Source organism: Scyliorhinus torazame, chromosome 2 (assembly GCF_047496885.1).
Source record: "Scyliorhinus torazame isolate Kashiwa2021f chromosome 2, sScyTor2.1, whole genome shotgun sequence".
Classification (NCBI taxonomy): Eukaryota; Metazoa; Chordata; class Chondrichthyes; order Carcharhiniformes; family Scyliorhinidae; genus Scyliorhinus; species Scyliorhinus torazame.
The window spans coordinates 296,824,588-297,112,945 of NC_092708.1; the positions used below are offsets into that span (position 1 = coordinate 296,824,588).

The 288,358-nt window shown below is 47.5% G+C and overlaps 3 protein-coding genes across 4 annotated transcripts in view; 2 read left to right on the top strand and 1 right to left on the bottom strand.

Moving 5' to 3' along the window:
• Positions 1-20,338, top strand: part of srp54 (signal recognition particle 54) — a 23,716-nt gene extending 3,378 nt beyond the window's left edge. For both annotated transcript variants that reach the window (XM_072488686.1, XM_072488695.1), the window contains 11 exons: positions 734-800; positions 3,755-3,812; positions 5,190-5,340; positions 5,427-5,575; positions 7,119-7,219; positions 7,300-7,386; positions 7,468-7,541; positions 7,885-7,993; positions 12,680-12,850; positions 14,136-14,231; positions 19,767-20,338. In XM_072488686.1, the coding sequence (XP_072344787.1) occupies positions 734-800; positions 3,755-3,812; positions 5,190-5,340; positions 5,427-5,575; positions 7,119-7,219; positions 7,300-7,386; positions 7,468-7,541; positions 7,885-7,993; positions 12,680-12,850; positions 14,136-14,231; positions 19,767-19,858 (1,155 nt within the window). In that variant the 3' untranslated portion in view covers positions 19,859-20,338. The remainder of the gene's footprint in view (positions 1-733; positions 801-3,754; positions 3,813-5,189; positions 5,341-5,426; positions 5,576-7,118; positions 7,220-7,299; positions 7,387-7,467; positions 7,542-7,884; positions 7,994-12,679; positions 12,851-14,135; positions 14,232-19,766) is intronic.
• A 4,189-nt stretch (positions 20,339-24,527) lies between these two features.
• On the top strand, positions 24,528-187,652 carry sec23a (Sec23 homolog A, coat complex II component). The gene is made up of 20 exons (XM_072488707.1): positions 24,528-24,698; positions 74,670-74,911; positions 77,419-77,476; positions 80,439-80,525; positions 83,834-84,070; positions 96,441-96,520; positions 112,811-112,955; positions 145,774-145,932; positions 149,428-149,543; positions 151,546-151,669; positions 153,417-153,497; positions 154,041-154,130; positions 171,785-171,891; positions 179,852-180,005; positions 180,124-180,201; positions 180,406-180,567; positions 183,924-184,010; positions 184,338-184,493; positions 185,888-185,953; positions 186,539-187,652. The coding sequence occupies exons 2-20, from the start codon at positions 74,691-74,693 to the stop codon at positions 186,626-186,628; spliced, it is 2,298 nt and encodes a 765-aa protein (XP_072344808.1). The 5' UTR covers positions 24,528-24,698; positions 74,670-74,690; the 3' UTR covers positions 186,629-187,652.
• Positions 162,115-169,302, bottom strand: LOC140385598 (histamine H2 receptor). Its single transcript, XM_072467916.1, has 2 exons — positions 168,609-169,302; positions 162,115-162,281 (listed from the first exon to the last, which is right to left on the bottom strand). The coding sequence occupies exons 1-2, from the start codon at positions 169,300-169,302 to the stop codon at positions 162,115-162,117; spliced, it is 861 nt and encodes a 286-aa protein (XP_072324017.1).
• Positions 187,653-288,358: the final 100,706 nt, after the last annotated feature.

Here is a 288,358-nt window from a genome sequence, read left to right on the forward strand (position 1 = left end):
TATTTGCTTTTATTAACTGTTGGGAATGTCTCTTTGAACTCTTATTTCCTTTTGTTGAGGTTTAAATTTAATTCCCACTGTTAACTATCAACTGGGAGGTAACAGGTAGAAAGAATACTACCCTAATAAAATAAAGATTGTACATTCTCCATTTCTACACTTGTCAATTCAAGCTCGTGTTGGCGTAAGAAACAGAAATGGTGCAAACATGTTAAAATTGAAGGATGATAGAATGTGACTATCTTGGAGCCAGGGATTGAACAAAGTAAAATGATTGTTGTACTAAATATGCTGGATAGTTGCATGTTAAAAACATGAAAGATGAGAGACAATCCTCTAAATTCATAGATTTTTCTAATAAAAGGCAACCAGTTAAGTTTATGGTGAGTAAATGAGCTTAAACCCATCTTTTTTCCCCAGAGAGATTTTAGATTTCCAACCAATGATTCCCAAAACATTTTTTTCATCATTTTTGTGTGAAATAATTTTGAAAATTGGAGCTTTACAATTTGTAGAATTCGAAACAAAAGTGTATTAATTTTGAAGAATGCTCCTTTGGTTAAAGTTGTAAAGATTTAAACTGAGCCACTTGCATCATATTTATTTACATGGAAAATGACCTTTTTAGAATTGAAAACACAACTTAATAAAAATTCTGAGGCTGTTTTTACTAGTGTTGAATCAAAGGTATTTTTCAATGTCTGTCAAGCCTTATTCCGAACTCTTCTTCTAGCTAGCGTACTACTTCCAAAGGAAAGGCTGGAAGACTTGTTTAATATGCGCAGACACATTTAGAGCAGGTGGGTAAATTATTATGCAACACAAATGCTTGATGATCTAAAACGAATCAGACTTAAAATTTTAATTTTTAAATCTCTAAATAACTGCCACTGTTTTTTTTTTTTACTGACCTGACTTTTTAACCTGTTTTCCCAGTTCACTTTTGCCAATTCTATCTTTAAATTTGAGATTCTCACCCTCAAACTGAATGTGAAATTATATCATGTTATGATCACTGTTGCTGCTGGGCTCCTTTACTATGAGATCATTAATGAATTCTATTTACTGCACATTACTATGTCTGCCCCCTGGTTGGCACGAGAACCTACTGCTCTAAGAAATTGTACCGAACACACTTCCAGGCTGTTTCATCCAATATATGTAAAGATAAAAATCACTCATGATTATTGCAGTGCCTTTCTTACAAGTCCCCGTTATTTCTTTTTGTGTACTCGACTACAGTGCAGCTAATGTGAAGACATGAAAAATACTTTCTCTAAGTCTCAGTTATTCCCTTGTTTCCCACTATTGACTCACCAGAGTCATCATCTCTGGGATTAATGCTCACTTTATCTGTTATTTTCCTTTTTATATACAGGTAGAACCTTTTACACCTTTATATTTCTTGCTAGTTTTTCCCTTGTACTCCAATTTGACCCCCTTTTTAAAAAAAAAAATCATCCTTTGGCTTCTAAAATTTTCCCAATCTTCTTGGCTTAGTCCTAATCTTGGCAGCCTTGTTCACCACTTTTCTTTCAATTTGATATAATCTTTAACTTCCCTAGTTATTGATGGTTCATCCATCTCAGTCTTAGATGTCACTTCCATAGATATATAGAAGGTTATAAACATAGGGATTATTGGAAGGACATTACTACTTCTCCATATTTACTTGCATTAGTTAAGAACTGGTCTGGGGGAAATATTGTGTGTTCAATATCTTCTGCTTTTGAAGACTTGCTGTAATTAAATACTTGCTCATTAATTCATGAGAAAGGGGAAAATTAATGTTCTTTTACTTGGCACTAAGCACTAAAGGTTTTATGCACATTGAGGTCTATATTGCTAACTTTGCTTGCAACTGACTTCAACATTAAAGTATTTTTGCATGTGGTTTAGGATGTCTCTTCATTACTGATGAATGGTAGATATATTGGTCAAATCATTAATGAAAAAAAATAAAAATTTAGAGTACCCAAATTTTTTTTTCCAATTAAGGGGTAATTTAGTGTGACCAATCCACCTAACCTGCACGTTTTTGGGTTGTGGGGGTGAAACGCAGACACTGGAGAATGTGCAAACTCCACACAGACAGTAACCTGGGGCCGGGATCGAACCTGGGTCCTCGATGCTGTACACAGCAATGCTAACCACTGCGCCACCGTGCTGCCCTTGGGTCAAATTGTTATATAGTCATTCTGATGGGACTTGGTTTATCATACAGCTATTAGTGTCCTCGGCCTAACCACCTTCCACTGCTTCATCAATGAGCTTCGTTCCATCATACGGTCAGAGAGGGAATGTTTGCTGATGATTATACAATGTTCAGCACCATTTGTGGTGGTGACTCAGATGCTGAAGCAGTCCATGTCCAAATGCAGCAAGACCTGGACATGACCTAGGCTTGAGCTAACAAGTGGCAAGTAACATTCATACCACACAGGTGCCAGGCAATGACCGTCTCCAAGATATGGGTCATTGCCCCATGATATTCAATAGCATTACCATCAGTCACTGAATCCACCACCATCAACATCCGGGGGGGTTATCATTGACCAGAAACTGAACTGGACTAGCTATATAAATACTTTGGCTACCAGAACCGGTCATAGGCTAAGAATCATGCGACGAGTAACTCTCTTCCTTACTCCCAAAGGCTGTCCACCATCTAATAATAATAAAAGTAAATTACTGCGGATGCTGGAATCTGAAACCAAAGAGAAAATGATGTAAAATCTCAGCAGGTCTGGCAGCATCTGTAGGGAGAGAAAAGAGCTAATGTTCGAGTCCAGATGAGTCCCTTTGTCAAATAATAATAATATCTTGTCTACAAGGCACAAGTCAGGAATGATAGAATGCTCTCCTTTTGCTTGGATTAGTGTAGCCCCAACAACACTCGATAAGCTTGACCCCCATCCAGGACAAAGCAGCCCTGGTTGATTAGCACCTCCTCTACAAACATTCACTCCTATCACTGATGCACAGTAGCAGCAGTGTACACCATCTACAACATGTACTGCAGGGGCTCACCAATGCTCCTTAGCATCTTTCAAACCCACTAATCCAGAAGGACAAGGGTGGCAGACACAGGGGAACACTGATACCTGTAGGTTCCTCTCCAAGACACTCACCATCCTGACCTGGAAAACATATCGTTCCTTCATTGTCGCTGGATCAAAACCATGGAACTCCCTCCCCAACAGCACTCTAGTGTACTTGCACCACATAGACTGCAATAGTTCAAGAAGACCACTCACCGCTACCGTCTCGAGGGCAAAAGGAGATGGGCAATAATTGCTGGCATAGCCAGTGAAGCCGATATCCCATGAATGAATAAACTTAAAAAAATTAAAAATCGGGTACCCGTACAAAAGCTGCAGTAAAACTAATATCCATTGTCAAATTGCCTCATGGTATGAGAATTAATTAAATTAGAATTGGTTTTAAAAAGCCAGTGGTCTGAATTTTGGAAAAGACTCTTTTTAGCATGGGTTCTTCCTTAACTGTGGAGAAATCTACATGGAGAAAACTATCTTGTGGTGAAAAGTTGGATATTTACAGTAACTTTGAAGTTTTTTTGGTACATTTGGAAATAAAATGTTTATACACAATGTCCTCAACTGAACAGGCCTACAATTTGACTCCTGCTTTGCAACATTTCAATTGACCTATAATGAAACAATGAAAATAGATTTAAGTTTAAAAGATGATGGGAGTTTGGATCAAAGCATTATTTTATATTTCTGACCTGCAGGTGCATTTGACCAACTGAAGCAGAATGCAACCAAAGCAAGAATTCCATTCTATGGAAGGTAGCGTTTCTAACCAAAGATATTTAACATGTAGTATTAATTGAATAGTAAGTAAACTAAATTATGTATAACTGCTGTTAGTCGTAACCTATGGCACTTGTGAATAGGTTTGAATTGACAAGAGTTTTTTTTGGAAGCTGCTGGTAAGATGTGCTGGAAAATTGCAGGTGCAGAGAACTCTATGAAGTTTTGGGATATCAGGGAAACAATTGAACTTTCAGATCATAGTGCAAGAACCTCTTGTTCCCAATGATTTGTTCTCAGAGTTACTATTTCAGCTTCCTAGTCACCTCCGTAAAAAACACAAAACAAATGTGATATTGATTGGCAGGGCAAATCGTATGTTCCCCTTATGTAGTATTTGATTGTCATAAAACTAAAAAAGAAAATAACCCACTACAAGTTCAAAAAACATAAAAGCTGATAATACTGAGCATGTCTGACAGCAGCATCAGTGGAGAAGGAAACAGAGTAACTTTGTAGGTTGTGGCCTTTCATCAGAACTCGCACCTATAATTTGAGTTTGGCGATGGAATCTCACCGTTACTCTTGAGGGTTTCATAGAATTTACAGTGCAGAAGGAGGCCATTCAGCCCATCGAGTCTGCACCGGCTCTTGGAAAGAGCACCCTACCCAATGTCAACACCTCCGCCCTATCCCCATAACCCAGTAACCCCACCCAACACTAAGGGCAATTTTGGACACTAAGGGCAATTTATCATGGCCAATCCACTTAACCTGCACATCTTTGGACTGTGGGAGGAAACCGGAGCACCCGGAGGAAACCCACGTGCACACGGGGAGGATGTGTAGACTCCGCACAGACAGTGACCCAAGCCGGAATCGAACCTGGGACCCTGGAGCTGTGAAGCAATTGTGCTATCCACAATGCTACCGTGCTGCCCTGGGTTGTTATAATGAAACATAGGTCAGTCAGCTTTAACAGTTTAGTCTGAATCATTGCTTCATCCTAATATTCTAAAAGCTTTATTTGAACGTTCACAAGTTCTATTTTTGAATTTGAAGTAAAATTTGAAAATTTATAACTGAATTCAAATGTATTTTGTTAGCAACCAAGCAACAAAGTCTTGAGTACATTTCTGGTTCTTGTAATCCAATAATTTAGCCAGATTTTCGGCATTTTCTGAGAACTGACGAGGAAAGGTAGTGATTGGAATGGTAATACAATGTTGGGTTGATTTTTGGCGGGGATGGGGAGAGATGTGGGGCAAAGTTGCAAATAGGGTTTGTGCTAGCACCCCGCAGTGAAATATCTCGGCTTAGTGCTGAACATGTATGTTAATTGGTAAAAAGAGGATTGTTGGAAATGTATGTGGAAGCGCAAATCAGAAATAAATCCTGTATTCTTTTAATTAGCTATACAGAAATGGATCCAGTGATCATAGCTGCAGAAGGTGTGGAGAAGTTTAAAAAAGAAAACTTTGAGATAATAATTGTTGATACCAGTGGTCGACACAAACAAGAAGATTCTTTATTTGAAGAAATGTTGCAAGTTTCAAATGCCATAGTAAGTTTTAAATGTGATCATGAAAACATACTTACCTATTTTCCACAATAACAATTTTGTATCTAACTGTTTGAAATCCATTTTAGCAACCAGACAACATTGTTTACGTTATGGATGCATCAATCGGTCAAGCTTGTGAAGCACAAGCAAAAGCTTTCAAAGATAAAGTGGATGTTGCATCAGTAATTGTAACTAAGCTCGACGGTCATGCGAAAGGAGGAGGTGCTCTCAGTGCGTAAGTGATCCAGTTTCCTTTCCATTAAAAATTGTTTGATGTTTGTGCGTGGCAATTTCAAAAGTGGTTCAGTCATGAAGGATACAGCAGTTCTTTTCAAATTTGCTTTGATAGAATCCAAGTTAGTAGGTGAAATGTTAGAATTTTATAAATATGGTGAGTATACAATGGATTTTTTTTTCTTAATACTAAGTGCATTTGGTTCATGTCTTAAAGGTGAAGGTGCTAGTTTGATAAAGGAAGACATTCCTTCTTAAAGTGAATGAAGTTGGTGCATTTTCTTGTGGCATGACTCGCATATTTGTCACTTCAGGTGTTGTCTTTCATGCTTTCTGTTTTTTTAAATTTGCTTATTTTGAAGCTCATTTTACCATTACCACAAACTATTACTTGCATTTACCCGTGGCTGACATTTGCTTCTGGCATGGTCTTCCACGGCGTTGGTCTTGGTTTTCAATACAAGACCTTTGCACTGCTTAATAACATTAAAGAGTAAAAGGTGTTTTTAATCGTGAGTTATTTTTGTCATCTTTGGTTCACATTTCTTAAAATGGGCAACAAAATTCAAAATGGTGAATCATAGATAATTGACTTTTGCTGCTATTTTTTGGCTGAAAATTCAACCTAGCCAAAAGAGTTATATTTATGTTCCCAGCAATTCTTTTAGTTTATTTCAAGGAGATACATAATGGGTCCAAGAGTAAACCATACAGTCCATCAAGCTTAATCCGCTATTCAATAACATTATGGCTGATCTGATCTTGGTCTCAATTATATTTGCCCAACTGTTTCTTGTAATCCTTGATACCACAATAGTTCAAAAATCTGTCTATCGAAACCTTGAATATATTCAATGACTTGGTCTTCACAGTGCCATTGAATCGCCTTGTATCTTTTAACTACTTCAGTAAAGTTTTACTTTAAGGCTCCTGATTCCAAAATCCCTGGGCTTGAATTTGTTAATCATGCCCCGAGCTGTGAGGGTGTGAGCTGAACTTGAAATGAAATGAAAATCGCTTATTGTCACAAGTAGGCTTCAAATGAAGTTACTGTGAAAAGCCCCTAGTCGCCACATTCCGGCGCCTGTTCGGGGAGGCTGTTACGGGAATTGAATACGGGAAAAGAACTTGAATTGTGTATGTTGGTCATGTGCATTAATTATTCTCGGACTGTTGGCACAGCTCAAGTGCTGGAGTATATTTCTTCAACTTTTAGCAATTCTGTTCTTCAAACAAATGAAAATCCAGAGGACGATATCTAAGATTTATCAAGTTTTTTTTTAGAAAAGCTGTGCGTATGGGGAAAAAATATGTACTGATTAAACCTGTAGCTTTCGTTTTGTAAACTGCAGCAAATACAAAGTTTATCTCATTCTGATTTAGTTGATTTTCATGCCGAATACTAGTTGAATTTTGAAGCAAATTGAAGTTTTTGAATTATCTTGCTTTGTTTTGTTGACAAAATGCAAGCTCTCTTGACACCTGTGAGAGACTGAGTTCTGAGTTAAAAGCGACATGTGTTAAAGTTTCATCTTTTCTTACAGTGTGGCTGCCACCAAAAGTCCAATCATTTTTATCGGTACTGGAGAACACATAGATGATTTTGAACCATTCAAAACACAGCCCTTCATTAGCAAACTTCTTGGTACGTTTTCCAATAATGTTTTGTGTGCATATTTGTAAATAGTGAATCATTCACTAAAACGTCAGTTTTCTCTATTCCAGGTATGGGTGATATTGAAGGTTTAATTGACAAGGTAAATGAGCTGAAATTGGATGACAATGAAGAGTTAATAGACAAGCTTAAACATGGTAAGCATTAATTTAAAATGGGAGGAGGGAAGAGAAGAATGTGAAACAAAAAAATGTAATAGCTTGCTATTTGTTTCATAGGCCAGTTTACACTCCGAGATATGTATGAACAGTTTCAAAACATTATGAAGATGGGACCTTTCAGTCAGATAATGGTGCGTTTTTAAATGTTTTCTACCCTATAACTAGGTGAAGTGAAATCTGGTGTAACAAATTCAACAAGCATTCTTATTTTAAAAAATCTTAAGGGATAAATTATGCTTGCACATTGGCATTTACAAGAACTATGTACTGAAGAATTTTGAACTGAAAGGGCATACTGCATGGCTGTCATCGTTGCATTTGTCATTTGGTTTTGTTGTAAATATTAATGCACCCCCCCCCCCCCAGTAAGTGTTTTTTTTTTTGAAACAGTAAAGTACATTTCTCTCTTTTCCCCCCCCCCCCCCCAATAATCAATTTGTTCCCATGTTTAAACCAGCTATGCATCTGTTTCAGGGTATGATCCCTGGCTTTGGAACTGATTTCATGAGCAAAGGCAATGAACAAGAATCAATGGCGAGGCTAAAGAAACTGATGACCATAATGGACAGTATGAATGACCAAGGTATTTTAGTATCACTTTGTGTGCTGTGTTGGACTTCTGGATCAAGATAGGCATATGATGGTTACTGCTAATGTTTTACAAAAGCTGAACATATTTTGGTCTCTGATTTCTTTTTTTTTGAACTCCTTTAGCCTTACTCATCTTTGAACTTTCAAACTATTGCCCCTGTCTCGAATCTCCTCCTCCTTTACTTAGCATCTCCTTTCTCTGTATCTATCTCCTGCTAGTCAATTCCTTCAAGTCCAACTTCCACTCTTGTAGCACTAAACAGCCAAAGTCACAAATTACATCCTCTGTGCTGTGTTCCCATGGTGCATCACCTTTCCTCATCTTCCTCGACCTGTCCATATGTCTTCTCTATTATCTTCAAAGAACTTTGTGGTTATGTACATTTCCTTCTTTTGGATATTTAGCATGCAGCAATTGTCTTCTCAAAAACTTGTTCCCTCCAATTTAGTTTTGGCTGGTTCCTCTTCTTTAGCTAATTATAATCTTTTATTGTCACAAGTATGAAGTTACCGTGAAAAGCCCCTATGTGCGGCCGAAAGATGTGCTGTTAGGTAATTTGGACATTCTGAATTCTCTCTGTGTACCCGAACAGGCGCGGAGTGTGGTGACTAGGGGTTTTTCACAGTAACTTCATTGCAGTGTTCATGTAAGCCTACTTATGACAATAATAACGATTATTATTATTATGATGAGTTAGGTTTCTCACTTTACATTACCCACCCAGTTTTAGTTCTGCACCATTTGTTCAACCTGCAGTTGCCTCCTTGTTGTCAATGATGGCATTCTGCTGAACATTGGGCTGAGCTTCAATTTTCATATTGATCAGTAGGATGCTTTCACTTCAGCAATATTTATTCTTGTGTCTGCTTCAGCTGCATCATAAAATCCTGCACATGCCTTTGTTACCTCCAGACTGAAGTATAATTTCCCACCCTGTGAACCAAGATTTTGGTAGCTCTCCTAAACTCTCCCTTTTTGGTTCAGCATATTTTCCAAGTGTTTTGGAATATTCATTTACAGCCAGCTTAAAAATACTTGATGCTTAAATGTAAAAAAAAATGATTTTTGTTGTAAAGAAATTAAGGTGTTTGTAAAATCGGTGAGGATCTGTAAATTTGGAGGCTAATATTTAAAGAAATTACTACAGTCGGTCAATATAGGGCATTTAACCCCTCAGCCTTGTTCTACCATTTAGTTACATCATGGCCTATCTGCCACTCAACATTATATTTCCCTGTTTTGATCCATATTTTGATACCCTTGCCTAGCACGAAATCTCAAGGCCAAAGGTTTTAATATTTTTCAACATGCTCTCATGATGTTAAGACCAACATTTGTTGCTCACCTTAATTGACCGATGGAAAACATAGTTGTCAGACGGGAAACAGGAAACAAAAAGAGTAGGAATTAACGGGTCTTTTTCAAATTGGCAAGCAGTGACTAGTGGGGTACCGCAGGGATCGGTACTAGGACCCCAGCTATTCACAAATATATATTAATAATTTAGATGAGGGAACAAAGTGTCATATCTCCAAATTTGCAGATGACACCAAGTTGGGTGGAGGGCGAGCTGCGAGGAGGATACAGAGGTGGGAGAGGAGGTGGTGGCATTGTGGTATTCTCACTGGACTAGTTAACCAGAGATCCAGAGTAATGCTCTGGGGACCCAGGTTCAAATCCCGCCACTGCAGATGGTGAATTTGAATTCAATAAAAATCTGGAATTAAAAGTCTAATGATGACCATAAAACCATTGTCGATTGTCGTAAAAACCTATCTGGGTCACGAATGTCCTTTAGAGAAGGAAATCTGCCGTCCTTGTCTGGCCTACACGTGACTCCAATGTGGCGTCACGCCACAATGTGGTTGACTCTTAACTGTCTCCTTCAGGGCAATTAGGGATGGGCAATAAATGCTGGCACAGCCTGCAACGCCCACTTCCCGTGAACGAATAAAGAATAAAAAGATACTTCAGTGTGATTTGGACAAGTTGAGTAAATGGGCAAATGAATTGCAGATGCAGTATAATTTGGATAAATGCGCGGTTTATACAGGGCCTTGGTGAGGGCGCACCTGGAATATTTGTGCAGTTTTGGTCTCCTTATCTGAGGAAGGATGTTCTAACTATAGAGGGAGTGCAGCGAAGGTTTGCCAGACTGATTCCTGGGATGGCAGAACTGACGTACGAGGGGAGATTGAATCGGTTAGGGCTGTATTCGCTGGAGTTCCAAAGAATGAGGGGGAAATCTCAGAAACCTATAAAATTCTAACAGGACTGGACAGGGTAGATGCAGGAAGGATGTTCCCGATGGTGGGTGTGTCCAGAACAAGGGGGCACAGTCTGAGGATACAGGGTAGACCATTTGGGACAGAGATGAGGAGAAATCTATTCACCCAGCGATTGGTGAGACTGGAATTAATTATCATAAGAAGTAGTTGAGTCCAAAACATTGCATGGTTTCAAGAATTAGTTAGATATAGCACATTGGGCAAAGGGGATCAAAGGATATGGGGGAAAGCGGGATTAGGCTACTGAGTTGGATGATCATAATGAATGGTGGAGTGGGCTTGAAGGACTGAATGGCCTCCTCCTGCTATTTTTTCTATGTTTCTAATTGTCCTTGAAAGCATTTAAAAGTTAACCACATTGCTGTGGCTCCGAAGTTATACATAGCCAGACCAGGTGAAACTTTTGAGGTAACTTACTTAGAAAAGGAAATGTCTATAGATATTATTTAAATGGATTTCCAGTAAGCATTCAACAAGATTCCATATAAGGGACTGTTGATAAAAATGAGGTTATTTTCAATTCCGTGTACTACAGGTTTGAATAAAGAATTGGTTTGGAGGCAGACGTCTGAGAGTAGTGATAATAGGGAAGTGCTCAACTTGACAGGATGTATCCAGTGGTGTATCCCAGGAATCTGTACAGGGACCTTAGCTGTTTGTTTATGAAAATTACATTGACTTACAGCTGGCCTTTGATCTAACTTGAATGGGGGGCTGTTTAGCACAGGGCTAAATCACTGGCTTTGAAAGCAGACCAAGGCAGGCCAGCAGCACGGTTCAATTCCCGTAACAGCCTCCCCAAACAGGCGCCGGAATGTGGCGACTAGGACCTTTTCACAGTAACTTCATTGACCCCTACTTGTGACAATAAGTGATTTTCATTTCATTTTCATGATAACCAGAAGTGAAGTGGCACAGTAAGTAGTGCAGATGGGAGCAGAAAGTTGCAAAGGGCCAATTTAAGTCAATGGGCAGAGTTGTGGCAGATGTGGGTAAAGTATGAGGTAATCTACTTTGGATCAAAGAAGGCTAGATGGGTAAAATGAGACTGCTATTCCCAGCCAGAATGTCGATTATTGGGTAATTATCATGTTAATGACACTTGGAAACAGTACTGTTATAAGTGACTGGGGTTGACACATTCCATGCACTGCAACTTACTGACAAATCGTTCCTAGTTACTTACACTAAAATGCGCCCTCACCTGACTTTCCACCTTGGACCAAGTGAGAAAGGTGCAGTGCAACAGGTTCTCGTGGCCTTGTGTCGTGCAGAAGAGTGGAGGGCAAGGAAGTATGTTTGCGACACCAGCTGGGGGAGGGGTGGTATTTTGGGGGTGTGGGGGGGAGGGGAGGGAGGGTTGATCAGAGTAGTGGGGGTTGTAATTGGGGATTCTATTCCGGGATTAAGTGGAAATCTCAACCCATCCACCTCCAAAATTGCTCTGGGTGGTAGGTCAATTTAAGTTTTTTAAGGCAAGTGTTTAAGAATCGTAGAATTTCCAGTGCGAAGGAGGCCATTATGTCCATCGAGTCTGCATCGGCCCTTGGAAAGAGCACTCTATCTAAGCCCATAATTCCACCCTATCCCTGTAACCCCATCTCACCTTTTTTGGACACTTGAGGGCAATTTAGCATAGCCAATCCACCTAGCCAGTAAATCTAGACAGTTTAAGGCTGACAGAATCAAGATTAGTAGATGGAGTTACATGCAGATCAGCCTTGATCTATTTGAATTATGCTACAGGCTAGAGAGGGTGATGACTTTACTGTTTCTGTCTAGGGTCGTTTGTGGGTAGATGTGCTCCCTGATTACATTCATGAATCGCCTGGCTTTAATTTTAAGATTGTGCTCTTTTGTTCTGGATTTCCCACGAGGAGATTTCCAACCTACCTAATCCATTTATTATGTCAAACACCACTATGAAATCACCCCTCGGTCCTCTATACTGAAGGGAAAAGGAGCCAGGTCGAGGAATATTGTCCTCCACAATTTAACCCTTTCAGCCCTGGCATTCTGATGAAAATGCAGTACACCTCACCAATGATAGCATGTCCTTCCTGAGGTGGGGGTACCAGCAGTTGGTCATTTTGACCCTGTACCTTTTCTGCAATACAGTAAGATCATGGCTGATCTGCAACCAAACTCCATATGCTAATTCTTACCAGAACTCAGCAGTACACGATGTTGTCTAACCTGCATCTCGAGATAAAGGGAGGACAACTTCCTCCCTTTGACATTACAGTCCCTTTGAGATAAAAGTCAACTTTAACCTCTTATTTTTGCATCTGCCCATTAGCATATTCATAGGAGGTTGGAATTTTAAAAATTGTGCATTTAAGTAGATTAGTCACTAACTGACACTACCACACACATCCCTACCCCCCAGAACTGGACAATAAAGATGGTGCTAAACTCTTCAGTAAACAGCCAGGAAGGATCCAAAGAGTGGCTCGAGGAGCTGGTGTTACAACCAGAGATGTCCAGGAACTTCTGACACAATATACAAAGTTTGCTCAAATGGTCAAAAAAATGGGAGGAATCAAAGGTCTTTTCAAAGGTATGTAAAATCTCCATAGCATTGTAGAACTCTGAATAATCATGATCAATGGTTACTGTATTATGGCTTCATAAGCTTGCCAGTGCTCAGTATCATTTGAGACAACTCTTGATACTGAAGCAGTCCAGGTCCACATGAAGCAAGACCTGCACAGCGTTCAGACTTGGGTTGATAGTGGCAAGTAATATTCATGCCACATGAGTGCCAGGCAATGACCATCTCCAACAGAACATACTCCAACCCACTCGCCATGACATTCAATGGCATTACTATCATTGAATCCCCCACCATCAGCATCCTGGGATCTACTATTGACCAGAAACTGAAGTGGACTAGCCATAGAAATACTGTGGCTACAACAGCAGGTCAAAAGGTGAGGAATCCTGTGTAGAGTAACTCGCCTCCTGACTCGCCAAAGGATGTCCACCATCTACAAGGCACAAGTCGGCAGTGTGATGAAATGCTCCCCTCTCCTGGATGAGTGCAGCTCCAACAACACTCTATATGCTTGAACCCATCCAGGACAAAGCAGCTCACTTGATTGGCACCTCATCCACCACATTAAACATTCCTTGCTCCACCTTCTGAGCATTGTGGCAGCAGCGTGTACCATCTGCGCGATGCACTGTAGCAACTCTCCAAAGCTCCTTTGACAGCATCTTCCAAACCTGTGATCTCTACCATTGGAAGGACAAGGTATAGGGTGAAACCTATGGGAACACCACCACCCGCAAATTCCCCTCCCGGCCCCACACAAGCGCAGGAGTCAGCCATTTGGCCTGTTGAGCCTGCTCTGCTATTCAAACAAATCATGGTTGATCATCTACCACTACACCAATTTTCTCCATCATCCCCATATCCCTTGAAGCCATTAGTATCCAGAACTGTGTCTATTTCTGTTGTGAACATGCTCAATGATTGAGCTTCCACAGCCCACTGGGGGAGAGAATTCCAATGTATTCTGACTTGGAACTACATTGCCATTGACTCTCAATCCTGGAACTCACTGCCTAACAGTATAGTGTGTGTACCAGATGAAGTGCAGTAGTTCATGAAGGTGGCTCATCACCACCTTCTGAAGAGCAGTTAGGGCAAAAATTGCTGGCCTTTCCAGCGACACCTTTAAAAAGCCACTGAGGCTCAAAAGTGCAATCATAAGCATTGTGTAGTAAGCATGATTGCAGCCCATGAATTTTGAAATATTTAAAAACACAGGTTTTTGTAATTTACTTATGTTTCTTATCAAATTTGATAATTCTAAAACTACCTTTTTATTGCTGTATAGGTGGTGATATGTCCAAAAATGTCAACCCATCTCAGATGGCCAAACTCAATCAGCAGATGGCTAAAATGATGGATCCAAGAGTTCTTCATCATATGGGCAAGTATCTCAATAATGTAATTGAAATGTTGTTTGCATATCCTTCCTATCAACATAATTTGCATTGTTAAATTCTGTTGCATGTTTTGTAACTTTTCCTATTTAGAAATAGCTGTATCCTAATTTATAATGTATTTTGCTTATGGAAATGGTCCAGTCTGGCTATCAGGTTCTCAAACTTGGGTTTCCGTTCTTTTTTTCAAACTTATCCTTTCATGGGATGTGATGTCACTGGTCATTTATTACCCATCTCTACTTGCCTTCAGGAGGTGGTGAGCCACCCTCTTGTACCACTGCACTGATGTTCTTGGTGCTGCACTGATTAGGCAATGGAGAGTTTCTGATCAATGGCAACCACCCAGGGACAGCATGGTGACACAGCACGGCTACCTCAGTGCCAGGGATCTGGGTTCAATTCCAGCCTTGGGTGACTGTGGAGTTTGCACTTTCTCCCCATGGTTACGTGGGTTTCCTCCTCACAGTCCAAAGCGCAGGTTAGGTGGATTGGCCATGCTAAATTGGCCCTTGGGTGTTCGAAGATGTGCAGGTTAGGTGGGGTTATGTTGTTACGGGATAGGTAGGGGGGAGTGGGCCTTGATAGGGTGCTCCTTCATAGGGATTGTGCAGATTTGATGGGCTGAATGGCACCCTTCTGCACTGTAGGAATTCTATGGTTCTGTGGATGTTGATAGTGGGGGGTTTCAGCGATGGCAGTGCCATTAATGTTCAGGGGAGATGGCTAGATTCTCTCCTGTTGGAGATGGTCATTGTTTGGCACTTACATGATGGTACGGCATGGTAGCACAGTGGTTAGCACTGTTGCTTCATAGCTCCAGGGTCCCAGGTTCGATTCCCGGCTTGGGTCACTGTCTGCATGTTCTGCCCGGATTTCCTCCCACAGTCCAAAGATGTGCAGGTTAGGTGGATTGGCCATGCTAAACTGCCCTTGATGTCCAAAAAGGTTAGGTGGGTTACGGGGATAGGGTGGAGGAGTGGGTTACGTAGGGTGCTCTTTGCAAGGGCCTGTAAATTCTATGATTCTATGACGTGAATTTTACTTGTCAGCCCAAGCCTGAATGTTGTCCAGGTCTTGCTGCATTTGGATATGGACAGCTTCAGGATCTGAGTCACGAATGGTGCTAAACATTGTGCAATCATGAGCAAACATCCCCCCCTCTTCTGACCTTATTATGGAGTGAAGTTCATTGATGAAGCAGATGAAGATGGTTGGGTTGGCACTAACCTCAGGAACTCCTTACTCCCAGGATATCGCTGCTGATGATGGATCTCTTAAAAACCACAGGCATCTTCCTTTGTGCTGGGTATGATTCCAGCTAGTGAAGAGTTTCCCCTATGATTCCCATTGACTCCACGTTTTCTAAACCTCCTTGTTACAACACTCTGTCAAATGTTGCCTTAATGTGAAGGGCAGTCATTCTCGAGTTGACCTCTTCTGTGAATGTTTGGACCATGGCTGTAAGGTGGTCCTAGTCGAACCCAAACAGAGTGCCAGTGAGCAGCTTAATTGCTGAATATTAGTTTTAAACAAAAAGGTACTAGAGAAATTCATGGAACTTAAAGTAGATAAGTCCCGTTGACCTGATTACCTACGTGCCAGAGTGTTGAGAGAGGTGGCTGTAGAGATACCAGATGCATTGGTGGTCATCTTTCAACTCTGGAATGGTTCCTGGAGATTGGATATCGGCAAATGTAACCTCGGTTGTACGGGAATGCTAGATTCCAATAGAGAATGTGATAACAGGTCACTTGGAAAATAATGATAGAATTTGACAGGGTCAACATGGATTTATAAAGGGGAACTCTTGTTTAACAAATCTCTTGGAGCTGTTTGAGGATGTAACTAAAGGAATAGCCAAGGGAAACCCAGTGGCTGTGGTATATTTAGATTTTTAGCAAGCTTTTGATAAGGTTAATGTGAGATTAGTAAACAAAATTAGAGAATATGGGATTAGGAGTAATATACTGTGAAGGTCCTCACCGCACAGGACCTTCAACTGACGTTATACACCAGATACATCGATGACATTTCTTTTCCTTTGGACCCACGACGAAGAATCACTGAAACAACTACACGATGACATCAATAAGTTCCATCCCACCATCAGACTCACCATGGACTACTCTCCAGAATCTGTTGCATTCTTGGACACACTCATCTCCATCAAGGACGGTCACCTCAGCACTTTGCTTTACCGCAAACCCACGGATAACCTCACGATGCTCCACTTCTCCAGCTTCCACCCTAAGCCATCCCCTATGGACAAGCCCTCCGTATACACAGGTTCTGCTCAGACGAGGAGGAGCGTAACACATTTACAAATGCTGAAAGATGCCCTCGTACGAATGCAATATGACGCTCGACTCATCGATTGACAGTTCCAACGCGCCACAGCAAAAAAACGCACCATCCTCCTCAGACGACAAACACGGGACACAACCGACAGAGTACCCTTCATCGTCCAGTACTTTCCCGGAGCGGAGAAACTACAACATCTTCTTCGCAGCCTTCAACACGTCATTGATAAAGATGAACATCTTGCCAAGGTCATCCCCACACCCCCACTACTTGCCTTCAAACAACCTCACAACCCCAAACAAACCATTGTTTGCAGCAAACTACCCAGCCTTCAGAACAGCGACCACGACACCACACAACCCTGCCATGGCAATCTCCGCAAGACATGCCAGATCATCGACATGGGTACCACCATTACACGTGAGAACACCACCCACCAGGTACGCGCTACATACTCGTGCGACTCGGCCAATGTTGTCTACCTCATACGCTGCAGGAAAGGATGTCCTGAAGCGTGGTACATTGGCGAGACCAATCAGACGCTCGACAACGGATGAACGGACATCGCGTCGCAATCACCAGGCAGGAATGTTCCCTTCCAGTCGGGGAACACTTCAGCAGTCAAGGACATTTAGCCTCTGATCTCCGGGTAAGCGTTCTCCAAGGCGGCCTTCATGATGCGGAACAATGCAAAATCGCCGAGCAGAAACTGATAGCCAAGTTCCACACATGAGTACGGCCTCAACTGGGACCTTGGATTCATTTTGCATTACATTCATCCCCCACCAACTGGCCTGGGCTTGTGAAATCCTACCACCTGTCCTGGCTTGAGTATCGTCTTGCATCTTTGACTTTGTCTATATATATATATATATATATATATGGTTCTGGAACATACCTCTTCATTCACCTGAGGAAGGAACAGTGCTCCGAAAGCTAGTGATTTGAAACAAACCTGTTGGACTTAACCTGGTGTTGTAAGACTTCTTACTGAGTAATATACTGGCATGGATTGAGAACCGGCTAATGGATGGAAAAAAAGAAGAGGAATAAATTGGTAATTTTCAGGTTGGCAGGCTGTGAATAGTGAGGTACTGCAAGGATTAGAGTTTGGCCCCAGCTTTCTCAACCCATATAGATGATTTGGATGTGGGGATTGAAGATTATAGTTCCAAGTTTGTAGATGACATAAAAGTAGGTGGAAGTCTTGAATTGTGAGGAGGATTCAAATACACTTAAGTGTATTTGGAGAGGCTATGCGAGTGGATAAAATATTTGGCAAATGGAATACAATGTGGAGAAATGTGAGGTTATCTATTTGGTAGGAAAAACAGAAATACAGAGTATTTCTTAAATGGTGAGAGGCTGGGAAGTGTTAATCTTCAAAGGGACTGGCTTGTCCTTGTTCATGAATCATTGAAAGCTAATGAGCAGAAGCAGCAAGCAATTACGGCTGATGGTATGTTGGCTTTTATTGCAAGAGGATTTGAGGACAGGGGTAAAGAGCTCTTACTGCAATTTTGTACCAGCCCCAGTGAAACTGCAACTGCAGCATTGTGTGCAGTTAGGTCTCCTTACCCAAGGAAATATATACTTGCCATACAGGATTCACTATATTAATTCCTGGGATGGAGAGGTTGTCCGTTTGAAGAACAAGTAACTAGACTGGGCCTTTATTCTCTGGAGTTGAGAAGAATGAGAGGTGATTTCACTCAAAAACACGGTCAAGGACACGGTCTCAATAAGGGGCAAGTCATTTAGGACTGAGATGAGGAGGAATTCCTGACGATGGTGATTCTTTGCAATTCTCTGCCCGAGTGCTGTGGAGACTGAGTTGGTGAGTATGTTGAAGATTGAGATTTTCACATATTAAAAACATCAAGGGATATGGGGATAGTGCAGGAAAATGGTTTAGAAGTAGAAGATCAGCCATGATCTCATTGAAAGACAGAGCGGGCTTGAAGAGCTGAAATGGCATGCTGCTCCTGTGTCTAAGAAGTATAGAAAATAAGTTACAGAGCTTAAGCCTAAGGAGGGAAGACAAATCTGTCAGTAGCAAGGCAATAAAAATGTAGATTGCATAAAAGGCCAGATCTGGAGGGGTATGTGGCTGGGCGAGTTTACCAAGATGAAGGCAAGACCATGAAAATATGTGAAAACAAGTGAGGATTGTAAAATCAGTGGGCCAGAGCTTCCAAGCTCCAGTATGTCACTTTTGGGGAGTGTAAAGTCTCAGGCAAGTGACCACTCGGAAGCAATGGCTGCAGAAATGTTTTGATTTATTCTCCGTCCTATTTACACCTCCAGCTCCCCGAAGGGTCTCCTGTGCCTGGCCCACACTTGGGGCGGGGTATTAAGTCCCAGCAGTCCTAGGAAGGGAGGGGGGCAGGTTATAATGGAGGATGTTTCCAGTACAGGTTGCACGGCAATTGCCTGGGAAGTACAGACTTCCCATGGGAAATTGCCCTGCACTGGGACTCGTATGAAAATGCAACTTAAATTACAAACTTCGGATGGTTGTGACTGTCTTACATCAGCAGTTACTCAAACAGCTAGAAAATGCAAATTAATTCTAGCTTCTGGGGTACAATTGTACAGTCCCACACCGATCCCCCATGGCACTGTGTACCCCCACCCCCCTTCTCCTTCTGTACTTACGGCCCATGTATATCAGTGAGCATAATGGCTGTAAAGAGGCCTTCATAGATTTTATTGAACATACAGTGCAGAAGGAGGCCACGAGTCTGCACCGACCCACTTAAGCCCTCACTTCCACCCTATCCCCGTAACCCAATAACCTCTCCTAACCTTTTTCACAGTGTGAACTCGGTGAGGGACAACAGATTTTTGAATGTGTTCAAGTTAACCAAGGATGCAATGTGAGAAACCAGCCAAGAAAGCTAGAATAGCCCCAAGGCTTGACGCAACAAAATCATGTCTGGAGTTTTCAGCAATAGGTGACTGAATCAGGGGCAGAGACGTGCTCCCCATTATTTTGGATTTCAAACCTACCTCAGCTTTCATAAAACCTTTCCAATTCCTGTAACCCTGTCGAGTCTATTATTAGATCCAGAGACCTCTGCACAGGCTTCCTCCAGTGCTAACAAACCTTTGGGCATTATGAGTTGTATGTCAAAAGATCTACTCGTGCAATTTGAAAGATTATGACTGCTTTCATTTGAAGGACTTGTACTCATGGTTCTTTCCTTCCATTCTAGGTGGTATGGCTGGTCTACAGACAATGATGAGACAGTTTCAGCAAGGTGCTACTGGCAACATGAAAGGCATGATGGGGTTTAACAACCTTTGAAACAAATGCCTTAAATAAACTGGCAAGTGTAGAAGCTCGGAATATATAATTTTTTTCATTTGTTGGGAGGGGGGAGGATATGGGGCAGGGAGGAAGTGGTCGAGAATTTTTAACCTTTCAAGATTATTGAATAACATTGGTACACAATTTCTTTCCTTGTATTCCATTTGGATTTGTTGAATAGAAACAAATATGGAGATTTGTTTCTGTAATGGCTAAAGTTTCACTGAGTGGAGAGCTCGCTTAGTATTGGGTGAAATAAAATATTCCTTTAGCCAATATTTTCCAAGTATGTTTCTCTTTATGCTGTAAAATACAAATATAAAACATTTAATTAAATTAATCATGTAAAAGTAGAATTACATTAATTTACTTCTGAAAGAAAATTGTTTGCACAAGGAAGCAAACAATGTATAATTTGTAAATGCTTTGTTCAAAAACAATGAAGTTTTTCATAAATGAATTTGCTTCTTACAAAAACTATTGTGTGAATTTTTTGTGCCTTTACAGAATTTTCATGCCTCAGCATGTTAAGGATTGACCCCCTGCACAATGAAATGCTGACAGTTTGTCTCAATTCCTTGCATGTAAAAGTGCTTGCCTGAGCATCATGGGAAAATGGTAGATGATTGGCGTTCTTGTAGCTGAGAGACAAGTGTCAGGCTGTTTTTGTCCCGTTAACTGCAAAGCCATTTTATGCTTCTAATGGGTTTAAGAGGTGGTCGTACCCCTGGAAGAAAAGAGGTGATTCAAACTCTCTTCCACATGTCGCAAAAAAGTCGTAGGAAATATTAGCCGACTTTATTCATATTTCTCTCTCAACATGGCCGAACCAATCCACCTATTACAAGGATAGAAAGGAGAGAGTGGGCCTAGGCAGAGTCCTCTTTTGGAGGGTTGGTGTAGACTCAATGGGCCAAAAGGACTTCTTCTGCACTGTAGGGATTCTATGAATACTGGTCTCTTAAGTAACCTCCAAAGCCCTGGATGTCCCTTCCCTAACCACAAACTTTTTTGCGTCTCCACCATGTTTGCCTGTTAAGACACAGGCTCAAAACTACGTCTTTCACCAACCCGCACATAGAATCATAGAATATCTACAGTGCAGAAGGATGCCATTTGGCCCATCCAAGTCTGCGCCACATCTCTTGAAAGAACCCCTGCATGCTAACCCCGTAACTCCAATTAACCAGTGGACCCGAACGGGCAATTTACCATGGCCAATCCACCTAACATGCACATCTTTGTATTGTGGTAGGAAAACCGAGCACCCAGAGAAAACCAACACAGACACAGGGAGAAGGTGCAAACTCCACACAGTCATCCAAGGCCAGAATTGAACCCAGGTCCCTGATGCTGTGAGGCAGCAGTGCTAACCACTGTGGCCCTGTTCTGGAGGGAGATTGGGCTCTAAAGGAGAACAGAGATGGGGAGAGGAGAAGCCATTGTTTTCTGATGTAAGGGACGCTTTCGTTTGAAACAGACTATTAGGGGGACATTGGAATATACCCAATAAATGCACTCTCCAAGTGTCCTTCCCATTTACGGTGAATGAGGGTACCACGGTGAACGAGTACCACATTCACCAAGTGCAGTACTAATCACATTTGACATAAATCCTTTCGCTAGGAAGGCTGTACAAACTCAAATCTATTCAAACTCAAATAAGCATACCTTAATGTAATGTTCAGGTTTAGAAAATGGAGCTTAAGGTGCCTGTTCATTGGAGAAATGTGAGGGCCTCCTTTGGATTGAAAAATCCATGAAATTTGCCATTTTCTTCGTGACTGGATCTTGCAAGTACTTCACTGTCCTATTATTCCTTTAACAAACTACAATTTCCATATTTACAATACTTCTAGCATTCTCTTTAAATGTTTTTAATTTCTAAATTTCTCATTTTTTAAAACTCTGTAAATAGTACTTTTTGTTAAAAAACAGCATTGTGCTGAAAATGCAAAGCCGGTTAATTATTGAGCAGGTCCTGAAACGTTATACCATGAAATACTTTTGCTGACTGATCTGTACATTCTGTTTTTATTTGGATGTTTCCCTAGTTTTCTCACCCGTTGCAAATACAGTGGTTCACTTTTGCTTCAGAGGTGCACTAGTTGTCCTCATGCTTTGATCAAGTTGCCAGTCTATCTATTAGGCTCAATAATGACTCTGGGATTCTCTCTGTCAATTCTAATCTTATTGATATGGCCATATTTCAATAGTGGGGCAGGAATAGTTATTAAACTTTTAAAGACTGGTTTTCCGTTGTCTTTATTTCCTCCCCTTCCTTGGCCTGGAGCTACTGAAGGTAATTGTAGAATCTTTGCTAATCTAGTTAAAACAAATAACTCTATATCATGGAATTCTAGACCAGGATTTTTCAAAGTGCAGATCGTGACACATGGCGGGTGTCTGGAAGGTCACTGAGCAATCGAACACGGTTCCTGCAGTGGTCCCGATCACGGGAGAAGCGCCCAACATCAGCTCCCAGCATTTCTCTTGGGAATGGTGGCTGCTGCCACCTTTAAAATAATAAGGAAATTGGGCTGTTTGCAGTCTTCTGACCATAAGCAACAAGAGGGAGCAGGTCACATGCCCTGCATGTACACTTGACATCAAACGCTGTGTATGTACGTGCTTTTTGCACCAAATCATAGAGCAGAGCTTCCATTTTCTAGCTGCTGGCAAGCATGGCAAAAGGCAGGCGAAGGTGAATTGTTTTCTTACAAGTAAGAAACAACCAGAGACTGGCCAGGAACGAACAACTGAAACTGCTGGAGAGCATCCTTGGAGAGTCCAGGGTGTGGGACAGAGCCGTTGCTACTGTTGGCTTTGTACAGAGCTCCAGGGCCTCTGGTTAACAGCCTACTAGAAGAAACTTAACTCAAACAAGTATAAAGAAGATTTCTTAAGGTATGCTTTAGTCAGTTGTGCCAATGCAAATAATTTTTAAAAAAATATATTTTTAGTTGGGTTTTTGAACATAACTGTAAATATATTTTGTACACCAAATTAAATATTTAAAAACTGGTAAGATCATAGAAGTTACAGTGCAGAAGGAGGCCATTCGGCCCACCGAGTCTGCATCGGCTCTTGGAAAGAGCACCCTACCGAAGCCCACACCTCCACCCTATCACCATAACCCAGTAACCCCACCCAACACTAAGGGCAATTTTGGACAGTTGGGGCAATTTATCATGGCCAATCCACCTAACCTGCACATCTTTGGACTGGGAGGAAACGGGAGCACCTGGAGGAAACCCACGCACACTGGGAGAACGTGCAGATGCCACACAGACAGTGACCCAAGCTGGGAATCGAACCTGGGACCCTGGATCTGTGAAGCAATTGTGATAACCACAATGTTGTAATGTGTAAGACATTGTACACCAGCTCAAAAACTCTACAGTTAGCAATATTATGTTTTAACAAATGTAGACACATGTTTGCAGGGGGAGGGGGGGGGGGGGGGAGAGAAACTGGGGAGGTGTATATATACCTTTGGGTGCCTGAGAAACAATTACAGTAGTTATGTCCAATGCAGAGAGGGCAATACGAGAGTGGATCTGGATGTTCCAATGCAAAAACGATGCAAAGCCCACATGTGGCAATAGCAGGGAAAAACGTGAATGAGAGTAGAAGGTTCAAATTTTGAAAGAGAAGTAGTGGGTGAAAAATTCCTTTTGAGGTTGAGACACCAGAGTCTGTTATTAATTTACAGCTGACTCCAAATGAAAAATAGATGTTGCTGTGTCCAAAGGTGTGCACGTTAGGTGGATTGGCCCTTTGTGTCCAAAAAGGTTAGGCGGGGTTATGGGGATAGGGAGGAAGTGAGGGCTTAAGTAGGTTGGTGCAGACTCGCTGGGCCGAATGGATTCCTCCTGCACTGTTGACCTGTGATAGCACAGTAAAAACATGGCAAATTCCAGAAGGCTCTCAGCATCTCCCAGAAGGATCAAATCCTGAGTAAAACAAGCATTTTGTTGTGATTACCTTTCACAACCGACACGAGAGGTTGGATTTTCAGTTCTCGCAAAGATGAAGATGGCGCAAATGCACTGGCTGATCTCTTCATCTGATATGTGTTGCCCCATCTCATGTAAATGTGGTTGGAATGTGATTGTGAGGATCAAGCAGGCTCACCTGTCACATTGAAGGTAAGCAAACGTGGCGTGTGTGTCACGAAGCTCTACTGGCTTAGGTCCTAAAGATTTACCGGTTGGCAAAAATGAATCCTGGAAAAAAAGTCTGAAAAACACTGCTATAAACTACCAACATTTTCTGGGCACATTTTCTGATAATGGTGAGTTTTACAGCACAGAAGGAGGTCCAGTGATTCATAAGGGAAGCTCCAGATTTGAGTTTTAGAGAAGCGGTCCACCTGTAGAGTGTCGCTTTTCTCGAGGGACAGCGGGCCGGATCCTCTGCGCTGAAAGAGAAGCAATTCGGGCTGAGGAGCTAGCTGAGCAGACAACTTTACCCTGAAGCGCTTTCTGAGAGGCCCAGTCACCCCGGGTCGGTGCCGTGGCAGGTCACGCCCACTAATCAGACTCACCAACTCTATGCTCCGCCCCCTCCTGATTGATGCCGCCCAGAGTCCCACCCCTATTGGTTTTTCCCGCCCCGTCCCCTCCTGGATGCTCCGCCCCTGGATGCTCCGCCCCCTGGTTGGTCCCACCCCCTCGGACTGTCCCCCCACCGGCGTTGGCGCCGCCTCCTGCCGCTACGTGGCAGAATCTGCCATATTGGCCGCGTCAGCTGTGCTCGCGAAGCGGGTTACTGCAGTAACTGAGGCCGGCAGCGCAGACGGGCCCCGGCGACACGCACACCGGCGTTCGCAGCGGTAAGTCACGGCTTTTACATCAGTGTAACAGGAACATCGACTCCTGTGCCAGTACCGGAGCATCTCCCGGGAACTATTCGCATCTCGACCTTCAGTTGTGTCATGCCTGTATCACTGGGCTCTATGTGAGGTGCCCGGTATCACTGGGTACTGGGTGTGTGTGTGTGTGTGAGGTGCCTGGTATCACTGGGCTCTGGGTGTGTGTGTGTGTGAGGTGCCTGGTATCACTGGGCTCTGGGTGTGTGTGAGGTGCCTGGTATCACTGGGCTCTGGGTGTGTGTGAGGTGCCTGGTATCACTGGGCTCTGTGTGTGTGTGTGTGTGAGGTGCCTGGTATCACTGGGCTCTGGGTGTGTGTGAGGTGCCTGGTATCACTGGGTTCTGGGTGTGTGTGTGTAAGGTGCCTGGTATCACTGGGCTCTGGGTGTGTGTGAGGTGCCTGGTATCACTGGGTACTGGGTGTGTGTGAGGTGCCTGGTATCACTGGGCTCTGGGTGTGTGTGAGGTGCCTGGTATCACTGGGCTCTGGGTGTGTGTGAGGTGCCTGGTATCACTGGGCTCTGGGTGTGTGTGAGGTGCCTGGTATCACTGGGCTCTGGGTGTGTGTGAGGTGCCTGGTATCACTGGGTACTGGGTGTGTGTGAGGTGCCTGGTATCACTGGGTTCTGGGTGTGTGTGTGTAAGGTGCCTGGTATCACTGGGCTCTGGGTGTGTGTGAGGTGCCTGGTATCACTGGGCTCTGGGTGTGTGTGAGGTGCCTGGTATCACTGGGTACTGGGTGTGTGTGTGTGTAAGGTGCCTGGTATCACTGGGCTCTGGGTGTGTGTGTGTGTAAGGTGCCTGGTATCACTGGGTACTGGGTGTGTGTGTGAGGTGCCTGGTATCACTGGGCTCTGGGTGTGTGTGTGTAAGGTGCCTGGTATCACTGGGCTCTGGGGTGTGTGTGAGGTGCCTGGTATCACTGGGCTCTGGGGTGTGTGTGAGGTGCCTGGTATCACTGGGCTCTGGGGTGTGTGTGTGTAAGGTGCCTGGTATCACTGGGCTCTGGGGTGTGTGTGAGGTGCCTGGTATCACTGGGCTCTGGGGTGTGTGTAAGGTGCCTGGTATCACTGGGCTCTGGGGTGTGTGTGAGGTGCCTGGTATCACTGGGCTCTGGGGTGTGTGTGAGGTGCCTGGTATCACTGGGCTCTGGGGTGTGTGTGTGTAAGGTGCCTGGTATCACTGGGCTCTGGGGTGTGTGTGAGGTGCCTGGTATCACTGGGCTCTGGGGTGTGTGTGAGGTGCCTGGTATCACTGGGCTCTGGGGTGTGTGTGTGTAAGGTGCCTGGTATCACTGGGCTCTGGGGTGTGTGTGAGGTGCCTGGTATCACTGGGCTCTGGGGTGTGTGTAAGGTGCCTGGTATCACTGGGCTCTGGGGTGTGTGTGAGGTGCCTGGTATCACTGGGCTCTGGGGTGTGTGTGAGGTGCCTGGTATCACTGGGTACTGGGTGTGTGTGAGTGTGAGGTGCCTGGTATCACTGGGTACTGGGTGTGTGTGTGAGGTGCCTGGTATCACTGGGCTCTGGGTGTGTGTGTGTGTGTGAGGTGCCTGGTATCACTGAGCTCTGGGTGTGTGTGTGTGTGTGGTGCCTGGTATCACTGGGTACTGGGTGTGTGTGAGGTGCCTGATATCACTGGGCTGTGTGTGTGTGTGTGTGTGTGTGTGTGTGTGTGGTGCCTGGTATCACTGGGCTCTGGGTGTGTGTGTGTGAGGTGCCCGGTATCACTGGGCACTGGGTGTGTGTGTGTGTGAGGTGCCTGGTATCACTGGGCTCTGGGTGTGTGTGTGTGTGTGAGGTGCCTGGTATCACTGGGCTCTGGGTGTGTGTGTGTGAGGTGCCTGATATCACTGGGCTCTGGGTGTGTATGTGTGAGGTGCCTGGTATCACTGGGTACTGGGTGTGTGTGTGTGAGGTGCCTGATATCACTGGGCTCTGGGTGTGTGTGTGTGTGAGGTGCCTGATATCACTGGGCTCTGGGTGTGTATGTGTGAGGTGCCTGGTATCACTGGATACTGGGTGTGTGTGTGAGGTGCCTGATAGCACTGGGCTCTGGGTGTGTGTGTGTGTGTGAGAGGTGTCTGGTATCACTGGGCTCAGGGTGTGTGTGTGTGAAGTGCCTGGTATCACTGTGTACTGGGTGTGTGAGGCGCCTGGTTTCATTGGGTACTGGGTGTGTGTGAGGTGCCTGGTATCACTGAGCTCTGGGGTGTGTGTGTGAGGTGCCTGGTATCACTGGGTACTGGGTGTGTGTGTGTGAGGTGCCTGGTATCACTGGGTACTGGGTGTGTGTGAGTGTGAGGTGCCTGGTATCACTGTGTACTGGGTGTGTGAGGTGCCTGGTATCATTGGGTACTGGGTGTGTGTGAGTGTGAGGTGCCTGGTATCACTGAGCTCTGGGGTGTGTGTGAGGTGCCTGGTATCACTGGGTACTGGGTGTGTGTGAGTGTGAGGTGCCTGGTATCACTGGGCTCTGGGGTGTGTGTGAGGTGCCTGGTACCACTGGGTTCTGGTTGTGTGTGACGTGTGTGGTATCACTGCGCTCTGGCTGTGTGTGTAAGGTGCCTGGTATCACTGGGCTCTGGGGGTGTGTGTGAGGTGCCTGATATCACTGGGCTCTGGGTGTGTGTGTGTGTGTGTGTGTGTGTGGTGCCTGGTATCACTGGGCTCTGGGTGTGTGTGTGTGAGGTGCCCGGTATCACTGGGCACTGGGGGTGTGTGTGTGTGTGAGGTGCCTGGTATCACTGGGCTCTGGGTGTGTGTGTGTGTGTGAGGTGCCTGGTATCACTGGGCTCTGGGTGTGTGTGCGTGAGGTGCCTGATATCACTGGGCTCTGGGTGTGTATGTGTGAGGTGCCTGGTATCACTGGGTACTGGGTGTGTGTGTGTGAGGTGCCTGATATCACTGGGCTCTGGGTGTGTGTGTGTGTGAGGTGCCTGATATCACTGGGCTCTGGGTGTGTATGTGTGAGGTGCCTGGTATCACTGGATACTGGGTGTGTGTGTGAGGTGCCTGATAGCACTGGGCTCTGGGTGTGTGTGTGTGTGTGTGAGGTGCCTGGTATCACTGGGCTCAGGGTGTGTGTGTGTGAAGTGCCTGGTATCACTGTGTACTGGGTGTGTGAGGCGCCTGGTTTCATTGGGTACTGGGTGTGTGTGAGGTGCCTGGTATCACTGAGCTCTGGGGTGTGTGTGTGAGGTGCCTGGTATCACTGGGCACTGGGTGTGTGTGTGTGAGGTGCCTGGTATCACTGGGTACTGGGTGTGTGTGAGTGTGAGGTGCCTGGTATCACTGTGTACTGGGTGTGTGAGGTGCCTGGTATCATTGGGTACTGGGTGTGTGTGAGTGTGAGGTGCCTGGTATCACTGAGCTCTGGGGTGTGTGTGAGGTGCCTGGTATCACTGGGTACTGGGTGTGTGAGAGTGTGAGGTGCCTGGTATCACTGGGCTCTGGGGTGTGTGTGAGGTGCCTGGTACCACTGGGTTCTGGTTGTGTGTGACGTGTGTGGTATCACTGCGCTCTGGCTGTGTGTGTAAGGTGCCTGGTATCACTGGGCTCTGGGGGTGCGTGTGACGTGCGTGGTATCACTGGGCTCTGGGTGTGTGTGTGCAAGGTGCCTGGTATCACTGGGCTCTGGGGGTGCGTGTGAGGTGCCTGGTACCACTGGGCTCTGGGGTTGCGTGTGAGGTGCCAGGTATCACTGGGCCCTGGGGGTGCGTGTGAATTGCCCGGTACCACTGGGCGCTGGGTGTGAGTTGCCCGGTATCACTGGGCTCTGGGGGGGGGGGGGGGGGGGGGGGTGAATTGCCCGGTATCACTGGGCGCTGGGTGTGAGTTGCCCGGTATCACAGGGCTCTGGGTGTGTGTGTGAGATGCCCGATATCACTGCACTCTACGGTATCACTGGGCTCTGGTTGTGAGATTCCCAGTATCACAGGGCTCTGGGTGTGTGTGTTCTGTAAAGGTAGCTGGACCAGACGAGAGCTCGACAATTTCTCAATTAGTAAACTAATAGGGAAGGATACTTTGCTCCAGGAATGATTCCATTGACAGCCAGGGATCTTTTATATTAAAACAAATGTTATTATTAACGCAGGATTAACCCCATTGACATCCAGGAAATAGCAGCTTTTCATTTAAGTTGAACAGTTCTTAAAAAAAGTAAGAGCTTACTTTCCCATCGACTTCTTCTAAACTTTCAATTAGGCAAAATCCACACCCACAGGTCTAATACCACTTAATACTCAGTGGCTTCGAGATTAATGCACAAAGTCCTTGGGGGAGAAGGTTTCAGGAGTCAGTCTGAGAAACACATTCTCCTTTTTTCAGAATCTAGAGCAGAACTCTAAAAGTTAAACAAATAACAGGCACAGGGCAGGGCTGAAAGCGAAACCAAAACGGATCCAGTCCCAGCCCCCGAGTGACATCACAGCCTGCCTAGCTTATAACCCCTTATTCACAGCTTTAGCAGATATAAAATCTGTATACCTTAAGCTAAGTTATTTTAATAACATTACTGCAACACGCACAACACAATATATATAAACATTTCCTGCATTCATCAGTGCGTGAGATGCCCAATATCACTGGGCTCTGGGGAGTGTGTGAGGTGCCTAGTATCACTGGGCTCTGGGGTGTGTGTGTGTGTGTGTGAGGTGCCTGGTATCACTGTGCTCTGGGTGTGTGTGAGGTGCCTGGTATCACTGGGTTCTGGGTGTGTGTGTGAGAGGTGCCTGGTATCACTTGCTCTGGGTGTGTGTGTGTGAAGTGCCTGGTATCACATGGTTCTGGGTGTGTGAGGTACCTGGTATCACTGGTCTCTGCATGTGTGTGAGGTGCCTGGTATCACTGGGTTCTAGGTGTGTGTGTGTGAGGTGCCTGGTATCACTGTGCTCTGGTGTGTGTGTGAGGTGCCTGGTATCACTGGGCTCTGGGTGTGTGTGTGAGGTGCCTGGTATCACTGGGCTCTGGGTGTGTGTGTGAGGTGCCTGGTATCACTGGGCTCTGGGTTTGTGTGAGGTGCCTGGTATCACTGGGCTCTGGGTGTGTGTGTGACCTGCCTGGTATCACTGGGCTCTGGGAGTGTGTGTGTGTGAGGTGCCTGGCATCACTAGGCACTGGGTGTGTGTGTGCGGTGCCTGGTATCACTGGGCACTGGGGGGGAGGGGGGGGGGGGTGGTGAGGTGCCTGGTATCACTGTGCTCTGGGTGTGAGAGGTGCCTGGTATCACTGGTCTCTGTGTGTGAGTGTGAGGTGCCCGGTATCACTGGGTTCCGGGTGTGAGCTGCCTGGTGTCACTGGGCTCTGGGTGTGAGATGCCCGGTATCACTGGGCTCTGGATGTGAGATGCCCGGTATCACTGGGCGCTGGGTGTGAGTTGCCCGGTATCACTGGGCTCTGGGTGTGTGTGTGAGATGCCCGATATCACTGCGCTCTACGGTATCACTGGGCTCTGGGTGTGAGATTCCCAGTATCACAGGGCTCTGGGTTTGTGTGTGTTCTGTAAAGGTAGCTGGACCAGACGAGAGCTCGACAATTTCTCAATTTGTAAACTATGAGGGAAGGATACTTCGCTCCAGGAATGATTCCATTGACAGCCAGGGATCTTTTATATTAAAACAAACTTTATTATTGACACAGGATTAACCCCATTAACATCCAGGAAACAGCAGCTTTTCAATTAAGTTGAACAGTTCCTAAAAAAAGTAAGAGCTTACTTTCCCATCAACTTCTAAACTTTTAATTAAGCAAAATCCACACCCACAGGTCTAATACCACTTAATACTCAGTGGCTTGCAGATTTATGCACAAAGTCCTTGGGGGGAGAAGGTTTCAGAAGTCAGTCTGAGAAACACAACCTCCTTTCCTCAGTATCTAGAGCAGAACTCTAAAAGTGAAACAAATAACAGGCACAGGGCTGGGCTGAAAGCAAAACCAAAACAGATCCAGTCCCAGCCCCCAAGTGACATCACAGCCTGGCTAGCTTATAACCCCTTAATCACAACTTTAGCAGAGATAAAATCTGTATACCTTAAGCTAAGTTATTTTAATAACATTACTGCAATACACATAACACAATATATATAGACATTTCCTGCATTCATCAGTGCGGGAGATTCCCAATATCACTGGGCTCTGGGGAGTGTGTGTGAGGTGCCCGGTATCACTGGCCCCTGGGTGTGTGTGTGTGAGGTGCCTGGCATCACTAGCTCCTGAGTGTGTGTATGAGGTGCCTGGCATCACTGAGCTCAGGCTGTGTGTCCCCCCGATATCACGGTGCTCTGGGTGTGTGTACATGTGCCCTGGGTACCTGGGCTCTCGGGTGTGCGCGGTGCCTGATGTTCTTCACCTCAAGCTCTCTCAGTAAGTACTCGGACGTTTTCGTGTGGAACCCAAGATCTAATGGTTGTTTAATATCCTCAGTGATCAAGTGAACTGGTTAAACTGTGTATCCTGGATCTTTGCCTTTGAGTCAGAAAGATCATGGGTTTGAACTATTGCTAACTTTCCGGTTGGTTCAATTGCTCTGTTAGTTACCTTTGCTCTCGAGTCGCCAGGTATCTTTATGATACCGCCACGAGGTTCAAGTCCAAGTAATGATCAATAACTCAATACACCGATTAGGAAGATTCAAATCAAAGCACATTTATTATACACAGTAATCGCTACTCATGCACAAATTTTACGTCTAAGCTACTTCTATAACTAACAGGCCTATACTTAACTTCGGACTGGCCCACCAGGTCAGGGGAACAAATGGCCTTTTGTTCGGGTTCTGAGTCTGCAGGATTCGAAGTTGGTACGGATTGGTAGCTAGGAGCGCCGATCTCGTAGCAAGCGTTGAATTAAGACTTACTTCTTTCGGTGGTCACTGCACTGGTCACGGTCAAGGTTGGTTCGCGTTGCGGGGTGACCCGGGCCGGACGAAGAGCGCGAGTTGAACTTGGGGACTTAACTTTATAGTCCCCAGGGGCTTCCCGCCTTTCGGGGCAGACCCTGTACCTGGTTATAGGTAATTGGACTTTGTTCCAATCGCTTGGTTCGATTTCTCCAATACTGGAGCGGTTCCCTGATCGATGGACGGTCTTGAGGTGTTCGTTAACCTCTTTTGTGTTGGCTCCTGCTGGCGCTGGGGAGTCTGGCTTAGTTTTGTGTGTCCCAAATGTTGCTATTGTTCCCGGGGATTGCTCATTCGTATGTAGATGGCTGCTACATTATTATGCTGATGGTCGCTGGTATCGATGCTGTCTGGGCTTTTGCAGAGTTAAATGCACAGCAAACCCGCACCTGCTGGTTTCTGCCTGTGTTGGCTGAGTTTCCCATCAGCCTTTGCTGTTTGCCATTTTAAATCGGGAGTTGGCCAATTTAGGTGAAGCGTGAAAGATCACATAACTGCGTTGCTTTCCATTCCCTGACCTGGTGAGCACTTCTTTCATGGCACTGACCATAACTGTGCAAAACAATTTTAACTGACAATTCTAAGGGGCGCTATGTCAAACAGGGACATGCATTACAAAACAAAAAATGGGAACCTCTAACTATCCTTAATACACTACACTCACTTAAACATTTAATCACTCTAACTTCCTCAACCATACAAACAAAATCATAGCATTGTACACACATTTTTCCTGGCTTGGCAGTCAAGCTCAGGATCGTACAATTGCTCATGAACATTTCTTTATTTACAACAAAAACGCAAACAAATGCTCTTTATTATAGATCGCGGGGGTCTGGTCGTATCCAAAAATAGGGGATCTGATCCTATATACCGGGGTGCGAGAGCGGTAGGCTCTCCTTCTCCATTTTCTCAGACGCATAGTCTGCACGATGCAGCAGAGTATCGCCAATACCAATAGGGATTCTATCAAGTAGGACAGGGAATACCAGGTTATAAACCTGGCACACCACGATGGTGTGGTGTCGCTGGTGACTGGGCTCTGGGTACTGTGGGGACGTGAATCATTGACGGCTGGGGGGGCTTGAGGTCATGGGGTTCATGTTCGCGCGCAACCAAGTGTCCAGTATAACGATGAACCACGCAGAGGATGTCCTCATGGTTCTTCTTCTTTCACTTCTCTTCTCTTCTCTTCTCCGGTCCTGGAGCTTCTGGAGTTCTGTGTGATCAAGCATAGTGTCTGTTACTACCTTGGTTTAACATATAGCCTGTCTGTCCTTTAATGCCAATTACTCCCTTTATAATTGGTCACTATGTGTGACTCCCTCATTTTTTTTTTCAAAAATCGAATTTCAGGACAAGACACACTTACAAATAACGAACCAGTGCGAGCCGTCTCGCAGACTGTGCGATTTACCATCCCAATGTTTCAGGATGTAAATAGCATATGGTTGGCAACCTAAGGGTTACCTGAACCAAACAAACAACTTTTTGAACTAAAACGTTCCAAAATGAGGTGCATATGGGCCGCGACGGGTAAGAGTTGGATGGAGTCCCCGGGTAGGACGGCGACCAATGCCGTGTTTCCCCTACCCGAGCGGAGCTGACCAGAGGGGGGGGTTCCCAGGCAGGGCGGGTCCCAAGCCGTTTCTTACTGCCTGAGCAGCCGACAAGAACGGGCAAGAAATGTAGTCATCGTGGGGGGCTGCCGTAGTGGTTCTTCCCTCAAACCACAAGAGCAGTTATGAACGGGCGTCTGTCGTCAGACGAGTTCCTCTGAACTGGCGTCTGGGACAGTAGCAAGTCTCTGTGGGCAAGTCCTCAGAGGTTTCGGCCGAAAAGGCGTGGGGCTGTGGGAAAAAAAAATTTCCGGTCTGACATACAACATGTAAAAAACACTACAAACAACATAAAACATGCTGCAGGTTCCATCAGAAAGGACACCGTTTCTCCCAAGCGGTTCCTTTTAAAACATCATCTGGACACCATGTGAACAGGGTCACAAAGGCATTCTCGTTTTGGGAGTCAGACTCAAGGTTGTCATCTTCTCCCGGGTGCCAAACTCTCGAATGTGTCAGGGCGGATAGGGCTGCATTCGGATCGCTCTCGTCATTCCGGTCGAGTCTGTACGAATTGTCTCTGTGCCAATAGGTGGTGTCTAGTTGTGTGGGGACGGAATCGGGGTCGTCATGGTAGGTCGGTGGTCGGTGGTGGGGTTTGTGTAGGAAAGTGATAGTGAAGGGATCACTCGAATCGTGATCAGATTCGCTGGGTGTGGGTCCTGTTGCATGGGGATTGTAGGGAGGCGTGTTGTGGCTATCGTCCCGAGTCACAGTCGCTGTCTCTGCTGCTGCAGTCTGTGGGTGTTCCGGGGCGGAGTGTATATTTCGGGGGTGGAGTCGAGATCGAGTCCGTGGCTGGGCTGGATGTGTTGGGGGAGGGTAGGGTTACGTTGGCTGTGGACGGGGCGTGGTCTGCTGCGTCGAGCATGACGTGGTGTGCGTGGTTAGACTGTGCTCCATATGCCTTCAGCTGGTTGATATGGAACCACGCAGTCTTTCCGTTGGGATACTTTACCTTGTAGACGGAAGGGCTTACTTTGTCCGCAATGGAGTACGGACCCGAGTGCTTTGTGACAGGAATGTGCTGGGGTTATATACGGAGAGCGTGACTTGCTGTCCTACACTGAACTCAGTCGCATGCACTGTCTTGTCGAAACAGGCCTTGCTCTGTTTCTTTCTTGTGCCCAATTTCACTGCGGCTGCGAGCTGAGCCGTTTTAACATTATCCACTAATTGTTTGACTGCGTTCTCGTATGTGAGGGCCGTCACTTCGGGGCTGGTCAAGTCTAAACCTAATACAAATTCTGTGTCTCTCATGGGGCGTCCGGTCATGAGAGTGTGTGGGGTGTAACCTGTGGAAGTTGAAACTGTATTTTGCAAAAACATCAGCGCAAAAGGGAGGACTGAGTCCCAAGTGGTGTTGTTTTGCTGGACCATTTTTCTGAGGGTGGATTTTGGGGTCCGATTCATGCGCTCCACGATACCACTCGACTGTGGGTGGTATGCAATGTGGAATTTTTGGGTAATGCCAAATATCGTGAGGACGTTCTTCATGACACGTCCCGTAAAATGGGAACCTTGATCGGATTCAATGCTGCGGGGGAGTCCCCATCTTGTAAAGATGTGGTGGGTCAAAATCTTGGCTGTGGTCTTTGCCATATTAGTTCTGGATGGGAATGCTTCCACCCATTTGGTAAATGTGTCCATCATCACAAGTACATATTTATAACCATTCCTGCAAGGGGGCAATGGTCCTACAAAATCAATCTGGAGGTTAGTCCAGGGGCCATTAACGGGTCGGGTGTGACTAAGCTCAGCCTTTTTGGCATATCTGTACGGACTATTCTGGGCACAGATAAGACAATTCTCGATGTAGTGATTAACATCGTCCTTTAAATTCGGCCACCAACAAAGCTGCCTGAGGTGGGCTGAACATAGAACGATACAGTGCAGTACAGGCGCTTCGGCCCACTATGTTGCACCGACATGGGAAGTCAAAAAACAAAAGCCATCTAACCTACACTATGCCATTATCATCCATATGCTTATCCAATAAACTTTTAAATGCCCTCAATGTTGGCGAGTTCACTACTGTTGCAGGTAGGGCATTCCACGGCCTCACCACTCTTTGTGTAAAGAACCTACCTCTGACCTCTGTCCTATATCTATTACCCCTCAATTTAAGGCTATGTCCCCTCGTGCTAGCCATTTCCATCCGCGGGAGAAGGCGAGAGAGGGAGTGGGATCGATTCCCTGATGTCCATGACCGTCATGGAACAAACAAATCAGTTGATTCCTGTCCTGTTCAGGAACCACATAAAGGGTGTCTTTTAACACCACACCATCATGTGTGGTCAGAGCATTTTTAAACCTCGTAGGGTGCTGGATAGTTTCCTTTTAAAATCTCCCTGAGATTGCTGTCCTGCTTCTGGGCCTGCACTAAATCCTCGATCTTAGTCTGCGAGACCTGAACTGCATTCACTGGTGCGCTCTCGGGGGGTGTCCAAAAATATCCGTGCCTGGAACCTGCTTTAGCCACTGCGTCGGCTTTTACATTTCCAGGGGGGGAGGAACGATGGTGACTTCGAACTTTGACTATCCCAAAAGTCCTGTTCTGTGCTCTCTCTAAAATGTGACGGAGCAATGGGGCTGAAGGGAGGGGTTTTCCGTCTGCGGAAACAAATCCTCTTGCTTTTCACAGGGGCAGGAATTCCGTAAGGCTGTTGCAGACATAGAGGCTGTCCGAGTATATGTCTGCTGGGCTGGGGAACGAATCTGGGTGTTCCACTATATATGCGATGGCCGCAAGCTCTGCTGCCTGTGCGCCTAAGTGGCCTGGAAGTTTTATTGCTATTTCCTCTAGGGCGCGTCCCTGCGCGTCCTCGACATATACCGCAACCTGTTATGCGCTTCCCATCCGATACTGTGGAAGATCCATCCACATATATCCTTATGGGCTCACGCGTGTCTGTGTGGTGAGGGCTCTGGGTTGAACTACCTATCTTTCTGGGGGGTATTTTAGCTATAAAGGGGCCTGTGTTGTGGTGTGGAGAGATAATTTCACATTCATGGGGGGTTCCGGGGTATTGTAAGTTGTCGGCTAACAGTCCTTTTTTGGCCGTTTAACAGTGATGTCCCTTCCCTGCAAGAGAAGGGTCCATCTAGCTGCTCTAATCTGGCTTACTGTACCGTCCTTGAGTCGTCCGTCCAGTAAAAGTTGGGTGGGGGTGTGTTCGGTGAGAATTGTGATGGGGTTCAGTCCGGTACTATACGAAAAATACTGAACTGCCCAAAATACTGCGAGCAGGTGCCTCTCACAGGCTGAAAATCCCTGCTCCACGGCATCTAAAATTCTGGAGGCGTAAGCTACGGGCCTTAACTGTTCGTGCCGTTCCTGGAGGAGCACGGCCGAAAGGGTGCGGTCTGTGGTTGCTACCTCCTATAACGTATGGGGAAAGTGGGTCTGGAACTTGTAGTGCGGGGGCTGCTATGAGTGCCTGCTTCAACGCATCCGCATGCTGCGGAAGCCATTCCCAGGGGGCTCCTTTCTTTAGGAGGCCTGAGAGGGGTGCTGCCTTGCTGGCGAAACTGTCAATGTGGTTTCGGCAGTAGCCAACCAGTCCTAAAAACGACCGGAGGGCTGAAACGTGCTGGGGAAGGGGCAATTTAGCAATCGAGTCAATCCTTTTATGCTCAATCTCGCGTTTACCATGTGTGATAATTGTACCCAAATATGTCACATTATCTTCCAAAATCTGAGCCTTTTTGGGGTTAACTTTACAACCGATTGAGTGTAAGAATTCCAGGAGTTCGGACAGAAGCTCAATGTGCTCTTCCTTGGTGTCTGTCTGCAGTAGTAGGTCGTCTACATACTGGACCAGACATTCGGGGCGAGAGAATTTGGCTAAACCATTTGCCAGCTGTCGGTGGAAAATGGAGGGGGAGTTGTGGAATCCTTGTGGAAGGCATGTCCACGTGTACTGTTGGTTTTTAAAGGCAAGTTTGTACTGGCACGCCTTTGCCAATGGAATGAATCAGAATCCATTACTGATGTTCAAAACCGTAAAGACTCGGGAATTGAGTCCCTGCTTGAGCATGGTCTCGGGACTTGTGGTTACTGTGGGGGCTGCTGCGGAGGTGATTTTGTTGAGTTCCCGGTAATTGATGGTCAGTAGCCATGATCCATCGGGCTTTCTCACTGGCCAAATCGGGGCATTATTCGTGGAGGCTACTGATCTAAGTACGCCCTGCTCTAATAAGCTGTCTATTACCTTTGAGATTTCTCCCTCTGCCTCTTGGCGAAATCCATACTGCTTTTGGGGTCTCGGGTCAGGTCCTGTGATTTGTACGGAACCAGTCATCCGTCCACAGTTGTGTTTGTGGGTCGTGAATGCTGTCCTGTTCTTTTGCAGAACTGCCCTAACCTGCTTGTCCGTGCTAAGCGTGGTCGGGTTGAACCAAAATTTGCCTACTGCGCTAATTTTGTTGGCGTATTCTCCTATGTTGAGCGTTGCGCGGCTCTTGCAGACTTTGCCATTTTCCAGACACACTGGTTGACTGAATCAAATGATAGGTTGTGGGAATTCATAAAATCGATTCCCAAAATGTGTTCTGCTGTGTGGGGCAGGTCAACTAAAACCACGGGGTGCTTGGTGGTGATGTTGCCGATTTGAATGGGTACAGGGGCTGTGATGTGTCCCTGCTGTGAGTGGCCTGTAAAGCCGCTGAGGGTGATGGTGGCTGTAGTGGGCCACGTGTCCTTCTGGAACATGGTGGAGGAATTTATTGTGGTGCGGGACCCTCCTGTGTCCCATAGAAATTCGATGGGCTGTCCCCGAATTTTCGCTGCAACTACCGGTCGTCCGGATCTGTCCCAAAGGGTGTCGCAGACTCAACTGGGGGAGCCCGTACACCGTCAGTCCGTTCAGGTCAGGTCCGTCTGATCTGAACGGGTGCTAACACTATGAATGGGCTCTGTCTTCTTCTTACTCAGAGTGCCCGTCTGCTGGGCTCTCTGTGGCTTTCTAAGGGCATTGCACTCTCTTGCGAAGTGTCCCAACTGTCCACAGTTGTAACACTCCTGTGACTTGGGTGGGGGGCTGTTCTTTCCTTCATTCACCCATGCGGGGTTCTGGTGTGTTGTAACTGCCTGTATATCTGCGTCGGCCTGCTTTTCCTCGGGATTTTTAACTGCGGGTTTGTTTTGTACAGATTGCTCCCAAGCGCGGGACAATCATTTTACTACCCATTTTTCATTATGAGCCTCCTCTGAGGGATCATAATTTGCGCAAGCTTTTTGTCCTGTTTCTGTGGCATGGGAGATAAGGGTGCGGGTCCATTTGGCCATGTCGTCTGGGGACAAATGGGCGCGGTCTAAGTCTCCAAATACTGCTGCAAAGTGGATCCACAGGCGTTCAGCGAACGCTGTGGGGTGCTCGGTTTTCTTTTGCCTGCATTTGTTGAGGCCATCGACGGGGTCACCCCGGTTATACCCGATCGCATCCAGGATCGCGGTATGAATTTCTGCAAGGGTGCCTTCTCCTACATTCTGTGGGTCGGGAAGGGCTGCTACGGCTGAAGGGTCTAAACTTAAAACTGTGAGCTTTACGTGCTCTCGCTCATCCAGGCCGTACATGGTTGCCTGCTGCTTTACTCAGGCAAAGAAATGGTGGGGGTCTGAGGTGGGGAGGAAGGGTATGATTTTCTCACACGCGTCCCGTAATTGGGTCACTGTTAAGGGGGTGGTGTATAGAAATTTGGCGTTGTCCGATATGGCTGTGCGGTGGGTGGTTACTGGGTTCATTGGAGCCTGAACTATCTGCTCTGGGGGGGGGTTGGGGCGCTTTTCTCTTCTGTGGCTTTCCCTGCTCACATGTTCCCTGAACATATCCCTGAGCTGTTTCAAACAAAGAACAAAGAACAAAGAAATGTACAGCACAGGAACAGGCCCTTCGGCCCTCCAAGCCCGTGCCGACCATGCTGCCCGACTAAACTACAATCTTCTACACTTCCTGGGTCCGTATCCCTCTATTCCCATCCTATTCATGTATTTGTCAAGATGCCCCTTAAATGTCACTATTGTCCCTGCTTCCACCACCTCCTCCGGTAGCGAGTTCCAGGCACCCACTACCCTCTGCGTAAAAAACTTGCCCCGTACATCTACTCTAAACCTTGCCCCTCTCACCTTAAACCTATGCCCCCTAGTAATTGACCCCTTTACCCCGGGGAAAAGCCTCTGACTATCCACTCTGTCTATGCCCCTCATAATTTTGTAGACCTCTATCAGGTCGCCCCTCAACCTCCTTCGTTCCAGTGAGAACAAACCGAGTATATTCAACCGCTCCTCATAGCTAATGCCCTCCATACCAGGCAACATTCTGGTAAATCTCTTCTGCACCTTCTCTAAAGCCTCCACATCCTTCTGGTAGTGTGGCGACCAGAATTGAACACTATACTCCAAGTGTGGCCTAACTAAGGTTCTACACAGCTGCAACATGACTTGCCAATTCTTATACTCAATGCCCCGGCCAATGAAGGCAAGCATGCCGTTTGCCTTCTTGACTACCTTCTCCACCTGTGTTGCCCCTTTCAGTGACCTGTGGACCTGTACTCCTAGATCTCTTTGACTTTCAATACTCAAGGGTTCTACCATTCACTGTATATTCCCTACCTGCATTAGACCTTCCAAAATGCATTACCTCACATTTGTCCGGATTAAACTCCATCTGCCATCTCTCCGCCCAAGTCTCCAAACAATCTAAATCCTGCTGTATCCTCTGACAGTCCTCATCGCTATCCGCAATTCCACCAACCTTTGTGTCGTCTGCAAACTTACTAATCAGACTAGTTACATCTTCCTCCAAATCATTTATATATACTACAAACAGCAAAGGTCCCAGCACTGATACCTGTGGAACAACACTGGTCACAGCCCTCCAATTAGAAAAGCATCCTTCCATTGCTACTCTGCCTTCTATGACCTAGCCAGTTCTGTATCCACCTTGCCAGCTCTCCCCTGATCCCGTGAGACTTCACCTTTTGTACTAGTCTACCATGAGGGACCTTGTCAAAGGCCTTACTGAAGTCCATATAGACAACATCCACTGCCCTACCTGCATCAATCATCTTAGCGACGTCCTCAAAAAACTCTATCAAGTTAGTGAGACACGACCTCCCCTTCACAAAACCATGCTGCCTCTCACTAATACGCCCATTTGCTTCCAAATGGGAGTAGATCCCGTCTCGAAGAATTCTTTCCAGTAATTTCCCTACCACTGAAGTAAGGCTCACCGGCCTGTAGTTCCTTGGATTATCCTTGCTACCCTTCTTAAACAGAGGAAAAACATTGGCTATTCTCCAGTCCTCCGGGACATCCCCTGAAGACAGTGAGGATCCAAATATTTCTGTCAAGGCCTCAGCAATTTCCTCTCCAGCCTCCTTCAGTATTCTGGGGTAGATCCCATCAGGCCCTGGGGACTTATCTACCGTAATATTTTTTAAGACACCCAACACCTCGTCTTTTTGGATCTCAATGTGACCCAGACTATCTACACATCTTTCTCCAGACTCAACATCTACCAATTCCTTCTCTTTGGTGAATACTGATGCAAAGTATTCATTTAGTACCTCGCCCATTTCCTCTGGCTCCACACATAGATTCCCTTGCCTATCCTTCAGTGGGCCAACCCTTTCCCTGGCTACCCTCTTGCTTTTTATGTATTCATTTAATTCTTCCCAATCAGGGCCGTCTTCCTTATCTAATTTTGCTCCAAAGGTTTCCTGGAATCCTTTCTGGACTGAAAGCAAAGATTGCAGTTCTGCAATCTGCTTCCGGCACTTTGCGTGGTCTAGTGAGCTTTGTCTGTGCTCTGTGGTGGCAGCATGGAGTGCGCTTAACGCTGCCTTCAGGTCACTACACTGCCTCTGCAATGTTTCTACCTGCTTCTCGGTTTCTTCTCGTACCAGGACTGCACGTTGCGTGTCCTGATAGGCCTTTTCATACTGGGACTGGAAGCTGCTTAAGTGCGCCAGACAAGACTGGTGTGCCCTTTTGGCGTCATCCACCTCTCCGTTTTTTGCTGCCAACTTCCTCCTTAACTCTAAGTTCTCATTTTCTACCTCGCTTACATCGACCTTACTCATTCGATGTATGCCTTCTACCTCTTTCCTGAGCGTCCTAGCGGCCTCCTCTGTGCCTCGCAACTGTGCCAAGCAGGACACGATTGCCATCGGCTTGCGAGTTTTTCCTAAGCTCTTCTTGTGGATCTCGTTCAGGGTCTCCCACCAAGTATGTCCTATACTCCTGGGGCCTGATTTCTCATTGTCACAGAATTCACTCCAAAGGGGCCATCCCTTCCCTTTGAGATATTTCCTGATCTCCTCTTCCCAAATTGGACGTTGTCCCACTCTACTGCTGCTGGTCGCTGTGACCGCAAATTCCTCGGGGTTCATGAGGCGTTGCATTGCCTGCATTGCCATCTTTCCTATCCGAATGCTGCTCTTCAAATTTGGGACAGGGGTATTAAGGCGGTGCTGTAAATACGGGTACGGCTTTCGCTACTTTCTACAAACTCCCGACAGTTTTGTCGCAACAAAAAATCTATCAGTTTTACCTTATCGCCCTGTTAGTTACACATGCATACACACACTTCCGAATTATGAGGATTGATCAGAACTGCTTGAACGCTTGTGGTTTTCTGTTCCCAATTGGATCTCTAATTCGAATTCTGGGTTCTGCCGGAGTGGTTATTCCACTTCTAGATCGGCTCCCACCGGAGTCGCCAAATAATGTTGCTAACTTTCCGGTTGGTTCAATTGCTCTGTTAGTTACCTTTGCTCTCGAGTCACCAGGTATCTTTATGATACCGCCACGAGGTTCAAGTCCAAGTAATGATCAATAACTCAATACACCGATTAGTAAGATTCAAATCAAAGCACATTTATTATACACCGTAATCGCTACTCGTGCACAAATTCTACATCTAAGCTACTTCTACAATTAACAGGCCTATACTTAACTTTGGACTGGCCCACCAGGTCAGGGGAACAAATGGCCTTTCGTTCGAGTTCTGAGTCTGCGGGATTCGAAGTTGGTACGGATTGGTAGCTAGGAGCGCCTATCTCGTAGCGAGCGTTGAATTAAGACTTCTTTCGGTGGTCACTGCACTGGTTACGGTCAAGGTTGGTTCGTGTTGCTGGGTGACCCGGGCAGGACGAAGAGCGCGAGTTGAACTTGGGGACTTAACTTTATAGTCCCCAGGGGCTTCCCGCCTTTCGGGGCGGACCCTGTACCTGGTTCTAGGTGATTGGACTTTGTTCTAATCGCTTGGTTCGATTTCTCCAATACTGAAGCGGTTCCCTGATTGATGGGTGGTCTTGAGGTGTTCGTTAACCTCTTTTGTGTTGGCTCCTGCTGGCGCCGGGGAGTCTGGCTTAGTTTTGTGTGTCCCAAATGTTGCTATTGCTCCTGGGGATTGCTCATTAGTTGGAATATGTAATATTTCTTTGGAGTTGAGGAGAAATGGCAGTGCAACATGAGCTGCTTATACTAAATTCTAGTACGCCTGAATATGGCTGCTATATTATTATGCTGAAGGTCGCTGGTATCGATGCTGTCTGGGCTTTTTTAGAGTTAAATACACAGCAAACCAGCACCTGCTGGTTTCTGCCTGTGTTGGCTGAATTACCCATCAGCCTTTGCCTTTTGCCATTTTAAATCGGGAGTTGGCCAATTTAGGTGGCTACAGAACCCCACCGGACCACAGTCTCAGCTGACAGTGTGCCACTGTACTGAGGGAGGGCTGCACGTTCAGCGATGCCCTCTTTCCGGTGAGATGTTAAACTGACATCTGATTGCCTCTCAAGATAGTGTGAAAAATCATAAGGAACTCTTCGATAGAGTGCAAGGTAACCTGCTAGTGACATGACCAATATTTATTTCTCCCTAACTGTCCCAGCCAGATGATCTAGTTGTCTGTTTCATTCCGGTTTTTTGAGATCTTGCTATGGGCAGCTGTGTTTTATATGTTACAACACTGACTACGCCACATCATACGCTTTAAAAGTTATTCATTGGTCAGGACCTCCCGAGGTTGTAAAAGGTGATGCAAAAATCCAATTTTTTTCCATGTCTAATATTTAGTATCCTTATTACTTTGTGTTTTTCATGTTGTTTTAGTATTCTTTAGTTTTACTGTTGGAATATGTAATGTTTTTTTGGAGTTGAGGAGAAATGGCAGTGCAACATGAGCTGCTTATACTAAATTCTAGTGCGCCTGTTGTAAGTCCCATGCATTTAAGTGAATTGAATTGTTCCCTATCACAAAATATACAATGTAATGAATGAAAACATTGTTTTCATGGGCAAGCAGCTGTTTGAGAGATTTATCTGTGTGGTTTAAAGTCGACCGACTGATTAGTTATCCATTTAAACAAATGCTGAATGTGTTTCTTTTTAAGAATGAGGTAAAGCAAAATAAGTGACACTTTAAAATCGAAATTGGTGAGATTTGTCATGTATAAAAATGTTAGTAATGGCTATTTTAAATAAAATGCAATAAATCAACACTAATCATGCACAAAATAATGTTTTACATTTTCTTTAACTCATGATTGTGGGTGAGTATTTACTTATGCAGCTTTTTGGTTGAAGTCAACGCTGATGTGAAGGAAAACATAAAAGCAAAATACTGCAGATGCTGGGAGTCTTAAAAAAAAAAGAAATGCTGGAAATATTTGGCATCTGTGGAGAGATGAAATGGAGTGAATGGTTTAGTTCAATGACCTTTCATCAGAACCGTGAAAAGCAAGTGAAAGGGATATGTGGGAAAAACATGAAGAAGGACGTTGGATGACTGGAGGTTAAATGCCAAGGGTTGGTGGTGCAAAGCCAAAAGGAGTGGTAATGGGACGATTAAAGAAAGAAGTGTCTCGAGGAGGTGTGAATGACAGAATAGTCAACAGTTTGCCAAATGAAAGCAAATAAATGAGAAAAACACCATAAAAACAGAAATGTAATGAGGAAGGAAACAAAACGTTCGCACAGGTTGCAGTCTGCAATTGTTGAACTCAATATCTTGACCCTGGAATGCTGCAAAGTGTCTATTTGAAAGATGTGGTTTCATTCCTCAAGTTTGTGTTGAGCTTTGTTGTCGCTTAGCCTCCTATAGAATGTTTCAGAGAGGTCAGCATGGGAGCAAGGTGGATAATTAAAATGACAGACCGGAGCCTCAAAATCATACTTGGAAGACTGAATGGAGGTGTTCTGCACAACGGTCACCCAATCGGCATTTGGTCTCCCCAGATAGATCAGAAGGCATTGTGAGCAGTGAATATAGTATACTGAATGGAAAGAAGTACACATAGATACTAGTTTCACCTGGAAGGAGATCTTGGAGCCTTGGATTGTGAGGAGGTAAAGGGCAGGTGTTCCAAAGAAAACACACCTGGGCTGGAGCATATTTAGAGCAAATAAAATCCCAAAAGACAACGTATGTTTAATAAACTATTTCCATTTGAAGTCCTAGGAGAAATAGAGGTTTCAATTACTAACAAACATGTTTTTGCTGAAATACCTCAAAACACCTCTGGGGATTTTTGTTAAAACAATTATTATTCAGTAAACAATGGGATGTAACTTTCTGCAACTAAGCAAGACATCTTAAAATTTGCTAACATGCAGAGGCATGATTTTGAACATGTCCTGTAGTACAGTTTCCATCCTACAGTGCTGTTGCATTAGACCAATGTGTTCTTGTAAAGTTTGTACTCTGGATATTTTGTAACTGCATCTTCTGTGAAAACTCCATCCTGTTACTACTCCTATCCAGACTAGTGCATGACACTAGGAGTTATCTTGAGGTTATTACCCTTTGAGGCCTTGCACTTTAATTTATCTCCTAATTGCAAAACTCCCTTTGCAAGATGCCAAGTTTTCTTTTTCTAGTGTCATTTGTTCCAAACAACATTGCTCTAAGTTTACGGGTAAGCAGTCATGCTGCAGTCAGGAATGTGCCATGCAGGAAACAAGCAGTCATATGCAAGCAGCATTCCCTTTAAGATGCACACATGTATGGCTATCGTGTTGAACTTGTGTAAGACTGGTTAGGCCTCATCTGGATTACTGCATCCAGTTCTGGGCGCTTGAGGAAGGATGTGAAGGCATTGGAGAGAGTACAGTGGAGATTCACAAGAATGATTCTGAAGTGTTGGGTACTCTGATACACAGACGAACCAACACCGTTGCGAATGGTACAACGCAGTTCTATTTCAATGAACTATTAACATATTAAACTCTGGTATTCAGCACTTGGTGAACCTCTGAGTTGCTGACAATGAGGTCTGTGCCCTGAGCGCTCTCCTGCTCGAGTGCCCAGGAAGTGTCGTGTTCCCTGCTTTGTACGGTGTATGCTCTTGTCCATGATTGGCTGTCGTGTTTTGTGTGTTGATTGGTCCGTTGATCTGTCCATCATTATGTGTGTATGTATGTGCTGTGATGTTCATCTGAATATTATGACCCCCCCCCCCCTCTTCTTTACAGGATTATGTGCCTACGTGTTTATAAATAGAGATTTGTACTGAGTGTAGCTAAATGTGTGTGTGCAATATTTACAGCATGTACATGGGGCTTAACTATATACAAGGGGCGATGTCGGGTGTGACATAACAACGAGGTTGTACCATAAACAAAGAACGGGGAAATGTTGAATGATAAAACGAATTCCTGTAACGATAAGAACATAAACATATTAACACAGTGGTTGCATGAGTTCAATGTATAAACAGTCTCATAAGTTTTGACCGCCTCAAGGGTAGGTCTGGAACCACCGGCTGAGGAACGGGCCTGGCCACGGGTGACGACGGAAGGGGCATGGTAGCAGGCAGCTCCACGAAGTCGAAATCAGGAACAACAGGAGGGCACGGTGTCGGTGTAAGGTATCGTAGCGAGCGTGGAAGCAGGCGAAGAGCCCGGTGATTGCGCCTACGAACGGATCCATCAGGCATGCGAACCAGGAACGAGCGGGGAGCCACGCGTCGGAGAACTTCGGCAGGTGCTGACCAACCACCTTCTGGTAGGTGGATGCGGACTTCGTCTCCAGGGGCTAGGGCGGGAAGATCAATTGCCCGTGTGTCATATGACCTCTTCTGGCAACCGTGCTGCAGTTGCATCCTGTGCAGTACCGGAGCATGGTCGATTGTGGGCGCCAGAATGGAAGGCACAGTAGTCCTGAGGGCGCGACCCATCAACAGCTGAGCTGGTGAGAGACCAGTGGCTAGTGGGGCTGAGCGATAGGCCAGCAGGGCGAGGCAGAAATCCGATCCGGCAGCAGCAGCCTTACAGAGGAGCCACTTGACAATGTGAATGCCCTTCTCCGCCTTTCCGTTGGACTGGGGGTGCAGAGGGCTGGACGCCACGTGTGTGAAGCCATACGAGGCAGCAAACGATGACCATTCCTGGCTAGCAAAACAGGGCCCATTGTCCGACATGACCGTCATTGGAATGCCGTGGCGAGCGAAGGTGTCTTTGCAGGCCCGTATGACAGCGGACGATGTCAAATCGTGCAGGCGTATAACCTCTGGGTGGTTGGAGAAGTAGTCAACGACGATGACATAGTCCCTGCCGAGCGCGTGAAATAGGTCCACACCCACCTTCGCCCATGGGGACGTCACCAGCTCATGGGGCAGAAGCGTTTCAGGAGGTTGTGCCGACTGAAACCTTTGGCAGGTTGGGCAGTTGAGCACCATATTGGCAATATCATCACTGATGCCCGGCCAGTATACCGCCTCTCGGGCCCTCCTTCTGCACTTCTCGACCCCCAGGTGGCCTTCGTGTAGTTGGTCGCGAACCAGCTTGTGCATGCTGTGCAGAATCACAATCCGGTCCAGTTTCAGAAGGACACCATCAATGACGGCCAAGTCGTCTCAGACATTGTAGAACTGCGGGCACTGCCCTTTGAGCCACCCTCCCGTCATGTGGCGCATCACACGTTGTAGAAGGGGGTCGGCCGCAGTCTCGCTGCGAATACGGGCCAGACTGGAGTCGTCAGCTGGCAGATCTGTCGATGTGAAGGCCACCTGCGCCTCAACGTGACATGCGAACCCCTCTGAATCTGGCGGTGTGCTCACTGCTCTCGATAGGGCATCCGCAATGATAAGGTCCTTCCCTGGGGTGTAGACCAGTTGGAAGTCATACCTCCTGAGTTTAAGTAGGATGCGCTGGAGGCGAGGGGTCATCTCGTTCAGGCCCTTGTTTATTATGCTGACCAGGGGGTGGTGGTCAGTTTCAACAGTGAACCGGGGAAGACCATACACCCAATCATGGAACTTGTCTAAGCCGGTTAGCAAGCCCAGGCACTCCTTTTCGATCTGTGGGGGTCATGTCCCGTGAGGCATAGGCGACCGGGGCCCATGACGCAGTGTCATCCCGCTGCAGGAACACTGCCCCAATGCCGGACTGGCTGGCATCAGTCGAGATTTTAGTGGCACGAGACATGTCGAAAAACGCCAGTACCGGTGCAGTGGTGAGCTTGAGCTCCTCCCATTCCTGCTGGTGTGTGTGCTGCCACTGGAACTCCGTGGACTTTTTGACGAGGTGGCGCAGAGCTGTCGTGTGGGAGGCAAGGTTGGGAATGAACGTCCCCAGGAAGTTGACCATGCCTAGGAAGCGTAGTACTGCTTTCTTGTCTGCCGGCTGCGGCATGGCTGTGATGGCGCTCACCTTGTCTGCATCCGGACGGACCCCTGACCGGGAAATGTGATCCCCCAGGAACTTCAGCTCGGTTTGGCCGAAAGAACACTTGGCTCGGTTGAGGCGCAGGCCGTTTTCACGTATGCGTGCAAAGACGCGTTGGAGACGATAGATGTGCTCCTGTGGTGTGGTGGACCAGATGATGATGTCGTCCACGTAGACGCGCACCCCTTCGATGCCTTCCATCATCTGCTCCACGATCCTATGAAAGACCTCGGATGCCGAGATGATGCCAAATGGCATTCTGTTGTAGCAGAACCTGCCGAAAGGGGTGTTGAAAGTGCACAGCTTTCGGCTGGACGGATCCAGTTGGATCTGCCAAAAGCCCTTCGAGGCATCCAGTTTTGTAAATATTTTCGCCTGGGCCATTTCACTCGTGATCTCTTCCCGTTTGGGTATGGGGTAATGTTCCCTCATGATATTATTGAGGTCTTTTGGGTCAATACAGATCCGGAGCTCGCCGGAGGGCTTCTTGACACACCATGGAGCTGACCCACGGCGTGGGCTCCGTGACCCTGGATAGGACCCCTTGGTCCTGGAGATCATGCAGCTGCTGCTTGAGGCGATCTTTGAGTGGCGCAGGGACCCTGCGAGGTGCGTGAATGACCGGGGTGGCGTCTGGTTTGAACCGAATTCTATAGGTGTATGGCAGTGTTCCCATGCCCTCCAATGCCTCCTGGTTGTGGACGAGGAGCGATTGGAGCTGTGCATTAAACTCTGCATCCGGGAAGTCAGACGTTCCATCTGGAGAGAGAGAGTGGACTCATTGCACGAGGTGGAGAGCCTTGCATGCCTGTGCGCCTAGCAGGGGAGTCCTGCGATGAGCCGACTATCTCGAATGAGAGTGTGGCCGTGTGTGTGTTGTGTGTCACCTGGAGCTGGCAGGATCCCATAGCCGGGATAACGTTCCCGTTGTAGTCGACCATCCTGCACCGGGACGGCCGAATTGGTGGTCTGACCTTCATGGCGTAGAAGGCTGACCATGCTATGAGGTTGGCGGAGGCGCCAGGGTCCAGGCGGAAAGTTATCGGCGATTGGTTGACCGTCAGAGTGGCACACCATTCATCACCCAGATTGATCGTGTTAACTCGGTTCCCATCAATGACCGCAACACGGAAGGCGTCTCGGTCATCTGTGTCACCGGTCTGGATGTCGTCTGGGCAAGATTCGTAATGGGGAGACTGAATGGTCCGCACGTCCCTGCGAGGTTGTCGGAATTGTGGAAGATTGACAGGTTGAGCTGCTCGACAGTAAGCAGCGTAGTGGCCCACCTTGCCACAGCGTAGACATTGTCGGGTTCTTGCGGGACATTGCCGCTTTAAATGTGCAGCTCCACAGTTGCCGTATGTCGTGACATCATGACGTTCGTTGCGCCACTGCGCATGCACAGTTCGGTCTTGCGTCGGGCGCCCCTGCGCATCACGTCCCTCAGTGTTGCCGTAGGTTTTGGCGCGCACAAGCGCAGGAGGCCTCAAAAAGCGCACAAAATTGCCGACGTCGTCCGGGCCGCGGGCTTGGAGGAACTCGATCGCCTGGACACGTTCGGCCTCGTGGGGCACCTGGCTCGCCGATCCAGCCGCGTAGAACCCCGCCGCGCCAATTCTGTTGCCAGAAATTGTGCATAGCGGCTAGTCACGTTTTCGTGCAGGATACAGGCTTCGATTGCGGAGGTTAAGGTTAGGCCTTTTATTTTTAAGAGCTGCTGGCGTAGGGTGCCCGAGGCGACCCGAAAAACGGTCTGGTCCCAATTCATGGAGTCTGAGGTGGTGTCGTAACCTGAGGATGTGGCGATGGGTAAGGAATGACTGAAAGAGCTCATGCTTACCTTGCAGGCGCTGCTGGAAGACATATCTCTCGAAGCTCTTGTTGACCTCGACGTTGAAGTGTTGGCCGAGCTTGAGGAGGACCGTCTTGTATTTGGATTTGTCCTCTCCTTCCGCGAACACCACGGAGTTGTAGACATGGATGGCGTGCTGCCCTGCGGTGGTGAGGAGGATGGCGATCTTTCTGGTGTCCGAGGCGCTTTCTCTTTCGTTGGCTTCCAGAAAGAGCTGGAAGCGCTGCTTGACCAGCTTCCAATTTACGCCGAGGTTCCCAGCGAGTTGCAGTGGCTGCGATGTGTTGACTGTGTCCATGGCGCAGGATGGCAGATTTGTGGGTAGGTGTGAAATCACTCCGGGTATCATGTAGTGTTGGGTACTCTGATATACAGACGAACCAACACGGTTGCGAATGGTACAACGCAGTTTTATTTCAATGAACTATTAACATATTAAACTCTGGTATTCAGCACTTGGTGAACCTCTGAGTGGCTGGCAATGAGGTCTGTGCCCTGAGCGCGCTCCTGCTCGAGTGCCCAGGAAGTGGCGTGTTCCCTGCTTTGTACTGTGTATGCTCTTGTCCATGATTGGCTGTTGTGTTTTGTGTGTTGATTGGTCCGTGGATTTGTCCATCATTATGTGTGTATGTATGTGCTGTGATGTTCATCTGAATATCATGACAGATTCCAGGGATAAAGAACTTGTAGTTTTGAGGTTAGATTGCAACGGTTGGGACTGTTTTCTTTGGAGAAAAGAAAGTTGAGAGAGGCTTGATCGAGGTATGCAATATCCTGAGGGGTATGGACAGGGTAAACAGTGAGAAACTGTTCCCACTCAGCATCAAGAGGGTGCAGATTCAAAACAATTGGCAAAAGGAGTACAAGTGATGAGGAAAAGAAATTTCACCCAGAGGCTAGTTGCAATCTTGAATAAACTTCCTGAGAAGGTGGTGGAGATTAGGGTTGATGAAGGTATTCAAAATGGAATTGATTGCTATTTGAAAAGAGAGATTGTGCAAGGTTACAGGGATCAGGCAGGAGATTGGGACTAAGTAGAATGCTCTTTCAGACAGCCAATGCAGACTTACTGGGCTGTTGTTTGTAAATCATCAAACACTTCGACCAGTTTATTATTAAAACGTTTGCCCAGGTGCCCTTATTTGCGAGTTGAACAAAGGACAAGCACAGGTTCACGATTGAACCCAAATTTATTTGCAAACACCATAAAACAGTTATTCTCCCAAATTATACCAAATCTAATCTGCCCAAGATTCTAATATAACCCCTGCCAATGAACTGGATCGAGCTGCAGTTCCAATCCTCTGAGCCTCCGTCACCTCAGAGCCCTCGTCTGTAAACGTGGGTCTTGGACGTCTCTTCCGTCCAATCTCTGGTCCGCCGTCGAGCCTTCTCCCTTACCTCTGGGTCGAGTCTTCACAGGGAGGGTCTCTAGGTGTCTCTTCCTGTCCCCCTCTTTGCGCCCTTCCTGAGGTTTCTCTGGTCCTCAGCTAATTAGATCACCGGGTGGGTCGCACACCCAATGGAGTCGCCGATTGCAACTTTGCAGGACACCAGGACCTTCGGTGCATGCCCACACGTAACCATATTCCATACATGGTAAAGGTGGGAAATCTTGGTGCTAGAAAGTCTGGCTTCATTTGGCCAATCCACAACCATTGATCTATTTGAATGGGGCCGATTATCTTCTGATGTCCTAAATTTACGGGGAAGCAGTCATGCTGCATGCAGGAATGTGTCATGAAGGAAGCAAGCAGTATTCCCTTTAAGATGCACACATGTACATGTGCCAGCTGTTTGTCTCTGCCCAATTGATTCGTGTTTGACTTCTCATCAGGCATGGTTCTGACTGTGGCTTTAACAAAGTGTCCAATTCTTCATCTTCAGTGCCTAATTCTTCATCTTCAGTGTTCAGTTCTGTGTCGAGTCTAAAATTCAGGCTGTTGGCCATTTTAGCACAGTCCCTCCTCTTGGCCTGGTGAGCATCAGTGAACACAATCACACCACTCTAACTGAGTCCCAGATGGGCAAGTACCAGAATTTCAGGTAAACAATCCCTAACCCAACATATATGTATTCTGTAGACATCAGAAATATAATAAAAAATTAGACTGCTCGTATATGAAAATAAATTGCTGGAAATACAGATAAATACAAAAAAAAATCTTTTGGAGGGGAGAGTCCTTAATATATCACTCGGTTGTGGTGCTGGGCGTCACATTGGTTCCTTCTCCAAGGCATGTTAATTCGATCTTCCTGTTGCGGCTCCTTTCTTCTGTGGGCCTTTATCCTTGTGTCCATTCCAGGGTGAAGAATCCCAAGCAGCACACCACCGTGCGTATTACATTCTGAAAAGAGATCCGAGTCGCGTCTGTCGCTATTCCCCAATATCGGATTCCTCCTTCCCCTTATCCCTCCCCACGAGATGCTGGGTCACGCTCTTTACTGAACCCTCCTTTTTTTTAATAATACCTTTATCACAGAATCTGAGGTGGCCAGGTATCCATATTTAATTTAGTGCCTACTGGGGACGATGAGTTGAGTGGCTAATACGACAAAGCAGAGTTGCAAAGCGGAAGTTGTGTGCGCGAGAAGAGAAGATGGCAGAGGTTCTCCGACCTCAGAAGTGTGCAGGGTGATAAGGTTATCTGAGGGTATGTGGGTTGCTGATGGTTACCAATCATACTGTATTGTAATGTGGCGTGCTGGTAATTGATACCAACTATATTTGTGTGATGGCACTGCAGGTGGAAACTCGTGGAGGTTTATACTGACCTCCCAAAGTAACAGGCAGCGAGCGTATATAAAAATCGAGGTAAACCTGAACCTGGGGGGGAAGATGTTGATTCATTAAGTGCAACCAGTATCTGCTGTCATCTCAAAGAGATTTTCCTCCGAGATTAAAGAAAGGGGGAAAATGTGCATCAAGGGAAAGAAGACGAGGGACTTGTTCAGGGGAAAATGGACACTGTATATTTTATTTACAATTATGGACAGTAGGGTTCCTTGATTCTTCTGAGGTGGTTATCTATTTGAGTGGTGGAGCTCTGGCTACTTGGGACCTGCTCTTCCACCGCATGCCTGTCTGAGTGTCGTGCCAAATGCTTCCAGGATCCCTGCGGCAGGTGCCCTCGAGTGTATGTGGCTTGATAATGACTTGATTTTTACCCTTCCGGGACATTGGACGGAGCTTTGTGTCCGGGATCTGTGGGGATGGAACTGGTAGCAAGGAACCAGGGTCGAGATCCCAGGGGTGTGGGCCGTGGACTGCTACCTCAATTCCCTCTAGCAATACATGGCACTGCTGGTAGTTGTTTTGGGACCAAATACCTTCATTTGGTTCACATGGTACCATCTTGCTTTCCCGGAATCCATCAGTACCTGGTAAATGGATGGGATCGCCTTACCTACCACCGAGTAGGGTCACGTGTATCTGGGGGAATAAGAATATGCCTGGCTGGAAAACTGAGAGCATTACCTTTTGCTTGACCACCTACTCCATGGAGTTCACCTTGCCATTGAAGTATGCTTTACTCTGTTTTTCTTTTCCCCATTTTAACAATGGCTGCCGGATTTGCAAACATTTTCCAGCAGTGTTTTCACTGCGGTCTCGTGGCTGAGAGCTCGGGTTCTCATAATTCCAGCCCAGCAAGGGTTAGATCCCCCAGTTCGCCCTGTCATGAATGCATGGGGAGTGAACCCGGTGCAACTGGATACTGAGTTCCGTACTATCATGAGAACAAATGGCAGGAATTTGTTACAAGTATGGTTATTTTTCTGGACGATCTTACAGATCATTTCTTTGAGGGTGTGGTTAATCCTTTCCATTATTCCGCTGGATTGAGGATGATACGCAGTGCAGAATGTTTGGTTGATTTCAAATAAGCTCATTACCCATTGCATCACCTGGGCAGTGAAATGAGTGCCTTGGTCTGAATGTATACTATGAGAAACCCCACCTCATGAAGATTTGCTGCACTTGGATATCTGCCATGACTTTGGCCGTATTGGTTCAAGTGGGGAAGGTTTCTACCCACTTGGATGTATTTGTAACCTCCTGTGCCAGGTGGTAGAGGACCGATATAACCAATCTGTAGATTTGTCCAGGGGCCTTCTACGGGCCGGGTTGCCTCAGTTCTCCTTTGTAGATATACCTGTTGGGATTATTTTGGGCGCAGACGATACATTTATTGATGTAATACCCCACATCTTTATATATGTCTGGCCACCAGCACAATCCTTTAATTCGTTCACCCGTGGCTCATGGCCCTGGACATTGTGATGTTGATAAGTAATTTGGTTGCGGTGTCTAGTCAGTACCATGTACCGGTCTTCTGAAGGTCTGGTCCGCTCTCTATCTCGCCCGCTCTCTACCTCTCCCGCCCGCCCCAGCCCCCCGCGCCCTGGCCCCCTCCTTGGGTGCATCATGTGGGAATCGACTGGGGTAGGGATCTGGCTTTCACTAAATTCCCTCCCACAGTTTACCCAACTCCCGTGACTAGCCTAGTTCTGAATACGTAGTTTGTTCACCTCGTGTTACGACTTCCTTCTCAATTCAGGCTCAGGCTGGCTGTTGAAGAGTACAAGATTAGTGGGTTTGAATTCAGAGCAATTGGGCACTTAACGAAGCCCACCCAGGGGCACCACTGTTGTTTGTAACTTATCAGACGAGTTGAACAAAGGACAAACACAGTTTCGCAATTCAACTCAAATTTATTTACAAACACAATAAAACAGTAATTCTCCCACATGATCCCAAATGTAATCTGCCCAAGATTCTAATACAACCCCTGCCGATGAACTGGTTCGAGCTGCAGGTTCAATCCTCTGAGCCTCAGTCGTCACAGGGCCCTCGTCTACGAAGGTGAGTCTCGCACGTCTCTAACGTCCATTCTCTGGTCTGTCGTCAAATCTTCTGCATTGCCTGAGTTGAGTCTTCACTGGGAGGGTCTCTGGGTGTCTTTTCCTATTCCCCTCTTTGCACCCTTCTAAACGTTTTCTCTGGCTTTTAGCCAATCAGGTGGCTGGGCGGGGTTTGCAACAGCCAGTGGAGCCCCCCCCTTCCCATCCCTCCCCTCTCTTCTTCCCCCCCCCCCCCCCCCAGTAGTGAGAAGCCACAGGCTGCCGATTTTAAAAGGGGAAAATACACACTTACCTGCACTCTGATATTGTGCCCAACCTTCCTCTCGGTGTGGTAGACATGGGCCTCCAGCACCCCAGTCTGCGCAGGCTCCAGCACGTTGCAGAAGTAATGCAGCCCTGCCTCCTTTGACGGGACCAGCTTGGAAATGCCCATTCAGGGAAGGGGTTTAAACAACAGATTTATATTCAAGGCAACAGGCAACATATTTAAGAAGTGTTCTAAAGGTATGTAGAAGTCTTTTAAACAGTTTTTTTTGCTCTTTTATGGTATTGCTGTTGTTACTGATTCTTTCAAAGTAATTAATTTTTTTATGATTAAAGGTGGTTATTTGCAAGTGAACATAGGTTTGGTTATATGTTTTAATTCTGTGAAATTATAGGGCAGCACGGTGATGCAGTGGTTAGTACTGCTGCCTCACGGCGCCGAGGTCCCAGGTTCGATCCCGGCTCTGAGTCACTGTCCGTATGGAGTTTGCACGTTCTCCCTGTGTTTGCGTGGGTTTCGCCCTCACAACCCAAAGAAGTGCTGGGTAGGTGGATTTGCCACACTAAATTGCCCCTTAATTGGAAAAAATGAATTGGGTACTCTAAATTTAAAAAAAAATAATCTGTGAAACTATTTAAATCTGCACTATATTATTATGTGACTTTACATGTGGCATGCTTAAAAATGTTTGTATGTTTTAATTTCTAATATGGTCATAAGATTTTAAAAGCGACCAGGGCATTTTACTGTCACTGTCCTTGCAACATGTGATATTTTTTTGATTTGTGTTTATCGAACCACTACAGTGCAGAAGAGAGTCATTTGGCCCATCGAGCCTGCACTGAAGCTCCAAAAGAGCACGCTACCCAGGCCCACGCATCTGCCCTATCCCCGTAACCCCACCTAACGTTTGGATGCTAAGTGGCAATCTAACGAGGCCAATCCACCTAACCTGCACATCTTTGGATTGTGGGAGGAAACGGTGGTGGCACAGTGGTTGGAACAGCTGCCTCACAGCACCAGGGACCCAGGTTCAATGCCGGCCTTGGATGACTGTGTCTGGAATTTGAACGTTCTCCCAGAGTCTGTGTGGGTTTCCTCCGGGAGCTCTGGGGTCCTCCCACAGTCTAAAAATGTGCATGATAGGCCATGCTTAAGTTGTCCCTTAGTGTCCAAGGTTCTGCAGATTAGGTTCCGGGGATAGGACAGGGGAGTGGTCCTTGGAAAGGTACTCTTTCAGAGGGTCAGTGTAGAGTTGATCGGCCGAATGGTCTCCTTCTGTATTGTAAGAATTCTATGATTCTATTCCATGGTTTTAGGAAACCAATGCAGACACTGGGAGAATGTACAAACACCACACAGTCACCCAAGGTCTGAATTTAACATGGGTCCCTGGTGTTGAGGCAGCAGTGCTAACCAGCATGCCACTGCTGTTATGTTTCTGCCTTGAATTATCTTCACTTATTATTATCTCCTAATTAAGCATTGTAAGAGCAGCACGGTGGTGCAGTGGTTAGCACTGCTGTCTCACGCGCCGAGGTCCCAGGTTCGATCCCGGCCCTGGGTCTCTGTCCATGTGGAGTTTGCACATTCTCCCTGTGTCTGCGAGGATTTCGCCCCCACAACCCAAAGATGTGGAGGGTAGGTGGATTGGCCATGTTAAATTGCCCCTTAATTGGAAAAAAATAATTGGGTATTCTAAATTTATAAAAATAACAAAAAATAATTAAACACTGTGTTTTGATGTTTCAGTAAGATGTTTGTAGAAGCTTGTAAAGTTTAATGTAAAACATTTAGTAACAAAAATAATTTTATAAATACAAAACTTCGAAACCAGTTAACATTTAACATCTGAACAATGACATTAAACTACCTCAACTTTTACAAATTTCTTGAAATAGAATATATTTTCTCACTTGAACACAGCGGTCAATAAAATATATTTCCCTGCATAAACACAATGGTTCTGTCTATTTGTAAGAGGGAAAGGGGAGGGTTTTGACATATCAATTGTTAATGTTACAAGGTCAAAGTCCTGGCACACATCTACTCTAACATCATTTTGGGATGTCCTTTGGCAGTACACTCTTACGGGTGGGTAATTGATTCGCTGTAATAACTGTCAGAGAGAGAGTTCACAGCTTACCGGACGCTTGCATATGTCAACAAAGGCATTAAACTCTGATACATCATTTGAAGTAATCACTGAAGCTTGTACGGATAACATGACATCAGGGAGATTCGTAAACAACACAGCTTAAAATACATTGCAAAATCCAAATGTACTTTAACTCTGACTCAGCTGGGAGGACAGGCAGGCTAACATTTGTGACAATGAAGGTGTCCATAGCACCAGTATCGAAGCCATGATCATCCAAAACCAACTCCACTGGGTCACCCACATGCTTAGGATGTCAGACTGCCAAAGCAAATCATTTTCATCCAACTCCAGCAAGGATCCCGAACAAGAGGAGGACAAAGGAAGCCCTTCAAAGACACCTTGATGGCTTACCTCAAGCAATGGAACATACACACAATGCCTGGAAAACCTTTGCTAAGAAGAGACTTCTTTGGAGGAACCTCTTGATTGAAGGATCACAATCCTACGAGAACTCATGGCAGGACGAATTCCTGAAAAGGAGCCTGGGAAAGGAATACCCGCGACCTACCATCCAAGCACTGATCCCACCTCTTGGAAACTCCTGCCAAATGAATGATTAAAGATGTGGCTCTGGGATCGAGATCATCAGCCATGCAAGGACTTACGGAATCTGTGGGCAGTAACACGGAATATCTTAGGTGGACGATCATACCCGTTAGCGGGTGATCATTGTATTCTATCCATTATCGTTCCTTTACATCCTCATAACAAACCAAAGTTTAAAAAAATCTTTCTTTCACTTTATTTGCATTTTAAACATCTTTATAAACGCTAAACACTAATAATATAAAATATTAACCTATATTAAAAAAAATGTCTCCTGATGTCTCCTGCCTCTGCTCGACCGAAAAGTAAAAGTACAATGAAGAAGGTGTAAAAACTCTCCTAACATTGGGGCAAGTGGCCCAAGTTAGTGCTGTCCCTCGATTTTTCATTCAGCGGCTCCAGCAGGGCTTCAGCAGGGGGAAAAAATGTCTTGAGAGTTTAAACATAGCCGCATTTTGAGTGTGTTTGCCCGTACGCCCATACTTCCTGGTGGTCACACTGCGCATGTGCAGCGGACCAGCGACTTAAGCCACCGACCCGAGAGGAAGTTATGGGCTATAATCTTTGCTTTGGAAGCAAAGATTACAGATTGCTGTGGGTTAAATAGCAACCAAGTGATTCAAATTTTTCAATGTACAATATAACTTTCAAATTGAAAGGGGTTCAGTGATAGGACCTCAAGTAAGTCACGTGTACAAATAAGGCAAACATTTTGACAACAAACGGATGAATGCTTTGCATTTTATCTGAAACTCCTATTTATCCAAACTGCTTTATGTTCTTAATTTAAAAAAAATGTGATACCACTGAGAACAAAGTTCACGAGTAATAAACAGCCACCGTTTATGGTTTGTTGCACGAAATTGCAAAAATAAAAGTACCCAATTAAGGGAGATCTAGGCATGTGGCTAGAATGATGTGGCACAAAGCCATGGGTAGGAGTTTCTCTGACTTGAAATGTTGTTACACGAGCGTGCCGAGAAGTTGTAGGGAAACACCAGTTAACAAGGGGTGTAAAAATTTAACTTGTGTTTAAAATCATAAAATGGATTTGTATAAACTATCTTTGATGTTACTCTTAACCAAGGCTTATTTGTTTGTTCCGGTGAATATTAAAGATCTACTGGCAGAGTTTAAAATTCTTCAACCTACCAATACCATAAATTTAACTGGAAATGCATTGCTGTTTATGTGAACCTACTGTGCATAGAATCAGATTAATTAGTTTCATGTCAAGTGCTTTGGAACAATTCAAGGAGATGTGATGGGCATCAGTATATGTACAAATCCTTTTGATATGTTATGTAAGATGAGGATCCCATTGTCGTGGTCCATGTAGATACCAATGGCATAGGTAGAACAAAGAGGTTTGGCGAAGAGAGTTTGAGGAGTTAGGCACAAAATTTAACGTGGAACATAAGAACATAAGAACTAGGAGCAGGAGTAGGCCATCTGGCCCCTCGAGCCTGCTCTGCCATTCAATGAGATCATGGCTGATCTTTTGTGGACTCAGCTCCACTTTCCGGCCTGAACACCATAACCCTTAATCCCTTTATTCTTCAAAAAACTATCTATCTTTATCTTAAAAACATTTAATGAAGGAGCCTCTACTGCTTCACTGGGCAAGGAATTCCATAGATTCACAACCCTTTGGGTGAAGAAGTTCCTCCTAAACTCAGTCCTAAATCTACTTCCCCTTATTTTGAGGCTGTGCCCCCTAGTTCTGCTTTCACCCGCCAGTGGAAACAACCTGCCCGCATCTATCCTATCGATTCCCTTCATAATTTTATATGTTTCTATAAGATCCCCCCTCATCCTTCTAAATTCCAACGAGTACAGTCCCAGTCTACTCAACCTCTCCTCGTAATCCAACCCCTTCAGCTCTGGGATTAACCTAGTGAATCTCCTCTGCACACCCTCCAGTGCCAGTACGTCCCCCCTCAAGTAAGGAGACCAAAACTGAACACAATACTCCAGGTGTGGCCTCACTAACACCCTATACAATTGCAGCATAACCTCCCTAGTCTTAAACTCCATCCCTCTAGCAATGAAGGACAAAATTCCATTTGCCTTCTTAATCACCTGTTGCACCTGAAAACCAACTTTCTGCGACTCATGCACGAGCACACCCAGGTCTCTCTGCACAGCAGCATGTTTTAATATTTTATCATTTAAATAATAATCCCTTTTGCCGTTATTCTTACCAAAATGGATAACCTCACATTTGTCAACATTGTATTCCATCTGCCAGACCCTAGCCCATTCACTTAGCCTGTCCAAATCCCTCTGCAGACTTCCAGTATCCTCTGCACTTTTTGCTTTACCACTTATCTTAGTGTCGTCTGCAAACTTGGACACATTGCCCTTGGTCCCCAACTCCAAATCATCTATGTAAATTGTGAACAGTTGTGGGCCCAACACTGATCCCTGAGGGACACCACTAGCTACTGATTGCCAACCAGAGAAACACCCATTAATCCCCAGTCTTTGCTTTCTATTAATTAACCAATCCTCTATCCATGCTCCTACTTTCCCCTTAATGCCATGCATCTTTATCTTATGCAACAACCTTTTGTGTGGCACCTTGTCAAAGGCTTTCTGGAAATCCAGATATACCACATCCATTGGCTCCCCGTTATCTACCGCACTGTTAATGTCCTCAAAAAATTCCACTAAATTAGTTAGGCACGACCTGCCCTTTATGAACCCATGCTGCGTCTGTCCAATGGGACAATTTCCATCCAGATGCCTCGCTATTTCTTCCTTGATGATAGATTCCAGCATCTTCCCTACTACCGAAGTTAAGCTCACTGGCCTATAATTACCCACTTTCTGCCTACCTCCTTTTTTAAACAGTGGTGTCACGTTTGCTAATTTCCAATCCGCCGGGACCACCCCAGAGTCTAGTGAATTTTGGTAAATTATCATTAGTGCATTTGCAATTTCCCTAGCCATCTCTTTTAGCACTCTGGGATGCATTCCATCAGGGCCGGGAGACTTGTCTACCTTTAGCCCCATTAGCTTGCCCATCACTACCTCCTTGGTGATATCAATCCTCTCAAGGTCCTCACCTGTCATAGCCTCATTTCCATCAGTCACTGGCATGTTATTTGTGTCTTCCACTGTGAAGACCGACCCAAAAAACCTGTTCAGTTCCTCAGCCATTTCCTCATCTCCCATTATTAAATCTCCCTTCCCATCCTCTAAAGGACCAATATTTACCTTAGCCACTCTTTTTTTTGTTTTATGTATTTGTAGAAACTTTTACTATCTGTTTTTATATTCTGAGCCAGTTTACTCTCATAATCTATCTTACTCTTCTTTATAGCTTTTTTAGTAGCGTTCTGTTGCCCCCTAAAGATTTCCCAGTCCTCTAGTCTCCCACTGATCTTTGCTACTTTGTATGTTTTTTCCTTCAATTTGATACTCTCCCTTATTTCCTTAGATATCCACGGTCGATTTTCCCTCTTTTTACCGTCCTTCCTTTTTGTTGGTATAAACCTTTGCTGAGCACTGTGAAAAATCGCTTGGATGGTTCTCCACTGTTCCTCAACTGTTTGACCATAAAGTCTTTGCTCCCAGTCTACCTTAGCTAGTTCTTCTCTCATCCCATTGCAATCTCCTTTGTTTAAGCACAAAACACTAGTGCTTGATTTTACCTTCTCACCCTCCATCTGTATTTTAAATTCCACCATATTGTGATCGCTCCTTCCGAGAGGATCCCTAACTATGAGATCCTGAATCAATCCTGTCTCATTACACAGGACCAGATCTAGGACCGCTTGTTCCCTCGTAGGTTCCATTACATACTGTTCGAGGAAACTATCGCGGATACATTCTATAAACTCCTCCTCAAGGCTGCCTTGACCGACCTGGTTAAACCAATCAACATGTAGATTAAAATCTCTGGTTATAATCTCTGGATTATTACCTGAGCTGCATGTAAATTGGCATTGGGTACGTAAAATTAGAGAGATGAATACGTGGCTCAAAAACTGGCGTAGGAGAAGTAAGTTTTGATTCATGTGCGCTGGCATCAGTACAGGGAAGAATGATGGCTGCACCATTGGGCCGGCCCACATCTGAATAGTGCTGGGATAAGTATTCTTACAAACTCCACAACTAGGGAAGTAGAGAGGGCTTTAAACTAAATAGAGAGTGGGGCTGGTTCTGTAGAGGGGATAGATAAGCAAAATGACATGGCAGCATTGCAAGGGAGGGGCGGACATGAAAAAAAAAAGCAGCAATTAGGATCAAAAGGGGAAATAATGGTAAGGCAAAATTGATTCTTTATTTAAATGCACGTAGTATCTGGCACAAAATAAATGAATTAACGGCACAAATTGAGGTCAATGGGGTATGATCTTATAGCCACTATAGAGACATTGGTACAAGTGGAAAAAAAGCTGGGAACTAAATATTCAGGAGAATATGACTTTTCGTAAGGGCAGACAGGAAAGAAAGGGTGGTAGGGTAGCTTTGTTAGTATGAGATGGAATAAGTACGATAGCAAGAAATGAACTTGGATCAGAAGATGTACAATCCCACGTGTGGAGATGAGAAATAACAAGGGGAAGAAGACACTGGGGGAGTGAACTATAGGTCCCCTAACAGTAGCTATATTGTAGGACAGAGAATAAATCCGGATAATGAGGGCAGTAAAAAAGGCAGTGCATTAATCATGAGCGTATTTAATCTTCATGTGGATTGGGAAAATCAAATTGGCAGAGGGTTGCCATGAGGATAAATTCAGTGTATTTGGGACGGTTTCTTAGAACAAAATGTTGTGGATCCAACCAGGGATCAGGCTATTTTGGATCTGCTGATGTGTGATGAGGCAGGTTTAATAAACAAGCTGAGTAATAGGTCCCCTCAGAAACAGCGACTATAACATGGTCAAATTTAGCATTCAGTTTGAGTGTGCGAAACTTGGGTCAGAAACAACAGTGCTGAACTTAAGTAGGGTAATTACAAAAGAATGAAGATAGAGTTGGCTGGAATGGACTGCGAAAAGTGTTTAGGAGAAAAACAGTTGATCAGCAATGGCAGACATTTCTGTCAATAGTTCTTGATCACAATAAAGATATATCCCAGTGAGGAAGAAGGATTCTCGGAAGGGGATAAATCAATCATAGTTCACCAAGGAAATGAAGGATAGTATTAAACTGAATGAAAAAACATAATGTGGCAAAGATTACTGGTAAACTGGAGGAATTGGGAAAGTTTTAAAAACCAACAAAAGACGACCAAAAATCATAAAGAGGAAGAAGATAAGCTATGCGGGTAAACTAGCAAGTAATATGAAAAAACAGACAGTAAGAGCTTCTTTAAATGTATAAAAAGGAAGAGCGAGACCAAAGTGAACATAGCCTCTTAGACCACAGAACATTACAGCGCAGTACAGGCCCTTCGGCCCTCGATGTTGCACCGACCTGTGAAACCACTCTAAAGCCCATCTACACTATTTCCTTATTGTCCATATGTCTATCCAATGACTATTTGAATGTCCTTAGTGTTGGCGACTCCACTACTGTTGCAGGCAGGGCATTCCACGCCCTTACTACTCTCTGAGTAAAGAACCTACCTCTGACATCTGTCTTATATCTATCTCCCCTCAATTTAAAGCTATGTTCCCTCGTGCTAGACATCACCATCTTAGGAAAAAGGCTCTCACTGTCCACCCTATCCAATCCTCTGATCATCTTGTATGCCTCAATTAAGTCACCTCTTAACCTTCTTCTCTCTAACGAAAACAGCCTCAAGTCCCTCAGCCTTTCCTCATAAGATCTTCCCTCCATACCAGGCAACATTCTGGTAAATCTCCTCTGCACCCTTTCCAATGCTTCCGCATCCTTCCTATAATGCGGCGACCAGAATTGCACGCCATACTTCAAATGCGGCCGTACCAGAGTGTTGTATACCTGCAACATGACCTCATGGCTCCTAAACTCAATCCCTCTACCAATAAAAGCTAACACACCGTACGCTTTCTTAACAACCCTCTCAACCTGGGTGGCAACTTTCAGGGATCTATGTACATGGACACCGAGATCTCTCTGCTCATCCACACTGCCAAGAATTTTACCATTAGCCCAGTACTCAGTCTTCCTGTTATTCCTTCCAAAATGAATCACCTCACATTTTTCTGCATTAAACTCCATTTGCCACCTCTCAGCCCAGCGCTGCAGCTTATCTATGTCCCTCTGTAACTTGTAACATCCTTCCGCACTGTCCACAACTCCACCGACTTTAGTGTCATCTGCCAATTTACTCACCCATCCTTCTACGCCCTCCTCCAAGTCATTTATAAAAACGACAAACAGAAGTGGCCCCAAAACAGATCCTTGTGGTACACCACTGGTAACTGGACTCCAGTCTGAACATTCCCCAACAACCACCACTCTTTGTCTTCTTCCAGCTAGCCAATTTCTGATCCAAACTGCTAAATCACCCTGAATCCAATGCCTCCGTATTTTCTGCAGTAGCCTACCATGGGGAACCTTATCAAACGCTTTACTGAAATCCATATACACCACATCAACTGCTTTACCCTCATCCACTGTTTGGTCACCTTCTCAAAGAACTCTAAGGTTTGTGAGGCACGACCTACCCTTCACAAAACCGTGTTGACTATCTCTAATCAAATTATTCCTTTCCAGATGATTATACATCCTATCTCTTATAAACCTTTCCAAGATTTTTCCCACAACAGAAGTAAGGCTCACTGATCTATAGTTACCGGGGTTATCTCTACTCCCCTTCTTAAACAAGGGAACAACATTTGCTATCCTTCAGTCTTCTGGCACTATTCCTGTAGACAAAGATGACTTAAAGATCAAGGCCAAAGGCTCAGCAATCTCCTCCCTAGCTTCCCAGAGAATCCTAGGATAAATCCCATCCGGCCCAGGTGACTTATCTATTTTCACACTTTCCAGAATTGCTAACATCTCCTCCTTATGAACCTCAAGCCCTTCTAGTCTAGTAGCCTGAATCTCAGTATTCTCCTCGTCAACATTGTCTTTTTCCTGTGTGAATACTGACGAAAAATATTCATTTAGCACCTCTCCTATCTCCTCGGACTCCAAGCACAACTTGCCACTACTATCCGTGACTGGCCCTACTCTTACCCTAGTCGTTCTTTTATTCCTGACATATCTATAGAAAGCTTTCGGGTTATCCTTGATCCTACCTGCCAAAGACTTCTCATGTCCCCTCCTGGCTCTTCTTAGCTCTCTCTTTAGGTCCTTCCTAGCTAACTTGTAACTCTCGAGCACCCTAACTGAACCTTCATGTCTCATCCTTCCATAAGTCTCCTTCTTCCTCTTGACCAGTGTTTCGACTGCTTTAGTAAACCACGGTTCCCTCACTCGACCGCTTCCTCCCTGCCTGACAGGTACATACTTATCAAGGACACGGAGTAGCTGTTCCTTGAACAAGCTCCACATTTCCATTGTGCCCATCCCCTGCAGTTTTCCTCTCCATCCGATGTATCCGAAGTCTTGCCTCATCGCATCATAATTGCCTTTCCCCCAGATATAACTCTTTCCCTGCGGTATATACCTATCCCTTTCCATCACTAAAGTAAACGTAATCGAATTGTGGTCACTATCGCCAAAGTGCTCACCTACCTCCAAATCTAACACCTGTCCTGGTTCATTACCCAGTACCAAATCCAATATGGCCTCGCCTCTCGTTGGCCTATCTACATACTGTCAGGAAATCCTCCTGCACACATTGGACAAAAACAAACCCATATAATGTACTCGAACTATAGCGTTTCCAGTCAATATTTGGAAAGTTAAAGTCCCCCACAACAACTACTCTGTTGCTTTCGCTCCTATCCAGAATCAACTTTGCAATCCTCTCCTCTACATCTTTGGAACTTTTCGGAGGCCTATAGAAAACCCCTAACAGGGTGACCTCTCCTTTCCTGTTTCTAACCTCAGCCCATACTACCTCAGTAGACGAGTCCTCATCAAACGTCCTTTCTGCCACCGTAATACTGTACTTGACTAACAATGGCACCCCTCCCCCTCTTTTACCACCTTCTCTGAGCTTACTGAAATATCTAAATTCCGGCACCTGCAACAACCATTCCTGTCCCTGCTCTATCCATGTCTCCGAAATGGCCACAACATCGAAGTCCCAGGTACCAACCCATGCCGCAAGTTCACCCACCTTATTCCGGATGCTCCTGGCATTGAAGAAGACACACTTTAAACCACCTTCCTGCCTGCCGGTACACTCCTGCAACTTAGAAACCTTACTCATGACCTCACTACTCTCAACCTCCTGTATACTGGAGCTACAATTCGGGTTGCCAAACCCCTGCTGAACTAGTTTAAACCCTCCCGAAGAGCATTAGCAAATTCCCCCCCCCAGAATATTGGTACCCCTCTGGTCCAGGTGCAGACCATCCCGTTTGTAGAGGCCCCACCGACCCCAGAATGAGCCCCAATTATCCAGAAATCTGAAACCCTCCCACCTGCACCATCCCTGTAGCCACGTGTTCAACTCCTCTCTCTCCCTATTCCTCGTCTCGCTATCACGTGGCACGGGTAACAACCCAGAGATAATAACTCTGTTTGTCCTAGATCTAAGTTTCCACCCTAGCTCCCTGAATTCCTGCCTTACATCCCCATCCCTTTTCCTACCTGTGTCGTTGGTACCTATGTGGGCCACGACTTGGGGCTGCTCCCCCCTCCCCCTTAAGGATCCCGAAAACACGATCCGAGACATCACGCACCCTGGCACCTGGGAGGCAACACACCAACCGTGAGTCTCTCTCGTTCCCACAGAATCTCCTATCTATCCCCCGAACTATGGAGTCTCCAATGACTCATGCTCTACTCCTCTCCCCCTTTCCCTTCTGAGCAACAGAGACAGACTCTGTGCCAGAGACCTGTACCCCATGGCTTAACCCTGGTAAGTCTCCCCCCCCCCACCCCCCAACAGTATCCAAAGCGGTATACTTGTTACTAAGGGGAATGGCCACAGGGGATCCCTGTACTGACTGCTTCCTCCCAGCCCCTCTCACCGTCACCCATCTATCTTTATTCTTCGGAGTAACTACATCCCTGATGCTTCTATCTATGACCACCTCTCCCTCCCGAATGATCCGAAGTTCATCCAACTCCAGCTCCAGTTCCCTAACGCGGTTTCTGAGGAGCTGGAGATGGGTGCACTTCCCACAGATGAAATCAGCAGGGATACTGACGGTGTCCCTCACCTCAAACATTCTGCAGGAGGAACATTGCACTACCTTCCCTGTCATCCCCTCTAGATAAAAAAAAAGAACGAGCTTACCTGTTATTCACTCCCCTTCTCAGCAAGCACTCACTCCGCAACCTCTGCGCGCCGCATGATAACACCTGAGGGAAAATAAATAAAAACTACTTACCAGTCACCAGCCAATCCCTTACCTGCAGGCTGTGACTTCACGGTTCAACTTTCCACTTCTACCTGCCCTCGAGCCTTCCTCTTGATCCTTACAGCGGTTGTTTTTTTTTGGTTAGAGGAGGGGGTAGGGAGGGAAACACTGAAGAAGTGTTTCGGGTTTAAGTGTCACTTGACAAGAGCTCCTCCACAAACCGCCTCCAAGTTAGGGTGAGCACATGGACGTATGCAAATTTCCCCTGCAACGGCCAATCAGCAGCTCCGCTCTACTGCCCTCTGCTGGATGCTTGCCTTCACTTGAACAGCTAGGGTCTCTTGTTCAGGTACGCCTCCAAGTTATGGTGAGCACACGGACGTATGCAAATTTCCCCTGCAACGGCCAATCAGCAGCTCCGCTCTACTGCCCTCTGCTGGATCATTAGAGAATGGCTGGGGAAATAATGGGGAACCAGAAAATGGCAGAGGAGATGAATAAATGCTTTGCGTCTTCATAGTGGAAGACACCAATAACATTCCAAAAATACCAAATAATTAAGGGGGGCGGGGAAGCAGAAGAATAAGTGCAATAATTATCACGAGAGAAAGGTACTAGAGAAACTAATGGTAGCTACACTAAAAGTGAATGCACTGGAAATAGCTACATAGATAATGGATGCACTGGTAATATTTTTCCAACAAACCTTAAATTCTGGAAAAGTCCCAATGGTAAACTGCCAATGTTACACCCTTCAAAAAGGGAGGGAGCCAAAAACCGATATTTATAGGCCAGTTAGCTTAACATCTGTTCTTGGGAAAATGTGGGAGCCCATTATGGAGGATGTCATAGCAGCACATTTAGAAATACATAAAATAATCAAGTAGAGTCAGCATGGCTTCATGAAGGGGAATCAGGCCTGACAAATTTTGGAATTCTTTGAGGTGGTAACGAGCAGAATAGATGAAGGGGAACCAGTAGATGTAATATACTTGGATTTCCAAAAGCGTTCAATAAGGTACAACACAAAATGCTACCTAATAACATAAGATGGAGTTGGGGTAGTATATTAGCATGGAGAGAGGATTAGCTAACTAGTAGAAGATGGAGAGTTGGGATAAGAGGGGCATTTCCAGAATGGCAACTTGAGGAGTGGAGTGCCACAGGGATCAGTGCTGTGGCCATAATTATTCACAAAATATACTAATGACTTGGACAACGGAAGTGAATATACTATTGCCAAGTTTGCGGATAAGACAAAAATTGGTGGGAAGGCAAATGGTGAGGATAACAAAAAGAATCTGCAGAGCGATACAGGCAGGTTAAGTGAGTGGGCAGAAACTTGGCAGGTGGAATATAATGTAGGAAAATGTGAAATTATGCAATTTGGTAGGAAGAATAAAGGAATTGAATATTATTTAAATGGAGAAAGACTGCAGAAAAATGCAACACAGGGATTTGGGGGTCCTCCTGCATAAATCACAAAAAGCTAGCATGCAGCTTCAGTTAATAGGAAAGACAAATGGAATGTATGCCTTTATTTCAAAGGGAATGGAGTATAAAAAGAGGGAAGTCTTGCTGAAACTATACAAGGCATTAGTTAGACCATACATGGAATAATGTGAACAGTTTTGGTCCCCTTATCCAAAGAAAGATATACTGGCATTGGAGGCAGTCCAGAGAAGGTTTATTAGGTTGATCCCAGGAGAGATTTTCACATGAGGAGAGGTTGAATAGGTTGGGCCTGAGCTCATTGAAGTTTAAAAGAATGAGCGGTGACCTTATTGAGACATATAGGATTCTCAAGGGACTTGAAAGGGTAGATGCGGAGAGGTTGTTTCCCCCTGTGGGAGAGTCTAGTTCCAGAGGGTATAATCTCTGAGTAAGGGGATTGCCCATTTAAGACCGGGGAGATGAGGGGAATTTCTTCTCAGAGGTTAGAAATTGTGTGGAATTCTTTATCGCAGAATGATGTAGACGGTGGGTCATTAAGTATGTTCAAAGCTGAGATGGAAGATTTTTAATCAATCAGGGAATCTAGGGTTATGGAGGCGAGGCCGCAAAGTGGAGTTAAGGATTATATCAGATGAGTCATGATCTCATTGAATGGTGGTACAGACTCTATGGGTCGAATGGCCTACTTTTGCTCCTATTTATATGGTTTTATGATTGTATGATAATGTTCTTTCATTATATAAGTATGATTGATGTATTTATCGTGGTGATAGTCACACCAGACTCTGGAATAAAGGCAAAGCACATGGTTAAACTGGGAAACACCTTTTAGAATGCACTCAAGACTCCTTCCTCGATCTATATGTTTCTCAGCCACTGTGGGCAGTTTCCACCTGTCTGTTCTACAGTGTAGTGTCAAGAATTGTTTTCTCTCATTTCATCCGTTGCATCCTTTCCCTCGACCACCACAATGAGACAGATCAATTGATGTTTGCATTTTGATTTTGTGACTATGGTGTGCTCTGGGATGTCAGTTTAGTGTTGTTCAAAGTGTCGTAGATATTTTGTTTGACAGAGTAAATAGTTGAATGTCAGCAAGATTGTTCATGTCAGTAGACATGAGTGCTGCCGAGATCCATAGTTTTGATTGGTCTCTTTGGAGTGCATTGATTGCTAATTTTATGTAGTCTGAGGAGAGTCCAACAGCAATCTGTCACTATCTAATTGTCTCATTCACCCCATGAACAAAGCTCAAGGAACTTATCTGATGTCTTTTAATACTTGTGATCTGTAAGGTCAAAGTCTGAATTCATGTACACTCAGCTCAACGTAACACTTTATATGATAGTAGATTGTCATGCAGTCCTGTTAATGTACAAGTGTCAATAGAAAGAACGTGTTACCCAAAATAGTAAAATAAAAATTCACCATTTTGTTTTATTTTAAATTGTTTGTGGGTACTTTCAGGATCTGATCTTTTGCACATTTGTAAGTGAGATAGTTCTGAATATTTAATGCTTGGTATGTTTTCCTAAAATTCTATGTCATTTAGACTAGTTTTCTTGGAGAAAACCCAATATCAAATCTTGACTAGGGATAGACCACAAACCTCAGGTATTTGCTTATGATGACCTTGTGTGATGTACAAGTGGATCCCGGACTGATAGGTCGAATGTTCAATGACTACTTTCCTCTCACCCCTTCACTGTTTGCATTGTTGTTTGAAGAGTTCAGTATCGAACCATAGAAAGGTTACGGCATAGAAAGAGGCCATTCAGCCCATTGTGTCTATGTTGGCCAAATAACAGAGAAAACAATCCCACTTTCCAGCACCTGGTTCGCAGCCTTGCAAGTTACAGAACCTCAACAGATCCATACCTTTAAATGAGTTGAGCATTTCAGCCTCAACCACCAATGCGGACAGTGATCTCAAGATGCCCACCACCCTCTAGAGAAAACATTATTCCTCATGCCCTCTCTAATCCTTCTACCAATAGCCTTAAATCTATGTCCCCTGGTAATTAATCCCTCTGCTAGGAAATGGGTCTTTCCTCTCTACCCTATCTAGGCTCCTCATAATTTTGTACACCTCAATGAGATCACTCCTTAGCCTCCTCAGTTCGAAGGAGAATAACCCTAGCCTATCCAATGTTTCTTCATTGCTGCAATTTTCAAGCTCCGGCAACATTCTTGTAAATCTTCTCTGCATTCTCTCCAGAGCAATTATGTTCTTCCTGTAAAGTGGTGACCAGACTCTACACAAATTTCCAGCTGTGGTCTAGCTTTTTATAAGTTCCAGCATTACATCCATGCTTTTGTATTCAGTACCTCATCCAATAAAGAAAAACATTCCTTATGATTTCTTTACCAGCTTATCCACTTCTCCTGCTACCTTCAGGGATCTGTGGACATGCAGTTCCAGATCATTCACTTCCTTTAGCTCGCTCACTATCTTCCCGCTTACTGAGTATTCCCTAGCTTTGTTTGCCCCCCCCCAAAAGGCATTACTTCGTACTTCTCCAGATTGAATTCCATTTGCCAAATTTCCACGCACTCAACCAAACCATTAGTTGCATACTGGAGACAACAGCTATCCTCTTCACTGTCAACTAGACAACAAATTTTTGTGTCATCTGCAAATTTCTCAATCGTGCCTCCCATATTTAAGTCCAAATCATCAACAACAAGTAGCAAGGGCCCCGACACTTGAGCCCTGTGGAACACAGCTGGAAACCGTTTTCCATTCACAAAAACATCCATCGACCATTATCCTTTGTTTCCTGTCACTGAGCCAATTTTGGATGCAACTCCGCCTCTTTTTATCGCGTAAGATTTCACTTTTCTGACACGTCTGCCATATGGAACCTTGCCAAATGCCTTGATGAAATCCATGTGGACAACATCCACTGCATTGCCCTCATCATTCCTCTGTGTCTTACTAACTTCATCAAATATTTTGAGGAAGTAGCAAGATATTTGTTCTAACAAATCATGCTGCCTATCCCTGATCAATAAGTGCCTTTCTAAGTGGCAGTTTATCCTGTCTCAAAATTGATAATTTGCCCACCACCAAAGTCAGATTGACTGGACTATATTTTTCTGGCTTATTGCTCGTACCCTTTTGAAATAATAGTACAACATTTGTCAACTTCCAATTCTCTTTATCTAGTGAGGATTGGAAACTGATCCTCAGAGCATCCACTATTTACTCCCCGGCTTCCTTTCACAGCCAGGGATGCAATCTATTTTCCCCAGTGATATATCCACATTCAAGGATGTCCGTCCTTCCAGTACTTCCTCTCTCACTATGCTTGCTGTGTCTAATATTTTGCATTCTTTCTCTTTAACTAGAATGTCTGCATTAATAGAGAGGAAGACAAAGTACTCATTAAGAACCCTGTCCACATAATCTGCATCAATGGATAATTTGCCATGTGCATCTCTAATAGATCCTACCCTTTGTTGCCACTTTTATTATCAGACCACAAGCTGCGAGTATGTTTCTTATATTGACCAAATGACTACACAACCAGTATGTTAGTTCAAAAGACAGTTTATTGTAAAACACAAGACTTATTTCTATGTGCAATGATACACGTGCCTACGTATTAAACTACACCTATCAACTAAGATGACCTTTACTTAAACTTCTGGATGACCGGCTCTGTGCGGGTAGATAAGGCCTTTGTCTGAGTCCCCACGTGTGTCGGCTGGAAATCGTCAGGTTTGTCTCGGCTGCGGCTCGCCTCTCTCAGGTAGTGATCGCGGGTCTTGAACTTGGCTGGTCGTTATGCTGCAGTTGGTGTGGGCACAGGCCGGTCCCAAAAGAGATCGATCCTTAGTGCACAGGGCTGCTTCTCCTCTTTCACGCCCTTTTGGGCAGGGTTAACTGCCGATGGATCGATAGAGCCTTAATCATTCTGATCGATACCGGCCAATTGGGGGTGGGTACCTTGATGGCTGGGCGGGTCCTAGTCATTATTGTTCAAAGTGTGTATGCCTTTCCAAATAAGGGGGAGCGGCGCCGGGGTGTCTGCTACTGTTGCTGTTCCTTGATTTGAGTATTGTCCTGGGGAAATCCGTATTGACCTTTAACAGGTGCAGGTTTCAGTTCAGTCTGGTTTTTCCTTTGCACAATACACAGGGGCTGTGCTCTTGTCTGTGCCCCAGTTTGACCACAATTCCCATTACCCTTTGCAGGTGGCCATTTTCGATGGCCACACCTTTACTTAGTCATTCTCTTGCTCTTCGTGTACTGGCAAAATATCTTTGGGTTTGCTTTGATTTTACCTGTCAGTTTTTATGTATGCTCTCTCTGACTTTTCGAATTCCCATTTTTACTTCACCCCTGGACTTTCTATACTCCTAGGGTTTCTACAGTATTAAGTTTTTTGTTACTGTCATAAGCTTTTTCTTACCCTGTATGTTTGTGGCTAATCTAGGGAGCTCGGGGTTTAGAAGAACCTCCTTTTTTCTTTGTTGGGGTAATGTCTACACTGTTCCCTTAGAATCTCGCTCTGGAATGCCTCCCACTGACATTTTTCTGTTCTCGTAGCTGTACTCAGTCAACTTTTGCAAGTTCAGGTGGCACGTGATGCAGTGGTTAGCACTGGGATACGGCGCTGAGGACCTGGGTTCGAATCCTGGCCCTGGGTCACTGTTCGTGTGGAGTTTGTACATTCTTCCCGTGTCTGCGTGGGTTTCCCCCCCACAACCCAAAGATGTGCTGTTTAGGTGGATTGGCCACGCTATATTGCCCCTGAATAGAATAATAGAATTTACAGTGCAGAAGGAGGCCATTCGGCCCAACCCTTGGAAAGAGCACCCTACCCAAGCCCACACCTCCGCCCTATCCCCTTAATCCAGTAACCCCACCCACTGTTTTTGGACACTAGGGCAATTTCCCTCCTCACAACTGTAATTGATTATTTAACCAATAATGCTACACCACCACCACCACCCCCCCATCCTGCCTGAAAACTCTTCATCCAGGAATGTTGAGCTGCCATTTTCACCCCTCTTTAATCCACATTTCCTTTATTGTGATGATATCATGCTACCATGTTTCTATCCATGCTTTCAGTTCATTTACTTTATTTGCTATAATCCTTGCATTTATGTACATCTACCTTTTCACACTGCCAAATTCCTGTGCTGTACACTTTTTAACATGTCCTCCTTCTGTTTTTGAGCCACTCATTTTCTATCTCCCATTCCCGGCTCTGCATTTGCCCTCAGGTTTCCATTCCTGAGCCAACCAGTTTAAAACCTGTTATGTAAATATTGGTGGAGCAAACTGTTGCAAGCTGTAAAATTGAAGTGTTAGTCAAGCCATGCAGATTTATTGGAGCAGATTTGCTCTGTTAGTATTATCTCCCTATGGGCGCGATTCTCTGGCCTTGTCGTGCTTTCGCTCGAGCGAAACAAGGCCAGTGATAAGCGGGAGAGGCAGAAAATGAGAACCTGCCAGAAGTCAAATAGTTTGCGATGCAACGATGTAGACGAGATTTAGAGTACCCAATAATTTTTTTCCAACTAAAAAACAATTTAGGGTGGCCAGTTCACCTACTCTGCACCTCTTTGGGCCCTGGGGGCTAGATCCACGAAGACATGGGGAGAATGTGCAAACTCGACACGGACAGCGACCTGGGGCCAGGATCGAACCCGGGTCCTTGGCGCCGTGAGGCATCAGCAGCAACCACTGCGCCATCGTGGTGCCAGTTAATTTCCAATTAAATGTAAATGTTCTGTTCCTGAATACACCAGAGGATCCATAGCCATCCGCATGTCACATTTCACTTTTGTCATCAAGGTTCTTGCATCCGCGTGTCAGGTTCAAATGTAAGTGTGAGCCTGAACTCCCACTAGCACCAAACCTTCTCAAGGTTTCAAATAATTTTACTCAGCACAAGTATGTATTTTATGGAAAAGAAAACCTCTTGTCCAACAGCACTTCAAGATTGAACATCCTTCTGGCCAAAATCATTTTCCATTACTTTCTTACAGCTCAAGATTCAGCTCTTGCTACTCAGCTCAAATTTATAACATCTTATATTGCATGAGTTCAAATGCCACAGAAGCAAAAAGCTACCATTAAATGTTGCATTTTGTAATTTGTACCTTCATTAACATTAAAACAGACCAGCATGGAAACGCTGTTTTGGAAGTCAAAATATCTATGCTGGTAACTTCATTTTGAAACATTTTAAAAGTGGATTTTTCTTTTTCAGATTTACGTTTGTGCAGTCGCAATGGCAACGTTTATAGAGTTCATCCAGCAGAATGAAGATCGGGATGGAGTCCGATTAAGCTGGAATGTTTGGCCGTCGAGCCGCTTAGAAGCAACCCGAATGGTTGTTCCCTTGGGTACCTTGTTTACACCTTTAAAAGAGAGACCTGACTTGCCTCCAATTCAATATGAACCTGTGCTTTGCAGTCGAGCAACCTGCCGCGCAGTTTTGAATCCATTATGGTAAGCCAGGAATACAGAGCAGAAGAATTGACCAAAGTATTTGTTATAAACTGTCAATAAAGACTTCACAAATTTTGTTTTGGTACAAAGGATTGAAATTAATTTCTTAACATTTCTTTCAAGATCCTTGCAATTTGTGTAAGTAAAGCTGAATAGGGAGAAATTGCAAATTCTGGAAATGCTGCCTTTTGGTCTTGAAACCATATTGCTGTCCTTTGTCGCTGGATCCAAATCCTGGAGCTTCCTTCCTAACAGCACCATGTTCCCACAACAAAAGGACTGTAGTGGTTCCAGAAGGCAGCTCATCGCCAACTTCTCAAGGACAATTCTCAAAGTCCCCGGGGCCTGATGGGATTTATCCTAGGATTCTCTGGGAAGCCAGGGAAGAGATTGCTGGGCCTTTGGCTTTGATTTTTATGTCATCATTGGCTACAGGAATAGTGCCAGAGGACTGGAGGATAGCAAATGTGGTCCCTTTGTTCAAGAAGGGGAGTAGAGACAACCCCGGCAACTATAGACCGGTGAGCCTCACGTCTGTTGTGGGTAAAGTCTTGGAGGGGATTATAAGAGACAAGATTTATAATCATCTAGATAGGAATAATATGATTAGGGATAGTCAGCATGGCTTTGTGAAGGGTAGGTCATGCCTCAAACCTTATCGAGTTCTTTGAGAAGGTGACTGAACAGGTAGACGAGGGTAGAGCAGTTGATGTGGTGTATATGGATTTCAGTAAAGCGTTTGATAAGATTCCCCACGGTAGGCTATTGCAGAAAATACGGAGGCTGGGGATTGAGGGTGGATCAGAAATTGGCTAGCTGAAAGAAGACAGAGGGTGGCGGTTGATGGGAAATGTTCAGAATGGAGTTCAGTTACAAGTGGTGTACCACAAGGATCTGTTCTGGGGCCGTTGCTATTTGTCATTTTTATCAATGACCTAGAGGAGGGCGCAGAGGGTGGGTGAGTAAATTTGCAGACGACATTAAAGTCGGTGGTGTTGTCGACAGTGCGGAAGGATGTAGCAGGTTACAGAGGGACATAGATAAGCTGCAGAGCTGGGCTGAGAGGTGGCAAATGGAGTTTAATGTAGAGAAGTGTGAGGTGATTCACTTTGGAAGGAATAACAGGAATGCGGAATATTTGGCTAATGGTAAAGTTCTTGGAAGTGTGGATGAGCAGAGGGATCTAGGTGTCCATGTACATAGATCCCTGAAAGTTGCCACCCAGGTTGATAGGGTTGTGAAGAAGGCCTATGGAGTGTTGGCCTTTATTGGTAGAGGAATTGAGTTCCGGAGTCATGAGGTCATGTTGCAGCTGTACAAAACTCTGGTACGGCCGCATTTGGAGTATTGCGTACAGTTCTGGTCACCGCATTATAGGAAGGACGTGGAAGCTTTGGAGCGGGTGCAGAGGAGATTTACCAGGATGTTGCCTGGTATGGAGGGAAAATCTTATGAGGAAAGGCTGATGGACTTGAGGTTGTTTTCTTTAGAGAGAAGAAGGTTAAGAGGAGACTTAATAGAGGCATACAAAATGATCAGGGGGTTAGATAGGATGGACAGTGAGAGCCTTCTCCCGCGGATGGAAATGGCTAGCATGAGGGGACATAGCCTTAAACTGAGGGGTACTAGATATAGGACAGAGGTTAGAGGTAGGTTCTTTACGCAAAGAGTGGTGAGGCCGTGGAATGCCCTACCTGCAACAGTAGTGAACTCGCCAACATTGAGGGCATTTAAAAGTTTATTGGATAAGCATATGGATGATAATTGCATAGTGTAGGTTAGATGGCTTTTGTTTTTTGACTTCCCATGTCGGTGCAACATCGTGGACCGAAGGGCCTGTACTGCGCTGTATCGTTCTATGTTCTATGTAATTAGGGATGGGCAATAAACGCAGGCATAGCCAGCGACCCCCACATCCCCTCAATGAATAGAAATGAAAAAAAAAGACAAGTTAACATTTTGAGCATGTACCTTCCAAGCACAATGTTTTAATAAATTCATATACTTAAGTTTATAACCCAGTAATTCAGGCTTACTTTAATACAACTCGGCACCTCAACAATGGCTGTTAGGTTGAACTGATGATGACTTGTTGAATAAATGGTGGCACTGAGCCGTGCACAACCAGAAAGGTCCTATATTTGACCCCTAATCTTAGCTAATGTTCTCCTAGGGAGGTGGGAAAGTGGAAAGTGTTCCCACTTCGCACACAAGGTGGAAATTTGCACCTGTGGACTTTGCATGATGACCTTGATGGTAATTTGGTTTTCTGACATCCTGTGTTAGCTCACACCAGCAGAATTGGCATTTGGGTCAAATTATGGTGTGATCCTATTAGAGCTATACCCTGTATGAGTCATTGCTTTAAGGAGAGAAAATTAGAGATGGCTACTGATGTGTGAAAAAATATTTAGATTAAATTGACTCCATTTATAAATTGAGTAAGGCTATGGTAGAATAAGCTTTACTGATTTTTTTTTTCCTAACTGATTTGTGTTTGCTTTCAGCCAAGTAGATTACAAAGCAAAACTGTGGGCTTGTAATTTCTGCTATCAGAGAAATCAGGTAAGATGTGCTTTGATTGTTAGTATGATAGTTTGCTACACTGTTTAAAAATAAATAAATAAATAAATAATAATAACATGAGTATATCATAGAACATACAGTGCAGAAGGAGGCCATTTGGCCCATCGAGTCTGCACCGACCCACTTAAGCCCTCACTTCCACCCTATCCCCGTAACCCAATAACCCCTCCTAACCTGTTTGGGTCACTAAGGGCAATTTATCATCGCCAATCCACCTAACCTGCACGTCTTTGGACTGTGGGAGGAAACCGGAGCACCCGGAGGAAACCCACACAGACACAGGGAGAACGTGCAGACTCCGCACAGACAGTGACCCAGCAGGGAATAGAACCTGGGACCCTGGCGCTGTGAAGCCACAGTGCTATCACTTGTGCTACCGTGCTGCCCTAAATATCATATGGGAAATGTTAATGATATGAATCTAACCCATGATAATGTCCTAATTACTGGAAAAATATGATTTTAGATCCATGTGTTGCTCAACCATTGTATTGGAGAGTAGGAACATAAGAACAGGAGTTTGGCCCCTTGAATTAGTTCTATTGCTATTCAATCAGCTCATAACTGATCTGGAACCAAACCCCATATTCCTTAGATTTTGGTTAATCAAAGATATCATTCAGGTCAAATTTAAGCATAACAATTGATTTAGCATCGCTTCTACCCCCCTTTGTGTGTAAGAGTGTTTCCTAATTTCACTCCTGAAAGATCTGGCTCTGATTTTCTTTTTGTGTCCCATTTATTCTTTGACTTTCAAATCAGTGGCAATAGTTTCCCTCTATCAGTTCCCCATAATATCTTGAAAACTTTGATCAAATTACCCCTCAACCGTTTAAATTCCAGGGGATGCAGCCCTAGTTTGTGTCATCTCTCTTCTTAATTTGGGAGTCCAGGTATGATTTTGGTATATAGACACTGCACTCCCTCCAAGACCAACATATCCGTCCTAAGGTATGGCACTGAGAACTGATGGTCGCAGTAGCCCAGATGTGATCTAACCACTGCTTTGTACAGCCGGAATTAGACATTTATGTCATTTTTCATTTAAAAATTACTTTCTTCTATCTTTTTTGGTTCAAAATGGATGACCTCACATTTTCCTACATTTAAGTTTAAAGTGAATAACCTCACATTTTTCTACATTTAAATCTATTTGTCACAGTTTTGTCCATTTGTTTTGATATCTATTGATATCTTTATTATTTTCCACTTACAATGCAATGTATCTTGTGTCATTAGCAAATGTGGACAGTTCACTTTCTATCCTATCATTATTGACTGCTGTCTGTAGCTGAGGTCCCAACACTGATCCCTCTGGCACCAGTCACCTCCAGTCACATCTTGCCAATTAGAGTGGCTGCCCATTATCCCTATTGTTTGTTTCCTGCTGCTCAGCCACTTGCTTTAGCAGATTAATCATTTGTCTTTGGTTCCATGAGATTCAGCTTCAGCTAACAGTATCCTCTGCTTCTCATGTTTTCTGCCCAAAGGCAGGTCCAACCCACAGCACAAGATCTCCATGGGCAGGACAGGAATGCAGATCCCGAATCCACTCCAACCAGAATGGTGATTGAGCCCGTACTGTTGGCACCAATCTGATTCACACCTGCCATCCAGCCAGCTGAGTAAACCGGTCCCCCAAGGAGACCCGAGTTGCTGTGCCAAAGTACAATTGTACATGCAGGTTGTAGCCTGGGGATATGGATAGCGATGATAAAGGCACCAATTTCTTCCATCACATGGCTGACCAGGAATATCTCCCTCCCTTACTGCCTGCCACTGGCATATGTTGGAAGGAATTACAAGTTGATACTGAACTGGTTTGGCTGCATTATGAACCGTGGCCATCAAGTCCTTGAACCTGGAGCTTCTGGCTCAGAGGCAGGGATGCCACTCACTTGCCACAACACCATCTGGTCTTCTCTTCTAAGGGACCAGTGCCTTCTGGAAGTCCATTTAATGATATCCATCCGCATTCCCTATCTAACATTTTTATAAAATTCAATCCAGTTCATCAGGGATGACACAAATAGCATTTATAAATCCATGTTGGCTATTTTCTGTTCAGCTGAAAATTTTCAAGGTTTTCAGTGATCCAAACCTTGACTCCAGTAATTTAACAACAACAGATGTTCGGCTAACCTTAAATTCCCTGGTTTCCCACTCCCACCTTTCTAAAGTAAAAGTGTGACGTGAGAGCAGTTTCCAACCTAAAGAAACAGTCCTGGAATCAAGAGAACATTGGAAGGTTGTATGTCGGGCATAAACCATGTTCTACAATTCATTCAAATTGTATTTTGTACTCTGTTCACCTGTAGAAACACCATGCACCCTAACCTGTCCGCTAATGTTTCACATACATGGTTTAAATTTTTCTTTCCTGGTTTAAATGGGCTGGTTTAGCTCACTGGACTAGACAGATGGTTTGTGATGTAGAACAAGGCCAGCAGCACGGGTTAAATTCCCGTACCAGCTTACCCGAACAGGTGCCGGAATGTGGCGACTAGGGGCTTTGCACAGTAACTTCATACCTGTGACAATAAAAGATTATTATTATTATTATTATTATTATTAATTACATTCTTCAGTTTTCTCTTTGCCCTTAGTACCTAAAGCACAGTTTTTAACTGTTACTCTACTCTTTCCCTTTTGTTTGTTTTTGTTTATTATTTATACAGTTTTTTTCCATCACTACCCTCTTGCCAGTTTAAAGTCCTTGCGCCTGCTCTGTTTATTCCTACCTCATATCAGCCCAGTTCAAGTGGAACCAATGCCGAATCCGCTTATCTTTTCTCTAGTTTGCTGTACAGAATATAGTGTATCTTACTGGGTCAAAAACTCACGAAGTGAGTGAAAGAGACGTTTTGCATGGAAGGAGATGGTTTTTATCTGTAGTTTTAAAAATACCTATTTTGATGCAATTTCTTTATTTAAAACACAGTTTCCTCCTTCCTATTCTGGGATATCTGAGATGAACCAACCAGCAGAGCTTTTACCGCAGTTTTCTACAATTGAATATGTAGTCCAGGTAGGACTGTTAAAACAGTTTATACTCGGTGGTACCTTTGGTGATTGTACTGTTTGAAAATTGCTGAATTAAAAATCACTGGAAAGAAAGCGGGGGCGAAATTCTCCCCCAACGGCGCGATGTCCGTCGACTGGCGCCAAAAACGGTGCCAATCAGACGGGCATCGCGCCGGCCCAAAGGTGCGGAATGCTCCGCATCTTTGGGGGCCGAACCCCAACATTGAGGGGCTAGGCCGGTGCCGGAGGGATTTCCGCCCCGCCAGCTGGCGGAAATGGCGTTTGTTGCCCCGCCAGCTGGCGGAAATGGAGTTTGTTGCCCCGCCAGCTGGCGTGGAAATGCGGCGCATGCGCGGGAGCGTCAGCGGCCGCCGACAGTTTCCCGCGCATGCGCAGTGGGGAGAGTCTCTTCCGCCTCCGCCATGGTGGAGGCCGTGGCGGAGGCGGAAGGGAAAGAGTGCCCCCACAGCACAGGCCCGCCCTGGATCGGTGGGCCCCGATCGCGGGCCAGGCCACTCTGGGGGCACCCCCCGGGGTCAGATCGCCCCGCCCCCCCCCCCCCCCCCCCCCGCCCCCAGGACCCCGGAGCCCGCCCACGCCGCCTGGTCCCGCCGGTAAATACCAGCTTTGATTTACGCCGGCGGGACAGGCAATTTCTGGGCGGGACTTCGGCCCATCCGGGCCGGAGAATTGAGCGGGGGGTCCTGCCAACCGGCACGGCCCGATTCCCGCCCCCGCCCAATCTCCGGTACCGGAGACTTCGGCGGGGGTGGGGGCGGGATTCACAGCGGCCAACGGCCATTCTCCGACCCGGCGGGGGGTCGGAGAATGACACCCCTGATGTCTCCAATCCAAAACTGTTAAGTTAACTTGTGGTGCTGTGCCTCAACTTCTTTATTTGATTTGATACATTTAATTACTAGTTTCATTTTTATTTGCCCCACCTTCAGAGATTATGCAATATGTCTGTTATTTTGCAATTGCTTAACTAGAACTATTTAAAATGTCTTATCTCTTTCAATGCAATTAAACTTTACAATGCTAGTAGTAATACTAGTGGTGTGTGTTAACCCTGTTCAGATCAATTTGCTGCATAGCTTTACACCTTGGAGCTATGCGACTTGATTTTGTCTTCTAAACAGCAGTGTTGAATGGCTGGATAGTCCAGGAGCAGTAGCAAACAGTCCCAACCAATTATAATGGCGAAACCTAATTAGCATGAAACGATAACTTCCCGATGAAAAAGGCAGGGGAGGTGCTGATCCGCCATTACAATCCAGTGAATGGCCCTTGGTCCACAGCAACTGATCCCCGGGGGAACCCGGGTCATGGGGAGGTGGTGGGTGTTGGGGCACAGGGAAGAGAAATGGAGTGAGGAATGTCAAGGGTGGGGCAAATTCCTGTTCTGTCTTGACCACAAGGAAACCATTTTTTTAACTTGCTGGGCCTTTCTGACCCTGGCTGCTGTTCCCCGCTTCTTCCCCACCCGGAGATTGGGGAATAGCAACTGCGTGTAAAGAGGATCCCATTGTTTAGGGGTGGGTGTTCTTGACACCTGCAATTTAAAATTTCATATCTTTCGTACATCTCCCCACTTCTGTTTCACTGGACCTCACTCGGTTCCCCCGGCGCAGGCTGTTAGAATTGACCACACAGTGGAATGTGAACGCCGTGGGAGAAACATCACTACCATTAGCAGCTGTTGATAGATGCCAATGTGAAAAGAATCAAGGGAGAGAGGCTGGCAAACATAAGCAAGTAAGAAATAAGAACTTGCAAGATCGAGGAAGAAAAATGTTGTATGGAGATACAGAATGAGGAGCTACCATAAAATACTACAGCAAGGACAAACATCATGTTAAAACCTAAGCTGAGGAAATAAAGACAGAAACACGAACAAAGATTGAAAGAGACTGAGTTTCAGATGCTGGTATCAAATAATGGCCAAAGAAATTACAGAGAAAGTTAAATTGAATTCGTGTAAATATAAGGAGAAAATGTGATGCAGATTCTTTGAGAAAATTCCAGGGTTTTGATAATTGATAGAGTAGAAATTACAAAACCAGTTGCACAATTAATTGCACTGTGAGCTTGGTGTAATTCAAGTCAGGAAGGACATACTGGCACTGGAGCGGGTCCAGCGGAGATTCACACGGATGATCCCAGGAATGGTAGGCCTAACATACGATGAACGTCTGAGGATCCTGGGATTCTATTCATTGGAGTTTAGGAGGTTGAGGGGAGATCTAATAGAAACTTACAAGATAATGAATGGCTTAGATAGGGTGGACGTAGGGAAGTTGTTTCCATTAGCAGGGGAGACTAGGACCCGGGGTCACAGCCTTAGAATAAAAGGGAGTCACTTTAGAACAGAGATGAGGAGAAATTTCTTCAGCCAGAGAGTGGTGGGTCTGTGGAATTCATTGCCACAGAGGGCGGTGGAGGCCGGGACGTTGAGTGTCTTTAAGACAGAAGTTGATAAATTCTTGATTTCTCGAGGAATTAAGGGCTATGGAGAGAGAGCGGGTAAATGGAGTTGAAATCAGCCATGAATGAATGGTGGAGTGGACTCGATGGGCCGAATGGCCTTACTTCCACTCCTATGTCTTATGGTCTAAGTCGGTCAGTCATTTTGAATTTCAAACCTTTGCAAAACTAATTCTTCCCCACACCCCCAAACATTGGGAAGTACCTTTCGGGGCAGTGCTGAAGAAAAAACGATCCTTATTTATTTCATAAACAACTGTGTATAAAATTTATATAAATTGTTTGTCCCCATGTTTGTGATTTCTGATTTTTAAAATAATGTGGACCTGCATTATTTGATAGCTGTGCACTAACATAACTGATAGCATGTCAAATAATGCGAAATAGAAGATCATTTCCATTTCAGTTTAAAGTTGGAACAGAGTTCTTGGAGAGTTGAAGGGTTTGAGGGCACAGATGTAGGTTACAAGGAGTTGCAAGATTGCAATTTTTGAGTTTTAATTATGTCAAATTGGAGACAAAAGTTTGAGCATGCATGAACATCTGTAGAATGTTGAAATTGATTTACTTCCTTAAATTGGGTGTTAATTTTTCAAAACAAAGGAACAGATGGTATAACTTTTATCTTTAATCTTATTGTTGGGTTATATTCCACTTTCTGCTGTGCATTGAGTGCCAAAAGTTAAACCAATTAAGTTTGTTAGTAAACTGGAATCTTAAAGTTTACGTCATAATGTGCCTAGAATCTTCAGGTTTTTCAGAAAATATGCACAATTGATCATTTAAATCTGTATTGAGCAAAGCTTATTTTTTTCTCTTCCACAGCGTGGCCCTCAAATGCCTTTAATCTTTCTTTATGTTGTGGATACTTGCATGGAAGATGAAGATCTGCAGGCCTTGAAAGAATCCATGCAAATGTCCTTGAGCCTTTTGCCGCCTACAGCTTTGGTTGGTCTTATTACATTTGGCAGAATGGTGCAAGTTCATGAGCTTGGTTGTGAGGGTATTTCCAAGAGTTATGTCTTCAGAGGCACAAAAGACCTAACAGCAAAGCAGCTACAGGTAAGTAGCTGTGTTGATGTGAAAAACATGTTATGCGCTCGTAACTTTAAATCCTCTTTATATGTTTAAAAATAACTTTTGAAATTAAATTCCAAGATTTATTTGAAAATTAAAAGTAGAGACATACTTTGTTTGTTGGAAGAACATACTAATGGCAGAACATTTGTCAGTACTTCATTGGTAATTGTGGAACTGGAGGAGACTCAAATGGTGGGTCTATGTCAATCATAAATACAAGAAAGAATAACAATTGTTGACTTAACTGTGACAGGTTCTGTTGTAACGGAGAGGTGGTGCACAGTGGTATTGCCGCTTGACCAGAAATCCAGAGACATAGGGTAATGCTCTGTGGACCCGGGTTGAAATCCCACCACAGCAGATGGTGGAATTTGAAAAGCCAGTAAAATATCTGAAATTAAACAAGGATCATGAAACCATTGTCATAATAATTCACCTTGTTCATTAATGTCCTTTGGGGAAGGAAACCTGCTGTATGTGACTCTAGACCCACAAATCTGATTGACTCTGAAATGGCCACTCAGTTGTATTTAACAGCTACAAAACTGGACGGACCACCCTGCATTGACTTAGGCACCTGTAGATCCTGCAAAGTCCTCCATACTAATATTTGGGGGCTTGTGCCAAAATGGGGACAGCTGTCTTACAGACTATCAAGCAATGGCCTGAAGTAGTCATGCTCGCGGAATATATCTTGCAGATAATGTCCCAGACACCATCATCACTATTCCTGGGTATGTCCTGCCCTGTGGATGGGGCTCTTCAATGCCCACCACCAAGAGTGGCTTGGTAATACCATCACAGACCGAGCTGGTTGGGTCCAAAAGGACATAGCTGCTAGACTGGGACTGTGGCAAGTGGTGAGGGAATCAACAAGAAGGAAAAATAACTACAACTGCCTGCCGCAGATGCATCTGTCCATGACCGTATCGGGAGGAGTGACTACCACACAGCCCTTGAGGTTACCCTCCATCGTATTGTGTGGCACTACCATCTTGCTAAATGGGATAGATGTCAAACAGATATAGTAGCTCAAAACTGGGCATCCACGGAGCACTGTGGGCCATCAACAGCAGCAGAATTGTACTCAACCACAATCTATAACCTCATGGCCCAGCATATCCCCCCACTCTACCATTGCCAACAACCAGGGGATCAACCCCTGGTTCAATGAAGGGAGCAGGAGGGCATAGAATCATAGAATTTACAGTGCAGATGGAGGCCATTCGGCCCATCGAGTCTGCACCGGCGCTTGGAAATCACCCTACCTAAGCCCACACCTCCACCCTCTCCCCGTAACCCCACCTAACCTTTTTTTTTGGACACTGGGGTCAATTTACCTTAGTCAGTCCATCTAACCTGCATATCTTTGAACTGTGGGAGGAAACTGGAGCGCCCGGAGGAAACCCACACAGACAAGGGGAGAACATGCAGACTCCGCACAGACAGTGATCCAAGCCGGGAATCGAACCTGGGACCCTGTGGCTGTGAAGCAACTGTGTTAATCACTGTGCTACCATGCATGCCAGGAGCAATACCGGGCAGACAAAACAATGAGGTGTCAACCTGGTGAAGCTACAACACAGGACTACTTGCGTGCCAAGCAGCATAAGCAGCAGGTTAAGATAGAGCTAAGCAATCCCACAACCAACGGATCAGATCTAAGCTCTGCAGTCCTGCTACATCCAGCCATGAATGGTGGTGGACAATTTAAAAAAACTCGCAGTGAAGCGGTCCTGTGCAATGTGGAAAATCATGGAAGCATCTGTTGTCCCTGGTGTGGGAATTGTGTCCAACTGCAGCTACTGGCTAACCGAATTTCAGAGCTGAAGCTGAGGGTGGATTCACTGTGCAACATTTGAGATGCTGCGCAAGTCCTGGATAACATGTTCAGTGAGGTGGTCACACCACAGGTGACGATTGAGCAGGCAGAAGGGCACGAGTGACCACCAAGCAGAGTAGAGGAAGGCAGGTCGTGAAGGAGCCCCCTTTGACCATTCCCCCTTTCCAATAGATCTACCATTTTGGATAATGGTAGAGGAAATGACAGTGCAGGGGAAAGCAGTGGCAGCTGACTTCATGGCTCTATAGATGGGTCTGCTGCATAAGAGGGAGGGAGGAAGAACAGCAGGGCTATAGTGGTAGGGGATTCAATTGCAAGGGGAACATACAGGCGTTTTTGCAGCCACGAAAGAGTGGACTGGAGTAGGACGCATTCAAGAAGCAGATAGGGAGAATACAGGGCCAGCATGTTCCAATAAAGAAAAATGGTGGGACCAACAAATCCAGTGAATCCTGGATATCATGGGATAAAAATAAAAAGGAAGTTTTTGTTAGATATCGAGGGCTCATAACAGCAAAGCCCTCAAGGGGTATAGAATGTGCAAGATGAGCGCAAAAAGGAAATTAGGAGAGTAAAAAGGGGACATGAAAGGATACTGGCAGGTAAAATAAAGGAAAATCCTAAATAGGTTTACAAGTACATTAAGGGTAAAAGGATAACTAGGGAAAGAGTAGGGCCTATTAAGGACCACAGTGGGAACGTGTGTGGGGAGCCAGAGGGCGTAGGTAGGATTCTAAATGAATACTTTGTGTTGGTGTTCACTAGTGAGAGGGGCAGTGTGGGTATGGGACTGTGATAAAATTAAAGAAATTAACATAGACAGAGAGGAAGTTCTGAGTGGAATGGCAGGCGTAAAAGTAGACCAATATCCAGGGCCAGATGAAATGTATCCCAGGCTGTTGAGTGAGGCAAGGGAGGAAATAGGGGTACTGGTAATAATTTTCAATTCCACTCTGACCACAGGAGAGGTGTTGGAAGGGTGGAGGATAGCCAATGTGGTACCATTATTCAAGAAGGGACACTACAGACCAGTCAGTCTAACCTCAGTGGTGGAGAAACTATTGGAAGCAATTCTGAGAGACAGAATTAACCTTAATTATTAATCTGAATTTGGAGAGGCAGGGATTAATCAAGAACAGTCAATATGGTTTTGTTAAGAGGAGGTCATGTCTGACCAACTCGATTGAATTTTTCAAAGAGGTGACCCGGTGCATAGATGAGGACAATGCATTTGACTTGGTCTACTTGGACTTCAAAGCTTTTGATGAGGTCCAACATGGGAGACTGATAGCGATGGTAAAAGCCATGGGATGCAAGGAAATTTGGCAAATTGGATCCAGAATTGGCTGAGTGGAAGGAAGCAGAGGTTGATAGTCAAGGTGTGTTTTTCTGACTGGAAGCCTGTGACCAGTGGGATCAGTGTTGGGCCCTTTCTGTTTGTGGCTTATATAAATGATTCAGACATTTAAATATAGGAGGGGTGATCAATAAGTTTGCGGATAATAAAACAATTGGTTGGTGATAAGAATTTAGGAGATAGCCTTCGATTGCAGGGGGATAAATACAGGCTGGTCAGATAAGCTGATCAGTGACAAATGGAATTCAATCCGGATAAGTGCGAGGTGATGCACTTAGGCAGAACAAACCAGGCAAGGGAATACATGATTAATCACTTGATGTGATTATACACACACGGTCCCTTAAAGTAGCAGGGCAGGTGAATAAAGTGGTTAAGAAGGAACATGGGGTGACATGGTAGCAGAGTGGTCAACACTGTTGCAATATCCGGGCTTGGGATGAAAAGTGACAAGTAATTTTCGTGCCACACAAATGCCAGGCAATGACCATCTCCAACAAGATGGATTTAACCATCACCCCATGACATTTAATGGCATTACCATCACTGAATCCCCCACTATCAACATCTTGGGAGTTACCCTTGGTGAGAAACTGAATTGGACCGGCCATATAAATACCGTAGCTACCACAGCAGGTTGAAGGCTAGGAATTCTATGCCAAATAACTCACCACTGTGACTACCCAAAGCATGTCCACCATCCACAAGGCACAAGTCAGGATTGGAATGAAATACTCTCCACTTGTCTGGATGAGTGCAGCTCCAACAACAGTCTAGAAGCTTGACATCAGCCAGGACAAAGCAGCCCACTTGTCCCTTCCACAGACATTCAGTCCGTCCACCATTGACGAACAGTGGCAGCTGTGTCCACCATCTACAAGATGCACTGCAGGAACTCCGGAAGGTTCCTTAGGCAGCACCTTCCAAACCCCCAACCACTGCCATCTAGATGGACAAGAGCAGCAGATGCCTGGGAACACCACCCCTGGACGCTTCCCTCCAAATCACTCCCCACCCTGACTTGGAAATATATCGCTGTTCCTTCATTGTTGCTGGGTCAAAATCCTGGAACTTCCTCCGTAACAGCATTGTTGGTGTAACTGCACCTCGGAGACTTTAGCGGTTTAAGAAGGCAGTTCACCACCACCTTCTCTAGTGGAACTAGGGATGAGCTATAAATGCTGGTCTAGCCAGTGGCACCCACCTCCTGTAAAGTAATTTAAAAAAAATTATTATAAACTTTTATTATCATTTTGACACTTTAAATTTGATTACTACATGCTGAGAGAATTTATTTTGTCACTTGTTCCTTTCTGATCATTTCTTTGGTAGAAGGGTTCAAAATTGATGATGAGGAAGTGTTGAAAAGACTGTCTGCACAAGTTGATGGGGCACTGGAACCAGATGAGATGCATCCGGTGGGGAGGGGGGGGCATGGTTGGCACGGTGGCGCAGTGGTTATCACTGCTGCCTCACAGCGCTAAGGACCTGAGCTTTGTCCTGGCCCTGGGTCACTGTCCATGTGGTGTTTGCACATTCTCCCCGTGTTTGCGTGTGTCTCACCCCCACAACCCAAAGATGTGCAGGGTATGTGGTTTGGCCACGCTTAATTGGCAAAAAGAATTTGGTACTCTAAATTTAAAAAAAAAAAGAGATGCATCCAAGGGTATTGAAGGAAGTGAGAATGGAAATTGCGCTGACCCTGATCTTTCAATCTTCTCCACACTCGGGGGGGGTGCCAGACGATGGGAGAATTGCACATGTTACGTCCCTGTTTGTGGTATTATAGGTATTACGGTACCTGATGGGCTAAAGCACCATTGGTGGAAACTGTATGCTTTCTATTGGTTAGAATGTATGATAGCTCCACCCTGCTAGGCGGGGTACATGAACCCATTCCGCCCCAGCAGCCTTCATTCTGTACCTGAGCTGCTGGGGGAAACATCTAGCTTATTAAAGCCTTCAGTTGGACTACAACCTCGCTTTAGTGGATCTTGATCGTGCATCAATTTAATAAGCTAGTTTTTTAAGAAGAAAGGATGGAGCTCCGAATCAAGCCGAAGTATCTGCAACTTAGCCCCCACGCGGCGAACTCAGCGGCAATCTTTAAGCACTGGCTGGCGTGTTTTAAAGGGTATCTCGGGACGGCCGAAAACGCACCCACGGGAGAGCAGAAATTGCACATCCTGCACTCGAGGGTGAGCCCGGAGATTTACACTCTCATCGAGGAAGCGGAAGACTTCGATGCAGCAATAGAGCTGCTAAAAGGACACTATATTCGCCCGGTAAACCAGGTCTAAGCACGGCACATGCTTGCAACAAGGCGACAAACCCCTGTGGAATCGCTGGAGGAATTCTACTGTGCACTCTTGGTGTTGGGAAGAAGCTGCAGCTGCCCGCAGGTTTTGGCGAGCGAACGCACTGAACTCTTGGTCCGGGACGCTTTCGTGGCAGGTATGCTATCTTCACAAATCCGCCAGCGCTGTTAGAAAAGGACACCCTGGGTCTCAGGGAGGCATGGCCCCTTGCAGGCTCCCTGGACGTGGCCTCCAGGAACGCCCGCGCTTACGTTCCCGACCGCACAACAGCCCCCTGGGCAGCATGGAACCCCTCCGTGGCCGACCCCGAGACTTCCCCCATTCCCTCACAGGCCTGCGCTGCAAGGTTACCTGGCAACCCCGAGGGGTCCCGCTGCTACCTTTGCAGGCAGGCCAAGCACCCCCGCCAACGCTGCCCGACCCGCGCATCCACCTGCAAGGGATGCGGCAAAAAGGGCTATTTCGTGGGGGTATGCCAGGCCTGTGCAGTTGCCACGGTCTCCGGTGGCGAATGTGGACCGCAACCACAAACTTCTCCACGGGCCCCGTGCGGCCAGCGGTCGCCACCATCTTCATATTCCAGGGCCACGTGCAGACCCCGGGCGCCACCATCTTGTTCCGCGTACGCCACGTTGGAGGGATGGCCGCCGCCGTTTTGTGCACCCCCAGCCATGTGTGACCAATGGGAGCCACCATCTTGGATAAATCCCCAGGACCCCAGCTCGGCTGACCACGCACTGCCCAAAGAGAACTCTCAACTACTGCGATTAGCCTCGGTGACTCTGGATCAGTCTCGGCCTCGAACACTCTCAACTGCTCCGACGACCATATTCATCAACGGGCACGAGACGTCCTGCCTAATCGACTCTGGGAGCACGGAGATCTTCATACACCCCGACACGGTAAGGCGCTGTTGTCTCCTCATCCACCCCATTAATCAAAAAATCTCCCTGGCCTCCGGTTCACACTCAGTGGAGATAAAGGGGTTTTGTGTAGCAACCTCACAGTCCAGGGTAGGGAGTTCAAAAATTTCCATCTCTAAGTCCTTCCCCACCTCTGCGCGGATACACTCCTGGGTTTAGACTTCCAGTGTAACCTTCAAAGGCTGACCTTCAAATTTGGCGGCCCTATACCCCCCCTTACTGTCTGTGGCCTCGCAACCCTTAAGGTCGACCCGCCTTCCCTGTTTGCGAACCTCACCCCGGATTGTGAACCCGTCTCCACCAGGAGCAGACGCTACAGTGCCCTGGACCAGATCTTTATTAGGTCAGAGGTCCAAAGGCTACTGAGGGAAGGGGTCATTGAAGCCAATAACAGCCCCTGGAGAACCCGGTAAAGACCGGGGAGAAGCATAGGATGATCATCGACTACAGTCAGACCATCAACAGGTTTACGCAGCTGGATACGTACCCTCTCCCCCGCATATCCGACCTGGTAAACAGGATAGCGCACTACAAGGTCTTCTCCACGGTGGATCTTAAGTCCGCCTACCACCAGCTGCCCATCCACACTAGTGACCGCAAATACACTGCCTTCGAGGCAGATGGGCGGCTCTATCACTTCTTAAGGGTTCCCTTCGGTGTCACCAACGTGGTCTCGGTCTTCCAGCGCGAGATGGACCGAATGGTTGACCGGTACGGTATACGGGCAACATTCCCGTATCTCGAGAATGTCACCATATGCGGCCACGACCAGCAGGACCACGACACGAACCTCCGAAAATTCCTCCAGACTGCAAAGATCCTTAACCTTACATACAACAAGGACAAATGCGTGTTTAGCACCGACCGCCTAGCCATCCTCGGCTACGTAGTGCGAAATGGAGTTATAGGATCGACCCTAAAAGCATGCGCCCCCTTATGGAGTTCCCCCTCCCTCACTGCTCCAAGGCCCTGAAACGTTGCCTCGGGTTTTTTAGCTACTACGCCCAGTGGGTCCCCAACTACACGGACAAGGCCCGTCCCCTGATCCAATCCACAGCTTTTCCCCTGTCGATAGAGGGCCGCCAGGCCTTCAGCCGCATTAAAGCAGATATGCACGCCATCGATGAATCCCTCCCCTTCCAGGTCGAGAGCGATGCGTCCGACATAGCTCTGGCGGCAACCCTCAACCAAGCGGGCAGACCCGTGGCCTTCTTCTCTCGTACCCTCCATGCTTCCGAAATCCACCACTCCTCAGTCGAAAAGGAGGCCCAGGCCATAGTAGATGCTGTGCGACATTGGGGGCATTACCTGGCCGGCAGAAGATTTACTCTCCTCACGGACCAACGGTCGGTTGCTTTCATGTTTGATAATGCACAGCGGGGTAACATTTAAAAAAACGACAAGATCTTGCGGTGGAGGATCGAACTCTCCAACTACAACTACGAGATCTTGTATCGTCCCAGGAAGCTAAACGAGCCTCCTGACGCCTGTGCCACCGCACAAGTGGATCGCCTCCGAGCCCTCCACGAAGACCTCTGCCACCCGGTGGTCACTCGCTTTTTCCATTTTGTCAAGACCCGCAACCTGCCCTACTCCATCGAGGAGGTCAGGACAGCCACCAGGGACTGCCAAATCTGCGCGGAGTACAAACCGCACTTCTACCCACCAGAGAAAGCGCACCTGATAAAGGCTTCCCATCCCGATGAACGCCTCAGCATGGACTTCAAAGGCCCCATCCCCTCCACCGACCGCAACACGTACTTCCTGAACGTGATTGACGAGCACTCCTGGTTCCCATTCGCCATCCCCTGCCCCGACATGACCGCAACCACCGTCATCAAGGCCCTCCATAGCATCTTTGCACTGTTCGGGTTCCCCGCTTACATACACAGTGATAGGGAGTCCTCCTTTATGAGCGACGAACTGCGTCAATTCCTGCTCAGCAAGGGCATCGCCTCGAGCAGGACGACCAGTTATAACCCCCCGAGTAACGGACAGGTAGAGAGGGTGAACGGAACAGTCTGGAAGACCGTCCTACTGGCCCTACGGTCCAGGAACCTCCCAGTCTTCCGCTGGCAAGAAGTCCTCCCCGATGCCCTCCACTCCACCTGGTCACTGCATTGTACGACCACCAATCAGACACCCCACGAACGTCTCCTTGTCTTCCCTCGGAAGTCCTCCTCTGGGACCTCGCTCCCGACCTGGCTGGCAGCACCCGGACCCATCCTGCTATGAAAACACGTGCGGGCGCACAAGTCGGACCCGTTGGTCGAGAGGGTCCATCTGCTGCTAACCCCCAGTACGCCTATGTGGCGAACCCCGACAGCCGACAAGATACGGTCTCCCTACGGGACCTGGCGCCCGCCGGAATCCCACGAATATCCCAGCCACCAGTCCCACCCTCCCCTCCACCGCAGCACCTTACAGGAGGATCGGTCCTTCCGTCGGCCCCGTCTAGGGCCCCCCTCCCCACCCTCCGACGCCCCTCGCAGGCGCTCCCTTCCCAGATCAACCGTTTTCCCCACCAGCGCCGTCTCGGGGTGCCGAAGCTGCCATGGATATCAAAGCCACGCTCCCGGAGTCACAGACACCCGAGCCTCCACTGGAGTCACCACCGAAGCTCCGATGATCACAGAGGACGAACAGGGCCCCCGATCGACCGATTGCTTCATTTTAATTGTAAACTGTAAATATAAACCATCAAATATACATAGCTATCAGAATTGTAAATAGTTACTAAACACTGTACGGAGCTATTATGGTACCTCCATAACTAATTATACCACGTTGCCATGTTTTGTAGTTTCAGGCCACCACCCCCGCCGGACTCTCTTTAACGAGGGGTGAATGTGGTATTATAGGTATTACGGTACCTGATCGGCTAAAGCACCATTGGTGGAAACTGTATGCTTTCTATTGGTTAGAATGTATGATAGCTCCTCTCTGCTAGGCGGGGTATAAGAACTCGTGCCACCCCAGCAGCCTTCATTCTGTACCTGAGCTGCTGGGGGAAACATCTAGCTTATTAAACCTCGCTTTAGTGGTCATTGATCGTGCATCACTTGAAAAAAGCTGTAAGGATAGCCCCAGCATTTACAGACCAGTCAGTTTAACATCCATTGTGGGCAACCTTCTAGAAACAATTATTCGGGATATGATTAGTAGTCACATGGAAAAATGTGGGTTGGTTAGGAAGAGCCAGTATGGATTTCTAAAGGGGAAATTGTGTTTAGCTAACTTGCTGGAGTTTTTTGAGGATGTAACATAAAAGGCTGCCGAGGGTAATGCTGTTAATGTGGTGTACATGGACTTTCAGAAGGCATTCGATACAGTGCCGCACAACAGACTCACAACGGACTTGTGAGAGAAGATGTAGCTCGTGGAATAAAAGGCACATTAACGACAGAATTGGTGAATAATAGGAAGCAGAGAGTAATGGTTAATGGATATTTTTCAGTCTGGAAGAAGGTTTATAATGGTGTTCCTCGGGTCAATATTGACACCCTTGCTTTTTCTGATGTAGATCTTGGTGTGCAAGGGCAAATTTCAAAGTTTGCAGATGACACAAAACTTGGAAGTATTGTAAACTGTGAAGAGGGTAGTGTAGAACCTCAAAAGAACATAGTCAGGCGGAGTGGCAAGATAGGTGGCAGAGGATGTTCAATGCAGAGAAGTGTGAGGTGGTGAGTTTGGATAGGAAGGACATGGAGAGACAATATCAAATGAGGGGTAAAATTCTTAAGGTGTGCAGGAGCAGAGGGGCCTGGGTGTATACGTGCATAGATCATTGAAGGTGGCAGACAAATGGAGAGAACAATTAATAAAGCCTATAGTATTCTAGGCTCTATCAATAGGGGCATAGCGTACATCAGCAGGGAGATACGTTGAACTTGTATAAGACCCTAGTTAGAGCTCAGTTGAAATATTGTGTACAGTTCTGGGTGCCACACGAGAGGAAACGTGAATGCATTGGGGAGAGTGCAAATATTTTACAAGAATAGTTCCAGGGAAGTGAACCTTCAGTTATGAGGTTAGATTGGAGAGGTTGAGACTGCTCTCCTTGAAGAGAAGAAGGCCGAGAGGAGATTTGATAGAGATGTTCAAAATTATGAGGGGGCTGGACAGAATAGATGGGGAGAAACTCTTCCCACTCGTAAAAGAATCAAGAATGAGAGGGCACAGATTTAAAGTGATTTACAAAAGAAGAAAATGTGACAAACTTTTTCACAGAGCGAATGATTCGGGTCTGGAATGCAATGCCTGGAAATGTGATGTAGGCACGTTGAAAAGAGGCATTCACGAGGGCATTAAATGATTACTTGAATAGATTCAAATAATGTGCAGGGGTATGGGGAGTGACAATAAGTCATGATGCACGTTTGAAGAGCTGATGCAGACACAATGGGCCCAATAGCAGCCTCCTGTGCCATAACATTCTGAGAGTCTGTGAAGTCAGTGAATGTGTATTGCTATCTGATATGTGAAATTTAATTCAAAGAGATAAAAGTCCAAGATTTCCTGCAATGTTGTTTAGCTTGCCATACTCTCCAAGTGATGTTGTTTTGTGCACCAATCTCACCATTGCTAACTTACACCAAACATTCCAGAGAAACAAATTCAAATAATCCACAACAAGCATTGTGGCAAATCAAAAGGTGCAACAAATGTAAAATCCCATTGCAATATATGCGACACTACTCCATATTTGTTGGATGGAACTCACTATTATGATTCTAGAATAGAGTATTGGTTTGAAATAATGTGATTGTGTCATTGTACAGCGGCAGCATGGTGGCACAGTGGTTAGCATTGCTGCCTCACAGCTCCAGGGATCCGGGTTCAATTCCGGCCTCGGGTGACTGTGTGGAGTTTGCACTTTCTACCCGTGTCTGCGTGGGTTTCCTCCTGGTGCCCCGGTTTCCTCCCACAGTCACAGAGATGTGTAGATTAGGTGGATTGACCATGTTAAATTACCCCTTAGTGTCCAAAGGTTAGGTGGGGTTATTGGGTTACGGGGTTAGGATCGAGGAGTGGGTTTACGTAGGGTGCTCTTTCCAAGGGTCAGTGCAGACTCGATGGGCCGAATAGCCTCCTTCTGCACTATAAATTCTATGACCTAAGTAAATGGTGAAATGGCAATAGAAAACTGTATAGTGTGACTTGTTTTCAAATTCTACATCCAAGATATCTGCTCGGATACTGTCCCATTCATATATGCAAGTTATAATAATATGAGGTACATGTGGGTGATGTTTCGTCCAGCCATCACAGAGCCTTCTGAACCACCTTTTGCAGCACTGGCGGCACAGTAGCACAGTGGTTAGCACTGCTGCTTCACAGCTCCAAGCTCCCAGGTTCGATTCCTGGCTTGTGTCTGCATGGGTTTCGTTCGGGTTTCCTCCCACAAATCCCGAAAGACGTGCTGTTAGGTAATTTGGACATTCTGAATTCTCCCTCCGTGTACCTGAACAGGTGCAGGACTGAAGTGACTAGGGGCTTTTCACATTAACTTCATTGCAGTGTTAAGCCTATTTATGACAATAATAAAGATTATTATTATTATTAGCATCTGAGGCACAAAAAGAACAACGCACTCCCTGGGTTTCTTATAATTTTTTATAGCTAAATCCGGGATAGAGAAAATAAATGATGCCTTTTCTAGTTTATAAAAAAATAAATAGTTTCAACTGATAAGATTGTTTTTGTACTTTTTTGATCACTTTACAACAAAAATGTATTTGCATAGGACTAATATTCCAGAATTGAACGCAGACTTACAGCATTGGAAATCTACTTCCTCATGACTTTTTTGTACTAATATAGATATAGCATTTGTTCAGTGGAAGAGTGGACACTAGTTCTGTTTTCATGATTGATGGCTTTAATTTGCACTTGTTAATTCTGTTAATAGGACATGCTGGGCTTAACTAAACCATTAGCCACCCAAGCAAGTCGTGGACCGCAAGTTCAGCAGCCACCTCCATCCAACAGGTAAACTTTCACCTTAAATATGTGAGATTACTGTAAAAGTAATGGCCTAGATTTTACATTTGCAAAGGCAGCAGAACTGTCTGCATTCACCATCATTACCCTGTGATCCTGACATCAACTTCAGGTGTTTGCGCAGGCACAGTTAAAACCACTGAAATTCCTAACTTGTTGGTGATTCCCAACCCTTAGTTCAATCTCTAAAAATGTATAGTGCAACATAATAATTGCGTTTTACTTTCTGGTTTTTTGTCGGAGAATTCTTCAATAAGATTGGCTGCTTAACCTGCTTGATGAAATCACTGTTACAGGAAAACTGGTGCTCCCCTTGATTTGGTGCCAAATTCACGTTAAACTTGAAAGGTACTTAATTAAGCTTGACAGGGATCACAATGTCTTTGTGAACAACTTTCTTTGAGGTCAGTGGCAAATACAGTTGCTTCACCACTGATTGCAAGTTCAGGCAATTAACTTATTGCACGAGAAAGCAAACCTTTTAGTTGCCACTGGCATATTTTAAACGTGATTTTCTAAATATTTTTTGTGATCACTGAAATAATAACTTAGTGAAGAAGCAACTTTTAAGTAAAAGAACCATTTTTAGGATCGGGACAATTGTTTCGGTGTTATTTGTAAGGAAGTGATAGTTTCAGATTTTGCATTCTCAGAGTAACTGGCCTATTTCAAAAAATAGTGCTCCGAAAGCTAGTGATTCGAAACAAACCTGTTGGACTTTAACCTCGTGTTGTAAGACATCTTACTATTTCAAAAAAGTACAAGTTTAATTTCATACAAAAGGTGTGACATCTGTTCTTCATAATATCATGTATAATCCAAGAAGGACAAATATTTGTAGTTACTTTTCTATATTTTTAATTTTGAAGTTTTAATAATGTTTGAAATACACCCAATATAATGTTGCAGTTGTTGATGGGAAGCCATTGGAACAGCAGGCTAATGCACCTCTTAAGATCTGATTTGAATCCAACTAAGGCAGGTAGGATTTTGTATGAAGTGAATTTGGGTATTCACCATGCAGCTTTGAGCGAGCCCGGGTTCACAGGACAAAACCATGCATAAATTGTCAAATCATAAGGATAGCTAATGTGGAAAGTGACATATTAACTAAGATTCTCTTGGTTATTTCCTGTTCTTGGGGTTTTTTTTCATGTTATTTGCAAAATGCCAACTATTGTGATTTTAATAACAGCAGCTGGGAATTGAACATTACGTTTTAGAGAATGCACACAACTGCAGAATTAGTTCATGCTAAATTCGACATTTCATTTTTTATATATGAGAATTTTCATTTTAAGGTATTCAGATTGCAAGTAAAATGACATTCAATAAAATTAGTGAGCGAGAGCAAGTAGCTCCAATGATTTGAGTAGAATATAAATTTCTTTTCAGAATTATACTTTGAGTGCTGTTAAATTGTAAACCATTCTGAACAATATTTTTGAGAATTTTCCCCCTGCCACAGTGTTGGTGAAGATGCCCGAAGTGACCAATGCAGTGATAATATTTGAGGATGAGGTGGACAATTAGTTGAAGGATTTTTAAAAAATCTGTAAAACAGATTATAGAGACTGTACATTTTTGGTTATGTACCTTCCAAATTACTAAGGATGTTATTATTAAAACATGTATCAATTTCTAATTTGAGCACTCAATGCCACTATCAAGTATTATAAGGTTTTATGTGTATGTAGGTTTAAACTCCATCTATTCTGCCCTGCCCACAACCTGCAATGAATTCCCACACTTCTGGACAACACTGAATTTGTTTTTTTCTATTTTCCACATAAAGATTTCCTATGACCTTTCTGACAAAGTATGCCAAAATAAGGCTATTTTGTGTTGTCTCATTCTTACTCCCAGGATCTGGATTGAGACTAGCTAGGGGCAGCTCAGTGGCACAATGGTTAGCACTGCTGCCTCACAGCACCAGGGACCCGGGTTCAATTCCTGTCTTTGGTGACTGTGGATTTTGAGGGATTTTACACTTTCTCCCCATGTCTGCGTTGGTTTCCTCCGTGTGCTCTGGTTTCCTCCCGCAGTCCAAAGATGTGCAGGGTAGGTGGATTGGCTGTGCTAAATTGCCCTTTAGTGTCCGGGTTAGGTGGGGTTGCGGGGTTCCAGGGTTAAGGAAGGGAAGTGGGCCTAGTTAGGATGCTCTTTTGAAGGACCAGTGCCGACTCGGAAGAGCCGATTAGCCTGCTTATGCACTGTGTAGGGGTTCTATGTTATACTTGTTTTACACATGACCCTTGAAGACAAAAGGCACTTTCATCCCTCAGACAGATTGGATTTGAATGGGCAATAAAGCATCTGTTTAATCCACCACACACCTCTGCCACTTTTACACTATACTAAGTGATAGGTTTTTTTGTCAGGTTTGGAGTGTTCTCTTCGCAGCATTTTGCTGCCACCTAGATTTGGAAGGAATAGCTACGAGCTTCAAAATAGCAGATTTTAAGTTGGTGGCATAGCTTGGAAAATTTAGAAAACTGACAGAGCACTTCACTGAAGATGTTGCAAATTCAATTTTTTGAGCTGCTGCTTTCAATCTTTAAAATACATGAATAATGGTGGCTTCAGCAATACATATTGTTCTATAGGTAGCCACAGACATAGAAACATAGAAAAAAGGAGCTGGAGTAGGCCATTCAGCCCCTTGAGCCAGCTCCATTCCACATGATCATGGCTGATCCGCTCAATGCCATACTCCAGCACTCTCTCCATACCCACTTGACACCTGTAGAATCTAGAAATCTATCTATTTCCTTCTTAAATATATTCGGTGATTTGGGATTCACAGCCTTCTGTGAAAAAAAGAAATGAAAATCGCTTATTGTCACAAGTAGGCTTCAAATGAAGTTACTGTGAAAAGCCCCTAGTCGCCACATTCCGGCGCCTGTTCGGGGAGGCTGATACGGGAATTGAACCGTGCTGCTAGCCTGCCTTGGTCTGCTTTAAAAGCCAGGTTCACCACTGAGTGAAGAAATTCATCCTTATCTCAGTCCTAAATAGCCTATCCCCTATCCGGAGACTTGTGACCTCGTGTTTCCCCCCCCCCCCCCCCCTTCCCTCCAGCCAGCGGAAACAACATCCCTGCATCCAGTCTGTCCAGCCCTGTCCGAGTTTTATATGCTTCAATTAGATCCCCTCTCATTCATCTTAATTCCATTGATTGCAGGCTCATTCAACCCAATCTATTCTCAAATGACATTCCTGCCATCCCAGGAATCAGTCTGGTGAACCTTCGCTACACTTCCTCTCCAGCAAATATATCCTATCTTAAATGAGGAGACCAAAACTGCACACAGCTCCAGTCTGGTCTTACCAAGGTCCTGTATAGCTGCAGCAAGACATCTTCGAGTCCTCTTGCAGCGAAGACCAACATACCACTGTTGCCTTCTTTACTTTGGTGTGAACTGTAAGCTGTTTCTTATATCGACCAAATGACCACGCAACCAATATGTTAGCTCAAAAACACAGTTTATTAATAACACAAGACTTGTATCTCTATGCAATAACACACGCGGCTCCGTACTAAACTACACCTAACGACTAAGATGACCTTTACTTAACTTCGAGTGACCGGCACTGTGCGAGATAAGGCCTTTATCCGGGTCCACGTGGTTGGTTTGGAAGTGGTTGGGTTCGTCTCAGCTGGGCTCGTCCTTCAGGAAATGGTCGCGGGTCCTTGAACTTGGTTGTTTTGCTGCAATTGGTCACACACAAGCCGGTCCCAAAAGAGATCGATCTCTAGTGCGCAGGGCTTTTTATCCTTCGTCTCTTTCCCGCCCTTTTGGGCAGTCCTTACTCCAGGCCCAATGGATCGATAGGGTTCTTGATCACCCTCATCGATCTCAGCCAATTAGGGGGTGGATACCTCGATAGCTGGGCAGGTCCTAGCTATCATTGTCCCAGGCACGTAGGCCTTTCCAAATAAGGGGGGGTGGCGCCGGTTAGTCTGCTACTGTTGTAACTCCTTGATTCTGACTCTATTGTCCTGGGGGAAATGGTGACCAACTCTTAATGGATACAAGTTTCAGCTAAGTCTGGTTTCTTTGCGCAATACACAGAGGCTGTGTACCTGTCTGTGTCCCAATTGACCACAATTCCAATGTCCTTTGCAGGTGGCCATTTTACATGGCTTCACCACTTACATTCCTAACTGCTTGCTGTACCTGCATACTTGCTTTCAGTGAATGGTGTATTCGGACACCCAGGTCCTTTTTGTCTGTCAACATTTCCCAATCAATCACAATTTAAATAATACTTTGCCATTCTGTTTCTTCGTCCGAAGTAAATAACTTCACATTTATCCATGTTATTCTGCATCTGCGATGTACTTGCCCACTCACTCAACTTATTTTTACCCATTCACTCAACTTATCTAAATCACTTTGAAGCCTCTTAACATCCTCCTCACCACTCACCTTCCCACCAAGCTTCGTGTTATCAGCAAACCTGGAAATATTCCTTTTGGTTCCCTCATCCAAAACATTGATGTATATTGTGAATAACTGGGGCCCAAGCACTGAACCCTGTGGGACTCCACTAGTCACTACCTGCCACTTCGAAAAAGACTCATTTATTCCTACTCTCCTTTTCCTGACTGCTAACTAATTCTCAAATCATGCCAAAATATTACCCCCATTCCCATGCTCTTAGATTTTGCACACTACCCTCCTTTGTGGGATTTTATCAAAAGCTTTCTAAAAATTCAATGCACCACATCCACTGTTTCACCCTTATCTATTATACTAGTTACATCCTCACAAAACTCCAGTAGATTTGTCAAACACTATTTCCATTTCTTAAATCCATGTTGACTTTGTTTAATTCCATTTATATTTTCGAAGTGTCCTGTTATCACATCATTTACAATAGATTCTAGCATTTTCCCTACGACTGATGTTAGGCTAACCAGTCTGTAATTTTATGTTACATTTTCCACCCTTCAGTCTACCGGGATAATTCGAGAATTAACAAACATTTGGAAGATGACATCCATCCATCCACTATTTCCATGGCCACCTCCTTTAGTATCCTGGGATGTAGATTATCAGGCTCTGGGGATTTGTCAGTTTTCAGCCTATTCATTTCTCCAACACTATTTTTCTAGTAACGCTAATTTCCATCAATTCCTCCTTCTCACCAGACCTCACTGATTCCTTAGACGAAGCTTATTTTTTTAAAGTTCATGTTTTGAAATTTTATTGTTACAGAAGTATACAATACAATATTATAAGTTTTGCATGGCGATTTCTGGAATTAAATTTTCAGTTCCAGCATGTGAGTTTGATTCTTCATAAATTTCAGACCTTTTAATTTTAAGAACATGCCCTCTTTTGGATCAAATCTAACTACTGGCTTTGCCTTTCTGAAATTTTCAATTCTTTTCCTTGCAGTAAATTATTTTATGGATATTGAGGTATGTTCTAGGATCGTCCTTACTACATAAAAACAAATCCATTGAGGGCATGGCTACTTTTATTAATATTTTCATGCAAGATGTTTTGATATACAGTGATGTATTTCTAAAGAGAAAAATAATGGAGTGAAAGTATTGGCCCTGTCTTATTGTGTTTACCTGTACACCATACACATACTCTTGCAGTGTGGACAGTATGGAGAAAAACAATTTGATTAATTGTTATATTGTTAAGTTTGCTGTTTCTTCTCACTTTGCGCACTTCAGTTTTATGCCCTTTTTATTTGCATTACTTTCACACTCTGCTGTTGCTACCAAGTTAATGTTTGGTACATAAATCATTAAATCCTGGATCTTGGGAGAGTGATTTGCCTGTACACATTGGCACTGCATAATGCAGTCAATCTTTCTGTAAAACTAGCTGCACTACAGGCCCTGTTCATCATCGCTGAACAGAATGTCTGACAGCATGGCCAATGTACATGCACAACGTTCTGCCATGATGTAACGAACAGAAGTGCCTCACTGCCTCTACTGACCCAGGAAGAATGCGAACAGTCAGGAATATCCAGATAAATAAAAACCGGAATCTTCTGTGTCTATTGTTCAGTATTTAGAGGCATTTCCCTCTTAATGCATGGACAGTTCCCTTAAACTCTGCTTTATTTAAAACAAAAACTTTCATGCGTGTTGGGCATTAAAAGTGGTCCTTCAGGGAGATGGAATAGCAATGAATGGAAGACATAAAAAGAAGAGAGATGATGAACAGTGTAAATGGAAATCTGGGGTTGCATTAATCTATGTTTTGTTACCAAGTCTATTTTGTGATCGTTTGTCAAATGCCTTTTGAAAGTCTATATAAACAATATTAATTGCATTGCCCTCATCAACCCTCTCTACTTCATTAAAAAACCTAATCAAGTTGGTCAAACATAATTTATCGTAACAATTTGATGCTGTCTTTCTTTTATTTCCCCATACTTATTCAAATGGCAATTGCATCTGTCCTGGATTATTGTCTCTAAAAGTTTCCCGACCACCCACCTTGGGCCAACTGGCCTGTGGTTGCTGGGTTTATCCCTCGTTCCCTTTTAAGACATTTGATATCCTCCAGTCCTCTGGTACCACCAAAGAGGATTGGGAGATTGTGGCCAGTACTTCTGCAATTCCATCCTTACTTTCCTCAGCAACCAAGGATAGTTCCCATTTGGAATGTGTGGTTTTTCTACTATGAGAACTGCAGAACTTTAAAGTACCTCCTCTTTATTCAATTTCATCACATTGAATAATGTTATGATCTCTTTACTAAGTTGGCAGCACACTCTTCTCCATTGAAGACAGATAGAATGTTCCCAAATGAAGTTTAACACAGATAAATTTGAATTATTCCATTTGTGTAGGAGGATTAGAGAAGGTGCAAGCCCAAGGTGGGTAAAGAACCAAAGGGATCTTGGAGTATAAATACACCAATCACTAAATGTTACATCACAGATTTAGCAAGGCCATAAAAAAGCAAACCAAACATTCGGTTTTATTTCTGGACGGATGGAATTGTAAAGTAGGGAAATAATGCAAAACCTGTATTGGATTGGGACGGCACGGTGGCACAGTGGTTAGCACTGCTGCCAAGGATCCGCGTTCAATTCTGGCCTTGGGTGACCATCTGTGCGGAGTTTGCATTTTCTCCTCTTGTCTGCGTGGGTTTCCTCCATGTTCTCCGGTTTCCTCTCACAGTCCAAAGATGTGCAGGTTGGGTGGATTGGCCATGATAAAATTACCCCTTAGTGTCCAAGGATGTTCAGCTTAGGTGGGATCACCCTGGGGATAGGGTGAGTGAGTGGGCCTGGGTGGGGTGTTCTTTCGGAAGGTCGGTGCAGATTCAATGTGCTGAATAACCTCCTGCACAGTAGGGATTCTATGATTCTCTGACTTTTGATTCATGTATTGCGTTTATGATTAATGCATGAATTCTGGTCACCATATAGAACATAAAGACACTGGAAAAGATGCAGAGAAGATTTACAAAGGTGGTACCAGAAATGTGTGGGTATACATATCAAGAAAGAATTGACGAATTGGCATTCTAGTCTCAAAAAACAGACAACTGAGGGATGAGTTGATGAAGGCTGCAAATGGAAAGGTTTTGATCGATTGGATACAGAAAGAATGTTCTCTATTCTGGGGAAGGATATAACAAAAAGCCATCAATGGGGAATTCGGAAGAAACCTCCACCCTTTAGAGTATTAAGTGTATGGAACTCAGTCACAGGGAGTGGTTGAAGTGAAGGGAAACCACTGTTCCCAAATTCGGTCAACCGAAACACATTCCATTTGCCTCAATTAATTCCCCAGAACTAGATCCAGCACTGCTTTCCTCCATGTTGGGTAGAAAAACATTGATCAGGAAAGTTCTTATAAACATTTCAGGACTTCCTTTTCATGTTTGCCCTTTACATTGTTTCTTTTGTAGCCTATATATTGGATAATTGAAATTCCCTATTATTATTATTCTATTGTATTTTTCTGTAATTTGCTTGCAGATTTGTTCCTACCCCTCCTCTGCACCTCTGGCCTATAGTGTACATCCAGCAGTACAATATCTACTCTGTTCTTTAATTCTAACTGAATAGATTCTGCCTCAGTAACTTCATCACTCTCCAATGGCAAAATAGTTCTTTGATCAACACTGCCACCATGTCTGTCCATTTCCTTTCCTTTCTTTACTGATTGCCATGTACAAAAACTATTAAGTACCTAGTCCACCCCCTCTTTGAGCTAGGTGCCTGTTATTGTTTCTATATCATAGTCCCATTGTGTTTGGAACTTCGCCCCTGTCTCAGCTCTTGCTGAAATCTCATTTGTGCCTTCATTATCTCTAGACTTGACTATTCCAATGCACTCTGAACTGGTCTCCCACATTCATTTAAACTTGAGGCAATTCAAAACTCTGTCCATGGGGCGGCACAGTAGCACAGTGGTTAGCACTGTTGCTTCATAGCGGTAGGGTCCCAGGTTCAATTCCTGGCTTGGGTCACTGACTGTGCGGAGTCTGCACGTTCTCCCCATGTCTGCATGGGTTTCCTCTGAGTGCTCCAGTTTGCTCCCACAAGTCTTGAAAGACGTGTTAAGTGAATTGGACATTCTGAATTCTCCCTCAGTATACCCGAACAGGCCTGAGTGTGGCGACTAGGGGATTTTCACAGTAGCTTCATTGCAGTGTTAATGTAAGCCTACTTGTGACAATAATAAAAATTGTTGTGTGTTAAATAGCATCAAGTCATATTCATCGTTCACCTCCGTGCTCGCTGACCTATGTTCATTCCCAGTCAAGCAATGTCTTAATTTTAAAATTCTCGACCTTGTTTTAGATCGTCCTGGTCTTGCCTTTCCCTATCTCTTTAATTCCTTTCAGCCCCACAACCCTCTGAGATATCTGCACTCCTCTTAATCTGATTTCTTGTATTTCCCAGATTTTAATCATTTCAATATTGGTGTCTTCAGTTGCATAGAACTCCACCTCTGTAATACCCTCACTGCCTCGCTATCTCGCTTTCTCCCTCAAAGCACTCTTTACAACTCACCTCGATGACCAAGCTTTTGGCTATCTATTCTAATCTTGTTTTTTGAGGCTACATGTCACCCTTTGCCTTACAATGTTTCAGAGAAGAACCGTGGGGTGTTTTATTTTGTTAAAGATGGTATTATCGATAAGTTGTTGTGGAGCTTGCAAATCTATTCTGCCAAAGGGATCTTGGTTCCAGCTCTGTTGAGATGAAACCTGTCCACCTTGAATAGGTTCCTTCTAGCTGTGCTCGCTCGTGCAAGTAATTTCCCCCTCCGTGCCATGGATTCTCTCAAGACTGCAATTTCACGAGTGCTGCATTCCCTGAGGATTCCTTCACTGCCTGCCACTTCTTACCCTGCTGGATTTTATCTCTTTAGATCCTCTTAATTACTCTGATTATTTATATATTTTATTGTTGGCCCTTCATCTGAATGACTTAACACCTCCTCCCACCACCGCACCAAATTCTCACGCTCACCAAATTCCAACTGAAACTCAAGTTTAGCAGATATTTCCAGCTCTGTGAGCACAACTCTGTGCATCAGCAAATAATTGTCTACGGTATAAGTTTTTTTTAGAAATGCACTAGTTACAGTTAATCAGCCACGAGAAATTTGAAAAGTGATTTGGGAGGCAACGATGCGTTCCAGGAATTTGGAACTGGGGGCAATGGTCGGGATCGATTTTTTTGAGGTTTTTGAAAGGATGGGTGTAGTACCTGTGGAGAGGGAACTGTTCACAATGTTGGCTAACCTTGGAACCAAATAAGGATGCTGGATGGTCAGCGGATGGTCAGCAGTTAAGTGGGATTGTGGTCAAAGTAGCAGGATAGATGTGTCATGAGCAAAAGATGTATGTGGAGAAGGCATGAGTATATATAGGAGAGATAAGAGTGAATGATACCAGGATTGGGAATTGTGTAGGAGGCAACTTCATTGGGGGGTTGACTTACTGGGCGATGAAAGGGAGGAAGCAGCAGAGACAGCTAAAGGGTTAAAAGCAAATTACTGTGGATGCTGGAATCTGAAACAAAAATCTGGACAATTTAAGCAGATCTGACAGCACCTGTGGAGAGAGCAGGGAGCTAACATTTCGAGTCTGGGTGACTCTTTGTCAACGTTGGGGAGAACTGGAAATAGGGGGCTGGATTCTCCGATCCCCGACCCTGAAATCGCGTTTGGAGACGGAGGCGGAAAATCCCCGATGGCGGCAAAATCGGGGGCGGCGGCGCTTTCGCGATGCGCCGTCCCCTGAAAAGTGGCGTATCTAGAAGTATGCCGCAAGCTGTATCCATGGCCCCAGGCCGTTGCCTCTGGCCCGCCCTGCGTTCCCGACGGCGTGGGACACGTGTGGTCTCACCTGTCGTGAACTCTGCGGACTCAGTCCAGCGCCACTGCAGTCGGGGGAGGGCGGATCCGTGGGCAGGGGAGTCTTTAATCGGGGCTTGGGGCACTGTGGGAGGCACTGTGGGGGGGGGGGGGGGGGGGGGGGTGATCCGGGGCACGCGGGCGGCCAGAGGCGGGGACTCTTTGCGGTCTGGGTCCGTGCGCGGGCTGCGGCCGCCATGAAGCACGGTGCGTCCACTGCAGGCTGCCGCCGTGTGCATGCGTGGCCACAGACCCGGCACTGCACCGGGTCGTTTCAGAAGCTAGAGCTGGAAGCTCTATGCTACTTGGCTGATAGCCCCCCGGGAGCAGGGAATCGGTGGCCGTTTTGCGCCAGTTTTCCTGGCGTAAAACACCACCGTTTTCATGCTGGCTTGGGGAATCCAAACGGAGAATCCAGCCCAGGATTTCCAGTTCTCTCCAGCTAAAGGGGTGGCCTCCATCTGAGTGATAAAGAAGTCATGAAGTCCTTGTTAGGTGAAAGAGGCTTGAAAATGATTGGTAGTGGAGAAAAGGTACCAAACTTTATCTTTACAATCCAGGATGGACTAGTTGCTTTTCTCGGCAAAGAAGAGCGATGAATAATCCATGGAGCCCAGCTAGATCCAATGATACATATGTCGAGATGCCAGCGTTGGACTGGGGTGAGCACAGTAAGAAGTCTTGACAACACCAGGTTCAAGTCCAACAGGTTTGTTACGAATCACTAGCTTACGGAGTACTGCTCCTTCCTCCGGTGAATGAAGAGGTGGGTTCCAGAAACATGTAAAAAAGACAAAGTCAAAGATGCAATACGATACTTTGATCCCCAGCCATGGGGACCAAATTCACACCTCAATATGCCAACATCTTCATGCACAAGTTTGAACTCCTCACCGCACAGGATCTTCAACCGACGTTATACACCAGATACATCGATGACATTTTTTTCCTTTGGACCTACGGTGAAGACTCACTGAAACGACTACACGATGACATCAATAAGTTCCAATCCCACAATCAGACTCCCAATGGACTACTCTTCAGAATCAGTTTCATTCTCGGACATTCATCTCTATCAAGGACGGTCACCTCAGCACTTCGCTTTACCGCAAGCCCAAGGATAGCCTCACGATGCTCCACTTCTCCAGCTTCCACCCTAAACACATTATCCGTATACACAGGATCTGCTCAGACGAGGAGGAGCATAACAGACATCTACAGACGCTGAAAGATGCCCTCATACGAATGGGATATGACACTCGACTTATCAATGCCACAGCAAAAAACAGCACCAACCACCTCAGAAGACAAACATGGGACACAACCGACAGAGTACCCTTCGTTGTCCAGTACTTCCCCGGAGCGGAGAATCTACGACATCATCTTCGCAGCCTTCAACACGTCATTGATAAAGACGAACATCTTGCCAAGGCCATCCCCACCCCCCTGCTACTTGCCTTCAAACAACCGAGCAACCTCAAACAAACCATTGTTTGCAGCAAACTCCCCAGTCTTCAGAACAGCGACCATGACACCACAGAACCCTGCCGTGGCAATCTCTGCAAGACGTGCCAGATCATCGACATGGGTACCACCATTACACGTGACAACACCACCCACCAGGTATGTGGTACATACCCATCAAGTGATGTCCCAGAGGACTGGAGAATAGCCAATGTTGTTCCTTTGTTTAAGAAGGGTAGCAAGGATAATCCAGGGAACTACAGGCCGGTGAGCCTTACATCAGTGGTAGGGAAATTACTGGAGAGAATTTTTCGAGACAGGATATACTCCCATTTGGAAGCAAGTGGTCATATTAGCGAGAGGCAGCACGGTTTTGTGAAGGGGAGGTCGTGTCTCACTAACTTGATAAGAGTTTTTCGAGGAGGTTACAAAGATGATTGATGCAGGCAGGGCAGTGGATATTATCTATATGGACTTCAGTAAGGCCTTTAACAAAGTCCCTCATGGCAGACTGGTACAAAAGGTGAAGTCACACGGGATCAGAGGTGAGCTGACAAGATGGATACAGAACTGGCTAGGTCATAGAAGGCAGAGAGTAGCAATGGAAGGTGCTTTTCTGATTGGAGGGCTGTGACCAGTGGTGTTCCGCAGGGTTCAGTGCTTGGGTTCAGTGCTTGGACCTTTGCTGTTCGTAGTATATGTAAATGATTTGGAGGAAAATGTAACTGGCCTGATTGGTAAGTTTGCGAACGACACAAAGGTTGATGGAATTGCGGATAGCGATGAGGACTGTCAGAGGATACAGCAGGATTTAGATAGTTTGGAGACTTGGGCGGTGAGATGGCAGGTGGAGGTTAATCCGGACAAATGTGAGGTAATGCATTTTGGAAGGTCTAATAGAGGTACGGAATATACAGTGAATGGTAGAATTCTCAAGAGTATTGACAGTCAGAGAGATCTAGGTCCACAGGTCAATGAGAGGGGCAACACAGGTGAAGAAGGTAGTCAAGAAGGCAGACTGCATGCTTGCCTTCATTGGCCGGGGCATTGAGTATAAGAATTGGCAAGGCATGTTGCAGCTGTATAGAACCTTAGTTAGGCCACACTTGGAGTATAGTGTTCAATTCTGGCCACCACACTACCAGAAGGATGTGGAGGCTTTAGAGAGGGTGCAGAAGAGATTTACCAGGATCTTGCCTGGTATGGAGGGCATTAGCTATGAGGAGCAGTTGAATAAACTTGGTTTGTTCTCACTGGAACGAAGGAGGTTGAAGGGCGACCTGATGGACGTCTACAAAATTATGAGGGGCATAGACAGAGTGGATAGTCAGAGGCTTTTTCCCAGGGTAGAGGGGTCAATTACAAGGGGGCATAGGTTTAAGGTGCGAGGGGCAAGGTTTAGAGGAGATGTACGGGGTAAGTTCTTTTTACACAGAGGGGGTAGTGGGTGCCTGGAACTCACTGCCGGACGTGGTGGAAGCAGGGACGATAGTGACATTTAAGGGGCATCTTGACAAATACATGAATAGAATGGGGATAGAGGGATACGGCCCCGGAAGTGTCGAAGATTTTAGTTTAGATGGGCAACATGGTCGGCGTAGGCTTGGAGGGCCGAAAGGCCTGTTCCTGTGCTGTACTTTTCTTTGTTCTTTGTACTCGTGCGACTCGGCCAAATTTGTCTACCTCATACGCTGCAGGAAAGGATGTCCCGAAGCATGGTACATTGGTGAGACTATGCAGACGCTGCGACAATGGATGAATGGACATCGCGCGACAATCGCCAGGCAGGAATGTTCCCTTCCAGTTGGGGAACACTTCAGCAGTCATGGGCATTCAGCCTTTGATCTTCGGGTAAGCGTTCTCCAAGACAGCCTTCAGGACGCACGACGATGCAGAATCGCCAAGCAGAAACTTATAGCCAAGTTCTGCACATATGAATACGGCCTCAACCGGGACCTTGGATTCATGTTGCATTACATTCACCCCCTACCATCTGGCCTGGGCTTGTGAAATCCTACCAACTGTCCTGGCTTGAGACAATTCACATCTCTTTAACCTGTGATTATCCCTCTCTACAGTTGCTCCATCTGGACCTATAGACTTAATTACCTGCAAAGACTCATATTCAAAGTATCGTATTGCATCTTTGACTTTGTCTATATATATATATATATATATATATATATATAATATATGTTTCTGGAACACACCTCATCATTCACCTGAGGAAGGAGCAGTGCTCCGAAAGCTAGTGATTCGAAACAAACCTGTTGGACTTTAACTTGGTGTTGTCAGACTTCTTACAATGATACATAGATACATAGGAGATAGGAGCAGGAGGATCATCCAACTCAATAACCTAATCCTGCTTTCTCCCCATAGCGTTTGATCCCATTTTCCCCAAGTGCTATATCTAGCCACCCAATATATTCAACGTTTTAGCATTAACTACTTCCTGGGGTAATGAATTCCACAGGCTCACCACTGTTTGGGTGACAAAATGTCTCCTAATATCTGTCCGAAATGGTTTACCCTGAATCCTCAGACTGTGACCCCTAGTTCTGGATACACCCATCATTGGTAACATCTTCCCTGCATCTACCCTGTCTAGTCCTGTTAAAATTGTATAAGTCTCTATGAGATTCCCCCCTCATTCTTCTGAACTCCAGTGAGAACAATCCCAACCTCGTCAATCTCTCCTCGTATCCCTGGAATCAGTCTGGTAAATCTGGAAACAGTCTGGTACTGATACTTTCACAGTCTGGTAAATGATGGATGACTATATCATTGTATGTCAAGTATGTTCAATTCTGCACCCTTTGTACTTGAGGAGGAAATATATACAAGATTAAGGAGTGATATAATTGAGGTGTTTGACATGATAAAAGGATTTGAAAGGTTAAGTAGAGGAATCTATTTCCCCTGGTGGTGGACCCCTGAATAAGAGGGCATAACCTTAAAATTAGAGCTAGACCGTTTTAGGAATATTATCAGAAAGCATTTCTTCATACAAAGGATGGTAGGCATGTGAAACTCTGATCTAGCCTCAGGTTTTTTATTAGAACAATCAAAAGTGTCAAAACTGAGATAGATGGACTTTTGTTAAGGAAGGATATTGAGATGTACAGAACCAGGGATGGTAAATGGAGTTAAGCCATTGAATGGCAAAACAAGCTATTGAGGTTATAAACTCCATTGTTAATAATATCAGAGGGAATCATCAGGATGGCAGAGAATAACATTTTTACTTGTGACAAAGGTTTCAACGGTGCAGGTAAGGGACCAGTAGAGCAGATTGACTGTGATATAAGTACTGTGGCAAATGGAAATCGAGAATAAGCAGTTGGAAGTTTTGAAGTGCAACTCTAAGTGACATGGTGGAGTGTTTTTTTTTTGCAGGGGCATACACAGAAAGGAGAGTGGTTGGAAGTTGCTGAGAGATGTGTGTGGTAAGAGATACAAGACTGTGATTGGAAATAGGTTTGCCTGTGAGCAATGCCACTGGAATAAAGAGGCCATGTGAGATGCCATGGTTAAAAGGATGGATATATGGTTGGGGAAGCACAATATGGATGGAGAGGGATGGAGGGAAGAGGAGAATAGAAAAATCAAAAGAGCATGCAAAATGAGATGAGTTGGGGATGTGAATCAGCAATGATGAGAGTTGTTCAGTGAAGGGGAGGATAAGAGGGATTTACTTTGACAGGAAACTTGCAATGTGCATGGTGCTGGGGGACCAGTAGAAAATCACTCCTTGATAATCTTCATAATAAACCAGCATTATAAAAGTTGAGTTCCAGAAATAAACATTTTTGAAGAAAAGCTTGGATTCAAACTGTTATCCACCATAATAGTTTTGAAGATGTAATGCATCCATTTGGGCTTCAAATGCAAGGCTTCAGAATAGATACCTTTCCTACTGACCATTATTTGCTTACTCTCAAGAGCTCTCTGGTTTTCTTCTGTCGCCACTATTAGCTGAACATTTTGAGACGAGGTTTGTAGCTTTCTTCCTGCCACTTGGGCAGGATATTTTATCTTTTGTTGAATCATGGTACTGTTTTAAATAGTATATAATCAGCAATTCCCATGCATTTTAAATAAGCAACACGCAGCCTCTTCATGTTGAAAATGAACCATGATCAGTGAGCCTTTCCAATGTTCATACTGGTGAGTAAATGAGGAATTGTCATCCATACCTTAACTAAAATAATAGATTAGAATGATAGGGATTAGAAGTGTTTTATGCATTAATTATTATTTGGAGCTTGGACATTCTATGAGTCGAGTATTTTCATATTTTTAAGTTTATTAATCATTTTCTTATTTTTGGTGTTGACTTATTGATTCACCTTTTGGTGAGCTGAATTGAACATCCACATCAAGCAGTATGATTTGTCCTGCCGTGTCTGAAATATTCAATTTTTAAAAAATAATACAAATTTTTACAGATTTTTGCAACCGGTTCAAAAAATTGACATGAACTTGACTGATCTTTTGGGAGAGTTGCAACGTGACCCTTGGCCTGTACCACAGGGGAAGAGACCACTGAGATCCACTGGAGTTGCTCTATCCATTGCTGTTGGTCTATTGGAGGTATGGAACCTTTCTTTCCGTAATCCTATTTTACGTGCATTAAACGGGCAAGAGAGATGTACATGCAAGTAAATTAAGAGTAGTACTTAGTTGAATTTGTAACAACCATATTAATTTTGCCTACATGGTGTACCCTGCTAGTATTGTAACTATTTTATATTGTTGGTTGGTGATTTGTCTGTATGTTAACATGCTAGATTGCACAACCACCCACCACCACATTTAGATATTGAGTATCTTGATTTGCAAGAAATTGTGCATCATCTAAATTGTGTTCAAATTTTTTTTGTTCCACGTGCTTATTTGACCTCTTCAGTGTAGTGTGCCTATCATGCCTGAATTAGTTGACTTACAATTTTGACTTTAATTGCTCTTTAGGCTGAACTTTGGGGTAAGAATCTTATTATGTAATTAGATGGATTGAATTACAGGAATATCAAGATAGTCCGATGTAATTCCAGATCCGGGCAGACTGCTAATTCAACTGCTTTGATAGTCATGTTCTCCATGTTTTGGTCTTGTTGTTGATAAATTATGTGCAGGGCGAAATCATTTTCTCACTGTCCATTGAATCTGTTATGCTCAGCACAGAAGAGGGAATTATAAAGCTTGTTCCGGCCTTTTGTAATTCTAGAATGTGTGAAAGTATTTGTAGCCACAGTACCTCCAGCATTTATCCATCAGGGTGGAGTACAATTGGTGGCTCTGTGTGTATCGTTAGCTATTTAATATATATGCTTTTGACCGGGTCCTTGTCCTATGTGTAGGTTGTGATGATCTGTTTCGATACTTTGTAGCATTTTCTGCATAAGGCTTAGGTCTTTGTCCCAAGTCCCTCTTCACAGACAAATTGTGGCGTTGCCTTTTTCATGTCACCTGCATATCAATTTTCTACTCGTGCTATTGGGAGGAGCTAAGTGTGCCAAATTGAAGAAGGAGCTGAGCATCACAGGTTTAAATACGTGAAGTGCTTATCTCTTTCCATGCTGGGGCAGGATTGCCTTTGCTGATGTGGTGCAAGGTTACTTTCAGTGTTCTTTATAATACAATTGTTGAATTTCTTGCAATCAGTTGAAGGAGACCAGAAATCAACTCCATTTTAGATTTATTTACAAAGCGAGACATTACAAATCCTAACCCTGCAACTCCCACCAGTGCCAATAAGTGTATCTTTGTGCACAAGTAATTATCTAACGGTACCCCCGCCCTGTACACATTTAATCTTAGTTTATAGAATTAACAACAATCTCTGACCAAATATCAGAATAGTAGGTTAGAAAAATCTCAAGTGTTGATTCTTAATGAAAATAGTTTTATTTTGTTTGTCGGAAGAAGATTCCTTCTCTTTTACTTCTCTCATCTTTTTAGACCATTCTTAAATCCTACCTCTTCAGCAACGCTTGTAGTCATCTACATAATCAGCCGGTGCAGACTCGATGGGCCGAATGGCCTCCTTCTGCACTGTAAATTCTATGATAATCTATGATAATCTATCTCCTCCTTTGCAAATTTTACCTGACTATACTTTGGTCATTTTGCTATATGAACAATGTTTTATAAAAAATTATTGTTGCTGCAATTTTAATAGTTTTATTATTTTACTTCTGTACAAAAAGAGATGATGTCTTATAAGGCCTGCAGAGGGAGAGCCTGAGCTTTAAAAAAAGACACAAATTGCCCAGCAGTTACGATTGTTCCAACATAAAGTTTTTACAACGGAAATAATCAGTTGAGGATGGGTTACATAGAGCATGTTCCTTTTATGTAGAAGATTAAGGGATGATATGGACCACATCTAATTGAAATGTTTAAGATGAGTAATGGAATTGATAGACTATATAGAGGAAACTGTTCTGTGGTGGGAATTTCATGATAACCTTAATGTTAGAGCTGGGTGTGATGTCAGAAAAGTACTTCTTCACATAGAGGGTGGTAGAAATCTGGAACTCCATCCCCCAAAACTTTGTTGAGGCTGGAGATCAACAGAAAACTTTCAAATTTGAGATTGATAGATTTTTGTTAGGCAAGGTTTTGAAACTAAAGGTGAATGGGTCAAGTTAAAAATACTGTTATTATGACCCTGGACCTTGCCCTGAAATGTTTGGTATGATCCCTTTGGGGACCATAAACTTTTTGTTTAAAGCAGACAAAGTTTAAGATTCAAGAGTTGCTAGGAGAATAAAGCAACAAGATTCCACGAGTTTTGAATAGATATAAACTTTACTATACAAGGTTAGAAAGATAAACCAAATTACAATATATATCTCATGCTCTAATATTTAAAGTTAATATGAAATGCGTGTGAATTATGGGCAAACTGGTCGAACACGCCACACTGCACAATAAATGGCAGACACAACCAAGACATTGTATGGATTTTTCAACAACTCATCCTGATGTAATTAAACACTGAGTCAACCAATCTGGTTGAAGCTCTGTCTCTCTCATGAGGGATTCCACTCTTTACCTTCCAAGATCTGACCTTGGGAATTTCTCTCCAAATATTTTTCCCACTCGGATTGCCTTGATGTTGGCCTACATTGCTATGCTTCAAGCTTAGCTCCAGAGACTCCGTTCCCCTAGATTTCTTAATCTGCATTCCAGCACCAACTCTCGAGCACAACTACAGCTCTTTGGCCGCACATCCGAACAGGCGCCAGAATGTGGCTACTTGGGGCTTTTCACAGTAACTTCATTTGAAGCCTACTTGTAACAATTTTTTTTTATTTTAAAAAATATATATTTTTATTCTCCTTTTTCACATTTTCTCCCAAATGTACACCCACCAACAATAAACAATAATTAGCAACAAATATGTCAATCCCCATATCAATAACAATGATCCCATCCTCCCACCAAACCCCAGACATTAGCCCGCATGTTTACATAAATAAATAACAAAAAGGAATCAGGAATCACCCATAGTCACCATTAACACACACCGCCCCCCCCCCCAACCCTCCCACCCACCCTCCCCAACTAATGTTCGATGTTATCCAGTTCTTGAAAGTGCATAATGAATAATGCCCATGAATTGTAGAACCCCTCCGTCCTTCACCTCAGTTCAAACTTAACCTTCTCAAGAGTCGAGAATTCCAACACGTCCCCCCGCCACACCAAGGCACAGGGTGGAGAGGGTGCTCTCCATCCCACCAGGATCCGCCTTCGGGCTATCAACGAGGCAAAAGCTACGATATCTGCCTCCGCATCCGTTTCCAACCCTGGCTGGTCCGACACCCCGAAAGTGGCCTCCCGGGGTCCCGGGTCCAGTTTCACATGCACCACCTTGGAAATTACCCTAAAAACCTCCTTCCACTAAACCTCCAGCTTTGGACAGGACCAAAACATATGAATGTGATTAGGGGGGCACCCCCCGCAATGCTCTCACACATCTTCAACTCCTTCAAAGAATCTGCTCATCCTCGCCCTCGTGAGGTGTGCTCTGTATACCACCTTCAGCTGTATCAGCCCCAACCTCGCGCACGAGGTGGAGGCATTTACTCTCCGGAGCACCTCACACCAGAACCCCTCCTCCATAACCTCTCCCAACTCTTCCTCCCACTTTGCTTTGATCCCTTCCATTGGTGCCTTCTCCTCTTCCAAAATCGCTCCGTAATCCTCTGACACTACACCCTTCTCCAGTCCCCCTGTCGTCTGCACCTCCTCAAGCAATGTGGAGGCCGGTTCCACCGGCAAGCTCTGTATTTCCTTTCTGGCAAAATCTCGAACCTGCATGTATCTAAACACTCCCCCCTCCAGCCCATACTTCGCTTCCAGCTCCTTCAGTCCTGCAAAGCGACCCCTCAGAAACAAATATTTTAGCGTCTTAATCCTCTTCTCCTCCCATTTCCGAAAATTTCCATCCCACCTCCCTGGCTCAAATCTGTGGTTAGTCTACTTGTAACAATAAGTGATTTTGATTCATTTCATTTTCATTCCCAAGCAGAACAATACTGCACCAAAGGGTCATCAACCTTCTGCCTTCTCCGATCTCCAGGGCTTCTCTTGACACGTCATTCCATAAAGTCTCCAAACTGCAGACATCTCTCTGCTTGGAGCCTCTTTCTCTGCTCCTCTCTTTCTTAACTAGGACCTCTCCATGTCCCTTGTCTTGGGCTCCTCTTCTTAGACCGTCAGCTGGTTCCTGTATATTGTCTGGAGACACCTTTTATGGCACCATGCTTGGTCCTGAGATTGAATTCTTGCACCATTTTTCCATGCAGCCATACTGCTATCAGGATGGCTGAGCCCGTTACCTGTAGGAGGAGAAACCTAGATAGGAACATGCACATCCAGACACACTGCTGTATACAGCACATGTGCCAAAACCCTCAGCCTGCCAGGAGTTGTAGTCCACCCAGGTGCCCCTCCCCACCCCACTCCCTGTGAGAAAATGTCAGGTTTCATATCACAGGTTAGTCATGGTCAAATTTAACAGGTCCAAGGGGTCGAGTAGCCTACTCCTATATTCCTGATTGATGAATTACAGGACAGAAGTAGGTCATTGCTTTATATCATGTTTATGCCAGTAGCTTCGTCTTCAACTACCGCTATTTATTCTAATCTCATTTCCCTACCCTTTCACTGTAGCTTTTTTTAAATCTTCATTTTCAAATGTTTATCTAATTTTGTTTTAAATTGAATAGCTTGTGCACCAAGATCACTTGTGATAAAGCAATCTGTTTTCTAACAGCACTCTCCTTGGCTGTACAAGGTCTAACAGGATTAACTGCAGGCATATACCATTCTTGCACCAGACACTCTGCCTAAGGGCTATAATATAATTATTTGTGTATCGTCATTTTGGCCAACCATGCACAATTGCTTACAGCAGTTCAATGGATAACCATTTTTCAACAGTTAGAAGAACCATTTCAGGCATTTGGCTTTTACTAAACATACTTGTTTCCTTAGATTCTGGTGTTCAAAAAGTTTGTGCATCTCCTATTATGTTCATGATTCAGTTTTTCTTTACATTTTTAGTACTTTCTTACATTCAGCCATTTAACCTCATTACTTTTGTGAGGCTTTTAAAATTAATAATAATAATCTTTATTAGTGTCATAAGTAGGCTTACATTAACACCGCAATGAAGTTACTGTGAAAAGCCCCTAGTCGCCCATAGTTGCCAGTACCTGTTTGGGTACACTGAGGGAGAATTCAGAATGTCCAATTCACCGAACAAGCACATCTTTCGGGGCTTTTTGTGGGAGTAAACCGGAACACCCGGAGGAAACCCACGCAGACACGGGGAGAACGTGCAGACACCGCAGACAGTGACCCAAGCCGGGAATCGAACCCAGGTCCCTGGCGCTGTGAAGCAACAGTGCCATCCACTGTGCTACCGAAACACAGATAACACGGATAACATTCCCGGTTAATGTACACCATTTCTCTGCATACTGTTGCATTTTGAATGTGAAGCATTGAGTTATTTGCTTGTAATTTTGATAGCGTATGGGATTAAAGGGACAGTGGCAGCATGGATATAACATTGGTTAAGTGACAGAAAGCCGAGCTTAGTGGTGAAAAATTGTTTTTTTTGTCCTGTTCTCCAGGAGGTTCATATCAAGACCATTGCTCTTTTTGAAAATCTTAATGATCTAGAATTCAATATATGGGGAAAAAATGCAATACTGCAGCTGATGGAATATGAACTAAAAACTGATATTTCTGACCATACTCCAACAGGGCTAACATTTCAGGTCTATGAAATGAATTGTTTTTGCTCCTGGTACCTTTTCAAAATCAATCAGTGCACAAGTAGATATAGGAGGTAATTAACTTTGCACCCTCCTCTGGACCCGGGGAGGTTGTAAAACTACTCTGGACCCTCTCCAAGGCCAGCACATCCTTGGATTCGGGGCCCAAAACCACTCCAAATGGGGTCTGACCAGAGCCTTATACAGCCTCAGCTGTACATCCCTGGTCTTGTATTCTAGCCCTCTCGACATGAATGCTAACATTGCATTTGCCTTCCTAACTGCCAACTGAACCTGCACGGTAACCTTGAGAGAATCCCAAACTAGGACTTCTAAGTCCCTTTGTGCTTCAGATTTCCAAAGCCGTCCCCATTTAGGAAATAGTCTATATCTCAATTCTTCCTACCAAAGTGTAAAACCTCACACCTTTCTACATTGTATTCCATCTGCCACTTCTTTGCCCACTCTCCTACCCTGTCCAGGTCCTTCTGCAGCCTCACTGATTCCTCAATATGTCCTGTCCCTCTTCATATCTTTGTATCATCTGCAAACTTTGCAACAATGCCCTCAGTTCCTTCTTCAGATCATTAATCTATATCGTGAATAGATGTGGTCCCAACACTGATCCCTGCGGAACACCACCAGTCACTGACTACCATCCTGGAAAGGACCCTTGTATCTCCACTCTCTGCTTTCTGCTCGTCAGCTAATCCTCTATCCATGCCCATTCCTAGTCCCTAACACCATTGGCTCTTTTCTTATTTAGCAGCCTCCTGTACTGCACTTTGTCAAAGGCCTTCTGGAAATCCAAATAGATCATGTCCACTGTTCTCCTTTGTCTTAACTTCCTCGTTACCTCCTCAAAGAATTCTAACAGATTTGTCAAGTATGACCTATCCTTAATGAATCCATGCTGACGCAGTCCTATTTTACCATGCACTTCTAAGTACTCTGCAATCTCACAATCTCATCCTTAATAATAGACTCATCAAAGTCAGACTAACTGACCTGTAATTTCCCTTCTTCTGCCTCTCTCCCTTCTTGGGTGTTACATTAGCCATTTTCCAATCCTCTGGGACCCTCCCTGCCTCCGGTGATTCCTGAAAGATAACCACCAATTCCTCCACTATCTCCTTCAGGACCCTGTGGTGTAGTCCATCCGGTCCGGGTGATTTATCCATCTTCTGACCTTTCAGTTTCCCCAGAATCTTCTCCTTAGTGATGGCCACTGCACTCTGCCCCCTCACTCTCTTGAAGTTGTGGTATGCCACTGGTGTCTTCCACTGTGAAGACTGATGCAAAATAACTATTCAGTTCCTCTGCCACTTTGTTCCCTCTTACTACTTCTCCAGCCTCATTTACCAATGGCCTGTTGCTAACTTTCCATTGGTTCAATTGCTCTGTTTTATTACCTTTGCTCTCGAGACGCCAGATATCTTTATGATACCGCCACGAGGTTCAAGTCCGGGTGATGATCAATAACCCAATACACCGATTAGTAAGATTCAAATCAAAGCACATTTATTATACACCGTAATCGCTACTCATGCACAAATTCTACGTCTAAGTTACTTCTACAACTAACAGGCCTATACTTAACTTCGGACTGGCCCACCAGGTCAGGGGAACAAATGGCCTTTCGTTCGGGTTCTGAGTCTGTGGGATTCGAAGTTGGTACGGAATGGTAGCTAGGAGCGCCTATCTCGTAGCGAGCGTTGAATTAAGACTTACTTTGTTCGGTGGTCACTGCACTGGTCACGGTCAAGGTTGGTTCGTGTTGCTGGGTGACCCGGGCAAGACGAAGAGGTGAAGAGAGAGCGATTTGAACTTGGGGCTTAACTCTTATAGTCCCCAGGGGCTTCCTGCCTTTCGGGGCGGACCCTGTATCTGGTCCCAAGTGATTGGACTTCGTTCCAATCGCTTGGTTCGATTTCTCCAATACTGGAGCGGTTCCCTGATTGAGGTGCTCGTTCACCTCCTTTGTGTTGGCTCCTGCTGGCGCCGAGGTGTCTGGCTTTGCTTTGTGTGTCCAAAATGTTACTTATTGTTCCCGGGGATTGCTCATCAGTATGCAGATAGCTGCTACGTTGTCATGCTGATGGTCGCTGGTATCGATGTTGTCTGGCCTTTGCAGAGGTAAATACACAGCAAACCTGCAGCTGCTGGATTCTGTCTTGTTGGCTGACTTTCCCATCAGCCTTTGCCGTTCGCCATTTTAAATCGGGAGCTGGCCAATTTAGGTGGCTACAGGTCCAATGTCCATTCTTGCCTCTCTCTTACCTTTTATATTACTAGCAATCTTACACTCATATTTCATCTTCTCCCCCTGATTGCTTTTTTTAGTTGTCCTCCGTGTGCTTTTATAGGCTTCCCAATCCTCTGACTTCCCACTGATCCTCGCTACATTGTATGCCTTTTCCTTTGCTTTTATGCTGTCCTCAACGTCCCTTGTCAGCCATGGTTGCCTTGTAAAAAGGCATCCCCTTGGGATGAATTTCTGTTTTGCCTCCCGAATAACCTCCCAAAACTCCTGCCGTTGCTTTTCAACTGTCTTCCCTGCTCGGCTCCCCTTCCAATCAACTCTGACCAGCTCCTCCCTCATGTCTTTGTAGTTCCCTTTATTCAATTGTAAAACTGTTACATCAGTCTCCAGCTTCTCCCTCTCAAACTGCAGGATGAATTCTATCATATTGTGGTGACTGCCCCCTATGGGTTCCTTCACCTTAAGTTCCTTAATCAAGTCTGCCTCATTAAACGTCACCAAATCCAGAATTGCTTGTTCCTTAGTGGGCTCTACCACAAGCAATTCCAAAAAAACCATCTCTTAGACATGCCACAAATTCCTTTTCTTGGGATCTGTTGCCAACCTGATTTTCCCAGTCCACCTGTATATTGAAGTCCCCCCTGATTATTGCCTTTCTTATATGCATTTCCTGTCTCCTGATTTATTTCCTGCCCCACATCCTGACTGCTGCTAGGGGGCCTAGACATAACTCCCATCAGGTTCTTTTTTTCCTTTGCGATTCCTCAACTCTGCACAGAACCCATACAGATTCTACGCCTTACGATCCTATATTGTTTCTTACTATTTTAAGTTAATTTCTTACTAACAGAACAGCACCGCCCCCTCTGCCTGTCCCTTCGATAGGACACATATCCTTGGATATTTGGATCCCAGCCATGATCCCCTTGTAGCCACGTCTCTGTGATGCCCACATTATCGTACCTGCCAATTTCAAGATTTATCTCATTCCAATTTATCTCATTTCGTATACTGCTCGTATCTAGGTACAACACGCTCAGTCTTACATTGACCCCCCCCCCCCTTCTCTCAGTTGTCCCTTTTTTGCTGTGCCTGGTGTTAGATTCCTGCCACTTTCCATACTCTGCTCTATGAAGTGTTCTGGAAACTTTGCTAACCTTCCCTGAGCCCTCAGCCCCGTTTAAAGTCCTCATCATTTTTTTTTTAATAAACATTTTATTGAGCTATTTTTTGGTTTTACAACAACAAAATAAACTGTTTATGAATCTATAAAACATAGTGCAAAAGCCGTCTTCCTCCCTTACAGGTCCCACCTTTAGTAACCCCCTACTCCAAGCTAAACTAACCCCCCCCCCCCCCCCCCCCCCCCCCCCTTCTGCTGACGATTAATTTTCCGCAAAGAAGTCGACGAACGGTTGCCACCTCCAGGCGAACCCTAACATTGACCGTCTCAAGGCGAACTTGATTTTCTCCAAACCGAGAAAGCTAACCATGTCCGATAGCCAGGTCTCCGACTTCGGGGGCTTTGAGTCTCTCCAAGCTAATAATATCCATCTCCGGGCTACCAGGGAATCAAAGGCCAGAACATCTGCATCTTTCTCCTCCTGGATTCCTGGATCTTCTGACACCCCGAAAATCACCACCCAACCACCCACTTCCTGATCATGGCTATATTCGCCGCCCAATAGTAGTTATTGAAGTTTGGCAGCGCCAGCCCGCCCTCTCCCCAGCTCCGCTCAAGCATCCCCCTCTTTACTTGCGGGATCTTGCCCACCCATACAAAGCCAATGATCACTTTATTGACCCGTTTAAAAAAGGACCGCGGAATAAAGATGGGGAGACACTGAAACACAAACAGGGCCAGATTTACTTTGTGCAGCCGTTCCCATTCCCGCGCCACTTGGCTGCCTCGATACCGAAAGCTTCCCCCTACCACCCTAAACGCCAGCCCCCCCAATCGCCTCTCCTGTCCCCTCGCCTGGACCGCAAACATCTCACTTTTCCCCATATTTAGTTTATACCGTGAAAACCGGCCAAATTTCCCCAGAATCCTTATGATTTCTTCCATCCCCTCTGCTGGGTCCGAAACGTACAGGAGCAGGTCGATCAGCCCCTTCAAGCCCCTTGAGGCTCAGTGCAATTGCCAGCGGCTCTATGGCTAACGCGAACAACAGTGGGGAGAGGGGACATCCCTATCTTGTCCCCCGATGCAGCCTAAAATAGTCCGATGGGCAGCACGGTAGCATTATGGTTAGCACATTTGCTTCACAGCTCCGGGGTCCCAGGTTCGATTCCCGGCCTGGGTCACTGTCTGTGCGGAGTCTGCACATTCTGCCCGTGTGTGCGTGGGTTTCCTCCGGGTGCTCCGGTTTTCTCCCACGGTCCAAAAATGTGCAGGTTAGGTGGATTGGCCATGCTAAATTGCACTTAGTGTCCAAAATTGCCCTTAGTATTGGGTAGGGTTACTGGGTTATGGGGATAGGGTGGGGGGTGTGGGCTTTGGCAGGGTGTTTTTTCCAAGAGCTGGTGCAGACTCGATGGGCCGAATGGCCTCCTTCTGCACTGTAAATTCTATGATTTATGATCTATTCGTCCGTACGCTCGCCACAGGAGCCTGATGCAGTAACCTGACCCAGTCAATAAAGCCCCGCCCAAATCCGAACCGTCCCAGTACCTCCCACAGATATTCCCGATCAAAGGCCTTCTCTGCGTCCATTGCGACCACTATCTCCACCTCCCTACCTTCCGGGGCATCATGATCATGTTTAATATTCTTCTTACATTGGCCACCAACTGCCTTCCCTTAACAAACCCCGTCTGGTCTCCCCAATAACGTCCGGAACACGATCCTCAATCCTAGAGGACAAACTTTTGGCCAGCAGTTTGGCGTCCACATTCAATAGGGATATCGGCCTGTAGGACCCGCATAGCTCCGGGTTCTTCAGGATCAGCGAAATCGTGGCCTGTGACATCGTCGGGGAAGTACCCCTCTCTCCCTTGCCTCATTGAATGTCCTCATCAACAACGGCCCCAATATCCCAGATAACTTTTTACAGAACTCCACTAGGTACCCGTCCGGCCCCGGTGCTTTACCCGACTGCATGACCTTCAAACCCTCCGCTATCTCTTCTATCCAGATCGGGGCCCCCAGCCCTTCTACCAGCTCCCCGTCTACCTTCAGGAAATTCAGACCCCTAGGAAGTGCCTCATCCCCCCCGGCCCCGTTGGGGGTTCCGACCAATACAGCCTACTATAAAACTCCTTAAATGCCTTATTCACTCCTGCTGAGTCTCCAACCAGGTTCCCATCCCCATCCTTTACTTTCCCTATCTCCCTGGCTGCCTCCCTCTTTCTAAGCTGCTGTGCAAGCATTCTGCTGGCCTTCTCTCCATGCTCATAAATCGCCCCCTCGCCTTTTTCAGCTGCTCCACTGCCCTCCCTGTGGTTAACAAGCCGAACTCCGCCTGTAGCCTCTGCCTTTCCCTTAAAAGTGCTGCCTTTGGGGTCTCCGCATACCTCCTGTTGACCTGTAATATCTACTTTACCAGTCGGTCCGTCTCTGCCCTGTCTACCTTCTCCCTGTGGGCCCATACCGAGATCAGCTCCCCTCTAACCACCGCCTTCAATGCTTACCTGACCACCGCTGCTGAAATTTCCCCCGTGTCGTTGACTTCAAGGTAGTTCTGAATACATTTCCTCAGCCGCCCGCGCACCCCTTTGTCAGCTAAAAGACCCACGTCTAACCTCCAGTGCGGCCTCTGGTTACTGTCTTTACTAACCTGTAGGTCAACCCAGCGCGGGGCATGGTCTGAGATTGTGATTGCCGAGCACTGTGGCTTCACAGCGCCAGGGTCCCAGGTTCTATGAGTACCCCGTGTCCACCACCCCCCTCAGCAAAGCCCTGCTCAGAATAAAGAAATCAATCCGGGAGTACACTTTATGCACGTGTGAGTAGAAGGAGAACTCCTTCACCTTCGGCTGCCCAACCCCCCCCCCCCCCATCTGCCCCATGAACCCTTTTAGTTCTTGAGCTTGACCCGTCTAAACCAGGGTCAATAACTGTGTTGACCAGAGGGGTGGCAATTTTGGTTAGTAAACGAGTGGCATTTGAGGCGGGGAGTATCGTGGTGGACAAGGGGGGGCAGGTACATAATGGTGAGTGGCAAGCTGCAGGGGGCTCGGGGTGGTGCTAGTGAATGTGTATGCCCCAAACTGGGACGATGCGGACTTCATGAGGCATGTGTTGGGTAGGATCCCGGATTTGGAGTCAAGTAGCCTGATTATGGGCGGGGACTTTAATACAGTCTTGGACCCGATTTTGGACCGTCCCAAGTCCAGGTCGGGAAAGAGCCGGAGGCGGCCAGGGCCCTGTGGGAGTTCATGGGCCGGATGGGGGGTGTGGACCTGTGGAGGTTTGCGCGTCCAAGGGCGAAGGAGTTCTCCTTTTTCTCCCACGTCCATAAAGTCTATTCGCAGATAGACTTCTTGGTGTTGAGTAGGGCGCTGATCCAGAGGGTGGAGGGGGTTGAATACTCGGCCATTGCGGTCTCGGACCATGCCCCGCACTGGGTGGATCTGCGGCTGGGGGTGGAGAGGGGTCAGCGCCCTCTTTGGAGACTGGATGTGGGGCTGCTGGCGGATGAGGTGGTGTGTGGGTGGATAGGGAGGAGCATTGAGAACTATGTGGGAGCGAAAGACACAGGGGAGGTAACGGTGGCAGTGGTGTGGGAGGCTTTCAAGGCGGTCGTTAGGGGAGAGTTAATCTCCATCAGGTCCCGCGGAGAGGGAGAGGCTGTTGGGAGAGATACTCCGGGTAGACAGGAGATACGCAGAGGCCCCAGAGGGGGGGCTGCTGAACGAACGCCGGAAACTTCAGGCGGAGTTCGACTTGCTGACCTTGGGGAAGGCGGAGGCGCAGTTAAGGAAAGTGAAAGGAGCAGTCTACGAGTATGGGGAGAAGGCGATTAGGATGCTGGCGCACCAACTGCGCAAGAGGGAGGCGGCTAGAGAGATTGTGGGAGTGCGAGATAAGGAGGGCAACATGGTGCTGAGCCCAGAGAGGGTCAATGAAGAATTCAGGGAGTTCTACGTGAAGTTATATGAGTCGGAACCCCCTGGGGAGGGGGACGTTTATGGGCCACTTGAGGTTCCCGAGGGTGGAAGTGGAGTGGGTGGAGGGATTGGGGGCCCCAATAGAGTTGGAGGAGGTAGTCAGGGGGCTGGCAAGCATGCAGTCGGGCAAGGTCCCAGGTCCAGACGGCTTCCCTGTAGAATTTTATAGGAAATTCTCGGAGCTACTGAGCCCGCTCCTGCTAAGAACCTTCAATGAGACAAAGGAGAGAGGGGCCCTCCCTCCGACAATGTCGCAGACATTGATTTCGCTTATCTTGAAGAAGGAGAAGGATCCGCTTCAGTGTGGGTCCTACAGGCCGATATCGCTCCTGAATGTAGACCCCAAACTGTTGGCAAACATTCTGGCCACCAGAATAGAGGACTGTGTCCCGGGAGTGATTGGGGAGGACCAGGCGGGTTTCGTTAAGGGCAGGCAGCTGAACACGAATGTGAGGAGGCTCCTGAATATTATCATGATGCCCTCGGAGGGGGGGGGGGATGCGGAAGTGGTGGCTGCAATGGACGCGGAGAAGGCCTTTGGCAGGGTGGAGTGGGAGTATTTGTTGGAGGCGTTAGGCAGGTTTGGATTCGGGGAGGGATTCATAGGGTGGGTCAAGCTGCTGTATCAGGCCCCTGTAGCGAGTGTGTCCACAAACCGGCTAAGGTCGGAGTATTTCAGGCTACACCGGGGGACGAGGCAAGGGTGTCCCCTGTCCCCGTTGCTGTTTGCCCTGGCAATTGAGTCGTTGGCCTTTGCGCTCAGGACTTCAAGGGATTGGAGGGGGCTGGTGCGTTGGGGGGGGGGGGGGGGGGGGGGGGGGGGGAGGAATACCGGGTCTCCCTCTATGCGGATGACCTGTTGTTGTACATTTCGGACCTGCTGGAGGGGATGGGGGAGGTCATGCGGATTCTGAGGGATTTTGGGAGCTTCTCGGGGTATAAATTGAACGTGGGGAAGAGTGAGCTGCTCGTGGTCCACGCTAGGGGCCAGGAGGAGAGACTGAGGGACCTCCTGCTCAAGATGGTGGAGAGGAGCTTTCAGTACTTGGGGATACAAGTGGCCAGGAACTGGGATGCCCTGCCTCAGGTGGGGGGGGAACTGTTGATATAATGTAAGTTTTATAGGAAGACAACACCCACCTTGTTTTGTTTAATAATTCTTGTTTATTTTTTTTTTATTATTTGTACTTCTATCTTTGTTATGTAAAAACATTGGTTGGAAAAGCTTTAATAAAACATTTATTAGAAAAGGTCCAAAAGTCCAACCCGGGCGAGAGCCACCAAATTTGCGACTTACTCCTTCACCGCCACCCAAAGCCTATAGTCCTCATCATTAACTTGCACTCTCATCTTCTCCTTTAACTTTGGTTTTCTAATTTTCCATACAACTGAACCCGCCCCATCACCAACTATTAATTTAAAGCCCTATCTACAGCGCTAGTTATATGATTAGCTCGGACTCTGGTCCCAGCTTGATTCAGGTAAAGACCATCCCATTGGAACAGCTCCCTCCTTCCCCAGTTACTGGTGCCAATGTCCCATGAATTCAAACCCATTTCTCCCACACCAACCTTGGAGCCTATTTTATTGACCCTGTGCCAATTGGCTTGTGGCTCAGGTAGTAATCCAAAGATTATTACCTTTTTGGTTCTGCTTTTATTTTAGCCCCAAATTGCTCATAGTCCATCAGCAGAATATCTATTCTTGTTTTCCTATGTCATTGGTACCATGACAACTGGATCTTTACCCTCCCAGTCCAAGTTCCTCTGCAGCCCAGGTGAGATATCCCGAACCTGAGCACCAGGCAGGCAACACAACCTTCGGGATTCTCAATCCTCATCACAGAGAACAGTGTCTATGCCCCTATGGCCGACTGGTAGGGGAAACCTCAAAAGGCCATCAACATTGCCATGCAAGGTAGATTGTCAATCTTTGATGTCATATGTGTGAGCACGCAACATGAATTCCCAATGCTGCTACTGCTTGCAGCTAAAGAAGGGATACTTGTGTGTGGATTAAATATTGAGGTGAGTGGTTGATGATCAGTCTGGTCCATAAATTTCTGTCCAAACTGGTACTGGTGTGATGTCTGGAAAATGATCTCCAGAGCTTTGTGTTCCATTTGAGCATATTGGCTCTCTGCTTTATTTAAAGTCCGTGAAGTGAACACTATGGGTCTCTCCACAACAGAGGGCATTATGTATGAGACAACAGCCCCAACTTCATAAGCCGAAGCATCACATGCAGGTTGTGGAGGTAAGGAGGGGCTAAGTGCGTCATTACTGCTTTAGCCTTCACAGGCTTCTATCCATTTGCATGCTTTGTTCTAGCACAGAAGTTCATGCAGGGGTTTCAGCAGGGTTTATTATGGTATGAATCTCCCATAATAATTCAGCAGCCCTAAGAATGGGGACTGATGGTTGATATTCTGAAGCGCTGGAGTATCCACAATGGCCTTGATCTTGGAGGGTACTTTGTGAAGCCCAGCAGCATCAATGACCTGCCCCAAATATTCTACAGGAGGCTGTACAAAAGCCCTCTGAAAACCGATAGGCCAGTGTTCTGCAAACTTTTTTTCCACGGACCCATTTTTACCAACCCGGCCAACCTTCGGGACCCAACCCGGCCAACCTTCGGGACGCAACCCGGCCGACCTTCGGGACGCAACCCGGCCGACCTTCGGGACGCAACCCGGCCGACCTTCGGGACGCAACCCGGCCGACCTTCGGGACGCAACCCGGCCGACCTTCGGGACGCAACCCGGCCGACCTTCGGGACGCAACCCGGCCGACCTTCGGGACGCAACCCGGCCGACCTTCGGGACGCAACCCGGCCGACCTTCGGGACGCAACCCGGCCGACCTTCGGGACGCAACCCGGCCGACCTTCGGGACGCAACCCGGCCGACCTTCGGGACCCACGCCGGCCGACCTTCGGGACCCACGCCGGCCGACCTTCGGGACCCACGCCGACCGACCTTCGGGACCCACGCCGACCGACCTTCGGGACCCACGCCGGCCGACCTTCGGGACCCACGCCGGCCGACCTTCGGGACGCAACCCGGCCGACCTTCGGGACGCAACCCGGCCGACCTTCGGGACGCAACCCGGCCGACCTTCGGGACGCAACCCGGCCGACCTTCGGGACGCAACCCGGCCGACCTTCGGGACCCACGCCGGCCGACCTTCGGGACCCACGCCGGCCGACCTTCGGGACCCACGCCGGCCGACCTTCGGGACCCACGCCGGCCGGCCTGAGCGACCCACGCCGGCCGGCCTGAGCGACCCACGCCGACCGGCCTGAGCGACCCACGCCGTCCGGCCTGAGCGACCCACGCCGTCCGGCCTGAGCGACCCACGCCGTCCGGCCTGAGCGACCCACGCCGTCCGGCCTGAGCGACCCACGCCGACCGGCCTGAGCGACCCACGCCGACCGGCCTGAGCGACCCACGCCGACCGGCCTGAGCGACCCACGCCGTCCGGCCTGAGCGACCCACGCCGTCCGGCCTGAGCGACCCACGCCGTCCGGCCTGAGCGACCCACGCCGTCCGGCCTGAGCGACCCACGCCGTCCGGCCTGAGCGACCCACGCCGTCCGGCCTGAGCGACCCACGCCGTCCGGCCTGAGCGACCCACGCCGTCCGGCCTGAGCGACCCACGCCGTCCGGCCTGAGCGACCCACGCCGTCCGGCCTGAGCGACCCACGCCGTCCGGCCTGAGCGACCCACGCCGTCCGGCCTGAGCGACCCACGCCGTCCGGCCTGAGCGACCCACGCCGTCCGGCCTGAGCGACCCACGCCGTCCGGCCTGAGCGACCCACGCCGGCCGGCCTGAGCGACCCACGCCGGCCGGCCTGAGCGACCCACGCCGGCCGGCCTGAGCGACCCACGCCGGCCGGCCTGAGCGACCCACGCCGGCCGGCCTGAGCGACCCACGCCGGCCGGCCTGAGCGACCCACGCCGGCCGGCCTGAGCGACCCACGCCGGCCGGCCTGAGCGACCCACGCCGGCCGGCCTGAGCGACCCACGCCGGCCGGCCTGAGCGACCCACGCCGGCCGGCCTGAGCGACCCACGCCGGCCGGCCTGAGCGACCCACGCCGGCCGGCCTGAGCGACCCACGCCGGCCGGCCTGAGCGACCCACGCCGGCCGGCCTGAGCGACCCACGCCGGCCGGCCTGAGCGACCCACGCCGGCCGGCCTGAGCGACCCACCATTTTCTCTTACCTTGTTTGCTGCTGATAAATATGGAGGGAATGGTTTTGGGTCTCTTTGGCCCTCGTACACGCTCCTCCAATGGAACCTGTTGGATGAAGGTGATGCCTTCCAGTGTCGGAAAGTATGGAGTCTCCATCTGTCCAAAGTTCTGCATTTTGTTCCGTAAAATTTTATTAAATAAAACCCCCCCCCGAACTTGTAAAAAAAAACGAATAAAATAAATGAAAAAAAATTAAATGAATAAAATAAATGAATAAAACCCACTCTCGAACTTGTAAAAAAAAATGAATAAAATAAATGAATAAAACGAAAAAAAACCCTCAACTTGTAAAACAAAAAGCTGCGACCGTTAAAAAAAATAGCGGCCACACTGCGCATGCACGCCCGGTCGTCGGCGCGATCATGCCGATGACCATGCACACATGCGCGATGCAGCCGAATTTTTTTAACATGTTCGCGCCCATTTTAAAGGCCGTAATTAAAAGCCGGCTGCTGTGCGGGGATTTGCGCGATCGTGAGTGCCGCGAAGGACGGCCCCGCGACCCTCCCGACACTCGCCCACAACCCACCCGCGGGCCGCGCCCCGAGTTTGAAGAACACTGCCATAGGCTATGCTCCTAGCCTCTGTAAGGTGGCACAGAGTTTTTGAGATGATCCTCGTCAGTCTTTACTGTTGGCAAGATGTCATCAAGGTGGCACTGATCTCTAGGTAAGCCATACAAGAACTGGTCCAGGACCCTCTGAAACGAGGCTGGAACTGATGTTATTTCAAAAGGCAATATCTGTACTGTCCCTTGTGTGTTGATGGTAACATACGCTTTTTACTTCTCATCAGTGTGCATTTGTGAATAGATGTGGAATAGGTCTATTTTGCTGAATTTCTGTCCACCAGCTAGACCAGCAAAAAGGTCCTCAATCCGGAGATGTGGGTATTGTTCAGCACACAACACAGTTTTAACAGTAATTTTACAATCTTAATAAATGCGTATGGCACAGTTTTCCTTGATATTTTGTTGTGGGCCAGGGCTGAGAAACTCCAAAGTAGATTATGAAGTCCACCTGACCTACAACCTTAAATTTGAATTTGGCTAGGATGAGCTCAAGGGCCGTCCCTTCAGGTTTGATTCAACAGTCTTCCGAGACATTTTTAATCAAAACAAGCTTTATTCTAAGAACTTAGTTAACACATATATAAACAAACAGCAAGAATTGTTATCAATTACAAATGTTAAAGACACCACACAGCTACAGTAATCTATGTATAACACTTAATGAATCCTCCCTTAACATTTCCAATTCAAAAACAAAATCCCATAAACCAAAACCCCTTTTCAAGGGTGTAGCCCAGCACTCTGCATTCTCACTTGAGTAAGACTTGCTTTCCCTTGCTTTCCTTGTCTCGGTCTCCTTCTATAGTCTTGGAACCTGTTCGTAACCATACGATTTCGCCATCCTGTTAGTGGGAATTACAGGCCAGTTAGTCTTACTTCGGTGGTAGGCAAAGTAATGGAAAGGGTACTGAAGGATAGGATTTCTGAGCATCTGGAAAGACACTGCTTGATTAGGGATAGTCAGCACGGATTTGTGAGGGGTAGGTCTTGCCTTACAAATCTTATTGAATTCTTTGAGGAGGTGACCAAGCATGTGGATGAAGGTAAAGCAGTGGATGTAGTGTACATGGATTTTAGTAAGGCATTTGATAAGGTTCCCCATGGTAGGCTTCTGCAGAAAGTAAGGAGGCATGGGATAGTGGGAAATTTGGCCAGTTGGATAACGAACTGGCTAACCGATAGAAGTCAGAGAGTGGTGGTGGATGGCAAATATTCAGCCTGGATCCCAGTTACCAGTGGCGTACCGCAGGGATCAGTTCTGGGTCCTCTGCTGTTTGTGATTTTCATTAATGACTTGGATGAGGGAGTTGAAGGGTGGGTCAGTAAATTTGCAGACGATACGAAGATTGGTGGAGTTGTGGATAGTAAGGAGGGCTGTTGTCGGCTGCAAAGAGACATAGATAGGATGCAGAGCTGGGCTGAGAAGTGGCAGATGGAGTTTAACCCTGAAAAGTGTGAGGCTGTCCATTTTGGAAGGACAAATATGAATGCGGAATACAGGGTTAACGGTAGAGTTCTTGGCAATGTGGAGGAGCAGAGAGATCTTGGGGTCTATGTTCATACATCTTTGATAGTTGCCACTCAAGTAGATAGAGCTGTGAAGAAGGCCTATGGTGTGCTCGCGTTCATTAACAGAGGGATTGAATTTAAGAGCCGTGAGGTGATGATGCAGCTGTACAAAACTTTGGTAAGGCCACATTTGGAGTACTGTGTACAGTTCTGGTCACCTCATTTTAGGAAGGATGTGGAAGCTTTGGAAAAGGTGCAAAGAAGATTTACCAGGATGTTACCTGGAATGGAGAGTAGGTCTTACGAGGAAAGGTTGAGGGTGCTAGGCCTTTTCTCATTAGAACGGAGAAGGATGAGGGGCGACTTGATAGAGGTTTATAAGATGATCAGGGGAATAGATAGAGTAGACAGTCAGAGACTTTTTCCCCGGGTGGAACAAACCATTACAAGGGGACATAAATTTAAGGTGAAAGGTGGAAGATATAGGAGGGATATCAGAGGTAGGTTCTTTACCCAGAGAGTAGCAGGGGCATGGAATGCACTGCCTGTGGAAGTAGTTGAGTCGGAAACAATAGGGACCTTCAAGCAGCTATTGGATAGGTACATGGATTACGGTAAAATGATACAGTGTAGATTTATTTGTTCTAAGGGCAGCACGGTAGCATTGTGGATAGCACAATTGGTTCACAGCTCCAGGGTCCCAGGTTTGATTCCGGCTTGGGTCACTGTCTGTGCGGAGTCTGCACGTCCTTCCCGTGTCTGCGTGGGTTTCCTCCGGGTGCTCCGGTTTCCTCCCACAGTCCAAAGATGTGCAGGGTAGGTGGATTGGCCATGATAAATTGCCCTTGGTGTTGGGTGGAGGTGTTGAGTTTGGGTAGGGTGCTCTTTCCAAGAGCCGGTGCAGACTCAGGGGCCGAATGGCCTCCTTCTGCACTGTAAATTCAATGATAATCTATGATTAATCTAGGACAAAGGTTCGGCACAACATCGTGGGCCGAAGGGCCTGTTCTGTGCTGTATTTTCTATGTTCTAGTGTATCTTCCATATTCTGCCTTATTGCAGGCTGACCTATTTGGGTCATCAGAGCCATCGGAATCAAATGTTTCCCCAGAAACTTTTGTAAAGCTTTAGTCATCTGTTCGAATAAGGTATCCTTATCAGTAAACTGAACTCCTGTCAAAACCAGGAGCCTATCCATGTTGCTCACTCTAGCACAGTCAAGTAATTTAAAGGCCAACACAGACTGTGGAAATTCCAGGTTGTGTTTCTGCAGTCTTTTATACAGTCTGCCAAATTCCATTATATAGTCTTCCATGGAGATATCCTCCATTTTCCGGAACTTATCAAAATCCGACCATGCTTCATACGCACTTAACAAGTCATCTTTCTTATAAATCTTATCCATATAATGTAATAAAGTCTCCAGACCTTCTTCTGAGTCTAACTCTTCCAATTCCAGCTCAGAAAGCACTTTGTTTTGGATTTTGCTGCCATATGGTAGAGAAAGAGCCAATGCCATTCCTTGTTTTCTCTTTCCCAAAGCAGTTACCTTAGTCCACATAACTACTGCACTTCTCCATTGGTCGTACGATTCCCTTTCAGAAAATAAGGGAGGATAGTCATATCCAGCCGTCTTTATCCTCGGTTCAGCCATATATCCCTTTTTTTTTTTTCTCACTCACTCCTTGGTTTGATCTGGAAAAGTTTTATCTTTCAACCCTTCACATTTACACAGCAACCATCCTCTGCTACCAATTGTTAGACGTTTTAGTTGCTGTGATATGAAGAGTCTAAAGTTCTGTTCCTTTTTCACAAACACACATTTATTTATTTCCAACAGCCTTTGCACAAATCTCTCAGTACATCACCTCCCAGAGGCCACCTAAAGCCTCTTTACATATCCGTGTCAATTAATGGATACTTAACATAAATGAGACAACTAATTGCAATGTCTCTTAACCCATTACTTAACACAATTAATCATGCAACATAAACACTACTAGTTAAACTACACCTATCAACTATGACAACCTGTACTTAACTTCAGGCACCCGGCTTAGGTCAGAGGAACAGTGGCCGTTGTTCGGATCTGTGTCTATCGGTCTGTAGAAGTAACTGCTGCTCAGCTGGGCTCATCCGTCTGGTAGCAGGCGTTGAATTTGAACTTGCTTCTGGTGGTGCTGCACTTGGAAGTAGATGTTGCCGGAGCGCCAGGTCCAAGAGAGGCCGAACACATGGTCTCTCTTTTTATCCTTGGGGGGGGTTTTCGCGCTCAGTTTGGACCCCACTAATTGGGTAACTCCTGATCACTGTGTTCGATTCGAACCAACAAAGGGGCGGGTGCCTTGATGGCTGGGCGTATCCCAAGTTGTCATTGACCCTATTGTTTAAGCTTCCAGAGTACAGGGAGTGGCGCCGAAATGTCTGGGGTTGTATCGGTCGCTCAAGTATCAGTCCTTTGTCTGGCGGAGATGGGCCATCAAATGCTAATGGGTTGGGGGTTTCGATCCCATCTGGATTCCTCACTCGCAAATATACATTCAGGCTCTGAGCCTGCCTGAATCTCGCATTGTCCATTTTTCCCGCTATGCTTTGCGGCCTTCCCTATTGCTGGTTGTAAGTGGCCATCCCAGATGGCTACATTCCGTCCTCTTGATCCTCAACGCGAGGCGTGACGGATCACACTACTGGACCTTCTCCTGTTCTCTGACATGCCGGGTACCCTCAATCAAGGACAGGTTCTATCCTACTCTGTCCTATGGGTCAAAATATTTACCTAAGTTTTCCCTAATACAACACATATCTTTAAAAATTCTAAGGGGGCACTTAACATTCAAACATACATTTCAGTCTCTTTACACAAAAAGGGGAACCTCTAACTGTTTTTAACTAAACTACACACATGCTGCTATCTAATAACCAAAGAACGTATATTACAATACAAAATACACAATAGCAGCATCACATTCCTACTTATCACTAATGTCCATGTACAAAGAAAGTAACTTTATTAAAAAAAACAACTGCGGAATTTATTAGGGAGGAAGGGTTCAGAAAGAGTGCGGGGTTTGCTGGAGTCCGAGGAAAGGGGCTCTAAGTGTATATACTGGAGTGCGGGAGGCTCTCCTTCGCCTTTTCCGAAGTCTGATCGTCTGGATGGCACTGCAAAGTATAGCTATAACCAGTAGGGCCTCTACTGTGTACAAAAGGGAGTACCATTTTATGATATTATCACACCATGTGGGGGTGTCAGTGGCTGTGTCTATGTGTGGTGTAGTGTCCGGGCTACGGGTGTCGTGTTGGCTGGTCATGTTTAGGGCCTGTGTGGTGAGGGGTGTAGGGTCGGGTAATGCGCGCAACTGTATTGCTCCAGCGACGATCATGATGCAGATCATCAGGTTCGTCTTCATCTTGTCTGTATCTTTCTCTGTCTTCAGGTATATCCGTATCTTCCTGGGGGTTCAAGCATAATATCTGTTATTATCTTGTTGCTTAATATCTCATTTGTCTGTCTTTCTCCTGAATCATCAATTTCCCATTTAGAATCGTCAACCTATGAGACTCTCTCATTTTTTTTTTAAACCAACCATTTGGGAGCCAAGACATCTGAAAAAATATTCTGTCACAGTGCGAGCGCTCTCGTAGCCTGTGTTTGATGGGCTGAGTGGGCGGACAATTTCTCCGTCCTCTGCAAACTTGTTTCAATCAAGTGTTTTGAACATGTAAATAGCAGGTGGGGGGATAGCAACCAAAGGGTCACCGGAAAGGGGACAAAAGTTGTGGCAAAAGTGCATTCTTTAAACCACAGTTATAAAAAGAACAGCAAAAGTGTTTCGAAAATAATTTTCCGAATGGGGTGCGTATGATCAGGGCAAGAATGGGTGGAATCCCCGGGTAGGGCGGTGATCAGTGCCGTTGCTCCACTACCCAAGCTTGGCTGGCCAAATGTATAGGGGGTCCTCCGGCAGGGCAGGGATCAGTGCCATTACTCCACTGCCTGAGTGACCTTCCAAGAGCGGTAAGAATTTGAGGATATATGGACTTCAGCAAACTTGTGCCTTTAACTGCCATGTGGCATCAGAGTAGTCATAACTGTATCAAGAAATTTTTGTGAGGCCGACACACAAAGTCGTACAAGAGAGAGAACATTCAACATTAAAAAAAACAAATTCAAGAAGAAAGCGGGCACGTTCCATCAGGGAGTAGGGCACTATAAATCTCAATCGGTTCCTTTCTCTCATCGTTTGGACACCTCGAGGTTCCATTCCAAAAAGAATCTCAAAGGGGTTAGCATGGTGGTAGTCAGATTCTGAGTCATCACCATCTCCCGGGTGCCAAACTCGTTCATGGAGTTTTAGTGCCAATGCAGCGTGTGCCGTCTGTGTCAGACGACCGGAATTGTCGCGGTGCCACTGTTTTGTATTCTGTAGGGCGGTGGGGGCAAGGGGGGGTGTCACTATCGTCTGGTGGTGGGTCAGGTTCTGGTAATGGCAAATAAATTGTCTCTTAAGAGGATGAACATATCGGTGTCACTGGGGCCATAGTGACTGGGGCCTGGTCTGTGTGTCCATTGTTCGGGTCTGACAAGGGCGTCAGTTGTGCTGTCGCTATCGCTAGCGGCTGAATCAAGTGTTAGGGTGAACGTGGACTCTGGGGGCAGGGTCAAGGTTGTGTCTGTGGACGTGCTGTCCAAATAAATACTCGGCACCCTTCATGGGTCGACCGGTCATGAGGGTATCGGGGGTGTAACCTGTCGAACTCAACACCGTGTTTCTCATAAACATCAGTGTGAATGGGAGCACTGTGTCCCATGTCGTATAATGCTGCTGTACCATCTTCCTAAGTGTGGCCTTTGGTGTCCGGTTCATGCGTTCCACAATGCCGCTGGACTGCAGGTGATAGGCAATGTGAAACTTCTGTGTTATGCCAAAAATCGTCATCACATTTTTCATGACTCTGCCTGTGAAGTGCGAACTTTGGTCCGACTCAATACTACGGGGGAGACCCCATCTAGTGAAAATTTGCTACGTTAGAATTTTTGCCATGGCTTTGGCCATATTTGTTCTTGAAGGGAAAGCTTCTACCCATTTTGTGAATGTGTCGATGATGACCAACACATATTTAAATCCATTTCTGCAGGGGGGAAGGGGACCAATATAGTCTAACTGCAAGTTTGTCCACGGGCCGTTAACAGGGCGGGTGTGTCTTAGCTGACCTTTCTTTGCATATCTGTCCGGGTTGTTCTGTGCGCAAATCAATCCATTCTCAACGTAATGGCTTACGTCGGTTTTTAAATCGGGCCACCTGCAGAGAGGTCTGAGGTGGGCAAGGGTGGATTCTATCCCTTGGTGTCCGTGTCCATCATGGAATTTGCAAATAATCTGGTTCCTATCCTGGGTGGGGACCACATAAATACCGTCCTTTAAAACGATTCCCTCATGGATCGTTAAAGAATCTTTAAACTTATCATACGGAGCTGGGAAGTTTCCTTTTGTGCTTGGGCTAAGTCTTGAATGTTGGTCTGTGAGACCTGAACCTCGTGTACTGGGGCACTCTCGTAGGGGGTTGCCAAAAGTGGCCATGTCGTGAGCCTGCTTTCACTAGGGTGTCTGCTTTCACATTACCGGGTGAGGAGGAACGATGGTGTCTTCTGACTTTAACTATTCTGTATTTTCTACCTTTCGCTGTCTGGAGGATGTGTTTGAGTAATGGCGCTGAGGGTAGGGGTTTTCCGTCGGCGGATATAAATCCTCTAGATTCCCACAGGGACAGAATTCTGTCAGGCTGTCGCAGATGTACAAACTGTCTGAATATATAACTGCTGGGGCTGGGAACGAATCGGGGACTTGGACAATGTAAGCGATAGCTGCTAACTCTGCTGCCTGCAACTTTAATGCGATTTCAGGCAACTTTAATGCGATTTCTACTAAAGCGCGTCCTCTACATAAATTCCACATCCTGTGATTCTTTTTCCATCAAGAACTGTGGAGGAGCCATCTACATAATTTTTTAGAGCTTTGTCTGGGCTGGGTCGTCTGTGGTCGGATGCCTATCTTTTCCGGTACCGACTAGGGAACAAAGGGGCCTGTGCTGTGCTTGGGTGCAATGATCTCGAACTCATGTGGGGTTCCTGCATAGCGTAAATTGTCGGCCAGAAACGTGTGCGTCTTTGTCCGTTTTACAGTAATGTCGTGTCCTTGTATGAAATGAAAATGAAATGAATGAAAATCGCTTATTGTCACAAGTAGGCTTCAATGAAGTTACTGTGAAAAGCCCCTAGTCGCCACATTCCGGCGCCTGTTCGGGGAGGCTGGTACGGGAATTGAACCGTGCTGCTGGCCTGCTTGGTCTGGTTTAAAAGCCAGCGATTTAGCCCAGTGTGCTAAACCAGCCCCTGGAGTAGAAGTAGAGTCCAGCGCGCTGCTCGAATTTGGCTTACTGTGCCGTCTATTAATCTAATAAAAGCTGTGTCGGGGTGTGCTCGGTCAGAATGGTTACGGGGTTGAGCCCGGTTATGTACAAGAAGTACTGTCCCGCCCAGAAAGCTGCTAGCAGGTGCCTTTCGCAGGCTGAAAATCCCTGGTCTACTGGATCTAAAACTCATGAAGCAGAGGCTACGGGTCCTAAACGATCGTGCCTTTTCTGTAGAAGTACGGCCGAAAGGGTTCGGTCGGTGGTCGCTACCTCTATTGCATATGGAGAGTGTGGATCTGAGGCCTTCAAAGCGGGAGCTGTGCTTAGGGTGCGTTTCAATGTGTCTACGGCATCCGTGTGCTGTGGAAGCCATTTCCATGGGGCCTGTTTCTTAAGGAGCTCAGAAAGTGGGGCTGCTTTTGTGGCGAAACCGTCTGGTTCTTGCAGTAACTGACCAGTCCTAAAGATGACCGGAGAGCTGTAACATTTTGGGGCAAAGGCAATTTTATAATGGAATCTATCGGTTTCTGTTCTATTTCACGCTTACCATGCGTGATGACCGTACCTACATAAGTTACTTTTTCCTGGAGAATCTGGGCCTTTTTTGGGTTAATTTTGCATCCAATTTCTTTGAGGAGTCCTAATAATTCCGAAATAAGCGACATGTGCTCTTCCTTGGTGTCAGTCTGTAGGAGCAAGTCGTCCACATACTGAACAAGGCATTCGGGTCGGGAGAATTTTAATAAGCCGTTCGCCAATTGTCTGTGAAAAATGGAGGGGGAGTTGTGGAAGGCACATCCACATGTACTGCTGTCCCTGGAAAGTGAACGCAAATTTGTACTGGCACGTTTTGTCCAATGGAATGGACCAGAAGCCATTGCTAATATCCAAAACCGTGAAGAATTTTGACTGAAGTCCCTGTTTTAACATGGTCTCGGGACTTGTGGCAACGGTGGGGGCTGCTAACATCTTTCTTTGTTTAATTCCCTTTAATTGATGATCAGTCGCCAAGAACCATCTGGTTTCCTTATGGGCCAAATCGGGGCAATATTCGTTGAAGCTACGGGCCGAATCACTACTTGGTTCAATAAACTCTGGATTACTTTGGCTATCTCTCCCTCGGCTTGCTGGGGAAAGCTGTATTGTTTCTGGGGCTTAGGATCAGGACCTGTGATGCTAATCACTCCTGGGATTTTGCCGCCGTCGTGCTTGTGCTGGGCAAACAATGCTTTATGTCTTTTCAAGACTTCTCTAACCGTTTTGTCTGTGGTAATAGTTTGTGGATCAAACCAGTACTCTCCTACTGAGCTAATCTTCTGCCTGCACTTGGCATGATCCACCAAACTCTGCCTCTGTTCCGTGGTGGAACTGTGGCGTGCTTGTAGGGCTGCCTTTAAATCCTCACATTGTTTTCTCAACTATTCTGCTTGGTTCTCTGTTTCCTCTCTTACCAACACCGCACGTTGCATGTCCTGGTAGGCCTTATCGTATTGAATCTGAAAGCTGCTGAGGTGGGCGAGACCAGATTGGTGTGCCCTCTTGACATCATCCATCTCCTTGTCCTTCGCCGCTAGCTGCTCCCGGAATTGCTCTTTACTCTCTCACATTCGCTAACATTTCCTTCTCTACTCCTTTCTTTCTCCTCAAGCTGTCTACGGAGCGTCCTCAAGACTTCCTCTGTGCCACGCAATTGTGCCATGCAGGACACGATTGCCATCGGCTTACGAACCTTACTCAAATTCTTTTTATGCATCTCGGTCAGGCTGTCCCACCAAGTTTGTCCTATGCTGCCAGGACCTGTTTCCTCATTCGTGCAAAATTCCGACCATAGAGACCATCCTTTCCCCTTTAGGTATTTCCTAATCTCTTCCTCCCATATGGGATACTGTTCTGCTCTGTTGGTCGCTGCGACCTCGGGCTCTTGTGGATGCATAAGGCGTTCCATTGCCTTCATTGCCATCCCTACGATTATCTCTGTTTCTACCGGGAATTTGGGACAAGGGGAAATAAAGCGGTGGTGCAAACATGGGTATGGTTCAAGCTATTGTCCGGTTTACGCAACTCCCGAAAGTTTCACGCAACAAAATCTATCAAGGTTACCTTCTATCCCTTTGTTGGTACGCATGCAAATTACACACTTCCGAATTTTGGAGATTTGATCGATAGTGGTTTCACTTGTGGTTTCTTTTACTTTGCCAATTTGGATTTCCAATTCAAACGTTTTTGTGGGTTTTCTCGGAGTGACACGGTCACTTCTGGGACGAGTCCCCTCAGATGTCGCCAATAATTGTTGCCTTTTTTACCTACTGTAAATATGGCAGTCGATGAGGTTGCCTTCCTTTCTGTGGCTATCCATATTCTATTGCTCAGAGTCGCCAGTTATCAAATGATACCACCACAAGGTTCAACCAGATATCGATCAAAGAGCCAAACACCAGTTAGTTAGTTCAAGATAAAGGATACTTTATTTACACACACAATTAATCATGCAACATAAACACTACTAGTTAACTACACCTATCAACTATGACAACCTGTACTTAACTTCAGGCACCCGGCTTAGGTCAGAGGAACAGTCTGGTAGCGGGCGTTGAACTTGAACTTGCTTCTGGTGGTGCTGCACTTGGAAGTAGACGTTGCTGGACGTCGCCAGGTCCAAGAGAGGCCGAACACATGGTGGCCTCTCTCTTTATCCGTGGGGGTTTTTTCACGCTCTTTTGGGCGGTCCTTCAGTTTGGATCCCACTAATTGGGTAACTCCTGATCACTGTGTTCGATTCATAGAATATAGAAAAATACAGCACAGAACAGGCCCTTCGGCCCACGATGTTGTGCTGAAATTTTGTCCTAGATTAAGAACAAATTTATCTACACCCCTTCATTGTACCATAATCCATGTACCTATCCAATATTATTGGATATTATGCAGTTATTCGAACCAAAAGGGGCGGGTGCCTTGATGGCTGGGCGTGTCCCAAGCGATCATTGACCCTGTTGTTTATGCTTCCCGAGTATAGGGAGTGGCGCCGAAATTGCTGGGGTTGTATCGTTCGCTCAAGTATCAGTCCTTTGTCTGGCGGAGATGGGCCATCAAATGCTAATCGGTTGGGGGTTTCGATACCGTCTGGATTCCTCACTCGCAAATATACATTCGGGCTCTGAGCCTGCCTGAAAATCGCATTGTCCATTTTTCCCGCTATGCTTTGCGACCTTCCCTGTTCCTGGTTGTAAGTGGCCATCCCAGATGGCTACACCAACTCCACCCATAAAATGACATCACTGAAGCCATGTGATAAGACAAAAACCTTTCTTAAAGGGACCCTCCCATGACATACTGGAATGATGGGTGTTGCCCATTCACTATGAGGGACAGGTTCCAGATGCTCCAGGTCAGCATCAACTTTTAGTCCTATGGCATAAGGCATGGTTCAGGCCTTCAGAAACTTTGGTTGAGAATCAGATTTTATATTCAATTTTAGGAAATTCCCTTCTTGCTTCCCAAATTTCCTTTGAAAACAACACCATGTACTTGTATCAAAGCTGTCAGACCAGTTTCTTCTGTGGCAATGCCATGTACATTCACCCAGTTTAACTGGATCTTTTCCAGCCATGGCCGTCCAATTAAAGCAGGGTAGTTGCCTTTCACCACGAACTGTGGTAGCTTAGCAGTCAGTCCATTAAGTTCCAAATTGACCTCTATTCTGCCCATCATAGGTACACACTTCACTGTCTATGTTTTCAGAACGCTTTTTGCAGGTGTCGAGGGAAGATATTTCAGCTTCTCCTTATGCAGCATCTCGGATCAGGGAAACAACTGCCCCTATATCTAGCTCCATATGTATTGGTTTGCCCCACAGCAGCGGTGTTACCCAGTATCCCTGTGAACTAGCTGCCACTGACTGGATGAGGAGGGGCCCATTGGAATGAGTGTCACTCTGCTCCTCCCGTTCCTGCTGTATGACACTGATTCTTCTCGTTCTGACAGACTGCAGATAGCTTCTTTCCTGTTTTGCTTTTCGGACTGGGTCCCTTCTTGCCATACTGACGACATTCAAATTCTCTGCACCAACATTCAGATGAATGGTTACCAGGCTTTCCACAATGGTAACATTGTGTGCATGATTAGCTGTCACGTTACGCAGTGGAGTTGAAGCATTCAGTTGCTGTGCTTCTGTTGCAGCCAGCTCCATGGAGACAGCAATGTCTATGGTTTTCTGCAAGGCAAGGTTAGCCTCTGTCAGGAGGTGTTCTGGGTTGCTTCATTACGAAGGCCACAGGCCAACCTGTCACGGAGGATATCGTTCAGTACTTAATTGAATTCACAATGTTCGGTGAGACTGCACAATTAATTCTCACTCTTCTCTTGGTTTATTTTATGAAGCCTAAATCGTTTTGTTATGACATGTGGCATTGGAGGAAAATGCATCTCCAGGAATATTACAATGCCCGTATACGATTATATGCCAGATTGGTCAGGCAGCACCAAACTTAATAGGCCAAAGCTCTTCGATCCCATCACACTTAAGAAAGCTGCCACCTTTCTATCATTTTCAATTGCAATTGCAAGAACAAAAAGCTCAAAACATTGAGTGTTAGAGCTCATTTGCCTGGATGAGTGCAGCTCCAACAACACTCTCAAGAAGCTCGACACCGTCCAGTACCAGGCAGCCTGTTTGATTAATACCCCTTCCAGAAACATTCAAACCCTCCACCGCCGACGAGCAGTGGCAACCGTGAGTACCATCTACAGTTGCACTGCAGTAACTTATCAAGGTTCCTCAGACAGCACCTTCCAAACTCACAACCATCTAGAAGGACAAGATCAGCAGATACCTGGGAACCCCACCATCTGGAGGTTCCCCTCCAAGTCACTCACCACCTTGGGTTGGAAATATATTGCCGTTCCTTCACTGTCGCTGGGGCAACATCCTGGAACTCCCTCACTAACAGCACAGTGGATGCACCTACACCTCTAGGAATGTAGTGGTTCAAGAAGGCAACTCACCACCATCTTCTGAAAGGCAGCTAGGGATGGGCAATAAATGCTGGCCTAGCCAGTGACGCACACATACCATAAATTATTTTTTTTAAAAAAATTGTTCAACAGTCTCATCAACATGACCCACATGTCTGTCTTTTAACTAGTTTATTTATTTATTTTTGGGGGGGATATGTCCCGGGTTTTCTTATTAACTTAAAACAGCAGCGCCTCTAATTGCTGTTTTTCCTTTAAATCTTCCAAACAGCTGTGATTCATTTTTTTTCTATAATACTCTATTGTATTATACTCTACAGTTTATTTTTATTTTTGTTCCAAAATCTACAGGTAGCTGTATTCAACTGCCAGTCTTTTTCTGTAGTGCAGTAAAAATCCAAGATGTGGTTCAGGTGAAAATTAAAGTATCCTTTAATTTCACTTTTCCAGTGGCATTACACAAAGATTGGTCATCCTCATCACCAGTTTGTTTTTGGTCATGGTACCTTTCAAGGTCAAAGAGCACACAAGTTGACACAGGAAGCGATTAAAATTCCAACTGTCTTTTATTGCTGCTGCAGTCAAACTAATAAAACATGGATCCTGCAATTCCACAATGCGCTGACTTGCAAGTACAGCAAGCCAGACAAAATATACAATAAATAACATAGGTCACAAAATTGAATGCCACTCCACAGAAGTTCAGGCCCAATCAGTGGCTGATAACCACTTTGCTCCTACTTTCCTATCACAAAATGCAGGCGGTCCTTTCTTATCTGACCTCCTGACTCAGGCCAGTTGAGAACTATGTAGTGCTGTGTACTCCTGAGGTCTTCAGTTGAGGGCTGCAGAGTCTGGCGCCAGGAAGCCATGCCCCCCCCCCCTTTTTTTGCAGCACCAACTGCTGAAAATAGGTAAGTTTAAAGTTCTTGGGAAGGAGGAGGTCCAGTTGTGGGGAGTGCAGTCAAGGGGTCCTGTGCAGGTTGGTGGTGGTCGGGGAATCCCATGGTGGGGCGTTAGGGGTAGTCAGGGGTCCCTTGGCATTGGGGGATCCCATGGGTAGTGGGGAGACTCCCATTGGGCGGGGGAGGTTAGTCAGGGATCCCTTGTGAGATGGAGAAGATCTATACAATAGTTACCCAGAAGCTCAAAGCAGTTTTAATTAGCCTAAACTTTTCTGAGTATCTCTTGCTGTAACATTGTCACAACTAGCTGAAGCTTGCGATTTGAGTCAGATTTTCGGATGGTACCCAGTGAAGGGCAATTCATAGAATCCCTACAGTGCAGAAAGAAGCCATTCAGCCCATCAAGTCTGCACCGAGCCTCTGAAAGAACACCCTACCTAGGCCCACTACCCTGCCCTATCCCAGTAACACCATCTAACCTTTGGACACTAAGGGGCAATTTAGCATGGCCAATCCACCTAACCTGCACATCTTTGGACTGTGGGAGGGAACCAGAGCTCCCACTGTTGACATTGACTTTGCTGTACCTCTACCCTAGAGGGTAAAGTTAAAACTTTTTCAGAGAAGCCTATTGAAGACCCAATAATATTGTATTAGTTTCAAACAATACACGATTAATAATAATAATTTTTATTAGTGTCACAAGTAGGCTTACATAACACTGCAATGAAGTTACTGCAAAAATCCCCCAGTCGCCATACACCGGCACCTGTTGGGGTACACTGTGGGAGAATTCAGAATGTCCAATTCACCTAACAAGCACATCTTTCGGGACTTGTGGGAGGAAACCGCAGCACCCGAAGGAAACGCACGCAGACATGGGGACAATGTGCAGTGCCGGGAATCGAGCCTGGGTCCCTGGAAATATATATAGATCGTAGAAGATTTGGAAAAGCATTACCTAAATCGGTCAGGATTTTTATAACTTTGAGGTGTATCTTGAATCCCATACAGAAGTGGTAATATAGTGCCATGTTGCACTGTGATGTTTTTGGTTAATTTCTGAGCTGGATATATTTCCTCTTATGTTTTTATCTGATTTTTCTTTCAAAACAGTGCACTTTCCCTAATACTGGAGGTCGGGTGATGATGTTCATTGGGGGCCCAGCCACACAAGGACCTGGAATGGTTGTGGGGGATGACCTGAAGACACCTATCAGATCTTGGCATGACATTGAGAAAGACAACATTAAATATATGAAGAAAGCCATGAAGGTAAAGATTGTACATCGCATTTTCTAAATCGGAACATTGAAACAGGAGTTGAACATTTAGCCCTTCAAGTCTGTTCTGCCATCCAGTGAGATTATGGCTCATCTGTGACCTAGCTACATGTAGCTTTGTCCCATACATTAATACCTTTAGATAACAAAAATCTATTGATCTCAGACTCAAAATTAACAAGTTAATTGTTGTTTGTGGAATAGCATTCCAAACTTGTTCCACCCCTCTGCGGTAGAAAATCCTAAAGACACTCAACCTTTTGAGTGAAAAAATATCTGTGCTCATACTGGTCCTAAACAATCAGCCCTGGCTAAGCCTCTGCGTTCATCATTCCATAATCGGGAGAAACAATCTCAGTATCTACCTTATCAAACCCCTTCGGAATCATGAGCTTTGACAAAGAATCATCCTGACTCAAAACATTAGCCCTCTTCTCTCTCCACAGATTCTGCAAACCTGCTGAGATTGTCCAGTATTTTCTGCTTTTGTTTCCGTTTCAAACATCTGCAGTAATTTGCTTTTATCCCTTCAGAATCTTGTATGTTTCAATGGGATCACTTCTCATTCTTCTAAGCTCCAGAGAATATAGACCCAATTTACTCAACTTCTCATATTAGGACACCCCTCCCTTCTAAGAGACAAATGTGAACCTTTGCTGTACTGTTTCCAATGCAAGTATATCCTTCCTAAAAAATATGGAGACCAAAATTGCACGCAATATTCTATATTGCCAATGCCCTGTACAACTGTAGCAAATCCTCATTTTTGTTCTCTTGACCCCTTGCAACAAAGATAGCATGTAATTTGCCTTCCTAATTGCTTGCTATACCCTGCATGTAAACTTTGTGCTTTTCTATTCTTATGACCACAGTGAATAATCTCTCATTTTCTCCATCTGCCATTTTGTTTTCCACTCACTTGATCTGTCTATATCTCTTTGCAGCCTCCTTGTGTCCTCCTCACAGCTGGCATTCCCACCCAGCTTTGTATTGTCAACAAATGTGGATACATTACTCTCTGTTTCTTCATCGAAGTCATTGATATCGATTGTAAATAGCTAAGGTCCCAGCACTGATCCTTGCAGCACTCCATTAGTAATAGCCTGCCAGCTTGAAAATGCCCAGTTTATTTACTCTATGCTTCCTGTCCAATAACCAATCATCCAACCATGCTAATATATTACCCCAACGTCATGAGCATTTATCTTGTCTATTGACCTTTCATGTGGCACTTTATCAAATGTCTTTGGAAATCCAAGTATACCATATCTACTGGTTTCCCTTATCTATGCTGCTAGTTCTATCCTCAAAAAAAACTCCAATAAATTTGACCAACAGAATTTCCTTTGTGTAAAAGCCATGTTAACGTTGTCTTTTTATAAAAAAAAAAAAAAAAATTATTCAAGGCATGTGGGTGTTGCTGGCTAGGCCAACATTTAATGCGTGCCCCTAATTGTCCTTCAGAAGATGGTGGTGAACTGCCTCTTCTGCTGCAGTCCAGGATCATACTGTGATTCTGTAAGTGCGTTGTTGAGACTTTAATAGATTGCAGCATTTTCCCGATGACTAGCTGCCCTCTAGTTCCCAGTTTTCTCTCTTCCTCCTTTCTTGAGTAATGGGGTTTGATTTGCTAATTTCTGGGACCTAGAGAATTTTGGAAAATCATAACCAACATATCCACTGTCTCTGCACCATCTCTTTTAGAACCCAAGGATGTAAGCCATCAGTTGGATATTTAGTACCTTGACTTTTATCTAATACTTTTTCTTTGCTGATATTAATTACATAGAGTTCCTCCCTCTTATTAGCCCATTGGTTACTCTCTATTATTGATGTGGAATGTGTGCCTTCTACTGTGAAGATAGACACTAAATATTTGTTCAAATTCTCTGCCATTTTCATAATTCTTCCTGTCTCAGCCTCTAAGGAATCAACATTTACTTTTGCTGGTCTCTTCATTTTAATATACTTGCAAAAGCTCTTGCATTCTGTTCTTATAGTCCTGGCTCGTTTACTCTCCTATTCCATTTTTTCCCTTTCTATCAACTTTTTGGTGGTCCTCTGCTGGTTTCTAAAACACACCCAATCCTCAAACTTAGTGCAACTCATTGCATCATTATAGCTTCTTATTTTAATGTAAGACTATGCTTAAGTTCCCTCGGTACGAATGGATCTTTTAAAAAATATTGTTTTTAATAATCTTTATTGTCTCAAGTATGCTTACATCCATTGCAATGAAGTCACTGTGAAAAGCCCCTAGTCGCCACATTCCGGTGCCTGTTCGGGTACACTGAGGGAGAATTCAGAATGTCCGAATTACCTAATAGCACGTCTTTCGGGCCTTGTGGGAGGAAACTGCAGCACTCGGAGGAAACCCACGCAGACACGGGGAGAACGTGCAGACTCCGCACACAGTGACCCAAGCCGGGAATTGAACCTGGGACCCTGGCGCTGTGAAGCCATTGTGCCAACCACTGTGCTACCGTGCTGCCCGGCTTAGTTTTTGTTTTTCAGTGAAATGTATTTTTGTTGAACATTTTTAATTGTTTAGCTATTTCCCATTATGTATTTATGGCCATACCTTTTAATGTTTTCATCCAATTGACCCAGCTCTCTCCCTCATACCTATGTAATTGGTTTTATTTAAGTTTAAGCCTCTTTATGTAATTGGTTTTATTTAAGTTTAAGCCTCTCGTTTGGGATATATTAAGTTTGCAACTTAATATGGAATTTAGTTGTATTGTGATCACTTTTCCCAGAGGGTCTTTCACTATGATCCTGGCTCATCACACGATACTAGATCTAGAATAGCTTTATCCCCAGTTGGTTCCACAACCTAATGCTCCAGCAAATTGTCACAAAAGCATTCTACCAGCTCGTCTTCCATACAACTTTGCCAATTTGTGTGGTCCAGACCCTGTGAAGATTAAAGTCCCCCACAATTGTCTTTGTTATAAGTTTCAATTATTTATTCCTTAAATCCAACAGTATAACCACCATTAAGGGGCCAATAGGCTACTTCTGCCAATGTTTTACTGACACTTGGTATTCCTAATCTCTACCCAGACTGATTCTACTTCTTAATCTTCTGAGACGTAGAATCATAGAATGGTTACAGCACAGAAGGAAGTCATTCACCCCGTCACATCTGTGCTGGCTTTCTGCAAGCGCAACTTGGACAGTCCCTTTCCTTGCAAATTGTTTTTTTTGGAAGCCACGTTGAACCTCCACCACACACTTGTATAATGCCAACCAACTTTTCCTTTATTTTATAGATATTGTGGCACAAATTCAGACTAAAATGCATACTTTTCAAATGAATGTATTCTATGAATAATTCATTAATATAGTAACCGTTGACACAAATTTGGCAGAACTGTTTCAATAGAAAAGTGGTTCGAGAATTTATTTTTGTATCATGCTTATTGTGTGCAGGAGACTGAGTTGGTTTAATATTTCAGTATTTTATCCTTTACTCTTATTATAGCACTATGAAGCCTTGTCAAATCGAGCAGCTGCAAATGGCCATGTCATTGATATCTATGCCTGTGCATTGGATCAGACTGGTCTCAATGAAATGAAATGCTGCCCAAATCATACCGGGTGAGTACAAGCAATGTGGGAGATTCAATTCAAATTACTAATCCTACAGTGCCAAAGTCAAATAATTCATAAAATGTGAGAAAGACAAAGATGTGAGAAAGACAAAGATGCGAGTACAGCGAATAAATTCTGTTATTTGTGTTTTGAATATGTTTGGACTAGGTTACTCCAAGAAAATTTGATCCATTACAATTTTCCAAGAAAAATCTATATCCCCTCAAATCATTATTCTACTTTTCCTTTTTGGCAGTGTACGAAAAAGAAAGCTGAAAATAAATTAGTTAAGATTCTTAGGGAAAGGATTAAATTCCTACCAAGGCACTTCTCTCGTTATCTGTTTAAATGAACCCTTCCAGTGCAATCCAGTGAAATCTCTGCTTCTAGAGATTTACAAAAGTTTAGTTCATTAGTATTGCATGATGCTGCCTGCTGGTGATGCAACACTAGCATTCCATACTGAGGAACACCTTTAGTAAATGAACAATTTCCCTCACACTGTAAAGAGTTTGGTTTGACCATCAACATCAGAAAGACAAATGCCATGATCCAGGATGATGCCATATCACCATCAATCTGCTGTAAGCACATCTGCAAGCGAGATATGAAGGAGGCAGACATTGGCACAGACACTTGGGACATGGTCGCCGATGTCCGTGGCCTCTGGAGACTGACTGTTTGGAGGCCCAGAGAAAACAGTGGCCAGCAAATTCTACACCATCACAGGCCACTGTCTTCCTGTGCAGCACATGTGACCGAGACTGCCATGCCAAAATGAAGTTCCTTAATCAACAACACATCTCTCGTGATGGAAAGTTGCCAAAAAATGCACATAGTTATTCTGTTACATATGTAGATGGTTGAAAAATATATAAAAGATTTGCAGCTGTTCTCCGTTTTATGCCTTTACTGAGTTTAGAGGATGCCCGATGCAATCTCGCTCTGTTTTCAGACTTTATGTAAATCTTGTCACACTCCTTTAAAGGTTTACATTTTCTAACATGTTTATGTCTAAACAAACATGAATATTTCTTTCTATCCAGATGTGAATTTTTGTAGATTAATTTTATACATATATGTGCATCTTTTAAGACCATGTTTTTCTTAGAAGCTTGTAAGTTTGAGCATTGAGCCCATAACCTGTATTTAGCCACTGCCATAAGATCATTATTGAGCAAAGAGTGCCTAACTCTTTGTGCTTCTTTAAAATTGTGGTACAAACACATTGTATGTCAGTTGGTATTTTATATTCCTCCGGTTGCAGCACCTAGTCATCTAATATTCTATTAAATACCATGTTTTGCATGTCACTGTGCTAGATTTTGTTTCAAGTTGTTTGAATATTTAATGCTTCCTAGAAAATAAAGCCATGTTGTATTAATGGGGAATAAAAGCTGGCAGTGATTCTAAATTGCAAATTCTACCCGTTGAGACTATTTTATTGACTTGAGGCGATGAATATTTAGAACGTATGAAATAGGTTTGATTTGCTCCCGGGTTATTCTGATCAAGCATGTTGGGTTTCTCGATGTGTAAAATCCTTAAATATGTGAATGTTCCCACTTGTGCAGATTTGTTTAAAATTTTCTTTCAAATTACATCTGTTCTCCTCCTTACCCTTCCATTCTATTGTAAACTTCTGTGATCATTCACTAGTTCAGCAAATAGCTATCGCGAATATGGCTTCCTGTTTATCCATAAGATGATTTCAAGCAATGGAAGAACAAATCATTCCCTGTCTAATTTTGTTGCTTCCTTCCACAAGAATAACTCCTATCATATATGCTTGCTTAACATGCTAAAGCTTGAATACCAGCATGTCTTCGGGAGCAAATTTGAGCATTGATGCCACAGGAGTGGTATTTGATCTCTGACCTTCCAAACTAACACTTTCATCTGATCTTCCGTTTTTTGTTTTAAAAATCTATCTATTTCTCATGTTATTTTCCATCTCATTTGAAGAAAATGCCAGTGTTTATCCTAACTTTCCTTGTCCTTTCTTCAGGGGTTACATGGTGATGGGAGATTCCTTCAACACATCTCTATTTAAGCAAACCTTTCAGCGAGTGTTTACAAAGGATATTCAGGGGCAATTTAAAATGGCATTTGGTGGTACACTAGAAATTAAGGTAATAGTGGCAGTTTCTCATCGTAATCTGTTTTATTATTCTTACAAACTCTGATTGGAGGCTGTCTTCCTGAATTCTAAAGATTTCCAGAAATCACAAACAAAATCACATCCTCTTAAAAGTTCCTGGGTGGGATTCTCCGTTGCCCGACGGCGAAATCGTATTCGACGATCGGGCGGAGAATCCCCGTTTGTGACTGAATCGGGGTTGGTGCCTCCTCCAAATCAGCGTCACCGAGACACGCGCCACACGCCGTTGCAACAGCGTCAGCGTGCCACTTTGAGGCCCTTCCCTGATGCTCCGCGGACTGTGTCCAGTACCGCCACAGTTGGGCGGGACCGTGCTGCTGGCGGGGGGGCTTCGGCGAGGGCTGGGGGGGACTGGTAGGGGGTGTCCACAGGGACACTATTTGGCCGACCGGGTCTGCGTGCGGCTGGCACCATGTTTTACGGCGCGATCGCTGCAGGTCGTCGCCATGCGCATGTGCAGCTACGGACCCGGCAATTCTCCGGCCGTTTTATGTCGCGAACGCCCGGAGTTTTATGTGGTGCGGCTGCTAGCCCCCCACCGGGCGGAGCATCGGTGCGGGGAGCCGCTGACTTTTTCATCTTAAAAACAGACACATCCTCCAGACGTAGCCTCAAAATAGGAGAATCCAGCCCCCTATATTCTAGGATAAATATATGGATGATAAGGGAGCAGTGTAAATGGGCTTTAGAGTAGTTTCACAGGTCGGCGCAACATCGAGGGCCGAAGGGCCTGTACTGCGCTGTAAAGTTCTATAATGAATGTAAAATGAACTCCATTTTAGTTCATTAGTTTAGCTGAAACACAACATGATATTAGCAAGAAATGTTACACTAAGATAAGAATTTCTACAGAAAGTAAATTGCTATCAATGTTACAACAAAATGGAACTGGATCTTGGCCTAGAGTTTCTTTAAAGTAATATAATTGTAAACATCAACTATATTTTGCGTAAGTCAGAAAGAACACATTTGAATGTTCGCTGTATATCCTTCAGTTCTATATTGTTGTAACAGGAATTATTTTTGTTTTTGCACCACTAATCACTGGGGGATGTGTTTTTATAGTTCAGAATGTTGCAGGTTAGACTGTAAACTCCTGCCTTTCAAATGGTCTTTCTCAACTTTTGATGAAGTCAGGAACAAATATTAACATCCAAAATTGCTTTTGAGAATTTTAAATGTCTGTGAAATGAACTCCAGCTGTAAGCGTCTGACACACATTTTCCTAGTCTGTTCCATCCTGTGGCAGCTAGCTTGTTTATAATTAAGTAAAGAGGAATATTTTCACTGTACATCAAAGGAGATTGATTGACTACTTTTTTGAGTAAGAGTCGTGGTTAATTTTTGAATGAGAAATCTGAACCCGAACATACAATATTACATTTGATAATTAGAATGCCGTCCTCAATTCTGCATGTGATGATGTAAATCTGAGCAGAATGATGTACCAGAAGTTAACTTTATTTTAAAACCTGAATGATTACGATATTCAATGCTCTTCACATGATTGCACAGGGAAATAGATTTGAATGGAAAAATAGAATTTGACCTTCTCATTTTGATATTGGATTTGGAAAGTTTATTTTTAATGTTTCAATACTTCACAATGAGAATAATTAGATTCACTTATACCCTCAGCATTCATAGCCATAGAACTAAACTATTGCTTAAAAAATGCATTAAAGATGTATAATTTTAAAAATTCATTTCTTCTAAAGACATCAAGGGAAATAAAGATTTCTGGAGCCATTGGACCCTGTATATCACTTTGTGCTAAAGGACCTTGTGTGTCAGAAAATGTGAGTGGTATTATGTTTATATTGATTCTTAACTTAAGGATTCATAAGCAGAAAAGTAGGATCAATTGTGCAGTTTTGCTTGTGTTGAAAACAATATCAGCAAGGCATCATCTGTAGTTAGATGGGCAGTTTGTCATGTCAGGAGGCAGTGAGCTCCGAAGGGAGGTGGGACGAGCAGTGTGGATGAGCTGAATTGGGTCTGTGGGTCTAAGGTGTACTTGGGTTGGCGCGGCAGGGTGGTGAGCCACATCTGGGTGGGGGGTGGGGTGGGATGCTGGGGGCCTTGTCCATTCTGGTGGGGGTGCTGAGCCCTTTGCGGTGGGTGGGTTGAGCAGTGTTGGGTGTTGTTGGTAGGTGAGTAGAGGTGAACAGTCTTGTAGGGTGATGTGAGCAGTGTCCAGTGAGGTGAGCAGTGCTGGTGGGGGAGGGGGGACTGGAATAAGTATAGGACAAACTTCCCAAATTTAAATGGAAAATTCCAATATGATATATAGCCTAAAAAATGATAATTTCAGCTAACAGTTTTGATGATTTTCTTCACAGGAAATTGGAACAGGTGGTACCTGCCAGTGGAAGATCTGTGGTCTGGACCACAATACAACTCTTGGTATATACTTTGAAGTTGTGAATCAGGTATGTGGAAAATAGATTAAATTGCAGAGATCTGATACCTCCCCATGATCCCTCGTACTCCCGGGCCCCTGTACTACCACCACAATACTCCCTGATCTCGATTTCATTCACTCAACATTGTCACAACCTTGGATCCCCCCCCCCCCCGCATCTCACACCAATAGCACAGACCATTTCCTCTTTTCCCAGGTATCAGACATCACCACCTTTCTACTGCCATATCGTAAGAATCTTTACCCCAGTTTCCCAGTATGAATATCCTTTTTTGCAGCCTACGTGGCAGATCATCTTCACTACCCACTTTGTGTAATCTCAACGTTTAAAATTAATTACATACATCAATGGCCTTGATTATATTTATAGATTTGTTTATCTACAATTTCCTGCCAAATGTATATCTAATTATGTAATTTCTCAAAATATCACATGAATGTACACATTATTGTGTAACACAAGCCTAATGTGACTTATTCAGTCATAGTTTGCTATCAAACATACTAATATTAGTAATAATTTCCATGGGGGAAAACATACCCTCCAATTTGTCTTGAACAATGCAAACTAGCATTTGTGCATATCTTTGTAGCACTGGTCACAACAAGTTAGAAGATAAGGGGGTCTATAAGGAGAGGGGTTATACCATTGATAGTTTTGATAATGTGAATGATGGGTTTCTAAAAAGAATGAAATCCATACCCGTTTGTGTGAATATTTGTTTATATTCCTATAATTCACAGTGGCTATATATCAAGTGTATTTCATTAGCTTTCAAAAATGTAATATTTTGAGGTTGTAAAAGGTGGTATATTAATGCAGTCTTGTATCAAATATATATTATGAACATGTAAAGTGAGTATATGTATTATAACTATACCATAAAATCATCTATATATTATATGGTCCGTACAAAATCACACCCGTATCTCAATTTGTAGAAACCTTTTTAATCTAAATTTACAGGTTTAATAATGAGAGTTTTGATTAAAAGTAAATTCCTCTGAAATAGTAGATGTAAGATATTTACATCTATTTCAGAGTATTTAATTTATTTTGGGTGTACAATATATATAATTGGTAGATTGCTTTAGCATTTATAGAAAATATTAAAATGTTCTTGGTGTTGAATGTGTTTATTCCTGGATTGGTATGAAGTTGTTTCACTCTTTGAAAAATGAAATGTAAAAAAGAAATGAAAATCGCTTATTGTCACAAGTAGGCTTCAAATGAAGTTACTGTGAAAAGCCCCTAGTCGCCACATTCCGGCGCCTGTTCGGGGAGGCTGTAACGGGAATTGAACCGTGCTGCTGGCCTGCCTTGGTCTGCTTTCAAAGACAGCGATTTAGCCCTGTGCTAAACAGCCCCTAGAAGCACGTTTGTGTTGTAGCTGCCAGTTTTGATATTGACCCAATAGTGAAGGCACAGAATGACAAACCTTTGTTATCTTTCTGGAATCTGTGGTGTGAACTTGTCTGTTGAACATGTTTGTGATAAATGTAGTTGTATGTTTGGGATGTCTTTGGTGTATTCGGTGACAATAATTCACAAATTGCACTCTGTTTTGATGGTCATTAAAATGTGTCCAGGGGATGAAAGTGCATGAGCCACTTGTTTGCTTACTCAATGGGGAAGGGGAAATTCAGGCTTATTTTGCAGTGCTAATGATGGCGAAATGTCGACTTTGCTATCATTACTGCACCTAAACTGACAGTAATTTTGGGAGTCTGCACGTGCAGAATAACATGGAAATTCAGAAGTTGCTGTCATTGATTCTATGCTCCTTCAGAGGGTGCACTGTTGAGATTCACCAGCAAGCCCCACAAGAGTGCAAACCTTAAGCAATCAGTGAATTGACAAAAATGTCCATTTTTGGACAGTGAGTCTTGCTGCAGTTGGCCTTGAAAAAGTTACACCTTTATTGAATGAGGTGTAGCAGGGGTTCTTTTGGTATACTAACTTCATAATTATTCTCCGTTTCTGAGTCACAAGTAGGCTTCAAATGAAGTTACTGTGAAAAGCCCCTAGTCGCCACATTCCGGCGCCTGTTCCGTTTCTGAGTCCAAGTGTTGACTCCAACGGAGAGTACGCAGACTTCCACGTCAGAATAATCGGCACCAAACCCGCACCAATTCCGCTACCGGTGAGGGGCTAGCACCGGTGCCGTGTGGAACACCATCGATTCCCATGAAAAACGGTGGGGGATTCGCTGGTTCCGCGATCGACACCCGCAGGGCTGACAAGCTGCAGCCGCGCTTAAACAATACACCCCCCCTACACACACCCACCCACCCTGATCGAGGCTGAAAAGGATGGGACAGGTTGTGCTGGAGCGCTCATACAGCTGATGGGTCAGCTGGGGCCAGAGGGCACCCAGGTAGGGGGTGAGCTATACAGTCCAGGGCACCAGGTTTAAAGCAGGCTGTCAGCAGCATGAGCAGCCGCATGGTTGCTCTGCAGGCTGCGATAATGGTGTTGTGTACCCGTCCACCCCAACCCCACAGCCCACCTCCTGGCCACCCCCACTATTCTTCCCAACCCTGGCAGAAGCCCCCGGCCAACGGCACTGCTGTTGGCGAAGTATAGCAGTGCTGGACAATGTCCGTACGCCCGCTCTCTCAGCAGCCACCACGTCAGATTCATGATTTGTGAGAGCACACCTGGACCGCACTGTCGGGAATTCGGCCTATCAGAGGCAGAACATCATGAGTGGGCCCACTAATGATATGCGAACGGTGTTGCAACTATGCGCGGCGAGGGTTGCATTGACACTGTTTTCGAGGAGGCGGAGCATATCACGATTCGGCATCAAATCGGTGCCTGCAGCGATTTCAGAGTCGGGAGCTATTCTCTGCCCCGATTTTGCTGTTCGGCTGACGGAGAATCCTGCCCAAGATATGTTTCAGGTTCAATGACCTGAATTTTAAAGACGGTTTTGACCACAGCAGATGTTAATTGTTGAACAAACCGCATCTCAGAGGGAAACTTGGCTTACAGAAATAGCATTTATTTATATTCTGAAAACAAGAAAAGTACTGGTTCCAGTAGAAAGAAGTCCAGTAACATTTTTGGGACTTTAAAAATTAAAAGTAAAAGACTTACTAACAAAAAGAAAATAACACAAACACACAAGACTACAGTTACACAGTTAAAATTAGTTTAAAGCCCCCCCCCCCCCCATCATCCTCGCAAAAAAAAAGACTTCCTATTTGGTCAGATCCGCAAATAAACATCTTCCGGGCAGCATTCCCATATAGATGTTGTAACAAATAAAGTACAGTAATGTTACCCTATCAAACCTCTGTAGCTTTAATAAAGACATACCCCACAACCTCTAAAACGCACTTCCACTCTGCTGTGGAAAGCCGAGACTTCAGAACAAGACTGCTTTTTGCAGCCTAATACTTTCTTGCTTTGACAGGATGGATGGTTCAAACTGCACCTTCTCCCAGTTCAAAGCTTTTCTCGGAGATCTTCCTCACATAGCCAACTACTAATCAACTCAGCATCCCTCCTTGTATATCGGGCTGGATTCTTCATTCCTGCGTCTAAGTGCTGACGCCAGTGGAGAATCTGTGGTGTTCCACGACAGACAAATCAGCGCCACACCCACATTGATTCCAGTACCGGTGAGAGGCTAGCACCGGCGGCGAGTAAAACACCCGCGGAACACGTGAAAACAGTGGAAGAATCGCCGGGTCCGTGCGTACCCATCCACCCCGACCCCACAGCCCATCTTCTCGCCACCCCCCCCCCCCCCCCCCCCCCCTCACTACACCCCTTGGAGCCTTGGCAGAAGCCCCCGATAATGATGTTCAAACAGGATTGTGATAGCTTGTATCTCGATTATGCCAATTTGGAGGAGGCGGAGCATCATGACCCAGTGTCAAACCGGCTGCGATTCCGGCATCGGGGGCCATTCCCCGCCCGATCACCATTCCCGATTTTGGCATCAGGCAACTTTCATCTCTGATTCTATTGTCCTCCACACTTCTTTGAACTCAATCTTTCTAAAATATACAGTCCTTCATGATTTCCTTTATCCCCCACTTCGGGTCAAATAAAATTGAATAAACTTCCCTTGTTCACTTATGAAGTCTTTGCAAGGCATAACAGCATTTTACTTTCCTTTGAAAACAAATAGGTCTCTAAGTATCTCCTGATACAACTTTCTAAATCCATCCTATTTACTTAGAAAACCATTTGACCATAGTTTCAATACAAATGCATTCATTTAGTACCTTCACTCCTTTTCATGACTCATTTCTTACAGACAACCTTTCCTAAATAAATCATTTATACACACAGGCACACGGCCTTCTTCAGAGAATAACATAATGTATAACTTTCTGGTTCCCCAACATTGCATTTAGGGGGTACCCCAATGATGCACTGGGGAATCCCTCGAGGATGTTCCCACATAAGAATTTCCCTGGAAATTGCCTAGAAGTGCTAATTTCCTCTCGACAACTCCACTGGGCTGTGAGCCATCCGACAAAAGCAATTTAAATCGATAACTTAGAATGGTTCTGCCATTTTCACCCTGAAAGAGGAAAAAAATCACTTCTAACTCCAGTCACTATTTTAAAAAAAAACCAGACCCAGCCTCATTCTGAGCACCCACTTGTATGCACGACCCCCTTAGGGTACCCACCACTCCTTCCCGGATTGATGCCCCCCATCTGATCCGCCTCCCCCCTCCCTTTAAACTTCCTTTACAGTAGCCAGTGTTATACAAAGGGGGTGTTTCTTACCTCTCTTTTTCTTATCCCCATTTGTTCCATGCCGTTGCTTCGCTGCTCCTGCCTCACCCAGCCTGGCTGAGGAAAGTTGGGTGAGACAGGGGCTTTGAAATCGCAGAGAAGGTAAATCTGTCGAGAGTGGTAATCCACTGGACATTGCCACTCTTGAGTAAGTTACAGGCCAATGTTGCCCCAAAAATATTTTTAAAAATACATCTGTTCTCACAATGTGTGAAAAACATAACATTTAGTTGAGCAATGGAACTGGGTGAATTGGAACTGGAACCAATCAGTGGCAAGCGGCATAATTGGTATAAGCTTAAATTAATCTGTCTGTGATGAATCATTACAGTGAAGTGTGTGACAACATTCTGTGGATCTGATGGTTGCTTTCTAGAGTTCTTTTGATTGCTCCTAACAATGTAATATTGATCACATAACATGTATGAATTAACCTTGAAGAAGGCAACCATTAAACTGCCATTCCAGAATAATGTTTTTATGTTGAAAATAAATATTTGTAAGTTAGCATCAATAATTAAATGTCAAAGTTCTCAATTAAATTTTAATCAGTGCCTGGGATGTATGCAACGTTTTATAAGAATAGTTCTAGCACCCTGATATTGTGAATCTTAATCTGGAAAAGAATTGTGCGCGCTTCAGATTCACAATTCAAACAACCTTTAATGAAAATCTGGCGGATGAAACTTTGGGCAGAATAAATAATAACATAAAATACTGGGAATACCATGGTGGTGTGCCAGTCAGAATCAGTAAAATGAAAGATCATGGAAATTTAGGAATGAATCATCTTCTGTGAGGTGGGGGGAGCTTTGGTTCCTCAACAATGTTATCACAATACTGCAATAATGTGCACCAAACTTGTAGAAGTATTGTTAAACTGACACTGGCTAAAAATGAATAATATGTTAATAAAGAGAGAAATTTGTTTGCTTAGCACCCTCAGCAGACTTGGTCAATTTCCAGGGGCAGGCAGGGGTATGGACCACTGCCTGTTTGGCCAGCCCAGTAGGCTGAAGAGTTCAATGCAGGTCATAGCCCACAATACCACCTGCCCCTTAGGGATTGATGCAAGTCTGTGTAGTGGCATTACAGAAGTTAATTTATTCCCCACATTGTACTTGTTTGATTACATTCATTCATCAGCTCTTTCATCTGTTTTGAATAAAGTCTTTAATTTAAATTCTTCGGGTTTTCTGCAATACTATTTCATAGTACTTTAGTTATGAATGTGGATGCTTGTAGGATTTCTTGAGATCTGAAGTTCACACGTACTTCTTTAACTGAAGAAAGGGAGTGTTCCTCTTTGTGCAGAACTCTCCTTTTGAGGTTTCTCCAACATTCACACATTGCATTTCTGTATTTCCTGAGTAAACATTAATCGCATTATGAAATAAGACCTTTCATTTTGAAAATTCTGCTGTTTTCAAATCAAGTGATTTACTTGTATAATTATACATAAAACCTTCAAGTTATTTGAACTATTAAAAAACAATCATATATAGAGCACACCTTACAATGGCGAGGATGATAGAAGATGTGTGTAAACATTTGGGGGGAAGCCTCGCAAACCACGTTCATATGTTTTGGTCCTGTCCAAAGTTGGGGGATTACTGGAAGGAGGTTTTTAGGGTAATCTCTAAAGTGGTGCACGTGAAACTGGACATGGGCCCTCAGGAGGCCCTATTCGGGGTGTCGGAACAGCCGGGGTTGGAAACCAGTGTGGAGGCAGATGTTGTAGCCTTCGCCTCATTGATCGCCCGAAGGTGGATCCTGTTTGGGTGGCAATCAACCTCTCCACCCTGTGCCCTGGCATGGCGGGGGGACCTGCTGGAATTCTTAACTCTTGAGAAGGTCAAATTTGAACTGAGGGGAAGGATGGAGGGGTTCTACAATTCATGGGCGTTATTCATTATGCACTTTCGAGAATTGGATTACATCGAACATTAGTGGTTGGGGGGGGGAGACTATGGGTGATTCCTTTTTGTCATTTGTTGATAACATGCGGGCTAATGTTTGGTGGGAGGATGGGATTGTTGTTATTTATATGGGGATGGACATTGCATTCGTTACTGATTATTGTTTATTGTTAGGTGTAAATTTGGGAGAAAATGTGAAAAAGGAGGAGAATAAAAATATATATTTTTTTAAATAAAAAAAATTGTTGAGGCTTGCTACATTTATGAGAATGATTAGGCAGAAAACCTACTTGATATCAGCGATTGAAATCAATCAATAACTCCAATCTAATTTTTCTCAAACTAATTCTAAGCAGAAATTTCTTCGTATGAACACTTACAGACTTTTCAAATGACCACAGAGCACTTATCTACCTGGTAGACGTAATTTTGTTCTATTGTATGATTTTTCAACTTATCAATATGATCACAGATTTGTACACATTTACAATTCAAATTGCATTAACATGCACCTATGTTTTAAATCAAGTAAACATACATTTCATAATAGCATTAATGATTGACCACTTCTGGGACTTAATTACTGATAAAATATCTGGATCAATGTAAGTAGCAGGATCTGGAGAGTTGTTCAAAAATACATTGCATAGCTTTTCTTTGAGCTTAACAAATAGAAGTTAAGGTGTTAAAGAACTCAATCCTGTACTATTGATGATTTCGACTTTCGCAAAATGTTGTAAATGTCGACTAAAGCAACTTTTCTATTTCTTTGGTAAGGGAGAATGGATTATTTTGTAAATAGTGGGACTGTTAACTCGAGTGAACAACTGAAACCTTTGCATTGTTTTCACCGCGCACTCCCAGGTCAACCTTGATATTAAAAACATAACAGCATCATCAACTGCTTTCGTGCTTTTTCATTTTCCACTCCAGACTTTGTCATGTCTCTGAATGAGTGCCAATTTAATACAACGTTCGAGGCAGTTCTGCAATAAGAACAGGGGTGAATCTGTTCAAACTCATTTCACACAGTAACTGTAGAATACTTCTCCGCTTTGGATTTGGGTTTGATTTGAGGGTTAAAGGTGAGTGTCTAAACTACTGTAGCATCAAGTTACATCAAAAGTGTAACTCTTGAAATTTGAGAAGTAGCTTGATAGAATTCTGAGTGTTACAGGTATGTGGGCAGTGCCAAGCTCTGATCGTAAACTTCAAATGCAAGGTTTTATTTCAACCCTTGACCTAAAGTCTTAAAAAAATAACTAAATAAATGTGACAGCCCTCTCTATCCGCTGTTGTCTAATTACATTAAGGTAATACGCACTTCTGTGTCAGAGAATTGGTCCATGGATTCAGAGCAGAGGTGAGAAGTGCAAGCCACGTAGAGAGCATTTCTGCAAACGGAGGAGCTTTGCCTCCAAAAGTTTCATAGACGCTGATGATCATATATGGTGCCCAGCATATTAGAAGGAAAACTAGAAAAAAACCAGAATGAAACAGTTTCAAGAAAATAATACATGCCGTTGTGATTATTTTTCATGTACACAGACTCATAAATGCAGATTTAAATGCCAACAATATTTAGGGCAGCATATCCCTCCATTCTGACCATCCATCCAATTAGCTTTTGGTGTCCATGTGCCAGAAATATCTTCATTTAATTTTCTCAGCACTTTCTTTCGTTAATTGCATTTTAACAGGAAAAATGTTTAACAACTACAATCACAGCAGTTCAACATATTGAACTTGATGCCCACAAGAACTGCTAAACCATCAGAGCTTCTATTTTATTCCTGTTTACCACTGTTTTTGCCACATAGGTGGGTGAATTTTTCTTCACTAGGCAGGGAAGAGAAATCTTATGGTTTCAGCTCTCTCCAGATACTTCATGCTCATGCTAGATGTGAAAGTCATCTTCCTGCAGCCATGTACTTCCGACTGAAACTTGACCTGGTGCACTGAGTGTCTTGGATAGCAGTTCCAGGCTGAAGACAACTCTTTTATTGCTGGAGTATGCCCTAGAAAACAGCGCCATTCTAACATGTTCACTGAGACTAATGGTTATTTTAAAGTAGGAGCAAGTAGGTAGAATGTACAGATTATGTTTGATATAGCGCAGTCATGTAAACCATGCACATGCAATATACTATTAAATATTGGTAATATAAATGATCGCTTATTCTATAGATGAGCTTTCGTTCTTCAAACATTTGTGGAACGATCAACTGAGTCAACAACCCCCTCCTTTGAAATAGATCTCTACGTGCCAGGCAGGATTGTACACTTTCTACTGTCCCACAGTTTAAAGAAACCTATACAGCAGAAAATTATTTTGTAATGAAGTCACTGAAGCCATTTTAAAGTTTTTACAACAGCGTAGCTACAAATTGTGAGAAAATATGAACGGTTCCAATAATTTGAAACCGGATTAATCTTTGGAGTTGCACTGCATGTTTGTGGAATATTAAGACCTGTCTCCAACATAATGAGACACCTGCCATAAATTCCTTTCTTTGGAACTTCAAAATGTGCGTTTGAGGCAAGAAGATTGGGTGCACTTTCAGAAATAAATTAACTGGACTTGAAATGAGCAGGTGTTGGGTTCTCTGATCACCTGCAACTTTTCTTTTAACTGTGATGCTAACTTCTTGATTGTGGTTACATTCTTCTGACTTCTCTTCTTTACTGACCTTTTTCATTCTTTAATAAAATGCGACTATCCACTAAGTACCCTCCGGCCACTTGACTGCCCCTTTCCACCTTTAAACTTGGCTACTTTACGGCTTCCTTTCCCCTAACTCGACTGCACTCGACCGAAGGAATCCGGAACCTGCTGCACTACTCTCACCTCTATCCCAAGTCGGAAGGTTGGGTGTAAAAGGTGTTGCTGCATTTTAGGGTAAGTAAACAGGAGTGCAGTGGCAATCTAACTTCTTGAGCACTTCTCTTATTCTTTTTCCCCCACCCTCCTCTTTCCCGACTATCTCCTCCCACACCCATCTCCTGCACATGTACATTCCCCGGCGCCTGTCCCATCCCCCCCCTCCCCCCCTGCTCCACGCATGATGCGCCTGCCCCTTCTCTTCTCCAACCCCCTTGTCTTTCCCGACCCTTCTCTTCTCCACCCCCTTGTCTTCTGACCCTTCTCTTCTCCACCCCCTCTTGTCTTCTCCCAACCCTTCTCTTCTACCTCTCCTACCCTGGCACCCGCACCTTCCCTCTACCCTTCCCGGTCCCCTTCTGCCCTCTACCCTTTCACTCTGGTATCATTCTCACGCTATGTCTCATGTTTTTCTGGAGTTGATCTCTCTTTTCAAGAACTGAGTCTCCATCTCTAACAATTGTTGTGGTGTTGGGCCAACTTCCACAGGAATATGGGATGTTGTGAAACTCTACTCTGGATGCAGGAACTCTTCTTAAAGATATCTTCAAAATGTCTTATCCATGCCTGTGATTCCCCTACCCACCTCTCAACCTCTGTGCCACCTCTTGCTCCTCCCACTCAGCACCAATGACCCATCACACCTTCCATGCCAACTCATGCCTCCCCTCCCTACCCACACTCGAGCCTCATTATGGATGCTTGGTTGAGCGCCCAGACTTCCATTACTTGGTTGCAACAGATGTACAGAAACAAAAATATTGCTTGATTGGCATGTTTTTAAAAAAATCTATTTTGTCATTGTTATAAAGCTGTCAGTGCAAATAGTTTCTGGTATTGATAAGTAAAGCTCTGGTTGATTGACACTTTTTTAAATAGGGTTATTCCATCTGCATTTATTTCAATAAAGTTGCGAATGGCTGTTTTTTAAAGCATTTCGACATATACCATTGTTACTATAAGGTTCACTTGTTCTGTATATATAGTGTATGTACTGGGTGAATGGACATGGAAGTGCTAGGAGTTGGCATGGAGAGTATGAGGATCATTGAGATAGCTGGCAGCATGGGTTGGCATGGGTGATATGAGGGGGCATTGAGGGTGGAAGGAGCATGAGTTAGCATGGAGGGTATGAGGGCCATTGGGGTGGATGGGAAGCCTGAGTTGGCATTAATGGGCTTGGGGGAATCTGGTGGTTGGAAGTAGGAGCATGAGAGCTAGAAGGCTAATAGAACATAGAACATACAGTGCAGAAGGAGGCCATTTGGCCCATCGAGTCTGCACCGACCCACTTAAGCCCTCAGTTCCACCCTAACCCAATAACGCCTCATAACCTTTTTGGACACTAAGGGCAATTTAGCGTGGCCAATCCATCTAACTTAGACTGTGGGAGGAAACCGGAGCACCTGAAGGAAACTCACGCAGACACGGGGAGAACGTGAAGACTCTGAAGGGATTGCCCAGCAGGGAATCGAACTTGGGACCCTGGCGCTGTGAAGCCACAGTGCTAACCACTATGCTACCGTGCTGCCCTGAATGTTTAACAAGAAGATCCCAGAGAACCCAAGTGGGCCTACAGCCTACCTCACCAATCGGCAGCCTCCCTGACGCCTCCCAATCTGCATCCAGTGCTGGAGGGCCTGACTCCATGCCACACCCATCAGGGCACTTTTCCTCTTGTCAAACTGAAAAATCCATGACTCAAGCTACCTGGATCTATGATGAAAATCCAACTCACTATCTCTCTGTGCTTCATACAGTTTCTGATATATCAGAAGTATTTTAAGTCAATTCAACGAATATTTAATGTGATGAGTGCAGGATTTTAGATATATTGGATTATAAGTATTTGGTGAAGAATGGGTTAAAAGTCTGGATTAGTGTGTGTTTGACTGCTGAAGTCATGTTTTTAAAAGAATCTTGGTTTGAAAGACAGCAGAGCTTTTAAGAGCCCGAGGTGCAATTAACCATCGTAAAAGCTTGGAGTAATGCAATTTTGTTTTGAATAAGGGGATTCCCTGAGGAGTTGATTAGTTTACAGCTCAGTGAGTTGCTGGATGGAGCTAAGGCATCAGGCTTTTGAGAAAGTGTTTTTCAGTTGAGTTCTGATCTGGCTGATGTTGTGCACTGTCGTTGAGAGATAAACTGTATTTAAAACAGTGCAGATGTGTCTGAGGACAAGTGGAAGCTGAAACAAGCCAGTTGAAAACAATATTTGAAGATATCCAGCCAGAGTTTCTGCAGGGGTTCAGACCAGTGTCACATCTGTTCTGTAGAGATCTCTTAAAGAATAACCCTGGAAAGCAAGTATTACTTTCTGCCATTGGTATTTAGGGTGGATTGAGAGCTAAGATGGTCTGTTTTCTTGTTTTTTTTAAAGTGGGAATACAGATAGCAAATAAGGGTATTGTATTCACTGTGTTGAGTAGTATTGTTTAAAGAAAAGAGCTAACGTTTCGAGTCTGATGACTCTTTGTCAAAGCTAACAGACAGAGAATGTGGGAAATAGTTATACTGGGGAGTGAGAATGAAAGATGAGTCATAGCCACAGAAACCCAGGGAAATCGGGTGCTAATGGCCACAGAAACCATGGGGAAAGAGTGCTAATGGCAGTCCCCAGAGAGAACAAAAGATGTGAAATGCCAAACAGCAGAGAAACTAACATCAAGAGGATGAACTGTAGATGTGTGGGGAGGGGAAGGGGAAGCAAAGAGGAGAAAGGTTAAGGAAAGGTGGATAAGATTTGGGGGGCGGGGGGGCGTAAATATGTATTAAGAAAGAAATGGTAAAAGACAGTTAAAATAAAATGGGATGAAAACAAATGGGTCGAGGTGGGGTAGAGCTGATCATCTGAAGTTGTTGAACAGCGAATTCCACATTATAAATATTTCCCACTTTCTCTGTCTGTTAGCTTTGACAAAGAGTCATCGGACTCGAAATGTTAGCTCTTTTCTCTCCCTACAGATGCTGCCAGACCTGCTGAGATTTTCCAGCATTTTCTCTTTCGTTTCAGATTCCAGCATCCGCAGTTATTTGCTTTTATTAGGTAGATAGTCAACATCTTTTCCCAAAGGTAGAGGAGTCTGGAACTAGGTTTAAGGTGAGAGGGGAGAGATACAAAATAGACCAGAGGGGAAATTTCTTCTCACAAGTGTGTTGAGCATCTGGAATGAGCTGCCAGAGGTAGTGGTAGAGGCAGGTACAATTCTTTCCTTTTGGGCAAGGTGGGTATAGAGGGATATGGGCCAAATGCGAGCAAGTGTGACTAGCTTAGTGATAGAAACTGGGCGGCGTGGTCAAGCTGGGCCAAAGGGCCTATTTCCATGCTGTAAACATCTATGACTCTACTATGGTGGAATTTGAAGTTTGTGTCCCCAGAGCATTATCCTGGGCCTCTAGATTACTAGTCCAATTACATTATCACTATGCCACCACCTCATCTAAATTGCATAATTAAAACTTGTAGAATACCGCAACTATAAACCAAGTTTTTTTTTCTTACTAACTATCTGACATTGCCTCCAAGCAAGAAATATAATTTCAGTTTTTCAAATCTTGCTGTGGGGAAAAAGGCTAAGCCAGGTTGAGGGCTTGAGGCAGTACAATTTACGTATATACTGGAAGCATGACAGAGATATGTATCTTTGAAAGCAATATTGTGGGGTGTGATAGGTGTTACCTGAATTATTCCTCAATCGTGACAAACTCAAAAAAACCTCAAAGGATTTTACTATTTTCTAGAGAGTCTATTTATGTATCTGATCATTTTCCTTTTGTGTATACAGTTATATGGTATTGACCTGATATATGAAAATAGTTAGTGCTTTTTCCTTAATCAAGACAATTAAAACTAAATCCTTTGACTACTATATTGCGTGATAAGGGCTAAGGTTGGAATGCAACACTGGTGTGTTTTTGTATGTATTTTTATGTCTAATATATATATTTATATAACATGTACACTCTGTCAACAAAAAGTCAGATGTACTGCTATTGAGGTAATTGAACTTTGAGTGAAGCCCCAGGAACAGAATTGTATTGCCATGTTTTAGATAGTAGTGGAAGAATTAAACCCGGTCCGTTCTAAACCGAAATGAAGACTACACTACCCCTGCTCTTAAGGGTAACTAATAATCATGGAATGTAATTCATTTAAAAGGACCTTGCAAACTCTGACATCAAGTCTTGTTTATTTGTACAAGTTAGACTTGGGGGCATTAAAAGGATGGGCTAGCTTTAAATGCATATCCACATAGCACAAGAGGAATACTACATATGTTATATGATGAAATACTCTTTATTATAAAGTTTATTACATGACCTAGCTGCAAACTAATATTGTACTTTCAATGTTACTGAATTTAATTGATTACAGTATATGCAGAAAATTGGTGATTATTTTTCCACCCAAAACTGCTTCTGAGACTTTTTGAATTTCAAACATCATGAATTAAATAATAATACATTGAAGAGTTAATTGGTAAACACATTACCATTGTAAAATAAAAACCTAGCTATGTAATGGCATTTTGAATAACTGTTTCTTGAGCCCCAAGTTGCTGAACTTCCAATTTTGATTTGGCATTAAATGGAGTAACATTATTTTCTGCTAACAATCCTTCATGTAGCCTTGAGATTTAATGTCAAGGTTTTGAAGCGTAATGCTGATAGTTGAACACACTTTAAAGTTTAATTTCATTTTGGAAAACACATGCATCAACCAACCTTTAATCCAAACCAAATAAGATTTAATTCCAGAAAACTACAATTCCTCCAAGACAAGAAAATCTGACCAAGTGTGGGTTTTTCCCCAGTGTTGTCCACAAAAGAACATTACTTTGCATAGGTCATGCAGCTCAAAATGTAAAAAAGATTTTATAGTGACAGACAAAAGAGAACAGATTTTTAAAAGGCAACTTACATGCTGCTGAAACCAGTATGATTGTGCTTTTCAGATAGCATTTTGCTGGCACAGAATAACAGTGTTGTTCATTGCATTCAAATGTTCCTCGTATTGCTTGATGTCTTGCAATTTGTACAACGTAAATGGCTAAGCAACAGACTATCATTATTGGAAGAAATATTCCTATGACTATAGTGACCACACAATAGGCTTTTAACGAGGAATTGAAACTTGGTGCACAGATATATCTGTGTTCTTCATATGTGTATTGTCCTAATCCTACAAAGGGTAAACTTGCATTTAGAATACAGTAGATCCAGACAGAGAAAATGGTTACCCAAGCTCGTCGTCTTGTAAACAGTTGTACATAATGGAGAGGCAAACAGATTTCAGCAAATTTATCGATTGTCACGCAGGTCATAGAATGAACAGAGGCAAGTTGCAGCAGTACATAAAGAAAAGCAAAGAATTGACACCATACATCTTGTCTGCTATAGCCAGCTCCATCAAACAGAGTATTGTGCACTCCTACAGGAATCACTATTAGTCCCAGGATCAAATCACAGATACCGAGGTTAAATATAAGTACTGATGTGTCTTTCTGCAACTTTTGGTTGAATCCAAGTATGAACAACAATAGAATATTTGCCGTAATGGATCCAACACAAGTAAGAATCATTAGGCAGGTATACGTAATGGAGAGCATCTTCATTAAAAATTCATCAAGTGGTCTGAAGAAATTGTTTTTGCAACCCTGGTTCGCACAGAGGAAGGTACTCCAGTCAGAAGCTATAGTATATAATCAAGCAGCTAGTAATTATTGTTGCAGTCTCACTGTGAATCATTCAGTACTCCTTGGCTATATTTTTAAAAAGTCGGCTCTCTGAAATTAAACACAACTTCTCCAATCAGAAATAATTGCATATTGTGTAGAACCCACACTACATTCAGGAAAATAGGGAAAGGTTTCTCACATTCCGCTCCATAGGCACCAACAACCTTTTGAAACCTCACTCAGTATTCTTCAACTCCTTCCATGTGTACAGCTTCTGTTCTTTCAATATAATTTGTTGTTCATGATGCTGTCTCCTCTACGTATGGAGTGATTACTTTGCAGAACACCTCTGCTCAGACTGCAAGCATGACTGAGGTTCCGGTTGCCTGTCATTTAATTCTCCACCTACTCCCACTTTGATCACTCTGTTCTTGGCCTCTTAACACTGTATTAATAAAGTTCATTAGAAGCTTGAGGAACAGCATCTCATCTTCCAATTATGCACTTCACGTCCATTTGGATTCTATGCTGAATTTACTAATTTCAGATCGTAACCATTGATTCCATTTTTCCAGAGAGAACCTATTAATATTTCTGCTTTTGCCATTTATACCTCCTTTAGACTCCTCAATTGTTTCCTTATTTGACCAATTACATCTCCCGTTTTCGTTACACTGTCCCCTTTCGCCCATTTTGTCAATTAATCTTTTCCACTTTCCACCCCATCAAAGACCATCCCTTTTGGTTTTTCATTCCCCTCCTTTCCCTGCCTATGCACCAGCTTAAAATCTGTTATCCCTCCAGCTATCAGAACTGTTTATAAAAAATAAAAAAATTAGGCATCTGGAGAGAAACATGATGCTGTCAGATCTGCCAAGTGTTTCCAGCACTTTGTTTTTATTTCAATATTATGCCGTTGAATATTCTTCATGTACGAGCAAGCTTCTGGTGTCGACTGAAAAATGTACACCTAGGATGGTAAACTATCTTTTCTCTAAAATCTCTTGGCACAGAGATTCAAATCTTGTAGATTATTTTTGAATACTTTTTAGCATTACTTGCATGCAAAGAGCACAGTTTTATTTTTGTTCTCCAGTTCAATATTTATCAATGTGTAAATACTGAGACGAGATAAAATAGCATGTTGGATAATAAATATGGACTGTTTTGCAGTTAAGTGCACTATATGATAAATAAAACAGCTGCCACTTGGTAATGAATAGCCAAGAAGCTAATTGGCTCTTCTGTATTTTCAGAATTGTAACTTGCTGGAGCAAATTGGAGATTTTTGTAAAATTGTTACGGTGCAGTCACGAAGATGAAAACCTATTGCAACATACTATTTATAAATCTTAAAACTATTATAAAGCAATTTTTGTTGTTTAATATTTTTAGGTGCATTGCCTTTTTAAATGAGTAAAGAAATAACGAGGGTTTTGTGGGAGAATAAAAATGATGCAAAGCAGTAGAATTTTTTAACAGCCCCTGGTATGAGCCTGATTTGTACTCATATTTTCCACAACTTAAATGATCTAGTATTTAGTAAAGTTCCAAAAGACCTTTTAAAAAGATCAAAGAACAAAGTTATTTTTTTAAAATTCTGTAAATTACTGCTATAGATAGATCTGTTTTTCCAAATAAAAGTATTGATCATGCAGAGTATATCTTTACTCGCACAAAGCCAAAACTAAAATTTGACCAGTTCGTTTGGATGCGATCTGAGTAGCTGTTTGAAATTTAGTGATTTAACGTATTTTAAATTCTCTACTGTGTGCATCACTCTTTTGTTTTCCACACAAGGCTGATATTTATATATGTGAGATATGACAGTTTCATTTATTTCCTCCGGGAATTACCATACTGAATTGCTCCTTTCTAAAAATGTGTCTTGTAAAACCGAAGTGAAATTTTTGTGTATCCTACATTTTTGATACATTTGTTCGGACCTTAAGTAACTTAGAATTGAGAATTTACCTGGATAAATAATGATCGTACAGATGTTGTAGATGCAGGTTTGTTTGCCTTTCACAGCGGCTTTCACTCTTAGTCTGAAAAACGTACAAAAGCAGATCCAAACCCTAGTTAAATTTTTCATGGATGCTTAATGCTTTGTAAATAATTCCACTGATTTGAGAAACACTTATTTCATATAAACAGTAATTTGGAACATGCCTTGGGTCAACAATCATAAGACGAGTTGCATCTCCTCCTGTCTCTTATTCACTAGGCAGCTGAGTGAGTCTGCTTATGAACTGGAAGTGAGAAGTGGGTGGTGAACTAAAAAAACATTGCATCCACAGGTAAAATCGAATGCTACAGTGTTATGCACTAATTTACTCCATTGATTTTTTTTCTTGATTGTTGCATTTTTATATAGCAGGCTTTCTAACACCAAATATTATTTTTGTGTTATTCTCAGCACAATGCTCCAATTCCTCAAGGTGGTCGAGGTGCAATTCAGTTTGTGACACAGTATCAGCATTCTAGTGGACAAAGGCGCATCAGAGTTGCCACAATTGCCAGAAAGTAAGTATGTAAAACCTAAATGCCTATCCCAGTTATTTTTTAAATTTCAACTTGTATTTTTAGTGGAGGATTCAGGTGCACATTATTGAGTGAATTTAATAGAGATGCAGAGCAAGTTTGTGCTAGTACAGATCTGGTACTTTGTTTAAATCTGCACATTCCCAATTTTATAAATTCCATTTAAAATTTACGAGTCTATAGCTATGTTGCTCTTTAATTCTTTGATTTGTAGTCACTGCGGCACCGCATCTAATTTAGATTTCTAATTCTGTGCATCAGGTGTGTGTGATTTTATTTTTGTGCATCGCCCATTGCTGCTTCACCACTGCCCCTGTTTCCTCAGCTTCACAATACTGTCCAAAAAAGTCTCTGTTCTAGATCTTGCTTTTTAATCTTGTATTCATGGTCGCTCAACTACTGGAAACGACTGTTTCCATTTACTATGTTCCACCCTTTCATTTTAAGCATTTAAATATTTTTTTTAATGTATTAAATCATGTGATGGGGTTGGCGCTGGCAGGGGCAGCATTTATTGCCCATCCCTAATTGCCCTTGAACTGACTGGCTTGCTAGCAATTTAAGAGTCACACATTGCCATGGGTCTGGAGCCGGATGTGGGCTAGATCAGGTAAGGAGAGCAGATTTCATTCCCTGAAGGACATTAGTGAACCAGATGGATTTTTACGATAATCGACAATGGATTCATGGTCATCATTAGACCTTTAATTGCACATTTTTATGGAATTTGAATTTCAACATCCGTCGTGGTGGGATTCGAACATAGGTCTCTGGGTCATTAATGACAATGCCACTACGCCACCACCTCCCCCCATCTTACCTTAAACTCTGTTGTTTTAATAAACAAGGACTCAATTTTCAAGTTTTTATTTGTATTTCATAGCAAGCAGAATTCTGATGAATTTTTGATGAATATATAACACCGTTCAAACATTGTCAATATAAGGATCTAATGTTATGGGTGGAATTCTTCCATGTCCTCCATGCAGGATCAATGGAGGGTGCAGGAGGAGAATTTGGCAGGAGGCCCAAAAATCGGTCTCTCCTCAAGCCTTCTGTAAATAGTTTTTAAAAATGTCACAGTAATAGTGTGTTAAGACCATAATGTGTGTTAAGACACATTCTGCTGCTGCATCAACCGATACTATTTTGAGATTGTAGGCAGGGTCCATTGTTGGAAAATTGACTGGTTTTTGGAAAGAAAGGATTCTGGTTGTGCTACGGTGTGTCTGTTGGCCAGGGCTAATTATTTCAAAAGGCTCTCATCCTGTAACTAATTCTTCGCTTTTGTTTTTTGTTCAACAATGCAATTTTTCCTGTTGCTTATTTTTCATTGTTTTAGTTTTAATCAGCAAATTTAAAGTCTTATTTCTCTGTCAGTCTGACGAATGACAGGAGTTTCTAGCTGGTTATTAGCTGCTAGTGCAATCCGGTAACAGATGTAACCATTTGATGAAATTACATCAGTGAATCATTTAATTTCAGAAATACAAACGTACATTTGTTCACTGGCACTTTTCAGCTTTGGTTTTAAACATTGTAGGTCAGTTGGCACACTAAGCTAGAAATTTTAGAAACAGAAATTGATAAGTTAATCATGCTGCTGATTGAAAGAAAGCTATTGTGGAGGGTAGGACTTGCAGTGACTAATGATCTTTGGCTATTTTTGCTGTGTGACATCACTTGCCTTACAGATGGCTTACCCAGGCACAAATGAAGTGACAAATAAAATATCCATTCCTCTTAAAACAAAATAAACAACTGTAAATTAAATACAATATGCTAGATTCTAGATGTTTAGACTCAACTCGTTGCTCAATAAGGTTAGTTTATTTAATTAGCTGGGGGTTTATTAAATGTAAGGCCACATGAATGGCTTATGGGTTGCTTTCAAATTTTCAGACTTCCTTTAATAGCACAGTTAATTGTGAATCCATTGTTTTCATGCTTAATACCCCAGTTCTAGAAAAACAACACCAACCTTGATTTCTTTCCCATTAGAATGCTGGTCTTTTCTGGGGAGTGGAACTTTTATTTACGAACATGGTATAAAGTAGTTAGTGATTGCATCGTTTAACTCTTTCCCTGGGATACTGGTGAAATATATATATTCTCAATAACCATAAGAAATGTGCTTGCATCTGGATACTCTATCTGCATCAGTGCTTGCCAAATTTATTTGATGCAATCCCGTGAACTCGGACCTTATTTGTTTTAGCTTCTTGTTGTAAACATGGTCACATAGAATCACTACAGTGCAGAAGAAGGCCATTTGCCCCATCAAGTCTGCACCGACCCATCAAGTCTGCACCGACCCTCTGAAAGAGCACCCTCTCTAGGCCCACGCTCCCAGCTTATCCCCGTAACCCATTAACCCCACCTAACCGTTGGACACTAAGGGGCAATTTAGCATGGTCAATCAGCCTAACCTGCACATCTTTGAACTGTGGGAGCAAGCCGGAGCACCTGGGGAAAACCCATGCAGACACAGGGAGAACATACAACTCCACACAGACAGGGACCCAAGGCTGGAACTGAACCTGGGTCACTAGCCCTGTGAGGCAACAGTGCTAACCACTGTGCTAATGTGCCACCCCTACCCAATACGTCTCCAAATCTGGTCAGATTTGTCTTAAGCATGTTCATGTATCCACCCCAGTTTTCAGTTTTCCAAGTCTTGAATCCATCCATATCAATCATCACTACATTTAGGATGTCATTCACACTAGGGTGTTTGCATACAAGACTAAGGAGAAGGTAAAACCAAATTAAATTGAATTCTGGCACCGAATATTCAGAAGATATAAGATACTTGGCAAGAAACTAGAGCCAGCGAGGAACCAATTAAGAAATCATGCAATAAGTCGCTGAATTAATCTAATTGTGTGAAGAAATTGATTTTTTTTTAAATAATAAAGAGCACTCAGTGATGTGCAGCAGGATGATAAGTAAAGTGCTTTGATTATGCACTGCTGCAAGATGTGAAATTTCTAATTATGTGGATGACATTTAGTTTGAAAGCTCAACACCAAGCAAAATTATTTAAATATAAATGGCAACTTGTTATTTTGGAGAGAAGTGTTCCACCACCGAACAACTAGTAACCAATCATGTTTTGCTGATATTGATGATCAGGCCTTGGGAATCATGTGAATTAATGTTAATGGTGCTAGAATTAGTAGCCTAAAATCAATAACCTAATGCATCATGTATGTGGATATTAATTATTGGCAAATGTTCACCAATTGCAAACAATTTCATGCTTATCGTTCTTAAGCTCTATTTGGGTTGAGTTGCCCAGGGAGACTTTATTTGCTCTACCTTTTTTCCATTTTAATTATATTATGTTTATGATATCTCATAACTTCAGAACAATCCCAAAAGATAAGGTAGATTGTTTCAATGAAAAGCTTTGTATTATGCACTGTACTGTTGAATTAATGCTCTGTAGATGAAATATAATAAAACTTGAAAATGCAATAATGTAACCAAAGGTTAAGAGAGGTTTTTAATCCTGAAATATTTAGCTAAAGGTTTTAGCAAACTTATATTAAATAGTCTTCATAGTTTCCCAATATGAATATTCTTTGCATGGGCATCAAAGGATGTTCTATATAAGATTTATTGCCTAAAATAATAATTTTGCTATTTGAAAAATGGCATGATGTTGCACACATGATTACAATTTTTTTATGGCTCCCACAATCTGGAGTTACATCAATTTTTATATTTGGGGGATAGCTTTTCATATTTTACACTGCAACCTGTGCATATATCTAAATTGTTTAAAAATATTTAAGAAGAAACTAGCTTAGAATTTAATACAGCCTGTGTTTGCAGTTGCTTAGCAGTATCAGCTGAAGTAGAATTCATTTTGAATGAAATTGCCATAAAGGAGATGCTGTTTGGTAATTTTAACAGCTTCCTGTTATCCAGTTAGAAGGTGCGAGTGTATTGAATAATTAAAGCAAAATCTGCATACATGTTGAAACTACAACAACTTTATCAATTAATGTCCTTGGCATAACTATACGATAATTGTTTCAGTGAATTATAATTGTTTCAGTGAATTAATGAGTCCACTTGCATTCAGTTCTTGAATGATTTTAATCCCATTGGCTAGGAAAGGGAGATTCACTTTCTCACGAAGCTGTACTTTTTTGGCTATCTTACAAAGATCCAAAGTACATAACTTATATTTTATTCACCTGATGGAAGTATTAACAATTTCAATGCTCTCCATTTTTCTGGGAAAAACATATTTGTGGGAATAGTAGTCAATCTCTACCTTTCCCAATTCCTATGCTGATTTTAAACAGAATGACCCAGGGCGGAATTCTCTGACAATGGGGCTATGTCCACACGCCCACGGGAAAACAGGTGTGAATCACTCTAGACTTTCGTGGAGAAAGTCCAGAGTGATTCTCCATTTTGAAGGGGGCCAGCAGGGCCCCGGAGTCATTCATGCAGCTCCGGCTGCTGAAACGGGGCCCTGCACTTCCGGCCGCGGGTCCCCGGAGAATCGCGGGAATTCTCTGCCCCCACACCGAGCGCGATTTCCGCGCGGAGGCTCGGAGAATCCCCGCCCCTTGTCTATGCAACACCAGTGGACGATAGACCCTAGCAAAGGGTCACTAATTAGTTCCCCATTATTTTTATTATTAAACTTCTGTTTGTTACACAGAATTAATTGATGTCCATGTAGCTCAGTTGTTATCTTTGTTCAGTCTTAACCCCATATTTAGCCCTGCACTTTACCTTTTGTAACAATGGATTAGATTTCTGATCAGAGAATTACATGTGTAACTGATTAATGTGTCACATAGGAATGTAAGTCAAGTGTGTTAACTAATAATGCAATTGAATCAATACAATGTTGGATATTTACAATTTATTTCTGGAAGGTATACAAGTTGTATTAGCTTTTTAAATTTTCTATCATGACCAGTTATGGCGGCATGGTAGCACAGTGGTCAGCATTCTTGCTTCACAGCACCAGGGACTCTGGTTTGATTTCAGGCTTGGGTCACCTGTCTGTGCGGAGTTTGCACGTTCGCCCCATGTCTGCGTGGGTTTCCTCTGGGTGCTCCGGTTTCCTCCCACACGTCCCGAAAGAAGTGCTTGTTGGGTGAATTGGACATTCTGAATTCCCTCAATGTACCCGAACAGACGCCGTAGTGTGGCGACAAGGGGGTTTTCACAGTAACTTCATTGCAGTGTTAATGTAAGCCAACTTGTTACACTAATAAAGATTATTATTGATTATACCTGAAGTAGGCAGCTGAGTCCAAACAATTTATAATATTGTATATTGTGCATTTTCTGGTAATTAACTGAAACTATTGCTCTAGAAATCTGCAGTAATTATGTGACTGCATTTTTTTTGGATGTCCTCAATAATGAGGGATAATTGATCATTTTAAGCAACTACTGTCAAAAACCGATGATAATGGCAGGTATTTTGCAGGAAAAGATTGTGGGAAAACTTGTCTCTGTGACAGTTGGATTGATCGTTGGCAATTGGTGAGGCCAAAACTTAATCTGCAGGCTCTTGAACAGTTGGAGAATGGAATCTCCTGGTTTGGAGGAACTCTATTCTAAGTCGACTCCTTCCTTTGTCTGTACATTTTTTCAGCCTTGGTTCTATTTGATTCAATCTTGTAGATTCCATTCTTGTTGCGCAGCAGCTATCTCTGTTGACAACCTCTTATTCCCACAACTGTTGGCCATTATTAGCCAGAAGAACTGACTTTTCAGCTGTTCTTTGAAGCATTTATGAGGTGCATCTCGGTCTCACTTACTGGAGCGTAGTTTACCATAAAACACTCCTTTTGACACTCTGCAAATCCCCATGTGTGACACATGTCCTGCCAATGCAAATTGGCCTTGGAAGAGAATTAATTCAATGCGGACAGATTGGCTCTGTTGAAGACTTAATTGTTTGTGATGTAGCCCTGCAATCTGATGTTCACGGTGGAAGTGCTCCTGCAGTCGCATTTGTTTTCTGTATAGAATTCATGATTCTGACCCATAGAAAAAAATGTTGGTGAAATACACTCTATATAGTTGGCTGGATTCTCTGCCGCCCACTGCTGGTAGCAACATCGTACAAAAAAACAAGTGCTGAACCCATTCCAATGCTCCGGTCCCCCACTGGCGCCGGCATCGAGGCTCACGCCCCATACCAGCAGGAGGATGCAAATATGTCAAATTGACCCATTCGCATCCTATTAACATGCTGGGCACCAGATTCTTCAAGCCTGCATGTATCTCCGGTCCCCTTACTGTACCCACAACAGCAACACCTGTCTGCAAGCTAGAGAGAAGTCCAGCCTGAGACACTAAAAAAAAATCCTGTTTTAAAACTCTGTGCTATACACCTGGCTCAGGCAGAGAAAGCAGCACCTGTAATTCGTAGAAAGCAAAAACCACATCAGCTGGGTTAAACCCCTCAGATTTTTGCCTGCAAGGCTTTCGTTCACATCAATTGAGATTGGTTTTAATAGGCTTGGATTGACAGCTTGCACACAGCCAGCTGTCTGGATTGTTTAATTTTATATCCTTTCACGCTTGAATGGATCTCGAGTATCAGCTGTGATGCTAACCGCAACTATCATAAACATCTAGTTATGATTGACAGTTCTTGGAACACATCAAAGGCAGTTAAGTTCTTTCTGCAGAGAAAGAGAGGAAGTGGGGGGATGTTCCAGCAAAACACATGGACAGAATTGCATTGGGGGAGGGGGGTCAGCCGCCGGTCCTAACTATTGGGCAGTCTGTTTAAAATGGAGTCCCGATAGTGCGATTGGTGAGAGAATCCCTTGCAATTCCTGCCATCATAAATTTGCATGGCAAGGGATGGTGAATTCCCACTGGATTTGCGCTCCCAGTATGAGTGTACATCAGAGGGATTCATCTCTTGTGGGAGAACATAGGATGAGATTCTCCGGTCGGTGACACTGAAATCGTATGCCGCACGCCATATCGATGGCCTCAGGACGTTGCCTGAGGTCCACCCCCCGATGCTCCGCCCCCGACCGGCCGGGTTCCCGACAGCATGGTCTTACCTGTCGGGAACTCAGCATAGCAGCTGCGGACTCAGTCTAACGCCACCACAGCCTGGGGAGAGCTGACCCTCAGGCAGGGGGGACTTTGGTAGGAACTGGGGGCACTGTTGGGGGGTGGCCTGGGGCTGACAAGCTGGCCAAAAGGGGGGCACTATTTTGCAGGCTGTGCGCATCCGGTGCCATGTTGCACGGCGCGGCCGCTGCAGGCCACCGCCGTGCGCATGCGCGGCCACGGGCCCAGCAATTCTCCAGGCCATATCGGATGCTAGAGCCAGGTGCTCTATGCTGCTTTCCTGCTAGTCCCCAGCCAAACGGAGGATCGGTAGCTGGTTATCACCGAATGTTCGGTCATATAAGGCCACCGTTCCCATTCCAATCCCTAATGAAACTGCTAATATCTACTGTTCTAACTTGGTCATGCAACTTAACCAGATCACTGAATGTAGTTTTACTAAATCTTTGTGTTGTGCAGAACAATGGTCCAGCATTTGTGTGGCAAATTATTTTATAAACTTCCCATTCTGTTTTTCTTGTACTCAGCTCTTTCAGTTGGTAGAGGAGAATGTTCCTGTAAAATATTGTTTCTGGTGGGAACTATTGATTTTTTTTGGTTCTGAAGTTTGACTCCGTTGTCTTGACCATGTAAACATATTCATTTATATAAACATGAAGATTTATTTCCAGCCTGTTTACAGATTGTTTTCTTTGCTTTGTACACAATATATTTAATAAATATTTCAACTGAAATCCAAAGCATGAAGCCAAATCCTGACAATATATTTCATTAATTTACATTTGTGTGAATTCTTTTCCTTTCATATTGTTTTGGATTCTAGCTTATAAAATTCTACTTCTATTTTTCCCCTTTTATAAAGCTGGGCAGATGCACAAACACAGATCCAGAATATTGCTGCATCCTTTGACCAGGAAGCAGCAGCTGTTCTCATGGCAAGACTGGCGGTCTACAGAGCAGAGACTGAGGAGGGACCTGACGTTCTCCGATGGCTAGACAGACAGCTTATACGACTGGTACTATACATTTTTGTAGCGGCGAGGGAGAGAAATGGGAAGAAATGCCTACTTTGATCTAAGTTATTATACTTCTGAAAAATAATATGTAATAAATTCTATCATCTTCCTTTTACAGTGTCAGAAATTTGGAGATTATCATAAAGATGATCCAGCCTCTTTCAAATTTTCTGAAACATTTTCTTTGTACCCTCAGGTATGAAGTGAGAAGTCTATTTTCATGTATGCATTTTCGCATAGATTTTAGTTCATTAATAGCTTTTAAACTGTTAAATTCATTTCAATGTGTAAACAGTGCACTGGGAGCTTAAATTCTTTCATTGCAATCATTAACTAAACTTCTACGTTAGCAGGGGCCTAGGTTTACTATATAAATATGCAGATTTTTTTTCCGCTTTAGTTTATGTTTCATCTGAGAAGATCTCCGTTCTTGCAAGTTTTTAATAACAGCCCGGATGAGAGTTCTTACTACCGTCACCATTTCATGCGCCAGGATCTTACACAATCCCTCATCATGATTCAACCCATCCTTTATGCCTATTCTTTCAATGGCCCTCCAGAGGTGAGAAAACTGTTTCCAAATGTTTGAGCAGCTCTTGGGCTTCATATTGTCAGTTTTAAGTATGAGAGAATTCAGCAACACTAAATACTGCTCATCTGCACTAAAATTATAGTCAAGTAAGAATTTGATGGAATCGGGGTAGGTAGTTGGAGTTATGATACAGATCAACCGTGATCTAATTGAATGGAAGAACAAGCTCGAGGAGCTGAATGCACAATTCAGTGTGAGGTACTGATTATTATCCAATCCAAACTGATGATTAATAATCTTTCCTCTGTAAAAATTGTGTGGATCCTATGTGAAGTGAGTTTGGACAGTTCACCATAATTTGTGCTATACAGGGTTGCATTATTGCAGTCTTTTTCAAACTTTTTTTTGCCAAGTCCCACTTTTGATAACCGACCAACCTTCACGACCCGCGCTGGCCAACTTTCACGACACATGCCACGTTCGCGTGCCTTTAATGCAAAAGAGGAACCTACTCGGTCCTCACAATCTCACTCCAATTGGGTTCACAGGAGGAAAGGGCAATGCACGTATCAGGTTCAGAGGTCAGCCAGTTCCTTTGTGCCGTCTTCACCTTTGTGAGAATGGAAAATCCAACCTCGCACATGTAGATCGTCATGAAGGGCATTGGCAACCAAAGTTCTTGTTTTACTCAGCATTGGATGTTCCTGGGAGATGGTACTCCAGAATGCTGACAGCCTCATGGACTTTTGGCTTTTTTTTTTAATATGCTGTCGCAGGTCAGGTACAGCAGCTTAGTCTTTTCATTTGGTGTCAGATGTAAGTTAATACCTGACTCTGGAGTCTCGATCTCAAAAAGACTTTTTCACCTACCACTTCTTGTTCAAATTCTGAAACTTCTCTCATCAGTATTTCCCTGCATATTTCACACATGACCCGGGATTCTCCGAAATCCCAGCCAAGTGTTGACGCCAGCATCAAAACCGGCAGGAGCAACGGCGACGTCAATAGGCCCAGTCATTCTCCCCTTCCTTGGGAGCTAGAACGGCGCCGGAGTGCTGTGTGCTGCTCCGGCGCCGAAAGCCGGCCCTACACGGCCGGCGCGTGTCCGCGCATGCGCGTCACGGCCATCTTCGCGTTGGCTCCCGGGCAACATGGCAGAGGCCTTCAGGGGCCCAGCGTGGAGGAACATACGCCCCCACCCAGAATTAGCACGCCCACCGATCGTTGGTCCGCAATCGCGGGCCTGGCCAGCGTGTAGGCCACCCCCGGAGTCGGCTCCCCCTGCCACCCCCAGAGTCGGCTCCCCCTGCCACCCCACCAGGACGGCCCCGCAGCCAGAACGGCGATGTCCCGCCGGGTAGGACCATGCGTGAATGACGCCGGTGGGACTCGGCGGGCACTTGGCCCGTCGAGCACGGAGAATTGCCATGGGGGCCTCTTTCAACGGCACCTGACCGACGCCGCGGTGACTGCACCGGCGCGATTGCCGCCAATTCTCCGATCGCCGGAGAATCGGCGGCCCAGCATCGGAGCGGTGTGGCGAGATTCGCCGCCCCCCTGCCGATTCTCCGAACCGGCGCTGGCACGGAGAATCCCACCCATGGGCTTTGCATCCTTATTTGCACAATTGACAAAACCATACCCCAAGAAATCACCATTATTTCTCTTTGAGACTTCGATTGAAGTTTCTTTGTAGGCTGTTCACCTGAGGCTCTGGAGCTTTGTATAAAGCTAACACTACCACTGCTCTGTCCTGCCATGGACTCCAGCAGTTTCAGATATGAGATCCTGGCCAGTAGGTACTCTACCTGTTTGTGCTCTGGCCATCTCTTCCTTGTAACAAAATGATCCACCTTCACAGTCCACTTGCCTTGCTTGCTAACAGCTAGAAAATGGAAGAAGCACACCTGCGTGATTTCACAGCAAAAACACGTACATACAGGGCACTTGATGACAAGTGTACATGCAGGGCTCATGACCTCACTACTGCTGTTTATGGTCGGAAGGCTGCACACAGTCTCATTTCGTTCTTAGTTAAAAGCTTGGTAGCGGCTGCCATTTTCAACTTAAATGCCAGTAGCACTTATTGGGTGCTTCTCCCACGGTCGGGACTGCTACGACCGATTGCTCCGCAGTGCGCACTTTGAAAATGCTCTACTGTATAACTATTGTGTCTGTCTAAACGGGTTTCAGTTGGATCTGTCGACAAATACATGGATGGGTATAGAGGGATACGGCACTAGGAAGTGTTGAGGGTTTTGGCCAAGGCTGATATCATGACCGGTACAGGCTTGGAGGGCCTGTTCTTTTGTTATCGTCAAAGGGTATATGTATGTGGCTCACGTGTGAACCTTGCTTTGCCATGAAGTCATATTGGGTCAAACAAGGAAGCATTGATGCAAAGTAGAAACAGTTTCACATGTTAAACTTATAGGAGATAGTGCTGCATTTTAGGTGGGAATGTGATGAAACTGAAATATACCCCAATTTGTTCCTTTTCCTGGCTAACCTGTGCCTTGCACAGAGTGAGTACAGAAGAGTGTTACCTACATATGGACAGGAACATGAGATTGTAATAAGACCTAAACAACATTCTCACATTTGTTTCCTTATGCCTTTGGCATTCAATGCTTTTTAATTTAGATTTTTAATTTTATGAATTTAAGGTTTGCTTCTCGGATGGAAACTGTCCTGCCCAAAATAGAATGGGCATTTGGTTTGGCTGGAGGATTGGGGCAATTTCTTTGAGTTGGCATGCTCATGCAATGCTCAGATCCCGTTGTGAATGCAACACCCATCCTAATCTCCCCACAACAGACTATTGATAAATTTCAGAGCCGTGGTATAATGATACCCCAAGAGTCCATAATACAAAACTGACCACAATTCTGCAGAAGTTGGCATAAAGCCCCAAGTTATGTAACATGGCCAGAAAATTGACACCAAGTCAAAGGAGGAGGATTTGAAGGGTTACCTCAAAGTTTGATCCAGTAGATTTTAAGGAGGCTCTTACAGGAGCATGGCGAGCTGAGATGACAAATTTTCAGAGAGGCAATTAATCCATTGTCTATCAGTGGTGTGGATGTGCAAGAGGCCAGAGATGGAGAATCATAAGGATTTGGAGGTCATAGAGTGGAGATAGCTATGGGGGTCGAGAGACGTACAGCACATGTTGGATCTAAACACATGGTTAAGACTTTTAAATTTGAGGCTTTTAGGTACTGGGAACCATGAGCTTATACAATTCTGAGCATAACTCCCACCAACAGTTATGAAAAAGCATATTTTGCTCACTTTTGAGGGTAGCTTCATTCCTTTTGGAACGTGAGATTTTCTGTAATCGCGAGCAAAGTTGTGATGAAGTATTTTTCTCGGCTTTTGTGTAGCCTGTTCTTCTGGACAGCAGCAGTATCCTCCCTGATCGAATTCTTCTGATGGACACTTTCTTCCAGATACTTATCTATCATGGAGAGGTAAGAGCATATCACTTTAAACATACTGAGAAACTCACATTATCGGTCAGCATTATTTGAATTATCTCATTTCAAATTAACCAATGAAGAATCCATAATACCTTCAAATAAAACCTGAAAAATATAATTAATTTGATATTTGGCAAAATATTACTGAAGTATCACATTCATTACACACATGAACTACTAAAGTTACCTTAATTTTACAGGTAATTGTTTGGAGGATAATACCTGTTCATTTCACGTAGCTATTAAATAATTTTTACCTTTTTATGGCAATAAATTAAAATGGTACATAGTAACAAAACAGTTAATCATTCTTCCTAGACCATTGCTCAGTGGCGCAAAGCTGGCTATCATGACATGCCTGAGTATGAAAATTTCCGACATTTACTACAAGCACCTGTAGATGATGCCCAAGAGATTCTGCATAGCAGATTCCCAATGCCACGTTATGTTGACACAGAGCATGGAGGAAGCCAGGTACCTTCTCCATTTGTGTTATTTTACAATTTGATATTGATGTTTAGTAATTCCTGTTTTTGTGTATTTATTTTACATTGCAAGCATTTGGAAGGGTGGAAGAAGTATGCTCAAGAATTATCTATTTTGTTTCTGGAATTCTTAGGTTGCAAATCCGTAACTATGCTGGACATTCTACATTTAGTGTTAGTGCCAGCTCCCTTGTAGAAATGCAGAAGGTGATGGATGCTTTGTCCTTTGGCATGTTCTACTTGTCCGTTCTTTCTTAAATGCACCTCTTCCCATCCCAAAGATGTGCAGGTTAGGTGGATTGGCCATGCTAAAATTGCCCCTCATGCCCAAAGATGTGCAGGTGAGGTGGGGTTGCAGGGATAGGATGAACCTATGGACCTAGATAGGGTGCTCTTTCAGAAGGTCGGCGCAGGCTCGATGGGTTGAGTGGCCTCCTTCTGCACTGTAGGATTCTTGGCACATTGCAGATACCATTAAAGTTTGTTAATTTCACTGGTACCTTTTGGTTCCAAAGCTTAATCTCACAATTTTGTTTGCTAGGGTTTATCTTTTGCTCCAGATAAAATTTGAAAAACTGCTTAATCTTAATGACACCATGATATTTATTATTTTAGGATATCCCAGAGTTATATTGGACAAATGTGAAAGTGATTTATGAGGTACTAGTTAGGTGTGAAGGAACCAAGATTATTAGAAAAACTGATTATAAATTGTAACATCAACAGAATATGAGAGAGGGGCTCCTCACAGGAGCTTTATTGAGACTGTTTTTATTTAGCCATTAAAGGAACAAAACATGTGTTTATTCTTTGCCTGCACCATGCACAAAAGGATGTGTGGGATTTTAGCTACAAGGTTAGATGGGAAAAGCTGGAGTTGTTTTTTGGTGCAATGGACATTGAAAGAGATTTCATAGAATTCTGGCATGCTTGGATAAGATGGCCAAGGAAGAACTGTTTCCATTAGCTCATACTGCAAGGACTAGGGAATGCACATTTAGGGTTTTGGGTGGAAAATGCAGGGGCAATGTGAGGAGGGACTTTTTTACTGAGTGGGTGATGGTAACTTGGAGCTCACTGCTCCTGAGGGTGATGGAAGCAGAAACGATCAATAATTTCAAAAGGAAATTGGATGGATATTTGAACTAAACCTGCAGGACTATGGGGATAGAGTGGGGTAATGGACTGACCGGATTAGTCAGTGGAGAACTGGCATGGATTCAATGGGCCAAATGATATCTGTACCAGCAATGACTCTATTTGTCCTGCATTACAGCAGTGAATACACTCCTTGATTGTCCTTGCCTACTGAGGTTATGAAATGTGCTGTATAAGTGCAAATCCTTTTTCTTTCATTAATATATATATATGTTTTATAAACAGGCTCGTTTCTTGTTGTCCAAAGTAAATCCTTCACAGACCCACAACAACATGTATGCATGGGGACAGGTAAACCAACTTCTTTTTAAAACACTCTAATTTGAAACATAAACTGATAGATTTTACTTTAATTTACTATAAAAATCATGTAGGATCTAATGATTTAATTCCATTGTGTATGACCTACTCTGATCTGTAGACGTAGTTATGTATTTAAATAATAAGTTAGAAATTTCATCAGGATTCATATTTAGTTTAACTTCTGCTTGGTGTTTAAAACAATTACTGATCAGATGAAGATATTTTCTCAAATATTTATTCATGAGAAACACAATAAGTTGGTAGCAGGGAATACAATATCTAAACTCGTGTTAATCAGTTAATCATTAGCTAAGACTTTTGCCTCATTTGTAAGGAGCACTGAATCACTCAATACTGGACTGTTTTAGAATAATAGTTTTGTTTCTTTAAGATATTACTTTATAATTATATAGTGAGCATAAAAGTTCATCAAGGTATAGCAGGCTATTTAAATCTATTAAAAATCTGAAGAACAATGCTCTCTTTCGAGTGCCCACAAATCTAGCTGATTTATTGTAACAAGTGTCAACCATGTTTGTATAATTAACTTCCATATGTGAATCTTTTCCATAGGAGGCTGGAGCACCAATCCTGACAGATGATGTCAGCCTGCAAGTGTTCATGGATCATCTGAAAAAGCTAGCAGTCTCTAGTGCTACCTGAGTGTAGAATGGCGATGAAATAACATGTGGCCCTTGCAACGAGCAGGCCAAAGAGAGTCAGCAACCTATTCGTGCAGATTATATAAAGCATCAGCATCTACATCTGTGTTACTTGCCTTTTTTGACAACAGATTTACACTGAGTTGGTAATGCACCAAAGGAGGACTTAACGAATCACTTATCTTCATTAGATAATATATAATTGCTTTTGTCCTATATAGTACAAAGGGATGTTCTACAATTAGTGCTTCCATATACACTACAGTGAAAATCACTGATTTAGAGTTTCCAATTTCTGCCTTGATAAACAAATATCCACATCAGTATTGTTATTTTTAATGTATCTCATTTGCTCCTATTTCTTTTTTTCTAACTGATAACAGGTCAACCTCATGTAGAGCTCTTATCAACAATCAAATAAAATTTGTGAATTTTGTGGAGAGACCTGACCTGTGAAGTATTTAGACTTTACAAAGATTGTAGTGTATTTTTGTCATTAAATACAATTCTCCCAATTTCCACAATTGTTGATTTGGCTGCAGTTTTAAACAGCTCTGCGGTGAGTTATAGAGCATTAGAAATACAGTATTTCTAATAAAACATAATATTTTAAGGTATTCTCACCAACTTTACCTTAAGTAAACTTTGATACTCAATTTTATTCAGCTTTCATCATGGCACAGATATATTCATAGAATTTGAATGAAACTTCCACCTGTTTCCATTGTAATGCATAAAAATCGGTTGAATGTTAATTGGATGTTAAATATTCAATGGTGTAAAACAGTATGAATATTAGTTTAAAACTCAGCATATAATTTGATAAACATTTTTTAAACAGTGTCATTTTACTGAATGCAAAGTACTCATTCTGTAATCTGTGTTAGAATTCAAATTTATTTTTACACTGTTCTGAACCTCAAAATCAAAGCTGTGATAATGCATATCGCCTTTCCAGCACCTCATTGCTGTCTCAATTCAATTTTTTTAATGAAGGAATGAAGATAAATGGGTAGATCTAGTAACAGATGGAGTTGTTGAATATTGTGTGTGTCTGGAGTTTGCTGATGGTTTGGTTTTTTTGTGTACAACTGTGGTGCTGCTTCTGCAAACCAAAGCTTGCTGATAGATAAGGGTTTAAAGAAAAACTGTCTAATGCCTTGCTGAATTTTGTATATAACTGCTAGATCGTTTATTTTGTCTCTAGCCAATATCCACCCTAAGCCTGCTGACCACCACCTGAGATACCTTTACCACAATTGCTCCCACTCGTCTTTCTCTAAACTTGCTATTGCATTCTCTCACTTTCTCTACCTCTTTTGCATCTGTTGTGATGAAGCCTCCTTCCACACTTCCAGTATGTTCCTCAGCCAACGATACCCTCAACCATGGTTGACGAGGCTCCTGGACTGTCTGTTATTTTTAACTCCCATCCTTTCCTCTCCTAGAATCATGATATTCTCCTTTTACCCATCTCCACATTTAACAGATCATCTTCTGCCATTTTTGCCATCTCCAGCATTATGTCACAACCACACACCTTTCCCTCCTCTCTCTCAAGGGGTTATTCACTTTGTGACATGATTGGCTGTGGAGAGCTTTGGAATATCTGGGGTTGTATAATTGACTGTGGAGAGTTTGGGGATATCTGTGGTTGTGAGAGGCACCATATAATGCAAATATTGTTTTCCTGTCACTTTAATTCTCTGCTCCATTTTTTTTCCAGCTTCCCTTTCCTTGGCCTGTTGCACCATTTGACTGAGGCTCACCTTGGGGTCAAGGAACCGCATCTCCTTTTCTGATTTAGCACTTTTACAGCTTTCTGGACTCGACATCCAATTTCAAATCATAATACTGCTCCCATTTTTTCAGACTGCTATTTAACATGATTTTGCCATTCCCACTTACTCTCAACTCACTCTTGATCTTGCCTGTCTTCCACCTTCACTCAAATCCTCCCTTGTTCTCCTTCCTCCTGCACTCCTTATCTCTGACCCTCCTTAAAACCTTTTGCAACTTTAACTTTGTCAAGGTCTGTTAGATCGTCACCAATTTGAAACAACGCTCTCTTTCTCTGCACATGTTGCCTGAACTCCCATATTTCTAGCATTTCCTGTTTTTATTTTAGATTTTCAACATCCAAAGTATTTTGCATTTGTATTCCAAAGGGATGAGTTTAGATTGAAATCTGAGAATAGTGTGCTTTGTCTGAAAATACAGCTATTTGTCATGCTGGTGATGCAACATTTATTGACTGACTGGTGGAGGGGCAAAATCTGCAGGAGCCGGACAAATATGGGATCCCTTTCTTGCAGTACCCTCTTCATTAGTAGGAGGTGAATCTCCTTGGTATGCCCAATTTTGCAGATGGTGGAGAGGACTGATTGCACCAGGATTTTCGATATACCTGTTTACAGCCTGAGGCAGTTGCAGCGACTGTACTTCTGCCTCCTGATCTCTCCTGAGCGTTTATGAATGGTCAGCCATACAGTGAGGGTGGGGGAAAGTTTCTCCACTTCCCTTTTGTTATGGGCCAGGGTTTAGAGAACCCCAAAGTGTATCATGGAGTTCACCTCACCCATAACTTTTAATAGGTTGTGGTATGGGGAGCACACGGCCCACTCTACCGGTGTGGTACAGCAGAAATGGAAAAGTATTTTTTAAAGCAAAACAATGTTTATTCTATGAACTCAAGTTAACCTTTTAAAACATACAGTGAACATCTTAGCAACCATTAATTCAAATACAACCCCCAAAGAATACAACACTAAGTAATCCTTAATAACTTCCCAAACAACATCCAGAAGACAGAAGAAACACCTTTCAACAGAAGCACATTAGGTTTACATTTATAATTCTAAATTCACCAAATGATCAAGAGATAGTCTTTTGATGGCAGAGAGAACAGAAGTATACCTGCTTGTTCTGGCTTCAGCTCCAATACTGAAAAAAAACTATAAAACACCCTGCAGCAAACAGCCTAAAACGAAAGTAAAAAGCTGACCGATAGCCCAGCTCCACCCACACTCTGACATCACTGATAATACCCATTTCTTAAAGGTACATTTTTTACCCACCCATTTCTTAAAGGTACTCTCACATGACAATTTTCAGGCATGCGCTTTTGTCAGGTGGTTAGGGACCTCCATTAGATCTGGTCTTCCCATTAAAAATGTCAGGTTCAGGCGGCTATTTACCATACTTGTCTTTCAATATGGGGATCTTTTGATAGCCTTTTGCTGCCAAGAAGACTGGGAGGTGTGACTGAACGTGTCATGGAATTTGTAGCTTCCAGGGTGGGATTCTCTGATCCTGAGGCCAAGTGTTGACGCTGTCGTAAACGCCATCGCATTTCTCGACGGCGTCCACATAGCCTCAGGAGCAGCGATTCTGACCCCTACAGGGGGCCAGCATGGCACTGGAGCAACCCACGTCACGTTAGCTGCCAATCCCCGGCGCCGTGGGTCTACGCATGCGCAGTGGGACCGGTGTCAATTCCCGCATGCGTAGTGGCTCCGTTCTCCACGACGGCCCTGACGCAACATGGTGTAGGGCTACAGGGTCCGGTGCGGAACAAAAGAGGCCCCCAGCTCGAGAGGCCGGCCCGCCGATCGGTGGGCCCCAATCGCGGGCCAGGCCACAGCGGAGGCCGCTCCCGGGGCAGTAACCCCCCCACCCCCAAACCAGGCCGCCCCCGGATGGATCCACGCCAAGGTCACGCTGGGTAAGAGCAGGTGTGAAAGACGCCGGCTGGACTCTGCTTTTTTCCGTGGCCGCTCGGCCCAGAATAGCCTGGGGGGCCCTGTAGTGTGGCCCCCGACCGGTGCCGCACCGGCACCAATGGCGAAGAATCGACGTTGGGGCGGTGTGGCGCGATTCCCGCCCGGCCCGGTGATTCTCCGGCCCGGCCCCGGGTGAGAGAATCCCGCCCCAACATCGATTTTTGTCATCTTTATTGTGTTCACTCTATCCAGGACTGACATATGAACATGGGAAAAAAATAGTTCATGCAGTAAAAGACGTGCTCATTCATCGACCTAGTAAACAGTAATGAGACTGGGTAACAAAGACCACTCGCAGTCCTCCCCATACACCAACTCCTTAGACAAGTGAAAGGAAATTGAGATTTAAAGAAAAGCCCCATGTCAATTTGGAGAAAAAATAATTTCTCTCTGACCTCTGAAGCTGACCAGAAATCAGCTCCAGGAGTTAGAATAACCATGAGGTACATCATCCCCACCTAGCCTCTTCCAGCAATTTAACCAGTTCATCTGTGAGTACTTGCAATGAATTTGCACCCACTGCTTAAGCAGGTGACTTAGTGGAAAAGCCAGTGACTGTGGGAAAGATAGGGGGCGTCATTCTCCGACCCCCCAGCGGGTCGGAGAATGGCCGTTGGCCGCCGTGAATCCTGCCCCCGCCGGTTGCCGAAGTCTCCGGTACCGGAGATTGGGCGGGGGCAGGAATTGGGCCGCGCCGGTTGGCGGGCCCCCCCCCCCCGCTCAATTCTCCGGCCCAGATGGGCCGAAGTCCCGCCGAGAAATTGCCTGTCCTGCCGGTGTAAATTAAAGTAGGTATTTACCGGCGGGACAAGGCGGCATGGGCGGGCTCCGGGGTCCTGGGGGGGGCGCGGGGTGATCTGACCCCGGGGGGTGCCCCCACGGTGGCCTGGCCCGCGATCGGGGCCCACCGATCCGCGGGCAGGCCTGTGCCGTGGGGGCACTCTTTCCCTTCCGCCTCCGCAACGGCCTCCACCATGGCGGAGGCGGAAGAGACTCTCCCCACTGCGCATGCGCGGGAAACTGTCAGCGGCCGCTGACACTCCCGTGCATGCGCCGCCCGGGGATGTCATTTCCGCACCAGCTGGCGGGGCAACAAAGGCCGTTTCCGCCAGCTGGCGGGGCGGAAATCCCTCCGGCGCCGGCCTAGCCCCTTAATGTCGGGGCTCGGCCCCCAAAGATGTGGAGCATTCCGCACCTTTGGGGCAGCGCGATGCCCGTCTGGCGCCGTTTTGGGCGCCAGTTGGCAGACATCGCGCCGTTGGGGGAGAATTTCGCCCCATTTCTCCTACTTCTGTGCTTGTGTTCTTATTCACCTTACTGTATCAAATTCAAATTCACTGTCCTATACACAGTATGGGTTTGGTAACATAATGGTTATGTTACTGGACTAGTAATCCAGAGGTTGGGATTATGATCCAGGGACATGAGTTCAAATTCTACCATAGCAGCTGGAGAATTAAATTCCGTCAATTAAATATGGGGTAAAGAGATAGTAATGGTTATCATAAAGCTCATCATTAAACACCGATGGTTCACGAAAGTTACAAAATCACAGAGCTGTTATAGTGCAGAAGGAGGCCATTTGGCCCATCGTATCTGCACCAGCTCTCCAAATGAGCATCATGGCTTACTGTCATTCCCCTGGCTTTTCCCCATACCCCTGCAAATTGTTTCTATGCAAGTAATCATCTAATGCCCTCTTGAATGCCTCGATTCAACCTGCTTCCTGTACACTTCCAGGCAGTGCATTCCAGACCCGAACCACTTGATTTGTGAAAAAGTTTTTTCTCACATCACATTTTCTTCTTTTGCAAATCACTTTAAATCTGTATCCTTTCGTTCTTGGTCCTTTTCGGAGCAGGAACACTTTCTCCATATCTACTCCGTCCAGCCCCTTCATGATTTTGAACATTGCTATCAAATCCTCTCTCCAATCGATCATCATAACTGAATGGAAATAAATAAATGTTGCTTTTACATGACATGGCCTATATGTGACTCCAGACCCTCTGCAATGGCTGCACCAAACTACTATGCTTGCAATGGTTTAACAAAACCGCTCACTACCACGTTTGATGGCACTGCTGCCTCACTGCGCTAGGGACCCGGTTTTGATTCCAGCCTCGGGTGACCGGACTTTGCACGTTGTCTCCGTGGGTTTCCTCCCACAGTCCAAAGATGTGCGGGTTAGGTGGATTGGCTATGCTAAATTGCCTCTAGAAGGGTAAAGGGGATAGGGTGGGGGAATTGGGCCTAGATCAGGTGCTCTTTCAGTGGGTCAGTGCAAACTTGATGGGCCGAATGACCTCCTGAACTGTCGGGATTCTACGATTCAAGGGCAAATAGGGATGGTCAATAACTGCAGGTCTGGTCAGCGACACCTGCATTCTGTGAATAAAAACTGTTCATCTTTTTAAAACACTTCACTCCAGTCTCCTTGATGTGTTGTAAGAAAACCTAGCTCCTGAAACAAGATAACAATTGAGGGTTGAACACCAGTTCGGTCCTCCCAACAGAATGAATGGCTTGCCTCCAGAATTCTAGTCAGTGGAAAATTCTGTGGGGTGTCTGAGGCAGGCCTAAGATTTCTGTAAAGCTCTCAGTACATTAGTATGCAAGGATGCTCAATTGCAACCAGGCCCATTCCAGCAGTAGACAAAAGATGCCGATTTGTAAGATTCTGCCTGAAGCTGCACCTAATTTTTCTAATCGCCTGCTGCTGTGACATGTCGTGAGGTCAATCTCTGCTGGGATGCACTTGAGTCCTGTAGGTAGTCTAGAGCAGAATATGCTGGTTACCCTGAGACTGGAGAGGAGCAGTGCACTTTAAGTATCTTACTGTCTCATGTCAGGGGCCCAGTGGGATAATCTATGTTAAGGTCTAGCACTTGAACATACTTTTTCCAAGAAGGGAAAGATGCAATATTTTTCATTTATTTGTACATGTTGGTGAAGGCAGCATGGGTGCATTCATTGCTCATTCCTAGTTTCCCAGAGGAGGTGGCGATGGACTTTCTCTTTGAATCTTTACTGATGGTAATCATATATGGGTGTTAGGCAGAGCAATCCAACCTCACAATAAGAAGCGGCAATATTTACACAAGTCAAGGTGGCACGCCCACAACATTTTTGTTCCTCTCTTTATTGATGATTGAGGTTGCAAGGCAATTCACGGTTGGCAAAGTAACCTTAATGAGTTACAGTGCATGCAGCGACCATACATATAGCATACATAGGGCACAATGGGGGAGATTTTCAACTTCACCTTGGTCCTGCAACTAAGGTCAAAAAAGCAGTTGCTCAAATATGATTAAGGGGAATCTTCCATACCAGTGCCCCTCCCAATTGCGTTTGATTTGTTGTAAGTGCACATTGGGAGCTTGGGCTTTTGCCTTGCCGACACTAAAAAAACAAATTCTATTTTTTCATAAATTTAGAGTACCCAATTCATTTTCTCCAATTAATGGGCAATTTAGCGTGGCCAATCCACCTACCCTGCACATCTTTGGGTTGTGGGGGCGAAACCCACACAAACGCAGGGAGAATGTGCAAACTCCACACGGACAATGACCCAGATCCGGGATCGACCTGGGACTTCGGAGCCGTGAGGCAGCTGTGCTAACCACTGTGCCACCATGCTGCCTGCCTGCACTAAATTATGGCATATAGAATCCCTATAGTGCAGAAGGAGGCTATTCAGCCCATCATGTCTGCACCGGCCCATGGAACGAACACTCTACTTAAGCCCACGCCTCCACCCTATCCCAGTAACCCCACCTAATCTTTTGGACACTACAGGGCAATTTATCATGGCCAATCCACCTAACCTGCACATCTTTGGACTGTGGGAGTAAACCGGAGCACCCGGAGGAAACCCATGGGGAGAAAGTGCAAATTCCACACAGTCAGTCACCCGAGGCCAGAATTCAACCCGGATCCCTTGAGGTGAGGCAGCAGTGCTGTCCGAAAAATCAACTTGCACCACCTGCCAGGATGTGATTCGATCCCCACTCTCACGGTAGCACAGTGGTTAGCACAGTTGCTTCACAGCTCCAGGGTGCCAGGTTTGATTCTCGGCTTGGGTCACTGTCTGTGCAGAGTCTGCACTTTCTCTCCATGCCTGCGTGTGTTTCCTCCGGGTGCTCCGGTTTCCTCCCACAGTCCAAAGATGTGCAGGTTAGGTGGATTGGCCATGATAAATTGCCCTTAGTGTCCAAAAAAGGTTGGCTAGGGTTACGGGGATAGATTGGGGGGGGTGGGCTTAGGGAGGGTGCTCTTTCCAAGAGCCGGTGCAGAAATGATGGGCCGAATGGCCTCCTTCTGCACTAAATGTTATGATTCTCCAGAGCATCACCCTGGGTCTCTGGATTGCTATTGACAATGGCACTGGGCCACCACCTCTTCCAACTGGACAAGACTCTCAATTGTTGCTGATCAAATCATTTTGCAGCAGCTATAGCCACACAACCACATAATACCCACGGAATTATCACATATTTAAATGTTTGTACAGTTGGCAGGATTTTTTGTGGTACTGTCAGTGGTCAACATGACCAGAGTGACTGGCTTCCCAAAGAACAGGCCACATTGTTGCAACCCTTGTGGCCATATTAGCTTCTTGCGTTAACTTTAATGAACAAGAAAAGATTCCCTTTCAGGGAACACACAGGGTGCGATTCACCCAAATGGGGACAAAGTCGTATAGCGAACGCGTTTAGCCGTAAGTTTCCAGGGGCTCGCAGTGCCGAGAAACACACGGCTATTCAACACGACTCTCGTTGTATCAGGGGCCTCACCGAGAACGCGCAACATAGTCCCATTTTGTACGGTGGGGATCTCCGCTCGCCGGAACTCCCCAGTGCTGAGAGATTTTTAAATGGCACCCCGGTCCCCGAGGCCCCTGAAGCGATCTCTGGCCCTCCCCCCAAGACCCACACAGGGCACCCACGGCCCGATCACGCGCATGCAAAAACAATGCTTGGACCTTGGCAGTGCCAACCTGGTACCCTGCCAGTGCCCATGCCAGCTGGCAATGCCACCTGGGCACCTTAGAAATGCCATGATGGCACCCAGGTGGCACCACCTTGCCCATAGGCCATGCAGCTGGAGTCCTCCAGTCCCCTTGAAGACCCCCACAAGTGTTGTTCCGTCTGGTCCCTGCTTATGGGGACCAGTACTGAACAGCACTCGCCCGAGGTCTCCAAGGTGAAGGGGATGAATCCCAAAGCCTCAGGTACCTCTGGAATCTGCACATAGAGTGAGGCTAGCTCTAATATGCTTGCTCTAATATGCAGATTTATCAAAAAGTGATCCCACCCACAATAGGCAGGATTTGCATCACCACATCTCGCGCCCATCGAGTCTGCACCGACCCACTTAAAGCCCTCGCTTCCCCCCTATCCCAGTAACCCCTCCTAACCTTTTTTGGTCACCAAGGGCAATTTATCATGGCCAATCCACCTAACCCGCACATCTTTGGACTGAGAGGAAACCCACGCAGACACGGGGAGAACGTGCAAGCTGCACCATGGCGAGCTGCTTTTTGGGCACAGCGTGGCCGAAGGATCGTGCCCATAATACCTGAATTTGACACTTGAAATATGGGCTGGCTTGCCTCGTGTAGAGCAAAAGGGAACAAACTATTATGGATAAATAAAGAAAAAGGTTATGATGACAAGATTCAATGGATATGAATGTTTCACAGATCATGACTTAGAAAGTTGAAGTTGTTGAGGGGAGAATGTTTAGCATAAAAGGGAAACACTGCTTTTTGGAGGCAGCTTTAGAAATGGAGATGTAGAAGTTCTAGATCGAGGCTAAGAATGTTGTCAAATAAAGGATATGGCGAGATTTTGTTAGATTTCAGGACTGAACAAGCTAATTTTGAAGAATAAAAGAAACAACATTTCCCTTGCTATCCAAGGATGTGGAGCAGATCAAGATGCAAATATTCAGCTTTTATACTTGATAAGAACTCTGAGCAAGAGTAGGCCATCTGGCTCCTCGAGCCTGCTCCGCCATTCAATGAGATCATGGCTGATCTTTTGTGGACTCAGCTCCACTTTCCAATCCAGAAAGCAATTACTGAAGGGTTGAACTGGAATCAATCATTACACCCATTCATTTAGAATAACATATTACCCCAATGACCACAGTTTTATTCTGGCTATTTATAGATACTTGAGTGAATGTCCAATTAATGCCCACCACCTGTATAGAATTAAACACAATATACAATAAACAAATGCAGTTTGGTACATGGATAATGTTTGATAAATGGAAAAGATCACAGATGAAGAATCAATAGGTCATAACTCAACTAGAAGTTTGATGAATAAAATGAATTACTTTAGTGGTAAGAGGAACATGTCTAGATTTTAGAATATTCTTCAAGTGACATATAATGGTTTTCCAAGTAACCCAGCAATAATGAGTGAAGGTTTGATGATGGGGCTTAAGGATATGATTATTTTTTTAAAAAGTAATTCGAGATAGCAAGCCATTTGACCCGAATGCCAATCTAAATAATAGCAAAGAACTGGAGCCTCACCACTGGTGATTGCAGAAGGAATGCATGTTGGTAAACATATTTAGCTTGGCAGAATAGAAAATTAGGTATGTCCTTCCATGAATGAAGTGACTCAAATATGTAGCAGGCTACATCTAGAATAAACCATTTTCTCTGCAAGCATTCTGGACACAAATTGTTAGAACATGCCAGTTTAGTTCTCTGCAAAATATGTGTGTTACAACAATCCTAATTCAGCTTAAGTTTGCTTCTCTTTATCTAAAAACAATCTGGAGATACAGATGGGTGTGTTATGCTGCTGAATTGTCTTCAATAAACATGCTAGGATTTTGTATTCCCTCCACTGCAAAGTTTGTTGAAACAAGAGAAGTTAGAGAAACAAAATCATGAAGCCATTATTGGGGTTGTGAAGTTAAAAGCAAATAATTAGCATTGCATTCTATTAATTATCCAGTATGCTATATTGCTGGCTTTGGGGGAAACGTTTGATTTGTACGTTTTAATATATTTGAAGTTGTTTTGGCTATCTTTTTCTGAACTCTACGTTCCTCCTGCAGCTTGTTGCATTGTCTGAGGAAGTGGGCGGTGAAGCTACCGGAAGGCTTCATTTTTTGTCACCCATGAGCTTACTTCAAAGAAGTGTTTGACATTGCTGTGGGTGTCTTAACTTTTGGTGATGAAAAATCTGCATAGAAGTAGTTCCTACTCAGCATTTGGATATCCACTTTGACAGTTTTAAATACTGAATGAGAATACAATAACAAAACGGTTTTAGTTAAAATGACATGGCAAGTTTGATCTAAAGGTGACCTTAAACAATGATGTGCAATGTTGATTATTAATAGTAATAATGATTATATATTTTTTGAAATCAGGACTTTAGTTGCGTGGCTAGTGTTGAAATGCATCCTGTATCAGAGGCGGATTTACACTTTGTGAGGCCCCGCGCTCACTTCATTTCTTCCCCCACCATCGTGACGTCATGCCTTTCTCAGCCCCACAGACTCGATAGTGCAGGCCACAGAAATACACTATGATACAAATGTGCTAACACATTTAGGAATTTGAAATGTTCTACTTTTTATAATGTTTTGAGATGCTTAGGCCCACCATTCATCTGTAGGCAAACATTCACTGCAGGGTTGATTAACAAATCGGGTCACACATGGAAACAATATACCTTGGTATCAATTATTTTTCAAAAACGTGATTGCCTTAAGAATATCCTTTATTTAAAATAAAGCATCAATTTCATAAAAGACCTGGGGCCGGATTCTCCGCCGCCAGTTGGGGAGTTCCCGATGTGGCGGAGAATCCAGCATTAGCCAAAAAACGGGATTGATGGCATTCCTGCTGGCAACGTGGCAATGGGAGGATATTACCATTTGCATCACCAGATTCTCCAAGCCTGCGATAATCTCTGGGGCGGGATTTGCATGGGCGAGATTTGGTGCAAATCTTTCCCCGCGTGGGCTTGGCGTGGTGGGTTGGGGGGCTAACTCTTTTAGGGAGTTGCCCCAAAAGTCCATTGGAGGGTCCCTTCCAGAATTTAAACCCTGCACACTCTACTGGCTCCCCCCACTAGAAAGCACTCCCACCATTCCAGAACCTCTCACCCCACAAGAAGGACCCTTGTCTGGAAGCCTCTCATTACACAGCATGCTGCCTGGACGGCAGAGAACAATCCAGAAGATTCTGTGGGGGAAATAAATCATTGCCTAAAACTCACTGTGCAATACATCTGCTGGCACAGGCAGAGAGAGCAGCACCTGGAAAGGTTAAACCACATAAGCTGGTTTTAAACCCCCACAGATCTTTGATCTGCAAGACTTTTATTCACATCGATGTGAAATTAATTTTACTAAGCTATGATTGACAGCTTACATACACAGCCAGCTGTGTAGATTGTTTAATCTCATTTCCCTTCATGCTTGATTGGATCTCAAGTACCCAGCTATGAAACTGACCGCAATGTTTATAAACATCTAGCTATGATTGACAGCCCTTGGATCACATCAAAGGCAGTTAAGTGCTTTCTACAGAGAATAAGAGGAAGTGAAAGATCAAAGTACTTTTGTTTTGTCACTACCCTCACTCGCCTGGGGTCTTAAAGATCAGGTGACGATTAAAGCAGTAATTTTTTTCGCTCTCTGTCTGGACCGCTCTCAAACAGGCAGGGTCTCGCCTCTCTGGTGGTGCTGAGGGGAGGGTGATCAGGACACCCTCGTATTGTGAGGGGGTGCAGAATTGCATTGCGGGGAGTAAGCAGCCCAGCCACTGGGCTGCGCTATTGGGCAGCCTGCTCAAAATGGCGGCCCTGATTATTTTCAAATTGCTAGTGCTTTTGTTTTCTCACTAATGCTGCTCGCTTGGGGCCTTCAAGGCTGCCTCCTGCCTCACTCGTCATATCCTTGAGCTGGTTAGGCTTGATTTGGTGCTTTGTTGCTGGCTGGCCTGCCCTCAGCCCTAGGTCGAGAAACCTGCTGGTTGTACCTTTTTTCACAAAAGTAAAACAGGACCTTCTGCCTCTGCCTTTCTCCCTCCTGGCCTAGTCGCCTCTCATTCCTTGCACGGAAGCACCCACCTCAGTGTTTGGACCTGTTTGTTTTCCCGCTCTAAGCTCGACCAATCAGAGTCTAATGTCGCTCTGCATTGCCTGCTGATAGGTTCAGTAAATGCAGAGTGAACAGGCTATGGTACCCACAGACACTGGCTGGCACGGCCTTTCCCCCCCCCCCTCCCCCCTCCCCATTGGTCGGGACCCTGTGCCTAGGCATAGTGTGTTTCATTGTAAAGCCACCTCTGTCAGGTATAAAACGCTTTCAATATGTTACTAGGCAGTGAGTAAATTAGAAATAACTACCAGATGCTACTGTTTGAAGTTGTAAATGGCGCACTGCTAATGAATACTGCAGTAAGTAGACATTCTGTATAAGTCATGATTTACTACCCCTGCGTTTATAGAACTTAAATACAAAATAAATAGCAATATTGTGGCCATGGTTCAGTTACCAGGATGAGAACATTATGCTTCCATCTAATGTATAAATTTCATTGCTTCCTCACAGTCTCCCTTTATGTATTAAAAATTATTAAATTTTGTATTAAGCTTAGAAAATCACTTTCTCCAGCTCCCTTCATCATTAGTCAATAGATAATTTAAAGGGCCTGTGCCACATTTTTCTGCCTATTTCAACTTAAGTTATTGATTTGAAATGGAAGGAACATAACCAACAATGTGGAAGCGTAATTTGTAAATCTCAGCAGCAGAGTTATTTTTATTAATTCATGGTATCTGAGCATCTATGGAAAGGCTAGAAAATATTGGTCTTCCATAGTTGTCTTTGAGAATCATAGAATTTACAGTGCAGAAGGAGGCCATTCAGCCCATCGAGTCTGCACCGGCTCTTGGAAAGAGCACCCTACCCAAGCCCACACCTCCACCGTATCCCAATAACCCAGTAACCCGACCCAACACTAAGGGCAATTTTGGACACTAAGGTCAATTTAGCATGACCAATCCACCTAACCTGCACATCTTTGGACTGTGGGAGGAAACCAGAGCGCCCGGAGGAAACCCACGCACACACGGGGAGAACGGGCAGACTCCGCACAGACAGTGACCCAAGCCGGGAATCGAACCTGGAACCCTAGAGCTGTGAAGCAATTGTGCTGACCACCATGCTACCGTGCTGCCCAAAGGTGGTGGCAGTTGTGACACTCTCTTGAACCACTGCAGTCACGTGTTGATGTGACTCCTACAATACTGCGAGCTACAAAGTTTTAACCTAGCAAGGATGAAGGAATGGATGAGTGGAGGCTCATTTATCAAAATTAAGACTTATTTTATCTTTACTATGTGATATTTTTCTTCATATTTAGTTTTATGGGATGTTCTATTTTCAAGGAGAGAAAGACATCCATCAATTTCTCCCAAAATTTGCTTTGTAAAAAATAAAGAAATAATCATCACGCTGAACTATGTATTGAAGCTGAGGCCATGATCCCTCAGCTTATTCCGGTGAGTGGGTCTGTGCTAAGCGGATGCACGGAAGATGGCTCTCCTCCTAAGAACCCGAAATTAGGCTCTTTTACTCAAAAAAGCCCGGTAAAACAGGGGGAAAAAAAGTATCCTCTCACCCTACCTAACAACGAGATGATGCCAAGCAACAATAGCTCCAGAGGCCGCAAAGAAACAAAAAGCGACAAAAGCAGGAGAAACAAGCGGTCGAGACGGTGGAAGCACGAGGGACGAAGTGCCGGCCACCCCAGGAGGAGAGGGACCGGCAAACCGCACACGGGGCTCCCCTCACCAGAGAGTGAATGGAGGACGTTCCTCACTAGAGAATTAAAGGAGCTCAAGGAGGAAATGAAAATCAACATTAAAGAGGCGGTCACGGAGGCCATGGCCACCATGCAGGTGGCCCAGGACAAGGCAGAGAGACAACTGGAGACCCAGGGGAACACCATCAAAGAATTGTAAAAAGCCCCAATGGATCAGAGCGACTGGATCGCTGCCCTAGAGACGGAGATAGCAAGGTTGGTGGCGGCACAGGGATGTCTAAAGGGGAAAGCAGAGGATTAGGAGAACCTGTTCCGGCGCCAGAACTTAAGGATAGTGGGCCTGCGAGAACCAAAGGCAGGGACCTACGGACTATATGGCCCAGATGTTTGGAAATCTGTTGGGAATGAACAGCTTCCCCAATCCGGCAGAAATTGACAGAGCCCACCGATCGCTCCAACTGAAACCCAAAGATCACCCGGAGGGGCTAAAATGATCTGAGAGACACTCTGCGCGGGACTGTACTGCCTCACTCTGAACCTGGGAGCCCTAAACGTATCAAGGAAGGGACGTGGGCAGCGGAGCGCAGGAGAGGGTGAGGAAGATGAAAAGAGGGGAAACCATATAGCGTGTGAAGGGTAGGCTCATAACCGACCCCAAGAGGGAGGCCACCACACTAGCAGGAAAACTAGCACCAGGAGATACGAGTGAGGGAGGGGGGGACGCGGCGCATCTCCGCAGAGGAGAGAGCACCTATTTTTGTTTTGATTTGATTTATTATTGTCACATGTATTAGTATACAGTGAAAAGTATTGTTTCTTGCATGCTATACGGACAACGCATGCCGTACATAGCAAAGGAAGGAGAGTCTGCAGAATGTAATGTTACAATCATAGCTAGGGTGTACAGGAAAGATCAACTTAATACAACGTAGGTCCATTCAAAAGTCTGAACATTGTGAGGGAGTTTAAAAGAGTCAGAATGAAGTTTTAAAAGCACAGAACAAGAGTAAAAGATAGAATTAGAAGGTATGTTAGGCACAGCATGCAAGAAGTCGCCCGACCTGGCACCACCAGCGGGGGAATAGTTAGGGTGGTAAACGGGTTGAGGGCAGAGTAGGGAGGGGGAACAATAATAGGATGGGGAGGGAGAAGACAAGGGAGGAAACAGAATCATAGGGGAAACAGGGACAAGGGTAGTGGGCTCTAGGCTGGCTACAAAAGGCCACATGTGGTGACATGGAACAAAATGGCACTGCAAGTAGCCACTTTGGAGGGTCACCAAAAAAGGGAACCGCCGGAGTGCAGTGGATAACCCGCATGGTGTACACCCATTTTGGTGGCCCCCGGACAAAGGGAAACCCCAGAGCGCAGGGGCCCAGCCTTATGGTGAGTATGGTGACTGTGGTCATTTTAGATGGCTCCCTAACAAAGGGGGAACCAAGGAGTGCAGGGACTCATTCCGCAGGAGGGGTGGGACAAAAAGCTCCATTAGAATACTCACCGAGAGGGTGGCACAGTGGTTAGCACTGCTACCTCACTGCACCAAGGACCCGGGCTTGGTCCCAGCCCCGGGTCTCTGTTTGTCTGGAGTTTGCACATCCTCCCGTGTCTGGTTAGGTGTGCAGTTTAGTTGGATTGGCCACGTTAAATTGCCCCTTAAAAGGTGAAAATAATTGGATATTCTGAATTTACAAAAAAAAAAGTCACCTGGAAGTCAGGGGACTTAAGGGCCCAGTGAAAAAATCCAGAGTCTTCGTCCACCTGAAAAGTAGTGTGGAGCGTGGTCGGAGATGACAATTGTGGAGTATTCCATTCTTAGACGGGTAGCATGGTCTTGCTCCAAGAGACACACCTGAGGGAGAAGGACTGACTGAAGGTAAGAAAAGGATGGGTGGGACAAACATACCATTCTTGCTATGGACTGAGAGCTAGGGGGGGTAAACATACTGCTTAAGAGGGCAGCATTTACCGTGACGAGGCAGAATGTCATGGTCAGCAGTATCCTGGAAGTGGTCCTGGTTAACTTGTATGCACCAACTGGGACGACAGTGTCATGATATGCAGACATGCAGATAATGATATACAGACGGGCACAGAAAGGCAGCTAATGAACACAGAGAACAGGACATGACCAATGAGCAGGCAGGACACTCAGGGGTGGTATCTCACTATAAAAGGCACGAGGCACTCACACTCCGCCTCTTTCCACTGATGAACATCTACAGAGTGAGTCAAGGTGTATGTACAGGATCACACCTCCAGCACATGGCTAAGAGCTAGTCTGGTTCAGTCAGACAGAGTAACCACACTTAGGTTAGCAGAGAGTCGAACTCATAGAGAACTGTGCTATCTGTGCTACTGGTTCAATAAATCAGATTGAACTGACTTCAAGGTCTGCAGTATCTTGTGGTTAATGCTGCATCCAGTTGCAGCCTGTGTTATCCCAGGGTACATAACACAGCATGCTACCAGGAGACTGCTTACTCTCGGTGGTTTACCTCAGTCCGTTCCGTGTCGACCAGAGTATGTATCCGAGCACCATGGAGAAGATTCAGGCTCCTCACGAGCTCAGGTCCTCCGGCAATCTCAGTGCCAACTGGCAGACATTCAAGCAAAGGTTTCTGCTGTACATCGAAGCCTCAGACCTCGAGGGTGCGGCTGATGCAAGAAAGGTCGCGCTTCTCCTCTCAACAGCGGGGATCAAGCCATCGAACACTTCAACTCGTTTAACTTCACCGAAGGCGAGGACAAGACAAAGTTTCAGACCATCCTGGACAAGTTTGACAGTCACTGTGAAGTGGACACCAATGAAATCTTCGAGCACTACATATTCAAACAGCGTCTACAAGGTAAAGATGAATCTTTCAACTCCTTCTTAACTAACCTACGCCTGCTAGCGCTGTCCTGCAACTTTGGTGATATTGCTGACTCCATGATCAGAGACCAAATCGTTTTTGGAGTTCACTCTGATCCTCTGAACAAAGAACAAAGAAAAGTACAGCACATGAACAGGCCCTTCGACCCTCCAAGCCTGTGCCGACCATGCTGCCCGTCTAAACTACAATCTTCTACACTTGCTGGGTCCGTATCCCTCTATTCCCATCCTATTCATGTATTTGTCAAGATGCCCCTCTGAGAGAGCAGCTACTGAAAATCAAGCATATGACCCTGCCAGTAACGATTGAAACATGCACAGTGCATGAGCACGCCAAAAATCACTATGCCCAGTACAAATCGGCTGAAAATGAGAAACTTGCCTCCCACGAGGCAGAGAGGGTGCAGGCCATCTCCCGGATGCAGCGCCTCAGCATTGATGGAAGCGGCCATTTCGCGCGCTTTTCCCGGGGTCCCACGCATGCTCAATGCGAACGGGATAACGAAGCGGCTGACACACGCACTGCGCACGTGCGACGACTCGCGGAGCGTGAGAATGCCGATGTCATGACGTGCTCGAACTGTGGCAACGCCCACTTAAAGAAACATTGCCCTGCAAGAGGCAGGCAATGTTTAAACTGCGGGAAGCCTGGACACTATGCAGCCTTGTGCAGGTCTGCACCACCAGTCAGGGGCCAGTGCTCCCAATTCCGACGATGGCACGTTCAGAGTGTGCAACAACGATTACAGGATTCTGATCCTGGCAGCACAACGGATCCAGAGGAAGAATGCCTGGACTCCGCCTACTGTGTGTGCATCATTACCAAATGTGAATATGCCACATCCAACTCATCACAAATTCAATCCATCCTCGCTGTGGATTCTGCAGACGAATGGCGTGCGATGATGCAGGTCAACCACTGCTCCATCCAGTTTAAGCTGGACACAGGTGCTTCTGCCAACCTCCTCTCATAGGCAGATTTCAAACGCATTAAGAAGCCCCCCAAGGTACTTCCAGCAGCCTGCAGGCTCCTGGACTACAACGGTAATGCCATCACGGCACTGGGATCCTGCCACCTACTCGTCTCCAACCGGAGCACCCATGCACGGTTACGTTTTGAAATTGTCAAGCCCGACAGGGCATCCCTACTTGGCGCACATGCCTGCAAGCAGCTGAACCTCGTGCAGCGGGTTTACACAACAGCATCCTCCAATGTGGATCTTCAGGCCGGCATTGATGACATCCTCGCTCAGTATCCGGATGTGTTCGACGGGATGGGCACGCTGCCATATCGATACAAGATTCTGCTAGACCTGAATGCCACGCCAGTGGTCCACGCACCACGCCGGGTCCCGGCTCCGCTGAGGGAGCGCCTGAAGGCACAGCTCAAGGATCTTCAGCAACAGGGCATCATTTCGAAGGTAACCAAACCCACTGACTGGGTCAGCTCGATGGTATGTGTTAGAAAGCCTTCGGGAGACCTGCGCATCTGCATTGATCCCAAGGATCTCAATAAGAATATAATGCGTGAACACTACCCCATCCCGAAGCGGGAGGAACTTACCAGTGAGAGGGCACACACACGTTTTTTCACCAAGTTAGATGCGTCACATGGATTTTGGCAAATCCAGCTGGATGAGTCCAGCAGAAGGCTCTGCACCTTCAACACACCGTTTGGCAGATACTGCTATAATCGCATGCCGTTTGACATTGTCTCAGCATCGCAGATCTTCTATCGCATCATGGAGCAGCTGATGGAGGGCATTGAAGGGGTTTGTGTGTACGTGGATGACATCGTCATATGGTCCACGACCCCTGAAGAGCATGTTTCCTGTCTCCAGAAGGTATTCCGCCGTGTCCATGCCAATGGCCTGAAGCTGAACAGGTCCAAATGTTGCTTTGGCATGTCGACACTCAAGTTCCTAGGTGACCAGGTCTCTCAGCAGGGCGTGTGCCCAGACACAGACAAGGTCAAGGCCATCGAAGCCATGAAGGTCCCTGAAGACAAGAAGGCTTCCTGGGCATGATCAATTTTCTGGGCAAGTTCATCCCAAACATGGCCTCGCACACCACGGCCCTACGAAACCTGGGGAAAAAGTCCACTGCCTTTGAGTGGAAGGCAGAACATCAGGCAGAGTGTTTGGAGCTGAAAGCCAAGCTCACCACTGCACCCGTCTTGGCATTTTTTGACCCAGACAGGGAGACGAAGATCTCGACAGATGCGAGCCAGGATGGCATCAGTGCGGTGCTGCTTCATCGCGATGACACTTCATCCTGGGAACCGGGAGCCTACTCATCGAGGACCAGGACGCCCACCGAAACAAGGTATGCACAAATAGAGAAGGAATGCCTGGGTCTTCTCACTGGCATTCTCAGGTTTCACGACTATGTCTACGGCCTGCCGACATTCACATCTCGGACCGTCATCAAGGCCTGTAACGAGACGTTCTCCAGGTATGGTATCCCACTCGCTGTCATGAGTGACAATGGCCCGTGCTTCAACAGCCATGAGTGGTCTATGTTTGCCATGTCATACCATTTCAAACATGTCACTTCCAGCCCACACTATCCGCAGTCCAACGGGAAGGTTGAAAAAGGGGTGCACATTGCGAAACAGCTCATCTGCAAGGCCGCAGATTCTGCTTCTGACATCTACCTCGCGCTGCTTGCGTACAGGGCGACCCCACTGTCCACTGGCATGTCGCTGGCTCAACTCCTGATGAACAGGGACCTGCGGACGACACACTTTCCCAACCTGGATCACCTCCCAGTGATGCATAAGGTGCAGTAGCTCCGAAACCAGCAAAAGCAGGGCTATGATGCTCATGCCACCGATTTGCCCGTGTTATCCCCGGCAGACACTGTCAGGATCAAGATACCGGATGGTGGCTGGTCTGCTCCAGCGTTTGTTGTTCGACAGGCTGCGCCCCGCTCGTATGTTGTACGTATGGCTGATGGTTCTGTTGTGTGACGAAAAAGACGAGCACTGCGCAAAGTTGCCTGCCCGCAACCACTTTCTTCTCGATTTCCGCCCGTTGTTTTGCCACCTCCTGATACCTCGAACTACCAGGCCACCAGTCAGGCTTCCATCCCGCCTGTCAAGGCGCCGTCGTCCCCACCACCACCTCTCCGCGGTCGACAAGGATCAGACGCAAGCCCCAGAGACTGGACTTATGAACATTTGTTTTGTTCGCTATGTTCTGTTTTCTCACATTAGACATCTGTCTTCACATGCAAATACGTTCACATATGCCACCGCTTGTAAATATGTTAATATATGCCACAACATGTAAGCACGTTCCCATGTGCCAAAAAAACATTAAAAAAGGGGAGATGTCATGATATGCAGACATGCAGATAATGATATACAGACAGGCACAGACAGGCAGCTAATGAACACAGACAACAGGACATGACCAATAAGCGGGCAGGACACTCAGGGGTGGGAACTGACTATAAAAGACACGAGGCACTCACACGCCGCCTCTTTCCACTGATGAACATCTACAGAGTGAGTCAGTATGTACAGTACCACACCGCCAGCACGTGGCTAAGAGCTAATCTGGTTCAGTCAGACAGAGTAACCACACTTAGGTCAGCAGAGAGTCGAACTCCTAGAGATGTGCTAACTGTGCTACTGGTTCAATAAATCAGATTGAACTAACTTCAAGGTCTGGAGTATCTTTTGGTTAAAGCTGCATCCAGTTGCAGCCTGTGTTATCCCAGAGTACATAACACATCAGACAGGACATTTCATTTTTTTAAAAAACATTTTATTGAGGTATTCTTGGTATTACAACAACAACAAAATAAACAATGTGCAAAAGACGTCTCCCTCCCTTACAGGTCCTACCTTTATTAACCCCCTCCTCTAAACTAAACTACCCCTCCCCCACCTTCTGCTGACAATTAATTTTCCGCAAAGAAGTTGACGAACTGTTGCCACCTCCGGGCGAACCCTAACATTGGCCCTCTCAAGGCGAACTTAATGTTCTCCAGACAGAGGAAGCTAGCCATGTCAGATAGCCAGGTCTCCGACTTCGGGGGCTTTGAGTCCCTCCAAGCTAATAGTATCCGTCTCCGGGCTACCAGGGAAGCAAAGGCCAGAATGTCTGCCTCTTTCTCCTCCTGGATTCCCGGATCTTCTGACACCCTGAAAATCGCCACCTCTGGACTCGATGCCATCCTTGTTTTTAACACCGTGGACATGACATCTCCAAACCCCTGCCAAAATCCCCTAAGCTTCGGACATGTCCAGAACATGTGGACATGTTTCGCTGGCCCTCCCGCACACTTTGCACACCTGTCTTCTACCCCAAAGAACCTGCTCATCCGGGCCACTGACATGTGAGCCCGATGAACGACCTTGAATTGTATCAGGCTGAGCCTGGCACATGTTGTGGACGCGTTGACTCTACTCAACGCGTCCGCCCAGAGACCATCCTCTTTCCTCCCAACTCCTCTTCCCACTTGCGCTTCAGCTCCTCGGTCTGCATATCCTCTGACCCCATAAGTTCCTTATAAATGTCCGAGACCCTCCCTTCTCCCACCCACTCTCTGGAGACTACCCTGTCCTGTATCCCCCTTGGTGGTAGGAGTGGGAAAGTTGACACCTGTCTACTTAGGAAGTCCCTCACCTGCAGGTACCTGAATTTGTTTCCCCTCGCAGACCCAAACTTCTCCTCCAGCGCCCTCATACTCGGAAAACTCCCCTCTATAAACATATCCCCATCCTCTCAATCCCTTCTCTCTGCCATATCCGGAACCCCCATCCATACTTCCCGGGGCAAACCGGTGATTATTACAGATTGGGGACCAGACCGATGCTCCATCTGCTCCCACATGTCACCTCCATTGCCCCAGACCCTCAGGGCAGCCACCACCACAGGGCTGGTGGAGTACCGTGCCAGTGGAAATGGCAGAGGCGCAGTTACCAATGCCCCCAGACTGGTGCCCTTACATGAAGCCGCCTCCATACGCTCCCATGCCGACCCTCCCCCCCACCACCCACTTCCTGATCATGGCTATATTCGCAGCTCAGTAATAGTTACTAAAATTTGGTAGCGCCAACCCGCTCTCGCCCCGACTCCGCTCAAGCATTACCTTCCTTACTCACGGGGTATTGCCCGCCCTTACAAAGCCAGAGATCACTTTGTTGACCCGTTTCAAAAAGGACCGCAGAACAAAAATGGGGAGACACTGAAATACAAACAGGAATCTCGGGAGGACTGTCATCTTCACCGTTTGCACCCTCCCAGCTAGTGGCAACGGGTGTGCGTCCCACCTCCGAAAATTGTCCTTCATTTGGTCTACTAGTCCGGCCAGATTTAATTTATGCAGCCGGTCCCATTCGTGCGCCACTTGGATGCCTACATACCTAAAGATTCCTCCTACTAATCTAAACGGCAGCTCCCCCAATCACCTCTCCTGTCCCCTCGCCTGGACCGCAAACATCTCACTTTTCCCCATATTTAGCTTATACCCCAAAAACAGGCCAAATTCCCCGAGAATCCTCATGATTTCCCCCATCCACTCTATTGGGTCCGATACATACAGAAGCAGGTCGTCTGCATTGAGCGAGACTCTGTGCTTCACATCCCCCCCCCAACCCCCTGGATCAGCCCATTCCAACCCTTTGAGGCTCTCAGAGCAATTACCAACGGCTCTATAGCTAGCGCGAACAACAATGGGGAGCGGGGGCATCGTCCACCGGTGCAGTCTAAAGTAGTCCGATGTTGTCCTAGTCATCCGTACGCTCACCACAAGAGCCTGATACAGCAACCTGACCCAGTCAATAAAGCCCTCCCCAAACCCGAACCATCCCAGTACCTCCCTCAGATATTCCCATTCTACCCGATCAAAAGCCTTCTCTGCGTCCATTGCGACCACTACCTCCACCTCTCTACCTTCCGGGGGCATCCTGATCACGTTTAACAACCTTCTTATATTGGCCACCAACTGCCTACCCTTAACAAACCCCGTCTGGTCCTCCCCAATAACGTCCGGGACACAATCCTCAACCCTGGAGGACAAAACTTTGGCCAGCGGTTTGGCGTCCACATTCAACAAGGATATCAGCCTGCAGGACCCACACAGCTCCGGGTTCTTGTCCCGCTTCAGGATCAGCAAAATTGTGGCCTGTGACATCGTCGAGGGCAGCCCCCCTCTCTCCCTTGCCTCATTGACCAGCCTCATCAACAACAGTCCAAATATCCCGGAGAACGTTTTATAGAACTCCACTGGGTACCCGTCCGGCCCCGGGGCTTTACCCGACTGCATGGCCTTCAGACCCCAGCTCTTCTACCAGCTCCCCATCCACCTTTGGGAAATTCAGCCCCCCTAAGAAGTGCCTCATCCACTCCGGCCCCGTTGGGGGTTCCGACCCATACAGCCTGATGTAAAACTGCTTAAACGCCTTATTCAACCCTGCTGAGTCTCCAACCAGGTTCCCATCTCTGTCATTTGCTTTCCCTATCTCTCTGGCTGCCTCCCTCTTTCTAAGCTGCTGTGCAAGCATTCTGCTGGCCTTCTCTCCATGCTCATAGGTAGGTCGCCCCCCTCGCCTTTCTCAGCTGCTCCACCGCCCTCCCTGTGGTTAACAAGCTGAACGCCGCCTGTAGCCTCCGCCGTTCCCTTAAATGCTCTGCCTCTTGGGTCACCACATACCTCCTACAGATCTGTAGTATCTCCTTTACCAGTCGGTCGGTCTCTGTCCTGTCTACCTTCTCCCTGTGGGCTTGTATCGCGATCAGCTCCGCTCTGACCCCCGTCTTCAGTGCTTCCCAGACCCCCCCCCCCTGCCCCCCCCCATCTGCTCCATGAACCCTTTTAGTTATTTTGCCATTGCTGGCACCCTGCCTGTTTTTGAGCTTGACCGGTCTAAGCCAGGGTCAATAACTGTGTTGATGTCCCCTCCCATGACCAACCTGTGCGAGTCCAGGTCTGGTATCTTCCCCAGCATCCTCTTTATAAACTCCACACCATCCCAATTTGGCGCATACACATTTACTAATACCACCTGCACCCCCTCCAGTTTCCCACTGACCATAATGTACCAACCTCCCAAATCCGAGACTTTTCTACCCGCCTTAAACACCACCGCTTATTGATCAGGATCGCGACCCCTCTAGTCTTTGAATCCAGTCCCGAGTGAAAGACCTGACTGACCCAGCCTTTCCTCCATCTAATCTGGTCAGTTACTCTAAGGTGCGTCTCCTGCAACATTACCACACCCGCCTTCAGTCCCCTCAGATGCGCGAACACGTGTGCCCTCTTGACCAGCCCATTTAGCCCTCGAACATTCCAGGTGATCAGCCTAATTGGGGGGCTTGCACCCCCCCCCCCTCGCCGATCAGCCATCCCCTTTTTTGGGCCCGCCTCCAACCCATGCTCCGCGCCTCCACCGGCCCACCCCCAGGCAGCCTCCGCCCCCAACCTCCTCTCTGTCCCTTAGCACAAGTTCCTCCCTCGTCAGCAGAACATTTCCCCCCTCCTAGTAACAACACAATGTAACCCAACCCCTTTAATAAACCGAACATATGCACACACCCCACTGCGCTTCCATGAGCTAGCCCGCCCAGCTAGCTTGGTGGCCCCCATCCCTGGCACCGGAAAGTCTCCCACCTATTGTTCCCTCCCCACCCTCCCCCCCGCTCATACATACAGACACCAATACGAAACAATCACAACACAATTGCACAACAGAAAAACAGGAAGAAAAAAAGCGCTAACAAAGATCAAGTAAGAGATCCAAAATCTAAACAAGCACGATCCATCCCCCAACAGGCAAATGTAAACCTTAACTCACTCAGCTCAGCCACTGGTCCCAAATCAATACAGAAAGCATTACAGACAGCTTCCACAAAACGAGAAATGTTTTTTTTTTTTTAAACCATGAACGTTGCAGCAAAGTTCAAAAGTTCTCAGTCCACCACCAGTCCTTTCCTTTTCATGTGGTCCAGCACGTCCTCAGGCGACTCAAAATAAAAGTGCTGTCCCTCGTATGTGACCCAGAGACGGGCCGGATACAACAGTCCGAATTTCACCTTTTTCTTAAAAAGGATCGACCTGATTTGGTTAAACCCCACTCTTCTCCTGGCCACCTCCGCACTCAGGTCTTGATAGATCCGCAGGATACTATTCTCCCATTTACAGCTCCGTGTCTGCTTGGCCCACTGTAAAATATGGTCCTTATCCAAGTATCTGTGGAATCGCACCACCATTGCCCTTGGGGGAGTCTCCCATTTGCAGCTTCCTTGCGAGCGCTCTGTGAGCCCTGTCCACCTTCAAGGAGAATACCCCTTCCCCCAGCAGCTTCTCAAACATGTCCGTGATGTATTCACCAGCGTCCGTTCCTTCGGACCCCTCCGGGAGCCCAACAAATCTCAAGTTGTGCCGGCGGGACCTGTTCTCTAGGTCCTCCACCTTCTCCAGGAGCTTCTTCTGCTGGTCTCTCAGCATCCCCACCTCCAACTCCATCGCAGTTTGATGTTCCTCCTGCTCAGCCAGCGTCTTCTCTACCTTCTGGATCGCCTGATCTTGGGCATCCAATCAAAGCTCCAGCCGGTCAATTGACTCCTTTATCGGGTCCATGCAGTCCCGTTTCTGCTCAGCGAAGCCTTCCTGAATGTGATGAACGGTTACTGCCTTATCATCATGTAAGGCGATGTCCCCTTTAAGACCGGGCTTGGAACCCTGGGGACTCCGCCTCTGGCTCCGCCCATCTGTGAGCCATATATAAAGGGCTGCCTCATGGGCTGTGTAGCAGTCAGCACTTGTCTCAGCTCTAACATAGTTCTTAGTCTAATAAAGCCTTCTTTACAGTTTAATCTCTAAGCTTCGTTATTGAGGGTACCTCGCTGAATAACTTGCATCAGCTGCTCCGTTGACCGCTGGGTTGACAAGCCAGAGGTCCGTTCCTCCGCCATGCTATCTCCCACGAAAGAGAAAATGCTAGACAATCTCAGCAAGTCTGGCAGCATCTGTAGGGAGAGAAAAGAGCTAACGTTTCGAGTCCGATGAATCTTTGTCAAAGCTAACAGACAGAGAAAGTGAGAAATATTTATACTGTGGAGTGAGAATGAAAGATGACTCATAGCCACAGAAACCTAGGGAAACCGGGTGCTAATAGCCACAGAAACCAAGGGGAAAGAGTGCTAATGACAGTCCCCAGGGAGGACAAAAGGTGTGAAAGGTCAAACAGCAGAGAAACTAACATCAGAGGATGAACTGTAGATGTGGGGGAAGGGGAAGGGGGAAGCAAAGAGGAGAAAGGTGAAGGAAAGGTGGATACAATTGGGGGGGGGGGAGGGAATTAAATGTATATTAAGAAAGAAAGAAATGGTAAAAGACAGTTAAAATGAAATGAAAAGAAATGGGTCGAGGTGGGGTCGGGCTAATCATCTGAAGTTGTTGAATTCAATGTTGAGACCGAAAGGCTGTAGCGTACCTAACCGGAAGATTAGATGTTGTTCCTCCAGTTTGCGTTGAGCTTCACTGGAACATTGCTGCAGGCCAAGAACAGACATGTGGGCATGGGAGCAGGGTCTTTTGTTAAAATGGCAAGCAACGGGAAGGTCAGGGTCCTGAATGCGCACAGACCGGAGATGCTCAGCAAAGCGATCACCCAGCCTGCGTTTGGTGTCTCCGATATAGAGGAGACCACATTGGGAGCAGCGAATGCAGTAGACCAAACTGGAAGAGATGCAAGTGAAACGCCGCTTAACCCGGAATGAGTGTTTTGGGCCTGATTTCCCACCTACAGTTGTGGACAGGGCCCTCAACAGTGTGCGGTCTATCTCCCGCACCACTACCCTCGCCCCCTCCACTCCCTCCCAGAACAAGGATAGAGTCCCCCTCGTTCTCACATTTAATCCCACCAGCCTCCGTATGCAAAGCATAATCCTCCGCCATTTTCGCCAACTCCAGCGTGATGCCACCACCAAACACATCTTCCCTTCACTCCCTCTGTTAGCATTCCGCAGAGACCGTTCCCTCCGAGACAATCTAGTCCACTCCTCCACCATACCCAGTACCTCTCCCATCACCCATGGCACCTTCCCATGCAATCGCAGAAGGTGTAACACCTGCCCCTTTACCTCTTCCATGCTTAACATCCCAGGCCCAAAACACTCATTCCAGGTTAAGCAGCGTTTCACTTGCCTCTCTTCCAATTTGGTCTACTGCATTCGCTGCTCTCAATGTGGTCTCCTCTGTATAGGAGAGACCAAACACAGACTGGGTGATCGCTTTGCTGAGCATCTCCGGTCTGTGCGCATTCAGGATCCTGACCTTCCCGTTGCTTGCCATTTTAACAAAAGACCCTGCTCCCCTGCCCACATGTCTGTCCTTGGCCTGCTGCAATGTTCCAGTGAAGCGCAACGCAAACTGGAGGAACAACATCTAATCTTCCGGTTAGGCACGCTACAGCCTTCCGGCATGAACATCGAATTCAACAACTTCAGATGATCAGCTCTACCCCACCTCGACCTATTTGTTTTCATTTCATTTTAACTGTCTTTTACCATTTCTTTTGTTCTTAATATACATTTAATTCCCTCCCCCCCCCAATCTTATCCACCTTTCCTTCACCTGTCACCTCTTTGCTTCCCCCATCCTCTCCCCCCACATCTACAGTTCATCCTCTGATGTTAGTTTCTCTGCTGTTTGACCTTTCACATCTTTCCCCTTGGTTTCTGTGGCCATTAGCACCCGGTTTCCCTGGGTTTCTGTGGCTATGACTCATCTTTTATTCTCACTCCCCAGTATAAATATTTCCCACTTTTTCTGTCAGTTAGCTTTGACAAAGATTCATCGGACTTGAAACGTTAACTCTTTTCTCTCCCTACAGATGCTGCCAGACTTGCTGAGATTTTCCAGCATTCTCTCTTTCGTTTCAGATTCCAGCATCCGCAGTTATTTGCTTTTATCCAATGCTTTCTCCCGCTGCAGCCTCAGCCCAAGCCTTCTCTGTCTTTCTGTTTCTGCCCTTACGAGCACTTCTAGTTCTCCTCTCCATGCACCGATGTGGGAATCCAGTACACAATTGCCTCTGTCATCAATTTTTCAATTCAAGTCCGGTAGAAAATCGGGGGAAAAGGTCCAAAAGTCCAAACCGAGCGGGAGCCACCAAATATGCGACTTACTCCTTCATAGCCACCACCGGAAGTCGACAGGACATTTATAAAGAAGACCATGGTGGGCATAAACACCCACCGACTAATCATGGGGGGGAGGCGGGGGGGACGGGACGGGACTTTAACTGTGCAGGACCCATGGACGGACAGATCAAACCCCAAATTAGGGGAAACATCAAATTGGTGAAAGAACGAAGTGCATTTATAGAGCAGGTGGAGCTGTGGACTCATGGAGGTTCACACACCCAGAGTTCTCCTTCTTCTCCCAAGTACACAGGGTCTACACCAGGATCGGCTTCTTTGTAGTGGGGAACAAAGAAAAGTACAGCATAGGAACAGACCCTTCGGCCCTCGAAGTCTGCACCAACCATGCTGCCCATAAGAACGGAATACTCCACAACCTTAATCTCCGACCACGCTCCACACTACATGGATATGAAGTTGGAGCAGGCCGGGCCCAACACCCCCCACCCCGCCATGGAGGTTGGATAAGGCTCTCCTTGCCAATAAGGCATTTTACAAGAAAATATCACAGGCCATGGACGGGTACATCACCAACAACCAGAATGGGAATGTCTCACCCTCCACGTTCTGGGAGGTGCTGAAGGTAGTGATTAGGGGTGAGGTAATCGCTTATAAAGCATGCAGAGACAGGCAGGAGAGGGCGGCTAGGCAACAACTGGTCAATTCCATACTGGAGGTGGATAGGCGATATTCCGAGGCCCCGACCGTAGAGTTTGACCTGCTGGCCACTAGAAAGGCAGTACACCAGACATGGGGGACCTTGTACAAACACGGAGCCAAATCCAACCGCTTGCTGAATCACCAGCTGAGAAAGCAGGCAGCCACGAGGAAACAGCTCAGATCAGGGATAACAATAGGAGACTAGTAACAGAGCCTAAAAAGGTCAATGAGATATTTGAGGCCTTCTATTGGAGACTGTGCATGCAGGTGGGGAAGGTCCTTGGACCAGATGGATTCCCAGTGAACTTCTACAAAACATTTGCACCAGCACTGGCCCTGCCCTTGCGGGAGATGTTCTCACTTCCACCAACACCAGCACAAGACTCAATCTCTCCGACACCCAAGAAAGACAAAGACCCGACTGCATGTGGGTCCTACAAACCCATTTCGATGCTCAATGTAGACATGAAAATGCTGGCCAGAATCTTAGCCAAACAACTGGAAAACTGTGTGCCAGAGGTGGTCGCAGAGGACCAGACGGGCTTTGTTAAGGGTAGACAGCTAACATCGAACATCAGGTGCCTGCTGAGCATGATAATGACCACACCCAAGGAGGGAACACCAGAGGTGGTCATCTTCCTGGATGCAGAAAAGACCTTCAACAGCATTGAATGGAAGCACCACATAGAGGTACTGGAGCGGTTTGGGCTTGGTTCAGGGTTCACCGCCTGGGTGAAACTTCTGTACAGCGTTCCCATGGCGAGCATGTGGACTAACACCACCAGCTCTAAATACTTCCAGCTGTACAGGAGCACAAGGCAGGGATGCTCGCTGTTCCCGCTTCTATTCGCCCTGGCAATCGAAGCACTAACGATCACCCTCAGAGCGGCAAAGAATTAGAAGGCGATCAAAAGAGGGGGTAGCGAGCACAGAGTCTCACTCTACGCGGATGACCTGCTCCTCTACGTCTCAGGCCCCCAAAGCAGCATGAAGGGGATCATGATGCTCCTGAAAGAGTTTAGAACCTACTCGGGCTAAAGTACCACTGGGCGACCACAGCGAACGAGTGAGGGCATAGGTAAGGGAGCCGGAAGCAGAATGGGTAAGGATGGAGGAGAGTTCCTACAGAGGAATGTCCCTCTGGGCTCTTGCCACAGTAACACACCCATCCTGCCAGCCAAGCACTCTACAAGCCACGTGGTAATCGCCACGCTCCAGTCACGGAACCAAGCTAAGGCAGCACTTCAGCCTGACCGAAAGATCCCTCATGGCCCCAATGCAACAATCACAGGTTCATGCCAGCCACAATGGACACCACCTTTAAGAGGTGGTGACACGACAGGGGGACATTGACAGTTAGGGACTTTTACACAGACGGCAGACTAGTAACGGAGTTGGCGGAGAGGTTGCAACTGTCCAATGGAAACAAACTACGACATTTACAAATCAAAAGCTTCCTCTGCAAGGAGACAACATCATTGACTCTCAGAGACACTCAGTGATAAAGGAACTGTTGGACGTGGGCGACTTGGGTGGGGGGAAATGCGGGGACCTGTATGGATGACTGTTAGAGGAGATACATTCCCCGCTGGGCGAGACACAGGAAAAATGGGTGGAAGAACTCGGGATAGAAATAGAGTAGGGGCTCTGGAGCGAAGCATTGAACAGGGCAAACTCCACCTCCACATGCGCAAGGCTAACCCTAATGCAGCTGAAAGTGGTGCATAGCGCTCATCTAACTACAACCCAAATGAGCAGGTTCTTTTCGGAGGTGGAGGACAAATGTGAACGGAGCCAGGGAGGGTCAGCCAACCACACCCACATGTTTTGGGCCTGCCCCAGACTTGTCGGATTCTGGACAGCCTTCTTTGAAGCAATGTCCAAGGTTGTGGGGCTGAGGGTGGAGCCAAGCCCGAGAGTGACAGTCTTCGGGGTATCAGACCAGCCAGAACTATTCATGGGGATGGGGGCCGACGCCTTTGCCTTTGCTTCCCTAATCTCCCACCGAAGAATCTTGCTCCAAGGGCAAAAAGAGGACGAGAGGACATAGTAACGAACAATCAAACACAATCCAAGGCCAATAACAGGCAACACAGCAGAGGCTGACTGGCCAAATAAAGTACACAGCCACCAAAGAGAGACAAAGCAGGCAACTGTAAATATGTACAGTGGATCTAGTCTATTCGCACGCGGGCGAACTTGTTTGACCTTCTTCTTTCTCAGTAATGCTATTGTTAAATGTTCTTGTTTTCCTGTAACATGTATCTCTTTTGGTTCTTTTCTGTATTAACCATACCCTCTTCCTGATTGCTTTCTGTAAAATACTACTCATGGGTACGACACCCGTAACTTAACGTTCGAGCTAGAAATGTGTAAATAGAAACAAATTGTCCAGTATAACATGTGAAAATCCAATAAAAACATTTTTTTAAAACCAAAAAGGAGTGCCTCCGTGACAACTTCAGTGAAATCAGATGGGTGAGGAATAAACATCAAAATTATCCTCAAGACATGGGTTGCACTATGGTTTTGTCATGGTTTCTGTCATAATATACACCAGTATATCATGGTGCAGACACACACTGATGGACACACAGTGGGACCAATCAACACACACAACACCACAGCCAATCACCAGTGAGAGCATACGCACTATAAAGACAGGGGGCATCAGAGTTCCCGCTCATTCGAGTTGCAGCTAGCTAGGAGGACAGAGCTCACAGCCTGTAACACAGACATTCACCATGTGCTGAGTGCATCGACCGGTTAGGACAAGGCAAAGGTCTTTACTTAAAGTTAGTATCGTATTAACCCACAGTCTGAGTATGTTTAAACAGTTAATGATTCAATAAAATAGCGTTGCACTACTTCAAGTGTTGGTGACCTGTATGTGATCCAGAACACCCAACACATCATGATACTAGGTGTGGTGGGATACTAGCATTTCTTAGACCTACCTGCAAGTGATCTGCCTTCCGCCAGCATTCCGTCATCCTGCAACATAGACAACATCAGCCCACCGCCGCTCCGCATCGCCGGCAACCTCGGGGCCAACTGGAAGATTTTCAAACAGCGCTTCCAGCTCTTCCTCGAAACCACAGACAGGGAGGGCGCCTCGGATACCAGGAAGATTGCTCTTCTCCTCTCCACGGCCGGGAACCATGCCATCCACATTTTCAACTCTCTCACCTTTGCAGATGATGAAGATAAAGCGAAGTTCAAGACGGTCCTCCTCAAGTTTCACACTCACTGCAGCGTAGAGGTGAATGAAAGTTTTGAATGCTATGCTTTCCAGCAGCGTTTGCAGGGTTAGGATGAACCTTTCCAGTCCTTTCTCACGCACCTCCGCATCCTTGCGCAGTCTTGCAGCTATGGGCCCACCTCCGACTCCATTATACGCAACCAGATAGTTTTCGGTGTTCAGTCGGACCCCCTACGTCAGCAGCTCCTCAAAGTAAAGCAACTCACCATAGCGACCGCCATCGAGACCTGTGTCTTATATGAAAACGCCACGAGTCGGTATTCCCATATATGAATTGAAATGAAATGAAATGAAAATCACTTATTGTCACAAGTAGGCTTCAAATGAAGTTACTGTGAAAAGCCCCTAGTCGCCACATTCCGGCTCCTGTTCGGGGAGGCTGGTACGGGAATTGAACCGTGCTGCTGGCCTGCCTTGGTCTGCTTTAAAAGCCAGCAATTTAGCCCAGTGTGCTAAACCAGCCCCTACAAGCAGCTGAAACGGGATGGCAAGGTCCCCACGAGGCGGAACGGGTCCAAGTGATTGAGCACCTCCAGGGCCTCAGCCTGGATGAGGGCGGCCATTTCACGCGCTTTTCACGGGCTCCCGCTCTTGTACGCACCAAACGAGGGGACGGCGACGTTGAGGAACGTAATGCGCAGGCGCGCACCACGCACGACTGCACCGCGCATGCGCGGTGGCGCAGCGAATGTGCTGACATCACGACGTGCGGCAACTGTGGCTCCGCCCATTTAAAGCGGCAATGCCCCGCAAAATCTCGACAATTCCTACGATGTGGCAGACTTGGCCACTATGCTGCCTTCTGTCGAGCAGCTCAGCCTTCCAATTCATATCGCTTCAGCCAGCCTCGCAGGAATGTTCGGGCAATTCAACCCACGGTCACCGAGCCCGATGCGGACCTCCCACACAGCAGTGCCACGGAGGACCCGAAGGTGCCTTTTTGAGTCGGTGTCGTAACGAAAAACAGGCTGTCCCTGAAGCAAAGACACCAGCCACTGTCGGTATACAGCATCGATCCAGACGATGAGTGGTGTGCCACCCTGACGGTCAACCGGTCCCAAATACGATTCCGCCTGGACACTGGTGCCTCCGCCAATCTCATGGCGTGGTCTGCTTTCCAAAGCCTTTGTGTCAAACCAGCCATCCTTCCATCAGCCTGTCAGCTATTGGATTATAATGGCAACATCATTCCTGCTACCGGCTCATGCCAACTTGAAGTGACGCACAGGTCACGCAAAGCCATCCTTCCTTTCGAGATCGTGGGCTCCTCGAAGGACTCCCTGCTTGGCGCACAGGCATGCAAGCTGTTGAACCTCGTTCAGAGAGTTCACTCTCTCTCTCCTGATGACACGTCTGCCTTCCAGGCTGACTTCAGGGCGCAACTCGACGCCATCATCGACCAGCACCGCGACGTCTTCGAAGGCATGGGCACGCTCCCATATACTTACAAGATCCTACTCAAACAGAACGCCACGCCTGTGGTGCATGCACCTCGCAGAGTCCCAGCACCCCTTAAGGACCGCCTCAAGCAGCAGCTGCAGGACCTCCAGGACCAAGGAGTGATCTCAAGAGTTACGGAACCAACCGACTGGGTCAGTTCCATGGTGTGTGTAAAAAAACCTTCCGGCGAGCTGAGAATTTGCATTGATCCCAAGGATCTGAATCACAATATCATGAGGGAGCATTATCCAATTCCCAAGCGCGAAGAGCTCACATGTGAGATGGCTCCCGCCAAGCTCTTCACCAAACTCGACACCTCAAAAGGATTCTGGCAAATCCAGCTCGTCAAATCCAGCAGGAAACTGCGTACCTTTAATACCCCCTTTGGCAGATATTGTTACAACAGGATGCCGTTTGGGATCATATCGGCTTCAGAAGTGTTCCACAGGATCTTGGAACGAATGATGGAAGGCATTGAAGGTGTTCGCGTCTATGTCGACGACATAATCATTTGGTCCACCACCCCTCAGAAGCATGTCAGTCGCCTCCAGCGCGCGTTCAAATGCATACGTGAGCAGGGCCTACACCTCATCAGAGCCAAATGCTCGTTTGGTCAGACGGAAGTCAAGTTCCTAGGGGACGACATCTCCCAGTTCGGTGTGCGGCCGGATGTGGTCAAGGTGGCTGCTATCACAGCCATGAAAACACCAGAGGACAAGAAGGCGGTCCTCCGATTTCTGGGCATGGTCAACTTCCTAGGGAAGTTCATCCCTAACCTCATCTCTCATACCACGGCTCTCAGGAACCTGGTCTGGAAGGCGACAGACTTCCAATGGCTTCCTGCCCACGAACGCGAATGGAGAGAACTCAAAACCAACCTGGGGCTGGTTTAGCACAGGGCTAAATCATTGGCTTTGAAAGCAGACCAAGGCAGGCCAGTAGCACGGTTCAATTCCCGTACCAGCCTCCCCGAACAGGCTCCGGAATGTGGCGACTAAGGGCTTTTCACAGCAACTTCATTTGAAGCCTACTTGTGCCAATAAGCGATTTTATTTTATTATTTATTTGTAACTCACCATGACCCCGGTCTTAGCCTTCTTTGATCCAGCGAAAGAGACAAAAACTTTGACCGATGCCAGCCAATCCAGCATTGGGGCAGTGCTCCTGCAACGCGATGTGGCCTCAGCATGTGCCCCCGTTGCATATGCGTCACGCGCCATGATCCCCACGGAACAGCGCTACGCGCTGATAGAAAAGGAGTGCCTGGGCCTTTTGACCTGTGTCATCAAGTTTCACGACTATGTGTACGGCCTTCCTCAATTCACCGTCGAGACCGACCATTGCCCGCTGGTCAATATAATACAGAAAGACGAACGACATGATGCCTCGTCTCCAGCATATTCTTCTCAAGCTCCGACGATATGACTTCCAGCTGGTATACACCCCAGGCAAAGACCTCATCATTGCCGGCGCTCTCTCCGGGGCAGTCAACACTCCGTGTGGCCCAGCGGGATTCGTCTGCCAGGTTGACGCCCATGTGGCCTTCGTGGCCTCCAATCTACCTGCCACGGATGAATGCCTCGTCCAAATTCGCCGCGAGGCGGCGGCTGACCCCTTGCTACAGCGTGTCATGCGCCACCTAACAGACGGGTGGCTCAAGGGCCAATGCCCGCAGTTCTATAACATCAGAGATGATCTGGCGGTAGTAGATGGCGTTCTACTGAAACTGGACCGCATTGTCATCCCGCATAGCATGCGCCAGCTCATCTTGGAACAGCTACACGAGGGCCATCTTGGCGTGGAAAAGTGCCGCCAATGGGTCCGAGAGGCAGTGTACTGGCCCGGCATCAATGACGACATCGCCAACACTGTGCTCAACTGCCCCACTTGTCAGCGCTTCCAGCCGGCCCAACCACGTGAGAACCCACAGACCCATGGGTTGGTCACGTCCCCTTGGACCAAAGTGGGCATCGACCTGTTCCACACGCTGGGCAGGGACTATGTCCTGATTGTAGACTACTTTTCAAACTACCCGGAGGTGGTACGTCTACACGACATCACATCGTCTGCAGTCATCCGTGCCTGTAAGGACACCGTTGCTAGACACGGCATCCCACTCACTGTGATGTCGGACAATGGCCCCTGCTTCGCAAGCCAGGAATGGTCCAATTTTGCCAAGAGATACAACTTTGTGCATGTGACATCCAGTCCCCTGTACCCCCAATCTAACGGCAAAGCGGAGAAGGGCATCCACATAGTCAAACGGCTCCTCTGCAAGGCTGCCGATGCGGGATCCAACTTCTACCTCGCCCTGCTGGCCTATCGCTCGGCCCCACTGTCCACTGGCCTGTCGCCAGCCCAGCTGCTCATGAGTCGCACCCTGAGGACGAAGGTGCCGTCCATTCATGTCCCACACCTCGACCACGTTCCGGTCCTTCAACGAATGCCGCTGTCTCGGGCACAGCACAAGGCGGCTCATGACTCCCGTGCAGCTGATCTCCCTGCTCTGGCTCCAGATGACAACGTCCGCATCCATCTTCCGGATGGTGGCTGGTCTGCAACCGCTGTGGTTCTTCGGCAGGTGGCTCCTCGCTCGTTCCTGGTTCGTCTACCGGATGGCTCCATTCTGCGCTGCAATCGACGTGCCCTTCGTCTCGTTCCGCGCTTGCTACGTGATCCTCCACCATTGCCACGCCCTCCTGTTGACCCTGACCTGGACTATGCAGAGATTCCGGTCACTCTGCATCCTCCTCACTCTGACGCAGTCCAGCCCGCTCCTCAGCCGGCTGCTCCCGACCCACCGTTTAGGCGGTCAACCAGAATTCGTCGCCCACCTCAGGGACTTAATTTGTGAATTTTGTGGACTTATGGACTTTCTGACTCGTTCTGTTCTTCCGTTTAATCGTTCAAGTGGTTTGTATATAGTGTTCATCTCGTTATTCTTGTGACACACTGTTTTTCTGCACATTCCCATGTAAATAGCTCAGTTTTCATGTACATAGTCCTGTAAATATTTTGCACACACGTAGTCAGGAACATTCACCACACACTATTTATTGTCACGCAGGAACATTTTTTATAAAAGGGGGGATGTCATAATATACACCAGTATATCATGGTGCAGACACACACTGATGGACACACAGTGGGACCAATCAACATACACAACACCGCAGCCAATCACCAGTTAGAGCACACGCACTATAAAGACAGGGGGCATGAGAGTTCCCGGCCATTCGAGTTGCAGCTAGCCAGGAGCTTGCCAGCCTGCAACACAGACATTCACCACGTGCTGAGTGCATCGACTGGTTAGGACAAGGCAAAGGTCTTTAGTTAAAGCTAGTATCGTATTAACCCACAGTCTGAGTATGTTTAAACAGTTAATGATTCAATAAAATGGTGTTGCACTATTTCAAGTGTTGTTGACCTGTATGTGATCCAGAACACCCAACACGTCAGTTTCTTTTGGAAATTTAGCTCAGGGGACTATGAACAGAAGCTTTGATTTCTCCCGTCACGAAACTTCCTCATTGACTGAATTAGTCCCATGGAGGTGAAAGTCACAACTGCCTTGAACTTTTGTGCCACTGATAACAAAGCAAGTTACTTAAATATTGCTTTTATAGCCAAAGTTTTTAGCACATTTCAGAAAGATCATGCACACCAACAAAGGCTTTTTCAGAGTGACATGTTTCCCAAAAGTGTACAGGGCATCACTATTGGAAGCCATATAACCATACCAGTCTCCTGCACCTGTGAAGCGCATTAATGTGCAGAAAGAAATACCCTTCTATTAATGTGCAAGTTTTATGTGATCATCATATGAGTCGATGACAAGTATCCTAGTCAGGGCCAGCATTTTTTTAAGACAGCTCATCTCTAGATGGTTAAATCTTGGGCAAATGGGGCAAAAATGCCCTCTTTGATCCCTGGCTAATGACCCCACTGTGGAATCCACTAAGTGCAACAGAGGCACAGACATCTACAAGGATACAAATCAAGTATACAATAAAAACACTGGATCAATGATCGTGCCATTGGACATGTCTACATCAGTATGGGTTTGCAATTGTTCTGAAACACAAATGGTGTCCAAAATTAATAGTGTATGGTATGCTGGACAAATATAGTCCCAGAGGAAGACTTGCAATGCGACTAATTTTGGGTATATTTTAAGCGTGACCTAGTTTGGTGAGAATGTGTTAGAATTCTGCAATTAGCCAGAGTGCTTCCAAAAAGAAAGAATGCAAGAATATGCAACACGGTAGAAGGAATCTCCAATGACCCTACTCACACAAGCCAATAACTTCCTGGGGCCGTAAGCCTTACATGAACATGAGTTGACTTGAGAGCTTTTCAGAGTTCGAAGATGAGGTGGCATCCCCTGTAAGTAGCTGATTGAGATGAATGTGTCTGCTGTGCCAGACTAGAATATTCAGAGATAATATCAGGTTTTAACTTGTCAACCACCAAGATTGTTGAATTTATGAAGATAAGGAGTAGCCCCTCAAACCTGCTTTGCCATTCAGTGTTGGCATGGCTGGATCTGGCCTTGGCCTCAACTCCACTTTCCTGCCTGCTCCCATAATGAGGCGGTGGTTTAATGGTATTGTCACTGGATTAGTAATCCAGAGACCCAGGATAATGATCTGGGGACCTGGGTTTGAATCCCACCACGGCAGGTGATGGAATTTAAACTCAATAAAATATCTGGAATTAAAAGTTTAATGATGACCATGAAACCATTATTGATTGTTGTAACGGTTCATCTGATTCACTAATGTCCTTCTGCCATCCTTACCTGGTCTGGACTACATGTGACTCCAGACTCACAGCAATGTGGTTAACACTTAAATGGCTCAGCAAGCCACTCAGTTGTATTCACCGCTCCGAAAATGCAAAGATGGAATTAAACCGGACGGACCACCCGGCATCGAACCAGGCACCGGAAACAACAGCAAATCCAGCCCTGCCGACCCTGCAAAGTCCTCCGTACAAACATCTGGGGGTTTGTGCCAAAGTTGGCAGAGCGGTCTCACAGATTAGTTAAGCAACAACTTGACATAGTCATACTCACAGAATCATACCTTACAGACACCACTATCACCATTCCTGGGTATGAGGTGACAGCACAGTGAGATACAGTCGGGTGGGAGTTGCCCTGCGAGTCCTCAACATCAACTCTGGTTAATCATGGGCAAGGAAACCTCCTGCTGATTACCATGAACCGTCCACCACCAGCTGATGAATCAGCCCTCCTTCATGTTGAACACCACTTGGACGAAGCACTGAGGGTGGCAAGGGCATAGAATATGCTCTGGGGGGCGGGACTTCAATGTCCATCACCAAGAATGGCTCGGTAGTACCACCACCGACTGAGCTGACCGGGTCCTAAAGGACATAGCTGCTAGACTGGGACTGCTGCAGGTGGTGAGGGAACCAACAAGAAGGAAAAACATACTTGACCTCATCCTCACCAATTTGCCTGCAAACATTCAAACCCTCCACCACCAATAACTCACCAAGGTTCCTTACACAGCATCTTCCAAACCCACGGCCACTACCATCCAGAAGGACAAGAGCAGCAGAAACCTTGGAACCCCATCACCTGGAGGTTCCCCTCCAAGTCACTCATCACCCTGACTTGGAAATGTATCGCCATCCTTTCACTGTCACTGGGGTAACATCCTGGAACTCCCTCCCTAACAGCACAGTGGGTGTACCTACACTTCAAGGACTGCAGCGGTTCAAGGAGGCAACTCACCATCACTTTCTGAAGGGCAACTAGGGGTCAGCAATAAATGCTGGCCTAACCAGCAAAGCCACATCTCCGAAATGAATAAACAAAAATAACTCTTGACTCCTCTACTGTTCGAGAATTTCAATTGCATCCTTGAAAATATTCAATGACACAGCCTCCACAGCTCTCTGGATAGAACATTCTAGAGATTCAGAGCCTTCCATGAGAATGAATTCCTCCTTTATTTCTGTCACTGCTGCCTCACAGTGCCAGGGACCGGGTTAAATTTCAGCCTTGGGTGACTGTGTAGAGTCTGCACATTCTCCCGTGTCTGCGTGGGTTTTCTCCGGGTGCTCCGGTTTCCTCTTACAGTCCAAAGGTGTGCAGGTGATGTGGATCGGTCATGCTAAATTGTCCCTAAGTGTCCAGTGATGTGCAGGTTGGGTGGGGTTAGGGAGATACAGTAGGGGAGATATGTTAGGGTGTGTTATGGGTCAGGGTTTAGAGAACCCCAAAGTGTATCATGGAGTTCACCTGACCCACAACTTTTAATAGATTGTGGTATGGGGAGCACACGGTTCACTCTACAGGTGTGGTACAGCAGAAATGGACCAGTATTTTTTAAAGCAAAACAATGTTTATTCTATGAACTCAAGTGATGCACGATCATTTGCACAGAGATGAGAGTTGAATACAACTGAGGCTTTATTACTCTAAGATGTGTGACCTCCTACAGCAGCTGGCAAAATGGCTGCTGTATAGGGAGCACACATATTTATACTCTACCTACTGGGCGGAGCCAGCAGGCAGGGATTACCCCCGTACCTGTAGTACAGGGCCTTACCACACATCTCCTAATATATACAACAGTGGTGATTACCACATTCACCCCCTGTTAAAAGTGAGTCCGGCAGGGGTGGTGGAGAACTATATACAGAGCAAGTTTAATATACAAATTATTTCTTTCTGAAGTTCAGTACAAGGTGGTTTGATAGTCCCGAACCAATTATAAATTTAGCCGGTCCGGGGCCTTGATATGGCATTGGGAGCGACGCAGTGGTGGCGGCGACTCCGGTGTTGGTCTGGTCCTCGGTGACTCCGGAAGCGTGCCAAAATCCTCTTCATCCTCGGGCGTGGGCAGGGGGAGGACGGATGGTCCTGGGGGGGTTGCTGCTGGGTGCGCCGGGGGAGGGGTGGGTGGAGCCTGGCTGGAGGGGTGTGTGTGTGTGGAACCTGTTGGTGCCAGGTCCCTGAGGGAGACAGTATCCTGGCGGCCGTCGGGGTACGCTACGTAGGCATACTGGGGGTTAGCGTGGAGTAACTGCACCCTTTCAACCAACGGGTCCGCCTTGTGGAGTTGGACGTGCCTACGGAGGAGTACGGGTCCTGGAGCTGCGAGCCAAGTCGGGAGCGACACCCCGGATGTGGACTTCCTGGGGAAGGCAAAGAGACGTTCATGGGGTGTGTCGTTAGTGGTGGTGCATAGTAGTGACCGAATGGCGAGCAGTGCATCGGGGAGGACCTCCTGCCAGCGGGAGGCCGGGAGATTTCTGGACCGTAGGGCCCGTTGGACGGCCCTCCAGACCGTCCCATTCTCCCTCTCTACCTGCCCGTTTCCCCGGGGGTTATAGCTAGTCGTCCTGCTGGAGGCGATACCCATGTTGAGCAGGAACTGACGCAGCTCATCACTCATGAATGAGGGTCCCCTGTCTCTATGGATGTAGGCAGGGAAGCCGAACAGCGCGAAGATTATGTTGAGGGCTTTGATGACGGTGACAGACGTCATATCGGGGCATGGGATGGCGAAGGGGAATCTGGAGTATTCATCGACCACACTGAGGAAATACGTGTTACGGTCGGTGGAGGGGAGGGGCCCTTTGAAATCTGCGCTGAGGCGTTCAAAGGGGCGGGAGGCCTTCACCAGGCGCGCGTTGTCCGGCTGGTAGAAGTGCGGTTTGCACTCCGCACAGACCTGGCAGTCCCTGGTGATTGCCCTGACTTCCTCGACGGAGTAGGGCAGATTGCAGGCCTTTATGAAATGATACAACCGTGTGACTCCCGGGTGACAAAGGTTATCGTGCAGTGTCCGGAGTCGGGCCACCTGTGCGCTGGCACATGTACCTCGGGATAGGGCATCTGGGGGCTCGTTGAGCTTGCCGGGGCGATACAAAATCTCATAGTTGTAGGTGGAGAGCTCGATCCTCCACCTCAAGATTTTATCATTCTTGATCTTACCCCATTGTGTGTTATTGAACATGAAGGCTACCGACCGTTGGTCAGTGAGGAGAGTGAATCTCCTGCCGGCCAGGTAATGCCTCCAATGCCGCACAGCTTCAACGATAGCTTGGGCCTCTTTTTCGACGGAGGAGTGCCGAATTTCAGAGGCATGAAGGGTGCGGGAAAAGAATGCCACGGGCCTGCCTGCCTGATTGAGCGTGGCGGCTAAGGCGACGTCTGATGCGTCGCTCTCCACTTGAAAGGGCAGCGTCTCGTCTACTGTGTGCATCGCGGCCTTGGCGATATCGGCTCTAATACGGTTGAAGGCATTTTGAGCCTTGGCCGTCAGGGGGAAAAGGGTGGACTGGATGAGTGGGCGGGCCTTGTCCGCGTAGTTTGGGACAAACTGGGCGTAGTATGAAAAGAACTCCAGGTAGCGCTTGAGGACCTTGGGGCAGTGGGGAAGTGGGAGCTCCATGAGGGGGCGCATGCGGTCGGGATCGGGCCCCAGAACTCCGTTCTGGACCACATAACCGAGGATGGCTAAGCGTTTTGTTCTGAATACGTACTTCTCCGTGTTATAGGTGAGGTTTAGGAGAGTGGCGGTGTGGAGAAATTTGGCAAGGTTGGCATCGTGGTCCTGCTTATCGTGGCCGCAGATGGTGACATTGTCTGGGTACGGGAAGGTGGCACGCAACCCATACCGGTCGACCATTCGCTCCATCTCACTTTGGAAGACCGAGACCCCGTTCGTGACGCCGAAGGGAACCCTGAGAAAATGGTAGAGGCGACCATCTGCCTCGAAGGCAGTGTATGGGCGGCCCGCCTTGCGGATGGGGTGCTGGTGGTAGGTGGTTTTGAGGTCTACAGTTGAGAAGACCCGGTACTGTGCAATCTGATTAACCATATCAGATATGCGTGGGAGGGGGTACGCGTCGAGCTGCGTGTACCTATTGATGGTCTGGCTGTAGTCCACAACCATTCTGTGTTTCTCCCCAGTTTTCACCACGACCAATTGGGCTCTCCAGGGGCTGTTGCTGGCCTCGATGATGCCTTCCCGAAGCAGCCGCTGGACCTCGGACCTGATGAAGATCCTGTCCTGGGTGCTGTACCATCTGCTCCTGGTGGCAACGGGTTTGCAATCTGGGGTTAGGTTTGCGAATAGGGAAGGTGGGTCGATCTTTAGGGTCGCGAGGCCGCACACAGTAAGGGGTGGTAGGGGCCCGCCGAATTTCAATGTTAGGCACTGGGGGTTACACTGGAAGTCCAGGCCGAGTAGCAGGGCAGCGCAGAGGTTGGGGAGGACGTAGAGGTGGAAGCCGCTGAATTCTACGCCCTGGACCGTGAGTGTGACTATAGAATACCCCCGGATCGCCACGGAGTGGGATCCGGAGGCCAGGAAGATTCTTTAATTGGTGGGGTGTACCGCAAGGGAGCAGCGCCTTACCGTGTCTGGATGGATGAAGCTTTCGGTGCTTCCGGACTCCAGTAGGCAAGAGGTCTCGTGCCCATCGATCTTCACACTTGTCGAGGCGGTGGCTAGATTGTGCGGCCGAGACTGGTCAATCGTGACCGAGGCAAGTCGTGGCTGGTCGTCGCTGGTGTCAAACGATGGGATGCCCGGGGGGCACGGGTCCTGGAACAATGGTGGTGCCCATGTGCCATGGGGAAGACAAGATGGCAGCGCGTGATGATCTTGGGGTGGACAAGATGCCGATGCCCACAAGCCGCACGTGGCGGGAGTTGAAAAAGATGGCGGCGCCCATGGGCCACACGTGGTCCGAGAAAGGGAAGATGGCGGAAGATGGGGAAGGGGAAGAATACATAACTTGATGTTCTTTGTAAATACTACGACTTTTAGCTATCTTGGAGAACTATACAAGGAACATCATATGCTACCAGAAGTGGAAAATTCTCACATGGTACCAGATAATTACTGAAGTAATTTAGCTAAAATTAGATAGAATCTAAGAAGAAAGAAAATCAGCATGTGCTCAGACTACGACAGTAAGACTGCTTCCAGCCCTGTTACATCAACTTGAGAAACTGCAGACTCTGAAACAGTTCTGGACTTCTGGTAAAATTGATGTTAATTGGAAAATTTTCAAGCAGCAATTTCAACTGTACCTCTCTGCCTCAAATTTAGATACAGCTAGTGATAACAGAAAACTTGCGTTATTTTTAACAATGGCTGGACCACAGGCAATTGAGCTATATGACTATCCAAGGAACATCACAAGCTTGTGACAGGGCCCACTAGGGAACAGGCAATTCTTGATTTGGTGATGTTTAATGAGGCAGACTTGGTTATGAAAATTAAGGTGAAGGAACCCATAGGGGGCAGTGACCACAATGTGATAGAATTTACCCTGCAGTTTGAGAGGGAGAAGCTAGAATCAGATATAACAGTTTTACAATTGAATAAAAGTAATTACAAAGACATGAGGGAGGAGCTGTCCAGAGTTGATTGGAAGGGGAGCCGAGCAGGGAAGACAGTTGAAAAGCAACGGCAGGAGGCTTGGGGGTTAATCGGGAGGCAGAACAGAAATTCATCCCAAGGGGAGGAAACATGCTAAGGGAGGACAAGGCAACCATGGCTGCAGAGGGATGTCAAGGACAGCAAAAAGCAAACGAAAAAGCATACAAAGTGGCGAGAATCAGTGGGAAACCAGAGAATTGGGAAGCCTTTAAAAGCAAACAGAGGACAACTAAAAAAGCAATAAGGGGAGAGAAGATGAAATAAGATTGTAAGCTGGCTAGTAATACAAAAGAAGTTTGCAAGAGATTATTTCGATATATAAAAGGTAACAGGGATGTGAGAAGTAGTAATGGGGAACAAAGAAATGGCAGAGGAATTGAATAGTTACTTTGCATCAGTCTTCACAGGGGAAGACACCAGTGGCATATCAGAACTTCAAGAGAATCAGGGGGCAGAGGTGAGTGTAGTGGCCATCACGAAGGAGAAGATTCTGGAGAAACTGAAAGGTCTGAAGATGGATAAATCACCTGGACTGGATGGACTACACCCCAGGGTTCTATTTAAGAAGGGAGGGAGGCAGAAGGCAGGAAATTATAGACGAGTTCGCCTGACTTTGGCCTTTGGTAAGATTTTAGTGTCCATTATTAAGGATGAGATTGCGGCGTACTTGGAAGCGCATGGTAAAATAGGACTGAGTTAGCACGGCTTCGTCAAGGGGAGGTCATGCCTGACAAATCTGTTAAAATTCTTTGAGGCGGTAATGAGAAAGTTAGACAAGGAAGAGCCAGTGGACATGATTTTATTTGGATTTCCAGAATGCCTTTGACAAGATGCTGTATAGGAAGCTGCTTAATAAGATAAGAGCACAGGTTTGCACTGGAGTGCTGATTTCGGGCTGCATTAAAGTGCTTAAATGGGAGTTTGGTGACTGAGGGAGTTCGGTGAGGAGGGTGTGAGTTGTTCCTTTCATTTCCTAAGTGGCAACACAGGTGGAGAAGGTAGTCAAGAAGGCATATGGCATACATGCCTTCATCAGCCAGGGCATTGAGTATAAAAATTGGCAAGTCATGCTGCAGCTGTATAGAACCTTAGTTAGGCCACACTTGGAATATAGTGTTTAATTCAGGTCACCATACTACCAGAAGGATGTGATGGCTTTGGACAGGGTACTGAAGAGGTTTAACAGGTTGTTTCCTGGTCTGGAGGGCATTAGCTATGAGGAGAGGTTGTAGAAACTTGGTTTGTTCTCATTGGAACGACGGAGGTTGAGGGGTGACTTGATAGAAGTCTACAAAATTATGAGGGGCAAGGACAGAGTGGATAGTCAGAAACTTTTTCCCAGGGTGAAAGAGTCAATTATTAGGGGCCATAGGTTTAAGGTGTGAGTGGCAATGTTTAGAGGAGATTTGCGAGCAATGTTTTTTACACAGAGGGTAGTGGGTGCCTGGAACTTGCTGCCGGAGGAGGTGGTGAAAGCAAGTACGATAGTGACGTTTAAGGGGTATCTAGACAAATACATGATTAGGATGGGGATAGAGAGATACGGACCCCGGAAGTGTAGAAAGTTTTAGGTTAGACGGGCAGCATGGTCGGCGCGGGCTTGGAGGGTTGACGGGCCTGTTCCTGTGCTATACTTTCCTTGTTTGTTGTTCTTGTTCTTTGTTGGTGTTAGGGGGCAAGGTACTGGCATGGATAGAGGATTGACTAATTGGCAAAAGACAGAGAGTGGGGATAGAGGGGTCTTTTTCAGGATGGCAGCTGGTGACTGGTGGTGTTCCGCAGGGTTCACTTTTGGGACCACAACGATTCACAATATACATTAATGATCTGGAAGAAGGAACTGAAGGCACTGTTCCTAAGTTTGCAGATGATACAAAGGTATGTAGAGGGTCAGGTACTGTTGGGGAAGCGGAGAGGCTGCAGAAGGACTTGGAGTGTGGGCAAAAAAGTGGCAGATAGAATACAATGTGGAAAAATGTGAGATTTCCCGAACAGGCGCCGGAATGTGGCGACGAGGGGCTTTTCACAGTAACTTCATTTGAAGCCTACTTGTGACAATAAGCGATTTTCATTTCATTTTCAAATTGTTCCCCATCACACCTGTTTTAGGGAGAGAAATGTACTTGAGGGAGGACCAATCTCTGGGCAGGATCTTGGGTGTCCAATTCTGAATGCCTACAGCACCTGTTTAGACAAAGCGTTCCATATTTGGCAAGAATTGTGGACAGCATGTACCACATGTACTTCACTGTGTGTTACAGGCCACTCGAGACTGGTTAAAAAAATGCTTTGTCTTCTTTTCTCACTTGTCTTAATGTGTAACCAAGAAGAGCAAAGCTCTGCTGGGGTGAGACCCACGCTGACACGGGGAGAATGTGCAAACTCCTCACGGACAGTGACCCGGGGCCGAGATCGAACCCGGGTCCTCGGCGCCATGAGGCAGCAGTGCTAACCACTGCACCACCATTATGTTGTTCTGATGTTATGTTGCTTCCCAGTGATAATCAAAGCTCTTACCCATTACCTCTACATGGCTATTTCATCTAAAGCCCCCTCTAAATATTTTATTAATGAACAATATACAATTAAAGCAGGTTCTTGGATTTCATATTGTTTCATATGCACTTCGAATTGAACACCAGCAGTCCTGCCCAGAGTGAATGCTTTTTACTTCTTGGTTACGGAGCAGCGATAGATGTTTGTTCAGTAAATATGCACAATTGAAGTATATTTACCTGTATTGCGAGAGTGTGTGTAAAATACCTTCTCCTAAAATTTGTGCATATTGTTAAAATGTTGTCACCATAATCACACTATGTGAAGTCAGCAATTTCCATTAGATAGCACTGTTTTGATACCTTTTCTGTTGTTAAGGTTTCTGATGGTGTGTTAATCAAAGGGGTTGACGTTTTTGTATTTACTTGTATACATAAGAATATTAATGGTTATTAGTGCAAGGGTTTGCAGGGACAGAGAAAAGGATTTTGTCCAAAGCCAAAATCCTTGTCAGATTCCGCAAGACTTTGAAATGATCACACGAGAATGTTTGATTCTGCCAGCACTGTGGTATTTTTATATAGATTGCATAAATGTGGAGGAATAACATAATAGGCTTGTTGACACAATTGACACATGGTTGCAAAATTGGCTAAGGGATAGAAAACAGAGTTATGGTGAATGTTAAGCCCAGATGGTATCTCTGTAATAAAAAACTGGAAAGCAAGTCTTGATTTCTCCTACTCCAATTTTATTGTGCTCTATAATCACTTTTCATCCAATACCACAATGCCATCTGTATCCCCTTTATATATGTGTGCAGTCCATCAAGCAATATGTATGGTCTATTAAACAATTAAAACTCCAATTCTAACATAAGCACTGAGGAACATTGACTCTTTCCTAACAGTGAATACCTATTTTTTGGATTGGAGAGAGATATACAGTGGAGTTTCCCAAGGTTGAGTGTTAGGTTCATTGCTGTTTTTAATATACATTAATTACTTAGACTTGGGGGTGGCGGCGTGCAGGACACCATTTAGGTATTTGAAATAATGCTTGGAAGTGTAGGGAAGATAATAAGACTTCAAGAGAATTTAGACAAGCTAGTGGAATGGATGACAATACAAGCTAAATGGTACAATTATAAAGGAGTTGAAAATTTGCAAGAAGAGAAAGATCTGGAACTATTTCTACACAAACCTTTATAGCTGGCAGAGCAGATTAATAAAACAATTAATAAAGCTTATGGAATCCTGGACTTCATAAATAAAGGCATAAAATATAAAAACCAAGAAGTTAAACTTAACATATATGAACACGAGTCTGGGCCCAAGTAGTGTTCTCAATTTTGGGCACCATACTTTAGGAAGAATGTGAAGACTTTGGAGAGGGTACAGGAGACCTTTAGTAGAATGGCTCCAAGGACGAGGAGTTACTGTTATGTGGACAAACCGGAAAATCTGGAATTGTTCTTTGAACAGAGATGATTAAGATCAGGTGCTAAAATCATGAAGAGCTTAGGTACGATAAATAAAAAGAAACATATTCTATGACTAAAATGTTAATAACTGATTTAAGATAATGGCAAAAAAACCCAGAGGCGACACGAGAAAAAAACTTTTACGCAATGAGTGGTTTAGGATTTGGAATGCACTTGGACAGGGCGGTTGAGACACATTCAACAATCGCTTTCAAAAGGAAATTGGATAAACACGAACAAAAAGAAATTGCAGGAATGTATAAGAAAGGGCAGGGGAGTAGTAGTAACTGAATTGCTCTTCAAACGAGTGACCTGCTGGGCTGAATGACCATAGAGTGTATTTGGAACAGTTTCTGAGGACAATATGTTCTGGAACCAACCAGGGAACATGTTATATAAGACCTGGTAATGTGTAATTGGGCAGGATTAATTAATAAGTCCGTAGTACAGGATCCTCTAGTCAAGAGCAATTTTGATATAATATACTTTCAAATCCAATTTGAAAGTGAGAAATATGTGTCTAAAACTAATGTTTTAAACTTAAAGGCAATTACAAGGGTATGAAGACATAGTTGGCTAAAGTGGATCATGAAATAGTATAAAAAGATGATAGGGAAGCAGTGGCAGATATTTATGGGGATCATTCATAACTTGCAGCAAAGACAGTTGAGAAAGAGAGACTCCATGAGAAGGATGTAGCTTCTGTGACTAACTAAGGATGTTCAGGCTGGTATCAAACTGAAAGAAAAGGCTTTCGATGCTGTGAAGTTTAATGGCACGGTAGCACAGTGGTTAGCACTGTTGCTTCACAGGACCGGGACCCGGGTTTGATTCCCGTTCGGGACACTGTCTGTGAGGAGTCTGCAAGTTCTACCGTGTCTGCGTGGGTTTCCTCCGGGAACTCCGGTTTCCTCCCACAAAATGAATGAAATGAAAATGACTTATTGTCACAAGTAGGCTTCAAATGAAGTTACTGTGAAAAGCCCCTAGTCGCCACATTCTGGTGCCTGTTCAGGGAGGCTGTTACGGGAACTGAACCATGCTGCTGGCTTGCCTTGGTCTGCTTTCAAAGCCAGCGATTTAGCCCTGTGCTAAACAGCCCCTAACAGTCCCGAAAGACATGCCTGTTAAGTGAATTGGACATTCTGAATTCTCCCTCTGTACCCGAACAAGCGCTGTAGTGTGGCAACTAGGGGATTTTCACAGTAACTTCATTGCACAGTTTAAAAAAAAATTTGTTTTTATTCAAAATATTTCAATAATTTTTACAAACCACTACAAAAAGAAAAACAACGAAAAGAAAACATAGCAATAAAACAAAATACAACTTAACCATTTAACAATTTAACAATACAAGGTGGGGTATCTGCCCTTTACAAACAAAATCCAACCACCGCCCAAACCACCCCCCCCCTCTCCCTCCCCCCCCCCCTTTCTGGTTTGCTGCTGCTGCTGACCTCCACCTAACGCTCCGCGAGAAAGTCAAGGAGCGGTTGCCACCGCCTGGAGAACCCCTGCAAGGCAAACTTTATCCTCTGCAACCTGCGAAATCCCGCCATGTCACTGACCCAAGCCTCTACCCTTGGGGGTTTTGTGTCCCTCCACATTAACAAGAGCCTTCTCCGGGCTACCAAGGAGGCAAAGGCCAGAACTCCGGCCTCTTTCAACTCCTGCACTCTCGGATCGCCTGATACCCCAAATATCGCTATCCCCCAGCTCGGTTTTACCCGAGTATCCAAGACCTTGGACATAGCCTTTGCGAAGCCTTTCCAAAATCCTGTAAGCGCCGGGCATGCCCAGAACATATGGACGTGGTTTGCTGGGCTCCCTGAGCACCTCACACACCTGTCCTCCACCCCAAAGAACTTACTCATTCTCGCCACTGTCATATGCGCCCGGTGCACCACCTTAAACTGAATCGGGCTAAGCCTGGCGCAAGATGAGGAGGAATTGACCCTGCCCAGGGCGTCGGCCCACAGGCCCTCATCCAGCTCCTCACCCAGCTCCTCCTCCCACTTGCCCTTCAGCTCCTCCACCGAGGCCTCCTTTGCCTCCTGCAGCTCCTGATATATTTCCGATATCTTGCCATCCCCTACCCACACGCCCGAGACCACCCTGTCCTGTATCCTCCGGGCAGGCAGCAGTGGGAATTCCCCCACCTGCATTTTCACGAACGCCCGAACCTGCATGTACCTAAAGGTATTCCCCGGGGGTAGCCCAAATTTCTCCTCCAGCTCCCTCAGACGAGCAAAAGTCCCATCAATGAACAAGTCCCCCATCCTTTTGATACCCGCCCTGTGCCAACTTAGGAAACCCCGTCTATTCTACCCGGAACGAACCTGTGATTGTTCCGTATCGGGGCCCAGACTGAAACCGTTGCCTCCCCCCTGTGCCGTCTCCACTGTCCCCAGATCCCCAATGTCGCCGCCACCACCGGGCTTGTGGTATACCGCGTCGGCGGAAGCTGCAACGGCGCCGTTATCAGTGCCCCCAAGCTAGTATCTTTTCTAGACGCCGCTTACAACCGTTTCCACGCCCCCTCTCCCTCCATTACCCATTTCCGAATCATGGATATATTCGCTGCCCAGTAATAGCTGCAAAGGTTCGGCAGCGCCAACCCCCCCTCCCCCTCCCTCCCCCGGCTGCGCACCAAGAGCAGTCTCTTAACACGCGGGGTCCTGTTTGCCCACACAAATCCCGTAATAATCTTACTTACCCGCTTGAAAAAGGACTTGGGGATGAGAATGGGAAGGCACTGGAAGACGAACAAGAACCTGGGGAGGACCGTCATCTTTACGGACTGCACCCTGCCTGCCAGGGAAAGCGGCAGCATGTCCCACCTCTTAAAGTCCTCCTCCATCTGATCCACCAGCCGCACAAAATTGAGCTTGTGCAGGACACCCCAGCCATTAGCCACCTGAATGCCCAAGTAGCGAAAGCTCCTCTCCACCATCTTAAGCGGTAGCTCTCCCAGTCTCTTTTCCTGGACCCTCGCATGGATCACAAAGAACAAAGAACAAAGAAATGTACAGCACAGGAACAGGCCCTTCGGCCCTCCAAGCCCGTGCCGACCATACTGCCCGACTAAACTACAATCTCCTACACTTCCTGGGTCCGTATCCTTCTATTCCCATCCTATTCATATATTTGTCAAGATGCCCCTTAAATGTCCCTATCGTCCCTGCCTCCACTACCTCCTCCGGTAGTGAGTTCCAGGCACCCACTACCCTCTGCGTAAAAAACTTGCCTCGTACGTCTACTCTAAACTTTGCCCCTCTCACCTTAAACCTATGCCCCCTAGTAATTGACCCCTCTACCCTGGGGAAAAGCCTCTGACTATCCACTCTGTCTATGCCCCTCATAATTTTGTATACCTCTATCAGGTCGCCCCTCAACCTCCTTCGTTCCAGTGAGAACAAACCGAGTTTATTCAATCGCTCCTCATAGCTTATGCCCTCCATACCAGGCAACATTCTGGTAAATCTCTTCTGCACCCTCTCTAAAGCCTCCACATCCTTCTGGTAGTGTGGCGACCAGAATTGAACACTATACTCCAAGTGTGGCCTAACTAAGGTTCTATACAGCTGCAACATGACTTGCCAATTCTTATACTCAATGCCCCGGCCAATGAAGGCAAGCATGCCGTATGCCTTCTTGACTACCTTCTCCACCTGTGTAGCCCCTTTCAGTGATCTGTGGACCTGTACTCCTAGATCTCTTTGACTTTCAATACTCTTGAGGGTTCTACCATTCACTGTATATTCCCTACCTGCATTAGCCCTTCCAAAATGCATTACCTCACATTTGTCCAGGTTAAACTCCATCTGCCATCTGTCCGCCCAAGTCTCCAGACAATCTAAATCCTGCTGTATCCTCAGACAGTCCTCATCGCTATCCGCAATTCCACCAACCTTTGTGTCGTCTGCAAACTTACTAATCAGACCAGTTACATTTTCCTCCAAATCATTTATATATACTACAAAGAGCAAAGGTCCCAGCACTGATCCCTGTGGAACACCACTGGTCACAGCCCTCCAATTAGAAAAGCATCCCTCCATTGCTACCCTCTGCCTTCTATGGCCTAGCCAGTTCTGTATCCACCTTGCCAGTTCACCCCTGATCCCGTGTGACTTCACCTTTTGTACTAGTCTACCATGAGGGACCTTGTCAAAGGCCTTACTGAAGTCCATATAGACAACATCTACTGCCCTACCTGCATCAATCATCTTAGTGACCTCCTCGAAAAACTCTATCAAGTTAGTGAGACACGACCTCCCCTTCACAAAACCGTGCTGCCTCTCACTAATACACTCACTTTTTCCAACATTCAGCTTATACCCCGAAAAGTCTCCAAAATACCTAAGAATCTGCATGACCTCCCCCATCGCCTCCACCGGATCCGCAATGTACAGGAGCAGGTCATCCGCGTACAGTGAAACACGATGCTCCTCCCCCCCCCGAACCAACCCCCTCCAGTTTCTGGACTCCCTCAACGCCATGGCCAGCGGCTCGATCGCCAGGACAAACAGTAGGGGGGACAGGGGGCACCCCTGCCTCGGCCCTCGATGTAATCTAAAGTACCCCGACCGCAGCTGGTTCGTCGACACACTCGTTACCGGGGCCTGATACAACAATTTGACCCACCCTATAAATTCCTCTCCAAACCCAAATCTGCCTAACACTTCCCACAGGTACTCCCACTCCACCCGATCGAAGGCTTTCTCCGCGCCCATTGCCTCTACCACTTCTGCATTCCCCCCCTTCCAAGGACATCATGATCACATTCAGGAGCCTCCGCACATTCGTATTCAACTGCCTGCCCTTCACAAACCCCGTCTGATCCTCATTGATCACTCCTGGGACACAGTCCTCAATCCTAGTGGCCAAAATCTTGGCCACCAGCTTGGCATCCACATTAAGGAGCGAAATCGGCCTATAGGAGCCGCATTGAGGATAAGCGAGATCAGAGTCTGCGACATCGTCGGGGGAAGGGTTCCCTTTTCCTTAGCCTCATTGAAAGTCCTCAACAACAGTGGACCCAGCAGCTCCGAGAATTTCCTATAAAACTCCGCGGGATACCCATCCGGTCCCGGGGCCTTGCCCGCCTGCATACCCCCTAACCCCTTAACCAGTTCCTCCATCTCGATCGAGGCCCCCAATCCCTCTACTCGCCCCTCATCCACCTGTGGAAACCTCAGTTGGTCCAGGAACTGTCGCATCCCCCAACCCCCCCCCGGGAGTTCTGACTCGTACAATTTGCCATAAAAGTCCTTGAAGACCTCGTTAATCCTTGCCGAGCTCAGCACCGTGTTACCCCCCCATCTCTAATTCCCCCAATCTCACTAGCCGCCTCCCTCTTCCGCAGCTGATGCGCCAGCATCCGACTTGCCTTCTCCCCAAACTCATACACTGCTCCCTGTACCTTCCTCAACTGAGCCTCAGCCTTCCCCGTGGAAAGCAAGTCAAACTCCGCCTGCAGGCTCCAGCGCTCCTTCAACAACCCCTCCTCGGGGGATTCCGCATACCTCCTTTCCACCCTAAGTATCTCCCCTACCAATCTCTCCCTCTCCATCCTATCCCTCTTCTCTCTGTGGGCCCTGACTGAAATTAGCTCCCCTCTGACAACTGCCGTCAGCGCCTCCCAGACCACACTCACCAAAACCTCCCCATTATCATTGGTCTCCACAGAGCTTTGGATACACCTCCGAACCCGCTCACAGACCTCCTCGTCCGCCAGTAGTCCCACGTCCATTCTCCACAGAGGGCGTTGGCCTCTCTCCTCCCCCAGCCCCAATTCCACCCAGTGCGGGGCATGGTTCGAGATCGCAATGGCCGAATACTCCACCCCCTCCACTCTCAGGAGGGGGGGTGGTCTGGTGGGGTCAATGTTGGCGGCGCGGTGGGAGGGGGGGGCGCATGGGTGAGGGTGTGTGTTGGGGTGGAACCTGATGGTGCCAGGTCCCTGAGTGAGACAGTATCTTGGCGGCCGTCGGGGAACTCCACGTAGGCATATTGAGGGTTTGCATGGAGCAGGTGAACCCTGTCCACCAAGGGGTCTGCCTTGTGGAGTCAGACGTGCCTATGGAGAAGGACCAGTCCTGGAACAGCGAGCCAAGTCGGGCGCGACACCCCAGATGTGGACTTCCTGGGGAAGGTAAAAACACATTCATGGGGTGTGTTATTAGTGGCGGTGCACAATAGAGACCGGATGGAATGTAGAGCGTCAGGGAGGACCTCCTGCCAGTGAAAGGCTGGGAAGTTCCTAGACCGTAGGGCCAGCTGGACGACCCTCCAAACCGTCCCATTCTCCCGTTCTACTTGCCCGTTGCCCCGGGGGTTGTAGCTGGTCGTCCTGCTGGAGGCTATACCCCTGCTGAGCAGGAACTGACGCAGCTCATCACTCATGAATGAGGATCCCTGTCACTGTGGATGAAAGCGGGGAAACCGAATAGAGCAAAGATGGTGTTGAGGGCTTGATGACGGTGCATGGGATGGCGAAGGGGAATCTGGAGTACTCATCGACCACACTGAGAATGTACGTGTTACGGTCGGTGGAGGGGAGGGGCCCTTTGAAATTCATGCTGAGGCGTTCAAAGGGGCTGGAAGCCTTCACCAGGCGCGCACGGTCCGGCCGGTAGAAGTGCGGCTTGCACTCCGCACAGACCTGGCAGTCCCTGGTGACTGTCCTTACTTCCTCAATGGAGTAGGGCAGATTGCGAGCTTTGACCAGGTGGTACAATCGAGTGACCCCCGGGTGACAAAGGCTGTCGTGTAGAGCCCGGAGTTGGTCCACTTGTGCGCTGGCACATGTACCTCGGGAGAGGGCGTCTGGGGGCTCGTTGAGTTTACCGGGGCGATACAGAATCTCGTAATTATAGGTGGAGAGCTCGATTCTCCACCGCAAGATTTTATCATTTTTGATCTTGCCCCGCTGTGTGTTATTGAACATGAAGGCTACCGACCATTGGTCAGTGAGGAGAGTGAATCTCTTACTGGCCAGGTAATGCCTCCAATGCCGCACAGCTTCAACGTCCTTTTCGACGGATGAGTGTCAAATTTCAGAAGCATGAAGGGTGCGGGAAAAGAATGCCACGGGTCTGCCTGCCTGGTTTAGAGTGGTGGCAAGGGCGACGTCTGAAGCGTCGCTTTCTACTTGAAAAGGCAGTGACTCATCCATTGCGTGCATCCTGGCCTTGACAATGTCTGCTCTGATGCGGGCGAAAGCGTGTTGTGCCTCGGCCATGAGAGGGAATTGGGTGGACTGAATGAGTGGGCGGGCCTTGTCCGCATAGTTTGGGACCCACTGGGCATAGTAGGAAAAGAACCCCAGGCAGCGTTTGAGGGCCTTGGGGCAGTGGGGGAGGGGGAGCTCCATGAGGGGGCGCACTTAGTCAGGGTCAGGCCCGAGAAGTCCGTTTTGGACTACATAGCCGAGAATGGCTAACCGGGTCGTGCTGAACACACACTTCTCTTTGTTATAGGTCAGGTTGAGAAGAGTGGCAGTGCAGAGGAATTTATCGAGGTTTGCATCGTGGTCCTGCTGGTCTTTTTTACGCAAAGAGTAGTGAGGCCGTGGAATGCCCTACCTGCTACAGTGGTGAACTCGCCAACATTGAGGGCATTTAAAAGTTTATTGGATAAACATATGGATGATAATGGCATAGTGTAGGTTGGATGGCTTTTGTTTCGGTGCAACATTGTGGGCCGAAGGGCCTGTACTGCGCTGTATTGTTCTATGTTCTATGTTCTATGGTGACATTATCTAAGTACGGAAAGGTGGCCCGCAAACCGTACTGGTCGACCATTCGGTCCATTTCCCTTTGGAAGACCGAGACCCTGTTTGTGACGGCGAAGTGATAGATAAGGAAGTGATAGAGGCGACCGTCCGCCTCGAAGGCAGTGTATGGCCGGTCCGACTTCCGGATGGGGAGCTGGTGGTAGGCGGATTTCAGGTCAATTGTTGAGAAGACCCGGTACTGCGCAATCTGATTGACCATATCAGATATGCGTGGGAGGGGGTATGCATCGAGCTGCGTGTACCGATTGATGGTCTGGCTGTAGTCCACGACCATCCTGTGTTTCTCCCCAGTTTTAACCACTACCACTTGGGCTCTCCAGGGGCTGTTGCTGGCCTCGATAATACCCTCCTTAAGCAGCCGCTGGACTTCGGACCTGATGAAGGTCTTGTCCTGGATGCTGTACCATCTGCTCCTGGTGACAACGGGCTTGCAATCCGCAGTTAGATTGGCAAAAAGGGAGGGTGAAATCGACCTTGAGGGTCGCGAGGCCGAAAACGGTAAGGGGAGGTAGGGGCCCGCCAAATTTGAGGGTGAGGCTCTGGAGATTGCACTGGAGGTCCAGGCCCAACAGGAGTGCAGCGCAGAGATTAGGAAGGACATAGAGGCGGAGGTTACTAAATTCTACGCCCTGGACCGTGAGGGTGACTGTACAAAAGCCTCAGATCGGACGGAGTGGGATCCGGAGGCTAGGGATATCCTTTGATTGGCAGGATGGACCGTGAGGGAGCAGCGCCTTACCGTATCTGGGTGTACAAAGTTTTCGGTGATCCCGGGGTCCAGCAGGCACGAGGTCGCGTGGCCGTTGATTTTCACCGTCGTCGACGCGGTGGCCAGGTTGTGCGGGCGAGAATGGTCCAGCGTCATCGAAACGAGCTGCGGGTAGTCGTCGGATGTTTCGGATGGCGAGCGTGTGCGGTGTGGTAGTCTGTGTAGAGGTATTACGGTACCTGGTAATGCTGGAACACCATTGGTAGATATTGTATGCTTCCTATTGGTCAAGCTGTATGGTAGCTCCGCCCTGCTAGGCGGGGTATAAGAGCCCGTGCCGCCCCAGCAGTCTTCATTCTGTACCTGAGCTGCTGGGGGAAACATCTAGCTTATTAAAGCCTTCAGTTGGACTACAACCTTGCTTTAGTTGGACTACAAACTTGCATCAATTTAATAAGCTAGATTTAAAAGGATGGAGCTTCGAATCAAGCCGGAGTATCTGCAACTCAGCCCCCACACGGCGAACTCTGCGGCAATCTTCAAACACTGGCTGGCGTAACTCGGAACGGCCGAAAACACACCCACAGGAGAACAGAAAATGCATGTCCTGCACTCGAGGGTGAGCCTGGAAATTTACACCTTCATCGAGGACGCGGAAGAATTCGATGCGGCAATAGAGCTGCGAAAAGGACATTATATCCGCCCAGTAAACCAGGTCTACGCCCGACATCTGCTGGCAACGAGGCAAAAAATCCCTGGGGAATCGCTGGAAGAATTCTACCGTGCACTCCTGGTGTTGGGTAGAAACTGCAGCTGCCCGCAGGTTTTGGCGAGCGACCACACAGAACTCTTGATCCGGAACGCTTTCGTCGCAGGTATGCTGTCCTCCCAAATCCGGCAGCGATTGCTGGGAAAAGACACCCTAGGCCTCAAGGAGGCACGGGCCCTTGCTGGCTCCTGGACGTGGCCTCCAGAAACGCCCGCACTTACATTCTCGACCGCGCGGCAGCCCCCTGGGCAGCGTGTAACCCCTCCGCAGCCGAACACGAGACATCCCCCATCCCCCCATAAGCTTGAGCTGCAAGGCGGCCTGGCAACCCCGGGAGGCCCCGCTGCTACTTTTGCGGGCAGGCCAAGCACCCTCGCCAGCGCTGCCCGGCCCGTGCATCCACCTGCAAGGGATGCGGTAAAAAGGGCCATTCCATGGTGGTATGCCAGGCCCGTGCGGTCGCTCTGGCGGCGAATGCGGACCGCCACCACAAACCTCTCCACGGTCCCCGTGTGGCCAGCGGGTGCTGCCATCTTCCTACCCCAGGGCCACGTGCGGCCCCAGGGCGCCACCATCTTGTCCCGCAGACGCCACGTTCGATGGATGGGCACCGCCATTTTGTGCATCCCCAGCCATGTGCGACCAATGGGAGCCGCCATCTTGGATGGCATCCCAGGACCCCAGCTCGGCTGACCATACAACGCCCGAAGAGAACACTCAACTGGTGAGATTAGCCTCGGTGACTCTGGATCAGTCCTGGCCTCGAAAACTCTCAACTGCTACAACGATAGTGCTAATCAACGGGCACGAGACGTCCTGGTTAATCGACTCTGGGAGCACGGAGAGCTTCATACACCCCGACACGGTAAGGCGCTGTTCTCTCCTCGTCCACCCTGTTAATCAAAAAATCTCCCTGGCCTCCGGTTCCCACTCAGTAGAGATAAAGGGGTTTTGTGTAGCAAATCTCACAGTCCAGGGAAGGGAGTTTAAAAATTACCGGCTCTACGTCCTTCCCTACCTCTGCGCGGCCACACTCCTAGAGTTAGACTTCCAGTGTAATCTCCAAAGACTAACTTTCAAATTCGGCGGCCCTATACCCCCCCTCACTGTCTGCGGCCTCGCGACCCTTAAGGTCGATCCGTCTTCCCTGTTTGCGAACCTCACCCCGGATTGCAAACCCGTCGCCACCAGGGGCAGACGGTACAGCGCCCAGGATCGGATCTTTATTAGGTCAGAGGTCCAAAGGCTGCTGAGGGAAGGAGTCATTGAAGCTAGCAACAGCCCCTGGAGAGCTCAAGTAGTGGTGGTAAAGACCGGGGAGAAGCATAGGATGGTCATCGACTACAGTCAGACCATCAACAGGTTTATGCAGCTGGACGCGTACCCTCTCCCCCGCAGCTGTATAGAACCTTAGTTAGGCCACACTTGGGAGTATAGTGTTCAATTCTGGTCGCCACACTACCAGAAGGATGTGGAGGCTTTAGAGAGGGTGCAGAAGAGATTTACCAGAATGTTGCCTGGTATGGAGGGCATTAGCTATGAGGAGCGGTTGAATAAACTCGGTTTGTTCTCACTGGAACGAAGGAGGTTGAGGGGCGACCTGATAGAGGTCTACAAAATTATGAGGGGCATAGACAGAATGGATAGTCAGAGGTTTTTCTCCAGGGTAGAGGGGTCAATTACTAGGGGGCATAGGTTTAAGGTGCGAGGGGCAAGGTTTAGAGGAGATGTACGAGGCAAGTTTTTTACACAGAGGGTAGTGGGTGCCTGGAACTCGCTACCGGAGGAGGTGGTGGAAGCAGGGACGATAGTGACATTTAAGTAGCATCTTGACAAATACATGAATAGGATGGGAATAGAGGGATACGGACCCAGGAAGTGTAGAAGATTGTACTTTAGTCGGGCAGCATGGTCGGCACGGGCTTGGAGGGCCGAAGGGCCTGTTCCTGTGCTGTACATTTCTTTGTTCTTTGTTCTTTGTTATATCCGACCTGGTAAACAGGATCGCGCATTACAAGGTCTTCTCCACGGTGGATCTTAAGCCTGCCTACCACCAGCTCCCCATCCGCACTAGTGACCGCAAATACACTGCCTTCGAGGCAGATGGGCGGCTCTATCACTTCTTAAGGGTTCCCTTTGGTGTCACCAACGTGGTCTCGGCCTTCCAGCGCGAGATGGACCGAATGGTTGACCGGTACAGTATACGGGCAACATTCCCGTATCTCGACCATCTGCTGCCACGACCAGCAGGACCACGACACGAACCTCCGAAAATTCCTCCAGACCGCAAAGATCCTTAACCTTACATACAACAAGGATAAATGCGTGTTTAGCACCGACCACCTAGCCATCCTCGGCTACGTAGTGCGAAATGGAGTTATAGGCCCCGACCCTGAGCGCATGCGCCCCCTTATGGAGTTCCCCCTCCCTCACTGCTCCAAGGCCCTGAAACGCTGCCTAGGGTTTTTCAGTTACTATGCCCAGTGGGTCCCCAACTACGCGGACAAGGCCTGTCCCCTGATCCAATCCACAGCTTTTCCCCTGTCGATAGAGGCCCGCCAGGCCTTCAGCCGCATCAAAACGGACTTTGCAAAGGCCACGATGCACGCCATCGATGAGTCCCTCCCCTTCCAGGTCGAGAGCGACGCGTCTGACGTAGCTCTGGTGGCCACTCTTAACCAAGCGGGCAGACCCGTGGCTTTCTTCTCCCGCACTCTCCATGCTTCCGAAATCCGCCACTCCTCGGTCGAAAAGGAGGCCCAGGCCATAGTGGAAGCTGTGCGACATTGGAGGCATTACCTGGCCAGCAGGACATTTACTCTCCTCACTGACCAACGGTCGGTGGCCTTCATGTTCGATAATGCGCAGCGGGGCAAGATTAAAAACGATAAGAACTTGCGGTGGAGGATCAAACTCTCCACCTACAACTACGAGATCTTGTATCGTCCCGGGAATCTAAACGAGCCTCCTAACGCCCTGTCCCGCGGCACATGTGCCACCGCACAAGTGGACCGCCTCCGAGCCCTCCACGAGGACCTCTGCCACCCGGGGGTCACTCGCTTTTCCCACTTTATCAAGACCTGCAACCTGCCCTACTCCATCGAGGAGGTCAGGACAGCCGCCAGGGACTGCCAAATCTGCGTGGAGTGCAAACCGCACTTCTACCGGCCAGAGAAAGCGCATCTGATAAAGGCTTCCCATCCCTGTGAACGCCTGAGCATGGATTTCAAAGGCCCCCTCCCCTCCACCGACCGCAACACGTATTTCCTGAACGTGATTGACGAGTACTCCCGGTTCCCATTCGCCATCCCCTGGCCCGACATGACCGCAACCACCGTCATCAAGGCCCTCCATAGCATCTTTGCACTGTTCAGGTTCCCCGCTTACATACACAGTGATAGGGTGTCCTCCTTTATGAGCGACGAACTGCGTCAATTCCTGCTCAGCAAGGGCATCGCCTCGAGCAGGACGACCAGTTACAACCCCCGGGGTAATGGACAGGTAGAGAGGGAGAAAGGAACGGTCTGGAAGACCGTCCTACTGGCCCTTCGGTCCAGGAATCTCCCAGTCTCCCGCTGGCAGGAAGTCCTCCCAGATGCCCTCCACACCATCCGGTCACTGCTTTGTACCACAATCAACCAGACACCTCACGAACTTCTCCTTGTCTTCCCCCGGAATTCCTCCTCGGGGACCTCGCTCCCGACCTGGCTGGCAGCTCCCGGACCCACCCTGCTGAGACTGGGCCAGACTGCGGAGCACGGCTGAAATGTCTAGCTGGCTCTGGCACAGGGCTGTCTGTGAGAGGGCAGCCCTGTCCTGGGCCACGGATGACGCATGCAGCCCCAGGCCTTGCATGACCTGACCCATGGCCGACACCGTTGCCCTCCACCGTGGATGCCACCCGTGCGGTGTCTGCCTGGGTGGCAGCCATGACCGGCACCACTCCCTGCTCCTGGACAATGATGGACTCCTCCACCTGCGTCTGCAGCTGCTGGAAGCCGGCTGTCATCCCATCATCTGGTCCCTGGGTGTCTAACTGCACCGGGTCTAGGGGTGGGTCCAGTAAGTCCAGGAACCCGGGATCCGTCTTTGCGGCAGCTGGTTGCTGGGGACGGGCTGCCCTCCGACCGTCCGGCCCCTCGGCTGCTCCAACCTCCACCTGCTCCACCCCAGGGCGGCTGTGTGGTGCTCACCAGTGAGTGTCCCAGAAGCCTCATCGCTAAGGAGCCCAACCGAGGTGAGAGTCTCTGCGGTGGTGGAGGGTGTGGGAGATAGCTGTGACGAGAAGTCAAGTTCGTCATTGGAGCCAAAGTCCGAGGTCTCCTTTGTTGACCCTTGGTCCGATGGTGCATGTGTCGCCCCGGTCTGCGTGTCACTGTCCGGTCTGTCAGTCCCCTGTGTGTCCGCCCTCTGTGTGTCAGTGTCCTGGGTGTCCGCGTCCTGGGTCTTAGCGTCCTGGGTCTCGGTGTCCTGGGTCTCGGTGTCCTGGGTCTCGGTGTCCTGGGTCTCGGTGTCCTGGGTCTCGGTGTCCTGGGTGACTGTCCTCTGGGTCTCAGTGTCCTGGGTCTCAGCGTCCTGGGTCTCGGTGTCCTGGGTGACCGTCCTCTGTGTGTCAGTGTCCTGGGTCTTGGTGTCCTGGGTGACCGTCCTCTGTGTGTCAGTATCCTGGGTGACTGCGTCCTGGGTCTCTGTGTCCTGGGTCTCTGTGTCCTGGGTCTCTCTGTCCTGGGTCTCTCTGTCCTGGGTGACTGCGTCCTGGGTCTCGGTGTCCTGGGTGTCCGCGTCCTGGGTCTCGGTGTCCTGGGTGTCCGCGTCCTGGGTCTCGGTGTCCTGGGTGTCCGCGTCCTGGGTCTCAGTGTCCTGGGTCTCGGTGTCCTGGGTCTCGGTGTCCTGGGTCTCGGTGTCCTGGGTCTCAGTGTCCTGGGTGACTGTCCCCTGTGTGTCAGTTGCCTGGGTCTCAGTGTCCTGGGTGTCCGCGTCCTGGGTCTCGGTGTCCTGGGTCTCAGTGTCCTGGGTCTCGGTGTCCTGGGTCTCAGTGTCCTGGGTCTCAGTGTCCTGGATCTCAGTGTCCTGGGTCTCAGCGTCCTGGGTCTCGGTGTCCTGGGTCTCGGTGTCCTGGGTGTCCGCGTCCTGGGTCTCGGTGTCCTGGGTGACCGTCCTCTGTGTGTCAGTGTCCTGGGTCTCAGTGTCCTGGGTCTCGGTGTCCTGGGTCTCAGTGTCCTGGGTCTCGGTGTCCTGGGTCTCAGTGTCCTGGGTGTCTGCGTCCTGGGTCTCAGTGTCCTGGGTGTCTGCGTCCTGGGTCTTGGTGTCCTGGGTGACCGTCCTCTGTGTGTCAGTGTCCTGGGTCTCAGTGTCCTGGGTCTCGGTGTCCTGGGTCTCAGTGTCCTGGGTCTCGGTGTCCTGGGTCTCAGTGTCCTGGGTGTCTGCGTCCTGGGTCTCAGTGTCCTGGGTGTCTGCGTCCTGGGTCTTGGTGTCCTGGGTGACCGTCCTCTGTGTGTCAGTGTCCTGGGTCTCAGTGTCCTGGGTCTCGGTGTCCTGGGTCTCAATGTCCTGGGTCTCGGTGTCCTGGGTCTCGGTGTCCTGGGTCTCGGTGTCCTGGGTGTCCGCGTCCTGGGTCTCGGTGTCCTGGGTCTCAGCGTCCTGGGTCTCAGTGTCCTGGGTCTCGGTGTCCTGGGTCTCAGTGTCCTGGGTCTCGGTGTCCTGGGTCTCAGTGTCCTGGGTCTCGGTGTCCTGGGTCTCGGTGTCCTGGGTCTCAGTGTCCTGGGTCTCGGTGTCCTGGGTCTCAGTGTCCTGGGTCTCAGCGTCCTGGGTCTCGGTGTCCTGGGTCTCGGTGTCCTGGGTGTCCGCGTCCTGGGTCTCGGTGTCCTGGGTCTCGGTGTCCTGGGTGTCCGCGTCCTGGGTCTCAGTGTCCTGGGTGTCTGCGTCCTGGGTCTCAGTGTCCTGGGTGTCTGCGTCCTGGGTCTCAGCGTCCTGGGTCTTGGTGTCCTGGGTGACCGTCCTCTGTGTGTCAGTGTCCTGGGTGACCGCGTCCTGGGTCTCGGTGTCATGGGTATCAGTGTCCTGGGTCTCAGTGTCCTGGGTCTCGGTGTCCTGGGTCTCAGTGTCCTGGGTCTCGGTGTCCTGGGTCTCAGTGTCCTGGGTCTCGGTGTCCTGGGTCTCGGTGTCCTGGGTCTCAGTGTCCTGGGTCTCGGTGTCCTGGGTCTCAGTGTCCTGGGTCTCAGCGTCCTGGGTCTCGGTGTCCTGGGTCTCGGTGTCCTGGGTGTCCGCGTCCTGGGTCTCGGTGTCCTGGGTCTCGGTGTCCTGGGTGTCCGCGTCCTGGGTCTCAGTGTCCTGGGTGTCTGCGTCCTGGGTCTCAGTGTCCTGGGTGTCTGCGTCCTGGGTCTTGGTGTCCTGGGTGACCGTCCTCTGTGTGTCAGTGTCCTGGGTCTCAGTGTCCTGGGTCTCGGTGTCCTGGGTCTCAGTGTCCTGGGTCTCGGTGTCCTGGGTCTCAGTGTCCTGGGTCTCGGTGTCCTGGGTGTCCGCGTCCTGGGTCTCGGTCTCCTGTGTCTCAGTGTCCTGGGTCTCAGCGTCCTGGGTCTCGGTGTCCTGGGTCTCGGTGTCCTGGGTCTCAGTGTCCTGGGTCTCGGTGTCCTGGGTCTCAGTGTCCTGGGTCTCGGTGTCCTGGGTCTCAGTGTCCTGGGTCTCGGTGTCCTGGGTTTCGGTGTCCTGGGTCTCAGTGTCCTGGGTCTCGGTGTCCTGGGTCTCAGTGTCCTGGGTCTCAGCGTCCTGGGTCTCGGTGTCCTGGGTCTCGGTGTCCTGGGTGTCCGCGTCCTGGGTCTCGGTGTCCTGGGTCTCGGTGTCCTGGGTGTCCGCGTCCTGGGTCTCAGTGTCCTGGGTGTCTGCGTCCTGGGTCTCAGTGTCCTGGGTGTCTGCGTCCTGGGTCTTGGTGTCCTGGGTGACCGTCCTCTGTGTGTCAGTGTCCTGGGTGACCGCGTCCTGGGTCTCAGTGTCCTGGGTCTCAGTGTCCTGGGTCTCAGTGACCTGGGACTCAGTGTCCTGGGTGTCCGCGTCCTGGGTCTCAGCAGCCTGGGTCTCGGTGTCCTGGGCCTCGGTGTCCTGGGCCTCGGTGTCCTGGGTGACCGTCCTCTGTGTGTCAGTGTCCTGGGCCTCGGTGTCCTGGGTCTCGGTGTCCTGGGTGTCCGCGTCCTGGGTCTCGGTGTCCTCGGTGTCAGTGTCCTGGGTCTCGGTGTCCTCTGTGTGTCAGTGTCCTGGGTCTCGGTGTCCTGGGTCTCGGTGTTCTGGGCCTCGGTGTCCTGGGTGACCGTCCTCTGTGTGTCAGTGTCCTGGGTCTCGGTGTCCTGGGTCTCGATGTCCTGGGTGTCCGCGCCTTGGGTCTCGGTGTCCTGGGTCTCGGTGTCCTGGGTGTCCGCGTCCTGGGTCTCGGTGTCCTGAGTAACCGTCCTCTGTGTGTCAGTGTCCTGGGTCTCAATGTCCTGGGTCTCGGTGTCCTGGGTCTCGGTGTCCTAGGTCTCGGTGTCCTGGGTCTCGGTGTCCTGGGTGTCCGCGTCCTGGGTCTCGGTGTCCTGGGTGACCGTCCTCTGTGTGTCAGTGTCCTGGGTCTCAGTGTCCTGGGTCTCGGTGTCCTGGGTCTCAATGTCCTGGGTCTCGGTGTCCTGGGTCTCGGTGTCCTGGGTCTCGGTGTCCTGGGTCTCGGTGTCCTGGGTGTCCGCGTCCTGGGTCTCGGTCTCCTGTGTCTCAGTGTCCTGGGTCTCAGTGTCCTGGGTCTCGGTGTCCTGGGTCTCAGTGTACTGGGTCTCGGTGTCCTGGGTCTCAGTGTCCTGGGTCTCGGTGTCCTGGGTCTCGGTGCCCTGGGTCTCGGTGTCCTGGGTGCCCTCGTCCTGGGTCTCGGTGTCCTGGGTCTCGGTGTCCTGGGTCTCGGTGTCCTGGGTGTCCGCGTCCTGGGTCTCGGTGTCCTGGGTGTCCTCGTCCTGGGTCTCGGTGTCCTGGGTCTCGGTGTCCTGGGTCTCGGTGTCCTGGGTGTCCGCGTCCTGGGTCTCGGTGTCCTGGGTCTCAGTGTCCTGGGTCTCAGTGTCCTGGGTCTCAGTGTCCTGGGTGTCTGCGTCGTGGGTGTCCGCGTCCTGGGTCTCAGTGTCCTGGGTCTCAGTGTCCTGGGTCTCAGTGTCCTGGGTCTCCGTGTCCTGGGTCTCAGTGTCCTGGGTCTCAGTGTCCTGGGTCTCAGTGTCCTGTGTCTCAGTGTCCTGGGTGTCCGCGCCCTGGGTCTCAGCAGCCTGGGTCTCAGTGTCCTGGGTCTCGGTGTTCTGGGTCTCGGTGTCCTGGGTGTCTACGCCCTGGGTCTCGGTGTCCTGGGTCTCGGTGTCCTGGGTGTCTGCGCCCTGGGTCTCGGTGTCCTGGGTCTCGGTGTCCTGGGTGTCTGCGTCCTGGGTCTTGGTGTCCTGGGTGACCGTCCTCTGTGTGTCAGTGTCCTGGGTGACCGCGTCCTGGGTCTCAGTGTCCTGGGTCTCAGTGTCCTGGGTCTCAGTGACCTGGGACTCAGTGTCCTGGGTGTCCGCGTCCTGGGTCTCAGCAGCCTGGGTCTCGGTGTCCTGGGCCTCGGTGTCCTGGGCCTCGGTGTCCTGGGTGACCGTCCTCTGTGTGTCAGTGTCCTGGGCCTCGGTGTCCTGGGTCTCGGTGTCCTGGGTGTCCGCGTCCTGGGTCTCGGTGTCCTCGGTGTCAGTGTCCTGGGTCTCGGTGTCCTCTGTGTGTCAGTGTCCTGGGTCTCGGTGTCCTGGGTCTCGGTGTTCTGGGCCTCGGTGTCCTGGGTGACCGTCCTCTGTGTGTCAGTGTCCTGGGTCTCGGTGTCCTGGGTCTCGATGTCCTGGGTGTCCGCGCCTTGGGTCTCGGTGTCCTGGGTCTCGGTGTCCTGGGTGTCCGCGTCCTGGGTCTCGGTGTCCTGGGTAACCGTCCTCTGTGTGTCAGTGTCCTGGGTCTCAATGTCCTGGGTCTCGGTGTCCTGGGTCTCGGTGTCCTAGGTCTCGGTGTCCTGGGTCTCGGTGTCCTGGGTGTCCGCGTCCTGGGTCTCGGTGTCCTGGGTGACCGTCCTCTGTGTGTCAGTGTCCTGGGTCTCAGTGTCCTGGGTCTCGGTGTCCTGGGTCTCAATGTCCTGGGTCTCGGTGTCCTGGGTCTCGGTGTCCTGGGTCTCGGTGTCCTGGGTCTCGGTGTCCTGGGTGTCCGCGTCCTGGGTCTCGGTCTCCTGTGTCTCAGTGTCCTGGGTCTCAGTGTCCTGGGTCTCGGTGTCCTGGGTCTCAGTGTACTGGGTCTCGGTGTCCTGGGTCTCAGTGTCCTGGGTCTCGGTGTCCTGGGTCTCGGTGCCCTGGGTCTCGGTGTCCTGGGTGTCCTCGTCCTGGGTCTCGGTGTCCTGGGTCTCGGTGTCCTGGGTCTCGGTGTCCTGGGTGTCCGCGTCCTGGGTCTCGGTGTCCTGGGTGTCCTCGTCCTGGGTCTCGGTGTCCTGGGTCTCGGTGTCCTGGGTCTCGGTGTCCTGGGTGTCCGCGTCCTGGGTCTCGGTCTCCTGTGTCTCAGTGTCCTGGGTCTCAGTGTCCTGGGTCTCGGTGTCCTGGGTCTCAGTGTACTGGGTCTCGGTGTCCTGGGTCTCAGTGTCCTGGGTCTCGGTGTCCTGGGTCTCGGTGCCCTGGGTCTCGGTGTCCTGGGTGTCCTCGTCCTGGGTCTCGGTGTCCTGGGTCTCAGTGTCCTGGGTCTCGGTGTCCTGGGTGTCCGCGTCCTGGGTCTCGGTGTCCTGGGTGTCCTCGTCCTGGGTCTCGGTGTCCTGGGTCTCGGTGTCCTGGGTCTCGGTGTCCTGGGTGTCCGCGTCCTGGGTCTCGGTGTCCTGGGTCTCAGTGTCCTGGGTCTCAGTGTCCTGGGTCTCAGTGTCCTGGGTGTCTGCGTCGTGGGTGTCCGCGTCCTGTGTCTCAGTGTCCTGGGTCTCAGTGTCCTGGGTCTCAGTGTCCTGGGTCTCCGTGTCCTGGGTCTCAGTGTCCTGGGTCTCAGTGTCCTGGGTCTCAGTGTCCTGTGTCTCAGTGTCCTGGGTGTCCGCGCCCTGGGTCTCAGCAGCCTGGGTCTCAGTGTCCTGGGTCTCGGTGTTCTGGGTCTCGGTGTCCTGGGTGTCTACGCCCTGGGTCTCGGTGTCCTGGGTCTCGGTGTCCTGGGTGTCTGCGCCCTGGGTCTCGGTGTCCTGGGTCTCGGTGTCCTGGGTGTCTGCGTCCTGGGTCTTGGTGTCCTGGGTGACCGTCCTCTGTGTGTCAGTGTCCTGGGTGACCGCGTCCTGGGTCTCAGTGTCCTGGGTCTCAGTGTCCTGGGTCTCAGTGACCTGGGACTCAGTGTCCTGGGTGTCCGCGTCCTGGGTCTCAGCAGCCTGGGTCTCGGTGTCCTGGGCCTCGGTGTCCTGGGCCTCGGTGTCCTGGGTGACCGTCCTCTGTGTGTCAGTGTCCTGGGCCTCGGTGTCCTGGGTCTCGGTGTCCTGGGTGTCCGCGTCCTGGGTCTCGGTGTCCTCGGTGTCAGTGTCCTGGGTCTCGGTGTCCTCTGTGTGTCAGTGTCCTGGGTCTCGGTGTCCTGGGTCTCGGTGTTCTGGGCCTCGGTGTCCTGGGTGACCGTCCTCTGTGTGTCAGTGTCCTGGGTCTCGGTGTCCTGGGTCTCGATGTCCTGGGTGTCCGCGCCTTGGGTCTCGGTGTCCTGGGTCTCGGTGTCCTGGGTGTCCGCGTCCTGGGTCTCGGTGTCCTGGGTAACCGTCCTCTGTGTGTCAGTGTCCTGGGTCTCAATGTCCTGGGTCTCGGTGTCCTGGGTCTCGGTGTCCTAGGTCTCGGTGTCCTGGGTCTCGGTGTCCTGGGTGTCCGCGTCCTGGGTCTCGGTGTCCTGGGTGACCGTCCTCTGTGTGTCAGTGTCCTGGGTCTCAGTGTCCTGGGTCTCGGTGTCCTGGGTCTCAATGTCCTGGGTCTCGGTGTCCTGGGTCTCGGTGTCCTGGGTCTCGGTGTCCTGGGTCTCGGTGTCCTGGGTGTCCGCGTCCTGGGTCTCGGTCTCCTGTGTCTCAGTGTCCTGGGTCTCAGTGTCCTGGGTCTCGGTGTCCTGGGTCTCAGTGTACTGGGTCTCGGTGTCCTGGGTCTCAGTGTCCTGGGTCTCGGTGTCCTGGGTCTCGGTGCCCTGGGTCTCGGTGTCCTGGGTGTCCTCGTCCTGGGTCTCGGTGTCCTGGGTCTCGGTGTCCTGGGTCTCGGTGTCCTGGGTGTCCGCGTCCTGGGTCTCGGTGTCCTGGGTGTCCTCGTCCTGGGTCTCGGTGTCCTGGGTCTCGGTGTCCTGGGTCTCGGTGTCCTGGGTGTCCGCGTCCTGGGTCTCGGTGTCCTGGGTCTCAGTGTCCTGGGTCTCAGTGTCCTGGGTCTCAGTGTCCTGGGTGTCTGCGTCGTGGGTGTCCGCGTCCTGGGTCTCAGTGTCCTGGGTCTCAGTGTCCTGGGTCTCAGTGTCCTGGGTCTCCGTGTCCTGGGTCTCAGTGTCCTGGGTCTCAGTGTCCTGGGTCTCAGTGTCCTGTGTCTCAGTGTCCTGGGTGTCCGCGCCCTGGGTCTCAGCAGCCTGGGTCTCAGTGTCCTGGGTCTCGGTGTTCTGGGTCTCGGTGTCCTGGGTGTCTACGCCCTGGGTCTCGGTGTCCTGGGTCTCGGTGTCCTGGGTGTCTGCGCCCTGGGTCTCGGTGTCCTGGGTCTCGGTGTCCTGGATCTCGGTGTCCAGGGTCTCGGTGTCCTGGGTGACCGTCCTCTGTGTGTCAGCGTCCTCGGTGTCCGCGTCCTGAGTCTCGGTGTCCTGGGTCTCGGTGTCCTGGGTCTCGGTGTCCTGGGTCTCGGTGTCCAGGGTCTCAATGTCCTGGGTCTCAGTGTCCTGGGTCTCGGTGTCCTGGGTCTCGGTGTTCTGGGTCTCAGTGTCCTGGGTCTCGGTGTCCTGGGTCTCGGTGTCCTGGGTGTCCGCGTCCTGGGTCTCGGTGTCCTGGGTCTCGGTGTCCTGGGTGACCGTCCTCTGTGTGTCAGCGTCCTGGGTCTCGGTGTCCTGGGTCTCAGTGTCCTGGGTCTCGGTGTCCTGGGTCTCGGTATCCTGGGTGTCAGTGTCCTGGGCGTCAGTGTCCTGGGCGTCAGTGTCCTGGGTCTCGGTGTCCTGGGTCTCGGTGTCCTGGGTGTCTGCGTCCTGGGTCTTTGTGTCCTGGGTGTCCGCGTCCTGGGTCTCGGTGTCCTTGGTCTCGGTGTCCTGGGTCTCGGTGTCCTGGGTCTCGGTGTCCTGGGTGACAGTCCTCTGTGTGTCAGTGTCCTGGGTGTCCGCGTCCTGGGTCTTGGTGTCCTGGGTGTCCGCGTCCTGGGTCTCGGTGTCCTGGGTGACCGTCCTCTGTGTGTCAGTGTCCTGGGTGTCCGCGTCCTGGGTCTTGGTGTCCTGGGTCTCAGTGTCCTGGGTCTCGGTGTCCTGGGTCTCAGTGTCCTGGGTCTCGGTGTCTTGGGTCTCGGTGTCCTGGGTTTCGGTGTCCTGGGTGTCCTCGTCCTGGGTCTCGTTGTCCTGGGTCTCGGTGTCCTGGGTCTCGGTGTCCTGGGTGTCCGCGTCCTGGGTCTCGGTGTCCTGGGTGTCTGCGTCCTGGGTCTCGGTGTCCTGGGTATCGGTGTCCTGGGTCTCGGTGTCCTGGGTGTCCGCGTCCTGGGCCTCGGTGTCCTGGGTGTCCGCGTCCTGGGTCTCGGTGTCCTGGGTGTCCGCGTCCTGGCTCTCGGTGTCCTGGGTCTCGGTGTCCTGGGTGTCCGTCCTCTGTGTGTCAGTGTCCTGGGTGTCCGCGTCCTGGGTCTCAGTGTCCTGGGTCTCTGTGTCCTGGGTCTCAGTGTCCTGGGTGACCGCGTCCTGGGTCTCGGTGTCCTGGGCATCAGTGTCCTGGCTCTCTGTGTCCTGGGTCTCAGTGTCCTGGGTCTCCGTGTCCTGGGCCTCTGTGTCCTGGGTGTCAGTGTCCTGGGGCTCAGTGTCCTGGGTGACCGTGTCCTCGGTCTCGGTGTCCTGGGCATCAGTGTCCTGGGTCTCTGTGCCCTGGGTGTCCGTCCTCTGTGTGTCAGTGTCCTGGGTGTCCGCGTCCTGGATCTCGGTGTCCTGGGTGTCCGCATCCTGGGTCTCTCTGTCCTGGGCCTCAGTGTCCTGGGTGACTGCGTCCTGGGTCTCGGTGTCCTGGGTAACCGTCCTCTGTGTGTCAGTGTCCTCGGTGTCCGCGTCCTGGATCTTGGTGTCCTGGGTGTCCGCATCCTGGGTCTCTGTGTCCTGGGTCTCTGTGTCCTGGGTCTCTCTGTCCTAGCTCTCTGTGTCCTGGGTGACTGCGTCCTGGGTCTCGGTGTCCTGGGTGACCGTCCTCTGTGTGTCAGTATCCTGGATGACCGCGTCCTGGGTCTCGGTGTCCTGGGTGACCGTCCTCTTTGTGTCAGTATCCTGGGTGACCGCGTCCTGGGGCTCGGTGTCCTGGATGACCGTCCTCTGTGTGTCCTCTGTGGGTTGCTGGGACTGGGCCACGTTAAGGAGCGCTGCTGCAATCTGCAGCTGGCTCTGGCACATGGCTGCCTGTGAGTCGGCAGCCCTGTACTGGGCCAGGCCCCCGCCTGCACAGAATGACCCAGACCTTGCATCACCTGACCTGTGACTCCTCCACCTGCGTCTACAGGTGCTGGAAGCCGACCGTCATCCTCTTCTCTGGTCCCTGGGTCTCTGACTGCACCTGAACTATGGGTGGGAGTGGATATTCCAGGAACCCGGGATCCATCTGGGCGGCAGCTGGTTGCTGGGGCCGGATAGCCGGAGGGCATCCGGCGACCATCACCACCATCCCCGCCCATACACTGCCCCCCCCCCTCCACCGACTCAACTACTGGGTGAAGAAGAGGACAACACGCTCCCGGCCTACAGGTCTCGACACCGGTGCCCACTCCACAGCCGGGACTGAGGCGATCACGGCGGAAGGTCAACGCCCCCGACAGACTTGATCTTTATGCCCACTTCACCCCCGCTGGTCTCTTTTTTCTAACAGGGGGTGAATGTGGTAAACCACTGTATTGTATTGTATTGTTACATGACTGGGCTTGTTCCTGCCGGCTCCGCCTTTGTCTCCTCCCCACGGGCTCATGTATAATGGTGGCTGATCTCCGCCTCTGATCCAGTTCGGGATCAGAGCCCAGGAGGTTTTCTGTCTAGTGTATTAAAGCCTCAGTTACGTTCACCACTCGTCGTGTGTTCATTGATGGTATATCAGTCCCCCTCCGGTGTTCTCCCGCTCCCAGTGATTATGCGCGGACTTCTCCTTGTGGGGGGGGGAGGGGTTGCAAACAGAAACAGCAACCATGTTAGACAGTCCAACGCATGCAGCCAGGGGTTGGGCCTCTGATGGCATCAGTGCACAGGACACCCGGCCATTGCAGCTGACATGGGTGGATGCAGCCATGTGGGTCAGGGTGCTGATGGGACCGTCCCCTCAGGAGGGGGGGGGGGGGTCACATGTGTGTATGGGGGTAGGGTGGTTGGTGCCAGGAGCACAGTGCTGGATACTCACCCTGGCCGCCCTGAGGACGACTTGCAGCTTCATTCTGCACTGGTCTGCAGTCCTGGCCACCGCTTCGACGGCACTGACGGCCTCGGCCACCTCTGCCCAGGCACGACAAACGATGGTGCCTGCTGTCCTGCGCACCGTCCCGGGTACAACACCTGCCTCCTCTCCTCCATGGCATCCAGGGGGGTGTCCAACTCGCCTTCCCTAAATCGCGGGGCTGGTCTTCTGATGGCCATCTTGTCTGTGACGCTGAGTGTGTGGGGGGGTGGAGAATGTTAATGTGCAGCCGCGGCATCACGTCAATGATGCAACCGGCGGGGTTCCGGGTGCGGCTATGCAGAGCTAGGTCGCATATTCGGCAGCTCCTGCTTGGAACGGACTTTTGGGCTCTTTTACAGGGCCCCCACGGCATTTGTTTGACATTTCCCGGTGTGGGAAGAAGACTGCAACACTCCGCTGACAGTGTCCCCCAGGAATGTTATGTCTTTTGGCTGCCAGACCCGGCAGAAACAGTAAAAGATTTGGCTTGAGCTGCAGCAGTAGACGAGGGCCTCTTCCAGCATGCAGGCGGGGGAAGGGCAAGCTTAAAGCTGCAATCTAGCTTGACTCTATCAAAGGTGAATTCTAGCAGCAGAGGGAACAACTGTGAAAAGATCTACCAAGGCTATTGAAGAAGCAGGGACGAGGCTTCCGGTGGCGGCCATGGAGGAGTAGGTCGCGCATTCGGCAGCTCCCATCTGGAACTGACTCTCAGACCTTTTTCAGGAGTTTCCATAGACTTTTTAAACGGACCAGAAGTGTAACGGCCAAAGGAGCGGCACTGAAGCAATGGAAGAAGCGAGGGAAAGAAAACAAAATGGCAGCGGCCAGGGACAAAGGGAAGCTGCAGGAGTTCATCAAGCGCTGCTTTGAGGAGCAGCACGAGGAGATGCGCAAGGAGATGTTGGCGCCTATGCTTTTGGCAATTGAAGGACTTGGGATCACGCAGAAGGTCCACGAAGCTAAGACCCAGGAGGTACAGAAAAGAGTCAGTCAGAACGGGGACGAGCTCGTGGGCCTGGCGGTGAGAGTGGAGCAGAACGAGGCGCTACACAAGAGGTGGGCGGGAAGACACGAAGACCTGGAGAACAGGTCGAGGAGAAATAATCTGCGAATCCTGGGACTCCCTGAGGGAGTGGAGGGGGCTGATGCCGGGACATACGCGAGCATGATGCTCGAGGTGATGATGGGCACGAAGGCCCCTTCGAGGCCGCTGTAGTTGGACGGGGCACATCGGGTGCTGGCGAAGAAGCCCCAGGCAAATGAGCCGCCAAGGGCGATGGTGGTGAGGTTCCACCGGTTCACGGACAGAGAGTGGGTCCTGAGATGGGCCAAGAAGGAGCAGAGCAGTAAGTGGGACAATGCAGAGATCCGAATATACCCGGACTGGAGCACGGAGATTGCAAAGCGGAGAGCGGGTTTCAACCGGGCCAAAGCGGCGTTGTACCGGAAAGAAGTGAAATTCGGAATGCTGCAGCCAGCGCGACTGTGGGTCACAGACAAGGGCCAACACTATTACTTCGAAACGCCTGAGGAGGCGTGGACCTTTGTACAAGCCGAAAAGTTGGACTCTAACTGAGGGTTTGTGAGGGTAGGGGGGATGTTTGAGATTTGATGTGTGATGGTTGTTGTATATAGGGGGTCAATCACGTGCAGGAAATGTTACATGGGCTGGGGGAGAGAGACAAGGCCGTGACAGGAGCTGCGCCAGAGGGGGCGGAGCGGGCTTTGGAAAGCGCGGGGTGTTTTCCCACGCGCGGGAAGAAAGGCGGGAAGGGGAACGAAGGAATGCATATGGATTGGGAGACACCCACGCGGGGAGGTCAATGTGACAGCGGGGAAAGCCGGGGTCAGCAGGCGTCAGCTGACTTACGGGAGTGACATGGGGGGAGCAAAAAAGCTAGACAGGGGTCTAGCGGGGGGAGGGGAGGGGGGGAAGGGGGGGGGGGGAAAGGGTTGCTGCTGCACTGGCCGAAAGGGAATGGGACACAGAAGAGGTGGTCGGGACGGGGATCCCCCCCCCCCGGGGGACTGGAGGGTGAGGGAGGCGTGGACACGGGACTGGCCCAGAAAAGGAGATGGCCAGTCGGCGGGGCGTTGGGGGGGGGGGTGGGGTGAGAGCCCCTCCAATCCGGCTGATAACGTGGAATGTGAGGGGCCTGAATGGGCCGGTGAAGAGGGCTCGAGTGTTCGCGCACTTAAAGGGACTGAAGGCGGACGTGGCCATGCGCCAAGAGACACACCTGAAGGTGGCGGACCAGGTCAGGCTAAGAAAGGGATGGGTAGGACAGGTATTCCACTCGGGACTGGACGCGGAGAATAGAGGGGTGGCAATATTAATGGGAAAACGGTTGTCATTTGAGGCCAAGACTATTGTAGTGGACAATGGAGGACGATATGTAATGGTGAGCGGTAGGCTGCAAGGGACGTGGGTGGTGTTGGTAAACGTATACGCCCCGAACTGGGATGATGCAGGATTCATGAAGCGCATGTTGGGGCGCATTCCGGACCTGGAGATAGGAGGCCTGATAATGGGAGGGGACTTCAATACAGTGTTGGATCCAGCACTGGACCGCTCCAAATCAAGGACTGGAAAGAGGCCGGCGGCGGCCAAGGTACTTAGGGGGTTTATGGATCAGATGGGGGGAGTGGACCCATGGCGGTTTGCAAGGCCGCAGGCCAGGGAATTTTCTTTCTTCTCCCATGTACTCCCGGATAGATTTCTTTGTTCTGGGAAGGGCGCTCATCCCGAGGGTGGAGGGGACGGAGTATTCGGCTATAGCCGTTTCGGACCATGCCCCGCACTGGGTGGAATTGGAGCTGGGAGAGGAGAGGGACCAACGCCCGTTGTGGCGGCTGGATGTGGGACTGCTGGCGGACGAGGTGGTGTGTGGGAAGGTGAGGGGGTGTATCGAAAAGTATTTGGAGGCCAACGACAATGTTGAGGTGCGGGGGGGGGTGGTATGGGAGGCGTTGAAGGCGGTGATCAGGGGAGAGCTCATTTCCATTAGGGCTCATAGGGAGAAGACAGAGGGTATGGAACGGGAGAGGTTAGTGGGGGAGATTTTGAGAGTGGACAGGAGATACGCAGAGGCCCCGGAGGAAAGATTACTTGGGGAAAGACGACGGCTCCAGACGGAGTTTGACCTGTTGACCACAGGGAAGGCGGAGGCACAGTGGAGGAAAGCGCAGGGGGCGACCTACGAGTATGGGGAAAAGGCTAGTCGGATGCTGGCACACCAGCTCCGTAAGAGGATGGCAGCGAGGGAAATAAGGGGAGTCGAAGATGGAAGGGGAGCCACGGTTCGGAGTGCGACGAAAATAAACAAGGTATTCAAGGCCTTTTATGAAGCGCTGTACAGATCCCAGCCCCCAGCGGGGGAAGAGGGTTGAGACGATTCCTGGATCAGCTGACATTCCCGAGGGTGGAGGAGCAAGAGGTGGCTGGTTTGCGGGCACCAATTGGGTTGGAGGAGCTGAGCAAGGGTTTGGGGAGCATGCAGGCGGGGAAGGCCCCGGGACCGGACGGATTCCCGGTGGAGTTCTACAGGAAGTACGCAGACCGGGTGGCCCCGCTACTGGTGAGGACCTTTAATGAGGCAAGAGAGGAGGGGACCCTGCCCCCGACAATGTCGGAAGCGACAATTTCTTTGATCCTAAAGTGGGACAAGGACCCACTGCAATGTGGATCGTACAGGCCGATCTCGCTCCTCAATGTGGATGCAAAGTTGCTGGCAAAAGTGCTGGCCATGAGGATCGAGGACTGTGTCCCGGGGGTAATCCACGAGGACCAGACGGGATTTGTAAAGGGCAGGCAACTAAACACCAATGTGCGGCGGCTCTTAAACGTGATAATGATGCCATCGGTGGAGGGAGAGGCGGAGATAGTGGCAGCTATGGACGCGGAGAAGGCCTTTGACTGAGTAGAGTGGGATTACCTCTGGGAGGTGCTGCGCAGGTTTGGGTTCGGGGTAGGGTTTATCAATTGGGTTAAGCTCCTTTACAGAGCCCCGATGGCGAGTGTAGTGACGAACCGGCGGAGGTCGGAGTACTTTCGACTGTACCGAGTGACGAGGCAGGGGTGCCCCCTGTCCCCTCTGTTGTTCGCATTGGCGATCGAACCATTGGCCATGTCATTGAGGGAGTCTAATTAATGGAGGGGGGTGGTCCGAGGGGGAGAAGAGCATCGGGTGTCGCTATATGCGGATGACCTGTTGCTGTACCTGGCGGATCCAATGGAGGGGATGGTGGAGGTCATGCAGACTCTAAGGGAGTTTGGGGAGTTTTCGGGCAAAAAGCTCAATGTAGGGAAGAGTGAGCTCCTTGTATTACAGGCGGGGGACCAAGAAAGAGGGATAGGGGACCTACCACTGAGGAGGGCGGAGGGGAGCTTTCGGTATCTGGGGATCCAGATAGCCAGGAGTTGGGGGACCCTACATAAACTGAATCTGACGAGGTTGGTGGAGCAAATGGAGGAGGATTTCAAAAGATGGGACATGTTACCGCTCTCGCTGGCGGGTAGAGTGCAGTCGGTCAAAATGGTGGTCCTTCCGAGGTTTTTGTTTGTGTTTCAGTGCCTTCCCATCGTGATCACTAAGGCCTTTTTTAAGAGAGTAGGCAGGAGTATTATGGGGATTGTGTGGGCGAATAAGACCCCGAGAGTAAGGAGAGGGTTCCTGGAACGCAGTGGGGACAGAAGAGGGTTGGCGCTGCCAAATCTGGGGAGCTACTACTGGGCAGCAAGTGTGGCGATGATCCGCAAGTGGGTTATGGAGGGAGAGGGGGCGGCATGGAAGAGGATGGAGATGGCGTCCTGTAAAGGAACGAGCCTGGGGGCGTTGGTGATGGCACCGCTGCTGCTCTCGCCGACAAAGTATACCACGAGCCCGGTGGTGGCGGCAACGCTAAGTATCTGGGGCCAGTGGAGACGGCACCGGGGTGCAATGGGAGCATCGGTGTGGTCCCCGATCAGGGGTAACCACCGGTTTGTCCCGGGGAAGATGGACGGGGGTTCCAGAGCTGGCATCGGGCGGGGGTTGGAAGAATGGGGGACCTGTTCATCGACGGGACGTTTGCGAGCCTAGGGGCACTGGAGGAGAAGTTCGAGTTACCCCCGGGAAATGCCTTTAGATATATGCAGGTGAGGGCTTTTGTGAGGCGACAGGTGAGGGAATTCCCGTTGCTCCCGGCACAAGAAGTTCAAGATAGGGTGATCTCGGGTATATGGGTCGGGGAGGGCAAGGTGTCGAAAATACACCAGGAGCTGAAAGAAGAGGGGGAAGCACTGGTAGAAGAGTTGAAGGGTAAATGGGAGGAGGAGCTTGGGGGGGGGGGAGATCGAGGAAGGTCTGTGGGCTGATGCCCTAGGTAGGGTTAATTCCTCCTCCTCATGTGCCAGGCTCAGCCTGATACAATTTAAGGTGGTCCACAGAGCGCACTTGATGGGGGCGAGGTTGCGTAGGTTCTTTAGGGTCGAGGACAGATGTGGAAGGTGCTCAGGGAGCCCGGCGAACCATGTCCATATGTTTTGGTCATGCCCGGCACTGGAGGGGTTCTGGAGAGGAGCAATATCTCAGGTGGTGAAAGAGGAGCAATATCTCAGGTGGTGAAAGAGGAGCAATATCTCAGGTGGTGAAAGTCCGGGTCAAGCCAAGCTGGGGGCTAGCAATATTTGGAGTAGTGGACGAACCGGGAGTGCAGGAGACGAAAGAGGCTGGCATTCTGGCCTTTGCATCCCTAGTAACCCGGCGAAGGATCTTGCTAATGTGGAAGGAGGCGAAGCCCCCCAGCCTGGAGGCCTGGGATAAATGATATGGCTGGGTTCATAAAGTTGGAGAGGATTAAGTTTGCCTTGAGAGGGTCTGCGCAGGGGTTCTACAGGCGGTGGCAATCGTTCCTAGACTATCTCGCGGAGCGTTAGAGGAAGGTCGGTCAGCAGCAGCAGCAACCTTGGGGGGGGGGGGGGGGTGGAGGGGACATCCTGGGGGGGGGGGGGGGGGGGGGGGCAGAGGGGGGACTGCCTGCGAGGGTGGATGAGCAAGAGATAACATGAAGGGTTGGGGAAACTGGCACGTACGGGTGAGGGCCAGTGTACAAAGCTGTGTAAATATATCAGTTTGCCATGTATATATCTTGCTCTGCGCGATTTCTTGTTCTTTTTTGTTACGAGGGGCGGGGGGGTTATTGTTTGTAAGGGAGAAAAATTGTGTTAAAAAACTTTAATAAATATATATATTTTTAAAAATGATGCAACCGGCGTATCGCTGCCCACTCCCTCGGGCGCTTCACGTTCCGCTCTTGCTAACCCCTTGTGCGCTGATGAATAGCTCCACCTGGGGGCCCTATGATGCCATCGTGAAACTCCACGGTTTTCATGACGGCGTCAATATTTAGCCCCATTTTCGGAGAATCCAGCCGAAGGTAAGGGTTGTAGAGGATCAGAAAAAAACAAGGATTAGAGGGAAAAGTTTGAAGTGAGCCTTCACTGCTGTGCATGTGGTCCCTCGGAATAGATTCGCTCAAGAAATTCCAGTTGGCGCAGTTCCTTCTTTCCACACCGGATGGAGCCAGGTACAGGATGTTGAGACCAGTGCAATTCCCAAAGCTGGCCACCAGATGGCGCTGTACAGGAGATGTTCAGATCAGTGCAATTCTGCTCCTCTGCCACTGATGGAGCTTTTGTTTCCCTGTGAAAGTACTCCAGGCTTCCTGAGTAAACAAAGGACGGGATTCTCCGCTTGCCACGCCAAAATTGTATTCGGCGATCAGGCGGAGAATCCGCCCCCTCAAAACGGCGTCATTGGTGAGTGCGCCGCATACCGTTGGGACGCCTCAGGACATCACCTGAAGACCCTCCCTCCAACCTCTGCCCCCGATGGGCGACTTCCCGACGGCGTGGGACACGTGTGCTCTGAGTTTTCGTCAACCTCGCGTGGCGGCTGCGGACTGTGTCCAGCGCCGCCACAGTCGGGGGGGGGGGGGGAGCCATTCCGCTGGCTGGGGGCTTCAGCGGGGGCTGGGGGGACTGGTAGGGGGTGGTCCGGGGTTGGCGAGGGGGGGGCTGTACAGGGGGACACTATCTAGCAGGCCGGGTCTGTGTGCGGCCGGTATGGCATGACCGTCGTCGCCGTGTGCATGCGCAATCACGGACCCGGCAATTCTCTATCCGTTTCAGTCAGGATAGCCGGGGAGTTTACGTGCCGCAGCTGCTAGCCCCCACCGGGAGGGCCATCGGTGTGGGGGCAGCACCGACGTTTTCATCGTAAAACTGGACATTTCCCCCGGACATAGCCTCTAAATCGGAGAATCCAGCCCACAGTTTTTATTCCCCTTGTCTGAACTCAGAACAGGACCTCTGGCCGTACTTTGAGGAATATTCTCAGTTTAAGCTTCAATTCGAGATCTTCCCAGTCCCTGAGACACAGTGTTAGAATGTTACCGACCTGTGGAAACCAGCTGGCACTGTCACATTACAGAGATCATTTTATAATAATAATATTTATTAGTGTCACAAGCTATGATTCTATGGGTTATGGGCCAAGTGCGGGCAACTGGGACTAGCTTAATGGTAAAAACTGGGCGGCATGGACTGGTTGGGCCGAAGGGCCTGTTTCCATGCTGTAAACTTCTATGATTCTATGATTCTAAGCCGGCTCACATTAACACTGCAATGAAGTTACTGTGAAAATCCCCTAGTCGCCACATTCCGGCGCCTGTTCGGAGCACCCAGAGGAAACCCACGCAGACACGGGGAGAACGTGCAGACTCCACGCAGACAATAATCCAAGCGGGAATCAAATCTAGGACCCTGGCGCTGTGAAGCAACAGTGCTAACCACTGTGCTCCCATGCCGCCCAATTATGCTGGTCTGTTATCTCTGTATCTTTTAAATCTCTACAGAGTTAGCTAGAATGCATCTTAAAATCATCTGACAAAGAGAGAGAAGCAGAGAGAGACTTTACGTTGCACGGGTGCTAACCCCCCACCTGGCGGAGGATCGGTGCGGGAGCGGACGCACCTGCGGACATAGCCGCAGAATCGGAGAACCCAGCCCAATATCTGACTCCTGTCAGACCCATGCAGAAACTCTGGCTGTGTGTCTTCAGGAGCTGTTGCTCAGCTTGTTTCAACTCCCCCCCCCCCCGCCCCCTTTGTTCTCAGACAAGTCTGCACTGCTTTAAAGACTGTTAATCTATTTTAACTGAACTGCATTGAGGGCAAGCTATTTGACTTCTGGACACAACTTCATTCAGATCAAAACGGAACTGCCTTCTACAAAATGCCTGATGCCACAGCTCCATCCAACAACGACATCACCTCACTGCTGAAATCTAATTAACCCCACAGGGAATCCCCTTGATCCAAACAAAATTCCATTAGCTCAGGCTTTTTATGATGGTTTAATTGCATCCCAACCTTTCAAACAAGGATTTCTTTAAAAGCATGATTGCAGCAGTCACACACTCACTAACCCAGACTTTAAACCCTTTACTGCACCAAATATATACAATAGAATATATCTGAAATTGCTACATTCCCCACAGTGGGCAGAACAGGGTGGCACGGCGATGTCTATGACACTGGTAAATCAGCTGGGGCCCTCTGGCTCCAGGTTCTCCAGAGGACGTCTGCCAAAGGCATCAAAGGCCACCAGGTGTGGAAAGCACTCGGCCACGAAAGATCAAGAATAGTGAGGAGGACTGAGTGTGCACAGGGGTGGCAATCTGTCACAATGAAATGTTCGCTATTAAACCATATCGCATCTGATACATGTGAAGCTTCTGGCACGTCAATCTTCACAGCGGGTCTGCCCGCCCTCTGTTGTCCTCTGCTCCCCAATCCCTTACCCCCCGGACACAGTGGTAGAAGATCAAAAATCCCCAATGTAGACTCGGTCATGAGGATGGGTGTGAGAGTGCTTTCAGAATAAACACAGGAGTCAGACTTTATCAGATCCTGAGGAGCACCAGAGCTTTCCACACAGTGGGTGATCATCACTCTCCTGTCCTGTATAGTGACCAGCTGACAGTGCCACCACAGGCTCATCATCCTGGAGTGATGTTACACAGACCCTTGGACAGGTGGTTGGGGAGGGGTTGGTGTGATGGGGACGGCGTGGTGGGGAGAGGCAATGGGGGGAGGAATGGGGAGTGGTGGGGGTAAATGGGGGGAGTGGGGGAGAGATGGAGCAGAGATGGGGGAATATGGTGGGGGTAAATGAGAGGGGTAAATGGGGTGGGGGTCTTACGCTGGTGGACACAACCTCGTCCTAGGAGAATCTGGAAATGATGATGGCCTCCCTGGTCCTCTTCACATGTCGGATCCTCGCTGCAGTCAGTCCTCCATCCTCTGACTCCTCCTTGGGCTCGTCTTCCAGCCCCTCCTGTTCCACCTCCTCCTCCTCCTCCTCAGACAACACCACACGTCCCTCCACCTCCACCTCCTCAGCCCCGCTTCTGTGCCAGATTTTGCAGGGCACAGCAGACCACCAGAAAGCGGGAGACACTCTGGTAGATGTACTGCCAGAGTCGTCAAGACATTGGAACCACATTTTGAACAGCCCGAAGCACCACTCAATGGCAACACGGGTTGGCCTTATTCTATTGAGTCTCCACATCAATCTCAGGCCTCCACACTGGCATCATCAGCCATGTCCAAAGCAGCTATTCTTTGTCCCCCAAGAGCCAGCCCGTCATCCTGGGGTGGTCCTCGAAGATATTGGGGATCTCTTGAGTGCCTCATGGTATTGAAGTGCCACCTCCAGCCTTTGTTGGCCTTGCTGCCTTCCAAGACATCTGCCTGCCTTAGCTGACACAAGCGTGGCGAAGGCAGTCTCTGCGGAATCCACACCAGCAAACATTGTTTTATCTGGAAAGAATTCGAGAAAGAAAGAGACCGACAATCAATTAGGGCTTCCATTGCGGGACCCGCGAATCCCCCAAGCCTCCCCACCATTACCATGAAAGTCCTGCCTTCTCTCAGAGTGCCATCCAGCGAACCAGTTGAGCTGGAAAACCTTGCCCTACAAACTCACCCCCAGTCACATCAGAAGCTCCCCGAACCCAGACCTCTGCTGGGGACATTAGTGAGCTTGTGCTCAGCTGCCCTTCTACTCATCCACACACCCTTGGGCTATGAGAGAATCCACAGTGGTGAAGCCCTGCTCATTACTGTTTGATTGTTGGCAGCTGCCTCTATGATACTGCCGCTCCTAGAGTACAGCCACACTGTTCAGGCATCAAAGTTTGCTGGACATGCAGTGTACTAATCACCCTCAGAGACATGGCACCTGTACCTTCGAGGGGGCACTTGAGAGGTGAGGAGCATGAAGGCTAATCCCTCATTTGAAAAAGCCTTCAGTTGTGAAGCTAGAGGCTGCTCACAGTCCAAGGGGGTGAAGTTGACTTTCAAGAGAAAAGCTGCAGCTGGACCCTGTCCTGGAAGGGTTTGGTGGAATCGACAGGATGCAGTTGTGGCTGCCCTGTTATGAGTTGCCACAATATTTAAATATGTCTTAAAGGCCTCACAGATGCAAAGCCCCCCCCCCCCACCTTAGCCCAGGGCGGCCCCCAACCTGGAAAACTCCAGCCCCCCCCCCCCACCCAGCCCAACCCCACTGAATGGTCCACAACCCCTCCTGAGCCCCGGGGCAGCAGCTCTGGTGCCCTTAAGCCACATTCTGGAAAATGGAAATGGCTACTCACTTCCTCAATTCCCCTCAGTAGCCATTGTGCCAGCTTCACGGTTTTGAAAAGGAAGACTAAACGACGCCCACATGACGTCCCACTGGGGAGTCGGGTAATTCCCGGGAGGCCGCTGAATTTGACTTTAATCTCGTTACTGAGATCGAAATGAATGCAAATGAGGGTTAATGATATTTTTGACATTTTTGGGCGAGATTGGGAACGCTCCATCGGGAACGAGTCGGTTGAATCACAAAATGGTGGCGCTAATCTTGATTTTGCCGTCTCCAGATGTTCACCCGGTGCACCTGGACCGCAATGGTCACAATGCGGTTGCTGAATCATGCCCTCAGTCATTTTTTGGGCGAATTGCTCCCTAGATCTATGATGGGCTGGTTGAATGGGTAAAATGTTAAATTTATTGGGGACTGTTTCGTTTAACTGTTATCATTGAATAAAAGGACTTAGAGAGGGAGGAATGTGGTGTTTGGCCCCTTTAAGGGGCGATTGGCCAACAGGGTCACATGGCCCCATGACCCAGAAAAAACAATCAGGTGACCAGGGTGGGGGTATACCCGAGCAAGCGCGGGCATTTCCTTCAGCTTGATTCCGGACACTGAGCGGTAGCCAGGTAGCTGCACGACTCTCCAAGATAGTATGTGATAAATAAGCGTCAGTAGTTTCGTACGTCGCCGGTGAACCAGAGTTGCTACATACAATATTGTAATACAATACCATATTGTATTATTATTATTATTATTATTATTATTTTTTTAAATTTAGTTGTCAGCCAGATCTTGGTTGAAAGTTAGAGGGATGGCAGGGAAGGGAGTGCAATGTTCCTCCTGCAGGATGTTTGAGGTGAGGGATGCAGTTAGTGTCCCTGCTGATTTTACCTGCAGGAAGTGCTGCCATCTCCAGCTCCTCCAAGACCGAGTTAGGGGACTGGAGCTGGAGTTGGAAGAACTTCGGATCATTCGGGAGGCAGAGGGGGTCATAGATAGCAGTTTCAGGGAATTAGTTACACCAAAGATTGGAGATAGATGGGTAACTGTAAGAGGGACTGGGAAGAAGCAGTCAGTGCAGGGATCCCCTGCGGTCGTTCCCCTGAGAAACAAGTATACCGCTTTGGATACTTGTGGGGACGACGGCTTAAGCCATGGGGTACGGGCCTCTGGCACGGAGTCTGTCCCTGTGCTCAGAAGGGAAGGGGGAAGAGGAGCAGAGCATTAGTAATTGGGGACTCGATAGTCAGGGGCACAGATAGGAGATTTTGTGGGAGCGAGAGAGACTCACGTTTGGTATGTTGCCTCCCAGGTGCAAGGGTACGTGATGTCTCGGATCGTGTTTTCCGGGTCCTTAAGGGGGAGGGGGAGCAGCCCCAAGTCGTGGTCCACATTGGCACAAACGACATAGGTAGGAAAGGGGACAAGGATGTCAGGCAGGCTTTCAGGGAGCTAGGATGGAAGCTCAGAACTAGAACAAACAGAGTTGTTATCTCTGGGTTGTTGCCCGTGCCACGTGATAATGAGATGAGGAATAGGGAGAGAGAGCAATTAAACACGTGGCTACAGGGATGGTGCAGGCAGGAGGGATTCAGATTTCTGGATAACTGGGGCTCTTTCTGGGGAAGGTGGGACCTCTACAGACAGGATGGTCTACATCTGAACCTGAGGGGCACAAATATCCTGGGGGGGAGATTTGTTAGTGCTCTTTGGGGGGGTTTAAACTAATGCAGCAGGGGCATGGGAACCTGGATTGTAGTTTTAGGGTACGGGAGAATGAGAGTATAGAGGTCAGGAGCACAGATTTGATGTCGCAGGAGGGGGCCAGTGTTCAGCTAGGTGGTTTGAAGTGTGTCTACTTCAATGCCAGGAGTATATGAAATAAGGTAGGGGAACTGGCAGCATGGGTTGGTACCTGGGACTTCGATGTTGTGGCCATTTCGGAGACATGGATAGAGCAGGGACAGGAATGGATGTTGCAGGTTCTGGGGTTTAGGTGTTTTAGTAAGCTCAGAGAAGGAGGCAAAAGAGGGGGAGGTGTGGTGCTGCTAGTCAAGAGCAGTATTACGGTGGTGGAGAGGATGCTAGATGGGGACTCATCTTCCGAGGTAGTATGGGCTGATGTTAGAAACAGGAAAGGAGAGGTCACCCTGTTGGGAGTTTTCTATAGGCCTCCAAATAGTTCTAGGGATGTAGAGGAAAGGATGGCGAGGATGATCCTGGATAAGAGCGAAAGTAACAGGGTAGTTATTATGGGAGACTTTAACTTTCCAAATATTGACTGGAAAAGATATAGTTCGAGTACATTAGATGGGTCGTTTTTTGTACAATGTGTGCAGGAGGGTTTCCTGACACAATATGTTGACAGGCCAACAAGAGGCGAGGCCACTTTGGATTTGGTTTTGGGTAATGAACCAGGCCAGGTGTTGGATTTGGAGGTAGGAGAGCACTTTGGGGACAGTGACCACAATTCGGTGACGTTTACGTTAGTGATGGAAAGGGATAAGTATACACCGCAAGGCAAGAGTTATAGCTGGGGGAAGGGCAATTATGATGCCATTAGACATGACTTGGGGGGGATAGGTTGGAGAAGTAGGCTGCAAGTGTTGGGCACACTGGATAAGTGGAGCTTGTTCAAGGAACAGCTACTGCGTGTTCTTGATAAGTACGTACCGGTCAGGCAGGGAGGAAGGCGTCGAGCGAGGGAACCGTGGTTTACCAAAGAAGTGGAATCTCTTGTTAAGAGGAAGAAGGAGGCCTATGTGAAGATGAGGTGTGAAATTTCAGTTGGGGCGATTGATAGTTACAAGGTAGCGAGGAAGGATCTAAAGAGAGAGCTAAGACGAGCAAGGAGGGGACATGAGAAGTATTTGGCAGGTAGGATCAAGGAAAACCCAAAAGCTTTCTATAGGTATGTCAGGAATAAAAGAATGACTAGGGTAAGAGTAGGGCCAGTCAAGGACAGGGATGGGAAGTTGTGTGTGGAGTTTGAAGAGATAGGCGAGATACTAAATGAATATTTTTCGTCAGTATTCACTCAGGAAAAAGATAATGTTGTGGAGGAGAATGCTGAGACCCAGGCTATTAGAATAGATGGCATTGAGGTACGTAGGGAAGAGGTATTGGCAATTCTGGACAGGCTGAAAATAGCTAAGTCCCCGGGGCCTGATGGGATTTATCCTAGGATTCTCTGGGAAGCCAGGGAAGAGATTGCTGGGCCTTTGGCTTTGATTTTTATGTCATCATTGGCTACAGGAATAGTGCCAGAGGACTGGAGGATAGCAAATGTGGTCCCTTTGTTCAAAAAGGGGAGTAGAGACAACCCCGGCAACTATAGACCGGTGAGCCTCACGTCTGTTGTGGGTAAAGTCTTGGAGGGGATTATAAGAGACAAGATTTATAATCATCTAGATAGGAATAATATGATCAGGGATAGTCAGCATGGCTTTGTGAAGGGTAGGTCATGCCTCACAAACCTTATCGAGTTCTTTGAGAAGGTGACTGAACAGGTAGACGAGGGTAGAGCAGTTGATGTGGTGTATATGGATTTCAGTAAAGCATTTGATAAGGTTCCCCACGGTAGGCTATTGCAGAAAATATGGAGGCTGGGGATGAGGGTGATTTAGAGATGTGGATCAGAAACTGGCTAGCTGAAAGAAGACAGAGGGTGGTGGTTGATGGGAAATGTTCAGAATGGAGTTCAGTTACAAGTGGCGTACCACAAGGATCTGTTCTGGGGCCGTTGCTGTTTGTCATTTTTATCAACGACCTAGAGGAGGGCGCAGAAGGGTGGGTGAGTAAATTTGCAAACGACACTAAAGTCGGTGGTGTTGTCGACAGTGCGGAAGGATGTAGCAGGTTACAGAGGGACATAGATAAGCTGCAGAGCTGGGCTGAGAGGTGGCAAATGGAGTTTAATGTACAGAAGTGTGAGGTGATTCACTTTGGAAGGAATAACAGGAATGCGGAATATTTGGCTAATGGTAAAGTTCTTGGAACTGTGGATGAGCAGAGGGATCTAGGTGTCCATGTACATAGATCCCTGAAAGTTGCCACCCAGGTTGATAGGGTTGTGAAGAAGGCCTATGGAGTGTTGGTATTTATTGGTAGAGGGATTGAGTTCCGGAGTCATGAGGTCATGTTGCAGCTGTACAAAACTCTGGTACGGCCGCATTTGGAGTATTGCGTACAGTTCTGGTCACCGCATTATAGGAAGGACGTGGAAGCTTTGGAGCGGGTGCAGAGGAGATTTACCAGGATGTTGCCTGGTATGGAGGGAAAATCTTATGAGGAAAGGCTGATGGACTTGAGGTTGTTTTCGTTAGAGAGAAGAAGGTTAAGAGGAGACGTAATAGAGGCATCCAAAATGATCAGGGAGTTAGATAGGGTGGACAGTGAGAGCCTTCTCCCGCGGATGGAAATGGCTAGCATGAGGGGACATAGCTTTAAACTGAGGGGTAATAGATATAGGACAGAGGTCTGAGGTAGGTTCTTTACGCAAAGAGTGGTGAGGCCGTGGAATGCCCTACCTGCAACAGTAGTGAACTCGCCAACATTGAGGGCATTTAAAAGTTTATTGGATAAGCATATGGATGATAATAGCATAGTGTAGGTTAGATGGCTTTTGTTTCGGTGCAACATCGTGGGCCGAAGGGCCTGTACTGCGCTGTATCGTTCTATGTTCTATGTTCTATGTAAACCTTTTCTGTTTTGTCGGTACATATAGAGATGTAACCACAAATTCTGCTGGATCACGTTTACTAATCCAGAGCACCTTCTTTCACACAGGCGCCGGAATGTGGTGACTAGGGGCTTTTCCCAGTAACTTCATTTGAAGCCTACTTGTGACAATAAGCGATTTTCATTTTTCATTCAGTGGAAAGAGACTGCGTATTTCAGTCGGTTATGACGTCAGTTGAGCCTGCAACATTTACATACACCAGCAATAATTGCAGCAAAGAATTGGAGCCAGAAATGCCGCCCAATAAACTGAAAATAACCAGTTCAGCCAGTGCTCCTGGTAATATCACCATTGTTACTGGCACGTCCTAAAGGGCTGTCAGTTCAGGACTTTCATTCATTTCTCATTTCAGAAGGGAATCAAGTCGCACCAGTTTTTACTGGATCTTCAGTTGGTGCTAGACCGGCACTTCAATGCAGTACTGAGGAATGCTATACTGTGGGAAATGTCATCTTTCAGATGAGAAGTTAAACTACAAGATAGACATAATAGATTCTATGACATGACCTTGAAGAAGAGAATGGGAGCTCTCCTCTGTATCCTGGTCTATGTTTAACCCTAGACTATGAAAAAATGAAAATCGCTTATTATCACAAGTAGGCTTCAAATGAAGTTACTGTGAAAAGCCCCTAGTTGCCACATTCCGGCACCTGTTCGGGAAGACTGTTACAGGAATTGAACCATGCTGCTGGCCTGCCTTGGTCTGCTTTCAAAGCCAGCGATTTAGCCCTGTGCTAAACAGCCCCTGATCTAATGATGATCTAACAGATGATCTAATGATAATCACATTGCTGTTTGTGGGAGCTTGGAGGGGCAGACATTGGCTACCAGTTCATAGATTTATAGAATCTCCTACAGTGCAGAAGGAGGTAATTTGGCCCATCGAGTCTGCACCAGCCCTTCGAATGACCACCCTACCTAGACCCAATTCCCCGCCGTATTCCTCCAACCCCATCCTAAGGGGCAATTTAGCATGGCCAATCCACCTAACCTGCACATCTTTGGACTGTGAGAGGAAACCAGAGCACCCGGAGGAAACCCACGCAGACACGGGGACAATGCTCAAACTCCACACAGTCACCCAAAGTCGGAATCGAAGCCGGGTCTCTGGCGCTGTGAGGCAGCAGTATGCTGCCATGCCGCCTCCTCCTACATTACAACAGCACAGTTTAAAAAGAGGGGACAAACCACTGACTCCCACAGATATCTTGACTACAGTTCATCACACCCCACATCCTGTAAGGGCTCCATCCCATTTTCCCAGGTCCTTCACCTCCGGCGCATCTGGTCCGATGATGCCACTTTCCAAAATGGTGCTGCTGACATGTCTTCATTCTTCCTTAATCGTGGTTTCCCACCCACTGTGGTTGACAGGGCTCTCAACCATGTCCAATCCATCTCCCACACCGCTGTCTGCCCCTCCAAGCTCCCATAAACAGCAATGTGATTATCATTAGAGTGTCTGTTCTAGTCTAGAGTTAAATATTGGCCAGGACACAGAGGAGAACTCCCATTCCCTTCAATATCGTGTCATAGAATCCTTTGTACCTATCTTGGAGTTTAACTTCTGATACGAAAGATGGCATTTCCAACAGTATAGCATCTCCCCTTTCCCCTCCCTCCCAAAACCACGATAGGGTCCCCCTTGTCCTCACTTTTCATCCCACCAGCCTCCACATTCAAAGAATCATCCTCTGCCAGTTCCGCCAACTCCAGCATGATTCCACCCCCAAACAAAGCTTCCCCTCACTCCCCCATCAGCATTTCTCAGGGACCGTTCCCTCCGGGATACCCTGATCCACTTCTCCGTCACCCCCAACACCCCACCCTCTTCCCACGGCACCTTCCCATGCAATCGCAGAAGATGTAACACCTGCTTACCTCCTCCCTGCTCACTACCTGATGCACTATCAATTACCACAAAGACGAGAGGAGTGGAATAATCGAGGCTTTATTGAGCAAAGATGTTGTGCCTCCTGTAGCTGGAACCAGAATGGCTGCAGCACAGAAGAGCACGCACATTTATACGCCGCCTACTGGGCGGAGCCAGCAGGCAGGGATTTACCCATGTACCTCTACTATACGGGCAATGCCGTAATACATGTAATATACTACTTGTGGTGACTACGACATTCACTCACTGTTAAAAAGAGTCCGGCGGGGGTGGTGGAAAACATTACAAGTTAAGTCTGTCGGGGGCCTTGACCCTCCTCTGCGATCGCCTCAGTCCTGGTGGTGATGTGGGCGCCGACATGGTCACCTGCGGCTCCGGGAGCGCGTTGTCCTCGTCTTCGTCACCCCTGAGTGGGACCAGTGAGAGGATGGATCCTACTGGGGCGGGGGCTGCGGTGAGGTTCGCTGGAGGGAGGGTGAGTGGCGCAGGGGTGAATGGGGCAACCGGGGGTAGGGGAGCAGTGTCAGGTCGGGGGTTGTGGATGGGGACCCAGCGGGTGCCAGGTCCCGGAGGGAGACTGTGTCCTGGCGCTCGTCGGGGTGTGCCACGTAGGCGTACTGCGGGTTCGCATTTAAGAGTTGGACTTTTTTGACCAAGGGGTCCGACGTATGGGTCTGCACATACTTCCGAAGGAGGACGGGTCCAGGAACTGTCAGCCATGTTGGGAGCGAGACCCCGGAGGTGGACTTCCTGGAGATCTGGGTTCATGAGGGGTCTCGTTAGTCGCGGTGCAGAGGAGCGATTGGATGGAGTGGAGCGCGTCGGGGAGGAACACCTGCCAGCAGGAGACCGGGAGATTTTTAGACCGCAGGGCCAGCAGGACAGCCTTCCAGACCGTCCCGTTCTCCCTCTCCGCCTGCCCGTTTCCCCGGGGGTTGTAGCTGGTCGTCCTGCTCGAGGCGATGCCCTTGCTGAGCAGGAACTGACGCAGCTTATCGCTGAGCAGGAATTGAAGCAGCTCGTCGCTCATGAAGGAGGACCCCCTATCGCTGTGTACGTAGGCGGGGAAACCAAACAGCGTGAAGATACTGTGGAGGGCTTTTATGACGGTGGCTGCGGTCATGTCGGGGCAGGGGATTGCGAATGGGAACCGGGAGTACTCGTCAATCATGTTCAGGAAGTACGTGTTGCGGTTGGTGGAGGGGAGGGGCCCTTTGAAGTCCATACTGAGGGGTTCAAAGGGATGGGAATCCTTTTTCAGGTGCGCTTTCTCTGGCCTGTAGAAGTGCGGCTTGCACTCCGCGCAGATTTGGCAATTCCTGGTGGCGGTCCTGACCTCCTCGATGGAGTAGGGCAGGTTGCGGGTCTTGACAAAATGGAAAAAGCGAGTGACCCCCGGGTGGCAGAGGTGCTCGTGGAGGGCTCGGAGGCGGTCCATTTGTGCGTTGGCACATGTGCCGCTGGATAGGGCATCCGACGGCTCGTTTAGCTTCCCGGGACAGTACAAGATCTCGTAGTTGTAGGTGGAGAGCTCGATCCTCTGCCATAAGATCTTATCGTTCTTTATCTTGCCCCGCTATGCATTATCGAACATGAAAGCAACCGACCGTTGGTCAGTGAGGAGAGTGAATCATCTGCCGGCCAGGTAATGCCTCCAATGTCGCACAGCTTCCACTATGGCTTGGGCTTCCTTTTCCACTGAGGAGTGGCGGATTTCTGAAGCATGGAGGGTGCGTGAGAAAAAGGCCACGGGTCTGCCCACTTGGTTGGGGGTGGCCGCCAGAGCTACGTCGGATGCGTCGTTCTCGACTTGGAAGGGGAGGGATTCGTCGAATGCGTGCATCGTGGCCTTTGCAATGTCCGCATTGATGCGGCTGAAGGCCTGGTGAGCCTCTGTTAACAGGGGAAAAACTGTGGATTGAATTATTGAGCGGGTCTTGTCCGCATAGTTGGGGACCCACTGGGGATAATACGAAAAAAATCCCAGGCAGCGTTTCAGGGCCTTGGAGCAGTGGGGGAGAGGGGGCGCATGCATTCGGGATCTGGGCCTATAACTCCATCATGCACTACGTAGCCGAGGATGGCTAGACGGTCGGTGCTGAACACGCATTTGTCCTTGTTATATGTTAGATTAAGGATTTTTGCGGTATGGAGAAATTTTCAGAGGTTGGTGTCGTGGTCCTGCTGGTCGTGGCCGCAGCTGGTGACGTCATCGAGGTACGGAAACGTGGCCCGCAAACCGTACCGGTCTGAGGTGGGCTAGGGTGGGCTCAATTCCTTGGTGTCCATGATTGTCATGGAACTGACAAATGATCTGGTTCCTGTCCTGGCTGGGAACTATATAAATGCCATCCTTTTAAAATCACACCGTCGTGTGTGGTGATTGCGTTTCTAAACTTCGCGTGCGGGGCTGGGAAGGTTCCCTTTAAAACTTCCCTGAGTTTCTTGTCCTCTTTCTGGGCCTTCGCTAAATCCTGAATGTTGGTCCGTGAGACCTGAACTGCATGTACTGGGGTGCTTTCGGGGGTGGGGGGGGGGGTTCCAAAAATAACCATGCCTGGAGCCTGCCTTCGCTAGGGCATCTGCCTTAACGTCACCAGGGGGGGGAAGAGCGGTGACGACTGCGAACCTTAATTATTCCGTATTTCCTTTCCTTCGCTGTCTCTGAGATAGGGCGGAGTAATGGGGCTGAGGATAGGGGTTTACCATCCGCGGAAACATATCCTCTTGTTTCCCAGAATGGTAGGAACTCTGTCAAACTATTACAGACATACAAGCTGTCTGAGTAGATGTATGCTGGGGTCGGGAACGAGTCTGGGTGGTCTACAATATATGCAATTGCTGCCAGCTCTGCTGCCTGCGAGCCTAAGTGTCCTGGCAACTTCTAGGAAATTTCATCTAGGGCGCATCCCTGCGCGTCCTCTACATATATACCGCAACCGGTAATTCTCTCTCCATTTAACACTGTGGATGAGCCATCCACATATATCTTCAGGGGTGCGCACGTGTCTGTGGGCTGGGGTCTCTGGGGTGTACAACCTGTTTTCCTGGGGGCTGTTTTGAGAATAAATGGGCCTGTGTTCTGTTTAGTGGTAATGATCTCACATTCATGAGGGGTTCTTGCTACTGCAAATTATCGGCAAGGAATGTGTGGGTTTTGGTTCTCTTTACCGTGATGTCCCGTTCCTGTAAAAGAAGGTTCAACGGGCTGCGCAGATTTGGCTGACTGTGCCATCTTTAAGTCGGCCGTCTAACAATAGCTGTGTCGGGGTGTGTTCTGTGAGGATGGTGATGGGGTTGAGTCCTGTAATGTAGGCGAATTATTGTACTACCCAAAAAACTGCGAGCAGGTGCCTTTCACAGGCAGAAAATCCTTGCTCTACGGGGTCTAACATGCGTGAGGCGTAACCTCGTGGCGTTCCTGGAGGAGCACGGCCGAAAGGGTTCGGTCAGTGCTTGCTACCTCTATAGCGTACAGGGAATGTGGATCTGGGACCTGTATTGCGGGGGCTGTGCTGAGTGCTCTTTTTAAAGCGTCCACAGCATCTGTATGCTGTGGAAGCCATTCTCAAGGTGCCTGCTTCTTGAGAAGTTCAGAAAGGGGCGCTGCTTTCATGGCAAAACCGTCAATATGGTTTCGGCAGTAGCCAACCAGTCCTAAAAATGACCGGAGGGCTGAGACATTGTGGGGAAGGGGCAATTTGACGATCGAGTCAATTCTCTTGTGTTCGATCTCGCGTTTGACAAGGTGCCATACAAAAGGTTGCTGCATAAGATAAAGATGCATGGCATTAAGGGGAAAGTAGTAGCATGGATAGAGGATTGGTTAATTAATAGAAAGCAAAGAGTGGGGATTAATGGGTGTTTCTCTGGTTGGCAATCAGTAGCTAGTGGTGTCCCTCAGGGATCAGTGTTGGGCCCACAATTTACATAGATGATTTGGAGTTGGGGACCAAGGGCAATGTGTCCAAGTTTGCAGACGACACTCAGATGAGTGGTAAAGCAAAAAGTGCAGAGGACACTGCAAGTCTGCAGAGGGATTTGGATAGGCTAAGTGAATGGGCTAGGGTCTGGCAGATGGAATACAATGTTGACAAATGTGAGGTTATCCATTTTGGTAGGAGACCTGGGTGTGCTAGTGCATGAGTCGCAAAAAGTTGGTGTGCAGGTGCAACAGGTGATTAAGAAGGCTAATCGTGTTTTGTCTTTCATTGCTAGAGGGATGGAGTTCAAGACTAGGGAGGTTATGCTGCAATTGTATAGGGTGTTGGTGAGGCCGCATCTGGAGTATTGTGTTCAGTTTTGGTCTCCTTACTTGAGAAAGGACGTACTGGCACTGGAGGGAGTGCAGAAGAGATTCACCAGGTTAATCCCATAGCTGAAGGGGTTGGATTACGAGGAGAGGTTGAGTAGACTGGGACTGTACTCATTGGAGTTTAGAAGGATGTGGGGGGATCTATTTGAAACATATAAGATTATGAAGGGAATAGATAGGATAGATGCGGGCAGGTTGTTTCCACTGGTCGGGGAAAGAAGAACTAGGGGGCATAGCCTCAAAATAAGGGGAAGTAGATTTAGGACGGAGTGTAGGAGGAACTTCTTCACCCAAAGGGTTGTGAATCTCTGGAATTCCTGGCCCAGTGAAGCAGTTGAGGCTCCTTCTTTAAATGTTTTTAAGAAAAAGATAGATACCTTTCTAAAGAATAAAGGGATTCGGGGATATGGTGTACGGGCCGGAGAGTGGAGCTGAGTCCACAAAGATCAGCCATGATCTCATTAAATGGTGGAGCAGGCTCGAGGGGACAGATGGCCTACTCCTGTTCCTAGTTCTTATGTTCTTATGTCAGATATGCGTGGGAGGGGGTACGCGTCAAGCTGCGTGTACCGATTGATGGTCTGACTGTAGTCAATGACCATTCTGTGCTTCTCCCCAGTCTTTACTACCACCACTTGAGCTCTCCAGGGGCTGTTGCTGGCCTCAATGACCCCGTCCCGCAGAAGCCGTTGGACCTCCGACCTGATGAATGTCCTGTCCTGGGCACTGTACTGTCTGCTCCTAGTGGTGACGGGTATGCAATCCGGGGTGAGGTTCGCAAACAGGGAAGGTGGAACGACCTTAAGGGTCGTGAGGCCGCAGACGGCGAGGGGGGATAGGGGTCTGCCGAATTTTAAGGTTAGGCTTTGGAGATGGCACTGAAAGTCCAGGCTGAGTAACAGGGCAGCGCAGATGTGGGGCAGGACGTAGAGCCAGAAGTTGCTGAACTCTACGCCTTGGATGGTGGGGGTCGCGATGCAGTACCCCCGGATTTCCACGGAATGGGATCCGGAGGCCAGGGAGATTTTCTGAGTGACGGGGTGTACCGAGACGGAGTAGCGCCTTACCGTAGTGGGGTGGATTAAGCTCTCTGTGCTGCCGGAGTCAAAAAGGCAGGTCGTCTCGTGCCCATCGATCTTCACCGTCGTCGTCGCGGTCGCGGGGTTGCGGGGCCGGGACTGATCCAGGGTGATAGAGGCGAGTTGCGGCAGATGCTGGGAGGTCCCGGGCTCGTCAGCGGTGGTGGAGGTAGCGGCAGGCGATGAACAGCCAGACGAGCAGGGGTCCTGAGGCGCCGTCCAAAATGGCGCCGAAGATGGCGGCGCCCGTGGGCACACATGGCGGGCAGCATCAAAGATGGCGGATCCCACGGGCCGCACATGGCTTGCGGTGAAGAAGGTGGCGGCGCCCACGGGCAGCATGTGGCTTGCGAAGGGGAAAATGGCAGCGCCCCTGGGTCGCACATAGGAACGCCGGGCCTGGAAACAGCGGTGACCGACCGGGCCTGGCAAACAGAAATAGTGTCCCTTCTTCCCACAGCCGTTGCAGGTCGCACTCCGCGCCGTGCAGCGCTGCCGGGGGTGTTTGTTTTGCCCACAAAAATAGCACTTGGGCCCCCCAGAGTTGGCTGGATGCCGCGATGCGCAGGCTTGCGATGAGCTGGAGTCGGCAGCTGGTGGGGCCCATGATGCCCATGAGGGTGCCGTGTGGTACGGGGGCGTAGGACTGGATGTTACGGGAGGCCTCTTCTAACGAATTAGCGAGCTGCCTAGTACCCCCAAGATCAAGCGTACCCCCTTCCAGTAGCCGCTGGCGGACATACGCAGACTTCATGCCCATAACGTCAGCTTCTCGAATTAAATGTTCGGTATGCTGAACTGCCCAAACTGCCTGGCAGTCACAGTTCCTACCTAGGATGTGCAGGGCACGCCAGAAATCATCCAGAGACTCCCCGGGGAGTTGCTGTCTTGTGGCCAGGAGGTGCCTGGCGTATTCCTGATTGACTGGTCGAATGTAATGTCCCTTCAGGAGCTCCATCGCTTCGGAGTAAGTGGGCGCATCCCGGATGAGAGGAAAAATGTCAGGGCTCACCTGTGAATAGAGGACTTGGAGCTTCTGCGAGTCCGAGGGTTCCTCAGCGGCTGTCCTGAGGTAGCTTACGAAGCAGGCTAGTCAGTGGTCAAAAGTGGACGTAGCGTTGGCTGCTTGAGGGCTCAGCTGCAGGTGATCAGGCTTGAAGCGGAGATCCATCGTTTAAAAAATCTTGCTCAATAAATTGATGCACTATCAATTACCACAAAGAGAGTAGTGGAATAATCGAGGCTTTATTGAGCAAAGATGTTGTGCCTCCTGTAGCTGGAACCAGAATGGCTGCAGCACTGGCGAGCACACACATTTATACACTGCCTACTGGGCGGAGCCAGCAGGCAGGGATTTACCCATGTACCTCTACTATACGGGCAGTGCCGTAATACATGTAATATACTACTAGTGGTGACTACCACACTACCCAAGGGCCTAAACACGCTTTTTAAATGAGGCAGCACTTCACATGCACCTCCTTCAATCTGGTTTATCGCATTCGGTGTTCCCAATGTTGTCCACTCTACATTGGAGAGACTAAACGCAGACTGGATGACCGCTTTGCAGAACGCCTCCGGTCCTTCCACAAGCAGGACCCAGACCTCCCTGTCGCTTGCCATTTCAATTCACCATCCTGCTCTCACACCCACATGTCCGTCCTTGGCCTGCTGCAATGTTCTAGTGAAGCCCAGCGCAAACTGGAAGAACAACACATGGGGCGAAATTCTCCGTTATCGGCGGAAAGTCCGCCGATCGGCGCAAAAAACGGCGCAAATCTGACGCCGGAAAAATCGTCGCGAAGTCGCCGGCCCGAAATGGGCTAGCAGTGACGTGACGGGATCCGCGCTTGCCCACGTGGTTCACGCCGTGCAGCGTCATACACGCCGCACGGCGTGACGGCTCATAACAACGCACTGCTCCCCCCCCACCCGACCGGAACACCCGACCGGAACACCCGACTGGATGGCTGGCTGCCGCTGACCCCCTCCCCCATATCCCCCCTCCCCCATATCCCCCATATCCCCCCTCCCCCATATCCCCCCTCCCCATATCCCCCATATCCCCCTCCCCCATATCCCCCTCCCCATATCCCCCATATCCCCCTCCCCATATCCCCCATATCCCCCATATCCCCCTCCCATATCCCCATATCCCCCCTCCCCATATCCCCCCTCCCGCGTTTCCCCCATATCCCCCCTCCCCATATCCCCCATATAGTCCCTCCCCCATATCATCCCTCCCCATATCCCCCCTCCCCCATATCCCCCTCCCCCATATCCCCCTCCCCCATATCCCCACTCCCCCATATCCCCCCTCCTACATATCCCCCATATCCCCCCTCCCCCATATCCCCCCTCCCCCATATCCCCCTCCCCCATATCCTCCATATCCCCCTCCCCATATCCCCCATATCCCCCCTCCCCCATATCCCCACTCCCCCATATCCCCCTCCCCATATCCCCCCTCCCCCATATCCCCCATATCCCACCTCCCCCATATCCCCCATATCTCCCCTCCCCATATCCCCCCCTCCCCATATCCCTCATATCCCCCCTCCCCCATATCCCCCCTCCCCCATATCCCCAAGTGAATCCAGCCCTAACCTTAACCTCTGCAATGCACGCGCAACCGATGGCGTGCATTCATATACCTGTCTAACAGTGTTGCCTTTTACCCCTGCCACCACCCCCCCCCCCCCCCCCCCCGCCACAGGAGAAACGCGCACACAACACCAGGGAGCATGTGAGGACTGGAGGAGGCCCCGCTGATGAGAGGCCACTGACCGAACACGAGGAAAGGGCCCTGGAACTGGCTGGCGGACCTGAGGACCGGGAGGTTGCTGATGCAGAGGTTGGGGGCGTACTAGCAAGTGAGCCACCGACAGCCCGTCCCCATATCCCCCCTCCCCTATATCCCCCTCCCCCATATCACCTGATCACTGCCTGATGTCTAACCATGCATGCTTCATTGTGTATCGCAGGAGCAAACGTCGAGGCACCCATCCCCGCAGATGCAGACCGCCCGCAGGATGCCCCTCGGAGGCCACGGGAGACGGAGAGACCCGGACCCTCCGGCATGCGACGCCCGCAGGATGTCCCTCGCACACCACGGGAGACGGAGAGACCCGGACCCTCCGGCATGCGACGCCCGTAGGATGTCCCTCGCACACCACGGGAGACGGAGAGACCCGGACCCTCCGGCATGCAACGCCGGCAGGATGTCCCTTGGAGACCACGGGAGACGGAGAGACCTGGAGCAACAGGGAGACGACGCCCCCGTCATGTGCGGGTGCGACGATGCAGGCGTGTGCCACCCAGCGATGAGGGGGGCAGCCACAGGCCCCCGTCACAGCCGAGCCAGGACACCACTACCCAGGACACCACTACCCAGGTCACCACTACCCAGGACACCACTACCCAGGACACCACTACCCAGGACACCCCTACCCGGGACACCCCTACCCGGGACAGCACTACCCGGGACAGCACTACCCGGGACAGCACTACCCAGGACACCCCTACCCGGGAAGACGAAATACCGGACAGTGACTCAGAGTGGATGGGTGGAGACGAACCCCCACCCCAAAGTGCCATGGACTCAGAGTGGGACGAAGAGCACGACACAACGCCACTGCTGTCACCAATACCCTCCACCATCGCAGAAACACTCACCTCAGTTGGGCACTTTAGTGATGAGGCGTCTGGTACACTCACTGGTGCGCACAACACAGCTGTCCCGGTACAGCAGGTGGAGGTAGGAGCAGCAGAGGGGCCGGGCGGTCGGAGGGCAGCCCAGCCCAAGCGAACATCTGCCGCCCAGATGGATCCCGGGTTTCTGGAGTTACCACACCCACCCATAGATCCGATGCAACCACCGACCCGGAGACGAGCGAAGAGGGTGACGGGCGGCTTGCGGCGGCTGCAGTCGCAGGTGGAGGAGTCCACCCGCGTCCAGGAGCTGGGAGTGGTGCCGGTCATGCGTGCCACCCAGGCCGACACCGCACGGGTGGCGTCCGCGGTGGAGGCAATGGGTGCGACGGTGTCAGACATGGGGAACGGTTTGCGAGGCCTGGGGCTTTCCGTGCAGGCGGCATCTGTGGCCCAGGACATGGCTGCCCTCTCACAGGAGGCCATGAGCCAGTGCCAGCGCCAGATGACAGAGGCACTCAACGCCATGGCCCAGTCTCAGCAGGCCATAGCCCAGTCTCAGCAGGCCATAGCCCAGTCTCTGCAGGCCATGGCCCAGTCTCTGCAGGCCATGGCCCAGTCTCAGCAGGCCATCGCTGAGGGCATCGGCGCCAGTGGCCATGTGCGAGCTGGCATCGCACAGTCACAGACAGGGTTTGCCAACCCCCTGGGCTCCATGGCTGCAAACCTGCAGACCCCTGTCGATACCAGCACGGGCCTCCAGGACTGGCAGCGCCAGATGTCGGGGGGGCGTCGGATGGCCAGTCCGTTCGCATCCCCCACCCATGTAGAGGCCTGGGGCCATCGGGCACCCCGAGGGAGGAGGAGGTGGTGTGGTCCGTCCCGGCTCACCCTGTAGGGGAGGTCCCGGAACACCGCGATACCTCGGACTCCCCCCCTTCCGTCCCAAGTGCATCGGGTGGGCAACGGGCAGGACAGGCTGGCAGCTCGCCATCCCAGTCGCCCGGGCAGCAGCCTGGCCCATCTAGGCCAGGACGCCCCAGGAAACGGCCGCCAAAGAGATCCTGTGTCAGAGGGCAGGAATCACAGGAGTCCACCTCCAGTTCTGCTGTACCGTCTGGGGAACCACGTAGACGTAGTCAAAGGGCCCGTAAGGCCAAACAATTAGACACTGAGAAAGTTGGCACGGGTACAGGGCACAGATGAGTTTTAGGGGCTAGGGCACGTGCATGAACTCCTTTGGTTATTAAAGTCAATGTTACACCTACAGAAGCTGCCTTTGTGCTCTGTCCAAAGCGTGCGGGGGTGTCATGTACGTTGAGCGCAAGTGTGTGTGTGAGGGGTGGTCTTACCTCAGCCCCAGGTGAGTCTGCCCCCTTCCCCCTGGGCCGCCATCAACATCCCCCCGGGCAGAAGACGGGGGGAAGGAGGGGGTATGGGCAATGAGCGCTGCAGTGTCACAGCCGCATGCAGGGATGGTCCGGCTGGATGGTGGTACTGTGGCCATGGGTCAGACATAGTCCAACGATGTGGAGCTAGGAGCTCATCGCAGTGCGGGTTGTCATCATCCTCCATGGCCTGCAATAGACACGCGTCCACCCGCAATTGTGTGAGCCCGGCCCATTGTGCCGCAGGTGGATCGGCAATGGGGGGGGTGGTGTGCATGTGGGTGGGGTGGGTGGGGTTGGTGAGGGGGTTGAGGGTGCTGGGTGGGTGGATGGGTGGGGGATGTGGGTGGTCGGCTGTTGCCATGGTGTGCGGTCTGTGGCCGTACTACCCGATTCCCACGCCATCTAGTCAGTGAAGCGGGCGGCTATCAGTCTGTCCCGTGCCCGCTGGGCCAGCCGGTAACGGTGGACAGCCACCCGCCTGTGTCTAGCCCGTCTGCCCTGACCATTGCCCCCATCCCCCTCATCTGGGGAGGACTGCGCCTCTTCCTGCTGCTCCTCCACTCCGCCCTCCTCTGCCTGCGGCACATCGCCCCTCTGCTGGGCTATGTTGTGCAGGACGCAGCACACCACAATGATGCGGCCGACCCTATCTGACCGATACTGGAGGGCGCCCCCAGAGAGGTCCAGGCACCTGAAACGCATCTTCAGCACGCCAAAACACCTCTCGATCACTCCCCTTGTCGCTACATGGGCATCATTGTAGCGGTTCTCCGCCTCATTGCGTGGCCTCCGTATAGGCGTCATCAGCCACGATCGCAATGGGTAGCCCCTGTCGCCCAGCAACCAGCCCCTCAGCCGGGGATGGCGTCCCTCGTACATGCCGGGGATGGATGACCGCGACAACACGTATGAGTCATGTACACTGCCTGGGTAAAGGGCGCAGACGTGCAGGATCATCATGCGGTGGTCACAGACCACCTGTATGTTCATCGAATAGGTCCCCTTCCTATTGGTGAACACGGCCCTGTTATCTGCAGGTGGCCGCACGGCGACGTGCATCCCATCAATCGCGCCCTGGACCATGGGGAACCCGGCCACGGCAGAGAAGCCCACGGCCTGGGCATCTTGGCTGGCCCGTTCCACAGGGAAGCGGATGTAGCGGTGCGCCATGGCATATAGGGCATCTGTCACTGCCCGGATGCACCGATGTCTGCGATATGCCGGACAGGTCCCCACTCGGTGCCTGGAATGACCCCGTTGCATAAAAGTTCAGGGCCACCGTAACCTTGACGGACACGGGGAGAGGTAGTCCCCCGTCAGTGCCACGCGGTGACAGGTGTGCCAGCAGGTGGCAGATGTGTGCCACGGTTTCCCGCCTCATCCGGAGTCTCCTCCTGCATTCCCAGGTCCGTGAGGTCCTGGTATGACTGCCGGGGCCGGTACACACGGGGCGCCCTCGGGTGCCTCCGTTGCCGTGGGACCGCGACGTCCTCCTCCCCCTGTCGGTCAGGTGTCCCTCCAGCCTGGGCGGCTGCCGCCTGCCCCTCTGTGGCAGCCTGCGCCGCCTCTCTGGCACGCTCCTCCTCCTCATCCAGGGCAACAGAGACATTAGCGGCTGCCGCCACGGCGGGCAACATCGCTGGATGATCGGAAAACATGACGGCCTGGTGGGGGTGGGGGGGGGGGGGGAGTGGGAAC

Excerpts from the sequence above, each read along its gene's own strand:
- sec23a (XM_072488707.1), top strand. The coding sequence starts at position 74,691 with ATGGCAACGTTTATAGAGTTCATCCAGCAGAATGAAGATCGGGATGGA. Across the intron at positions 112,956-145,773 it reads TTGCTGTTGGTCTATTGGAG|TGCACTTTCCCTAATACTGG; the intron begins GTATGGAACCTT and ends CTTTCAAAACAG. Across the intron at positions 151,670-153,416 it reads GTGGTACACTAGAAATTAAG|ACATCAAGGGAAATAAAGAT; the intron begins GTAATAGTGGCA and ends TTTCTTCTAAAG.
- LOC140385598 (XM_072467916.1), bottom strand. The coding sequence starts at position 169,302 with ATGAAGATGCTCTCCATTACGTATACCTGCCTAATGATTCTTACTTGT. Across the intron at positions 162,282-168,608 it reads CATACTGGTTTCAGCAGCAT|TTTTCCTTCTAATATGCTGG; the intron begins GTAAGTTGCCTT and ends GTTTTTTTCTAG.